At 41.8% G+C, this 248,488-nt stretch overlaps 11 protein-coding genes across 13 annotated transcripts; 6 read left to right on the top strand and 5 right to left on the bottom strand.

Moving 5' to 3' along the window:
- Positions 1–4,805: 4,805 nt before the first annotated feature.
- rell1 (RELT like 1) lies at positions 4,806–39,109 on the bottom strand. The gene is made up of 8 exons (XM_084552176.1): positions 38,644–39,109; positions 29,701–29,910; positions 24,955–25,026; positions 20,770–20,824; positions 16,026–16,274; positions 12,960–13,092; positions 8,402–8,442; positions 4,806–8,319 (listed from the first exon to the last, which is right to left on the bottom strand). The coding sequence occupies exons 1-7, from the start codon at positions 38,666–38,668 to the stop codon at positions 8,410–8,412; spliced, it is 777 nt and encodes a 258-aa protein (XP_084408302.1). The 5' UTR covers positions 38,669–39,109; the 3' UTR covers positions 4,806–8,319; positions 8,402–8,409.
- A 6,738-nt stretch (positions 39,110–45,847) lies between these two features.
- per1b (period circadian clock 1b) lies at positions 45,848–62,741 on the top strand. 2 transcript variants are annotated; one of them, XM_084543764.1, is made up of 20 exons: positions 45,848–45,987; positions 52,372–53,216; positions 53,366–53,619; positions 53,829–53,950; positions 54,106–54,307; positions 54,399–54,593; positions 54,934–55,012; positions 55,519–55,625; positions 55,731–55,884; positions 56,151–56,427; positions 56,549–56,657; positions 56,774–56,933; positions 57,017–57,135; positions 57,407–57,553; positions 58,118–58,507; positions 58,817–59,610; positions 59,723–59,909; positions 60,392–60,596; positions 60,937–61,087; positions 61,201–62,741. In XM_084543764.1, exons 2-20 carry the CDS (start codon positions 52,837–52,839, stop codon positions 61,486–61,488), a joined length of 4,320 nt encoding a protein of 1,439 aa, XP_084399890.1. In that variant the 5' UTR covers positions 45,848–45,987; positions 52,372–52,836; the 3' UTR covers positions 61,489–62,741. The 2 variants fall into 2 exon arrangements, with proteins under 2 accessions (XP_084399890.1, XP_084399891.1); XM_084543765.1 differs by lacking the exon at positions 45,848–45,987 and adding an exon at positions 49,120–49,609.
- Positions 62,742–64,813: 2,072 nt separating this feature from the next.
- pcolceb (procollagen C-endopeptidase enhancer b) lies at positions 64,814–72,249 on the top strand. The gene is made up of 9 exons (XM_084541542.1): positions 64,814–65,062; positions 66,186–66,294; positions 68,514–68,772; positions 68,919–69,043; positions 69,824–69,960; positions 70,110–70,852; positions 70,978–71,058; positions 71,208–71,378; positions 71,861–72,249. Exons 1-9 carry the CDS (start codon positions 64,971–64,973, stop codon positions 71,989–71,991), a joined length of 1,848 nt encoding a protein of 615 aa, XP_084397668.1. The 5' UTR covers positions 64,814–64,970; the 3' UTR covers positions 71,992–72,249.
- An 8,370-nt stretch (positions 72,250–80,619) lies between these two features.
- LOC311493136 (transmembrane protein 272) lies at positions 80,620–85,604 on the bottom strand. Its single transcript, XM_084551691.1, has 5 exons — positions 85,493–85,604; positions 82,986–83,071; positions 82,856–82,906; positions 82,556–82,762; positions 80,620–82,119 (listed from the first exon to the last, which is right to left on the bottom strand). Exons 2-5 carry the CDS (start codon positions 83,047–83,049, stop codon positions 81,911–81,913), a joined length of 531 nt encoding a protein of 176 aa, XP_084407817.1. The 5' UTR covers positions 83,050–83,071; positions 85,493–85,604; the 3' UTR covers positions 80,620–81,910.
- A 1,023-nt stretch (positions 85,605–86,627) lies between these two features.
- Positions 86,628–114,364, bottom strand: LOC311488038 (calpain-5). The gene is made up of 12 exons (XM_084544541.1): positions 113,544–114,364; positions 111,533–111,664; positions 111,233–111,444; positions 90,460–90,652; positions 90,182–90,375; positions 89,754–89,831; positions 89,243–89,675; positions 89,051–89,173; positions 88,769–88,965; positions 88,216–88,334; positions 87,932–88,068; positions 86,628–87,846 (listed from the first exon to the last, which is right to left on the bottom strand). The coding sequence occupies exons 1-12, from the start codon at positions 113,706–113,708 to the stop codon at positions 87,676–87,678; spliced, it is 2,154 nt and encodes a 717-aa protein (XP_084400667.1). The 5' UTR covers positions 113,709–114,364; the 3' UTR covers positions 86,628–87,675.
- Positions 114,365–116,949: 2,585 nt separating this feature from the next.
- cnpy4 (canopy FGF signaling regulator 4) lies at positions 116,950–120,790 on the top strand. Its single transcript, XM_084553207.1, has 6 exons — positions 116,950–117,213; positions 117,374–117,500; positions 117,620–117,716; positions 117,862–117,984; positions 119,719–119,836; positions 120,327–120,790. Exons 1-6 carry the CDS (start codon positions 117,129–117,131, stop codon positions 120,437–120,439), a joined length of 663 nt encoding a protein of 220 aa, XP_084409333.1. The 5' UTR covers positions 116,950–117,128; the 3' UTR covers positions 120,440–120,790.
- A 47-nt stretch (positions 120,791–120,837) lies between these two features.
- Positions 120,838–125,157, top strand: LOC311494242 (zona pellucida sperm-binding protein 3-like). Of its 2 annotated transcripts, none has more exons than XM_084553187.1 (8): positions 120,838–121,355; positions 121,482–121,600; positions 122,436–122,539; positions 123,623–123,797; positions 123,952–124,069; positions 124,149–124,231; positions 124,314–124,432; positions 125,036–125,157. In XM_084553187.1, exons 1-8 carry the CDS (start codon positions 120,930–120,932, stop codon positions 125,110–125,112), a joined length of 1,221 nt encoding a protein of 406 aa, XP_084409313.1. In that variant the 5' UTR covers positions 120,838–120,929; the 3' UTR covers positions 125,113–125,157. The 2 variants fall into 2 exon arrangements, with proteins under 2 accessions (XP_084409313.1, XP_084409314.1); XM_084553188.1 differs by having other exon boundaries at positions 120,838–121,325.
- A 4,608-nt stretch (positions 125,158–129,765) lies between these two features.
- On the top strand, positions 129,766–146,760 carry ntn5 (netrin 5). The gene is made up of 7 exons (XM_084546372.1): positions 129,766–130,164; positions 135,539–137,013; positions 138,496–138,684; positions 140,822–140,971; positions 143,324–143,374; positions 144,159–144,239; positions 144,438–146,760. The coding sequence occupies exons 2-7, from the start codon at positions 135,549–135,551 to the stop codon at positions 145,025–145,027; spliced, it is 2,526 nt and encodes an 841-aa protein (XP_084402498.1). The 5' UTR covers positions 129,766–130,164; positions 135,539–135,548; the 3' UTR covers positions 145,028–146,760.
- A 3,252-nt stretch (positions 146,761–150,012) lies between these two features.
- Positions 150,013–165,441, bottom strand: LOC311494233 (breakpoint cluster region protein). The gene is made up of 22 exons (XM_084553175.1): positions 164,911–165,441; positions 164,598–164,704; positions 163,513–163,617; positions 161,092–161,325; positions 160,238–160,345; positions 160,096–160,150; positions 159,966–160,018; positions 159,615–159,752; positions 159,355–159,476; positions 159,023–159,176; positions 158,816–158,935; positions 158,651–158,726; positions 157,139–157,234; positions 156,869–156,943; positions 156,630–156,727; positions 156,140–156,241; positions 155,406–155,569; positions 155,072–155,211; positions 153,555–153,689; positions 153,145–153,250; positions 152,844–152,985; positions 150,013–150,899 (listed from the first exon to the last, which is right to left on the bottom strand). The coding sequence occupies exons 1-22, from the start codon at positions 164,960–164,962 to the stop codon at positions 150,798–150,800; spliced, it is 2,484 nt and encodes an 827-aa protein (XP_084409301.1). The 5' UTR covers positions 164,963–165,441; the 3' UTR covers positions 150,013–150,797.
- A 14,010-nt stretch (positions 165,442–179,451) lies between these two features.
- LOC311491272 (placenta-specific gene 8 protein-like) lies at positions 179,452–193,358 on the bottom strand (the record flags this gene model as incomplete). The annotated part of the gene is made up of 4 exons (XM_084549175.1): positions 179,452–179,620; positions 181,010–181,182; positions 191,035–191,154; positions 193,322–193,358. 4 exons carry the CDS (start codon positions 193,356–193,358, stop codon positions 179,480–179,482), a joined length of 471 nt encoding a protein of 156 aa, XP_084405301.1. The 3' UTR covers positions 179,452–179,479.
- Positions 193,359–193,700: 342 nt separating this feature from the next.
- On the top strand, positions 193,701–199,830 carry LOC311491283 (placenta-specific gene 8 protein-like; the record flags this gene model as incomplete). The annotated part of the gene is made up of 4 exons (XM_084549186.1): positions 193,701–193,833; positions 194,433–194,552; positions 197,310–197,482; positions 199,011–199,830. 4 exons carry the CDS (start codon positions 193,701–193,703, stop codon positions 199,149–199,151), a joined length of 567 nt encoding a protein of 188 aa, XP_084405312.1. The 3' UTR covers positions 199,152–199,830.
- Between the last annotated feature and the right edge of the window lie 48,658 nt (positions 199,831–248,488).

Raw genomic sequence — 248,488 nt, forward strand, 5'->3', positions numbered from 1 at the left:
AGTGACTCATCTTTTCATCGGTGCACCGTTTCCTGCGTCACCACATCGCTTTGATCCTTTTCAGCCGGTCCGAGGATGAGCTGAAAGGTAGATTAAATGTACAGGCAGACAAACAGTAAAGCAGCTGGGGCTTTATTTGGGCGCAGACGGGAAGAGGGGAGGAAGTTTGAAAAGAAGCGGCGGGAAAAGTCCTAAATGCGTCACACGTGCAGATAAAACTAGATTTTGGGGCAACTTAACCCTCCACGTTGGTGGGCGGCTTTTATTAAATTAAAATAAAACCTTCAGGATTGTTTCAGGAAGGAACATCTGAGCTGCTGTCACCTGGAAATGCTGTTTCGTGTTGCTTTGCCACCCCTTCAAAATAAAAGTCCCTTGAATTGAGTATATTGTGTGTTAATGAGCATATGACCATACATTTGTTTCTAAATGAATTAAAGGTTAATTCTTCACCCTTGTTGTATTTTAATTCTTATATTTTATTTAATCTAAACTTCATTTAGACTTCATTGCATTCATTTGTTTAACTTGCATACTTCCCTACACTGCCAGTGGCACAGAGCCCGATTTAAATACGCAAATCTTTCAACACAAGACCAATATACTGCAGCATTTCAGCAAATGTTACTCAAACAGGACCCAGCGGTGCAGTTGTTGGGGACAGTCTGCGGCGGTGGTGAGTATTTACAGCTGCACAGACGCTGACACAAAATAAACCACACACACTCAGAGCTGAAGTAAAAGCCTGCGGACGTTCAGGTCGGCTTAATAGAATTCTTTATTTTTTTTTAAAAAAAGCCACCAGGTACTCGTGCAGGCGAAGAGAGGAATCTCTCAGAGCTTATAATGACATGAGATAGGGAACACCTGTGACTTGTCATGCATCAGGTACACCTGGGAAATGTCGTCTAAACATAAACAGCTGCTAAATGGAAATGAGTGCAGAACACGGTGAGGGGGGGATACGTGTGTGAGGCGTCTCATTTGAACTATACTTCCCATGTGAGCCTCTATGGAGCAACACAGGTGGGCTCTATTTAGTGTCGTGTCATTGGACTGATCAGAGAGAATCACCTGTTCAACAGCGCATGTGGTTTATACAGCAAGTCTTTGAAACAGCTTGAACAATGTCTCCAATAACTTCAACTTCGTGTTATTTTCTGTTTCCAGGCTGGGAATAAAACATCAGTGGTTCAGCTTTTAAACCACTTTTATTTTACGAGAAAAATGCTGCGATTGTCATTCAGTTCAATCCAGCTCTGTTTATACAGCATGCTTAGAACCAGTGTCACATTTCAACTGTCTGGTTTCATTGCGGTAAATGTTCGATTGGTCCGACGTCTCACCGGGAATCAAAAAGAAAGATGTTCAAAAACTCTAAACAGACTTCCGAGTTTATTTTTTTTTTTTGAAAAATTCAAACTAGCTCAACCTGCAGCAGCTACAGCAGTAACAAGCTGCTGAGACACTGATGCTTCAGTGTGTGAGCGAGCACTTTGATGCTTTCTTCATGCAAGATTTCTACTTGTTATGAAGTGTTAGAGTGACCTGATAGTGGTTAGATATAAGCAGGAGGCTTGAGGCTCAGATGAGACCCAACAGAAATTAGCACAAAATAGATTTATAAGTTGCAAAAAAATGTTATATACAAATGCATAGATTTATTTCCCTAATCATGATACCATTACTTAAAAGACTCCATTTAAAACTCTCACATTAAATCTAAGCAAACCTTATTCTGCATTCAAACATTTGCAATTACACACATGGTTCCTTCACCACCTGGATTTAACTAACCAAAAAGGTACGAGCCTCCTATTGGATAATTACTGCATGGGTGATTATCTTTCAGCTGTCAACAAGTTATTTAACCCCAACTGATGCAATGAGAAGCTTCTCATTTCTTAAACGACCATGTTGAAAGACACATCCCATGGTCGTGGGAAAGATGTTAGTCTGTTTGAGAAGGGTCAAATCATTGGCATGCATCAAGCAGAGAAAACATCTAAGGAGATTGTAGAAACTACTAAAACTGGGTTAAGAACTGCATTATTAGAAACTGGGAGGATAGTGGGGAACCATCGTCTATGAGGAAGAAATGTGGTCAGAAAAAAATCCTGATTGATCATGATCTGTGATCACTTAAACGTTTGGTGAAATCAAATCGAAGTGATGGGAGCATCAGGGTAAGAAGAGAGGCAGATGAAGTGATGCACCCATCATGCCTAGTGTCTACTGTACAAGCCTGTGGGGGCAGTGCTATGATCTGGGGTTGCTGCAGTTGCTCAGGTCTAGGTTCAGCAACATTATGTGTCCAAAGAATGAGGTCAGCTGACTACCTGAAGATACTGAATGGATTGGCCACCACAGAGTCCAGACCTTAACCCCATTGAGAATCTTTAGGATGTGCTGGAGAAGGCTTTGTGCAGTGGTCAGACTCTCCCATCATCAATACAAGATCTTGGTGAAAAGTTAATGCAACACTGGATGGAAATAAATCTGGTGACATTGCAGAAGCTTATCGAAACAATGCCACAGAGAATGTGAATTGCCTGGGCAACCGTTCAGCCCATTGGTACGCAAAAAGAAATATTAACGAGATGTATTTTTAAGTCTCTCACAGCAATCACCTCTCCTCCCACCACCTCCAGATAGCGGCACAAACGTAGCTTCAGTGACAAGCTAATTTGTGCCACAACCTGCTGTGTGTTAAGAGTCGACATAAAAAGAGTGTGCGGACGACAAAGAGCGCTCCAGTGTCAGATTCCTTCACGTTTTTTTTATTATTTTTTTTATTAAATGTTTTTATGAAGGTCCATTAGGCAGCCGGCTGCAGAGTCCCCCGAGGTGTGTCATGTGTGCGCTCGGCTAACGTGTTTGTTTTTCTCAAGGCTTTGTTGGAGCTAATGATGTCACGCTTAATTGTTGCGCACAAACACACTTCCTGGTCTCGCAGGGAAAGGTTGAGGAGAATAAATGCACACGAGAACTGTTTACATCCCTGTATGTGGACAAAATGAGAACATGAGATGAATAAATACATGGAGATAGCTTCTATTTTCATGTTATTTATCCCCCAGGTTTGATGTTTTTCCATCATATCTTCCAATGAACATGAGTCAAGATAAGATGTTCCATGAATAAAATCTCTCCCCCCCCCCCCCCCCCCCCCTTCCCCCGCATACACACAAACATACAATCAAAAACTTATCTGAGCCAAAAAGTATTTCCTCTTAGCGTACTTCCTGGTCCCTGTTTGTTCGCCCCCCCGCTTCTCACTGTCCCGAAACCCATTAAACTCCGACCCACGAATTAGTGTCAACATTAAAAGTAATCTCTCACCTTTTAAATGTCTCAGAAATAGTCCGGCTTTTGTTGGACTTCACTAGACGCCCTCGGAAAACTGCCAATGTTTCACTCAGGTTAAATATTAAATGTTAACCTGGAAACAGGAGGAAGGCGGCGAAGTTGTTCTTTTGGTCGTATTTAAACCCCCCAAACCACACCACCACCACCACCAGCAGCCTTTAGAACTGAAGAAGCTACTTGGATGAAACGTTTTCAAGAAACTTTAAAAGTCCAGTTGCCTTTCGTTAGCGTTTTTTTTGATATTTGACGCTAAATGCTAACGGGATGCTAAATGGCTAAATGCTAGGCAGCAGAAGTATTTTGATCAATCCAGTTGGGTTTAGTTTGGTACATTTTGGTTTTAAATCATTTTCAGTGCAGCTCAAAGAAGGTGTTAAACATTGACTACGCTTTACTCCAAAAAAATTAAAGTTTCTCCCCCTGAGCCAGAGCTCCGTCCTCTTGGCCGATAGCCAGAGACAAAGATAAGATGTAGGGCACTTAGCCTGGCATCGGCATGGGAACCCTGTCGCCCTGGAGGCCTGAATAATTCAGGAGCCGAGATAAATTTACTGCTCACGAAAGAGACAGATCAGAGCTCTATTATTATAAATACACACTGTTTCTTTTCTTTTTCTCAGCTTTAATGGCGTGAGAAACTTTGCCGCCCTCGTTTTATTTTTTAAGAGCTAAAGTACACAACGCGCAGCAGGAGTCAATATTTGCCGCTCGCTCGTGTCGTCCGTCAGCCGCCGTCTACCTGACAGGTTTAAGGCCCGCGAGTCATTCCTGTGTGTTTATGAAAGGCAGGTTTGCTCTGAGCCTGCGGTCACGGGTCGGGGTGGCCTTGTGAGACACCGTGTAAATGTCAACACCAGGGGAGTCAGCACCCCGCCTCCGTCCAGCGCCGCCAAAAGACACCGGCGGCGAGCACGCGCCACTCCGAGGCCTCGCTCTAATCACGTTCAGGCCTGTTGTTCGCGGGCATCTGTTAATAATGGAGTTGGCAGATTTTTATCTTTTCCTCCCGCGCTCTCCTCTGAGCTCCGTTTAAGAGTCTTTGCAACCACGTAAGACTCGGGAGGTCAAGAGGAGACAAAGGAGTCGAGGGCTCCTGTCCTCAAAACACCTCTCCGTCTCCGCTATCTGGAAATAACACGACACGGAGCCGGAGGTCGCCGGACGACCTGCTCCAGATGAATAAGACAAATCATCTTTTCATTATGAAGAGAGGAGGAGGAGGAGGAGGAGAAGGAGGAGGAGGAGGGGAAATGAGGAAGAATAGAACATGAAGACAGATGTTTCAGTCAGGCCTGCAGGTCAGCGGACACAAGCTTCAAGCGTACAAACTACTCATGATTTTGACATGTTAGTCATTTTTATTCACCAAACATCAATAGTAATAATAAAAAAAATTCATATTATAACAATGATTTTTTATAATATAATGATTTAAAAAAAATGATGCACAATTAAACAACATCTAAAAAATAGAGAGCATGTCTAAAAAGAAAAATGAGAGGAAAATAACTACGTACAATCTGAATAAATATGACAAGAATCCTGACATCTATCTGTGGATTATTTTCATGTTTTTATAGGCGCTAAAACCAGATGTCGCTCCCTTAGATTAAAGAGCACTGAATACTGGTATCAAGACTGACGTGGTGGATGTTGGAGCAGCTTGTATTAAAGTTGACCTGTGTTGTGCTGTTTGTGTGAAAACTGGAATCCTGAGAGTTTTTGTTAACCTTCAGTGGGTTAACGTCTCGAAGCAGTGAAGTTCAGACGTACTCTGTGCGGTTTCTCTTTCTGGTTTTTAAGTCTTTAAAAGGAAACATAGTTGTATCGTTCAACTTGGTTTAAATCTTAGCTCTGATGTGTTCTACGGTTCACTTTGGCTCACCTGGCGATCACTACCACATGTATTCTGTTCAAATTTTCATGAAAAGCGTGTAATGATTTACATAAAACTGAAAATAAGTTGATAAAGGCAAAGCAGATAAAACCAAATTAGTACTAAAAATATGCTTTAAAGTGACCTAGTAAAAATCGATTTAGCGCTCTTTGGCGACACCTGTGGCAATACGTGATAACTGCAGGTGTGTGTTTGAACCTCATGTCCAGATGAAGAAACAGTGGCTACGTTTAAATGGACATAGAATAAAAATGCCTCATGTAACCACTTCAATAAGAGCAGACTTTAATCTTTAATCAGATGGTGAGGTGCGGTGTTAACTTTTGATGAACTTTTTGAAAATATTATCTCCTAATGAGCAGATCGTCTCTCTCTGGGCATGTTTGCCCCATGTGGGGTAAAACATTACAGCAGGTGATATGATATCTTTCTGAGAAGAACAGAAATGTAGAGGTGGCAAAACAATCAGATGAAGTCAAAACTGATGTGGGTGGCATCACTGGGTCCTTTATTTATTTATTTTTTTATCCGGCTGAATTCAGTCTCGTCAATAAAATCCTTTTCTTCTTGTTATATTTCTGTCAGATTCAATGCTCCACAGCAGCAGAACCAGTTTGCGAATGTCATTTAAGTTCTGCTCTGATTTGTTTTGGGGTGTGTAAGCACCATATAGCTTATCAAATGGTTTAATCTAACATCCATGTGAACAGTTAAACTGAAATCAGAATGACTTCAATCTGGTTTAACAGATATTGTCCGTGTAAACTTAGTCGAGGACTTGAGCAACTTGTCAGCTCTGCTTGTTGTCTCTGGTCAAAGATAACTTCTGAGCGACGCATCAATATCTCCAGACAGCCAAACATGAATGCTTGGATCACAGGGTGAAATACCATTTTGTTTCCTTATTTGGAGTTAGACGGTGACTTTTATTAAACAGACATTCATTAAAATTTAAATCATTCAGATTGCCACTTTAAAAAGAAATGTAAATTTCCTTATTGGAAGAAATCCATTAGCCTCGGCTTGTTAAACACACATATATCTTTGGACGTAACATAAAACTTCCCTTCAGTATCTTTGACTCCACAGTAAATGATTCTACTGTAAACATGTAGTTGATGACAGCACCTACAGCCTGCTCTTCACTTTCATTCTCAGAAATGAAAGGCACATCTCATTAGAAAATAAGGCGGCTTATGTCCTGGTGGAGTCCCTGACAGATATCATAATCCATCAAGGATTACATCATTAGCACGCAATTGACCTTTGACCCCCTGTGATGATGATGAACATAAAAGCAGCTCACGTTAAAATATGATAAACCCAGGTTTACATTAAAATAAGTAGCTGAACGTGGCTTCAACAGAACAAAGTAAAAAGGGTCAAAACAAAAAGAAACACCTTCCCTTTAAGCTTCAATATCTCTAAATAATCTTTGTGTTTTAGATGTGTAATGTCTAAGATGATATAACGAGTTACCACTAGAATATATTTTAGTACAAAAGGTATAAATATCTGCACAAATTAAAGCTGCAGTTGTCAAACTTTTTATATTGACAGTGTGTCACATAATGGAGTGTAAAGAGACGGGGGCTGCTCGTTTTGACAAACCCACAGAGAATTACTCCTTAACTCAGCACATTTCTATATCTAATCATCTTGTTAAGTTTTATAACGTGCAACTTTAATATTTTGGTTCAGTCTCCTCACAGTCATTCAGGGCTGACCCACCTGTTCTGTTCAGAAAGCTGTATTGCTAGCTTGTGGAGATGGTCAGGATTCAGTAGCTTAAAGGTACGGACATTAAAGACCAAAAAAAAAATTGCACTTGAACACACCACAAAGACTACACCCAAGTGCCAACTGATAGATATTTCATTTCACGCAGGCACTGAACATAAGTCTCCATACCAGCAGGTGGCAGTAGTCTGTAATCGTCTTTCAAAAGGGGAAACAGGAAGAGCTACTATTAGCTATGAAGCTAGGTTAATCAGGTTAGTCCTAAGTTAACTAATTCCAGATGATCGTATCATCGTGAAAATACTTGTGTATTTTGATATTCAGATTAAATGAAGATGAAAACTGTACGCCCTCTTGGTCCGACTAGAGGGAACTGTGCGGGACACACTGGAAAATCTACAGTTACAGACACCATTCAAACAGCTGACCGGTGTTGGTGGAGACCAAAACAGAGATAAAAACCAGAACCAAGTTATCAAGTATTCTACCATTGACTTTTCTCTGCTGAAACCATAAACAGGACATTTTCTAGCAGTAATATTTTGATGTTGATGTTCACAGCTTGTTGCGCTGCCCCCAAGTGGCAGAAAACATTCAATGAGCAGCACGTGTCTCAATATTAGAGCTGATTTGTTGTTCGACCCAGAGTACTACAAGTTTTGTTTTTATTATTAGAGGTCAGACTGGGAGAAAAAAAAAAAAAAAAGAAGCAGAAACATGCACTGTGAGGATTTATCCTCCTGAAAACAAGGCACACGTTGACGTCGCGTTAGCGGCATTAGGGGACATGATAACTGTTACTGTAATCACATCTGCAGATGCTTCAGTCTGCTTCCTGGTGGCGTGACGTCACGCTGTTCCTGCTCACCTCAGGCTGGGCTGTACCTGTTCCCGGGGTGCGGTTTTATTAATTAAACCGATGATAAGCAAATAAACATATAAAAACATATGTACATACATCATGGACCACGTCAGCCTGTCGAACAATAAGACCCTGGTTTTTTGTTTTTTGGAAAGTGCTTGTTCGAGCTCACGCCACGACGCCAAGCAGCTACCCTGCTTAAAAGCCTCTGAGCAAGGCACCGCTTTAATGGAAATTAAGTGTATTTCAAACCACCTGGTCACTGTCTACTTTTAAAATAACCACTGTCCTCGTCGTCAGCAGCAGCACGTTTCACTCTCTGTGGAGCGACAGTGTGGAGGACTGGTTCCTGGATCTGTTTCCTCCTCCTCTTCCTCCTTGCGCTGATCCTTTAATTTTATCATTTGGGTTTAAAAAGTGTCCAGGTGTGGCTTCTCTTCTCTACGGGAAGCTGTAAAGTACAAACAGAATGATTTAGACACAAACAGATGAGGAAAACTGAGACATACATGCAGTCGAGTAAAACACGTTACCTGGATTTCTATCGGTTCTCTTTGTCCGTGTCTGTCTGAGCCTGGAAAGAAGAAAAAATCTAATTTTAAGACGGTAATCAATCATTAATCAACACAGACAACACTCTTAAGTCTTCAGTCAGACTATGAACACGCTGCGCTCACTCTTCCACGCTGCAGGGTTTGTTTTGTTGTCTCAGGCTCAGTGGAAGAAAGCTACAAATCAACACGAGAGCTAACAGTAAGAAATGAAACGAACACGTGTGTCAATGTTCTCTAAAGCCGTATAAACTGATTCCTCCGCGCCGAAACACGAAAGCGACGCCTTTCCGCCCCGAAACAAGTTTGGTTTGGACGTTGATTCAGCCGAGGCTGGCGTATCCGAACGGGCTCGGGCTCTAAAGCCTGGAGCTAAGACTCTAATCTCTCATATTACCGAGCCTGAATTTCAGGATCTGCTCAGCGTTTAGCACAAAAATAAACTGTGACAGATGCCAGCATGACTTCGCTTGAAAGTTTCAGTCAAAGAAAAATCACCTACTGGGAGGTTTGAACTGTGCTCTGTCAGGAACCACCAATTAAATGGTTTGTACTGAACCGTGTTCAGACTGATACCATGATGGGAACTATTATACAGCCTCATTCATTGACAGTTGCGGAACGGTACTTCAATAAAATATACCAACGTCATCCAGAAAGAAAAGCTGAACCTGGACAAACTTTTCTCCAGCAATCGCATGTCAGTAAAGGAGCAGTCCAGGTAGATTACGTAAGGAAATAGCTGGATCTGTGCCTTGTACCACTTGACTGTTCTGACATAATATAAATAACAGCTGACACCTTCTGAGTCAACCATGGAGCATTGTTTTGGCATCAGGTAAGGCTTCACATTTGTGAATGTATACTTGAAACTGGATGTCCCGGAATGAATTCCTTGATTTGTCGTAACATTTGTATTCTTAAGGGGCGTAGCAGTTATTGGGTGGCAACCAAGATTAACCGATTTCAACTTTACATCCACTGGGAGCATCTAACATGTGTTTCAGACCTTGCATTAACAACAGTCCTGGGCAATCTGATCCCAAGTGGCCAACTGTCATTAAAATGCGTCTCCACATGCGTCCCCAGCCAGCTCTTCTGATTTGATCTCAGTTTCGCTCTCTCTAATGGGTCACTACCGCAGTATCAGAGCCACAAACAGCTGTTTGTGGTGTGTGCGCCATAACTTGAGGATATTATACTTATTTTGGAACAAGCTGTAAAGTCTCTCTGTCTACTTTTACTATTACTATTGCTATTGCTATAGTGTTCTCCCTGTGTCTGCGTGGGTTCTCTCCGGGTACTCCGGCTTCCTCCCACCGTCCAAAGACATGCTCATTAGGTTAATTGGTGATTCTAAATTGGCCGTAGGTGTGAATGAGAGTGTGAATGGTTGTCTGTCTCTCTGTGTTAGCCCTGTGATAGACTGGAGACCTCGCCCGATGACAGCTGGGATAGGCTCCAGCAGACCCCGCGACCCTTAACAGGAATAAGTGGGTACAGAAGATGAATGAATGAATGAATGAATGAATGAATGATTACTTGTTCATTGATTCACGCCCTGACGTTAGTCGTTTTAGAGACCGGCACAAAGCTAAGATCCTAATTAGAACCCTACATACACAACACTGTGCTGTTTGAAGCAGTGACAGAAAAATATCTGGTAATAAAGATAAATAAATAAAGACAGTGGCCATTATTGAGGAAATACACAACTTAACTCCATGTTAACTCCATATATATATATATATAACATGTTCACACTGATTATTAGCCACATGCCGATAATATGTTGGTTTTGTTATGACAGAATAATGAATGAATTCTAAATTCTTGTCTAGATTTATTTATTATTTAGTCAGTAGACAGAATAGTTTAAAAGGCTCTCATTACAAAGTTACACAAATGTTTACTGCAAGGAAACACCGTCCGTAACCTAGGTACCTAGCAATATTTTAATATTTTTATGTTTGATTTTTACTGCTTGTTTGTTATTGCTGTTTGTCTGTCTTGATCACTACGACGTGTGCTGCTGCCTTTCTTGGCCAGGTCACCCTTGTGAAAGAGGTCTTGATCTCAGTGGGTTTTTTTATCTGGTTAAATAAAGGTTATAATAAAAAAAATAATAATAGTAATAATTCACCACGCTGACAGCAGGCTAGGAGAGGAGGCTGAACCCAGATGGAGCGGTGGTGTAGTTAAAGGTATTTTCTTTTCAAATACAAGAGGAGCTCCGTTCGCGTACTCGCAGTATTTTCATGTTCAGCTTGTTTCACTCAGAAACGCTTGGCGTGGGAAATATCCAGAGTCTGGAACGTCCACTAGCGAATCGCTTCATATGTGGACAATGCGTAAGAATTCGCAGCAATTACGTTTCTGTGGACACGGCTTTATTGTCAACTAACTCAATTAAAAGTCTCTCAGTGTGACTTGCTGCTCTGTCATCCACTGAAAAATGTCATTTACAGCGTGGTTCAAACATGATAAAGTCTCTTGTTACTCACTACCACAGAAGGCTGCGGCACACAGGAATGAGCTTTGACACTTTGAAATAGAAAACACCACCAGGCTCATCCTTTAAAATGCTACAAACCTTGGGACAGAAATAAACCAACTGTATGCGCAAACATTTAACGTGATTGTCAAGCGAGCACCTCTGATGACTAATATTTAGTCCCACGAGGCATCAAAGCGGCAGCTGAAGCCTTCTGTGGTGTTTCCTGTGAATGTTTTTGCAGTTTGCCGTGATGCAGCTGGGTGAGAGTTCGACTGCGGCGACGGGAGCGCGCGATTTCTCCGCACACTCTTGTAAACAGCGACTGAGACGCTGAGGGGAGACAGGTGGATGCTGATCATGATCACCTGGAGCAGCGCAGGTTTAAAAAAAAAAAAACAGGATTCCTTCGATGTAAATAGAAGAAAGCGAAGCTGGAGGCTACAGCTGAATATTTCCGAAGCTAAATTTGCAACTTTCACCTAAGTCATACACAACAATTAGCAGCATGATGAACAACTCAAGTGACAGGTGGCTAAAAGGTGTGTGGTTCAGCGTTCTCATACTATAGTAATTGAAAGTATTAATTTTATAATTGCTCTGCTAAATGTAGAAAATGACAAGGTGTCTTATGTATTTTCACATTTTTATATTTTCTAAACCGATCTTACTTGAGTTGACTGAATTCTGCTTTTTAAAGCTGCGTGGATGGACTTGTGGCACGTTTCTCAACTTCAAAGCACACAAAGGAAATGCACGAGCATCTGTTTCGAGTGTCACTCATGTGTTCATTTCATGAACACAAATATTCCAGTAATAATCTGAATTTTTAATCGGACTGAGAAGGGGTGGTGTAAACCTTTGATTATCAGTTCAGTAGTAAAATGTTGGTGTCTAATAACCATGTAAAGACTTGACGTGCTGGTTTCTCTGTGGGTGGAATAAATACAATCTTTCTGTATTTGTTTACCCCACTTGGGGTAAATATCAGCTGATGTAATGAGTTTTCATTAATGAAAGAAACATGGAGGAAGAGAAACAGTGAGTTGTACAATTAAATTGAAGCTGAAGTTTTTTTATTCTCCCTCCTCCTTTTGGGTTTTCTCCGAGTCCAAAGACATATACTGATCAGGCATAACATTATGACCAGCTTCCTAATATTGTGCAGGTCTCCCTTGTGCCTCCAAAACAGTTCATCAGAGAATGGACATGGTCTTTCTGAGGGTGTCCTGTGGTGTCTGGCAACATAATGTTGTTAGTGGGGGCCTTTGGGTCCTATGAGTTGAGGGGAGGGGCCTCTGTGGAACATCCCACAGATACCTGATCAGTTTGGGATCTAGTGAATTTGGAGGCCAGGTCAACACCTTGTGCTGTTCTTCATGTTTTTTTTTAGTTGTTCCTAAACCGTTTTTGTGTGCGTGTCTGTGTCAGGCTGCATCCTGCTGGGGATGGCTGCTACCATCAGGGTCTAGGTGGGTGCTACATCCACATGAATGCCAGGTCCAAAAGCTTCCCAGCAGAAAACTGTATTGTCACAAGATGGTCATTGTTATTTACTTCTCCTGTCAGTGGTTTTAATGTAGTGGCTGATCGGTGTATAGTTAGGTTAGCTGGTGACTCTAAATTGGCCGTAGGTGTTAGGAGTTAGCCCTGTGATAGAACGACCACTTGTCCACATCTCGTCTTCTGCAGGATGTAGATAATAGTTAAATAGATACTAAACATTTATTTGTTAAAATTTGGGACTGTTGATTGGACAAAACACAACGTCTGGATACATTTTCTTGTTCTTTAGAAAATGTGAACGGCCATTGTCATAATTAATAATAATAACAAAAAAAATCTAAATCTGATTATGATTATAGAAAAAAATCAGCGCCAGCGCACAAAAATAACACATATTCAAAAGGTCACCATCATTAATGGAGCACAAACCGGCTCCAAATGTGCTCCATTAATGATGGTGACCTTTTTTTTTACATTATTATTTTGCATATTTAAGCACCAGCAACTTAAAGAAAGAAAGGTAACAATGGACAAACGGACCTGTTGGGACTCGGACGTCGTTCGGCTCTTGGGCTCCAGCTCGATGGGTGACGCCGGGACGCTCCCGTTGGAGTCCGTTATCAGCAGAGTCCGCCGCTCTCTGGCTGGCTTTTCACACTTGGTCACGCGGAACCTGAGAAAATAATCAAATAATAAAAACGTAAGAGATGTGAAAGTGTTTTAAACCTGAGAAATGAAATGAGGACAGAGGTTGTTAAAAAAAAAAAAACAGCCCCTCTACAACAGGCAGCACAGCGGATGGAGCTTAACAAAGTTTGGAGACTACAAAAAAACAGTTTTTCTGGGTCAAAATCAAACTTTTCACTTTGTAAATAGCACATTTATATTTTAATTCACATGAATAAACCAGAGAGGGAGGTCCTTTCATGACTGATGCTAAAACCCAAACTCGGTGGGTATCTGATATTCTCATTGGAGCCACAGCTGGCATCTGCTTCTAACGCACACGCCACCGATGACTCTCACTCACCCAAACATGACAGCTCTCTTATTCATCCGCCCACTCAGAGGGCGCACACGCACTCCAAAGCTTTAATTAAATCAGCAAATGAATATTCGTATCCAGGTCATGCTGACCCTCCGCGTACACGGCCATTCATCTGGGCGTGCAAATGAAAAGCGGCCTCTCTGCATCCCAATCAGCTCGCAGCGGGACATTAAGCGCGAGGGGCGCGCTCGGTGCGTGACGGGGTAGAGAGCACACTCTCCTGGCTTCGCTAGGCGACTGAGAAATGGACTCTTTGCTTTAAACTCTATCTAGGACACGCCGGTTTTATGGGTCCGCAGCCAGGGTTTAATTCCTAATGTGTTGTTTTAGTCTAGTTATAAACACTGGAAAGCAAAGGGCACAGCTCCAGGTTCTTCTCAAACAATCACTCAGAGTTTATCTACAAAGATCTCACATCCCTGACGTTTTGACAATTTCTACTAGAAAGCCTGTTTTATCCTTAGTATGTTAAGCAGTAGGAGTTTTGTAGAAGCTTTAAAAGCACTGCGTAAGAACATGTTGATCGCTTTCTAATAATGTTTTAGTCCGGTACAGGTAATAGTCAGTTCTCCTTAAACCTGTTGCCGTAATACAAGACGTTGAAATCTGCAGCCCTTAAAACAGCAACAGTGACATTTAGCTAAAGAGCATGTAGCTTAGACTATTTGTGCAAGATCTTATTTTCGAAAGAAGTATTCACATTTAATTTTAAGCGTGTTTGATATTCGTGTACCGTCCACATCATTGTGGATGATTGAAACAATGTCAGCTGAAGTAAAAAGGAGAAAAGTGGTGCTGGACGTCCGTGAGAATGAGCCGAGCTTCAGCTGAGTCGTAGCTCTGTGGCACTCACAGTTAATGCCTCGGAAGAGTGGTCAATCAAGGCACATGCACCGATCAGCCATAGCATTATGACCGCTGACAGATGAAGTGGACAACACTGATGATCTGGTGGGATTATTAGGCAGTAAGTGAAGATTCTGTCTAGCCTGACGAGCCAGACCCACGTTAAATGTGACAGGGCTCAACCGGAGGGGTGGGATAAACGGTTGTCTTTCAAACTCCCTCTCCACGCAATAGGATAGCGCTACAACCAATCAGAGCAACGAAGAAGGTGACGCAGTCAGAGCGACGGAAAAGAGAGTTCCTTTCTCAGAGAAAAGCTTAACTTCAAGTCTTTCAGAGTGGCGGCCAAAGCCGATTCGAAAGAAAGCTGTTCGCTAGCAGCAGCCATCGCTCTGGTAGTTCGAGCAGGATGGGGAATTCACGCGTAATTCACGGAACTTATGGTCGCAGGTCAGTCGTCATCATGTTAAGCCCGCCCACCGACTCGTGATTGGCCCGGTCCATCCTGGATTTTTCGAAATTTCAAGTCAACGGAGAGTAACTGGACTGCCCCTGGAAGCAAATGTAATTTGCTGCCGCTAGGGGCGCGTCTAGATTCTAGGCTAGGTTCTGTCCTCAAAGTCAAGGAAAAGCGGGGACGGGGTCATGAGCAGCAAAGGCTCATTGACGCGTGCAGGGTTTGGAGGCTGGCCTCTGTGATCCGATCCAAGAGACGAGCTATTGTAGCTCAGATAGATAAAAAAAAAAATCATGCTGGTTCTGATACAAAGGTGTCAGACCAGACGGGCTTCTCATGCTGGCCCCTGTCCGAAGCGCCTACAATACCCACATGATCATCAGAACTGGATCAAGGAGCACGGTCTGATGCATGTGACTTTGTCTGCAACAATGTTTCTGAAGCGAAGTAACTTTAGGATAAATACCATGAGTCTAAGTGTGGCCGACCAACAAAGATCACTCCAAAAGCAGGACACATAATAGTCAGAGAAACTCTTTAAGCAGCCGTTGGCTAACGTTAATGTTCATGGTTTCCCAGAAGAACAGTTCACTGTAACGAGATCATTAATTAATGTTCACTTGAAAGGTTGGTGGTTTTAATGTTGCGGCTGACCTTTAGTTAAACTTCTATTCACGCTGCAATCTTTATACCAAAACTATATTCTATGACTTTAAAGAAATCACAGCTACATGTAGTTTATCCTCTCAGCTATCAAGTCTCTCAACACTTTAAAGGTCAGATTTAAACAATTTTTAGACACTTTTATTCATTTAGTATTTCTTATTCCACATATAGGTTTTCTTCTCTTATTATATAGAGGTGTATTGTTGATATGAATGTCTGACCACTGCATACAAAAGCCTGTGTTTGTAGTTTGACATTTAATCCACAATGAGAAGCTATCCTACTCTGAGAGAAACCACCAGTTGTCCTGTTTAGCGTGTCTTTAACAGGGAGAGCAGGTTCACCTCTAAAGCTCCTGTTTTCCCAGGCCTCACCCTGACCGTCCACCTGTGTCTGTTCCAGGTCGCCAGCCTGGAGTCAAAGAGCACGGCAGACTCAGCCTGAGTAATTAGGTGTGGATTTTTCATTGACAATCCATTGGAGTTAATGTTTGACGTGCCTCTGGGACCAACCGTGTGCTCACTTCTGCTAAATAAAGCTCATTGTGTGATTCGGAGAAAAACATCGTGACTCAAGCGCGCACACACACCTGCCCACAGACAGGACGGTGACCTCTCCGTGGTGACTGCGCCGGTTCTCTGCCTTGCGGGCCGACGGCTTCCTCATCAGCGGCCATTTCTTCTGGCTGCAGCGGGTGCAGATGTTCTTGTGTCCGCCCGGGCCGCCGATGGTGTGCAGGTGGTTGCAGGTGTGCTTGGCGGCACCCAGAGGCGCCCCCGGCGACACGGGAGTCAACGGAGGGGTCGGCGAGCTCGGGGAGGTGGGGGTGAGCGGGGGGCTAAAGACGGAGAGACAGAAATGATTCGGGTCATTTAAGGTTGGACATTTTAAACCCTTCTGCTTGACACAGAGACACAATCATCGTGAATTAATTATACATCACTGATATGAGGGCGCAATCAGGGCTGGTCCTGAATGAATGCGGCCTATTATTACAAGCACAGCACAGGCAAAATAATGTAAATCAGCCCCTGAACAATAATTATGCAACAAAGAGAGAAATGAACCGAGAAATCTTTTATAGGTCAGTAACTGTTAAAGCAGCGGGAGACATCCAAACGTTAAACAAAAAGGAAAACAGCGTGCGGCTTGGAGAAATTTCTAACCTCTCTGACTTCTATTTTGAAAGATTCTGGCTCATTGAATTGTGCGCTGCTACTTTTATCAGCGCCTACCGCTGCAGAAATGACACATTAATATTTCATTCTTCAACAGGGCAAAGAAAAACAATTACTGATCTATCTGTAAAGTAAAAACGGAAGCAATGTTCTGCACAGCGAGCTTCCTGACTCCTCATTGGTAGAGAATGATACGAGTCGCCAGCAGTGATTGTAGAAGGGCTATCACAAAGCTCCTCTCCTACGCTGTATTTATCAGACAACTGTGTTCATGGCGCTAACTAATTGAGGACAGCTCAACTCTTTTTTTTTTTTTTTTTTTGAGAGAGTTGGTGTGTTTGCATATTTTACGACCCCTGAGAGCAGCTCCACATTGTTTACCCACAGAGGTAGAATAAACAGGGTTTCTTCACACTGACATAAACAAACTTTACGCGGCACACAAACACGAGTCTAGGGACCGGCTGCAAAATAATGAGTTAATTTTTATTTAGCAGCTGTGACAGAAATAGACACAACACGGGAAAGGGGGTGCTAAGACGCATTACCCGTCTAAAGGTATGTGGACACTGGAATATTAAAACAACAGGGGATTGATGAAGATTTTCACAGGCGTAGTAATGAGGTCAGGTACTTTAGATCTAAAATACTGTATGTAGAACTCTGTTCTTATTGAATAATCTGTTAAAACATTGTCTGGTTGCAGCTGAATGTGCTGGTTTTATGTGTTTTATGTAACTGCTAACTGAATATCTACTAGATCTGGCCTGTTGAACAAAACTACACATTTTTTTAAAATTAGACGAGGGTACACATGATTTTCTGACATTTCAAAGACTAAAATAATGTGTGTTACAGCACTAAAGCCACAGTTATATGATAACAGGCTGTCTGCCTGTAGTTGTTGTCATCTGTCCATGTATAAGTACCCATATCAGTATGATGATACACCTAATGTTGTATCTCCAGAACCACAGATAAACCAGTACATGTTTTGAAACTCTGGTTGCAGCTCTTTGTTGACAGAATATTTAGTTTTTCTTGACATAAAAGCCAGCATAGTTAAAATGTAACTTTAAGACAGCAAAGACTACAGGAGTTTTAAAATCCTATGTGATTTTGAAATCAGGTAGCATCACACACTTGAGGAGAATCTTCTCTGATATTATATTCTTTGAAAGCAGTAGCATAACACAAGGCAGGATATTAGGATTGCTGTGATAGATCAAAGAGCCTCGTGTCACATGATCTCACAGAAACAGGATCTAAACAAAACCTGAGAATGTGATGAAAGGACGTAATGTAAGTCTGATCCAGTAGGTGGAACTAAAAGACGAACTTGCTGTAACTTCGGACTTCGGTGTCTGTGTCTATTCTTGAGCACGAACCCGAGGTGAGATTTCAACTTTCACTTTTAACTTCTGCAAATATCTGAAGCTAACATTAGCCCCGAGGGCTAAAATATTTACAGCTGCTTGACAACACAATCAGCTGCTCTGTGTCCTTGTAGACTCATCTCTCTCACTGGCATTTATGAAAGCACTGACGCAATTTTAAATTGAGATTTTAAATCCGAGGTATCAAACGTGCTTTAAATTAATCAGGGCGAGCCCGATGAGTGTGAGGATCTGTTAACCTGCACACTACCAGGTAATTTGAGCCGAACTTTGGTACAGAGCAACGTCTGGGCTGGATTTCTCTGCTAATTGTCTGAAGGGGTGAATCTTGGGGTTTTGAGCTCAGCTTACGAGGTTAACTGGGGTCATGGGAAATTGCTTTTTCTTTTTTCAAGTTCCAGATGGCGGTGTTTTTAAAAATTACTCAAACAGAACAAGTAGGGAAATGGATGATCTAGTAACAGTGAAGAAGGGCTTTGGTATGGGGAGTCATTAATCAGTAAGGGCAGTGGATCACTGGTGTACAAACGTAGCATTTTATCCTTGTGAGTTTGAATTCCTTTTTTTTTTTTTTATATATATATATATAAACCAGCAGATAAAAATACGCACTAAGGATTCCTGATGGGTAGAGCTTTGAAACACGGGAGGAAGAAAATACATGATGTAGAGGGGATAAGTTGATGAGAAGAGCCTGTTGTGGAAAGATGAGAGAGGGATGGTGGAAGCTGGAGTGCTGATGCGGAGAGCAGCAAGGTGTAGAGGAGAAGGTAAGGACTGAATCTGGAGGGGAAGATAGTGAGCCCTGGCCATACACAGTCCCTTTTTCTCCTTCTTCCTCCCTCTCCTTCTGCCCGTCTGTCGATCTCCCCCCCTAAGTATCCCATAAATTACCCCACAGATTCCCCTCTTCCCCCCCTATTCCACCATCTCTAAGTGATCCGCTGGCAGGATGCCCATCCTGGCTGAGATATGGAATGTAACAGCAAGAGAAAAAAAAGGGGGGGGGGGAGTACTGTAGAGAGCAATTTCATCGAAATGAAAAAGTGAAAGGAAAACAAAGGGTGGAAATATGTGAAGAATGAGATTTGGAGCGAGAACTAAAGAAGCACATGAAAGTGACGTTGGGGGGTAAAATGTGTGTGATTGCAGATTTCTACAGATTTTTTATTTTTTTCTAGGAAACTCAAAGTGACTCTGCAGCATACCTCAAAACCTAAAAATTGGCAGAGGCAATGCTCCGACCATTTATCCACACCGCTTCCTCGCAACAAAAGAGAACACCTTTACTCTCTTTATCTCCTTTCCTCCCAGCACAATATGTAGCGGGAAAAAGAAGATGACAGCCAGAGAGAGGGGGGGGGGGGGGGGAAACACACTGCACTAACTTGATTTACTTCTACTCCTCTACTGTCGCAAGCATCTCCTCCTCCAATCGGTCTACGTGCCCAACTCCCTCTCCCCTTATCTCACAAAGCAGCTACTACACTTGCTCGTGTTCTCTGCTCATTGCTCTGAAGGGGGAGGATGACGAGTGAAGACATCTAATCTGATCTAGCTCGCACCATCGGCTCCTGCTCTCGTGATGCAGGGTCGTTTTAAAGTGACAAGCAGGGAAGTTTAACGTCAAAATGTGTACGACCTAGAGAGGTCCAACTCAGGGCCTATAGTAGTTACGCTACTACACAGTCTGGCTCATCTGATAGACGCTAAAGCTGCAGCAACATCTGACACTTTGCTGAACCCTGTGCCCCTTGGTCCGCAGATACATTAAATGTATGTTCTTTCATAGCAAAGGTTGTTTTTTTTTTATCATCAGCCCTTGCTTTAAGAGAGATTTCAATATCACAAACATCAGATTTGTCGGCTGAAATTATGAATGTGCTAGCAGATTTAATTAGCCATAGCTAGCTAGCTAATCAAGCTAGCGTGCTGGACATTGCCAGTGGTTGATATTTTAATGTTTCCAGCTGTTTAAAACTTTACAAATTATAAAATGGTCTTAGACAGGCACTAGATGATAACGGTACAAAGGAAAATAAATGCACGATGTAGGAATTTACATCTATTTTATTTATTGATTTATTAACACTTAAAACATCAATTGGTTAATTAACTCTTTTTCTTTTTATCTGTAAATTGCCATTAAATAGTTTTATAAAATTTTTCCAAATCTCTTCTTTGTTTTGACCAGGAGTCCAAAATCTACAGAGAACACAGAAAAGCAGCAAATCCTCACATGTGAGAAACTAGTGTTTGATATTATTAAATTTTACACTCAGCTACCGATTAATCTTTTGACAATTTGACTAACTGGTTGATCAGCTAATTATTTCAGCACTAATTCAGAGTACTGTGGTTCAAAAGCCTTTAAGATATTAATTTTCCGCCTTTTATGTTAAGTCATAGTAACACTCAGTGTGTTCTGGCAAAGAATCCAATTAGGAAACATGCCAACACTTGCTCTCACTATAGTTTAATAATCCCACAATGCAGTGATGTGGGGCAGGGCAGTTTTGGGAATGCTCCCCAGCTGCTTGCCCTCAATCAAACCATGCCAATCTGGAAAAGTATCAGAAGAGAAATGTGGCCTGATTGAATTGGCTCTTCTTTCCTGCTATGTGCTCTCAGCTCAGTCGGCGACACAGAGAGGCTTTCCAGGAAGCTTATGGTGCCACCTGGTGGATGGGACAGTTAATACAGGCGGCCTATGCTCAGCTAGTCCACACTGAACCACACGGCAAGAAAAGACACTTACCCATCCGAATCAATGCTGTTCTCGTGAATCATGGCTTTCAGGGCGTCCGAATTAGCTGAAGAGAGAAGAAAGGGAGAGAGAGAGAGGGAGATTAAAGTAGTGCTGGGAATTAGTGAGGAGAACGCTCCACTGACTTCAAAGCACAGCGTTTATTGAAAGATGGGTCCAACAGATTACGTCGTTAACACAATTAAATCGCACATCACATGCAATCACTGAACACATAATAGCTGTACACAGCAACCTCAGGGGGACACGGCAGTCCACAAAGGCTCGCTGAAGCAAAGCGAGCTCCAGAATATGACTCTGAAAAGTTGAACTTCTGTATAATGGTCAAGAATTCAGCCCCGGGAGATTAAGTTTTGAGTTTTCTACACCGCCGACGAAAAATAATTAGGAACTGCGGCTTGCAGACAAAGTAGCGTCTCTCTAATTTTCCTTAGGCCAGACTGTGATGCATTCACTGACCTCAACATAAGAGCGCACGGATAAAGCAATCAGCGCATATGTAAGAGGAATTGGGATGTGTGCTGAGGCAGAGAGGTGACTCATGTAGGAGTTTCAAGTTAGGATTCTATGTAACCGTGCACAGACGTCTGGCTCAAACTAGTCAGGATGACAAGAATAACTCCTTGTCATCCTCAGTTCCTGAAGGAACCACAGGGAGTTTTACAAGATAATTTTCTTTAGTTAGGTTATTTGCCTACATCAGTGAATGAAAGTAAAACTGTAGGTATCAGAATTTTCAGGGTCAGTCCAGGTCTTCAAAGGGCCTGTAAACATGTTTCTTAAAGGGGAACTACTGTTTTTTACAACCTGGACCTTATTTCTGGCATAAAACACGATCGTTTACTCACCCATATAACTTTGGTGTCATTTGGAGTCGTTCAGACGATATTTAGATGCAGCGGAGAACCGCGTATATCCATATAGTGGGAGTGACTGGGGCACCGAAATGCAGCCTCTGAATAACGCATTATCTGCCGCAAAACTCGTTCATTTCACTAATATTTTGTTATGATACGCTAGTGCTATTCCCCGTGGACAAACATTGTCCACAAGAACACCACCTGTTACTATTTATTCGCGGACGTGCAGCGTTTAGTTGTTCTTTGGCCAGCTGTTCCTCTCTCTGCCTCCGCATCCGTATACTCTCGCTCAAAATGGCAAGGACGTCCATCATAAATAATGGGCAGGTCAGAGGTTAGTAGTTCAAGCTACAAACCCCGGATGATGATAACAGGTAACTCCAGACTCAACGGGGAATAGTAACTAGTGTATCATAACAAAATATTGGGTAAATTAATGAGTTTCATGGCAGATAATGCGTTATTTAGAGGCTGTGTTTCGGTGCCCCAGTCACTCCCACTATATGGATATACGTGGTGCTCCACTGGATCTAAATATCATCTGAATGACTCCAAACGACTCCAAAGTTATGTGGGTGAGTAAACGATCGTATTTTATGCCAGAAATAAGGTCCAGGTTGTAAAAACCCTTTAAGACAGTATCTTACCATAGAAACAAACCGTTCCATTGCCTGCCAAAGTTTAGATTTTTTACGTGACAAATTGCTGGGGGATTTAAAATAAGACAATCTGTTAGAAATTTTTGAATTACACATTGTTGGGCAGTAACTGGGATTTTGAATCAAACAGTAACAACAGTTGTTGGGTCAGTGAAGCCTAATGAATGTATGTCAAAGAGGTACAAAAGCAGAAGATTTTGTAATTTAAAAGACTTCTGTTTATGTTTATTTAACTATGAATTAAAAATGTAAAGGTCAAAAAACAACAACCCTCAAAAACCTCAAATAAGAGTCAGTAATGGCCAAGTCCTGGACCTTTCTGGACATTGGCCAAATAAACGCAACCTCTGCATTGTTAGACACTGTAAATACAACTAAAAGAACTGGCAGGACAATTCTGAATAAAACTTTTGCCTCGCAAAGAAGTGTGGTTATAATGACAAAACAATTTGACTAGGAAGGCAGAAAGTGGAGGAATAATATCAGAATATTATTACAGAGAGTTTATCAGTAGTTGAGTTATCCGTCCATCTGGCAATGTAAAGATAACAGTAATGACAGGTCAATACATTTAACTTTGCAAGCACTGAAGTATTTATTACTGGACTGCCAGTAGAGGGCAGTGTTTCCTTCCTCTGCTTATGAAGCTCATCACATGTTTCATGCTCTGGACTCCTTCCTGTTTATTCAGACACAAACCCCTACCCCTACCCCTACCCCTAGCTGCTGCTGCTGGACGAAATGTGAAGTGGACACAGTTGTTTCCTGAGTTCCAGAAAACTATGTCCATGAAAAAGTGAATACCAAGAATAACTGGAGGTGGTTCCTTTAAATAAAGGGAGGCTGGTTTTTCCTCAGTTCTGCTGAAGGTTGGCAGACCTCTGTTTAAAGTGTGGTAAACCACTTACTGTGTTTATGAGTAAATATTGTACAATCCTATAATGCTGAATATTATTCCTGGACCACGGGATGTCAGCAGACTGAGGGTGAGTCACAGTTAACAGAACTCTAACTCCCACGATCGTAATGGTTACTATGAAAACAGTGATGAGTCAACTCGGAGCTCGCCTCTTGAACGAGGACAGAAAAATTAACTTAGGTCTCAGGACAATGATGGCCAGTCATAATATAGGCAGGACAACACTAGCCCGTGTGTCATGTGTTAGTCATCTGGGTGTTTAAAGTGCACTGATTTCAGCTTCAAGAATCAATACGCACAGATAAGCTGTATCTGAGCCAGCAGGAAGTGTTTTTACTTAGATTTCAGTAACACAGATTCTGACTGAAAACTTTTCAAGCAAATGAAACGAATGAGAAGATAACAAAAGGATCAGATCTTATTGCTCTGTTCACGCTTTTACATTAACGTGCGTCCTGGGTGATCCAAACACAAGTGGACAGCTTGTCCAAAACGCCTGGGATTAGAAGGAGTGTCCACATAACAGCAACAACAGAGGAAATCGTGAAGATATTGTTTCCACACTGCGGAAAGGGTATATGTGGCCCACACCACGTCAAAATCCCCAGATCTAAATGGGTTTATCGGGTATATCCCGCAAGATGTACGCAATCTGACTGGCTTTTAATATTTCATGAATTACTTCTGTTTTCCTTTCCTGCCACCTGAGACCATTTTGCTTTAGTTGTTTGTTAAACACCTCATTTTGAACATGGAGACTGTAGCCAAATGTGGTCAGCTAATAGCTCTGCCCATCTGTTTGTGTTGTAAGAAAAAAACTATACCTATATAAAAGGAAGTAAAACTGTCCTAAGTAGAAATCTATCACAATGAAATGACCTTAAATGTCACTCTAGACTGAAACTGCGGCTAAAAGTGTCACCCATTGTGTTCAGCTGCACAACAAACAAGGGGATTTACATTATTCAAGTCAAACAGGAGGTTTTCTATTTCACTAAAATATTCATTTAGTTGTTCGTTTAGACCGAAGTCTGAATTCAATAACACCGCTATGGGGGGGTGTATTAGAAAGGAGGGAAATAATCTTCGCCTTCAGAAAACGCTATCTGACGTCTTCATACAAATCAAGCTCTGACACAATGCTGGCATTGATCCTGATCTCTCCTGTTGCTGCTCATAAACACAGCTCAACAAAGAAATCCAATTACACGCTACAAAAAGCGTGCTGTGATTTATTCTGAATTTGCCGTCATGTTCCAGCTCTGGGGAATCATCCGTTGTGAGTGTCACTATTCAATTCAAGGCGGATGAAACATTTGTTCGGCTTTGGGTGGGAAGCGGTGATGCAACCGAGCACGATGTGTAAACCACTGTCATCATAAATTGTTCGCACAAATTCCTCTACGGTTGTCCCGGGGATGAACTTCCACTGAAACCCTAACTCTTGAGCCAAAGTCCTCTGAGAAGAATCCCACACACGCACGCTGCTAAACAGAAACTAGCACTGACTTCCTTCCCGAGTGTGGCGATGTAGCTGGACAAACAATAAAACCAAGCTGTAATTAATGAGCAGGGCAACACAGACGTCAATGAGATCAATCGTTCAAGAGTAACTAAGAAATGGTGATGTGTATGTGAGAAATACATATTCCTTAAACGGGAGACGCAAAATTAATGTGCGACAAAACAGAATTATAAAGGTGGCAGATGAAGCTGATGATAGGAACGGTATACATACCTTGATTTTTCATGATGTAGTTGACAATCTGTCCAACTGTGTCATTGTTGTCACTCATGGTGTCATTCAGCTCTGGAAGAACAAGCAAACAAATAAAACAAATAAAAACGTAGAAAGCAATGGAAGAATCCTAATATCCTGCATCATATAAAGCAGGGGTGGCAAACTCAATTTAGTTTGGGGGGCCACATGACAGCACAATTTGTTCTCAAGCGGGCTGGAGCAGTAATATGACAGCACAATAACGACAAGTAACGACAACTCCAGATTTTTTTTTCCCGTTTGTTTTAGTGCAAAGAAGAAGAATGGTTTTAAATTAGGAGAATGCTTTTAGTAAATAAACTATCCTTTAAACAAAATTAAACTCTGTTACTAAAAAAGTGGACAAATTAGGAATAGCAGTTACTTTCATTGAACAATTGCAGCCTCCTATGTAATTTTCTGGCGGGCCGCTTTTGGCCCACGGGCCGTATGTTTGACGCCTGTGAAAGAGATCGTTATTGTTTGGGCTTCAGGAAGTTGTAAGATTAAGTGCACTTCTTAATACTATTATTTAATAACGTTACACCCTTGGTTTATACTGTTCAAGTGGATCAGGAAGTAAAACAATGAGTTATACTGGGAGACTCGTGGAGCGTTTTGTTTGTCTTAGGCTGCTCAGTTCAGTTTCAGTTTAAACCTGTATTGCCGTGATTTTGGTCCCTTCGGGATCATCACTACAAGCTGTAACATAATAACACAACGTAATAATGACAATGATATTGCAAACTTGTGGCCTATTTAGACACCCAGAGCAACTGTATCTTCTTTTATTTGAACTTACGGCCAATGTCTCTCTTACACTTTTTGTTTCTCTTTGGACATATCTGCCTAATCAGGCGCTGGCTAACTCCAAGACTTTCTGAAACGGGCGGCTTGTTGCAACTTGAAACTACGCCGACAAGACCCGTGAGGGTGGTGTTAGAAAGTTCTGAGGGAACAGCAAAGCAGGGTGAGGAGTCTTGCCACTCTGTAGAAACTGTGATACAATTGGCTTAAAAAGCTGACTGACTTTGGCCACTAGTCGGGCTTCTTTTACCCAAGGTTTCACAACACCAACTGCATTTCAGGATCAGAATCAGGATCAGAGTCAGCTTAATCGGCCAAGTACGTGTCCACATACAAGGAATATGACTCCAGGAACTTCTGCACCTCGTACTGAAACACAGAACTTAAATAAGCTGGCTCATCTCACCAGCTATAAACAGCACGTCAACAAAAGCTATTTTAATTCATGCGCTCGCTGGACACAGTTACCCTAAAAAAAAAATAAAGAGTACTCTTATGGTTTGAAGTGCATCTGCAGTCTGCATCCACATAGCTGGAACATTCGTGAACCTCAGCTGTGGGGTCGCGTCATTACCACAATGCGAATGGCATGAAGTTTCCCAGCGCGGATGTTCCAAAGCAGTACGTGTGCTACGTTTCCTGTTACCAAACTGTCCCATGGATGTCTACTTCCTTACAAGGTGTCCGATATAAAGTCTGCTTTAATATAGTTTCTATTAATCCTAGTTTGGACATATCTTGCTGTAATATTTGTACATATCCTGATGTCAAAAGTCATTGTGTACACAGGAACACGGCCTGTTTGTTCAGTACGTCCGTACATGCTCTGCACCTCTGGTTAGATGCTAACTGCGTTTCGTTGCCTTACACTTGAACATGTGTAACTGCAATAAAGTTTAATTTAATCTAATAGTTCTATGTGGCTTTGTCACGTTTTTCCCATGACACAGTACTTTAAATTATGGATTTGTGCAGGTTTAAAGTTGTTTTAATGCCACCAGAACGGCAACAAATACCTCTATGATCACCACGCACGCACTGTTAAACATTCATGTTGCGTATATATGGTAAATTTTCATGTGACGAACTGGGAAACCATTGTTTTTAATAATCTGTACTATCAATGGATGGCAAATATTATATTTCATTTGGCCGGTACTGATCAGCCTTTCCTAAAACCCTTATGTCGTGAACTTTGTGCGCAAATTCATAAACATTTGCAGTGGTTAACAGTATACTTTCAGCACTGCAGATCACTCCAGACCAATTCCACTTAGCACACACCCCTCGGAGGCGCTTCCTGGAGTTTCCTGTTGATTACTTCCTTTGTTTTTCCTCATTTCTGATAAACGTTAAAATAACTTTTTTTTTAGGAATCCTCTGGTATGCGGATAGGCGACCTGCCCTGTGCGGAAAACGCTGCGGAGGGTAAAAACAGACAAAAGCAGAAGAGCGAAAGAAAGCAGAGTGGGAACCGGATCGCTGCGAAACAAGAGAAGGCTGGATCGACTGAATGAGTGAGGTCTGAACGCGAGAGCGATGTTTTGCTTTTGTTCTGGCGTATGACGGAGAAAGGGTAGGGCTCTCTGAGGAAAGACACGGAGAAAGACAAAGAGGAGCACGCGGAAATACCCTAATCGTGGCGCTGGGAGGGAGCTGACGTTTACTCAATGAGGAAAAACCAGCTTTACGTTACTACGTCGCTACCAATACCTGTACAGATAATACAGCAATCATTAACAGGACTCAGTGGAGGGATGTGGTTAACATGAGAAATAGTAGAGACGTGATATGCTGGCAGGAAATCTGTCTAACTAACCCATTACCCTGTAATAACAGATAAGTGACACGCAGTACAAGCATCTTGACAGCACTGAGTAAACATTCTTTCCATGTCACTTCCCATGCCTGTGACATATCCCAAGCAGATGTTTCATATCTGCAGACAAGATTCACTAGAAGTGAAGCAGAGAGCTCTTTTGATGTGGCATGGAAACAGATAGGGATATGTTTGGTTTTTTTTAGCTTTAATTAGCTTCAGGCCAGAAAACTCTTGATCAACAATAGCACAAACTCATTGTGCTCAGTTTGTGCTATTGTGAGGAATGAGGTCAAACTAAATTGGGCTTTTTTTTTTTTGTTTGTTTGTTTCACCTCACTGTACACTCCCCTGGCTGAGTCAGAACACGAGTGAGATATGTGCCAAACGTCTTCCTGGTTAATACTGGCATCCACGCCTTAAATACTGTACATAGAGGCCTTCTCTCAATGGAGGGATCGGTCTAAAATAACTTCACAAGAAAACAGTAAAAGCTCATGAATGGAAATAATGAGAAACGCTAGCTTCTTGTTTTTCTTTAAGCAACATTCAGGTCAGGGCTATGTCTGCAAAGTCTGCACGTACTCCACCTGGCACATCTCATTAGTTTCAGGAATGTAGCAGAGGCCTGCGAGTACGGGAGGGCAGGTGGGAGCATCTGGAGGTTTTGCCGTGTGATTTCAAACCTTACGAGCGCACGACGGGAAAAAGGAAATCCTCGCGCAAATCAATGACTGACTTTGAATCTGATGTAAAGCTAATGTTTAACTAGACTGGAATTCATGTGCCGCTCTAAAGCAAACACAGGGAGACTTAATGAAATGCAGAGCGGGAAGGATATGAAAATGTGCTTCTCATGATACGTCGGAACTTCATGAAATCAAACGCCGTTTCCGATGCTATTTATGGAAACTGTTTTTGTGCAATTGGCCACCATTTCCTGGATTCAGACTGCCTTCTGGGGAAATGCATGCAAGTAATGCAGCGTTACAGCTTCTGACTGCACGTTGACTGTTCTGGTTTCTGCTGCGAAGAGGCCACATCAAATGCAGTGTCTCAGCACAGACCACGACCACGAACGAGAAAGCACCGGTGTCTCCACGTAAATGAATCGTACAGATTAGAACTCTTAAGTCTGCTCAATGCATCTAAACTTCTGGTTAGATCTTTTCGTCAGTGATTGGGTTTCCTCTTCTTCAAAATCATCAATATACACTGATCAGCCATAACATTATGGCCACTGACAGGCAAAGAGAACACCAATGATTATCTGCCTATCATGGCAACTGTCAGTGAGTGAGATATAACAGGCAGCAAGTGAAATATTTGTCCTCCAAGTTTATGTGTTAGATGCAAGAAAAACGGGCCGGCTGAATTTTGATTAATAGACACATGGGTCGGGGCAACTCCGAAACTGAAGCTCTTGGGACGAATTACTGGTCAAAAGTGGTGCAAGGGAGGAAAAGCGGTTAACTGGCGACACCCTTTTATGGTAACAGTACTTCCTGAGGACTGGGACCTCTTTCGGCGGGATAGTCCTCCCCGCCACGAAGCAAAAATGGTTCGGTAGTAGTCCGAGGAACGCAACAACAAGTTCCAGGCGTTGACTTGGCTTCGATACATCCCCCAGATTTCAACCAAATCCAGAATCTGTGGGACGTGTTGGACAAACAAGTCCGATCCATTGAGGCCCCACCTCGCAACTTACAGGACTTAAAGAGATCTGCTGCTTCGGTCTTAGTGCCAGATACCTAAGAACACCTTTAAAGGTCTACTGGAGGCGTTGCCTGGATGGGTCGCAGTAGTTTTGGTGCCAAGAGGAACACACGCGGTATTAAGGAGGTGGTCATAGTCATTTAGTATGTGAACTTTTTAAACTGTGAAAAATGGTCACCTGTCTTTGTCTTTAGCACGCCTCCCTGGATTAATAGCAGCCTGGCTGAGCTATAATCCTGGGCGTGTACTGTGTGTGTATATGATTAAAGCACACAGTACACGCCGCAAGCATATAAAACTAATGCTGCCAGCAACAGGGACGGCGAGAGGCTGCGATTTCACATTTTATCTTTTCACACCTCATTCAAGTTTTTATCTCCCACCTCCGCCCAGCTCAGGGTCCTTGTCCTCTTCCTCACACTCCTCCTCGTCATCCTGGGAGGTGGTGCACCGGTAGCCTTTCCTCTTCAGCACGTGGCAGATCACCACTCCCAGCAGGCCCAGGAGGAAGAAAACCGGCACCAGCACAAAGGCTATGTACTCGGGGTTGGTTCCATTTGCTTCATCTGTTCCATTATGTGTAGTCTGATTCGCTGGAGGATGAGAAAAAGAGATGAAGAGAAGCGTCAAGAGTGATTTTTAAAATTTTTTTTAATTTAAATATTCTTGCAGCCGGATACTGAACACAAAACAGGGCGCTTGATGGCAACCCGATATCCACAGTGAGTCTGAGGGTGCCAGAGACGAGCAGCTGAGGGGATTTAAATGTTATCAGTTGCAGCATGACAGAGCTTTCATGCTCCTTTTCTTGGATCAATGGAGTCTACTGCTCTCTGGCCTTTAACTGCTTGATCTGATGCAAGCGTCCCCTTTTCACACTTCCGAGGACACCATTCGATATAAGAAGCAGAGATAAACTAAAATGTGGGGAGAAGTGAAGGACAGTGTTTTTCAGAGCTTCTGCGTTATCTGACCTCCCATTATTCCTTTATTTGGCTAAGTGAAAGTCAAAGACACAGCACAGACTGAGGACTCCATAATCCATTAGGCTGCTGAAAGACACAGGTGTCCGACAAACTGGTGACAACAGCCAATCAATCCCTTCTCTCTCGCTGTTAACGTGTATTTCAGTCGGCATGGCACGGGGTTTTATGTAATCCCTGCTGCACAAAGAACACAACAATCATAAACTTTTACCACTCTTGCACAAATTTCTTCTGCTCCCACTCCCACCTGCCCACCCAGGGGGTAAAGTCCGGCGTGTATGTTCAACAAAACTCCTGGGAAGGATGTTCGGAGCAATATTAGGCAGGTTGTCATAAAGTTACGCCTTATCGATGCAACACTGGAAGACAATGGACTAATTACTAGTCCAGTTTTATGTCTGGTTGTTTCCTCCGCTGTACCCACGCTTGTTGACTGTAAGTTTTTCAAATTTTTAGAACATTTTTATGCTGACTTGTTTAAGTCTATAGATTTTCAATGTTTTCCTATGGTTATTTTGTGTGTAACCTAGCAACAGTAACATAGGAAGGGTAGGAGTCCTCTGGCTGGTGGTCAGCAGACCGGTCAGAAGGCCAACAAAGGGCCAGCTGCATCAAAAGGCCTTTTTGTCTGCACCATATTGATCTTGACCCTTGAAAACCGAAAGCTGACTGAGAGGTTTCAGAGTAATTTGCATTTGCCCATTTGTTGGCCGATGCCACAGGACACCAGATATGTCTTGTTTGAGCACTTTGATATAGTTGGAGCTGGAGCTGGATGACTACAGCTTGGTTTATACGACCATAACAGATGAACACAGAGTCAACGTGGGTGGTAAAATAATGTAATTGACCTTTGGCTAAGCCACACCCTAGAATGTAGATTGACCAATCACAGCTCCCACAGGGGTCCGACATTTTTCCACAGCGCTCCATTGACTTTAACGCAGGCGTCTCATATTTTCGGTCTCGGCAGGCTATACTGTCGGTATATATACAGCATCCAGGGTATGGATAAGCCCAATGATGTGCGCGCAAAACCCTGTGGAGCTAACCAAAACATCACCGTTACAGCTTAAGTTGCATAGTTGTTGATACGCTAGCACACGCTGAAGAAATACAACGTTATACGTGCGTAACGTTAGTCCGTTTGCTTCGTAATAACGATTATAGAAGTGAATAGAGACGTACCCAGCTTTGCATGAACAGTGTTGCTCCTTGATATTGTCAGTCCCAGCCTCCGTCTCGATTAATAGGATATGCGGTGGTTCATTTTTTGACTGTGACCGGTATGCTTTTGCCTCTATTTGGATGCCTTGTTGTTCGTTGCGTTTCACTTGTATGTCCTGAATATAGCCTTCGAACGCATATTGCAGCCCCCTTTTGCCTACTTCCATCGGACACTTTATTTGCTGCTTCATAAAAGTTTGACAAAAGTTCAGCAGGAAGAGCTGTCACAGCATAAGCCATGTTGATACCAGAGCCTTATAGATAACCAGAAAACCACAGCCCAGAAGAGAATGTCGGACGTAGCAACAGTAACTAAGGGGGGCGGGGCTTAGCCAAAGGTCAATTACGAAGCTAAAACATTAGTTGGTAGCTAGTCAGCTGTGTTGAGTTTCACTGCGTACTTCAAACAATGGCGACTGAAAAAGGAGTCGTTCATGATGGAAAAGAGAGAAGACATCAGCGTTGACGGTGTACAGGAGGAAGAAGGAGGGTGAAGGTTTTGTGAACTTATAAGAAAATACACTTTGGACCAATCAGTTGTTGCCGTGTAAGCGCCACGCAGTTATACGTGCAGGGAGGTGCATGTCAGGCAAGGGTGTAGGCTAGGGATGTGCGATATTTTATCGTTTACGATATATCGTCAAAAACATTCGCCACGGTAAGAATATGTCATCCCACGATAAAAACGATAAATTCCCATTGATGACGTATATATGTGCGCGACACACTCGCAGCCCAACACGTGTGGAATATTGACAAATTGACGGTGGCGGAAGGCGGAGCAGATACGCCCATAGACATATATACATAGACGCCTCATTGAGCAGGTCGGCCCGTTTTTGCGATACGTCCATATTGGAGGAGGGAGCTCTGTCCCTAGAACCAATATGAGTGAATGGAGTGAACTTTATTAAGCGTCTTCTACAAAATGCTGTAAGTTAATGCCTCTTATTTACATATTCACGCACGAACGTATATATTCAGGAAACTGATACGAACCAAAAACAACATCTGATTACATTCTGAGTAGTTAATGTTACAGACGCTGTTTTTGGTTCCTTACGTTCTGTGTGAATGTGCAAATGCTTACAGTACTTTGTAGAAGATGCTTAATAAAGTTCATTCCATTGACTCGTATTAGTTCGCGGGACAGATCCAATATGGCAGCGACGCTGACGTACGGTCCAGCGATCAATGAGGGGTCTATGTATATATGTCTATGGATACGCCGGGTAGCGAGGAGCTCGTTCCTAAGCGAGGCTCCACCTCCATTGTCTGGAACTGGTTTGGTTTTAAAAAGTCTGATGCGGAGCAGCAAATTACAAAATGCAAGGTTTGCAAACAAATAGTGCATAAAAAGGACAGTAACACCACTAATTTGTTCCGCCACCTCAAACACAAGCACAAACCAGAATAAGGAAGGATGCAGAAGCACCGTTGACTTCATCCAGAGAGTCCGGTAAAAAAACAACAACAACTCAGATAAAACTTGCTGATGCATTATAGTCAAAAAGATTAGGCTGAATTGGTGTTTATTTATCGTCACCGTGATAAATACCAGAAATTATCGGGATAAATTTTTTAGTCCATATCGCCCATCCCTAGTATAGGCTAACAACGGCATAGCTACAACATAGATTGGACATAGTAGCTCTACCTAACTGAAAACATAGGTTTTTATGAAATGGCACAAAAAAAATGTGTTTTTAGGGGATAATACAATCATATAGTCTTGTTGTAGTCTTTCAATTACATTACTGAAAGCTCTCATATTACATAGTAGGTTTTGGACCCAACGTCTCCATCAGGTCAAAGATCAAAGTGCAGACGGTGACCTGTGATCGGATATAGGCGAGCGCTCCCCTGGCTCCTGCTGTTGATGCCCCACGTGAGGCATTCCAGCACCACACACAACAGGCCTTTTGTCTGCCGTCCTGTCCACATCAGTGTGTGTTACACATTGAAAGTCAGACAGAGCGGCACAGCTTAAAGTCAGGTCGTATCAAAGCCAAAACGTTGCATCACTTTTGAAATGCGTTGGGCTCGCCCGTATCTGAATACCTAAGCATGCGGCCCCTGATGCACACAGGCATTTGTTCTCTTCCATTGTCCCGGCGCCTCGGTGCATCAGACCGAACACACCGATCATTGTCCGCTCGCTGACCGCCCTGTGACCAAACGCTGGGCGTCCATGTGCTCATATGAAGACGTGACGACAGCGGCGGCCACGCTACAGTAGTGGACTGTCCTGGCGCGGGCCCACGTTGCTCCAGCTGACTCACAAGTAACCGTGCACCAATTTGAGCGCCGTATTAAAAGCCTTAAAAAAGACTAGAGAGTGGAAAATTGGTTGAACTGCATCCTTGAGGAGGATTAGGCAAGAAATCTCCTAGCAACCGCAGCCGGTGCCAAGACAGACCTCCTGGGAGAGAAAAATACATCGGAGGTGTGGAAACACTCTAGTTATGTAGATTTATACAGTAACACTGTATGGATTTTAAGTTTTGTGTCCATCCTATTTAACATCTTTAACATCAGTTCACTCATTGCTGATTAATCCGCTACTTATTTTTTAGATTATTTCCTAAAATGTCAAATGGAAAATTTCTGAAAACTGGTGGTCACAATTTTACAGTAATGTAGTAGTGATATCTACACATTAGTGGTCGTGCTCATTCATGTAAGAGCCGTATAGATCTCTGTAAAATCTACAACCAAGAGCATAAATCGATTATAAAAGGGCGTACAGTGGAGTGGCAACAAGAGATCATGGACTGTTGATGAAATTCAGCAAGTTGCAGCGTTGACGAGCAGAAAAACCTTTAGAGAGTACACAGTTGAACCAATCTCAACTTTGAGGCAATGCAACTGAGGTGATGTCCAATGGGAGTGAGTAATGCCACTGGCTGACATATGATGCAAGCACAGAGTTTCCCCAAATGTTCAGGACGAGGAATAGTGTACACATTCTTTACCAATAGAGAGTGGTGATGGTAAGAAGAGTTGGCTTTGTCAGTGCATTAGCAATCGTGCCATGTTCTGCTTGCTTCACCCGGAAATATCTGGGGATGGGAAACGAGCAGCCGTCAGCTACAAAACCAGTAGACAATGAGCTAATCGCTTCACATGTGGACGATGATTAAGAAATCATAGCCATTATATTTCTGTTCTGTCAGTGGAAGTCAAATGCTTCGTTGGGCCACGTCTTGTCTGACCAGGCCACTATGTCACAACTTTGACAGTTTTACAGTGTTTCATTTTGATAAAGTGCTCGTCACATGGCTTGAGGTTTGGCTTGTTTTGATGAAAGAACGAACACAACTGCAAAAGAAAAGGGACTTCTAATATTCACATACCATACCAACAAAGTCTCGTTTCACAGGAATTGGATGGACTTGAATGGGAGTCAAACAGAGTATCAGCTGTACTGAGGACTGATGCCGGTACTTTAACTATTTCCACGCAGAGCGGGACCCCTGAAAGAGCAGTCGTTGAGGAAAGTAACAGAAACTGCGAAATAACCTTTAAGCTCTGATCACGACAATATCCCATTTGCGATGCTGCAGTGCCAAACCCTTCAAGTGACACATCCTTTGGAGCCGAGTCCAGGTGCAATAGATCAGCACGACTGTTGAACTGCCTCAATTTCCTGGATTTACCCGGTGATAAGTTCTGTCTGTGAAGGTTATTGAAGTCTTTAGAGGTTGTTTCACAAACAATGTAAAGTCAGCCTCTGCTAAGACACATGCTGTGTGTATGTCCGTTCTACTCTGAAAACTTTATCTGCTGATAGAGTACAGATTACAACATGGAAATTATCTACTAGCCATAAATGCCTAACGCCGATGACTACCATGATGATAAAGGGCATTTGACAAAAGAGGATGTTCCATGTTTGTCTTTGCTGATATCAGCAGAGAAGCCCATGGCACGAGACAACACGTCTCTAGGCAGCAGGTTGTGGTTTTAAACACTTAGGCAAACTTTGAAAATAGAATTTCAACTCTTGCCAGTCACTTTATGGCAAAAGGAACATTACATAAAAGTAAATTAAACCTCTCAGCTTCATTCAGACAAGTCATCTGATACCTAACTCCATTACTCTGCTGGATTCACTTATCCTGGGAGGCTGGTAGTGGAAAACATCTACTTGGTGACCAACGTTCGGGTCGTGAATATCCATCTCCATGTGCACATTAAACTATAGCCACAACAACCTCTCTGGGGATCTACTTCTGAGGGTTTTCAAAGAGAGTGAGCAGTCCATTTACCCCAGAAGACGAGGCCAGAGAGACACCACACCTCAAGTATTTATTTTCTTGTCACTGAAGCCTCTGGGCACAGAGAATGAGCTTGTTAAAAGTTACCACTGAATAGCTGTGAAGCTCATGACACGGCTGTCAATCATGAATATTTATTCACAGCTGTTGAGAGCCAAAAAAATGTTTTCATTTGACTCCAACAACATATGAGGAGAATCTGTGGCTTTGAGCTCAACGCTGAATGATAAATGTATGAAAGGCTTTGTCGGTTTGTGGTTTCACATTACCACACAATTAGGAAAGGTGAATTTAATACAGGAAAAAAGCATCTCAGTTATTAGTAAGATGCCACGGGAGTTGATCTTCCAACGTTAGCAACTCTAAAAATGTATCCTGAAATGGATAACACTGCAGTTTCAGTGTTGTGTCCATCTTCAATGGAACCTAAATATATGTAGTAGAAAGACATGAATCTTTGTGATGAACACAATACTTCCTAGTGGTCCTTTTGCAACATGCTGGAGGTTTTAACTAAATATTCGGCTTTAGTCTCACAGTATTAACAGACTCTTGGACCACCGGGGGTCACCACTAATAGTCTTTACAATGTGTTTATTGTTCTTATTGCAATGGCGGAGAAATAATATTACATTAGGCAGCACTATTTCGTATCCCTTTCATCCCCTAGTGAGCACACGCATTTATCTTTGGACTTCAACGTTAGGGAGTTAAACCCCCGTGTCGGAGCCTGACATGAAGCCACGGAGACAACAGCTGAAACCATCCAAAGACATGCCGCGTCAGTGGCCGCGATGAACACACGCAAACACACACCATGGGAGTGCTTTTTCTATTTCTAAACCAGCGCACTGGATAACTGGGGCTAATTGAATGAGCATGCAGATTGAGCCGCGGCCTTCTGGAAGCCGCAGACTCCCGCGGATTCATGGAAAATGGAAACAGTTCCCGGCATTTCAGAGGTTACGGAGGGGACGGGCGGCTGGGACTTACTGAGAGCACTGGTAGGTATTTCTTGATGCTGGCGCACCTACAGTACACTGCTTTGGCACAATGTGATCTTAGTTTCATTTCAAAGGCTCCACCTGAGTGTCAACAGGTGAGTGTGAACTGTAAATCATGTCTAACTGCTTCTCATATATCATGTTCAAAGGCATACAGTCTTTAATTAATGGAGAGTCTGACAAACATATTGTGTTATTCCAATATTATTATTCCCCTTAAGCAAATAGTTCCACTCAATGTTGGATTGAACAACAGACACTGAAACCATTGATTATTTTCACTAGATATTAATCTGTTCATTATATCTTGGTTAAATGGTTATTATTTGGTCCATAGGATGCTTAAAAACATCTAAAGCCAAAATCAATCACTTTCCAGGACTGTCAAAATGACATTTTATTCATGAACAGGTAGCAAAAGAAGGTGATGCGACAAGATTCAAAAGAGCCAAACCTAAAATGGTAGTAGTGATGGGGAATGACATTTCTCTTCATCTCATCAGACTGTTTTTACACAGATGAAAGGAATCAGATGACTGTGATCAGGTGATCGGCCCGGGCCTCTGGATTTCCTCAGTGTAGGGCTCAAACAATCGGGCCTGTACAATTGTTTGTGCCAGACTAGGCATCCATCACAAGAAGTATGCCCCAGAGAGCCAACGTTACTACACTTCAACGTCCTCTAGTTTAAGATGTTCTGCAAAGTAACCCACGGCTCATCAATTAAAATAAGCATGAATGTCCTTCGAAGCACTGAAATCCGAATATCTACTGATAAACAGAGTCAGTCATATCTTCTTCCTCAACACCAACAGGTTTTCATAAAGAAAACTCTTGACAATACGACTGCCAAGTTGTCTTTACACGGTCCGGGTACTGTACCGTGCGTTCATCCTTGGCCGCAAACTGTCCAGAGGCGAACCGAACAACCTTTGGAAAGGAATTCATTCAGTCAAATACATGGGACGCACTTCCTGTCTTGGATACCTACACTGGGACGAGGCGGGTATAGCTAAAAAAAAAGCGGGTCCCTGGCTTGGTGCGTTCAGTGAAGGTGGACTGGCGGGACACCCACGCCTGTAAAGAGGATTTCAACGCACAGCGACCCTACTATAACAGCCCCTCTCTGTGTAATTATCAATGATCTATTGCTGCTGACAGTGTGATATGCACTGTTGACCAGCCTCCCACCCTATTTACTGATGTCTCAACGCAAGTGCAGATAAGGGCTAGTGTAATATCTACATTTCCTGTGCTCAAACGACAAAAAAAAAAAAAAAAAAGCACTTTCAAAGTCACTCAGATCTGCTATTCTTGCAGTCTTGACTAAGAAAACCACCTGAATAAACTGATCATGCTCGGCATTCAACTAAGACTGATGTTAACCGTGTTTAAATGTTCATTTCAGTGCACATGAGTGGAGGCATCTTGATTTGTTTTGTCTTCTCTCCCCCTATTTATTCATATGTTTCCAGTAACGTGTCACCCTTTTGTAAATCCTTGTCATATTGCAAAATCAGGAAAAGATGCTCAGCGCAGACGAATTTAGCAGGAGCTGCCGTTAATGTTCCAGCTAGCCTCTATCTTATAGCTTATTATGTTATTCTTCGCCTCCTGAAGTATCTTCCATACCTCTAAAACTTTGTTGCCATGCTAGCTCTGCAAGTTTCCATGAGGATTTACGTCAGCATCCGCGCATATAAAGTGTTATTTTCAAAAAAAAAAGATGGTCAGCTTGTCAAAAGATTAGTTTAACGTAAGGAATGTGTAATATTACATGGCGTCGTTTCCATACATACGAGGGAATAAAAAGCTAAAGAAAAACTTACGTGCAGCGTCGGTTGAATCGGCCATTGACGGACAGGACCGCGGGCCGGTGGAGGTGTTCCTAACAGTCAGCCGTTGGACGTCTGGTCAGCGCCAACACTGGTCAAACTAAAGTCGAGGAGGGAGTTCTCACAAACATGAGCTGGTTTCCTGATTCCCAAAGAGCAGACACGCCCTGAGCAACAGTGGGCCAGCCTCCAACAAAGAGCAGCACACAGGGCTATGAGCGAGAGCACTCACCCCTTACTACTTCCGCCTTCGTTAGCCGTTGATTCAAAAAGGCGGGTTTTAGAAATTAAACATATATATATATGAAATTTCAGCAATTTGTGTCCCTCTTCTGATGAATAACATTAAACTATGTAATATATTTGCACTCAAATTATTACTTGATGCCATAATAACAGAATAAAAGTGTGAAACTAAAACTTTCTGACCAGTTTTCTTAAAAAGAATCAAAGATGACCGCCACACAAATTAAATCTGGCCACAAGGAGGCCAAATATAATTTAGATTTAGCCACAAGGAGGCCACAAGGAGGCCAAATTATGGGTCACGTTTAATGGAACCCAGAAAACGTTTCACATGCAATAAAAAAAAAAAAAAAAAGTTTTATTGGTTTAGACACAAAAGGGTGGTTTTAAACCACAACATCACCCTAACTTTGAAATATAGCTAATCCTTGAGCTGTAACCCTGCAGAATCAGAATCAGAATCAGCTTTAATGGCCAAGTATGACACATACAAGGAATTTGACTCCGGCAACTTTTCTCTCTGGTACAGAAGCAGCTTAAATAAGTGAAATAAAATAAAATAAAATAAAATAAAATAAGATAAAAATACAAATAAATCTGAATCTGTACACATAAAATATAGGATAATATATACACCAAACCAGGATTATTGTACAGTAAGTATATACAACAGTGCAGAGTTATTGTTTAATGTTCATGTGGATGACACTGACACTCTGTGACTGCTCAGAGTTCAACAGAGCGACAGCCCGGGGGAAGAAACTGTCCTTGTGACGGCTGGTTTTGGCGTACAGCGCTCTGTAACGCCGGCCTGAGGGGAGGAGTCTAAACAGGTTGTGACCAGGGTGTGAGGGGTCTGTGGTGATTTTCCTGGCCTGCTTCCCGACCCGGGACCAGTACAGGTCCTGGATGGAGGGAAGATCGGTACCAATGATCCTCACCAAAAATCTATTTAATATATGGTCCCCGGGTAGGGGACGTATCAGATATTAAACTGATAAGAACAGATACTACACTTGATCTTAGCCAAAAGGCCGAGAAGCGAGAAGAGCTGTCTTTAGTTTAGCATTTCCACCTGATTTCTGTATGTAGGCTAGCAAAATGTATATTTTACTGTTATTTTAGCAGTAATAATACATTGCAAGTATTCCTTATTGATACCTAAGGCCTCATCTGTGCATTAGACACTGTAGGTGTCAATTATACATTGTTTAAGCATGTGGGCTTTATGACTAGTGTGTTATGTGGGGTTGGAGATGTAAATGTAGACAAAAATGTGATTTAACGTGTATTTAGAGTGTGTTACAGTGTCCCGGTTGACCGATATAAGTTGATTTAGGCCAGCGTAAACTACCAGAGCTGGAAAATGATAGTATACTGTCAAATAAGGAAATGCATGTTAGATATTTCTTTATGTTTAATCTAATCTAATCCTAACAGATGATAGTTTTATGATTTCACTACTGTATATCACCAGGAGCATGAAACACAAGGCTTCGTTCAGCTGTAACAACATGCAAAATCTCTGAATAGTTAAGTCCATCTCCTGATATCATTTTCCTCACACAGACTTTAGCAGCATTTCTGTATTGTGTTATAAATCAGTGACTGTTATAGTTTTCCACTCAATTTCGGCTTAAAAGTAAAAAAAAAAAAAAAAGAAAGAAAAAAAAAAGGTTTAATCAATCACTAAACACTGTAAAACCGTGCTGCTATGCCATTACTTTCGAGTCTCAAGGCCTGTTGAAATGCAGATTACCCAAGGGAATGGTCCTCCCCTCAAGGTCTGAATGGGTTTGAAACTTACTGGAGGCAGATGATAAGACTGTGTTGTAATTGGATGATAAATTATGTCTCAGACAACACCCCATAGCAATGACAGTCCTTGATGGCAGCAGCCATCCCCAGCAGGAAGCAACCTGACACAGGCACACACACAAAAACACTTTAGGAACAACTCAGAAAACATGAAGAACAGCACAAGGTGTTGGCATCACCTCCAAATTCACTAGATCCCAAAGAACAAGCCTGACAGAATGTGAACCACAAGCAGACAAACCAGTATCTGTCATGTTGGAACTGTGAATGTAGTCCACTGAAGTCATGCTGATCAATAGGTGCAAATATTTTTGCCACTGCCTCATTTGCAGTAAATGGCACTAGATTCTTGTCGGTATTGTGTTAATGAAACAGAATCTACCTACTCTCACACTGGTCTACAGTGCTAAGATAAGGAAAGATAATCTTTTGTGTTTTTTTTACAAATACTTGGAAAATATCTCCACAGTTGACTCATGGGCTGAGTTCATGAGTTCATCAACTTTACAGGTTATTTACTACAGAACCATTTTACAACTCAAGCACAGAGAAACACATGAAATTATGCAAATTAACTATATTCTTTATTAAACACTGGTACTGTACTGCACTATAGGATACATTTCATATGAAACTCTTCCTTTGGCATGTCTACGTTTCTTTTAGCAGTCTCCAATATTTTTCAGTACTTGTGTTTTTTATTCCCCTGGTAATTTTCCCCTGTCAAAGTCAAATCGTCACTGTTTTGTATATATTTTTGACAAATTCTGTGCTACTGTGACAAGTTAATTTCCCATACGTGGGATCAATAAACATGTCTTATCTTATCAATACAGATATGCAAATGTTGTGGATTTCCTGTATAAACACCAAGGAGATGTTTCTATGTAGTTTAATTTGTGTTTTTTGTTTTTTTTATTTAAATGTCATGAACACAAGTAAGCTGTCCATTTGGAAGTGATAGCTTTGTATAGCTCAATAAATAAACAATAAATAAAAAATAATAATATGATTCTGTAAATCCAAAGTGATAAACAACCAGTTGTTTTCTGAATACGTTTGAAAGCAGCTGCACTGTAAAACTGTCCGTAGCACTCTGTCAAATTCAGACGTAAGAATCAGCTTTATTCGACCATGTATGGCTCCAATTTTCTCAGTGCACTTAAATAGGGAACATTTACAATAAAGTAAGAATCTGGTTATGTAGACAGAACTGTTGAATAAAGATAGAGTTGGTGTATAAATGTGAGCAAGATAAATAAGTACATATCTATATACACTACCGGTCAAAAGTTTTAGAACACCACACTTTTTCCAGTTTTTTACTGAAAATTATTCAGTTCAGTGTCTCATTGCACTCTGAAATGAAAGCATAGAACAAATAAGCAATTTGAGTTGAAAAAGAAATCATGGAATCAATTTATAGACCAAAATGTCTTCTAAACTTTCGACTCATCAAAGTAGCCACCTTTGGCAGATATAACAGCTGAACACACTCGTGGCATTCTTTCTGCAATAGAAATCAAATATTCTTCAGAAAGTTCTTCCCAAGTCTGTTGCCGAAGTTCCCATAAATGTGTGGCACTTGTAGGTTGCTTGGCTTTCACTCTTCTGTCCAGTTCATCCCAAACCAGCTCGATGGGGTTTAAGTCTGGAGACTGTGCTGGCCACTCCATGTTTTCAAGCTTACCATCTTGTTCTTTTTTCCTGAGGTAGTTCTGGCATAGCTTGGATTTGTGTTTTGGGTCATTATCTTGCTGTAGGATGAACCTCTGACCGACTAGGTGCATACCAGAGGGTATTGCAGGGTGCTGCAGAATGCTGTGGTAGCCGTTTTGGTTCAGGGTGCCTCTCACTCTGTACAAGTCACCGACCCTGGATCCAGCAAAACAGCCCCAGACCATCACACTTCCTCTTCCATGTTTGACAGTTGATGTCACACACTGTGGAACCATCCTCTCGCCTACTCGACGGCGTACAAAGATCCTGCGTGATGAACCGAAGATTTAAAATTTTGATTCATCAGTCCATAATACCTTCTTCCAGTCTTCTGTAGTCCAATGGCGGTGTTTCATGGCCCAGGCGAGCCTCTTTGTCTTATTCTGACATCTTAGCAATGGCTTTCTTGCTGCAACTCGTCCTGTCAAACCTGCAGCTTGAAGTCTTCTCTTCACAGTTGAAACTGAGACTTGCTTACTATGACCACTATTAAGCTGTGCTTGAAGCTGTTGTCCTGTGAGCCGCCTATCACGCAAGCTGATAACTTTCAGAAACTTGTCCTCTGATTCAGTTGTGTCTTCGGGTCTGCCAGACCTCTTCCTGTCAGAGTTTCCCCCAGTTTCTGAATGCCTTTTGATGGTGAAGAAAACTGTACTCACTGACACCTTGACTTTCTTTGCAATTTCCCTGCAGGAAAGACCTACATTTTTAAGTGTTATGATGGTCTGTCTCTCTTCCATTGTTAATTGCCTTTTTCTCGCCATTTTTGTAGCAACACACTACTTTCTGCAGTACAATACTGTTTACCTGATGCTCATGAGGGTCTGGTACCACAGTGTGTTGCAACACTGCTTATATGCAGACAGAGGGGGTTGTAAGTAACCAAGAAAAGTTGGAAGACCTGTAGGAATTAGTAGCGCCAGCTTTCAAGGCTGATTCAACTTTCATTGCTGTAGAACAGCTTTAAATTGTTAACCCACTTCGTGTTCCCTGAAAGAGGCCTTTTTGTGTAATTCTGAAATGTACATTATTTTTCAGTTTTGGGTAACCAAACCTTTTTTTTTTTAACCTCTGGCTGTTCAGTACTTACCTTTGTACCATTTCAAGCTATTCATTGGACTTGCACGACTTGAATTGCAATAAATAACTGGAAAAACGAGGGCGTTCTAAAACTTTTGACCGGTAGTGTATTTATACATGGCAGTATTTACAGTGGGAAGTACATTTGCAATTCAGTCATTAGCCATTGGGGGGAGCTGTAGAGTAGTAGTTAGAGGTGCAGCTTTGGTCCCCTACCCTTCCCACCATGATCACGACTGAAGTGCCATGAGCAAGCATCTAAACTAAAATAAGCTTGCCAGAATAATATAAACACATGTCAATATAACTGTATACAGTTCCACAATACTACAAACCACAGCCTCCAAAATGAAAACACAGTGGAATCAACGGCTCTCTCAGCTATTTTAAACAAATGCTGAATATCATAACCTTAATTAAGAAAAGATTTAGTGCAGGACTGTTATACTAGAATGCATTCATTTTCACTAGTGTACCTAATTAAGTGAGTGTCAATACGACTATATTTACATACAGTAGAGAGGTGACTTGTTGTTGGTGTGAAACCTTGCCATGTTCTAATCAACGAGGGTGCAAAATGATGCACGATGCACATTAAATATATAGATTTTTTTACAAGTATAAATCATTACTGGCAAGTAACGCTCGACGCTGCAGCTCTGTGCAGAAGCAGCAGGGACAGAAATGCGTAGCACTTGAGACTCACAGCTCTGCTACCATTTTCAGCCAGTGAGCTCAGTGAAGCTGCAAAAGCAGGCTTCCATCTGGCAGAGAGGCCAAGTAAACCAGGGGAGAAAACGCAGCATTTTCACATGAAACAGGGTGTGGAAAAGACATAGGATGGTGGTGACCAGTTATTGGGGTTAATATATTGATGCATACATATGTTTTTGAGCATATATATTCATTTTATTTAGGATGTCGAATGGATACATGTCTGTTGTGCTGCAATGAAGAAAGGACCATGCTGATATGTTCAGTAATGCACCGTATTTATAATGTTTTGCACTTGAGTCCATGGTTCAGCTGTTGTTGATTTTTTTCCTTATCTCCTTCTCCTAAAAACCCAGTTGTGTTGTTGCATTATCCGTTATTTACGCCCAGGCATGTGCCCTACTTCTGTTCTGTTTACAGCCTCTCCACCAACCACCCCGCTGTCCGCGTGCCTTCCGAGAGGACAAGCAGGGCGGCGACGTCACCCTGCTCGGAGCACGTTGAATTGTGCATGCAGAGGCTTTGCCGCAGCCGTAATGACGAAACAAACGCGCAGCGCAAAGCTGCACCTTGAGCCCGTCAACAGCTCCCTAGGACAGGGCGTGGACAGTTCCTTGTATTCCTCCCAGTATCACTCCAGGCAAAAAAAAAAGAAAAAAAAGAATATATATATATATATATATATATATATATATGTATATATATATATATATGTATATATACCAACATTTTAAGCAACTATATATATATAGTTGCTTAAAATGTTGGTATCAAGTAAAGCTCGTTTGCCATTCAGCTACATATGCTTCCATTTTGAAACTGATGATTTTATTTTTTGTTATTGTAACATTTTAAAATAAATGATTCCAGGAATTGCTGTGGCGCACTTAACTGTATAGTTTTGCTTTGACACATACGTTCTAATATTATCTAAATTGATCTAACCATGATCATAACAATAACAAAAAAAGGATAAATGTGTAATTAAACACATTGTTTTCTTCACATGAAGTTTTCTATTGATTATCAAAGTGTGGATAAAGCTTGCTCCGTAATAAAATAATACTATAATAATAATTATTATAAATAAAAGTTAACATCGGATCTCACTGGAATTTCCCGTGTTTGACGTTTGTGAGGAAATGATAACTCGAGAATAACTTGATCACGGGATTTTAAACTACTTACCAGGTCTGTAATTATTTATATTACAATGACAGTACGGCGAAAAAAAACTTATTAGTCAGTTTTGACAAGATAAGCGTTTTAATGTAACACCACTGAAACTATATCAACTATTCTCTGAACAAACTACTTGAAAACATAAGCGTTCATTAAATATCATTGCCATGTTACTGCTTGTATTACGGTAAACCCCATCCAGTGTGGGCACAGGCCACGCCCACTAATGTTCCAGCATGTTTGGAAATGAACACAAGACCAGTCACTCCGCAACGTGACTATCGAGCCCCGTGCGGCTAGCCCCGCCCCTCTCAGCCAATCAGATCACTCGCAGGCGGAGTCTGGGCGAAGACTCTTCCTCGCCCCGTCCAATCAGGGCGGAGGATACATTGAGTACATGCACAAGCACGTGTGTCCCTGCGTGTAAACTACTGTTGGGGGGCGAGCAAATATGTCTAGAGGCTCATTCTCTATACACGGTTCTTGTTGCCTGGATGTATGCCGCTCCTTTACAGACTTTTGAGTAACCTCATCGTGGAATATCAAATCAGTTGTTACTGTTTTGGAGAACCTGTCGAGGTAAGCTGGTCTGGTTTGTTTTTTAGTCGTGTAAATCTTAATTTGCATTCTTGCTAGCGTGTTAGCTGCCGAGCTAGCGCCCAAACTGTAGGAATTGGTCGAGCTGCCTTTTGTTATAGTCGCTAAACGTGGTTAAATATGAGCTGTGATAAAAAAAAACGCGTGCTCGCTTTTAAAACGTCAAGTTTCAGGCAAACCATACGTTTACGTTTGTAAAGAATCGATGGAAGAAGCGAATGTCAACTTTGTATAAAAATGAATATAACACTGGCGTCCATGTTCCATGTTCCATGTTTTTCCATGACCTTTATGAACCTGTCCGCTTTAGTTTCTGTGTCGTGGACGTACATGTGTGTACGTTGCACAATGTCCTAACAGGGCTGTAAAATGCCCCCACTGCGGTGGCTACGTGCTGAGTAACCCTCGGTTATTTTACGAACAGGCAGTATTTTAATGATCCGCTGCCGTGATTGATTGACTGCTGGCGCAAATTAATCATTTATTTATCAGTGTTCTTCTTGCCTGCCACTGTTCACGTTGAGCTTTCATTTTGCACAGTTCTGACTAATTAAAGCCACGGATCATATTTACTTGTGTATTGTAATTAAAATGGACTTGACTGGACTTTGAGCACAGAGGGGGCCCCCCACCCCCGTCTCCTAAAGTGCACATAATGCACTTGTTGGTCGCAGATTTTTTTTGAAAGTCAACCACAGAAGCACCTTGCATTGTGGATTGTGGATTTATTTACTTCACTTGTGCATTTGCTGTACAAATTGTGTGCCTTTGGTCAGTCAAATGGTGCCCTGTGATTGGCAGCTGCTGCAGTCCACGCATGCCACTGAGTTACGTGGACTACACAGAAGAACACGGCACAACCACAGAAATCCCCACCTACAGAGTGTAGCTTTAATTAATTACGGGCCCTTTTCTCGTGCGTGTTCAGTCAACCAGTGTGAGTTTTGTGTATTTTCGCACCTGGCGTCTATGCCATCCTCTTCTGCGATGACTGAAATCTAGTGGTGTTCGTGAGGATTATACAGTGCATATGTGCAGTCCTCCTGCGTGATTAGAAGCTCCCAGGGTGGAACCGTATAGGCATACGAGCTCACGAGTGATGGACTGTGGTGGCTTGAGAGGTAAATATGAAACTGCGCAGATGCAACCCTGCAGATTCTTGAAGATACCTCACCCTGCAGTTGCGCACGAATCTCTGAAAAGCTTCTCGGGGAAACTCTACATGAAAGTGCTGAAAGTGAAGTCGGTAAAGGCTGTGGGTGGGCAACACGATGATGACTCCCCAGTTTATGCCTGAGCAGGTCAAACTGTAACATTAGCTTATTTTGAGACCACGCAGTGGAAGAAGCGTTGCGCTCATTTGATCGCATGTATGTGGGGAAGTGACTCAACACACATGAAAGCGAGCTAAAGTTCCCCTCACAGTGATGGCGAGAATGTGAGAATGGATGATTCAGCAGTGGTCTGGTTTCTCGACTGCACGGGCTTCTGTATTTACTGTCAAATTATGAAATTTCCTGTTCAGTCTCTTTGTCTAATTGCTGCTCTATCTGCTGCTCCATTACTCTGATTAAATTTCCTTAAAATGGCGAAAAAGGCAAAAACCAATCTGTGCAATATTTGCGGTTAGTCGAGGGAGTGTTTCCGATCAAGGCTAACCGAACTTACCACTGGCTGCCAGGAAATGGCTCGCTGGTGTCTCTGAAGATGCCTTAGGTGGCGGAATTTGTGTTTTGTTAATTTTCTAAGGTACGTTTTAAACTTAAATGTGCTATAGTCTCACCTTCTGTCATTAATAATTACCACTGTGGTTGTTCACGGAAGATTTTTTTTGTTATAACTTTGAGTATTTGTTGGTTTGGGACAGATTATTTGGAGTTTCAGGACTTATAAATCGATAAAACGTGACTTGGAGATTAACCAAAGTGAATTCTTTAACTTTATTTAACATCCTCAGATTGTCACACAGGGTTGAACAGTTGACATCCTTATCTTCGTGTAATTTACACCCAGTCCTATTATTGAATGTGGACCAGTGGTTACATTACACTACGGCGCCTTTTAGCCTTTTAGCTCCGCAACCTGATATATTTACTATAAAAACAGGACAGCAGATCATTGCATAACAGATGAGTCACTTAGAAGTAGCGTGATGTTTCCATCATCGTTATAATTGTGTTTTTAAAGGTCTTGTTTCAGGACTAAAACTGATTCAATTGATCAATATACTCGGTGATTAATGAAGAACAAATAATAAAATGTGGTGAACAGATATGATTTGGGCTAAAACAATTACACAGTAGGCCTGTCTTATCAGCGAGATGCGTGGTTTAAGGCACACAGTGTCTCCTAGTGGTACAGAGTGTTAATAAAAATTTAAACTACTTTACTTTGGTGCACTTTATGTTTTGTCTTATTGACCAGCCTGAGACCATAATAAGTTGTTGAGCTGAGAATGCTCTTTTTCAATCAAATCAGTGCCCGTTTGACTTTAAATGAACTGCCTGCAATCCATTGACTTGGAATGACAACATCTCAGAGGATGTCATTCATTCATTCATCTTCAGTAACCGCTTGTCGTGTGAATGGTCCGCGGAATACCTGGAGAGAACCCACGCAGACACAGGGACCAAGCAGTTTAATAACATAGAGTCAAGTTGCCAGATGTTGAGGTTGTGATGTCAACGTATAAATGAAAGTAACCGTTCCATAAAATTCAGGAAATTAACAGCAATCAGTAGATTCAACCAGTCTTCACGTGTCCTCTCGCTCCACTGTTGCTGAGCCACTTTATCGTGCTCCATTCATAATCTTCCAACTGGGTTATTAGAACGTAAGTTTCCATAACTTGGGATTATAAGCTCCATCATAAGCTCTGCAATTTACAATGACACCTCAAGCAATCCTATATTCCATTTAGTCTGCAAGATTTTGCCTGTAATAAAAAAAAAAAGAAAAAATTTGATCTAATTTAATTTTAATTAAGCTAATTAAATTAGATTAATTAAACATTTAACAGTTGGTAAAATTGAACCATCAGCCACTGGAGAGACGTTTTTTTTTTAACTTATTACTTATATTATGCTGCAAGAATAATTTATTTTTAGAAAGTACAACAGTATAAATATTCTTTATATAGTATGGACATATTTGTGTACTCAGTTCACCCCTGGTACTTTAAGAAGCGATGTGTCCGTGGGCTTTTTTTACCCCAACTCGTGCAAAGCCCCTGTGTCTGCCACACTCATGTACATTGTGTTCTGTACATCGTATGTCAATGTACACTTACTGTGGATCAGCTCCCTGTTGCATATGTACGAGGTAAACCCTCTGGGCGGAGCTGACACCAGTGTCTGCCTGTGAGCTAACTCCTGCGAGGGCCGGCCTCTGCTGGGCGGGCTCTGTGATTGGTCCGGCGCGCCGACCAATCAGCAGCCAGCAAGGCCGACCAATCAGGAGCCGGCGAGGCTTGCGGAAAGCACGGCCGCGGACACGTGCAGTATGTACACAGGGGAAGGGGAAAAAAAAAAAAAAACAGGGTAGACGCTGTGAAGGAAAGCGAACTCGGGAGGATGGACGGTGACAAGAGGCAGAGCGCGTTCAGGTCGGTGAGGGGAATTAAAGTCTGTCTTTTTAATGAATTACTAGTCGTGATTCAGGGTGTTGCGATGGAGCCGCTCGCTTTTAGCCCGCTGGAGAAGTTCACATGTTCACGCACGGAGCTGCGCCACACCTTCCTGCAGACTCCTGCTGTACAAAGTGTCTCATGTAACACTATGAGTTAACTGAAGGTTTGGTACAGGCCGGGCCTTTTTTTTTTTTTTTTTTTTTTTTTTTAAATGTCATTGTGATTTTGTGCCTTTTGTAAAGACTGCACTATGATACAGTTATTACATGATGCACCCACACATCAATTAGAGACTGTTCAGTTTCACTGGTGTACCTAATGAACTGACATGTTAGTGTACATTATGGCTGTTCTTGACTTCATATGCCAGACTAGTGCTTTTATATTAATATAATAGCAAAAGCATTTAGTTGATTAGTGTTGTATCTTTCATATGCACTGTAATGATGACTGTTAATTATTTCCTAAACAAGATGATTTGTGTAAATGACGTTAAACCGAAAGAATGTCTTTGATCAGTCCTCCTATAACCCCAGATATTAACTTAACTGTGACAGAAGCCTTAGATAAACCAAGTATTCCCTCATTTGAGCAGGAGCAAGCATTGAGCTGTGGATTCATTATTCTACTGATAGTTCCTCTGGGTTTGTCCTGTTATGAGCTGGGATTCAGCAACAACTGTAGAGACTTACAGATGCTTTGCTTGTAACAGATGAACACTTGTTTCGTTAACCGTCGTGGCTTGTGAGCAACTGTTTGAGGAGAGCCCAGGTAAAGTGAAGCGGAGAAGGTGTTGTTGCGGCCCGCTGACGTCTCCTGCGTCTTGTTTACCACCGCTCTGATGCTTTTATGTAGAGCCTGCTGTTTTGTTTTTGTCTGAGTCACTGCCAGCTTTCGAGCCTTCTCCATTTATACCGTGGTGCCTGTTGCCACCAACAACCACTGCTGGCAGGGCTGTGTACTGCATGACTCGAGCTCATGCGTGTACACGGTATATGTTCAGAGCAATCAGTAAATGGTGTTTAAGAGTGAAGCTGTAGTGTGTCTTCTCTTTTGTTTGTGTAGAGTCTAGTACTAGGTGTTATTTGCCTCTATGTCAACACACATATTCCTCAGGGGCATTATTCTCTCAGACTTTATTAATTTGTACAACCTGAGGCAGGCGGGAGCAGTTTAAATTCATAAAACACTTTCAAAAAGCCAAAGCAGATTTGAGCATCTTATACCTTATAGTCAGCACACCCTGTTGCATACTCTCTTTTTTCACACCAAGATACTGTAACCACTATCTTGCATAATCGGATCGAGTGCATTTCCTGTGAATAATTCGAGATGGTGGGTGGCATAGTGGCTCAGTGATTTGCAGTGTTATCTCACAGTCTCGGGGCCCAGACCTGATCGAGCTGCCTCCCTCGTGTCTGTTTGTGTTTCTCCCCGGTGGTCTGGTTGTCATGGATCCCCTAATGTATGTTTTAATGCTGCCTCTCACCTCTGATTGGCTGCAGCGGTGTAAAGGAAAACGCACTGAATTTAAGCACGCGCCCATTAAGCAGAAGGCCCGCTATAGTTGACTTAGCGGGCAGGTAGGTAGGAGGTATGCCGAGCGCAATTAAGCACCGCCACCTCCATGCGTCTCCGCCATCAACCTTGGAAGTATGCATGGATGCCAGCCTGCCTCAACGCCCACTCACGCCCTGCTTGCATATTTCCAGATCACAACTGCTCCTTCTCCCGCCCAGCCCGGCCGCAGCGCGCACACACAGCTTGTCATGTGCGAGTGTGCATCATCCATCTGACCGAAACATAATGCTGATTAGCATATTACGGCCGGCAAGGAGGCAGCTCGACATGAATCTGTCGGACTCATACCTGCAGTCGACGGCCTCTTTCTATTCCCAGCTCGTTACGTTTCAAGTTATTCATGAGTGATGAGTGTATTAGCTGGACGCTCCTCTTATCCCCTCTGCAGCTCTAATGTCTCCAGCTGGCAGCTGCTCTGACCCAGTCCAGAGTCCAGTCAGCCTTATTGGGTGGGTGCGTCATAACGGGGAGCTAAGTTGCGTCTGAGCCGTCAGCGCAAGGACATTTAAAACCAACGCATCACTGTACACCTGGTGGACAGGCAGGTCAATGTGGTTGTGGGCCAGCAAGCTTGACAAAATTACAGAATTGAGTGGATTGGCAACCGGGGGACTAGCCAATGTTGTCTTCTACTTGCGTCTGAAGGTATTAAGGGATTATGGATAAAGGATAAATAGCACTAGACTTTCACTTGCGTAGGCGACGGCCATATATATCCACAAACACTAATTCATCACGGCCTTCTAATGTTGGGCTTTGTGTCCTCCTCCCGGTTTGTTGTTGGGTTTGGCCGTCCTCTGGGTTAAAGGGCAGCGAGCAATGACGACCAACGAGCGTCCTTTTGTAATTTTAGCATGTTCCCCATGTCTATATTCGGGCGCATGCACACGCACTCGCAAATAAAAGATTATTGTCGTTTTGTGCTCGAGGTTACATAATCTGGGTAAAAGAGGGACGGCCGTGGAAACCGCTTATTCTTTCACCAAACGTGCAGCCTGCACCGAGCGGCAGCAGCAGAGACAGCCTCTCATGGCCGTGTCGGAGGCGAACATTATAAACTCTCGACAAGCGCTCGTTTTTATTTTGGTCTTTTCAGAGCTGTGGTCCTTGGGAGGTCTTTTATAATATAATAATGTTGCCTTTTTTTTTCATTTCAGGTGGCCTTTAGCACCTAGAGCAACACATCTCCGAAGAGGCGAGAAGACCAGATACGGAGTGAAGTGAATGTTTTTTTGCTCTCACCAAGAGCTGTTTTTCTCACTCTCCCGTTCAATCTCTCGTGCCATCTGTTGGAGCCCTCACAGCCAAAGCTGTTTCATAACCAGAAAGTCACATCTTGTCTGCAGTACTTCGAGTGGCAGTTATTCTCAGTAGTAAAACACTACAGTTTGTTTATCGGAGTGCGCTTTTTGAAAAATCTACACCAAGGGGTTCACACCCCCCAGATTTAATCACTTTTATTTTGCAGAAGAAACTATGAATTTCTCTTCTTAATTTTTAAACCAAAAGCCGACAAAATGATTCACATGTGGATGCATAGTAGTCCCACTTAATCTATAGTTGCTCATTTTTTTCCATCTTGGCTGACAAATCAAGCTGTACCAGCCTCATCCTAAACTAGTATGAGTTATGACAACTCTAAATCAACGCCCAGCAGCAGCACTCGGGGGCGAGTGACGGGGGCCGGCGAGAAAGACCAGGACGCAGAGGCACAGGGGTTAAATGTGCAGAAAAGCAGCAGCGGTCAGCCCGGCGCCAATGTCGCCGCCCAGGAGCAGGGGAGCGGAGGCGGAGGAGGTTCGTCCCTCAGCGGAGCTTCTGGATCCGGAGATCCCAGGGGGCCCAGTTCGGATGATACGGACGGGCACTCCAGCGGAAACGACTCCGGGGAGAGGGAGAGCGGGTCTCGTGGACGCCAGTCCGCACTCAGCTCGCACAGCCACAGTTCATCAAATGGGAAGGACTCTGGCATGATGCTGGAAAGCACAGAGAGCCACAAGAGGTAAGAGAAGAAGCCACTGCACAAACACTGCGGATATGTTTTATTTTTCTGCTGTCGTTCTAAACTATACTTGGCTCAACCAAAACTGCAGCCTTCTCCTTCTTTATTCTTGCTCCGCTAAGTCTTCCTAATTTTTCCTCCTCGCCCAGCTCCAACTCTCAGAGTCTCTCACCTCCCAGCGGCTCCCTGGCTTACAGCCTTCTGTCGACCAGTTCGGAGCACGACCCCCCCTCCACCTCCGGGTGCAGCAGCGACCAGTCTGCGAGGGTCCAGACGCAGAAGGAGCTGATGAAGGCCATCAAGGAGCTGAAGCTCCGCCTGCCAGCCGAGCGCAAGACCAAGGGCCACACCAGCACTCTAAATGCACTCAAATATGCACTGCAGTGTGTCAGACAAGTCAGAGGTGAGTGTCTCATTGTCTTGACGTCTTCTTTTTATTAAAAGCGAGACGAGAGCGAGGCTCTGCGTGCAGCATGTGTCAAACAGAACCCGATCATTTCCCGTTTTGGATTTAAAGCCCCTGTCACTGTCTTGATTAACTGTCGAGATTAATGTTTGCTTCTCCTGGATGCAGTTAAATATTTAATGCCACTCTTTTCTTTCTGTTTCCAGCTAACAAGGAGTACTATCACCAGTGGAGTGTGGAGGAATGTCACGGCTGCAGCCTGGACTTGTCCACCTTCACGATTGAGGAGCTCGACAACATCACCTCAGAATACACACTCAAAAACACTGTAAGTTACTCACGACGGACAGCCTGAATTATTATCTATGAGTAAACTTTCAACCAGTCTTATCTGCACATTTTTAAATGATGAAATAATGCCTTCCTCACACTTTCTTCATTCAGCGACTGAAATTGATACTGACTGACTTCTGTTTTCTACAGGACACGTTCTCCATGGCAGTGTCCTTCTTGTCAGGGAAGGTCGTGTACGTATCACCCCAGGGCTCGTCCCTGCTGCGCTGTAAGCCCGACTGTCTCCAGGGGACGGTGTTTTCTGAGCTCCTGGCCCCGCAGGACGTCAGCACCTTCTACAGCGGCACAGCACCCTGCCGCCTGCCGACCTGGGCGTCCTGCATCGGATCCGGTGAGCCAACGCCACCTCAAACTTAAGAACGTAGTCTTTGTCCAGCGTCTTCAAACGGTTTCCTGTACTGACTGACTTTGTCTCCCCCCAGCCTCTCCTCCAGTGGACTGCACTCAGGAGAAGTCCATGTTCTGTCGGATCAGCGCTGACCGGACGCAGGGCGGAGACATGCGCTACTATCCCTTTCGCCTCACGCCGTACCAGCTCACCATCAGAGACTCGGATGCTGCTGAGCCGCAGCCGTGCTGCCTGCTCATCGCAGAGAGGGTCCACTCTGGATACGAGGGTATACATATACATATTACATATACAGTATAAAAAGCACATAAATTAATGTTTGTGATAAGAAACCTGATTATGTAAGAATGAATTCAGCCATCACTATTTACTTAACTTCAGGTTTGTCATTTTGCGGATTGTTAGTTTCACATTGAAGCAGGCGTTTGTTTTTGTGTGAGAGCGTGGGCGGGTGTTAAACAGGATACAGTGGTACTAACAGCGCCAAATGGCCTTTTGCCTTTCAGATCTGCAAATAAACCATTCTGTATGCAGACTGTTTGTTTCATCTAAATCCTCACCTTCCTTCAAAACATTATCGTAATCCGTTGTCTCTGTCTCCTCTGCAGCTCCTCGTATCCCTGCAGACAAGAGGATCTTCACCACCAGCCACAGTCCCAGCTGCCTCTTCCAGGAAGTGGACGAGAGGTCAGTTCCCCTCCTTCTGAAATGATGGTTACTGCTGAGTCGCCTTCTGGCTGACGACTTTTCGGCACTACACTGACACTACAGTGACATGATTCCTTTAGCTGTTTAAAAACGGTGCCAACAAGAAAGTAGACGTCAGGAATCAGGAAAAAATGATTTGACGAGTATTTTAGCGATTTGTTTTGGCCCAAGTCCCATCCACTAACATGGAGGGGGTGGAGCTTATGACCTATACCGCAGCCAGCCACCAGGGGGAGCTCTACTTTCTTTGGCTTCACTTTTAAGGAGCAGTTCCACTTCTATCTTTTATTTATGCATACTATATTCTGATTTTTTTGAATTGATGCAAAAAAGTAGGTTACATTTGTTCTTTACCAGACACTAATAATGTTTTTTAGCCAAAATAATTATATTCATTGATCTCTTCTATAAATGTTGATATAAGCTGAATATAACATATGCATCATCACTGTCTAATAAATAAGTATCATTTGATGTGTTTCCAGGGCAGTGCCACTGTTGGGCTACCTGCCACAGGACTTGGTGGGAACACCCATCTTGCTCTACATTCACCCTGAGGACAGGCCCATGATGGTGGCTATACACGAGAAGAGTGAGTCTATTTAACGTGCTGTAGCCTCACATGTCTCAAAGCGGAAATGTCTACACGTACGTCTTTATTTCATGTCATTCTAATACGATGTCTGCTCCGTTTCAGTCTTCCAGTTTGCAGGGCAACCGTTCGAGTATTCACCCCTGCGGATGTGCGCCCGCAGCGGGGAATATGTTACCATCGATACCAGCTGGTCTTCCTTCGTCAACCCCTGGAGCAGAAAGGTGGCGTTCATCGTTGGGCGTCACAAAGTCAGAACGTAAGTGTTTTTTCTCTAAGCGATGATTGTAACACTTACTCAGAGACATGAGCACAAATTAACATAAAGCAAACAGATTTCAGATTTGTTGTTTTTCATGTATTTATTTTGTGTAGTGGAGAAGTTACACAAATGCACATGATGAGTAAGGAAACTTGTGCGTTAGTCATCAGCATCAGCTGACCTCAACGACAATATACAACACAAAGCCTAAAGAGATGGAAATGCACCGTGTTAAAAGCTCAGTTTCTTTTTCCAATCTCCAGGAGCCCGCTGAATGAAGACGTGTTCACCATGCCGCAATGCTACGAGAGTCGGGTCACCACACCCGACATCGTCCAGCTGAGCGAGAAGATCCACCGTCTCCTGGTGCAGCCGGTGCACAGCGGAGGCTCTCAGGGCTACAGCTCACTGGGGTCCAGTGGCTCCCGGGGCTCTCGCCGCTCCCACCAACAGCACCTCAGTGCCTCGGCCACCTCGTCCTGCGAGAGCAACGGCCCCGCCGTGGAAGAAGTGGCCACTGCGGTCGCTTTACGCAAACCTGTGAGTCTGAGCCAGAAACTGCGGCAGTGTTTTTGTCCACATGAGGAACCGTAGCAGAAGCTTCACAGTTACGTGTGTTCGTATGTTTAATTAATCGAATCCGGTGCCGTGTTTTTTCCAGATGACGTTCCAGCAGATCTGCAAAGATGTCCACATGGTCAAGACTAACGGGCAGCAGGTTTTCATCGAGTCTCGCAACCGTCCACCGCCTAGAAAAAGCACCAGCGCAGGTAAACCAACTTCCCTGTTGTATTTTAGGTCTGCACAAGTTAAAGATAGCAGGAGAGTAGAAGAAGGTTCTCAAGCTCAAACTGACTTTATTGAATTCCCTTGTCCTTCTGTCCAGGCACAACAAGCCTCAGAGCAATCAACAGTGACCCAATCAGAGGTTTGATTGCAGACATGACAAAAACACCCAAAGCTGTGGTCCCAGCACTACTTGTACCGAAGGACCCTCCCGCTGGCTACTCTTACCAGCAGATCAACTGTCTGGACAGCATCATTAGGTTTGCATGCAAACCTGCAGCCTGTGCTTCCGTCATTTCATTTTCTTTTCATCAGTCCACTCATCCAGTGATTTTGTTCACAGGTACCTGGAGAGCTGTAACATTCCTAACACTGTTAAAAGGAAGTGTGGCTCCTCCTCTTGCACTGCCTCCTCGACGTCTGACGACGACAAACAGCAGGAAGCTAGCAACGGCAACAAAGGTACTTTTATACTGACTTTAAATCAGATTAAGTTGTTTTACAGGTAATAATGTAGGTAATTAAGTAGACGACAGGCCTGTTATTTACCACGTGAGCTCCCACCTTATTTAGTGTATTGTCTCTGTGGACAAAATGCTGATAGAGAAACAATTGTTATCATTGTTTTAGTTTATTCCAAAGCCTTTTGCAGAATCTTTGCTATGAGATTGCTAACAAACCTGGTTGTTCATGTGTCTTTGCAACTGAAACTGTGCCGATGTTCTCTCTACAGGTGGTTCAGTTAACCTTGTAGGTGAACCACCTACTCTGCCTCCTCTGTCCATGGCCACAAAGGCAGAGAGTGTAGCCTCAGTAACGTCTCAGTGTAGCTTCAGCAGCACCATCGTCCATGTAGGAGACAAGAAACCTCCCGAGTCAGGTGGGCAACACTCTCTGGAACTATGAGTTCCTTTCACGTCTTAAATGTACAGACCTTCAGTAAGGGGTTGGAGTTCAAGAGCAGTTCTTTTCATGTTGACCTGATGCTGTAGTTATCCTCTCTATTTTGATATTAAAGAAAACCTATTCATACCTATGAGCCTCACTTTACCTTTTCATGGAAATCTTCTCTTTCTGGCTGTTGTCTTTGAAGGGTTTCAATCTTTCTCCCTCCAAACATCTACTGCTTTCTTCTTTCCTTAATCCCTTTTAAAGCCAGACTATGTAACATTTGCAATATGCAATGTTAAATGCTAAAATATAGAGTAACAGTAAAAAAAAAAAATACTAACAATCTATAAAAAAATTTTTAAGCATACTAACATTAGCCTCCATAAGCTTCTGGTCATATAAGATTGTAATATTAAAGTTGACATGTGTGTTGTTTATGAATTTAGCATTTCATTGCAAGAGGAGTCATTAAAAAGTTACATAGCCTTACTTTAATGCTCTTTAAACTGCATCGATGTTTTCATAACACCTGCATCCTTCCTCGTATTCACAGACATTGTCATGGAGGACGCTCCTATTACTCCTACACCGGCTCCTCTTTATACTACACCAGCTCGACCTGCCACCGCCCCAACACGTCCCTGGAGCGCTTCAGCGCCTTCCGCTAGCGCCGCCGTCACTCCTCCTCCTCCGCCTCCCCCTCCGCCGCCCCCTTTCCCTCAAGCCAGTCAGCCGGAGAGGGACGGTCGGAGAAGTGGAAGTGTTGGCGGAGGCGGAGGCGGCCGTCTGGGCCTGACCAAAGAGGTGCTGTCCGCCCACACCCAGCAGGAGGAGCAGGCGTTCCTCGATCGCTTCAAGGACCTCAGCAAGCTGCGCGTTTTCGATCAGACGGCGTCTTCGAACGCGCGCTGCCAGACTCCAGCTGCCAACCCGCTGTCACGAGGTAGGGGGATACCAGTCCACCACACAACACACCCTGGGGTCTATTTATATTTACAGTGTGATTGAGTGGATGTGTGGCTTATGTCATACCAGAGAGCACATCGAATCAAGATTTATTTACTACAGAAACACTGTTGTGGGTGTTTTATTTATTTCTAGATTAGCTGTTTTCCAGAAAATTACCAGCCACTCATTCTAAGAATTGAACGAATACACCACCAAGCCACTCGTCTTCATTAAGTTCAGCTTATGAGTCCTTTGATGTGAAGGAAAGAGCCGAAATGAATGCATTGCCTCCTTTCGTTCTCAGGAGTCCGTTGTTCTCGCGACTACCCTGCGGCAGGCAGCAGCAGTCACAGACGTGGTCGCGGCGCTAAGAGACTCAAGCACCAGGAGTCGTCCGACCAACACAGCTCCATGGGTCTGAGCGGGAGTCGTCTCGACCACAGGACCAGCGCAGCTCCCATGCCCCTCAACATGCCCCTCAACATGCCTCTGGGACCTCCCACTAACTCCTCCTCCTGGCCGTCTGTAGGCTCCCAGGCTAGCATTCCCTCCGCCCCCTTTGCCCCCGGTATGCTTCCACTCTACCCCATCTACCCTCCTCTCGCGCAGAACCTCCAAGTCCACGATCCGTCACGTTTCCCCCCTACCCAGATGGCACCCCCCATGATGGCCCTCGTTCTCCCCAACTACATGTTCCCCCAGATGGGAGCACCCATGCCTCAGCCAGCTGTCGCCCCCGGACACTTCTACAACCCCAACTTCAGTTACCCGATGGCCCCGACAGTCACCGTCCCCACTGTCGTGTCCAACCCCATGCCCACCCCCGCCACCTGCGACCCGTCTCGTTGCAGCACCCCGCAGTCGTACAGTCAGATGCCCGCTGACCGCGATGGTGCAGAGTCCCCCCTCTTCCAGTCCCGATGCTCCTCCCCCCTCAACTTGCTGCAGCTGGAGGAATCGCCAAGCAACCGGTTAGAGGTCGCCACGGCTCTAGCTGCGTCTCAGCAGGCCACGCCTTCTGTGCAGGGCGCCACAGCCGGAGGACAGAGCTCAGCCAACGAGAGGAGTTCTGATGATACCTCCAAGGAGAATGAGAATGTAAGGACACGGATATCTAATCTTGTGTTATTTTGAATTTGACTTCATTTCATGGAAGATTTTAAGAATGTTTTTATGCTCTTGTTTATTTATTTTATTTTCTCTCCAATAGGGCGAAACTAATGAGTCCAACAACGACGCCATGTCCACCTCCAGCGATCTGCTGGATATGTTGCTGCAGGAAGACTCCCGATCAGGCACTGGCTCTGCTGCCTCTGGTTCTGGGTCCTCCGGTACAAGGTCCTCAGGTTCAGGGTCCGGCTCCAATGGATGCAGCTCCTCCGGCACCAGCGGCATGAGTAAGTAGATCTGTTCTGCTTGTGAAAGACACAGATTCCAGTGTTATGTAACATGTTTCAATGACTCTCACCTCGAGAATGTAGAGTTCTGGGTCACTCTGACAATTATTTATTCCAACCACAGAAGTCCTTGTAGCATAATAGGTGGTGATTGAGGGAGGTGGATGAAATACATTTTCTTTAATAAATTAAATGAACAAATCAGAATTTCAATATTCTGTACCCAGGAAAGATAAAAAGATAAACTTTAAAAAGTGGAGAAAGAAAGTTCTGCCCTATGCACTTAGTTATATAAGCTACTCAATGTGCCGAAAAATACTATTTAGATTCTGTTGACATTCTTATCTTATTTATTTCAAGTTGTCGGCATAATGTCCCAAAAGTTTTCTGTGATGCATCTATGCATCTTAAATTTGAGACTGATTAATTCTGTCTCCAAGTTCACGATTAAATCTTGACTCTTAACTCCCCGGTCCTTCCAGGCAGCAGCCAGGGCAGCCACACCAGCAAGTACTTCGGCAGCATCGACTCGTCGGAGAACGACCACTCCCGCAAACAGCCAGCAGGGGGCAGCAGCAGCGCTGGAGGCGAGGAGCAGTTCATCAAGTGCGTCCTGCAGGACCCCATCTGGCTGCTGATGGCCAACACAGACGACAAGGTCATGATGACGTATCAGCTGCCCGTCAGGTACGACGCTGGTCAAAATGTGACCAATCAGCACAGCAGACTCATAGTTAGAATTTCCAGCATGAATGTGAGCTCTACTTTGAAACTTTAGCGACTCCTTTCAGGCTCCTAGCAGCTGATTTATAAGAACAAAGGGAGAATATTTTTATTTCTGAGGAAGTGCAGCAGGTTGTGACTAGAAGGAAACACTACCAGTGCAATCTATGATTTATTATATGTGTTTATGGGTGATATGTAAGAGAAGATAAGCAGTTATATAACACACACCATATTCTAAGAAATCATGTAATGATCCAGAGAGGCTGTAGTCTAACCTGCCTTCCCTGTGTCTGAATAATAGGGACATGGAGACGGTGCTGCGCGAGGACCGTGAAGCCTTGAGGAGCATGCAGAAACACCAGCCACGCTTCACAGAGGACCAGAAAGGGGAACTGAGTCAAGTTCATCCCTGGATCCGCACGGGACGCCTGCCACGGGCTGTCAACATCTCTGTGAGTACTGCCCCTCGCCTAAAAGAAGGCTCAACATGTGAATCATTGTACATCAAGTAAGCACAGATGCAACTACAGATAAATAAGAGGAAATGTTGTTTCTCTGGTTTCAGGGCTGCTCAGGCTGCAAGTCTCCCTTATCTGTGCCGGCCGCTACCCCATTCGACGTGGAGATCCACGAAATGGAGCTGTGCAGCGTGCTGAAGGCTCAGGAGGAGAACGCCAGTAAGACCAAAAAGAATCTCACAGAAACGGCCATGGATGAGACTCAGCCAGAAGACGAAGACGAGGAGGAAGACGTAGAAGAGAAAGGAACCAAAACACAAGAGAACAACCAGGACATGGCGGCGGAGGACCCGAGGGCGGCCTCCGAAGCCATGGAAGAAAAAGCTCAGACTTAACCACCGGGTTCGGACGTGACTCACCGAGGAGGTGGGGAAAGAAGAAAAATGTCTTTGCTGATATGCAGCATTTATGCGCCTTCCAGGACTTTGTGTTCTCATGACATTATTGCACAGGGTGTAAGAAAAATGAGCTCCGCTGGGACAGTAAGGTGCAGACAACTGACATTTGTGGTTGGACAGGTCATGCAGGACTCTTGGCCGCATTCGTCTCCACCGTTGACGACAGCACACCGGGCATGCAGTAAATGCCACGGACGCTATCGAACGTACACACTCAGTTTTAGAGAGTGGATAAGGTTTTACCTCCGCTGTTCTTGTAGTCCATTACATATTTATTTAAAGTTGTAAGAGAGGACTAAGGTGAATGTGTTACAGAAAAATGAAAAAACAAAAAAAAAATAATGATAAATGGCGCCTTTATATAAAGATGGATGTGCTTCACCACAGTGTCCTCCGTGGCGTTTTCGGCTCACGGGGAAAGAAGGGAGTCTATCTATCTGTGACTTTTCCCCTCACTGAATGTTTTCTGGGATCCTGCTCCCACCTCCTTCCTCAAACACTGACTTTTGTGTTTATGTCGTTTTGTTTTTTTCACAAAAATGAAGAGAAGAAAAGAAAAACCCAGTAGATAAAATGTACAGTTAGAAACGGGTTATTTTGTAAAAATTGTGTATATTTTTATACTTTCAGCCACTGCGAAAAAAGTAGAAATACCCTAATGAGTATTTGAAAGTTAAAGAAAATGTATTTGAAAATCTTGTTTGTTATGAATTTGCGGCAGAAGAGAACAGTTTGTGACACGACAGCTGCTTTTACTTTATGTACAGAGACGGGCGGTGGGCCTTGTAAGGTTTCTCTTTGACCTGGCATTGGTTTGTCGCGTGGTTCCCCCACGGTGACAAATTAACCGTGTCGTCCTGAGAAACGTTTCTCCGTTAATTAACGCAAGGCACTACTTCCCAAATTGTTGTCCCACCGGCGGAGAGAGCTTCAGTGTTGTGAGTGTTTGCTCATATCGTGGATCGTGAAAGAGGTGGGCACAACTATTAAAAAAAAGTCCAGAGGGAGTCTGAGAGTGTTCAGCACCTTCTCTTTTCCTCTCTGTCCCTTTCTCTTCCTCTCTGTGGCACAGTTGTGGTCATGTGATATCCTGTGCTTTAAGCCGTCAGTGGTGTCTGCGACCGTTTCTTAATATTTTTTGTGAAAATTCTTTGTACAAAAAACAACAAATAAAATGACTTGGAAAAGCATTTAAGCACTTTTTTTTATTTTTTTCTCTTGCAGAGTTAGTTTTATGATTACATCTCTTTGCAGTCTATTTTTGTTGGTGGGTGTTGTGAAACAGTTGGCTTGGATACACAGAAGCGTCCAGAATGGACTGGAGGCAGGGAGCGGATCAGGGCAGCTGCTTTCTGTCCCGACCGCAGTCTCCTTCTATTCTACTGCAGTTTCCACCCCAAACGGTCGCCACAGCTTAAAAAAAGACAAAGGCATGTCCCCGTTTAGACAAACACAGCGGCGATGTTGATTTCATTGCACATTAAAACAATAAGCATAATGATCGTAATGCACGTGGCTCAATTTGTTAGAGAACGCCCAGCTGCATGAAACAAAACCATATTATATTACAATAAGGGTGAACCCACAGTGCAGCATATTTCAAGACTTCCGTAATGACTTGAAGGAGTCCTGTCTGATTTCTATTTTGGTTACTGTATTTTTCATTCTTTCCTGCACTTCAGCTGAGTCAGCTCACCGACCATTTTCTACTGTTATGAGTTCTGTGTTGAGGAATTTAATCTTTGTAATTAACCGTCTCTTAAGTTGTGCTGGTGCACCCACACGGGCAGGTTTCAAGAGCAAAAGTCTACGGCCATACACGAAGCTTTGTGAGTTTGAACTCGGGCTCAGCTCAGACTTAGAGCTAAATGCTAATCTTGGCATGCTAAATTGCTGACAGCTAATGCCAATGATGCTAACTGAATGAATGTTTAGTTTGGCGTTTTACACTTACGTATTGGGTAAAAAAAATAAAAATGCATACATTTCATGTAATTAAACTCCATCTTAAAGTCACCAAGAGCAGACATTTTCTAGTGCTGCAGAAGAAGTTAAAGTCATGCACCAAAACAAAAATGATTTCGCAAAATGTTGCTCAAATTTCCACCTCATGCCACTGCTATAGGAAAAGTAGAAGAATCACCAAAGTCAAGATGTGTTCAGAGGCAGAACCGGTTGCTTGGTGAAATAAGTTTTGTCCTGTCATTAGCATATCACTAGCAACTGTAAGCTAGCTATGGGCTAACTTATAGTTGGCTAGCCCAGCTAACAGAATTTTTTTTGTCATCTTATGTATGTGTTTGAAACAGACTCATAAAACCTTGGGGTATGAGCAACTTTTTGCCAAGCTGAAACCAACTGGCCAACCCCAGTGCTAAATAAATAAAGCTAACGCGATTGTGGCAAACACTGCAGTTCCACAAATGGCCACTTGAGGCCTCCATCGTAAACGTGCCACTTTACAGCAGAAATAAAAATGTTTACAGCCTGGTACAAAAGTCTGTTTTGGTTTACAGCTTTCCAAACTCATAAAAACTGTAGAGAATGCGAATCTTAGTATAAGTCACCTGTTTCAATTTCAGCACAATAAATTTTATGTTTAATCTTTTCTGCTTTGAGTGACAGGTGGATACAATCACAGGTTGCTAGGTGGGTGATGCCTTGGCAGTCAACTAGCAACCCGTGATTACAACCAAAGTGGCAACAGCTGGAGCTACCAGACTGCTCTTCAGAAATCCTCTGGGTGAAGGCACGGAGACTGCGTCCACCTTTACATACAGTCCGTGGTTGAAGCATTTGCACCTGGACGAGTCTTCAGTTTGCACAGACCAGAGTGACTTGCACTTCCAACCACATCTAAACACTATCGTATGTGACTGCGCCACGTCAAGAAATCACGTTGCCCAACATTTTGGGCCAGTTTTCTCTTCATCCACTTCAAAATACATTTCACCTAAAGTCAAAAATGTGAACCTGTTGGTTGAGAGCTGTTAACTTTCACTGTACACACATGAAACACAGACGCTCTGTCTCTCACAAACATCCATTTTCCTTATATTCCACTACCTGTTAATCAACAACACAGAGAGCTGGAACATAACAAGCAGGCTGTATAGATTCACTGTACTCACTAACTGTATGTACATTATATCTGGCCCAGAGTCAACGTAATTAAACCTGTTTTCCCCCTTTTCACTTGTGTCAAACAAGCCTCTGTCCTTCATTCATCCACCTTTTTCTTTCTTCTCCTTCCCTCTTTTAACCCACCACCTTCTCACCATCCCTTCCCTCCTCTTCCTCTCTGCCCTCCCCTTTTCAAACTTTGCATCTCTCCACGCCTCTGCATCGCTTCTCCCTCCTTCCTCTCACTTCTTCTTCTTCTTCTCCTCTGGTCTTTCCTAATCTGGGAGGACAGCAGGATGGAGGACAGGGTGTGGGCCGTGTGCCTTCTGGGCCTTTTGACACTGGGATGGACTGATGCTCAGAGTCAGACCAACAACACCGACACAAGGTAGGGTGTGTGTGTGAGGGAGTTGCTCGATGTCTGTCAGCGTCCTTTCTTGGAATTGTTTTTCTTGTGCACATGTGGCGAGTCATTGCCATGCCCACATCTGTCTGGATTAACTTCTTTGTGTGTGTGTGTGTGTGTTCCCTTTCCTGGTTGCAGTATTGCGATTACCAAAGGTTCGGTCGAAATAGAGGGTTGCAATGTTAGGAAGATGTGGTTGGCATCCCATAAACATGGAGACAGGCAGGCGGACACTAAATGATAGCATGCTGTAATTGATGCGGTGATTAAACCGGGCAAATTCACAGTAGCTTGTCCTCGTGTTTTTGTGGAATATATTCAGCTTGAAGTTTTACGCATGGAAGTCGATTTAGTTTTTGAAGTTGACACTGAAACTTTGAACGTATGGATTTCCACACACGCACGGGTGTAAATTGGATGCAAGAGACAAACAAATGCCTGTGGTGGGGCCGTTCAGCTCCTGAGGGTCAGAAGGGAGGGACACCACTGCTGGGTTGTTTTGACCAAATGTGGCCTTAGAGCACCGCAGTAAACACACAATGCGAAAAAAACACACACACACACAAACACAAAAGATTCTATAAGCGATGGCAGAAGACGTGATTAATTTTTCCCCATTGACCTCCGTGGTGTCGTGTTTAAATATGCAACCCAGCTACTGATTTCCAGCTGAGACCAGATGTCGGAGCGGCACACGTCTAAACGAACCAGTCTACCAATTAACCAGGCTGCTTTGAAGTGTGTTTATCCGAGTGCGAAGGAGAGGGCGTGTGTCACCATGTGCGAGCTAAAGTAAAGAGTGACAACTTTCTTGTGGCGCAGTCGAGATGTGGAGAGCGCTCACAGCACACATACTGTATACCAACGGCCTCCCTGGCTCGCTTTGACCAGGTTTTATGAAGAAAAAAAACACGGCTTCACTGGGAGCCTCCCTGGCCCCGGAGAACAGAGACAGACTGTGCCGATGTGGTTTTTTGCGTGTATGTAAACGTGTGTGTGCACACAGCATTTCGCCTCAATACTCTTCAGTATAGTTGCATTGGCAGGCTGCATTTTCTAAGAAATGCAGTGCATAACTGCAGTTTTTGCCTCTTTTCTGTTTCAGGCCGCTCTTCCCATGCGGAGGCCATCTGGTCACGGACTCGGGTATTGTGGCCAGCGAAGGTTTCCCTACTTACTACAAACCCAACACTAAATGCATCTGGTACATTACTGTGAGTCTTATCAGTCAGTTGGGATGTTTCTACCTTTTCATGTGATATTTTGTCTGATAAACTCAACTCGTCCATCACACCTCCTCCCACCGAGGCTAACGTTCAAGAGAAGGAATTTGTTTTGCTGGAGAGCATCGCCATTACCACGTGTGGCTGCTACATGCAATAGTAAAAGCAAAACTATAGTCAACAAGCTTTAGTAATGTCACATTTGCTAGCATTAGCCGCCATTCGCTAATGGTCATACCAAACCAAGTACATCTGTAGCTACAAAAACAAGTAGTGTGATTAGCTTAAATGTGTATTCGTCACAAAACTCATTTATGGAAGTTTCCTTTTCAGTTTGTAAAATAATTTTTTTGAAGCGTTTTTTGAGTGATGCTTTAAAAAGAAAATCCATTTGTATCTTGTGACAAGTCTAGTACAAGTTTTAAGGGTTGAAACATTTTATGCTAATACGTTTTGACCGTATCACATGTATATATCTGATATGATCAGCTTTTATCAACAAATTTAAGCATAATGATGTAATGGTTTTTTTTTTTTTGTTGTTTTTTTTAAAGCAAAGACTGAAACTAAATAAAAGTATATAAAAAAAAAATAAGTCAAAAGTCAAAGTCAAAAGAACAAGAAGAAAAGCAGCTGTAGAGAAGGCTGACAACCTTCCTACTATAAACCAGCATTATAATTTCTCAGCAACCAACTGGAACGTACCAACTCTTCAGGTAACTTCAGGGTGATCAAGGCTGTTATAAAACTACCAAACAGTACAAAATACAATAAAAAACCAAACCAACCAACCAAAATTAAACTTAAATTCCTTTGGCAATGCTTACAATTACGTTTTCTTTATTTATGGCCACACATAAATTCACCAAATACATTTCCGGAGGTGAGTTTTACCTTTTCTTTCCACAGTTTGACAGTATCCACCAGCTGAAATCTAATGATGCACACCTGTATTCACTATCACTAAATACATAGATAAGCTGCTGCAGCTTCACTCTTAAAACAAACCGTTGAATGAAACAGAATTGGATGAATATTGGAGTGTTTGATTTAACACACTTACAATAAAAGGTGGATGAAGGGAAAGAAGCCTTCTCATAGCTAAATCTTTCGTGTCACAGGTGAAAAAGTGCAAGTTTAAACAATAACAATCTGCTTCATGCTGTAGATGCCATCTGTTATGGTTTACTGACATATCTGTGGACTAAGTAACACACACACAAACACACCTGTGTTTTTCCTACTATAACAAGTTGAAATACTTTGTATAATTATGATTACTTGAAACTTTCTAACCCAAGACACCCTGTTTATCACCCAACCAAAATAATAATCCTGTGGTATTGATGTACTTATGTTTGTGCATCATTTTATTCACATTTCCCCCAAATTCTGGCTTACATACTTCGTGCCTTTTTAAATGAATTTAGAGTCATAGATCATATTGCGGCAACACATCAAAATGATTAATTTTACTTCACTTAGCAATGATTGGTTGCCAGAGCTGAGTAACTGAAGCGACTGAGATCGAGATTGCCTGTGATGGAGAAACAAGAGTTACGAATGCAACCTGGGTTCCATGAATTCAGAATCAAGGAAATGTCCAAGAAAAGTTTGTGGCGCTCCAAAAAACATTCATTCATTCATTCATTCATTCATTCATTTTCTGTAACCGCTTGTTCCTGTTAAGGGTCACAGGGTCTGCTGGAGCCTATCCCAGCTGTCACCGGGCGAAAGGCGGAGTACACCCTGGACAGGTCGCCAGTCTATCGCAGAAAAAAAGCAAAAAAAAAACCCAAACCTCTGTCTAAAGAGCAAAGGACTCATTTGTGAAGACAAACACAGATTTCCATTGTTGTGACATTTCCTAGTTAGAGAGTGTTCAAAGAAGATAAGAGACCTAGGAACTGTAGACTGTAAGTATATGTCAGGTAGATTCTACACCGCAGCCTTTAGGTTTGAAACTAGTTTTGGACAAAACAAAAAGTATTATTGCAACTGGCAAATAACTAACCATCTATTCAGGGAGGGGAAGCTGGAGATATAACTAGCTGCCGTCAGGTGAGACGCACAACAGTGTCCCATCCAATGATGACTAAATTGCTGCTTTTGTAAACGCAACATTAGAGGTGTTTCTTCCAACAACAGTGGTGGTTTCTGTTTGTAGGTGATACTGGAGACATTACACTCTTTTAACTTGTCCCCCCCAGGTCCCAGAGGGTCATGTAGTCATGCTGTCTTTCCGCCTCTTCGACATGGAGGCAGACCCCACTTGTCGCTACGACTACCTGGATGTCTACAACGGTCACTCCCGCTTGGTGCAGAAGCTGGGCCGTTTCTGTGGGACGTTCAGGCCCGGTGCCCTCATCTCCACCTCCAACACCATGATGCTGGAGATGGTGTCGGACGACGCCACCGGAGGGAGAGGCTTTCTGGCTTCCTTCAATGCAGGAAAGCCACACATGGAAGGTGCAGACATGTAATCCTAAAAGAGCCCAAATCTTAAATATTTTTTTATTTTCTGGGGAAACAACTGCAGATGTTAGCTGATTTTCCATAAGAAGGGCTACACCTTCAAATTGAGTATCTTTCTGATTTTGTTTTTTCTTTTACAGAGAACCAGTTCTGCGGAGGACGGCTGACCAAATCACAGGGGTCTGTCAAGACGCCCAACTGGCCCAACTCTAATTACCCAGCAGGTATCAGCTGCTCCTGGCACATCTCCGTAGAGCCAAGCAACGTAAGCTGATCATATTTTACTTGATCCTGTTCTCGAAGACAAAGCACTTGCTTTCAAATTCAAGAGAACCCTTACACCAGAATTGTTATATTAGGCAAACTAAAATTAAAAAACAAAAATGTAAATTCTATGTTTGAGGTTTGTTTTTTCATACTAGGTTAGCGTAAAAATGTTGGTATTGGTTGGCATGTTTGTTTTTCAAAATGACTGAGGCAGCCCTAAAAAACGTTAACCATTAACTGTATCATGGAGCAATGTGCAGTTAGATAGGACATTCAAAACAAAACAAAAACAGTTTCTGTAAGATTCTGAAATCTGGGCTGCATTGTCGTTGTAGTTTTTATTGCCTTGCACAAAAAAAAAAACCAAATGAATGTCGGTTAAACTGAATTTGAAGCCGAGTGTGTTAAACATCTCGTGTTGGAAAGAGAAAGGAATGGTAATTACAGTGAAGAGGCCCGTCATAAGCAAATGTTTTACCTCATGTCCTTAATATAGTGTGTGTGTATGAGAGTGTGACAGCAGCCTTGTGATGAATTTCAAGTGAAAGACTTCATTGAGCGGCTGCAGGCGTGCTCATGTGTGCCAAGAGATTGAACCTAAGGAAAGAGGGAAGGAAGGAAGGCCAAGAGAGGGAGTAAATGCCCTTCTGTATTTCTGAACTCCACCGCTGCCTCCCCATGCCTGCACTGTACTCGGTTCATGAAAATTAGCGAGGAATAAACCCGCTCAAGCTTCATTCCCGGTCATAAAATTCATAGTTTGTGTTGTCTTTTCCAGGTGATTGAGGTGAAGTTTGTGAAGCTGGATTTGGAGCCTGACACCTACTGTCGTTACGATTACGTGGCGTTGTTTAACGGAGGAGAGAGGGATGACTCAAGGAGGATTGGGAAATTCTGCGGTGATAGATCCCCAGGGTGAGATTATTTCTAAGACATGGGTGAAATAAAGTTGATTTAATCAGATGTGATTTACATCTGAGTTTTGTCAAAGTTTCTCTTCTTTCTCACAGCCCTGTTTCCACATTGCAGTCCTCTTAATTATTGTTTGTCTAATGTCCTCACAGCATTATAGTGACAAATGGGAATGAGCTCCTAGTCCAGTTTGTGTCAGACCTCAGTGTGACTTCCGATGGATTCATGGCGCACTACTCCAGCGTGCCCCGTGGATCCCGTAGACCCACCGCCGGAGGTGACTTCATCTACAGACCTCAAACCACCTCCGTGCCACAAAAACCAACGGTGAGGCCAAGCAAACCCACCAGAACAACCCCTAAACCAACTCCAAAACCGACCCTTAAACTAACTCCCAAACCAACCCTTAAAGCAACTCCCAAACCAACCTTCAAACCAACTTCCAAACCAACTCCCAAACCTAGACCTACCCTCAAGCCTAAACCCACCCAAAGACCCATCAAAAAACCACCACTGGTAAAGAAACCTCCACTGGTAAAGAAACCTCCACTGCGCAGACCTACTGGCAGGCCTTCAGTCAGGCCCACACCTAAACCCAAACCACCTAGACCCACACCTAAACTACCTGTGAAAAAGCCCACAACCAAACCTGTAGCCAGACCTACACCCAAACCCAAGGTCATTAAGCCAACCCTCAAACCGAGCATCAAGATTAAGCCCACACGTAAACCTCTGGTGAAGACTAAGCCCACGATGAAACCAAGAGTCAAACCAGTAAAGCCGACTCCTAAGAGTGCAATTAAACCAACGATCAAGCCTAAGATGAAGCCTAAACCATCACCGACACCCGGATTACGCAAAACAGTGACGAAGAAGCCTGCGGTGAGCAAGAAACGTAAGTGGAAGTAAAACATCTTAAAGTACAGTCTCCTCTTTGTCTGCATGTTTGTATTCATGCATACCTGTATTAGGAAGCAAGTTTGGGTGCTTATGGTTTGCTTGCGGATGTGTTTCCTGTAGCTTTGCCGCTGAACCCGTTATGTACACAACCCTGCAAGAGGACAGGAACTCTCCAATCCAACTTCTGTCCTCATGACTTCGGTGAGCCACAACAAGGGCATTTCGATGAAATTTGTTTTTCTTGTGGTCAAGCTTGCCTTCGAACAGTTTACTTTTTATATCTTGTTGGGCCTTATAAAAAGTGCCCAAACATGTCAATTCTCCCTCTTACACATTGGTGTCTCATTCAGTGATTACAGGTAAAATCACATTACTCACAGCTGGTCCAAGGGGCTCAGTGACAGTCGAGGTGTCCTTGATAAAGGCCTATAAGACGGGAAGCCTCAACATCACCAGATCAGGACCCGCAATGTCGGTCACTCTGACCTCCACCTGCAAGAGATGCCCTGGCCTAATCAAAGGTATGACGCAGCTGTCAATGAATGCTTTGTCAGAATCTTAACTGCGTGTTTACTTATTTGTTGAGCAGTTGATCATGAATGTGTATTTCACTAAGGCCAAGTCCTTTGATTGCTTATTTGACATTTACAGAATGTACTGTTGCAAGTCTTTTGTGTTTAATTTGTGTGTCTGACTCAATGACATCTGTGTATGCAGATGATGTGAGTCTCTATTTAAGTAATATATCCCACCAGTTACAGCAATAATGTGGGTGAGACAACATAACAGCAAGGTGTCTGACTACAGATCTATTAACTGAACACATGTGATGCAAGTTTCATGTTTTTGTAATTACTGTAAATAAATATTACTTAAATGGTCCAAAAATAAAAGCTGGTATCTGTATTTTGAGACAGTACTCGGCCGTCCTTGCCCCACTTGATATGGATGAAAATGACCTGATATCTGATGTATTCTGACATTTTTTTCTCCATCTGTCCAGGCCTGAACTACGTGATGATGGGAAAAGTGGACGCACAGGGCAACGGCCATCTGAGCCCGTCCAGCTTCACCCTCCTCTACAAGACCATTCACAGCAAAGCACTGGCCGCCCTTGCTCGTAAATCGTGCTGATATACCAGCCTAATCCACCAGTCACACTGACAGCCCCTTTTAAAAAAAAAAAAAATAATTACCTTTACATAAAGGGTAAAAACCTCAAACAATATCAAGCACATTTTTTTATATATTAAGATATGGTTGTGAAAAGCAGACACATTTTTAACACTCATCATTAACTATTACATTTTTTTGTTTTGTATGTAAATTATATTATTAATTAAATGATATTTCTGTGTTATAAGATGCATAATAAACATGTTTGTTGGGGTATATTTTAGTATCTATTATCTTAAACAGAGATGATTAACAGGGCTAAACGTCTCTGCTGAGGGGACAAAAAGAAGACCTGGGGTCTTTACTATAATACCAACAAGCATCTACTTCCATTTGAATGAGGTATAAGCAAAAATATCAACTATTATTAGTTTTTTACAACTTAAAACAATGAAAACAACAGACAACAACAGTGACTTCAGTGGAATTCATTCTTCACTTTTTGGATTGAGAGCAGTGGCGTAAACCTTTTATAATCTGTGCAAAAAGGAATTTGTTAGCGCCTAATAACCATGTAAATAGCTGATCTGATCATTTCTCTCTGGTTGGAATAAAAAATGATTGTTGGAATAGACAGTAGAAGAATCTGCCCTGGACAGATTTGCCTCAACTGGAGTCTCCATTGGCGGCGCTCTTTTTAAAATATGCATATATATATATATATATAAAATATAACAGTTAAATACAGCAAGACTTAAATACAAAAGGAGTATTTCCACATTACATCACGGACCCCACATGTTACTCCAGCTATTATTCAACATCGTCAGACTCTTTGATGGTCACACAGATGGATATCCAGGTTTGTAGGCTGAAATTTTATTTCAACTTAACAATAGAATACCATACCGCGATCAGCCTCAACGTTAAAACCACTGACAAGTGAATTGAATAAATATGTCACACAACCCAAGAAAATACATATTAGATTTTTCTGCATCCATAACTCTGGTGAAAATGTGAAACAATACAAGCCTAAGTACAAGCAATGTCTGTTTACTCCATCCTATGTCTTTTCGACACCCTGCTACATGTGTTTAAGCTGTGTTTTCTCCCCTGGTTTACTTGGCCTCTCTGCCAGATGGAAGCCTGCTTTTGTAGTGTCACTGAGCTCACTGGCTGAAAATGGTAGCAGAGCTGTGAGTCTCAAGTGCTACGCATTTCTGTCCCTGCTGCTTCTGCACAGAGCTGCAGCACTGAGCGTTATTTGCCAGTAATGATTTTAAAAAATATACATCAAACACACGTTAATTAGTATTTTCCAAAATTTTGAATTGAAATCAAACAAGAAATTGAAGGACACAGGAAAAAAAAAAAATGGGGCTTTACGTCAGATTTGATGCGTGAATTTGACAGTTATAGAGTACAGCAGCTATAAAATATATTAGTCTGGATTTACAGCATTTTACTAGTTGGGCTATTTCTGGTCAAAATGTCTGATGGAAAGGACTGGCACAGGCTAATAACGAGTAATCACGGGTAACAAGGCAACACTTATGATGAGCTACATTACAGCTCTTGACAAAGTCATGTACGCTGTGTCAGTCACCCTGACCCTTTTAAGTCCATTTAAAATTTAGTTGATTTTCAGAGTGGCCGAGTTAAGAAAATGAGACCTGGAGCAGGGAAGAAAATTAAACAAAAGGTGAGTTGTAAGAGGATCATTTATAGCAGGAGGTAAATAAAGGAATTAGAGTCAGGTGCACATGTAGGTGGGGATGGAAGTTGTTGGATGGAAGACATTGACGACTATCGGTGGACATAGTGGAGGAGCATACCGAACTGACTTCAGAGCTTCAGTCTCGTTGATCAAGTATTTCCAAATATATTCATAACTTTATACTTTATCATTTCAGCCATAGTTCCTAAATAAATAATAAATAAATGACACAGGAAACTTGGGTCTTTGTGGTTGTAGTCTGGCACCGTAGACCTTTGAGTTAAATGTTTATTCACCATCTAGCTGTAAAAATACATGTGTAACCCAGGATGAATACATTTTTGACTGCACTTGATGACGACTCAATAAAAAACGTCCTAATTATATTAATTAAATATAATTTAAGTAACATTTAAAGACATCTGTTGTCTGTCAGTGGTGGTGTGACGGCAAGGTCGAATAACATAGGTCCAACCTGCCCAGGTGAAGCACTTTATTTCAGATGGCTCCTCCTGTTCTGAAAAGTGAAGATCAGACAGCAAGAGGAACACGAAACCAAACATGACATCCTGATGGTGGCGCTAGAGGAAACCTGATGCCGTCTTGTCAACAAAAAGACAAAACAAACAAGAAGTAACAAAAAGATGCCAAGGGTAACAGATGTCTTTATAAAATCTGTGTCTGGAACAATGACTCATTTCTTTCTGAAACTAATCTTTACTTCTGAATTTTTCTTCAGATCTCCAAATATAATTCAAATAAACCAAATATGGTTTGTTGATAAAGCCAATGTTGACTTACTCTCTTACCTTGTAGAGGGCTGCTTCATGTAGAGGCATTAGGTGGACATCTAGTGGTTTGTAAAGATTATTGCAGATTCTTTTACTGCAACGGATGTACTGTAAGCCTACGGGCAATACACCACAGGAGAAACCAGTTCCCTAAAGGGAGGCGGGGATGTAGCGCCGGTTTGTGCACCAAAGGCTCCAGTTAAACAAATGGACAGAGAACAGTGTTGTCCTGTATTTTTCTTCTCATCAGCAGCTCCAGCAATAAAATAACCCCATGTCGAAAAGTAAACTCTGATATATAATTATTTCTATGTGGCATGGTTGCACCAAAGCGCAGTCCTCCAACGTTCCCCATTCTGCTGTTGTAAACACTCACAATGTGAATTCACCTGTGGCCGAGAATATCTACCTCAAATGCTCTACGTGCTCCTGTCTGGGTTACAGCCTGCTGAGCATCTTTTTCAACTGAAACTACACTTTTGTCACATACTTCAGAAAGGGCTAAAGGCTTTGATGCAAACAGAACTCAGGCTTTTTCCTTTAAAGGGTTAATCTGACCACACCATCATCGACTCATATCATGGTGTTTGATTACATGCTGTTGATGCTGTTCCGTAAAGTTAACACTGACATGCAACCACTACAGCTCTCGAGGAACCACAGCAGATCATGTGTCTGACATTATCAGTGCATCATCAGCTGACTTTTAGAATATAACTGATGGAGAAAGAACTTCGAGAGACTCAGGTCGAAAGTCAAAAAGGTTTCGTTAATCAGCGATTCACAGAGAGTCTAATTACAGGTTCTCTACGGAGAGAAGCTCCTCTGGCTACCTCACCTACACACACAGCTTTTATACAGATAATCTTGGTATGTGGTTTCCTATCAGTCACTTATCACTTGTTCACTTGTTGCTTGCAACATCCTCAGTGCAATGTGAAGAACAGGTTAGAAAAGATAGATAGATAGATAGATAGATAGATAGATAGATAGATAGATAGATAGATAGATAGATGCTTTACTAATCCCAAACTGTAACATTTCACCATTCACCAAAATATATACACAATATTTACAAGAATTATAAAATAAGTGAATATTAAAATAAGTGAGTACTAAAAAGTAAATTGCAATGAGATGTAATGAATTTACAACCAATAACCAAACAACCATGTGCAAATGTGCAAAAACAAAAGCCCAGAGTGTCATCTGTCACACACAGATAAGGAGTTGTACATACTCTAGACTTTTGTTAGCATTTAGAACACAATGAACATTTAGAAGCATTTTTCTATCAATAACAGCTGAAAACTGGAAGTCGGGAGATTCTCTTGCTAGTTTTAATTTTTTTTAGAAACAAGATTAAAAGAAACAGGAAATAGTCTGTTTATTCTTATTAAAATAAACACACTTTGTACACAGAAGTAGGTAATATTAATCACAATATGGACACATTATGGCCCTTCTGTGTGTCAGATGGAAGGCTTGAGACTGTCACATTTGTAGGTCCCAGTAAACTGATCTTGTGATTCGGAGAGTCTCCACTTCCTAATTTGACGTCTCGCACGTCGAGATTTAATCTGTTCAAAGTTGACCGGAGTAAAAGTCCCTGATTTTTATGACTCACTTGCAAAGGAAACGCTTCATGCCTAAAAAAGGTTGTTGAGACGTGTGTCTTGCGGTTAAAATGTCGTCCTTCTTACAAATATATGGAACTCCAAGTACCGAGCATGGATGTCAAGTATAAACCGTAACAGACAACACACTGATCAGCCATAACATGTAACATGAGAAGTCACATGTGAAGTGAATTACACAGATTATCTCATGTTCCATAGTGTATGTGTAAGAAGCAGGAAAAATGGACAAGTTAAAGAATTTGAGCGAATTTGACAAGGACCAAAGTTTAATACTAGACGACTGGCCATTAACCAGCTTCTCCAAAACTGCAGCTCTTGAGGCATTTGCCGATCCATGGAGGCCCCACCTCGCAACTTGGAGGAGGTCAAGAGGTCATGTGAAGTCCGTGTCTTGATGGGTCAGGGCTATTATAGTGGCAAAAGGGGGACCCACACAACATAGCCCTGACCCTATAGGTTTTTCTGAAGGGCTGTTATGAAGCTCAGCGTGGTGGCTCCAGCAGCTGCCATCTTGGCATAGCCTAGACTGCCTAACTCCAATTAATTCAAACACCTAGCAACCTGCGACAAAGAAAAACAACCACACCCTTAATTATGCATAACTGAAAGCCTTGAACAGTTAATTATACAGTTCAGTCATTAATGGTAAAGCTAGCTACAGAGACCAGACTGTTTTTAACATGGACGTGTATGGGGATTGACTCGGCCTTGGTGCTAGCCTCCAGTGGCCATTTGAGGAACTGCAACAAGCTTACCACGTTTGTTTGATTTTTCAAGCCTCGTTACTAGTTGTAATTCAAAAAATGAAATGTTCAGATATTGATAATGGATGATACTGGGGTGTATTTTAAGACTGAAATTATTTGCTTGTTGAACTGTCTGCAGAAGAAGAAGAGTTGTTCTGTGACTGCCAAAGCCATGGGTGCAGTGTAGCACGGTGATCATAGCCAGCAGCAATGAGACGACCCCCCATTACCAGCAGGTAGATGGAGATGTTATTGGTGCATTGCTCCTTTAGGACAAATATCATTATCCTGACATTTCAAATATCTCAACAAAAAATTACAAAAACTATTCAAATACTATCTATTTAACTTTATGATGGAGAGTGCTCCTGTTACCTTACCTATTGTTACCTGAGCAATGAGCATAGGGCACATTATCACCTGGAAACATGCTGAGGGAAGATAGGAGAGAGTCAACAAACAGCACCATCTGTGTGTCCACCTGTCCACATCTCGGTTTGTCGGGTACAAAAATGAGAAATCTGCAAGCTCACAACAGATAACATTTATTTCTCAAAATTGTTTCTTTCTGTTTGGTTTAGTGGAAAACAGAACCTCTTCTGTGAAGGTGTGAAGGCAAGAAGGGAGAGTAAAATTGCTTTTGTACGGCGTTGTAATGGACAATATGGTAAAGACTCAAGGGCTAGAGGCTAATATAGAGTGTACTGGGGCAGAGCTGTGAATGAAGGCCAGTTGAACAGGTAGGTGCAGGGATCGGGTACCAGAAGACAATGGGAAAACACAGCTGGGGAATGACTGTGTAAAATGTATTTCATTGCATCTGAACTTCTTCTTTTTAACCGATACAGCGCCAAAGATTGTTTGGCTTGTTGTGTTAGCTAATAGTAGATGCAGGTATGGAGTCAACTTCCTGCTTGATCACTAAGTGGAAATTTCCCTTTGAATGTTTGCTTCCTCATTCTTCAAACAGACAAGAGACTTGATTCAACTTAAGGATTTCTTTATTGTTGGGTGATAACGGGGGGTTGATGGAAACATCATAGGATTGTAATATTTTATGTGGGTATGTCTCAATACGAAAGTGCAAAATGCTGATTATTTATGATATAAGTACATTTATGAATTGAACATTTTGCTCCTTGAGTGTTAAAATAAATAGTTTTAAGTCCTCCTGAGGTTTAGTCCCCCTGGTGCAGTCAGCAGAGACGATAAAGCGAACGGTGCAGTAGTCCACACACATTTGCATTTAGTCAAGCTGGACTAGACTGTGATGCAAATGGTGCAGTTTATCAGGTACACGAGATGATTATGTTTTATGACAGTGCATGTCGGCCGGTCTGTGTGCCTGATAATCACACTTTGGAACAAGAAAAATGAAGGGAGTTGAACAGACTGAGAACTTTAACATATTAGATAAAGATGTTGACTTTGTTCTACTTTATGAACATAACTTACAGCTGAACAAAGGTAATAAACAGCTGTTATCACATACAGCAAAATGTCTATAACTACAGTGTCAAATTGCACCTTAACTATTATGATAAATTTGCATTGTAACTTAAGAACAGTAAAAATACTGTATTGTGACTTAAGTATTGCAGTAATACTGTATCATGATAGGCTTTTGGATAATATAACAGCAACTCTTAAAAGGGGAACTAATGTTTTTTACAACCTGGACCTTATTTCTGGCATAAAATACGATAGTTTACTCACCCATATAACTTTTGTGTAATTTGAAGTCCTTCGGGAGATATTTAGATCAGCGTATATCCATATAGTGGAAGTGGCAGGGGTACCGAAACGCATCCTCTAATAACGCATCATCTGCTGCGAAACTCATTCATTTCACCAATATTTGTTATTGTACGCTAGCGCTATTCCCCGTTGAGTCCGGAGTTACCTGTTATCATCATCTGGGGTCTGTAGATTGACCTACAGACCCCGGATGATGTCATCTCTGAACGCTGCGCGCACCTGTGATGGTCGGCTTGTTTAGGCTACCCAAAGGACTATGCCAGAAATAAGGTCCAGGTTGTAAAAAACAGTAGTTCCCCTTTAAGAAGTGCAACGACATCAAATTGTGACTTAGGTATTGTGGTAAGAATGTATCGTGACTTAAGTATGATAGTAATATTGTATTATGAATTAACCACTTCAAACCCTGCATCCATTTGAATGGACATATTTGTGCTTCTTAACCAATAAAAACGCTGTGATTGAGTCATGTGAGCATTGCTGGTTGTTAGTTGGATCCTGATTATCAAAATCACAGTGAGGGATGAGGGATGAGGGATGAGTACGTGCCCATTTTCAATCAAAAATATAAATTTATATTCATGCTAGCCAAACAAATTTTTTAATATAACAATTATCATTAATTAAGAGGATTTTTTAAAAACTCGATGTCTATGGCAATGGACATCGGAGTTGGGAGATATTAGCCAACACTCGCATGTTTAGTGTCAGTATACAAAGAAACAAAATACCTGCAAGCTTTTCAAAGGTAAAATATGATATCCCAGTGTGTTTATTCATATTTATAAAATGTTACATGTATATTTTTTTCGTGTAAAGTCGAAGACTTCCTTGAACGTCTTGTAAATGGAGAGTTATCTGAACTTGACTCGTTGAATTCAGGAAATGAGGCAGATGAGACCAGTGACACAGATGGTGAGTTTAGATGGTGAGTTTAGAAATTAAGGGTGGTTTTAATAAGTATGAGGTTTTCATCAATTTTATGTCTTATGTAAGATCTAAGTTGCATGGAATGCATAAGAGAATACATAAAATAAGTTAAAAATGTGATTGCTTTGCTATTAGATTCAGAGAGGGACAGTGGAGAGGTTCTATGCATGCCAGAAGAACTTGAGGTGGCAGCTGAGTTTGAGACAGAGGAGACAGACAGTGTAGTGACAGAGGATCAGGAGGAGATGACAGTAACCAGGAAAGAAGGGATCAAGTGGCGTCACAGGCCATTCACTTCAATCATTAACACTTGCTATGAGAATCCTTCAATTCATGAGAGACATCCCATGAGACTCTATGAATACTTCAAACAGTATATACCAGATGAGATCTTCAGTTTGATGGTTGACAACACAAACATTTATGCCATGCAAAGTGGTACACTAGGTTTCAAAACGACTAGTTCAGGAGAAATCAGAACCCTAGTCGGTCTCCACCTTGCTATGGGAGTAATGAAAATGCCAAGAGTCTCAATGTACTGGGAAGCTGGGATGGACATTGGTATTTTTCAAAACACCACGCCCCGTGACAGATTCTTCCAGCTCCGGTCACATTTGCATTTGGTCAACATTTTGGAGAAGCCAGCTGAACAATGATGTGTTTTTCAAGGTACGTCCTCTCTATGATGCCATATACGCAGGAGATGCTTGGAGCTTCCACAAGAGGAGAACCTTTACATTGATGAACAAATGGTGCCATTTCGTGGAAAGCTGTTTTGTCAGGCAATACATGGAAGGCAAGCCACACCATTGGGGACTGAAAATATACTTCCTGTGTGGGAAAAGTGGCATGCTGCACCAAGGACCTACAATGGAGATATCACAACAGCACAGGAAGCAGCTGGGACTTGGAGCTGGAGTGGTGTGCCATCTCAGCCAGCGAATCACCGAGGCCAACCACAAGTTGCATTTTGACAATTATTTCGCAATGTACAATCTTCTCTAGCTGCTGGCTGAGAGGAACATTCATGCCGCTGGGACAGCAAGAGTCTGTCGCTTTGCCAGGCCTCCTCTACAGTCTGACAAAGGGATGGCCAAAATGCCACGAGGAAGTTGTGATGAAGTTGTAAGCCGTGATGGAAAGGTGGCACAGGTCAAATGGTATGACAACAGACCAGTTGTCATGGCCTCCAACTTTGTTGGTGTTGGCAGAAAGCGGTGGGACAAAAAGAAGGCCCGATTTTTGATGGTATCCCGTCCAGAGGTGGTTAAGCCATACAATGAAGCAAAGGGTTGCGTTGACCTGCTTGATCAACTTGTCAATCTGTACCGTACAGAAATCTGGTTGAAAAAGTGGACCCTGAGAATGACCACGCATGCTTTTGACCTGGCTGTGGTCATGACTAAAGTACCGTTGTGACATAGTTTTGGTGAATTAAGAATCTTTATATCATGACTTAAGTACCGTTGTGTACTGATTAAGTACCATTGTGACATAGTTTGGTAAATTAAGAATTGTCGTATCATGACTTAAGTACCGTTGTGATATAGTTTGGCGAGGTGTTTCATGTATTGTGGTTAAACAATATTTTTGACAGCAACTTGAAGGAATATCTAGCCCATTATAGCAAAAAGGATTTCCTGTTGCTACACACATACACAACTCTTTTAATTTCATTGTGAGTTGACAAACTCTTTACAATCTCTTTCATTGTAAATGAGTCATAGTACAGACTAAGTACTCTGTGTACATCTTACAGCAGTAAAACTTTGTTTGACGCAGTTTAGTGTTGTGATTAAATGTTACACAGTGGAAAGAAACATTTCATAGTTTTGTGATTTCCAGGAAAACATTGTCTGGTTAAGGTTATTATATGGAAGAAGTGGAGTATGACAAAATATATTAGTCTGTGTATTACAGTGATTGTCAAGGAACATTAAATTAAAAATATTTTATCCATTGCTCCATTTAAAGTTGGAGTCCAATTAGTGGCTCAACATATAAACAACACATTTCAGAAAGGCAGCTAGAGGAAAGTCCAACAGAATACATCGCAGCTTATGGAGAGGTAGAAAATGCTCATCAATAAGAAAACACTTACAGACATTATTTATAACCAGTGTTGACCGCATCCAGATTGAAAAGAGTGGAGCATGTATCTACCAAGGCTGCAAAAATATTTTCCCATTAGTATCACATATCTCACTGTTAAATTACGATAGAAAAGTGGAACTCATGAAAGGAGCCTTGGTATACAAATGCAACCGAAACAACTCGGGGTAAACAACGACGCGTGCAGCCCCCGATTAGCTGCGTCCTCTCTCCTCTGCCCGTTTTATTTCCAGACAGGCTCTAGACTTGGTCGTCTGGGTCGGCACGGCCGCACAGGAAGAAGCAGCAGAGGACGCAGCAGCTGATGAACAGGAACAAACACAGTAGTATGTAGACCAAGGTGGTGGTCCAGAAGGCGAACAGATAGAGGGTCTTGTCACAGTAGGGATCCACATTTGTTGTGTTCTTGTTGTAGTTGGGCTCATAAATAGAATAGATCCAGACATTACCTAAAAACACACACACAATAAAAAGCTGTAATTTTAAGACGATGCTTTTAAGGCAACCAGTTATATAATAAACAGAGATGATCTTCCCTACACTCCTAGTACAATGGGTCTCAATTTTTCTAATTGTTTTCTAATTGCCTCCAAAATTCACTAGATCCCAAACTGATCAAGTATCTGTGGGATGATCCACAGAGGCCCGTCCCCTCAACCCATAGGACCCAAAGGCCTCCACTAACAACATCCTGACACCCTCAGAAGCCCCATGTTCATTCTCTGATGAGTCACAACTGTTTTGGAGGCACAAGGGAGACCTACACAATATTAGGAAGGTGGTCATAATGTTATGCCTGATCGGTGTGAACTACGTTTTGTTCTACTTTCTATCATGTCTCCTTTCTCTGCTGTCATCCGTCTGCCCACTGCTCCTTCATCTCACCAGCAATAAACCAGCAGAAGAGGAAGAAAGACGTCAGCGAGTTCCAGGTGGTGCAGACTGTGCTCAGAGGGTTGGCCGTGCCGTCTTCGGGCTCCCTGGCGCAGGGCAGGCAGGAGAGCAACGACAGCACCAGGCTAAAGACTCCCACCACTATCAGATAGATGGGAATGTAGCGCTGCCGCGGACAGTCGTGTAGATGTATCGCCCCTGGTGGACACAGACGTGACAGTGAAACCACTGAACAACTTGGACAAAACACGTGTGAGAACATTCAATAAACCAAACATATCTGTGGCTCACCAATAGCAATCTGGGCAATCGGCAGGATGCAAACAAGCAGCTTTGAACATCCTGCAAGAGAAATGATTGTAAGAACTCCTTTCCGTGCGTAACATGTGCAACATTAAACCACTGGCTGAAGAGACCTCACCTAGCATCGGCGGAGGGGGTTGAGGGGGGTTGCGGATGTGCTGAATGAGGGCGGTGTTTGACATGATCAGTAGTGGGGACTCTAACCTGCAGGGGAAGACAAAGATGTGACAGACTTTCAGGCCAATCTGGTTTACGTGGTTTAAAAAGTCTGCACAAAGAAAGTGTGTAAAGTGGTTTTTATCACATTGTCAAATGGTGTCGATGAATCATTGATTGAATGCTAAACATTGGCCTCTCATTGGCTTTCCTTTGTCTTATTTGATAGTAAACTCTATAGTAAAAATCTTTAGGGTTTCTTACAGTCATATATCTAATCAAACCTTTACATACATGAATATGAAAATAGCACAATAAAAGTCGTATTAGTGAGAACATCTGTAGTTTTGAAAGGGTTAGTAGTCGCTCTACACTTCCTCAAACTGTCACCACAACAACGTGTTTACTGAAATACAGCCAAACCAACATGTTAAATTGCTCATTTTGATTGGCCCACTTTTAAAGGGTCAGTCAATAAATCTAGCATGTGACTTCCATAAATCTTGCGAGACTCACACGAGACGGACTGAAACAAGAACGGTCGAAATCTAAGAAGCAGAGTTTGAGAAATCCCGAATTTCTGGTCGCCCAAATGACATCAAGCTCCAAAGAACACTGGATCCTACATTTCCCACAATGCAACTTAGACACAGGACTGCAGGGCTCTCAAGTGTCACGCATTGAGCGTGACAGTCACTCATTTCGGTCTTTTGTCACGCACACATTTGCATTTCTCACGCAGAAAAAATATTTATAATATATTTAATATGCCGCAGCGCCCAAAATTTCTCTGGTCGCGCCTCTCTCACTATGGAACCGGCAGAAAGTGTGTGCAGTGAGAGATCGTCAGGTGTGCCGTGGCAAATTATCCAGTTTCACCTAATTGATCTAAAAATATTGGCCTGTATTCCATTAGCGGCCGGGTCTCGCTGTCAGCGGAGGTAAATAAAGGCCGGTCTCTAATAGCGGCCTGGGCTATTATTAGAACCATCTCGGCGGGTCAGGGTTTCAGCGGCACGGTGTGGGAGGATCCCCTCAGCGGGACCTCTCCCCGGCGTCGGCCGGCCCCCGCCGGGCGCATTTCCTCCGTGGCGGTGCGCGGCCTGTAAGTGCTCGGGGCGAAGGTGGCTCGACGGCTCCGGCCGCGAGCTTTACAGCGACCCCCCGCATCTCACTTCACCGCTTCCCTGGGGTCGTGGAATCAGTGCTCACTGCGCCCTCTCTCCCTGCGGGGAGGGACGGGTCCCACTCGCTCCCGGCGCGACTGCCGACCTGCAGCGGACTCACTGTCCTCAGTGCGCTCCGACCGCGTCGCGCCGCTCATTTGTTGTTAATGTTCTGTATGCATACCATGTTATGGTAACTGTACGTTTTTAATAAATGAACCTAGTATTTTATAGGTTCAAATAGACACAAAATCTTGTTTTTATTCATTCTACTCGTAGTTCGTTTTGCTCAAATAGAAATTAAGGCCTGCCTCTAATTCTGGCCTCCTTCCAATAAAAATCGGATATGAGAAGGAATCAGATTTGAATCAGATTCGTCTGCAGTCTGAACGCAGCCTAAGCATCACTTTGAGCACAGAGTAAGTCAACTCCTGTTGTAATGTTACAACAAATTCACAACTTGTTTGACACAAACAATGAGTGTGTGCGACGACGGACGGACGGACGGGGGGGGGGGGGGGGGGGGGGTTTGGTGGATGTCACTCTTGCCTGTCTTCAAAACTTGAGAGCCCTGGGACTGGATATATATAGTTTAACACCCAACGTGTTAAACTAGACCTAAACTTCTTGAGCAACAGTGTGTAACACAGCCCTTAGTCTTTTCTAGTGAAACCGAAACAACCTCACTGACATCACTTGACAAGATAAAAGCCTCTGTCATGAACTCAGAAGATCTTTCACAACTGGGCAAAATAAACTCAATTTGAAAGGTCTGCTGATTTCATTATGGAGTAAAACACAATAACATGTGACTTTTATGCAATGTCATGTATTGTCCTGAGCGTCCTCACAGACAAAGTGAACAGCATACACAATAGTGACCACGGAGAGGGTGTGAGTTAAAGACTTGAGGTTTGACAGCATTCTCTCCACAGCCAGTTTCTCGGAAGCAGCAACAACAGACATGAACCAGAAGCAGTTTCCCCCCCTCCCCCTTCCACATTTTAAATTAGATTTCAATCTCAACTCTTTCACTTTCGCAAACACGACATGCGTTAACCTGCTGGATAAATGAAGTCCAACCAGCTCTGATAACGTTTAACTGTGACTCGCCCTTATTATCCTGAAGTTCGGGAAAGCTGCTGCGCAAGCACCGGTAGCGCCACCCGCTTTAAAGCTGTTGTCCGACAATGGGCTCAGGGTCGAAAGACGGCGCTCAATAAAGACTCCGATGAGAGTGAACTGAAGCGACACTTCGCTGCAAACGCCTCTTGTTTGTTGTTTTTAAATCTCAGACACTTACCTCCGTCTTGCTTGCTGCTGCTGCGTTTCCCTGTCAGCCGCGCCTTGTTGCTGGCTGTCCAGACTCCACCTCTAGGGGCACACGGAAACACAGGAGGAGGCGCTTTTACGCAGTCACCTGATTGTCCTGGACAATTACATGGAATATTACATTTATGAATTTCTTTTTTATTTACTCAACAGCTCAACATAAAGGGACAGACATTTCTAAATTTCTAAATAAAATGAAATCAGGCTACAAGTACTCAAGACACAGCTGTAGTAAGAAGCTGGAAAGTAAAATCAACCACTTTTGTGTGGTCTGGACAGGATTTAATCTCCAAAAGTTCATAATATTATATTAAAAGGATATAAAATGCTTGTGTGGCAACTTTTTTACCATATCATTTATTTATTTAAAGGGGAATTACCGTTTTTTTACAACCTGGACCTTATTTCTGGCATAAAATACGATCGTTTACTCACCCATATAACTTTACGATATTTAGATACGCGTATATCCATATAGTGGGAGTGACTGGGGCACCGAAACGCAGCCTCTAAATAACACATTATCTGCCGCAAAACTCGTTCATTTCACCAATGTTTTGTTATGATACACTATGTTTACTACCTATACACATTGCTATTCCCCTGTGAGTAAGGAGTTACCTGTTATCATCATCCAGGGTCTGTAGATTGATGTAGATGATGTCATCTCTGAGCACCCCGCGCGGCTTGTTTACCTGTAATTTGCTACTGCTAGTTTTTTGCAACATGGCTGAATATTTTTCAGATTCTAAGGTTGTGGATGACAACTTTGTTTATGATGGACATCCTTACTGTTTTGAGCCAGACTATACGGATGAGGAGCTCGTTGAAAGGAGGATGCGGAGGCAGAGAGAGGAACAGCTGGACAAAGAACAACAAACCGCTGCTGCACGTTCCCATATAGATAACAGGTAACTCCAGACTCAACGGGGAATAGCATTAGCGTATCATAACAAAATATTGGTGAAATGAACGAGTTTCGCTGCAGATAATGCGTTATTTAGAGGCTGCTTTTCGGTGCCCCAGTCACTCCCACTATATGGATATACGCGGATGTAAATATTGTCCGAACGACTCCAAATGAAATGGGTGGGTTATATGGGTGAGTAAACGATCGTATTTTATGCCAGAAATAAGGTCCATGTTGTAAAAACAGTAATTCCCCTTTAAGTAGAGTAAGTAAAAATGAGAGAAAAGCAAGAAAATAGTGGCTAGAAAGTGAAAGAAGTTAAAAAACAAAAAGTCCCTGCTGAATGCAAAACAATGCAGCCTAGAGCAAACCATGGTTGCCAAAATATGCCTTATAAACATGCATCTATCAGTTAAAAACTTGGACCACATGTTTTCCGGCTCTAATGCAGGTTACGTCCATCACGTTAAAAAGGCAGCACTCACACGTATAACACACTCCTGATAAACAAATGCTGCCAACTGAGAGATAGATAAACATTTAATGAGCTCTCACCGTTTATCTGCAGCTTGTGGTTTGCATTCAGACATGGAGCTGCAGCAGCCCTACACAAGCTCCTGTCATTTCTATGGACGGTATCAGCTCTCAGTTAAACCGTATGGAAATAAAAAATAAACTCTGTAAGAAGAGTGTATCAGGAACACGCTCTCTTCAGCTATGCAGCAGTCTCAAGGCAGAAGAAATCAGCATGGTATGAAGGAATTCAAGCTGGTTTCACTGCCCAATGACATGTGCCATCAAACTAAATGTTTAATAAATGACAATAAAATGGAAGACGCGTGCACAATGTTCATAATTTAATCATAAGAAAGTGCAAATGGGATTTCACCAGCAAAATAAATGACAACCAATATAATAAGTTATGTTAAATTAGAATATGATAAAATAAAACACACACAGAAAAAAAGGCATTTTGGCAGCAAAGATGCCCGTCTTTATGTCTGACCAGCAGATCATCACAGAACATTTTTTAAATTTTAAATAGACACTGGATTTAGTTTTATTCTAAATACACAGAGCACATGTAAATGCTAAATGTATCAAAGCATATATATCTTTAGGAACTGTCCAACGCAGGGATACTGCGTTTCCATGAAGTTTTTATTTGTTCACTTTAGTTGCCCTTTGTCCATCAGCCTCTTCCCGAGAGGACAGTGGATACCACGGCAACCAGAGGGATGCTGTCACAAGTCTGTGAGGCAGTCGCTGGAGGACGTCTCCACGTAGATGCAGCCCCTGAATCCCGACTGTCCGCCTCGCAGATCCACCACATGGCTCCGGCTCCTCTCGGACTCCGCCGTCTGGAGTCGGGCCTCGCCGAGCAGCGAGTCCCACAGCAGACCTCTGCTCCACAACTGCACACACACACACACACAGGGGTCGCATTAAGACTAGGCTGTGTGTTTATCTGTCTGAGAGTGTGTGGTGTATGCGTCTAACCTCGACAGAGATGTGTGTGTCGGGGTATCTCCTGTAGAAGATGGCCCTGAGGTTGAATTCGGGGCTTCCCTCCTCCTTGAACACTCGCGTCCTGATGGTGTCGTTCTCACATCGCACCACGGCGTAAACATCTGGAGCTGTGGGTCACGATCCAGCATGGTGTAAGGAAAGAGAGGAAGCAGGTGTAAGCAATAAGACGTGAGAAATTGAGACGGTTTAACAAAATGTAGTGTATCCTAATTAGTAGGGAAGCTGCAAAAGAAACTGAAGCTGTGTTGGGTCACCTGTCTGCTTGGGAGGGCTGAGTCCTGACGCCCGACGGAGATGGACTGTGGTCACCACTGTGGGCTGAGGTAGAAAACACTGGAGCACAGAAGGAGATGGTAAGTCCTCCTTCAGTTCCCTTCATGGAAAGAAACAAAGAAAGGACCAAACTAAAGTCAGCAGACATTGCAGAGAGAGAGCTTCAAGAGTGAGTCAATCTCCATAGACCTCCATGTTAAAATGTACACATTTCCAGCAGAAATAAACACAAAGCTCATTTCTCCATTCATGACAACGGCACCAGGGTGCAATTTTACATAACTCACTTGTTTAGGTTGTATCAAAGTTTAAAGTTGTGCATAGTTTTGGTTGCTAGCTGCCTGCATTGTTGTCACCCGCTGGCATCAGCTCCAGTCATGCGCCACCCCTTTGGCTAGCTTTGAATTAGCTTGAAGTAGGTGGAGTCAGGCAATGTCAAGATGGCGACGTCCAGAGACACAACGCTGAGCTTCAAAACTGCTTCTCTTACGTTACATTTTAACACCCAGTTGCACATCAACACCTTCAACGTACCTGAGTCTGACAGGAGAATGGGAGAAGAGGCGTAGCAGGAAACGTCCGGTGGCGCCCGGGAGGAAGGTGGTGGGAAGCACCACGTACCGGCCCGCAGCCAGAGTTCCTCTCAGTGTCACACTGCGGGAGTCCATGTAGACGGAGCTGGCCGCCTGCTCCACCACACACTGCACCCTGGAGCGGCGGTTCACCTCCACCTGGAAATGTAGAGGCAGTGACGAAATGACTTTTGAACTCTTGTGAAACCTGAAGAGATGGTCACGCCTTCTTCTCCGTGCTCACCTTCAGCACCTCAAAGCCAATAGGCAGGTTTTCCCCTCCTCCATTTTTCTTCCATTTCCTCCTGTCCTCCTGCTGCAGACAGATCAGCACCTCCTCCTCTTTGCCTTGCACCTCGAAGATGAACTAAAAAAATAAAAAGGCGAGGTAGTTTTCAAAAACCTAGAGCGCATTTAGTTTCCAGTTTAGGTTTACCTGTGGATTGTGCAGAAAAGTGTCCCTGTGGTTGATGCACCCCCCGCATCGACTCCTTTTGTCCATGTGTGCCTCCCAAGTTCCAGTCACCTCTCCACCACCATCGTACTCCTTTGTCGCGTTATTCCTAGTCTTGTCTGGATCACGCCTTCTTCTTTTTCCACCCTCCTGCTGACTCTCCCCTAGTCGAGCCTCTTTTCGGTTCCCCCGTTGTTTGGTCCCTCCAGCTTTGATGTTGCTCTTACCCCGGGTGAGTGCGTAGTTATTCTGAAGCACCGTGGATGGAGGTGCTCCAGATGTAGAAGGAGCTGAAGCCCACTCCCCGTAACAGTGCACTTCTCTCCAGTGAGACCTCGGCCACAGCAGAGTCCTCTCCACCAGGCGGCACACCACCACATCCGTGAAGTAGTGACAGAAGTCCTCAAAGTCCATCCTAAGTGAGAAGAATTCAGTTTAAATTTAACTGGTTTTCTATCAGAAATACACATGGTGAAAAACTCAACAGATGTACCAGAACTCTCCAACGTCACGAACAGTGAGTCCCATCTTCTCCTTCTCTGTTCGAGTCAGTTGTTGCCACTGCTCTGACCTGCAGGGGACGAGCAAGGACAAAAAGACCTTTAAGGTTCAACGCTTGGAATTGACTTAAGAAAAGGCCGAAGTGTTTCAACTTCTGGAACATTTATTGGTCCATTCTGGCCATTTTCAGAGTTTCTCAGAATCTCATAATGTAAAGTGCAGATGTCCCCTTGTAAAGCAACTTTTGAAACTATTGTAAAATGTCACAAATTGTCCGGAAAAGTTGCAGTGGCATCGTAAAGTGTTGTAAACCACACTGTTAAATGTCAGCAGAGGCTTTATTCCCAGAGCTCCCGCAAAATGTACTCAGCAGTCAGATATGCGGCAGGAGCCGATGCAAGGGGTTCATGGTGCCTTCACCTCTGACTCCAGGCGCCCGTCCAATCCGTGGTCCCCCATGGGTTCCTCATGCGCACCATAAAGAGTCGGGACGTCCCGCCCAGCTTCAGCAGCTTCTCCAACAGCCTCACCTTCCTCACTGCTGTGATCCCATAGGCGTGTCCTCGGACGAGTCCACAGTCCAACACAGACTCCACTGTCTCCCCTTCGGCTGGCTGAGAAATATGTGAAATAGAATGAGATCATTTTCACTTAACAGTTAGCATCTAAAAGACCGAGTTTCAAGATGAAGAGCTTACTCGTATGGAGCAGGTGATGAGGGATTTGCATTCGTGGACCTTAGCTAATCTCTGGAAGAAGGCCCTCCTCTGGTCGCTGTGCAGGCTGAGGGCCTCACGATCCAGACTGAGAGGCTCTGAAACTCCACCAGTGAAGTCGATTAGCGCCTCCGTAGTATTTCCTCCCTCCAAGGCCTCGTAGCAACCATTTAGCCTAAAACGTAAGAGTGGGACTAATTGACTGAATGACTGATGTGTGGTCTTTAATATTTCCATGTCCTGTACAGGTGGTGGATTGTTGACATTTTGTAAATGACTTGTAGCGCGTTTTTTTGCTTGTTCCCTGAGGTGTTGCCAAGCAGATATGAAGTGAGTTGATAGATCTTGAGCGGGTGGAAGAGATTGCTAGGCGGTAACTAGCTGCTTTCCTAACAACCTGTAGGAACCTGTGGTCCTCTCAATTCTTCCCCTCTCTGGAATTTAAATTTACGGAGTTGTTTTGCAGAAGAACTCTCCTAACAGATCAACCTTTTTCACCTTAGCCATAAATGTGCCATGTCCGAACGCGGGACAGGCCCACGCTATCGGACCTCCCTGATGCTCTGGACGTCATCTGAGCCAAAAGAGACAGATTTACACTTCTTGTGGAATGTCCCACTCTTGTTTCTGGACTAATTAGTCCTGAATCGAAAGAACATCAACATGATATCAGGAACTACAAAGAATGAATTAATTGACTCTTCAGGACAAAGTCTAGAAGCCTTAATGTGATGTTCAATTATGTTTTAAACTTGTGATGTACTAATTTTCTTTTTCAGAGACGAATGCAAACATACCATTTTAACAGGTTTTGCCCCCCTCTCTTGGAATGACCAAGAGAGCGAAACACTGATAAGCCGGTCGTAAATAACTTTCTTTCCCCAGAACCAGACTCTGATATGCATTTTCCTCTGAAAAGCACCTAAGTTTTATAATATGACTATTGAAAATGTAATAACCTGGTAAGTTATATATTATTGTTCAGGAAGTGCTTACGATCACAATGAGACGATTTTGATCCTTGTACGATAATGCTAGCCCAAATTCACATAATTTGTCACAGTAAGGATGGATCAACATTGCCATCAAGTGGCTATCTTTAAAAGTATTATCTCTCTTTTAACCAATTGTTGAAGTTAAAGAATGTTGAAACTTAGGTATGTTCTTATACTAATAGTAGCTATTAGTTGAAATCATAACTGTTGAAATTGTTATTTTAGAAACCCCGACCTTTTATTAGCAAAATGTCAATGTAAAGAGAACTTGAGTTTATTAATTTATTGATGCTTTTGAGTTACTTTGATGTGGTCATTCTGATACGTCATCTTGTCATGTTGTAATGTTGAGTGTTGTCGCATACGGAAAACATTGCTAACGAGTCATGATGAGTGATGGAATGATTAAATTTAGTAATATAAAATAGGTTAAGAAGATCAGGCAATAAGACACCTCAAGACAAAGGAGAAGGCGTTCTCTTCTCTTTCCGCGCGAAGATTCTGGAAACCCGATCCAAAACACGCCCTGAATAATTAACTCATAAAACCAGAGAGACGCTCCCATTTCTCCGCACTTTAGGACTTTTATACTTTCGCTCTTTCCTCCGCTCTTTTTCGCCGCACTTTCTCCGGACTTTTGCACTTTCCACTTTACGTACACGTTTATCCTTAGTAACTTTAAGAACAACTTGAATATTGACAATACGGTCCTTTTCAAGCTCTGTTTGTTTCTCGTCGGGTGTTTTTCCCGACGTACGATTTTTATAGTGACTTAAATATTTTTCTAGCTTTATTCATTTTTATACTCTACGAACCGAAGTACTAACCAACATCGTTTATAAGTTAGCCAGCGTAGTCAGCTGGGATATCAGAGAAAGACCCAATCTCTTCGACGGATCAAGAAACCAAGAAGCTGTTGCCATAGCAACGACATCAAGAAGACGTGACGATCCGACTTCTTTCTTCAAACACAAAGACATTGCCAAGTGTCATCTGCCTTTGACTGAACACCTGCAGCGCTCTCAAGCAAAGCTGGGTGTTGGAGTTGCAGACCAAGCAACAAGTCCTGTCTACCGGTCCCAGAGAGACCTGCATCAGCTGTGCCGTTTCGTCACTGACCACCTCGTCACACCGACGCTCCTCCATCATCTCGTCACACCGACGCTCCGCCATCACCGACGCCGAGAAGACTCTACGGAAAAGTAGGCTTAATCGTTCCTACCGCTTAAGACAAAGAGTTGGTGTCACTACTTTGAAACTCCCTACTAACATCTTTTAGAGAAGATTGATTAGATTAGGTATCAAATCCATTCCCTTTAGTTTAGGACTTAAACACCTCCATCTCTCACCATCGCTCCAGAAATTATTTCATACCTTATTATATTCGTTCATTTGATTACACTCCTATATTCTATTAGTCCCTCATTTATTCATAGTTGTCACTTCATTAAATAAATATTTGTTCACACTTAAGAAGTTGTTTGTGATGTTGTTTTACGGCAGAGAATGACTGGTACAAATTGTAGTAAAGGATTCACTCCTTCAGATATGCAAATTATTGAACTGAGACTGATAAATTGATTTAAACCGTGTTCTTCCTACGATAACAGGAGGTGGTGCCCTAACGAGACATTTAAAAGGTGTAGACTACCCTACATATTAATGGTGCCCCGTGTGAGGCTACGTATACCTGATTTCTCTGCAGTAATTTCATATTACAGACAAAACTCAATTGTGATAATTAAGAGTTAATGCCGATCTTGTGTCCGCTGAGCGATCCAACATCGCTGCTTGTTCGCTGTGCTTCGGTTGTGTATGAGCTTTCTTTATTGAGTCACTACCTTACTTTAAACGTGTAAAAGAAACCTTGCAAGGATAAAATTGAGCAATATTTAATGAAACAACGTCGCCGTACGTTATGTCTGAGTCGAGTCGCTGCGAGTTTCCAGGACTCTGAACTGTTTGCATGCTAGAGTGTTGTAAGCACGCTCTCTTTAAAAGGCCTGTTGGTGGGTTATCAGTTGTTGCGAAGTTCCAAAACTGATCAACATCGCCCTGAATATTAGTCCACTTTGCTGCGAGGTTCCAGAAAGTTTGACATATTCAGACCCTCTTGTGTTTTCTGGTTAGATTAGCTACCTAACCCAAAACAGCTGTTTTAAAGACAGTGAAAGAGGCTGTATTTTCCCCTCTTAAGTGATGAGACGGGTTGTTGCTGTGGTAACGAAATTCTTACCACACGCGTATTTGTGAAAAGAGGAGTAAACTCCTTAAGTTGTGCTCGTAAACGAGCTGAATTAACCTTGTGCTGGTTGTCTGTCCAGGTGAGCTGGAAAACTTTTGTGTTGAAACTTTAAAGAAGGCCGCCGTGCCCTAGAGTTTCTCTTGTGTGAAAAGTGAATTTCTCGCTGCTGAGAAATTAACCCTGTCGTGCCCAAACTGACACTGAATCAGATTCTGTTTGAACAGGGCGGTCTTTCAGTGGGCGGAGCTAAAAACGCCTCCTCGTGACGCCTAAAACGTAACTTCCCTACATTTGTAGACGTAACTTCCCTACATCTGTAGAGTAAAATAAACGACACCGCCTCTGGTGGTTGATTTGACTAATTGCATTTGACTTGCAAACATGGAAGGTCTGAGCTTGTATAGACAGAGCCTAAATTAACTTACTCCATCACTAAAAACTAGTGGTTTTGTTAAAAAAAAAAAAAACTAAAACTTATACCTAAACTCCCTTGAGATATACTATTAATCCAATTTACTAAACTAAGTTTGTTTGATTACATGTTTGAAGATATGTAAAGTATCAATATTATTTGGAAATTGTTAACAAAACACATTATATGCTTCTGTGTTTACAGATTCTCATAAAGGCTAAAGCCACTGTGTGTCAACATACACACAGGCTATTGAAATTTAATTTGAAATTAAATCAAGATTTAATTACTTAATCTATTCTATCATAAAGAAAAAAAACTTATTAATCAAAAAGTAAACTTTTCTAATTTTCTTAAAATTTGTCATTTGAGTCCTTTTTAATTTTCCATGTTCCTCAACCTAGTACCACATTAGGTTAGCATAGCATAATTAAATTACCACAACTGAAAATGGAGGACCCAACCGGATCCTTTCCCTCCAGTTTAGGAAATCCCTCCGAGAGCCTAGATTCAGCATTGATCGATCTGACTAGCAAATTGATGCCTGGATATGTAAATCAGATCCAGGAAACAAATCCCTCTGATCTAGAAGAAATAATGTCTGTGCTCGTGTGCCAAGCTTTAACTGAAAAACTTAAAGATAAAGATCTAACTAAAATGTTAGGAAGCATGGCTATTGTCATGGCAGCGCAACTTAAACAGTCAGCAAAGTTGTTGGAACAAAGCCAAACTAAAATTAGGGCCCAGCAACAAGATAATAAAGCCCTCAAAAGACAACTTGATGAGACTAAACAGTCTTTAACTGCGGCAAAGGTACGCAACGACGACTTAGAGTCTCAATGTAACACCAAAAGGGGGGTAGAAAATAAATCGTCGGACGACGAAGGTACAGAGTTTGAAAGTAGGAATACTAGACTCAAACAAATCCTCCAATACCGCGAGCAGGAGCTAGCGGAAACAAAAGATCAGCTTCGAGAGTTAAGTAAACTTCTCATCCATTCTGAAAATTGTTTTAAAGACGCACTAAATGAAATAAAAGACCTAAAAATTAAGCTCAAAGTCCACGACCGAGCTAGAGAATTTGAGAAAAATCGACTCTTCCATTTACAACAGGAACTAGAAGAAGTCCGGGATCATGCTAGAGAATCCCAACAACAACAAGCAAGGACAGAGACAGAGCTGGAAGAGGTTAAAAGAGAGTTAGAATACTCTTTTGAGTTAGGCCTACACCAAGGAGAAGCTTTGGGTGCAACGTCCCATGAAAAAAGAAGAGGAGCAACACAACACAGGAACACTCAGGCAGACCGTCCCCCTCCTCATCCTCCGCCGCCCCCAGCTCTCAACCTTCACACTCGGGTTGGCGCAGCTATACCTGACCGGTTTAGGGAGACCTTGTCCCCTAAACCTCACTCATCTTTGGACACTTATCATTCACAAGGTCCTTCTGACAGAGACCTAGATAAGATCGCCCGCAACATAACTCACTTTGAGCCCAAAGCCGGTGGAACTCATGACACTGACGCTTACCTAAAGGACATAGAGTTCTACTTGAGGAAATTCCCAAATGCTACAACTGATGACAGGATCTACCTAATCAAGGTAACCTCAAATCATCGAGTTAGCAGATTCATCGAGCGACAACCTCACCATATCAAGGAAAGATATGGAAGCCTCTGCGAGGTACTAAAAGAGGAATTCTCTGGCTACACGCCACAGACAGGTCTTGCAGCTGCTCTAGCTGTCAAACAAGGAAGACAAGAATCTCCCCACGAATACTATCAGCGGCTCCACGAAGCCTATTTTGGTTCCAGAAACGATATACAGATGGAAGAAGAAATGCACTTCAAATCTCTGTTCGTGCAAAACCTCCATCCCTCAACTAGCCATCACCTCGGAGTCATGGCATGTCCAAAAACCCTCACTAGTCGCCAACTGCGTGAACTAGCCATGAAAGGGTTTGCAAAACAAAAAGAAACCATGGGGAAACCATCACAACCCCACATCCTGAGTATCAACACCAGGTCAATTCCCTTGGAGTTAGAAGGAGCTCCGAAGACAGCACCTTCGCAGCCCACCACGAATCCTGCTGAACCATGTCAACCTGTCACCAGGCCATATCCTTCCTTTCAACAAAAGAAGCAAAATCGCTGGCATTCACAGTCATCCTGGTCTGACAAAGGTCAGAACCAACCACGCTTTGAGAGAAATCGGAAGCCTCCTGATTTCCGCCGAGACAGGCCCCCACGTAACCAGTGGAAGGACCGCCAACCTCGTGCTAATAGAGGACATGATCCACGTGACTTTCGAAACACTCCCTTTAGGGACCAGCAACATCATGATCAGAGCTCCTCTGATGAGGAAGCAACAGACCAGAACAGGCGAACTAGCCAACAGAACAGAAACAGCACTGACGGTAAGTATAATCAATCAGGTCTGACCAAGAAAGATCTTGAAGCCATCAGGCAAATGATTGAAAATATATTCAAGAAAGAAAAGAAAGTCGACGTCTTTTCTGTAGCTTCAGCAAATCCAAAACCTTCTCCTCAGAAGAATCCAGACGACCAACCAAGCGTCGTGGAAGAAGTCTACTTGGGCCCCGAAGAAACTGAGCAGGTGCTGCCTCAGACTCAGGCCCCAACACCCTCAACCACTGCGCTTGAACAATCAGACGCAGGGAGAGAGAAAACAACCCCTCCTAGTGCACTTCTGGTAGTCCAGTCGGACTCAAAAGAAGAACCATTCAAGGAGGTCTCTTTGATCACTCAAGGTGAGCCACCTTTCCAACAGTTCTTGTGCCACCTCACAGAAAAAGGGATCGCTCGAAAATTCTACTTGCCTACTACACTTGAAAACGAGCTTGAACATGAAGCACTCCTTGACACTGGTGCAGATATCACTTTGATGTCATCAGCGCTTTTCGACAAGTTGCAAATGGTAACACACCAATCCAACAAGAACTTGAAATTGCAGAGCTGTTCTCTTGACGCTCAACCATATTCTTCCACAAGCACCGTCTTGAAGACCATGGCAGTGATTAACTTCACTATTGGACCAATGAGCCTTGTCCACCCCGTGTATGTGTCTCCCCTTGACACCATTCCTCTTCTAATCGGTAAAGACCTCCTTAACCGATTTGAGCCATTGATTGACTTCAAGCGTTTGAAGATCTGGGCACAGGTTCGCCGACCTCTGCCTATTTCTCTTTTCCATGCCACTGCAGCTCAGCGCTACACCCTTGAGACAAGGTCCTTGACACCTGATAACCTACCTGACAAAAAGCAACCCACCGAGGTTGATGACATGTCAGAAGAAACAAACACCATCCAGCCACCACCCTTGTGGCCCAAAGAAGAACTTCTGTCTCAGAGAGACACTTTCTTGTGCACGTTGACCAGTTCTCTTGAAGCACACAACTACAACCCTCAGGTAGTAAAAGGCATCAAACTTGAAGATGCTGATGTCAACGATGTGATCTTAACTCTCTGGACTGATAAATCAGCCATCAGCCGAGAGCTGTATAAGTCCTTGTCACGGACAAATCCAAATCTTCCGTTTGTGAAGAAATCTTTCCGCTTCCCTTTAGATCCCACACCTCGGGCGATATCGACCGCCGACGGGATCTGCACCTTAAAGGTGATATGGAACCACAGGGAGCTGAATCATCTTTTTCTGGTCATTCCTGACCTACCACACTCTGTCCACATTGGCGGTGATGTACTTGTCAGACTTACTGCTCAGATGGACGCGATCAAGCACATTCCATGGTCTCAGACAGGAGTACGAGGTGAAACCACCCTTCCTGACCATGACGACATGAAGTCAGGAAAAACAATTCCTGAAGCAAGCCAGGTGGCCAACGAACGCCACCCGCACATACCTGCTAGAACGAAGGACGTGTCTATACACCACAGAAGACCGTTCAAAAACAAAGAGCTCAATGACCTACCAGATACTTTGGCCAAAACAGGTGCCCCTGACGGGTACCCCTGCACACTTGACACTGGATGTTTTACCCACCCTCCCACCCCAGTTGTCTCTGCTCCTCAAATCATCAAGGGCCTTCTCGTCCATGTCTCCGACGCACTCACTTCTCCTGAGTTCGTGGTGCCTCAGAGCCACAGGGGGGTAACGCCAATGCATGCCCTTGACTCTCCATGCGCAGGCCACAAAAGAATCAGAGCAACCCCACACAGAGTGACAGGGTTCTCACCTTTTGAAATGACAACTGATAGACAGATGATGCTTCCACGGCACCTGCTCTACCAACCAGACGAGTCCAACATTGCAACGGCATATACAACACACCAGTATATGACCGACCTAAATGCTCATCCCAAAGCCACCTTCGCCTTTGCCCAGAAAAACTTGGACAAGAGCGCAGAAGGACACAAGGCCTGTTACAACCAAAAAGCGTTCCGTAACAAATTACAAGTGGGGGACCAAGTCTCTTCCGCCGTGTACCAAAACAAGGTTAGCAAAGGTCAAAAAGAGCCAACCTTCAAATGGGTTAATCGCAACCAAATTAAACCACACAAAAACCCCATGGGACTTGTTGGGGACTCCAACGTCCTAATTAGGTCATAAACGATAGAAACCTTTAAACACCCAAGGGTGCCAAATCAATAGTGGAAAAACAAATAAGATTGCTGTTAACGTAAACTACTAAAATTAATTGTAAGATAGGTGTCCTATCCTAATCCACCAAACTCGATTTACTTTCCAAGTTAAAATCGACATAATCAATTAGCTACAAGTGGGGGTCAAACACCTCACACAACACAGTTCCCTTTTGGGCTCAACTCTATACATTTAACAGAACCCTATCCATGTGTTTTCTTTTCATAAAGATGATTTGGCTGATCACCAATTATCGACTGCACACCCAAAATTTATTTGTTAAGTAAATCCTAGCGAGTTATGTAGGAAAAACTTTCCTACAACCACTGATCTGACCAGCTGGGCTGGTAAGAAATGGAACAAGTAAGTTATAGAACATGCTAAAGCAGACACGCTCTCATGTCGCTGCGGTTGCAGAAGTTCACTGTCACACCATCAAAACTGAATGGGTATGTTGAGAGACCTAAATGGTTCATTGGAATTATGTCCGATTGCAGACATAAGGGCACAAACGTACAGACAACGAAATGAGTTGCAAACTGTAATACAATCATTGAATCATTTAATGCTCATAGTGAAGCCTTGAGCAAGACTATCTATGCGATAGTCTCTCTTTTCTTAATAGTGTCTGTTGACTATGCTCATACACAACTGGTTAGCATGCTAATGACAGATATGTTGCGAGAGATCCTCAATGGACAGCCTAGCCATTAGTAAGATTTCCCCATATCTTATTCCTAGATCCCTAGAGTAAAACATATTATTCCCCGCCATCCTAGAGCTAGCATCCTAGATAACCAAGTGATTCAGAAATTCAGTTAGGACTAGATAGTGACCCTGTACTAGATCCCTTTTCACTGATATTTCCAAAAAAAAAAAAAACACCAACTCTGGTCTTAAAGGTGGTTATCAAGTCAACGTCCCTTCGATGACAACAGGTCCCATCTTGTCGATCCGAAAGATCCCTGGACAGCGATCATTCGAATCGAGTGGGGGATATGTAGGAACCTGTGGTCCTCTCAATTCTTCCCCTCTCTGGAATTTAAATTTACGGAGTTGTTTTGCAGAAGAACTCTCCTAACAGATCAACCTTTTTCACCTTAGCCATAAATGTGCCATGTCCGAACGCGGGACAGGCCCACGCTATCGGACCTCCCTGATGCTCTGGACGTCATCTGAGCCAAAAGAGACAGATTTACACTTCTTGTGGAATGTCCCACTCTTGTTTCTGGACTAATTAGTCCTGAATCGAAAGAACATCAACATGATATCAGGAACTACAAAGAATGAATTAATTGACTCTTCAGGACAAAGTCTAGAAGCCTTAATGTGATGTTCAATTATGTTTTAAACTTGTGATGTACTAATTTTCTTTTTCAGAGACGAATGCAAACATACCATTTTAACAGGTTTTGCCCCCCTCTCTTGGAATGACCAAGAGAGCGAAACACTGATAAGCCGGTCGTAAATAACTTTCTTTCCCCAGAACCAGACTCTGATATGCATTTTCCTCTGAAAAGCACCTAAGTTTTATAATATGACTATTGAAAATGTAATAACCTGGTAAGTTATATATTATTGTTCAGGAAGTGCTTACGATCACAATGAGACGATTTTGATCCTTGTACGATAATGCTAGCCCAAATTCACATAATTTGTCACAGTAAGGATGGATCAACATTGCCATCAAGTGGCTATCTTTAAAAGTATTATCTCTCTTTTAACCAATTGTTGAAGTTAAAGAATGTTGAAACTTAGGTATGTTCTTATACTAATAGTAGCTATTAGTTGAAATCATAACTGTTGAAATTGTTATTTTAGAAACCCCGACCTTTTATTAGCAAAATGTCAATGTAAAGAGAACTTGAGTTTATTAATTTATTGATGCTTTTGAGTTACTTTGATGTGGTCATTCTGATACGTCATCTTGTCATGTTGTAATGTTGAGTGTTGTCGCATACGGAAAACATTGCTAACGAGTCATGATGAGTGATGGAATGATTAAATTTAGTAATATAAAATAGGTTAAGAAGATCAGGCAATAAGACACCTCAAGACAAAGGAGAAGGCGTTCTCTTCTCTTTCCGCGCGAAGATTCTGGAAACCCGATCCAAAACACGCCCTGAATAATTAACTCATAAAACCAGAGAGACGCTCCCATTTCTCCGCACTTTAGGACTTTTATACTTTCGCTCTTTCCTCCGCTCTTTTTCGCCGCACTTTCTCCGGACTTTTGCACTTTCCACTTTACGTACACGTTTATCCTTAGTAACTTTAAGAACAACTTGAATATTGACAATACGGTCCTTTTCAAGCTCTGTTTGTTTCTCGTCGGGTGTTTTTCCCGACGTACGATTTTTATAGTGACTTAAATATTTTTCTAGCTTTATTCATTTTTATACTCTACGAACCGAAGTACTAACCAACATCGTTTATAAGTTAGCCAGCGTAGTCAGCTGGGATATCAGAGAAAGACCCAATCTCTTCGACGGATCAAGAAACCAAGAAGCTGTTGCCATAGCAACGACATCAAGAAGACGTGACGATCCGACTTCTTTCTTCAAACACAAAGACATTGCCAAGTGTCATCTGCCTTTGACTGAACACCTGCAGCGCTCTCAAGCAAAGCTGGGTGTTGGAGTTGCAGACCAAGCAACAAGTCCTGTCTACCGGTCCCAGAGAGACCTGCATCAGCTGTGCCGTTTCGTCACTGACCACCTCGTCACACCGACGCTCCTCCATCATCTCGTCACACCGACGCTCCGCCATCACCGACGCCGAGAAGACTCTACGGAAAAGTAGGCTTAATCGTTCCTACCGCTTAAGACAAAGAGTTGGTGTCACTACTTTGAAACTCCCTACTAACATCTTTTAGAGAAGATTGATTAGATTAGGTATCAAATCCATTCCCTTTAGTTTAGGACTTAAACACCTCCATCTCTCACCATCGCTCCAGAAATTATTTCATACCTTATTATATTCGTTCATTTGATTACACTCCTATATTCTATTAGTCCCTCATTTATTCATAGTTGTCACTTCATTAAATAAATATTTGTTCACACTTAAGAAGTTGTTTGTGATGTTGTTTTACGGCAGAGAATGACTGGTACAAATTGTAGTAAAGGATTCACTCCTTCAGATATGCAAATTATTGAACTGAGACTGATAAATTGATTTAAACCGTGTTCTTCCTACGATAACAGGAGGTGGTGCCCTAACGAGACATTTAAAAGGTGTAGACTACCCTACATATTAATGGTGCCCCGTGTGAGGCTACGTATACCTGATTTCTCTGCAGTAATTTCATATTACAGACAAAACTCAATTGTGATAATTAAGAGTTAATGCCGATCTTGTGTCCGCTGAGCGATCCAACATCGCTGCTTGTTCGCTGTGCTTCGGTTGTGTATGAGCTTTCTTTATTGAGTCACTACCTTACTTTAAACGTGTAAAAGAAACCTTGCAAGGATAAAATTGAGCAATATTTAATGAAACAACGTCGCCGTACGTTATGTCTGAGTCGAGTCGCTGCGAGTTTCCAGGACTCTGAACTGTTTGCATGCTAGAGTGTTGTAAGCACGCTCTCTTTAAAAGGCCTGTTGGTGGGTTATCAGTTGTTGCGAAGTTCCAAAACTGATCAACATCGCCCTGAATATTAGTCCACTTTGCTGCGAGGTTCCAGAAAGTTTGACATATTCAGACCCTCTTGTGTTTTCTGGTTAGATTAGCTACCTAACCCAAAACAGCTGTTTTAAAGACAGTGAAAGAGGCTGTATTTTCCCCTCTTAAGTGATGAGACGGGTTGTTGCTGTGGTAACGAAATTCTTACCACACGCGTATTTGTGAAAAGAGGAGTAAACTCCTTAAGTTGTGCTCGTAAACGAGCTGAATTAACCTTGTGCTGGTTGTCTGTCCAGGTGAGCTGGAAAACTTTTGTGTTGAAACTTTAAAGAAGGCCGCCGTGCCCTAGAGTTTCTCTTGTGTGAAAAGTGAATTTCTCGCTGCTGAGAAATTAACCCTGTCGTGCCCAAACTGACACTGAATCAGATTCTGTTTGAACAGGGCGGTCTTTCAGTGGGCGGAGCTAAAAACGCCTCCTCGTGACGCCTAAAACGTAACTTCCCTACATTTGTAGACGTAACTTCCCTACATCTGTAGAGTAAAATAAACGACACCGCCTCTGGTGGTTGATTTGACTAATTGCATTTGACTTGCAAACATGGAAGGTCTGAGCTTGTATAGACAGAGCCTAAATTAACTTACTCCATCACTAAAAACTAGTGGTTTTGTTAAAAAAAAAAAAAACTAAAACTTATACCTAAACTCCCTTGAGATATACTATTAATCCAATTTACTAAACTAAGTTTGTTTGATTACATGTTTGAAGATATGTAAAGTATCAATATTATTTGGAAATTGTTAACAAAACACATTATATGCTTCTGTGTTTACAGATTCTCATAAAGGCTAAAGCCACTGTGTGTCAACATACACACAGGCTATTGAAATTTAATTTGAAATTAAATCAAGATTTAATTACTTAATCTATTCTATCATAAAGAAAAAAAACTTATTAATCAAAAAGTAAACTTTTCTAATTTTCTTAAAATTTGTCATTTGAGTCCTTTTTAATTTTCCATGTTCCTCAACCTAGTACCACATTAGGTTAGCATAGCATAATTAAATTACCACAACTGAAAATGGAGGACCCAACCGGATCCTTTCCCTCCAGTTTAGGAAATCCCTCCGAGAGCCTAGATTCAGCATTGATCGATCTGACTAGCAAATTGATGCCTGGATATGTAAATCAGATCCAGGAAACAAATCCCTCTGATCTAGAAGAAATAATGTCTGTGCTCGTGTGCCAAGCTTTAACTGAAAAACTTAAAGATAAAGATCTAACTAAAATGTTAGGAAGCATGGCTATTGTCATGGCAGCGCAACTTAAACAGTCAGCAAAGTTGTTGGAACAAAGCCAAACTAAAATTAGGGCCCAGCAACAAGATAATAAAGCCCTCAAAAGACAACTTGATGAGACTAAACAGTCTTTAACTGCGGCAAAGGTACGCAACGACGACTTAGAGTCTCAATGTAACACCAAAAGGGGGGTAGAAAATAAATCGTCGGACGACGAAGGTACAGAGTTTGAAAGTAGGAATACTAGACTCAAACAAATCCTCCAATACCGCGAGCAGGAGCTAGCGGAAACAAAAGATCAGCTTCGAGAGTTAAGTAAACTTCTCATCCATTCTGAAAATTGTTTTAAAGACGCACTAAATGAAATAAAAGACCTAAAAATTAAGCTCAAAGTCCACGACCGAGCTAGAGAATTTGAGAAAAATCGACTCTTCCATTTACAACAGGAACTAGAAGAAGTCCGGGATCATGCTAGAGAATCCCAACAACAACAAGCAAGGACAGAGACAGAGCTGGAAGAGGTTAAAAGAGAGTTAGAATACTCTTTTGAGTTAGGCCTACACCAAGGAGAAGCTTTGGGTGCAACGTCCCATGAAAAAAGAAGAGGAGCAACACAACACAGGAACACTCAGGCAGACCGTCCCCCTCCTCATCCTCCGCCGCCCCCAGCTCTCAACCTTCACACTCGGGTTGGCGCAGCTATACCTGACCGGTTTAGGGAGACCTTGTCCCCTAAACCTCACTCATCTTTGGACACTTATCATTCACAAGGTCCTTCTGACAGAGACCTAGATAAGATCGCCCGCAACATAACTCACTTTGAGCCCAAAGCCGGTGGAACTCATGACACTGACGCTTACCTAAAGGACATAGAGTTCTACTTGAGGAAATTCCCAAATGCTACAACTGATGACAGGATCTACCTAATCAAGGTAACCTCAAATCATCGAGTTAGCAGATTCATCGAGCGACAACCTCACCATATCAAGGAAAGATATGGAAGCCTCTGCGAGGTACTAAAAGAGGAATTCTCTGGCTACACGCCACAGACAGGTCTTGCAGCTGCTCTAGCTGTCAAACAAGGAAGACAAGAATCTCCCCACGAATACTATCAGCGGCTCCACGAAGCCTATTTTGGTTCCAGAAACGATATACAGATGGAAGAAGAAATGCACTTCAAATCTCTGTTCGTGCAAAACCTCCATCCCTCAACTAGCCATCACCTCGGAGTCATGGCATGTCCAAAAACCCTCACTAGTCGCCAACTGCGTGAACTAGCCATGAAAGGGTTTGCAAAACAAAAAGAAACCATGGGGAAACCATCACAACCCCACATCCTGAGTATCAACACCAGGTCAATTCCCTTGGAGTTAGAAGGAGCTCCGAAGACAGCACCTTCGCAGCCCACCACGAATCCTGCTGAACCATGTCAACCTGTCACCAGGCCATATCCTTCCTTTCAACAAAAGAAGCAAAATCGCTGGCATTCACAGTCATCCTGGTCTGACAAAGGTCAGAACCAACCACGCTTTGAGAGAAATCGGAAGCCTCCTGATTTCCGCCGAGACAGGCCCCCACGTAACCAGTGGAAGGACCGCCAACCTCGTGCTAATAGAGGACATGATCCACGTGACTTTCGAAACACTCCCTTTAGGGACCAGCAACATCATGATCAGAGCTCCTCTGATGAGGAAGCAACAGACCAGAACAGGCGAACTAGCCAACAGAACAGAAACAGCACTGACGGTAAGTATAATCAATCAGGTCTGACCAAGAAAGATCTTGAAGCCATCAGGCAAATGATTGAAAATATATTCAAGAAAGAAAAGAAAGTCGACGTCTTTTCTGTAGCTTCAGCAAATCCAAAACCTTCTCCTCAGAAGAATCCAGACGACCAACCAAGCGTCGTGGAAGAAGTCTACTTGGGCCCCGAAGAAACTGAGCAGGTGCTGCCTCAGACTCAGGCCCCAACACCCTCAACCACTGCGCTTGAACAATCAGACGCAGGGAGAGAGAAAACAACCCCTCCTAGTGCACTTCTGGTAGTCCAGTCGGACTCAAAAGAAGAACCATTCAAGGAGGTCTCTTTGATCACTCAAGGTGAGCCACCTTTCCAACAGTTCTTGTGCCACCTCACAGAAAAAGGGATCGCTCGAAAATTCTACTTGCCTACTACACTTGAAAACGAGCTTGAACATGAAGCACTCCTTGACACTGGTGCAGATATCACTTTGATGTCATCAGCGCTTTTCGACAAGTTGCAAATGGTAACACACCAATCCAACAAGAACTTGAAATTGCAGAGCTGTTCTCTTGACGCTCAACCATATTCTTCCACAAGCACCGTCTTGAAGACCATGGCAGTGATTAACTTCACTATTGGACCAATGAGCCTTGTCCACCCCGTGTATGTGTCTCCCCTTGACACCATTCCTCTTCTAATCGGTAAAGACCTCCTTAACCGATTTGAGCCATTGATTGACTTCAAGCGTTTGAAGATCTGGGCACAGGTTCGCCGACCTCTGCCTATTTCTCTTTTCCATGCCACTGCAGCTCAGCGCTACACCCTTGAGACAAGGTCCTTGACACCTGATAACCTACCTGACAAAAAGCAACCCACCGAGGTTGATGACATGTCAGAAGAAACAAACACCATCCAGCCACCACCCTTGTGGCCCAAAGAAGAACTTCTGTCTCAGAGAGACACTTTCTTGTGCACGTTGACCAGTTCTCTTGAAGCACACAACTACAACCCTCAGGTAGTAAAAGGCATCAAACTTGAAGATGCTGATGTCAACGATGTGATCTTAACTCTCTGGACTGATAAATCAGCCATCAGCCGAGAGCTGTATAAGTCCTTGTCACGGACAAATCCAAATCTTCCGTTTGTGAAGAAATCTTTCCGCTTCCCTTTAGATCCCACACCTCGGGCGATATCGACCGCCGACGGGATCTGCACCTTAAAGGTGATATGGAACCACAGGGAGCTGAATCATCTTTTTCTGGTCATTCCTGACCTACCACACTCTGTCCACATTGGCGGTGATGTACTTGTCAGACTTACTGCTCAGATGGACGCGATCAAGCACATTCCATGGTCTCAGACAGGAGTACGAGGTGAAACCACCCTTCCTGACCATGACGACATGAAGTCAGGAAAAACAATTCCTGAAGCAAGCCAGGTGGCCAACGAACGCCACCCGCACATACCTGCTAGAACGAAGGACGTGTCTATACACCACAGAAGACCGTTCAAAAACAAAGAGCTCAATGACCTACCAGATACTTTGGCCAAAACAGGTGCCCCTGACGGGTACCCCTGCACACTTGACACTGGATGTTTTACCCACCCTCCCACCCCAGTTGTCTCTGCTCCTCAAATCATCAAGGGCCTTCTCGTCCATGTCTCCGACGCACTCACTTCTCCTGAGTTCGTGGTGCCTCAGAGCCACAGGGGGGTAACGCCAATGCATGCCCTTGACTCTCCATGCGCAGGCCACAAAAGAATCAGAGCAACCCCACACAGAGTGACAGGGTTCTCACCTTTTGAAATGACAACTGATAGACAGATGATGCTTCCACGGCACCTGCTCTACCAACCAGACGAGTCCAACATTGCAACGGCATATACAACACACCAGTATATGACCGACCTAAATGCTCATCCCAAAGCCACCTTCGCCTTTGCCCAGAAAAACTTGGACAAGAGCGCAGAAGGACACAAGGCCTGTTACAACCAAAAAGCGTTCCGTAACAAATTACAAGTGGGGGACCAAGTCTCTTCCGCCGTGTACCAAAACAAGGTTAGCAAAGGTCAAAAAGAGCCAACCTTCAAATGGGTTAATCGCAACCAAATTAAACCACACAAAAACCCCATGGGACTTGTTGGGGACTCCAACGTCCTAATTAGGTCATAAACGATAGAAACCTTTAAACACCCAAGGGTGCCAAATCAATAGTGGAAAAACAAATAAGATTGCTGTTAACGTAAACTACTAAAATTAATTGTAAGATAGGTGTCCTATCCTAATCCACCAAACTCGATTTACTTTCCAAGTTAAAATCGACATAATCAATTAGCTACAAGTGGGGGTCAAACACCTCACACAACACAGTTCCCTTTTGGGCTCAACTCTATACATTTAACAGAACCCTATCCATGTGTTTTCTTTTCATAAAGATGATTTGGCTGATCACCAATTATCGACTGCACACCCAAAATTTATTTGTTAAGTAAATCCTAGCGAGTTATGTAGGAAAAACTTTCCTACAACCACTGATCTGACCAGCTGGGCTGGTAAGAAATGGAACAAGTAAGTTATAGAACATGCTAAAGCAGACACGCTCTCATGTCGCTGCGGTTGCAGAAGTTCACTGTCACACCATCAAAACTGAATGGGTATGTTGAGAGACCTAAATGGTTCATTGGAATTATGTCCGATTGCAGACATAAGGGCACAAACGTACAGACAACGAAATGAGTTGCAAACTGTAATACAATCATTGAATCATTTAATGCTCATAGTGAAGCCTTGAGCAAGACTATCTATGCGATAGTCTCTCTTTTCTTAATAGTGTCTGTTGACTATGCTCATACACAACTGGTTAGCATGCTAATGACAGATATGTTGCGAGAGATCCTCAATGGACAGCCTAGCCATTAGTAAGATTTCCCCATATCTTATTCCTAGATCCCTAGAGTAAAACATATTATTCCCCGCCATCCTAGAGCTAGCATCCTAGATAACCAAGTGATTCAGAAATTCAGTTAGGACTAGATAGTGACCCTGTACTAGATCCCTTTTCACTGATATTTCCAAAAAAAAAAAAAACACCAACTCTGGTCTTAAAGGTGGTTATCAAGTCAACGTCCCTTCGATGACAACAGGTCCCATCTTGTCGATCCGAAAGATCCCTGGACAGCGATCATTCGAATCGAGTGGGGGATATGTAGGAACCTGTGGTCCTCTCAATTCTTCCCCTCTCTGGAATTTAAATTTACGGAGTTGTTTTGCAGAAGAACTCTCCTAACAGATCAACCTTTTTCACCTTAGCCATAAATGTGCCATGTCCGAACGCGGGACAGGCCCACGCTATCGGACCTCCCTGATGCTCTGGACGTCATCTGAGCCAAAAGAGACAGATTTACACTTCTTGTGGAATGTCCCACTCTTGTTTCTGGACTAATTAGTCCTGAATCGAAAGAACATCAACATGATATCAGGAACTACAAAGAATGAATTAATTGACTCTTCAGGACAAAGTCTAGAAGCCTTAATGTGATGTTCAATTATGTTTTAAACTTGTGATGTACTAATTTTCTTTTTCAGAGACGAATGCAAACATACCATTTTAACAGGTTTTGCCCCCCTCTCTTGGAATGACCAAGAGAGCGAAACACTGATAAGCCGGTCGTAAATAACTTTCTTTCCCCAGAACCAGACTCTGATATGCATTTTCCTCTGAAAAGCACCTAAGTTTTATAATATGACTATTGAAAATGTAATAACCTGGTAAGTTATATATTATTGTTCAGGAAGTGCTTACGATCACAATGAGACGATTTTGATCCTTGTACGATAATGCTAGCCCAAATTCACATAATTTGTCACAGTAAGGATGGATCAACATTGCCATCAAGTGGCTATCTTTAAAAGTATTATCTCTCTTTTAACCAATTGTTGAAGTTAAAGAATGTTGAAACTTAGGTATGTTCTTATACTAATAGTAGCTATTAGTTGAAATCATAACTGTTGAAATTGTTATTTTAGAAACCCCGACCTTTTATTAGCAAAATGTCAATGTAAAGAGAACTTGAGTTTATTAATTTATTGATGCTTTTGAGTTACTTTGATGTGGTCATTCTGATACGTCATCTTGTCATGTTGTAATGTTGAGTGTTGTCGCATACGGAAAACATTGCTAACGAGTCATGATGAGTGATGGAATGATTAAATTTAGTAATATAAAATAGGTTAAGAAGATCAGGCAATAAGACACCTCAAGACAAAGGAGAAGGCGTTCTCTTCTCTTTCCGCGCGAAGATTCTGGAAACCCGATCCAAAACACGCCCTGAATAATTAACTCATAAAACCAGAGAGACGCTCCCATTTCTCCGCACTTTAGGACTTTTATACTTTCGCTCTTTCCTCCGCTCTTTTTCGCCGCACTTTCTCCGGACTTTTGCACTTTCCACTTTACGTACACGTTTATCCTTAGTAACTTTAAGAACAACTTGAATATTGACAATACGGTCCTTTTCAAGCTCTGTTTGTTTCTCGTCGGGTGTTTTTCCCGACGTACGATTTTTATAGTGACTTAAATATTTTTCTAGCTTTATTCATTTTTATACTCTACGAACCGAAGTACTAACCAACATCGTTTATAAGTTAGCCAGCGTAGTCAGCTGGGATATCAGAGAAAGACCCAATCTCTTCGACGGATCAAGAAACCAAGAAGCTGTTGCCATAGCAACGACATCAAGAAGACGTGACGATCCGACTTCTTTCTTCAAACACAAAGACATTGCCAAGTGTCATCTGCCTTTGACTGAACACCTGCAGCGCTCTCAAGCAAAGCTGGGTGTTGGAGTTGCAGACCAAGCAACAAGTCCTGTCTACCGGTCCCAGAGAGACCTGCATCAGCTGTGCCGTTTCGTCACTGACCACCTCGTCACACCGACGCTCCTCCATCATCTCGTCACACCGACGCTCCGCCATCACCGACGCCGAGAAGACTCTACGGAAAAGTAGGCTTAATCGTTCCTACCGCTTAAGACAAAGAGTTGGTGTCACTACTTTGAAACTCCCTACTAACATCTTTTAGAGAAGATTGATTAGATTAGGTATCAAATCCATTCCCTTTAGTTTAGGACTTAAACACCTCCATCTCTCACCATCGCTCCAGAAATTATTTCATACCTTATTATATTCGTTCATTTGATTACACTCCTATATTCTATTAGTCCCTCATTTATTCATAGTTGTCACTTCATTAAATAAATATTTGTTCACACTTAAGAAGTTGTTTGTGATGTTGTTTTACGGCAGAGAATGACTGGTACAAATTGTAGTAAAGGATTCACTCCTTCAGATATGCAAATTATTGAACTGAGACTGATAAATTGATTTAAACCGTGTTCTTCCTACGATAACAGGAGGTGGTGCCCTAACGAGACATTTAAAAGGTGTAGACTACCCTACAAACCACTGAGGTGATATTGGTGGCTGTTGGGGATCCCATGGCTAATTGGTTGCTGTGGTGCGTTCACTGGCTGTCAATGTCCTGTCAAGGCTGTCAAGAAGGTCCTGGAGCCCTCAAATGGGGCTAGCAATGGTGATGGAAGGCTGCCATGTGCTCTTGCAGAAAGCAGTGTTTAGGAGCCCTTAAGTAGGACTAGAAAGAGTAACCAAGGCCTCAACAGTGTTGCCCTAAGTAGCAGTAATAGTGGCATTTGTTGGAACGAACAAACCTCCTTCTCCTACCTGATATTATACCTCTCAGGATATATGGACAAACTCTTCCTGCCACCTCAGACATCAACCAGCATTTCCTACTTCCACTCACTTAGCGTAGGCCTTCTCCAGCAGGGCACTCCAAAACTCTCTTGGCGTGGCCGAGCGGCAGAAAAGCAGCACTCCGTCCCCGCTGACCGGCAGCCGGTCGTCCACGACAACATCCATCCAGCGGCCAAGGCGCCAGAACCGGAAATGGAAGATCCCTGCGTACAGATCAGGACGCTTTGGGTTCCACTCCTGATCCACGTGGTCAGGGATGACCTGAGGAGAAGATGAGGCCATGAAGGAAGGAGGTACAGAAATGAAGCGACAAAAGAGAGACGGTGAGAACTGTAGACAGATACACAACCTTCTTCCACAGTGATGGCTCGGACGCGAGGCAGGAAATGGCCGCCACCATCCAGCAGTTACCCAGACTGCCTTGATGGAGGTCACGAGTGCTGATGCCATCAACAAACAGGCGAGGATCCTTGCATATCTCCTGTGAGTATATAAAGTGAGTTCTGTAAAGAGAGAGCTGTAAACACAGCTTTGTATCAACTTAGAAGTCAACAACAGTGTTTTTTATGAATCAAACAGACACAACAGCACATACATTAAATTGTAGGGAAATATGAAAGAGCTAGATACTAGGTTCACTAGGTTAGTGAACGGTGGGTTTATCATAAGTGTCAAAAACTGCAGTTCCTTTAATGACCACTTGAGGCTGGCTCAAAAAGTGAGTCGATCCCCATAGATGTCAATCTTAAAATACTCAACTTTATATATAACTCAACCATTTAAATGATATCAGTACTTGAAGTTATGCTTAATTAAGAGAGTGGCAGGTTGCTGCTTCACCTCTTTCCCCATTTTTAAATTTATGGGAGTTAGAAGTCAGGCACTGCCAAGATGTCGACCCGCAATGAGCTTCAAAAACCGCTCTTCAGGAAAACGATGGGTGACGTCATGGAAGATTGATCTATCTTTATCTCTATATGTAGTACCTGGTACTAAAACGATGAGATAAAACGCGCTCAAACGCCGATTACAGCTGAGGGTGATAAATACACTCGGAGTAAAGCGGAATCAACTCTGTCATTAACGACGGCAGCAGTTAGTATCATCAACGTTTTATGAGGCCTGCGAGCTGATTCAGTGTCAGAGGAGAACGATCCTGTCCGTGTGGACCCGTTGATCTCAGTTTGGACGGGGTCGGGTAACTGTAGAAGTGCTGGTTGAACACACACACACACACATGCTGGGAGATACCCGCTCATTGGTAATAACCTCCTCAGCTGTAACTCTAGACAACAAATCAACCTTCTCTAGGATATTATGTTCATGGCAAGTGCAGATGAGGCCACCAAGGTTGTGAAATGGACAGTTATGATAGTAAATGGGAAGCTAGAGTGAGTTTTGTTGAGGCATCAGGTGTCATCTACCTGACTCCCTGTTGATACACACTTAAAATACTTGAGTGAGGCATTAGGAACACAATACCATTAACCCTGTTTAATCAACTCTGAGTCAGCAAATTGCCAGAAGGCCTTGCACAATCCGTTGATCTGCCGATTAGGATGGGAAATACCCAGAGAGTCCTGATATATGTTTGAAATACTACAGAGGATGAACACAGTTTTAACCTGATGTGTCTGATTTTATAGAGAATGTAATCTTTAAAAGCCAAGATACTGACAAAAATTACCTTAAGAGTAAAGTGGCAATTTAGAAGCTTCTCATGTCAATAAATGTCGATCAGCTATCAATCTTTTGGCAGAAGGAACTGCCTGATGTAATTGTATGAAAGTCATAGCTTTTAGGGATTTACAGATTGACTAAATGTGAAATATCGTCCATGTAAATACAGCAACTCTTTAATCTCAAAAGCACACCTGCAGTTACCACTCATTACCATAGAGGGCGCCAAAGAAAAGAAAATTAAGATCAAGATAGCTGCTTTAAAATATGAGTGGAATCTTTCTGTCCATCAAAACTGGAAAATCATTTTGACCTTGACTTTAATCTCAGATTTCACTGCTTTTATTTAAAGCCACTCGGACTGGTGCGGCCAAAGCAAACACACGCTGCCACACCCATCACAACACTGAGCTAAAAACATCTGGGCTATTTCTAAACTCGACTGTACACACACACAATCACACCAATATAGCGGTCCGTCAGCAGCCCTCTCCTTGAGGTCTAGGGTTTCACGAGTTGCCCCCTCTCCTTTAATAGAGAGTGCTTTAATTAACCCAATCTGTCGAAGTGTTGAGGCAGACACCTGATTTAGATGTAGGAGGAGAGGAGATATAGTTATGACGATTTGTAGTTGTTTGAACTGGTAAAAAATAATGTGAGAGAAAAAAAAAAAACCTCACCCTTGGCCTCTTCCAGGTCAGACCCGGCGGGGGCTCCCTCTTGTAAAAGATGGACTGCTCGGTGGCGGGGAACACTGGGTCCTTGAAGAGCGCGCCTCGACGCAGGCAGGCCCGCCTCAGCTTGTAAAAGCTCTGGCCCTGGAAGTCAACCACTCGTTCCGGCATTGTGATTGAGCCTGGGAGAGAAACGAGAAGATGAATGACTCACATGGAAAAGTGAAATAACTGGATGGGTCAAAGCGCTGCAAGCCGGCGTAAGGAAACTGGAGCCGGGCTCGGTTGAAGGAGAGTAGAGTTACACTCACAGCGTGTTCAGAGGACTTTAATTTCATATCAGCTGTAATTAATGCTTCAGGGGTTTATGCCAATTAAATGTAGAGTTATCTGGGAGTTCACCTTTAAAAGCTGTGGCTTTACGACAGAGCATGAAGCACAAATGTTTCACTTTTACACAAAACTACAGAGCACTTGTTGCTAACGATTTCTTTTACGGAGACAAACTGTAAAGATACTGAGGTATAAAAACATATTGGCTGATGGATTATGTTTTATCTTCTCAGATAATTTGCATACCAACCTGTTTAGTTTCATTTACAAAGGGGAGGTGCTGATCTTGCCCCAGCCTGCAAACACCCTCAGAGATCATGGAAGCCGCCATCTAGCCTGGAGGGGGTTACCAGTCTAATATTCTGATACTAGAATTTTAATATTGGGCGTCGTTCAACCAATCAGAACCATTTTGTTCTGAACAAATTCAACTCCTCTTCTCCTGAATCGTAATAACAAAGTCGGGCTTCCAGACACACTTTCTTCCACAAAACAATTATAGGCAGACATTTTTGTCAGGCTTCCAGGCTAGCTGCTGTATACACCGATCAGGCATAACATTATGACCACCTTCCTAATATTTTGTAGGTCTCCCTTGAGCCTCCAAAACAGTTGTGACTCATCAGAAAAATGGACATGGGCCTTCTGAGGGTGTCCTGTGGTGTCTGGCAACAGAATGTTGTTAGTGGGGGATCATCTGAAGGGGTACATACCTGGCAGAAGTAGCCGGAGGTCCTGCAGGGTCAGTGTGTGTGTGTGTGTGTGTGTGTGTTGGGAGGGCAACGCGAGGTCAACAGTACGGTAACGGTGCTGTTTTGGTCACCGGTGATATGAACCGCTGGGCTGTCTGAGTCAACTGGCGTGAGCGTGGCGGCGAGATTCGGTGTCAATATGTGTGTTTGTCGGGGCCCGTGGCAGGGTCAGGTCAGGGGCTCGCAGCGCCGAGGGGAGAACTCCTCGCTTGTGCTCGGCAGATACAGCGCAGGTCGGTGTCGTCTGTTATCAGCGAGGTTTCGATTTTGTCTTGAGTCACATTCATGGAGAGAGACGGAAGGAAAACGTGTGAGGTAAACAATTTGAACGAATCTTGCTGCAGCTGGTTTAAACACTTTGTATGCACGTTTTGCAAATTACTCCTCTCTCAGCAGGAACTTATTTTGCTCTCTATTTGATAACCTGTTTGTCTCTGTTACTTCTACATCCGTGTGTGGTTGGATGAACCTGTCTGTGTCTACATCTACATCTACAACATATTACATGCATACAAAAGAAATTGCCTGACAAATGTGTAACTATACAAAACAAAAAATGTCTGTTCAGGCGTTTGCAGTTTACTCACAAAACTTTAGAGGAAATGTAATTTACACCTCATTTTAGACAAGTGCTGTAATTTTAAGTTTAAGTGTTGCAAATGTCAGATATTTTACCTTTCAGTCACACCTATTTCCTCTTTCGTCAGATGAAACTTTATCCTGTTTTCAGGATTGTATCCTCGTCCAGTCATTTAGGATATCCCCTTTGTTTGGACGCCTCCATTCACGCTCTCTTGAAAACTACGGAGCGTGTGTTCACTTTTTCCTCTTCTTCCCAAAGTCAGCTGTAAGAAACCGACTGACCGCGTCCAGAACAAGTCTTTCTTCTTCTTTCCTCTGAATCTGTCAGAAGTCTCTGGTTCATTTCCACCACATGCTTAACTCAGTGTCAATTATTTCACTGGACCTGGATGAAAAAAAAGCATGAAGCTTGATGTGAGCGCTCCAAGTTTCATGGCACCATCTCTGATGGCCGCGTATCATCTGAGTGAGTGTATATGTAACGGCTCTCAGGAGCTCATGCATGAGTGTGTCCCCGTGTAATTTTATCTTCCTGCAAACAGACAATAGACTGACAGTCGCCACAACAGGTGACATAACACACAGCTAGAGCCGTGGAAGGCGTCTCAGCAGTAAACTCTACAGTTACTGCGGTTACTCTTGAGTTTCAGACACTTTAGATGAACACTTTATCCTCTGACGCCCCTGTGGAAATTTCTTTGCTGCTGGAGAACATAAACAAATGTGTTTTTTAGGAGTGTGTGTGTGTGTCTATGAATGGACGTGTGTGTGCATATCACTTACGGCTGCTTCGGCTCTTCTATTTGGTTCACATTCTTTCTTCTCCTCCCTCTTCCCCTCCTCGTGCCCCATCTCCTCTCCTTTTGGTCTAACACGGCCTATGACTCCTTCTCTCCTCTTTTTCTTCCTTATCTTTTCAGTGTCTTCTCCTCTTCCCTCCTCTCCTCCCTCACGGACTCCCAGAGTATCTGTTGCTGTAGAGTGTGCTGCTCATGACACCTGAGAAACTGAGAGGCAAGCGCCTTCTGTTTTAACCGCTTCACTGCCAGATATTGATGATTCTGCCCCATTCCTCATCCTAACTGTGAATCGCTGAGCCTGACCATCTACAAGACCATTAACTGTCATATTATATCCTTATATTTTGCAGATGTATACTTTTGTAAGAAAAAAGGAAGGACTTCTGAGATGTGGATACATTATTCTTGGAACGTCCATCTAACAAGCCAGCAGATTTAAACTTGAAATAATCTCTCTGTGATGAAACTGTGAAAAAGATTTTCCAAAATATGGAATTTCTTGTCTGTGCGTATATTACTCCTTCAGATAGCTTAGTATTTTATCCAAATACTGCAGTGTTTTATTTTTAATTTACCTATGTGTATATGAAGCTTAACCTTGATAGCAGATCTATTTTACATAGATAATATGACTTTGGTCAAATTGGTTACATGCATCTAATTCATGCAGTTTAAACCTTTAATAATGATGATGTGGCCATTTAAAAAGAATACAGTATGCCAGTTATATTATATATTATATTATATATATTGCGCATTATACAGTAAAAAATAACATTCCCTCTTCATATTAGCACATACTATGAGCTTTTGCGCAACAGAAATTAACACCATTATTTTAAATCAGAAAGTATATTTAAATTAAATTATTAATTAAAAAATACTAAAATACTAAAAACTACAAAACTAAATTTATAAGAGACGTGCTTTACTTTGTGTGTTGTGATGAGTCTGTGTTGTCTATCAACAATCTTCCCTGACATCAAGAAATCAAACATCGATTAGTCACGTCTGTTTGCTTGCCTTACGCATGCGCAGTTGCCAGACGTCTTCAGGGAGATGCCGATGTGGCGGACGTAACGCTAAACTTTTATTAAAACAAAGTTTTGAAGCAAGCGGTTGCGATGAAAGCTTTTATTTTGGTTTTATTTTATGTCTGCAACTTTGTTACGGCAGAAGAAGACGAAAGACTGCCGAATAGATGTGAAGGTAGGACGGGAAAGTGACATTAGCTAGCTGTAATCTCTCTTTTAGCACAGGAACACGAGTGTGGCGTTTGTTTACAAATTTAAGCTGTGAATGTTTGACCTGCCCGTGAATAGGAAATTAATCTATAACGGGTTTGCATTTGTTTTTCTTGTTTTGTCAGTGTGTAAGTTTCTGACAGTGGAGCTACAGGACGCTTTGGAGAAAACGGGTCGCTCCAAAGAAGTCCTGGAGGTCGGAGATGTGCTGGACACAGGCAAGAGAAGAAGAAAAATCAAATACAACACGTCGTAAGTTCAATCAAGACGTATCCAGAGACATTGATCTCAAAGGCTGAGTAGTACTTTTCATGATCTGTAAACTGTGTGTGTGAAGCCTCCATTTAAACCTTTTATGTGTTTGATTTCAGGGAAACTCGACTGACTGAGGCGATAGACAACATCTGTGAGGGCATCCTGCAGTACAGCGTTCATGCAGAGAGGCCTGGCAGTCTCCGATATGCCAAGGTAAAACATATCACTCTTCAAATAAAGGGATTAGCCTCCAGCACACTTAAAAGGGACCAGTTTACTCATAATAAAGCAGATGTACTTGTGAGCGATTCTCAGCTTGTGCAGCGGACTCACAGCTGGCTGGTTTGTGTGACTGCAGGGCTCCAGTCAGACCATGACGACTCTGAAGAACCTGGTCCACAAGGGAGTTAAAGTGGACCTGGGCCTGCCGTATGAGCTGTGGGACGAACCCTCGGTGGAGGTGTCGGACATGAAGAAACAGGTGGGAGGCTTTTTGTGTGTGCCCGCGTACTGAAAACGCTCGGAACCAGACATTGATGTGTTCTCATGTACGTGTTATGTGTGCGGGATGAGATATGAAAGAAAAAAAACAAAACATTTTACATTCATCAGGATGTAGTAGCCTTAATGAAATGATGATTTGAAATATTTGTCTTTTTGTCTCCGCTTACCCGGGGTTGCTGAGTCTATTATGTGAGGAGCTCCGAGTAAAGCTGCTGCTCCTTTGCATCTAAAGTGGCCTATTGAGGTGATCTGGGCCTCTGGTGAGGATTTCTCCTGGGAGGTTTACAGAGCACGGCCAGCTGGAAGAGAAAGCTGGGGTAGACCCAGAATTAACTGGAGGGATTATACACACTACCTGGCCAAAAAAAATAAATTGCTGCCTGGATTTAACTGAGCAAATATGTACAAGCCTCCTATTGGATAATTACTGCATGGGTGATTATCTTTCAGCTGGCAACAAGTTATTTAACCTCAACTGATGCAATGAGTAGCTTCTCATTTCTTAAACAACCATGTCTAAAGACACATCCTGTGGTTGTGGAAAAGATGTTAGTCTGATTGAGAAGGGTCAAATCATTGGCATGCATCAAGCAGAGAAAACATTTAAGGAGACTGAAGAAACTACTAAAATTGGGTCAAGAACTATCCAACGCTTTATTAAAAACTGAAAGGATGGTGAGGAACCATCGACTTTGAGGAAGAAATGTGATCAGAATAAAATCCTGATTGATCATGATCTGTGATCACTTAAATGTTTGGTGAAATAAAATCAAAGAAAAACAACAGTAGAACTCAGGGCTATGTTTAATAGTGAAAGTAAGAACATTTCCACACGTACAATGTTAAAGGAACTAAAGGGATTGGGACTGAACAGCTGTGTAGCCTTAAGAAAACCACTAATCAGTGAGGCTAACTGGAAAAAAAAGGCTTCAATTTGCTAGGGAGCATAAAGATTGGACTCTGGAAGAAGGTCATGTGGTCTGATGAGTCCAGATTTACCCTGTTCCAGAGTGATGGGGGCATCAGGGTAAGAAGAGAGGCAGATGAAGTGATGCACCCATCATGCCTAGCGTCTACTGTACAAGCTTGCGGGGCAGTGCTATGATCTGGGGTTGCTGCAGTTGCTCAGGTCTAGGTTCAGCAACATTATGTTGCCCAAAGAATGAGGTCAGCTGACTACCTGAATATACTGAATGACCAGGTTATTCCATCAATGGAGGTTTTCTTCCCTGATGGCACGGGCATACTCCAAGAGTCCAGACCTTAACCCCATTGAGAATCTTTGGGATGTGCTGGAGAAGGCTTTGTGCAGTGGTCAGACTCTCCCATCATCAATACAAGATCTTGGTGAAAAATTAATGTAACACTGGATGGAAATAAATCTGGTGACACTGCAGAAGCTTATTGAAACAATGCAACAGAGAATGTGTGCTGTAATCAAAGCTAAAAGTGGTGCAACGAAATATTGTGTGACCTTTTTTTTTTTTTTTTTTGATGGCGACTTTTTTATGGCGTAGCAGTATATGTTTAGCACCTGTCATCGGCTTAGCAGATTTTAAATATTTGGCAAAAAGTCAGTCTTAACATTGTGTAGCAGCTGCAATAAAAAAACAAAACAAAAAACAAATACACCTTTTTAATACTACTTAACATCGGCTGCGTTTGAGCACCTAAATAATAGCTGGTGTGTGTTTCTGTGTCTGTTGTTCAGTGCGAGACGATGCTGGAGCAGTACGAGGAGGTGGTGGAGGACTGGTACTTCCACCATCAGGACCAGAGGCTGGAGAACTTCCTCTGCGAGAACCACATCCTCAAGTCAACGGAGCTCGGTAGGAGACGAATGGCGCGGGGAGAGAGTCCTGGAGTCAGTCACTCGCAGTTAAAAGCTATTTATAAATCTCCAGTTGAGAGAGTCTAAACGCATCTAAAGTGTATTACGGTCGGGAAGCAGATTGCACTGCACATCTTTCCCATGATGCCATTTTCTCATTTTGAATGTACACACCCATTAGTTTTATTTGCTTTACTCATGAACTCCTCACTGCACAGATAAGGAACACAGATCACCAGAAAGGTCAGGACCAGAGCTTTGTAAAGAGACTCGTCACATGTTTGTACATACCAAACTAATCAAGTTACGATGACAGATTGAAGCTAATGCAATTACTCCCAAAACAGCCCGGAGTATCACACCAGGTCAACTGTTTTAATCACTGCAAATGTGAAATTTGAACATTAACAGTTAACGGAGCCGTCACGGAAGAAGCGACGCAGCTTAAACCTCCTCCTCATGTTTCTGATTTTCTCTCCCTCTCTCAGAATGTCTAAAGGAAGTGTGGAAAGGTGACATGGGCAACAAAGGAGCGGCTGCAGAGGGAACAAGCGCCAAAGAGGAGGAAGTGGGAAAGACTCATGACGCTGGGGAACTTTGAGGAAAACCTTTAAAACAAACAAACAAACAACAAAAAAAAAAAACGACACTAAACCTCAACCTCTACATCTGTGGATGGAAGCTGGATATCAATGTGTTTATTATGAGGTTTTCAGCCAGTATTACTCACATTTGAACTTTTGAAAGTCGTGTTTCTGACATGACTCTTTGTACGAATGAACCCTTTTACATGTTTGTACGGCGTCCGCCAGTTTCAGTGTTAATCGCGTGTGACCTGTTGTGTCTCACCTTATGCTAATATAGAAACACATATCTATATTTTTTACTCTAAATGCAGACCTGAAATGCGATATGTTTGTATATTTATGTTGAATAAAATGAATTTTCTGGATTACCATGTTTTATTCTTTCAGAAAACGTTGCTGCCGCTCACTAATCAAGGTTGATTAGTGTCAGGCGTGCTCCTCTGGGCTCACGGTGACAGCCGCACTAAAAACAACTCGTCAGAGAAGCTGTCGTGAACTCAAACGATGTCTCCTCTTCCCGTTTATGTCATAGTTTCTCTGTATATTGTTACAGTGACGTGCCACACTTATCAAAGCAAACCTCTCTTTCTGTCTTACTCTGACCTGGCCGCCCTCGAAGCAAACTCGCAGGACCAGCCCAGCGAACCCCACTCCCACTTTAGGAATCCCGCTGGAATAATAACTGCAGTTGGAGATGAAAAGGCCAAGACCTTTGTGGTGAGATGTCAGGAGGACAGCATTGAGATTGTGATGAGCGCTCGTCTGTTTGGGCCTGCAGAGCCCACGCGACTGAGCCTTGGCGCCGCCGGAGCTGCGCAAGATCACTGCGCTGCCAAGGTGACTGTAAAAGGGGAGTACTTCATCAAGGCTCCGCTGTCAGAGTGTGGGAACAAAGTGACGGTTGGTGAGATTATTATCACAAAAAAATGTGTACGTACAGTTTGTTTATGTAAATTCCCCCAAGGTCTTTTGTGCGTCTGAAGCAAAGCTGGATCACAGTTGAGCGATGCTGCCACCTGCTGGTTTTTCTCGACGCGTCCTTCACTCTTGCTTCAGTTCACAGAGAGTACCGTGCTGTTCAGCAACCTGCTGCTCTACTCGCCTCCTCCATCATCACCCGGTGACGCCTCTCAGGTGGAGGGAGTGGCCATTCCTGTGCAGTGTGAATACAGAAGGTGCATTTGCACAGACACAGTAGTTTATATATGCTTTACAGGGAGATAAAAGACAGAAGACAGATGTAAAGTACTGGCTGTGTATGTACAACCCCACAAAGTAAAAGTCAAGTCAGATAAATAATGAGGTTTTTTTTTGTTTTTTAAAAGACATGCACTGCCTCTTCCTCTTTATGAAAGCAAAAATATGGTAAATTTTAGTTTTTCAGTTGGACCAGTCGGAGATACTGATCACTAATGTTTAAGAGTCAAATTTAAAGAGATTAGTCGTAAACGTGACAAGGATCAAATGAGAGAAGCTAACACCAGTGAATAAGCGATCAATGTTAAGTCTTGCCGTATAATTCTGCAAGTCAGACTCTTTAACTTCAGCATTTCTTAGCACTGCTGCTGAGCTTCTTTCTTGGACATATAGAAAATATAATACATCTGTCTATACCAACTCATCCCTGTATTGCTTCATGTCACCTCATGTCATCAGGGTTCGTCTTTATTCATGACCACTTACAACTTCAACCTTTTTTTGGTTAGCCACTTAAACCTGATGTAATACATAAATATTTTTTGTACCTTTTACATATTTACTTTTTTATATAGTTTCTCTTGTCTTACCTTATTCCATTTTTTGTAATTTTTTGTTGTAACACCTTAATTTCCCCACGGGGATAAATAAAGTCCTGTCTTATCTCTCTTATCTTAAGTGTCACATGTTTTGTCTGCCTTTATAACCACCATGCTATGCTGTAATGAGTTAAATGAATGATTTCTGGTGCATGTTGCTCTGATGGAAATGTCTGTTACATCTGTCAGCTTAAAGTCCTTTTCTTACTTGCAGAAGGTACACAGTGAGCAGTGGAGAACTGAGGCTGATGCGGAGACCCCTCGTCTCCGTCCTGCCAGCTCATCTCAACCTTGACTTCCACCTCAGGCTCATGACAGGTGGGTTGGTTTCAGTCTGGTACACTAAAAGACTTCCTTCTCTTGACCTCCACACTTTTTATACAAATGTGCTTGGTCGGAATAATCCAACAGTATCACAGCTGTTCAATACTTTAAAAAAAAATACAGATGTCCTTTCTGTTAAACTGGTAAGGTGATGTATTGGACACCATGTTCCACTAGAGGTCAGAGTTGAGCAAGGTGGTGACTGCAAGTTTAACAAACAGAAAAATGATTTGGACTCTTAGCAAATCAATTAATATGCCACATACCACTTTATTTTGAAGAGACTTCCTCCAACTGCAAAAACAGTTTATTAGACATGATTTTATTTAACTGTCAGTCTGCTACTTCACACTATAGCTTGTTACATATTGGGCGAGAAGCTACAAATTTGTTCTCGCTCCCAGGGCTGCGAGAACAAGAAAAAAATCTCGTTTTGGCTAAAGTAATTTACACTTCACGAGAAACTCAAGTGCCGAACTCCAGGGACGTCCTCACAGATCCCGCCCACTCCAGTATACGTCTCACGCGCCTTCAAGCATTGTGGGAGATGTGGTGGAGACGAACGGCGAAAGGCACTTTTCTTATCAATTGTCGCTTTTATAGCCGTGTCCTTCATGTCGATCTCTAGAAGAGATTATCGGTCACACTGCTAATATTAGCATCTGGGAGCTCACAGAGGGGCTGCTAGCATTTCCGCTTCTCTGCGTTAACCACGCCCACGTCCAATTTCTGACCAATCACAGACTAGTAATGGTAGCAATAGTAGACAATAGTGGACGCCACACGAGAAATAAGTTCTGCCCAGTTGGCGTGTCGAGAACAAGCAGCGAAAACTCCCAAAGGAGGAGCGAGAACAAACTTCTGTATGTAACGGCCTTATCTCCATTCACGCCAACCACAACCAGTTAATGGGTCCTTCAGCGAAACTCAATGCAAGAAGGGATGTTATTCATCATAAAATACTGTCATATATGGTTTATATTAGTGAGATGTCATAATGGCATGAAAAAAAAATACATACAGCTCACTATACTGCCCCACAAAGCATATTTAAATCTGCATCATATCACTAATCAGGCGACTGGAGCAGTGAGAGAAAGTCCTCTGTCTACTTCCTGGGTGAAATGGTCAACATCGAAGCCTCCGTAAACCATCGTCATCTTCCTCTTCGTCTGTACGTCCACAGCTGCGTGGCCACTCTGACCCCTGATGTGAACTCTAACCCCAGATATCCCTTCATAGACCACCAGGGGTGAGTCCTGTCTCTGCAATGTCTACGGTAGTTAATTCTCCAAATGAAAACGACTTCCTTTGGACACATTGCTGCCATAAATCTTTCCAATTACTTCCTAATAAAAGCTGGAGGAAGAGGTCCAGTCTGATAAGAATTAATCTGTTCGTTGCAGATGTTTCACAGACTCCCAGCTGAGTGGCTCCGGCTCTCGTTTCCTGCCCCGAGTCCAGAGCAATCTCCTCCAGATTCAGCTTGAGCCTTTCCTCTTCCACCAAGATGACGGACACCCTGTCAGCAGCAAGTTCCACACGTTTCTATGAATATCTGTAATGATAAAAGCCTCAATATGTGTCCTACTGTGTCCTGTAGATCTACGCCACGTGTTACCTGGAAGCTTTGCCAGTGTCAAAGAAGGACCCGCTGAAAAAGGCCTGTTCTTTTATAAATGGAAGGTCAGTGTTTGCAGGTTTAAGTTAAACTAGATCAGATGTTCTGTTGTAACACATATGATATAAACATGTTTCTTCCTTTCAGGTGGAGGTCAGTGGATGGAGATGACAATGTCTGTGAGAGTTGTGAGGAAGCTCACAGCAGCAGTTCCGAGTTCAGCCACAAGACGGCGCCAAGGAGCAACAGACAGCACAGACAAAATGGTGCTTCCTGTGTTGTATTTAGTACTGTATGTACACATCGATCAGGCATAACATTATGACAGGTGAAGTGAATAACATTGACCATCTTGTGACAATCCAATGTTCTGCTGGGAATTTTTTGGACCTGGCATTCATGTGGATGTAACTTAGACATGTACCACCCACCTAGACCAGACCAGACACCCCCACCCCATAGCAATGACATTCCTTGATGGTAGCAGCCATTCCCAGCAGGATGCAGCCTGACACAGGCGCACACACACAAACGGTTAAGGAACAACTAAAAAAAACATGAAGAACAGCACAAGGTGTTGACCTGGCCTCCAAATTCACTAGATCCCAAACTGATCAAGTATCTGTGGGATGATCCACAGAGGCCCCTCCCCTCAACCCATAGGACCCAAAGGCCCCCACTAACAGCATTCTGTTGCCAGACACCACAGGACACCCTCAGAAGGCCCATGTCCATTCTCTGAGGAGAATTTTTGGAGGCACAAGGGAGACCTGCACAATATTAAGATAGGTCATAATGTTATGCCTAATCAGTGTATAATGTACAACTACAGGTTGAAAATAAGATTAACTGTGTTGCTTTTCTTGCAGAGCTGCGCAAGGAGACAACTTTGGGTCCAATCATATTTCTTCCAGAGAAGGCTGAAACCAGTGGAAATCACAAGTAACTGGAGAGTGTATTATTATTATTATTATTATTATTATTATTAAAGGTTGAAAAAAAAATTCAAATTCTAACATTTCTTAATATAAAAACTGATTGAGTTTTTGACGTTTTTATGATTTATTTTCAGACTAAACCTGCTGATGCATTAGAAAAATGCTTTCATTTAATCCTGTAACCTCTTAGTCCTTAGCTCTGTACCTAATGCTTAATATATAAATGGTTTCCATCTGTAATTATATCAGATAAGGCGTGATCTTTTAAAAGTTGCTGGGCTTTAAAAAAAAAAAAATAGTCTTCTAGTTGACATTCTAGTCGCCCATATCCAGTTAGTGCAGCCTGTACTGTTGACAAGTTTTGTTTGACAACCTTTTCGCAGCAGGGCTTTGAATTTGTCAAAATCACTCTTTTCAAATGTATTACAAGGAACCCCCTTTCTGTGATAAAACTCCCACCAGACGCTATTAGAAAAATATACACCGCATTTTTATCCTCTTACACTAATAGGTCATTCAGTGTTTAATAATGTGTTTCCTGCATCCCCTTAGTTTGGTTTCTCATTTAACTGGAACCCAAAAATGGATTTGGGGCAAATGTATAGATTTTTAGCAATTATTTACCATTTGTAAATTCTTGATATATGCAAACTGATCTTTTACGCACAAGCTGAAGGCTCTTAAAAACAAGGTCTTCTCTACTTGCGTTCCTTTTAAGTTAGACCAAAAGCTTATTTTTCAGAATTTTGTGGCGCAGTTTATTTTTGTCCACGACTGGACTAGAAATGAAGGAGAGCTAGGCAGATGTTTGACATGCAACAACAGCCCCTGCTCAGAGCATCGTAGGCCCTGCAGGACGTCCCACAGTGATGGATAGTTGACCTGATAGATGCTGGAGGAAGGTCTGGACTCCTAGCCTCCATCTCTGAAAGCCATTCATCATCGACGCGTTCCCCTTTGAGGGCGAAGCATTGTTATTTCATCACAAGCAGAAGCAAAACCATTTCAGTCCTGACGGTTGATCCTTGAACTCAGCAGGTTGACTTGTGGTTTATTGTTGAGTTTTCCCTGCTCGCATAACAACAATCTGCTCCCCATCCCCGAGCCAGCACCTGTCAGCCTCCGTGCCAAAGACGAAGTGAGGGAGTCTTTGGAAAAACAAAAACACTGCTTTTGGAATCACGGCAACCAGGATAATTTTCCATTCAGCTCTTTGTGCCAATGGTGTTATTTTAGAGCCGAAATATTTAGTGACGATTGTTTGTGTTTTTTGAAGACATCTTTCTTGTTGCAAAACAAATTCCTATGAGTAAGACTAGTCTCCAGATGAAGCTGAGAACTCCGTTAAGGCTCACGTCAAAGCTTTCTCCGTTGTTTCCTCCCTTTTCATTCTGCTGTACACGTCGTAGGGGAGGTCAGAGGGGAGGGAACATGATCTCCCTGAAGATCCGCTCAGATGAAGGGGGGTTGATCCGCGCAGCAGACGAGACATGTGAGATACAGCTCCACGTTACCAGAGGGTCTTCTTACAGCCTCTGAGCCTCCATATCCAAAGTAAAACAGTGAATTACGCTGATGTAATGAGTTTATTCTCATCGCTAAAGTTTCATTTCCAGATTATGCTGCTGTTAGGAAGCCACGGAAGAAACATGGCACTCAAGGAACTAACATGAACAAATACTTGTTCAGTAGAGAACAGTATAACATGCAGAGTATTGCATAAAACATCATCAGTGCAAGAGTGATATGTAGTTATAACAGTAATGCAAATAAAGTATTCTGTAGTATTAGTAGTAGTGCAAAATGGTCTGTAAATTGTGAAGTGGCAGAACAGTTGTTACATAATTACATACAGCATACTATAAAGTGCAGTAGTGAAAATGACCTGTGGAGTCAACAGTAGTGCAAAAGCATTTTAATCTGTGTTTCATTCTGAATCATTTATGACCCCTCGGTTCTTTCCTGCCATGATGATACGGAATTAATTTATAGGTTTGTTAATACTAGTACTCAGGTTCACTGGCTTGATGGCTTTTCCCTTATTAATAATTCATCATATCAGGCTTAATTAATCGGTAATTAAACGGTTCATAAGTTGTATCTAATTACCTTTTATCATTTTTAATGAAGATTAATATTGATTTAAAATTATCTAAACTTTTATAATAGTTATACAAATATTCTCACCAGAAGAGAAAAATAATTGGTTTTATTATTGGTTTAGTCGAAAAATACACTTTTTGTTACAAGTATTCAACATAAGTTATGCATAGCACTTACTGACGTGCATATACAACACTGTCGTCAGCATAAAATTTCATTTTTACTTTGTGAAGCTGCGGCAGGACAATAACAAGACAGTATATAAACTAAACTGTAGGGGATCTAATACGGGTCCCTGAGGTACACCGTTTGTGTTAACTTTACTGATCCTTTGCTACGAGTTTAAAAATGTGCATATTATATTTATTATGGATCAAATGAATTTACTGCCACCTTTAACTCATTAATTATACACATCTATCTAAAAAGTTTGTATTGATTTTAATCTCAGTTTTTTTACTTCCTGCTTAACTATATTTTATCAGAGTACATGAGGAGGTATTGTTGAATTTTCCCTCGTCCATTGTAGTACATTTTTGCCTTTACAGTGTTAATTATACTTTTGCACCACTGCATACATGTATTACAATCATTTTCCACTTGTACCAAAATATGCCTATGACCATGTGAGTAATTGAGAAATTACACTAGACAGCAGATGCTAATATAATTTCTATATGTTTCAGCTTCACACTCGTAGCTGATCATTAAACCAAACTACAGTGCAGTGTTATATTATGTTAATAAATCTAATCCATCAAACCGAGCCCACATTGTGAAATGTGCTCCTATTCTGTCATGGTGAGTGAATGTCGAATTTTATAATTATACCTTCATGGTGTTTTGTTTATTGTACCAGGAGTATCTTAGCACATTTCTTGCTGCAGGCTGCGAAGTTTGGCAGCGCAAAGCACCTGTCAAAGACCTCCTTAAGAGTTTTATTTAGTAGTTAAACATTTTTCCTTACATCGATGATTTCTGTTATCAATTAGTGTTTTTCTTTCATTAAAAGGCACCAATTTAACCTTCACCTCCAGATCAGCTCATTGAAATCTCTTGTGTCTTTATATTTACGTTGCCAAAGTGCAATATTGACGCATAAACGTGCCATTCCACCCCTCAATTTACTTTATTGCACTTGTACCGCGTCCAAAGATAGCATTTCTTGAGTGCACCGTAACTACACACACTCAAACACACACAAAGCACACCTGGGGAAACATTCCTCCAGGGGAGTCATCAATCAGTTTTATGTCTTTCTCTGGGAAACTTTCCTCCTCTCCAATCAAGCGTCTTCCCTCCCTCCGCCCTGATTCTCTTTCTAATATTTCCATCTGTATCAGTTTTGCTTCACATCTGAGAACGATCCACTGCAGCCAATTAACTTCAGCCATTTTTCCTACTCCGCTGAGGGGTAATTGGAGCAAACTGGAGAGTGAGATCTTTCCCCGTGCTATATGAGATAAGACTACTGCAACTGGGTTTCCTGTGTGTCCTCAATTTGCCCGCCGGTAGTAATAAACCTGAAAGTGGAGAATGTGCATGGTGTTTAAAAAAGGTCCTTAACAAACAATAAAATGTTGAGTCTATACTAGAGTGTATTGTTATCTTGTAAAACAAAAAGGAAGGAAATGCCACATTTAAGCAGATCAACCTGTTTGTCTTAATAATTATCTGATTTAAACACAGCCAAGAAGGTAAACAATGAAATACCAGATTTAAAAAACTCTCTAAACTACAGAAATATGTAACTATTAATATTACTTCTTGTTTTGAACATAAGTGTAAATTAATACTGGTACATTAACATGAAAGCAGTGTCTTAATGTTGTAGTTGTGGAGCAAATTTAAACTGTTTTATATCCTGTTAATGTGCTTAATCTGGATTATTTTATTATATGTACAAATTAATCTCATATTTTACACGTAACATTTTACTCTCCAATGCAATGAGTAACTATAATAATCAAATATATGTAGCTTTATAGAGCAAAACATACTGTAAATGTAAAATATAATGCTTGAAGCTACATGTAAGCTTGTAAAATTACAAATGCTTCCTGTTGCACACAGTACCTAGCAACATGTGGAGCTGCAATGCTGCAAAATGAAAAGTAAAGAAGATTTATACTTCACATTAGAACAAAAAACAGTTTCCTTTTTACCCACGGTTCAAAACCTACCATAAAAAGCTTAATCTGCCCAAACACAAATGTTTTTTTTTCAAAAAATATTTTACAAAAAATTTCCCCACGGTGGGAAAAAAACTTAACTGGACTTCATCCACGGTCAACAATTTGCACAACAAGTTAAATTTTGCTTTAGTTCAGTCTCTGTGATGTATTTTTTTTAACAACTGCACTCAGTATTTTTAATCACAGTTAAATGTTCTTTTTTTCTGTTGTTACCTGATTCTTAAATAGCATATTTATGGCAATATTCACTCATGAAAACATGCACTTTTACAGGAAACACGTATTATTCACCAGTCGTGTTTTAACCAAAGATTAATTGGAAAGAACAAAAGCAGTGGTTCTCAACATGAGACTTTCCAAAAACTTATCCAAACGCTGAACTGCGAGCTGTTATGCGTCCTCAGACTCCGTTTAAGACTGACTAAAGGTTTGGACTTGAGTTTTATGGGTACATTTTGGCAGAGGCGCGCCGTGCGTCAAGCAGGATGTGACTCCTCTGGAGGTGGGAGCTCTTGGCTCAGCTCACTTTCTATTAGGAGAGACACCTCCCAGCTGATCCCGTTAATTTGCACCCCCTCCTTCTCTTCTCCCTCCTTCAGTACCCGGCGTGTTGCCCCCTCTCGGCAGGCTTCTGCCTTCTGCTGCGCTCCTCTGCAGACGAGCTGGATGTCTGGACGCTTGCTGCGCTCCTCTTAATGATCGGGAGGGACCGCGGGGGGAGCTGAAGAAGCCGGGAGACGGAGAATCACTTTGACGCACATGGTGAGCTGCCTTTTTTTTTTTATGTCCGCGTCTGTGAGGTGTCTGTGAACTTTATCTCTGCTGAAGGCGCGTTCAGGGGAAGCAGCGAATGAGCAGCGAGTCCTGATTATTCACTGTCACTGTAATTGAAGGCAAAATACGGCACAAAATTCGCAAAATATTCTTTAAAGATGACACAAAAGGGACATTCAGAAATAATTGTTTAAATATTTATAGCTTTTAATTGCTAATTTATGAAACGAGTGATGTATTTTATTATTTATTATTTTGTTTAGACGTATTTACTGAAATTTATTAGAAATGCAGCGGGGATGCAACTTTCAGTCTTTTTATTTTATTTTATTTTATTTTATTAATTTAGTTCTGGTGGATAAACTTACAACACTGCACAGGGATTTTTTATTTATTTTTTTAAATGTCTGCCTTTTTCTGTTTTTTATTTAAAAAAAAATAGATAATTAAATGACTTCATAAAAACTTTTTATTTTCACTTTAACTTCCCTTTTTTGGGGAGAAAATGTCGTGCATTTTCTATTTATTTTCATATAATTCCAAGCTTGTCGTTTAGTTCTTGCATTTCAGTCAAGAATCAAATTAACGATAAAACATAAAACCACATGAACGCAAGCCACTCTCCAGCTTTGATTGTATCATTTATCTTAAAGGCCAAACACATACGAGACCAATTATCAGCATAAAAAATCGGACTTGGGTTTCCTGATCAGACCGTGATACCCTCCCTGTGTAAATATTGTCGTTCCTCTCTGTGAGATAAAGCTAATTGACTGCGGCCAATTTCTGCAGAACGAGTGCAATTAACCGTGCGCAACTGACGCAATTAGTCTGCGGCCTCCCTCTCAGCCCTTGCCAAAGAAATCAGACTAAATATGATAAACATTTACCTCAAATGAACCGTGGCGAGTGGCTCATTAGTCTCGGGACTCTGCGGGATGTTTGCCTTTTAAGGTGCGTTGATTAGTTTTCCTAAAATCTCTCCAAAGTTTTGGCCTTTAATATACTACTGCGGTTGTGAAACTTAATTAAACCAAGCTGAGCATTTGTTTTTCTAATCTTTCTAAACCCGTTTTTGACAATAAATTAACTGACACCACTCATGGGTGCGTTTTATTTGTTGTAGTGCCCAGCCCTGCGGGGTTTCTGCTGTGTTTTCTCATTTTTAACCCGCTGTATTATACTGTGCTGATTTAATTGACTCACAGTTATACGTGTTTGTTGTTTTTTTAAATTCTCCATCATGCCCGGAGTTGCCTTTGGCCTGACTGCAACATCACAATGATTTCATTTCCATCTGTTTTTCAATATCATCATGTGAAGCTGGAGCTGCGTGGAGAGCAGCTTGCCAACTTGTGTGAGGCTGTAAAGGGGGAGATTTGACAGGAAACTCGCCTTTACGCATCAAGTGGGTAACATGTGTTTTTTTATTCAAAAACTTGAGCAAGGCTCTTGGGTCGGTGCAGAGGTGGAGGTACCTTCCCGGTGGAGGGACGGTTGGCCCCCGGGGGGGCCCCCGCACATGCATCAGATTGGCAGTTTGTTGGAGGCGCAAACGTGAAGGACAGAGGCCTTTAGCTAAAGATACAAGCGGTGATAATCCATTTTGTGCTGTCTGACGCTTCCACTCCCCCCGCCCCATCCCACCCCGACCTGCTCCACTAAAATTAGATTATTACACTTAAAACAGAACTCCTGGAATCTGCTCCGTGTGGAATAACACACACATGGGCTTCGACTGTGCAGGCAGGAATGCAGTTTGGGAATATAGACCGCATTCACAGCCTTTCTCTTCTCGCCCTGAGTCCAGTGTTGTATTTCCGACGGCTGAGGACAATTGCAAATTAACAAAGGTGTCAGTTTGGTAACATGCACCAACAGGTGCTTTGGTTCAGCTTCAAACATGTAGGCTATAAGAGAGAGCTTATATAATTGATCATATTTATTTAAAGGATCCGTGTCTTGGAGCAGAGCTGCACTGTAGAGGCCCGGGAAATCTTCCCAGAGACTATCAGCCGGATATAAACCTTTCTACTTATTCAACCTCACGGCCGAGTGTTTATTTCCGCAAAGCGCAATTTTAGTCTTTTGAAACTCGTCACAAACAAGCAGAGCATCTGAACGCGTTTCTGTCCGTCTGGCTGGCCGGAGCTGCTGGCCATGACGAGGAATGTTAAAACGTGTGAGACAGTCCAAATCCAGCTCATCTGCTCAGCAGAGCCGCTCCAGACTCTGACAGGCCCGCGGCCTCGAAAGTGAGTTAACAGGTAGAAATGGAGAATCAGCTTCGTCTTTTATTAGAAGTAGCTCACATCATAGTTTGATTTGGGAAAGAATAAAGCCCTAAAATATTCAATTTATCAGTCAATACACTAATAAATCCTCCTAGTGTGACCTCTGTGGCCTATTATGATCATATTTTACTCTTCTGACTGTCTTCCTTTTCCTCTTAGATCCTTAAAGCAGGCATCAATAGCAAGGCAAAATAAATGCAATACAAACAGAATATGTGCATTATAGAAACAGACATATCACCAAAAGAAGCATTTGCACAAGAAATAAACATAAAGAAACAAGTATTCCCGTATTATGACCCTACAGATTAACACCTTCCACTATAAAAGTAAAAAATACTGCAGTAATTAATACAATCCTGTCTTGAAAGGGTGAATACTTACACAATTTGTGCTTATTTCTTTTATATTTACAACAAATCTAGGTAATTTCACCACGAACTGATGGTTATCAGCCAGTAAAACATGCATGTGTGTGCACAAATTCCTGTCACGTCAGCCTCCTGCTCCGGATACGTCGGCTTTTCCAAGTCCGCCCCGCTCCAGCGGAATGAAGAACAGACGAACCGCGCTGGGAAATGGAACGGGGGCCGCGGAGCACGGACGCGATCGCCGCTCTCCTCGCTCTCTCCTGCGACGACTATGCTGTAAACATGCCCCCAGGTTGTCAGCAAGTATTTTTCCAGCCCCTTGCCAGCCAAGCATAGCTGCTTCTAAAGATCACCCGCCGGAGATGTTGATCTCATCATACCACTATTTGGCTGTATAAGCTTTTTGAAAGGCGCGCCGCTGCCAAGTTATTTCAAAACTTTCTCGGTTGCACATAGAGTCTTAAATATGATTTTGCATTGTGGCTGGTCGTTGTTTGCGTTTTGGGCTTTAGTTTGATGTTAAACCGAGGCCTCTTTCTGTTCTGTAGCTGACATGCATCAACATACAACATGCTGCATGTTATTCTCATCAAACGACGCATTCGGCCCATCATCGGCGTCTTCTTGCGACATGCGGCCTTGTGTGAATTTATTGAAAGTGGCAGAGAAAAAAATAAAACGCTGAAACCATATCCTGTGGGTTACGTTGGCGGTGCCAGACAGATGATCTGGTTTCGGAAGAGGAGAGAGCCTGGATTTGGCCTAGAGGGGCGCATTAAAAACCTCAGGGGCCTCTCTCAGATGAGCATCCATTTATCAAAGTGCTTGTAATGGGCCAATGTTTAATTAGTCATGTAATGTGACAAAGACAAGAGCAAGTGCGTGTCATGGGAATGTTAAACAACCTCCCCCCTTTCTCTTCTGCTCTATTTTCACCCGCCCCGACCGCGAACCCCCCGCCCGCCCACTCTCGTAATTCCCCGTCCAGAATGAATTCTTTGGTTTAATCTCAACTCTCCTCTGAATAACCTTTACCCCTTCCTTCTTATACAACCAGGAGACCTAATTAATCACCCGATCAACTTATAAGTCTTTCTTTTTATCAGCCCGTTCAGGTTCCCACGGGGCATGTCTCGACACGTCAGGAATGGCTAACCGAGGCATTCAGGGCCCAAGGAATGTGGCTCGGTGGAACCGGGGTCACAGTCGGACCACTCATCACCGCGCTCGCCGCTTGTAGCATTTCCCGTGGCAACACCGCAAAACATAGACTCCTAATAAGCCCGGTTTTCCCCCTACATTTCCTCAACCAGGTTTGGCTGGTTGTAGCGTGTTATTGCTTTCGCAGGGCAAGAACTCGGCAGTTTGTCTGAGGCGGCCGACAGAGTCCCATGGCCTCTGCACTGCAGGCCCCTTCAGAGCTGTGTGGTCCCTGAGGGAAGCCTCATATTTCGGTCGTTGGCTAATTGAGCGGGATGACGAGGCCGGTGAGGCTCTCGGCCCCGTCCTCTCCTACGGGTTTGGTTTATGCAGCCCTGCTGACTTTGCTGTCAGTGTCAAACGCTTGTTAGGACATCATCAATCTCGCAGCAGTTAAGAATATTCCCAGAAGAGAATGAAGGGGGCAGGTGATAGATAGACGGGGAGACGCGAGAGCAGAGGGAAAGTTGTTTGAAAACGCTCAAGGAGCATAGCTACTGATGAGAAAGTGACAGTTATGAAGGAAGGACGCAGGAATTTTCCCAAAATTCAAACGGGACGGTATTGATCTGCCTTTTGCAAGAAAGTGCTCCATTGGAAATGTGCTTCTGGGCTTCGTGTGAGCGGTTAAAAACAATAAATCATCCAGAGAAAGTGGATGCATTGTTCGTTCTGTCCACATGCCAAAACGCTTTCCAGTATCAAATCTTGACAGAGAGATAAATTACACTCATCACCAGTTCCAAGCGACGGGAAGGGATTTGTTCTCAGTGCGGACCTACACAAGTCTGTGTTTGTCTTTACTACGGAAGTACCCCAAGCAGGGGCTCAAGGCGAACACACATTTCGATCTATAAATCATTTCCTAGCATCCTAAGCGCTAATCTCCAGCTCCCCTTCCTTCCCTTCCCCGCTTTCCTTACTGTCGGTTTTCTCATACTCTCTACGCTACGTGGTGACACTAGGCGCTGATCGTGCTCAGGCCCCCTCGCTCGCCTGCAGCACTGACCAGCGCTAAAATGATTTGAAAAGAGAGCAATAAATGTGATGGATGCGGTCCAGCTCAGGGTTTAGCTCCAGCTGTCGGGCATGTTTTTTGTCATTTCCAGACAGACCCGCTGGGTGCGCGCCCTTCTTCACCCACACTCATCCACCCTTCTCGGGGGATGACGGGAGTTTTAAGACGGATATGTTCTTAAAGGTTGACAAGGTCACGGGTTTAAACCGGTGGCTGACACTACTGTGAAGATCGGAGATTACATTTTTACTGGATGAGATCTTTACTGGCATCTACCAAAAGCCAATGAGGCGCAAGTTGAAGTGATGCATTTAGCTGGTATCATGTGTTTTCAATAAAGGCACAGGTGGTCTATCTTGGATTTCCGTCCTCGGCTTCATAAGCGCATCATATAAATCAATCAGTTTATGTTTTTTTTTTCTTTTATGATCTAGCTCCCATGGTTTTCTCTTAAAATTATCTTTTTTTTTCTTCCACAGGCTCGATGACATGATGTTCCTACCCTCCTCCCCTCCCCCTTCCACCTCTCTCTTTCCTGTTTTTCTTCTACCCCTCTTTCTCCTGCCTTCATCCCTCATCTCCTCTCCCCTTTCCTACACCCCGTTGAGCTGGACTTCACCTCATGACCCCTGCTACCATCCAGATGGCCGTCCGCGGCACTGCCTGTCAGAGTTCATCAACGCCGCCTACGGGATTCCGGTCAATGCTAGCCACTCGCTACACGGGCCGGACAATGACGGCAACATCACCGCTTTGACCGACCTCCACAACCCTCACAACCTCACCTGCTGGATGGCCAGCGCTGGTGCTGACACTGGGGACTGGGTCCTCACGCTACCGCTTGGCCGCCGCTTTGAGATCACCTACATAAGCTTGCAGTTTTGCCACCAAGGCGAGCCGTCGGACCCCATCTCCATCTCCATCCTCAAGTCGATGGACTATGGGCGAACCTGGAGGCCGATGCAGCACTACTCCAGTGACTGCCTCAGGAACTTCAGGCTTCCCTCACAGACCATAGCACAAACAAGACACCAAGAGACAGAGCCCCTCTGCTCGGACCCTCGTCCCCTACAGAAACAGCGGGGCGGCGTGGTGCTGGCCTTCTCAACCCTGGACGGAAGGCCGTCATCTCCTGATTTTGACTATAGCCCCACCCTCCAGGACTGGGTGACAGCCACAGACGTCCGTGTGGTCTTCCATCAGGTGTCCAAAGACATCAAAGTGGATAAGACAGAAGAAGCACAATGGCTTGATGGTGCACATGATGTCAGACGGACTGGGGTCGTGAGGTGGAGACCAGGCCACAAGGGCCACACTGAGGAACAGGTGGACAAGATAAACACAGAAAATACACTGGCATTTTTTGACAGGGAGACAAAAAGCTCGGAGGTAAGGGGAAGGAACAAAGGGGAGAAGGTAGACAAGCAGAGCAGGAAAGGTCATTACAAAGGGTCAAATCAAGACGAAGATGGGCACAATGTGACCAGCAAGGAAGGAGGGGATAGCTTCAACGCGGACACACTTGCTTCTCCTAAGAAAGGCGGTAAAGGCAGAGGGCGAGGTCGCAAGAAGGAGAACAATCAGTTTCTGCCTTGCCCTAGTGGAGGTTGCCATTGGACAGTTGAGGGACGGAGCAGGGGCAACGTAGGGCGGGAACTGAGGAAGAGGAGGAACAATAATCACAACACCAGACAGAGTGCCAGGAATGTACAGATGACCCAGCCCTCCGCTTTCCTCTCTCCCGCCCGAGCTCCCATAGCTCTCTCAGACGTGCAGGTGGGAGGCAGGTGCAAGTGCAACGGACACGCTTCCAAGTGTCGCCGTGACGACGCGGGCCACGCTGTGTGCGTGTGCGAGCATCACACGGCGGGGCCCGACTGTGATGTGTGTGAGGATTTCTACTTCGACAGACCGTGGCATCGAGCGACACCCACTCACCCGAACCCCTGTGTTGGTGAGTCCTGCGTCCCGCCGCCTGGAACTGTGATAAAAATTACACACACAGATCGCCTTTCATTTAAAAAACAAAACACAATACAATATAGACACAACAAAATACAACATAAATATGGGCGACTGAAGGTAACCAGCATATTAGGGATAGGGAAAATGTGTAAATGTGACTTACTGTTGTTCATGCTCTTAATATAGAAAATAAAGGATTCAATAACAAAAAATATCACAGCTATAATATACTACAAATTTATTAAAGAGTTAATCGGACTGAATTCCTGATTTTGACAGATTTATTTAGATGATTATGACCTAGACTTTGAAACAGAACAAGCCTCACATCTGTTTTTATCATTCGCGCAAATATTTTCACCTATCAAATGACAGATACTGGATTTTTGAGGCGACCCAGCCCGACGCGAGACCAATACGTCGGCCAGTATTCGTGTTTTTATGACAGAATGCATAAAAATATTTGGATAAGATCTCCTAAATTTGGTTGTTTAAGAATAGTGACTAATATATATATGTTTAATTTGACAAAACACTACTACGGTATGATCGTATTGTAATTCATCCGCCATGATCTATATGTACACCAATATGAGCTCTTCAGAAATTTAACTACAGAAGACATTTAACTAGTTGAATCAGAGGTTGCGCTAGACTTTTTTGTTGTCTGTCATTTTGACTGACAGGGTCATAAAAATCCCGTCATAATCTATTTTTATCTGTCACTTTAATTTTTTTAAAATGATAATAATGACATATTCAACATTTAATTTTCATTAAATTTTCATTAACTTTAAGTACTTTTTCACAACAGTATTGACTTTAAACAGTTAAAAAAAGAAAAAAGAAAAAAGTTTGGGCTGCCGACGCGTCTTGTCCGTTCTCGGACCGGGACTGCTAGCGCTAACAGCTGTTAGATGGCATCATAAGGTTGAAGTGCTTCAGTGGTATGCAAACTTTTTTTTTTTTTGCACAATTTGCACAAAACTCTGCTTTTAGCAAGGCTTCCATCAAGTAGTTTTTTAAAATAAAATTTGCCTTCCATGAGTCCTAGCAACGTGCTTTCATCTGATTCCTCCATTTTGGTAGCCGTTAACCACACAGACATGTATATACGTCTATGGTTAGCCGAGCTCTGATGTGTGCGACGGTGTAATCGGTGTACCAGGAAATCGTGCACTGACAAAAGTTCCGCGATGTTTGGAATGCAAACTGTGATTAGAGACAAAAGCCAATTAATAACGTCACTCGCCACCAAGTGGTCAGGGGTGTGAATTGCAATCTGTCAAAATGACAGATGGCCTTCAGATGTTTCCATCACAGTTTTAAAAAAACGGTCAATGACGGAAAATATTCAGTTAATGCGACCCCTGAGTTGCATGTGTTGGTGTTCCTCTAAACTCAAACAAAACATCACAGATGAGGCTGTCTTCTTTGTTGGTGTTCATTGTGTTTTTTTCCCTCTCTCCAGCCTGCGAATGTAACGGTCATTCTAACAAATGCCGCTTCAGCATGGAGGTGTTTCAGCAGTCAGGCCGGCGCAGCGGAGGCGTGTGTCAGAAGTGTCGCCACCACACGGCCGGACGCCACTGCCAGTACTGCCAGAACGGTTACACCCGCGACCACGGCAAGCCGCTCAGCCACCGCAAGGCCTGCCAACGTCAGTCACTGGATGTGTGTGTTCACTGTGTGTGTGTGTGGGGTGAGGGGGATGGGGTCAAGGGGAGAGAGGAAGTGCATGACAGGTACCTTTGACTAACTGTACATTCCTGGAAGATGAAAAGCAAAGCAGCTTGTGTGTGTGTGACAGTGTTTATGTCAGTGTGTGTTTACGTGGCCGCTCTGTCTCTGTGCGAGCGCGCAGAAGTGTTTATGGGGTGGTTACATTGTGAGAGCGGGCAGCTATTCCTGTTAGTGATGCGCACAAAAAAAAAAAAAACGCACCCCACCGAGTCGCCACCTGGATCTCCGTCGTTACCGCTGGCTGGCATCCGCCGTGACCCCTGACCTTTGACTGGTCACATGTCCTAAATGACTGTGACACTCTGGCATGCTCAGCTTGACCACCGCCCCAATATATCCAAAGCTAATGGGCTCTCTGAGCTTGACACACATGGAGGGATGAAAAGGGCTAGGATTAAACATCCTCATATTTTATCACTTTTTATGCATGAAACGAAAGCAGCCTCCAAATCCATAAGCTCCACCACATCTTAGTTTAAATTTATTGTCGCTATATTTCACTGAGTTCCCATTTGGAGACCAGTCGTGACATAATTACTCATTTTCTCCAGTCAGGTTGTTTGGACTCTTTGTAAGGATTGGTGTAAACATTATTCGAGTGTGAACAGACCTGTTGAAGTGCGGCTTCCTCTCTCTATCTGTCTACTCTCATTGGGTCTTATCCCGTGAAAGCTGCGGTAAATAAAAAGCTTTGCAGTGTAAACCGTGGCAATCCAGGGAGTAATCATTATACAGCTTCGCCGACACTACAGAAGGAAATAAAAGAGAAAATAAATTAAGGATTGTGGCTTCTTCTGGGTGAAGGGTGTTCGTTCTCTCTAAAAGCAGCAGGAACGATGATTCTTTGCCATGATGTGACGCTTTGTTAACACCCTCATGTAGGAATTTGTCTTTGTTTACCCATCAGGACTGCTACAAAATAGACTCCCTGGTATTAGAAAAGGTCTTTGTCTTTCCCAAGGACGCTCCTTGAGGACAGATTCCTGCTGTCATTCAGGATTAAACCTGGGTCCTGTCACTGATGGATGGTCTCCTTAATCCCTTCATTTTGGCCTGTCTGTTTTTGACACATTTTTTTCCCTAAAATATCCGACTTGCTTCAACCCTGTCACATCTTGAAGAGATGATGAGAGAAACAGAAACAACCAAGCGCTGATCATTGTTTGAATTTTACAGTTGTGCTTATTTTGGCTCAGTCTTTTTTTTTTGGTATCAGTTATAGCAGTAAATAATGAACATAGCGCAGCATTTAGCAGATAAATATGCAGGTAATTTCATTAGGAGCTGGTGGAGAACAAAACTGAGACAAAAATATGTTTAATCTTATCGCGTCGGAATTTTCTTCCTGAAATATCTTTAACCGAGTCACACCTTGAAGAAATGGCGAGAGATCACCTCATATCCACAGATTATTTTAGTATCTTTCAGCTCATTGTTTTGGTTTTACGGTCTGCTTATTTATTTTGACGCACTGTTGCTTTTATTGGCATCTGTATAGCATATAACTACAAACATACTGCAACACTTGGCCGGTAAATGTCTGGATATTTTCTTCAGGAGCTGGTGGAGAACAAAACCGAGCCAAAAATACGCTGAAACTATTTGTTTTCTAGAGTTTGAAGTCATATTGTTGTGCCATATTTACTGGTTGTGTGAAAAGGAAATGGTTTGCTAATATCTACTAAACTGTAAAGCCCCATATACGTAGAAAGGGATTCACGCGTTGTACATTTCTTTGTGGCTGACAGTTGGTCTTTTATTGGGCGTTACAGTATCTGGTTTCCTAGGTAACCCTCTGGTATATGTCCAACTCCAAATGTTTCCACGTCAAACGTGCCAAACACAAAAATGTTGCTATTTAATGGAAAGAAAGTTGTCGATAATCCAAATGGGTTCACCCAACAATCAGTATGGTCAATTTGGTGGTAGGAACAAAAGTCTTGTTTCCTTGCAAGAAATGTTTGTGTCATTTATGTCAAAATTAATAATTATGCTGCGTGAACCCAGAGATTCCAAATGAGACAAGTCTCTAATCTTGTCATTTCGTTCCCCAGCGTGTCAGTGCCATCCTTTGGGGGCAGTGGGTGGCTGGTGTAACCAGACCTCGGGTCAGTGTCTGTGTCGAGAAGGAGTGACCGGCCTCAGGTGTAACCGCTGTGCTCCGGGATACAAACAGGGGAAGTCCCCTCTGAGGCCCTGCATACGTAAGTCTACCACTGCTATAGATGGACGACTACAGTGTGTGAAATGTCGGTGTTGGTTTTGCTTGTTGATGACTAATTCCTAATCTAATCCTTCTTTGCCTGAACCAAACATGGAAGGAACGTATGTTAGAAGTCCTGACTATTTGTTGTTTTTGGCTGGCGAGCAGCTCTCCCCTGCTAACAGAGGCAGCAGGTCAGATGACACCATCTTCTAAATATAACAGTCTTTTTTTGTTGAGTTTAAACAGCTTGATTTGATAGCAGCAATGCGCCTAAACTTAATTGAAAATGTTCTTTCTGCCTTTGATACGTGTCACCAACTGGCTTTTAATAGTTTGTTGTCAGTCCTGACAAAGTGACTCATTTAATTTCTCCTTCAAACTCATTTGCTTGTGGCCTAAATGGATTAAACCATCTCATCAAATCCTTTAATCCTTTATCAAATAGTAGTTTGGTATGAAAGGGGCCGCAGCTCTCCAGACTAATTTAGCCCAATTACCCGGCGTGTCTCCTTTTCATCATCCCTAGAGACGGTTTCCACAGCAGCGTTAACATGAGCCGGCTGCTACAAGGAAACCTCATCTCCCTCTGATCTGGGATCAGCCTCAGATCAAGAGGATTGTTGCCACTCATATCTCTGCGCCTGGCTAGCACCAAACATCAGCCATGAGCGCTAATCCACGTGCACATCTCGGGCTAATCGCGCGAGTGCCGACAACTACACAGGCGCTGTCGCTGTTTGAGTCCCAATCAGGTGGCATAGGGAGCCGGCAGCAAGGAGCTTCACACCTGTTGCACGGCTCAAAACGCCCCCATCACAGGGCCCAGACTCATAACTCTCCCAGCCAAAGGAGTGAGTGAAAGAAAACCGTGTTTGTTTTTACTGCCAGACTATCTCAGGCTATGTATAGTACCTCTCTACCCCCACCTCCAACACCTCACCTCTTCCTCTCCTCTCATCAGTCAGACCAACAGCCAGGCAGCAGTCATCCTAAACTCAAGTTAATATGAAACCTTTCTATCCGTAACTTCAAGTACCAGGAAGTTCACTTCTGCCCTACAAAGGCTACGTATGTAGTCAAATTCAGTCGGCTAGGTTCACAGGTTTGAATCCCCCTCTATGTCCATGGCTCAACCACTACTTCAAGTGGATGGGTTAAATGCAGAGAACAAATGTGTGTACAGCATACACTTGGCCAATAAAGCTGATATACATCAGGCTACATCAAGCTAGCTGCAACAGGTCAACTAGCTAGCTGCAACGACTGCAACTAGTCTGCTGAAGCAAAAAAAACTAAGCTAAACATTCTCATTCACTTTATTTTATGTTCAGATGAATCCATTTTCATTATCTTTGACAACTCAGTAAATAGTTAGGTCATATAACTAAATGAAACAACAGCTATGCAGTCATGATGGTGGAAAACTAGCTAAACTCCTACTAACGTTAGCTAACTTAGCCAACGTCAGCCTAACTTAGCCAATATACTAAAGTTACATTTAAGTTACATAAATAAATTAATTTAAAACATCAGTTTTATATATGTAGAAGAATGAACAAACAAAAAAAAAACGTGATATGCAATTCCCGTGATTATAAAATGTTTATATATCATAAAATTTGGACAGATTTCTTTAGGGAGATTTGGTGTATATACCTGCTTGTCAATAGCCAATAATCAACTATTTGACATCTTTTGTTAAATGAAAGCGAAGTCAAACATAAAAGGATATCGTACGCTCGGCCTTGCCCACACAGGTAGCCTCATTATGACCCTTCACATACTGTAAGTACACACACACACACACCACGTTCATGACTTTTAAACATTGGGGAGGGCCGTCAGCTGGGTGGGGGGTGTAGGGTGTCACTGGCCCAGTTGTGTCAGAGAAGACAGGACACGGACGGGGGACATGTTTAGGAGTGTGAGCTTGGTGGCACCGTAACACACACACACACACTTTTACGAGAGGCCTGGGTAATGTACGCGCAGCCAGCTGGGTCGTTCATTTTCAACCCTCGCAGACACACACGCAGAGTTATTGAGTGAATTTGACTTGACTCTGTTTAATGTTTGAGACGAAACCATACAAGAAGTGAAGGTCTGACCTTATTAAATGCCCAAAAGTAAAGCTTGTGTCTGTGTTTGAGTGCGTCTCTAGACCATAAAAGGACCACACACTCCGTCGTTTTGACACTTGCTTATCTTCTGCGCAGGCATGCCTAACGTAGCGAGAGGCATTCAAACATAACACATATAACACGCAGCTGCAACAAACTGACAGCTCATGAAGGTAGCCTGAGGTTTATCAGTTCCTGTCACCTGTCTGAAATACTGTTTATGTTTGCAGGGATTCAAGAGGTCGCCCCGACCCCAGTCTTCCAACCTCAATACAGTATAGGTGAGTACATTTGCAGCTTCACGTCCAATAAATACATTTAATACTGACTCGTCTGTTTAATCATGGACACTTGTGATTATATTCTACTCTTTTATGGCAACATATCTATTAAGGATAGATGTGGAGATTTATCCTTCGACATTCGTATTAGATGAAATAACAAATGTGTGAAACTCAAGGAAATAATACTTTTGGTACGTGACGCTACGATGTTAAAAAAAATTAGATATAATCGTTCAATTATGATTTGTGTGGATCATTTTTTTTTCAGCATGCTGAGTCTTGCCGTCATAAATTGAGATGTCTGAATTCAGGGCATGTTTAAACCGAGAGGATTGTTTAGATTTCTTTCTCTTCCAATGTCCTAAACGCATGTTTCCTCTTCACCCCGTTGATGTCACCTCATGCACCGCGCTCAGATTTACGGCTCTTCTGCGGAATCGTATATCAAATCTTCTCTGAAGGCGTGCCACGGGGCCACATTTTTTAACCGGTACGGCCTCGAATTGAAGCTGCTGTAGGAACTTCAATTCCCCCCCCACCCCCTCACTCTAAACTGTCCGTGGAGCAGCTAACCACTCCCTCCTAGCGGCAGCCCGTGGAATGTCCCACCTGCTGCAGCTGGGATCATCTGTTAGTCAAAGGATACTGTGATGACAAATAGAAGCAGCCATATTGTAATTAGGGGAAAAGACATGTGCTGATATGCTTGCTATGAAATGATATCTTCTCGTTTGATGCATACTCACCTCCCTCTCCCTCCCTCTCTCCCTCTCTCATGTAGCGGAGGAGTGTGTTTCATACTGCCAGCCCTCTGAGGTTAAAGTCAAGATGAACTTAGAGACCTATTGTCTCAAGGACTATGGTTAGTTTCAAGTCTTTTTCGTTATCTTTTCAAAGAGTAAAAACTGAGACAATACCTAAATCTATAATAAAACTGCATTTTAATCAAACAATGATTTCTTAGTCAGAAATGTGATCGAAAACTATTTAAAGAATAAACAAATCAAAATAATAATTTTAAAAATCTAATATATATAAATATGTTGTGTGTCTCTGTCAGTGCTGAAGGTCCAGGTGAGAGGGATGGAGCGTTCAGGTCCCTGGTGGCAGTTCTCCATCTCAGTGCAAACCGTCTTCCGCACAGGGTCTAACTCCCGAGTCCGCAGGGGCCAGCAGTCCCTCTGGGTCCCCGACCGCGACCTCAAATGCGGCTGCCCGGCCCTCCACGTGGGCAGGACGTTCCTCCTGATAGGGGCAGAGGAGGGAGAGCGGGGCTGGGGCCCGGAGGAGAGCCGCCTGGTGGCGGACCGCTCCACTATGGCCCTCCAGTGGCGGGAACACTGGAGCCCCAAACTGAGAGGCTTCCGGGGGCAGGACAAGAAAGGACGCTGCCCCGCGAAATCTGCAAATAACCGACACCACAGGGAGCACGCAAAGCCCCAGTCTGGGTACGTACCCCCTCACCTGCTGACTGAGAAAGACAGTGGGAGCCGCAGTGTGAGCACACACTCTGTGGAAGTGGACGAGACTCAAACCGCAGCGGTGCCAAACACAATCCCTCACACAGACGGCAAAGTTAAACCCACCGAGTCGACCCCCTCTTCTTCTTCTACACCCGCTCTGGTGTGTTCTACTCAAAATCCTGTCTAGAAACATGTGAAGACAGAAACTGCAAATTCTATCCTCCATCTTTCAGGACTTTCCTCAAAAACAGAACAACTACGGGGAGTGAAAACGGCTTTTATTTTTTTAAAACCTTTCTGAGAAACAAAGAGTTTATTTGTGCCACCGGTCTCAAGAAACCCCTCAACACACACACACACACACACACACACACCTGTTTCCTCTTGTAACTGTGTGTGTGTGTTTGGAGGGTAAAGGTCAACGTTACTGTCGTGCACTGAATTCTGCAGCAACACAAAACGGTAAAAGTGGAAGAAAATATTCCACCATTAAAAGTGGTGCCATGTGAAATACAGATACCTGAAGTTTAGTATTTTTTTTACTACAGGACCTTTTGAAAATTAAAGCCTGACTGAACTGAAATGTCATGCGGTGATTTTGTCTCAAAAATATGATTTTTTTATTTAACTCATTATTTAAAGGAACCTCACATTAGCTGTAGAAAACTTTGATTGATATCATTGATTTGTGTATTTTTCATTTATGCTGAAAATTGAAAATATGAGAAATGAATCTTCTTAATTGTGTTTAAAATTTAAAATATTGGGCTGAAATTATAGTAAAAATATATATATTCGAATGAAAATTATTGAATTAAGATTCAATTAAAATTTCTTAAATCCTTTCATTAGAGACACTTTTTTATGTAATTCTCCAGTAATAATCTGAGGCGGAAATTGTGCATTTTTTAATGTCCACAACTGGTTTCGAATGTATTTTCAGTCGGGACAGAAGCTCCACTTCACTCACACCTTGCGACCACACTGCACAATATTTGGGGAAACTGGCTTTATCTACGATCTGCTCCCTCACTGAGCAGCTGACACGGAGACCAAACTAACTTCAGCCTCATTTTCTAACCATAAAGGAATCCTCACACGGGCCGTTAGGAGCCCTGATACAAATCTAAAAAGCTTCGGCCCGACCTGTCGTCATGACTTCTGTTTCCATTCGGGAGATATGGCGTCATAGCCCTGGGGAAAAGGTGGCGGTGGTGTGTGTGTGGAGAAGGGAGGGGTGTATTAGGACAGATGGACGGGCTCCTATTTGTTGGGCAGCCATGTTGTTTTGGTAGCGCCCGTGTCAGTGATTGGCTGTGCTGCTGTGTTGAAGCCTGTGATTGAAAATAAAAGGAGAAAAATAGACGTGGTGAATGATGACTTTGCAGCAGGACTGATCCTGCAGTACACCAAGGAGGGTGGGACTTTGTCTTTTTGAGCGTCTTTCTCCGCTCTTATGAGGTCCAAATGTCCTAAGAACCAGCTGGCAGCTTATCAGGGCCCCAAAACACGCAGAGCACAAAGTCTGATGGTCGAATTCTTTGCGCAATAACCCAAACATACAGTCTGGTTTTCTGGTCTCTATTTCAGGATCGGGATCTTTTATTTTCCTCAGTAACTGAAACTTATTTTTCAATCATATTTTAAGCAGATTTACAGGTAAAGAAAAAAAAATGAAATTCAAATAAATAAAAAAAATTAAATAAAAAAAAAAACAAGGATCACATACTGACTAATAAATCATAATCAAATAATTTTTGTTTAAACTCAAAAGGGCTAAAGTTCCAACACGAATTACAAATATTTTTCTAAAAATTCTCAGTCAGATATGAGCTAATAAAATTAGGTAATTTTTTATTTTATATATCTATATGTATATATAATGTGATTTATGTAAATAGGAATAAAGAGAGGAATGTGTCACGTTTTTTTTATGTGAATTTTATATTTTATTTATTTATTTTTAGGAAAAATTACTGTTTTATTGAAAAGAAAACAACATTTAAATATATGTCATTTTCATTTCAATATCCCAGGTCCAAATCCAGGTGCTAATTTGCTGCTAGCTGGTGATAAAGCCACTTTAAACTCTTGACGCTTGAATTAAGCCATAATTAAAACAAAAACCACAACAGCTAATCAGTAAGTATTTTTTTAATATCTTTCAGCTCATTGTTTTGGTTTCAAGGCCTGTACCCTTATTAGTTTTTCATTCACACTGTTCTCCTTCGGTTCACACCAGGCAGCTGTTGTCTGGGAAGTGTTACAGTTAACATCTACAGCTGGTAAGCTGAAGATCCAGGTATTTCCTCTGGTAGAAGGTGGAGACCAAAACTGAGGTAAAAGGAGAGCAAACACCAGACTTCACTTCATCAGTTAAATAAAATTTTGCTAGTTTTTCCATTTTTCTAGAGCAAGTTTACTTCGGTCAGTTAAAGGTCAGCTTACGGTTTCAACTTGTTGCCGAAAAAAAACGTCATTTTCAGCCAATCAGAACTTACGTTGATGAAAATGAATTTACGTGGTGAAATAAAAACAAGCATCTAATCAGCAGAGGCAGAGCAACTAGAAGTTCAGCGTGTAGCCTAACACACAACGTGTGTGTCAAAAGGGGAAAAGGGGGAGAGGGGGGAAAAGTCTGTTTGTGTATGTGTGTGTCTGTACACGCACAATCATGCCTTGGTTGCAGCGTGTGTTTGTGTATGTGTGTGTGTGTGTGTGTGTGTGTGAAGCACCTGCTGCGTTGCTGCAGGAAGCACCTGTCAGCGGTCGTCTCCTGAGTGCAGCCTCTGTCGACATGGGGGTTTGATCCTGAAACTCCCCAAACACACACACTTACACAGACACTAACAGACAACTTAAGCCCGCGGCTCGCTCGGCTGGAGGTGGGGCGTGGGTTGGGGGGGTCACATCGTCTGCAGCTATGCTCATGTTAAAGTGACAACACACTTTTTGTGAAGCAGCGTGAACGAGGGCAGGCCTACTGTTTTGGTGGCAGATAGGAAAAGGAGATCAGCTTTTTCTTCTTCTTCTTCTCTGGCATCCGAGTGTGTGTTTGTGTGTGTTTGTGAGTGTGAGGTATTATGTTTACAGCCTGCCGAGGGTGAATTTTACGAGAGGTGACTCCTCCTGCGCTGCGGCCGAAGCCAAAGTTCAACGAGACGCCTCAGAAACAAACACGCTCATCTTTCTGCCGTTCTTCATCCTCCTCGCACACAATCCTGCGCGCATTCGACTCTTAGCAATTACAGCTCTTCCTCGCGCGCTTCAAATTGCTGTCTCACACCCAAGAGCTTGAAGTCCAAGTTCACTATTTTCGGGGCGCGCACACACAAACACACGGGGCTTCTGTTAACCTGAGAGGCAGAGGGTCAATCCCTGTGATCCGCAGCCTGCATGCCTTCCATACAGACACGCCGCCGACACAGCAACCCGACTCCCAGCTAGATTAGGACTAATCAAGCATGGCACAGCTCCGGGCATGACGCACACACACACACACACACACACACGGAGACACACACGGCCGCAACATGGCCTTACAAACATGTGCGCACCAGCAACATTTCCTCTTTTAAAGTCATTGTGACTTACTGGCAAAAAAATAAAAAATGGAATTAAGACAAATGGCTTCAAAAACCAGTCACACTTTGACATAGCATTAGAAACAAATGGATTCTGTGTAAATATATTGGTGATAAAGTTATAAAAAGTGTGCATAGAACAGATTCTAAAGGCCACTAAGATCACAATTTGGGTAATCTGTTTTTAGAGTGTAGAGTTTGCACCTTCAAAAACTTTTATAAAAGGACCAGTAATAAATAAAACTGAAAGCAGAAGTCAGAGAGCTGTAGCTAAACATCCAAGCAGAAGCATTTAGAACGCATAGCAATCTAAAATGAGACCGTAGATAAGGGTCTCATTTAATTTAATTTGATCGTCACGTTTGTTAAAACTTCTCCTTTAAAATGTAGGTCCGAAACTGTCATAAAATCACCGCTTCTTCTTTATTTTTCCTGTTGAACCATATCCTCAAAGCCGCATCAGTATAAAATGAGCTTAAAATAATGAACTTGTGGTAAAAAAAAAAAAAAACCTGCTGTGGTCTTTCATCCTGCCAAAACAGGTTCATGACAAACGACCCGAATTTCCATGTGTCACCGTGTGATGGTTTTGAAGCAGACACATGGCCATGAGTTGACTTCTCCCCGTTAAAATGTTCCCACCAGTCCCAGGTGTCGAGCAGTCGCCTGGTCCCCGCGTCTCGGGGCCACAAACGTCTGGGACGTCTCAGGCCTTCCTCAGCTCCGCTCTCCCTTTGTAGTCTGCAATGGGAACCTCGTTTTGTCTTTGTAGTCGTCAAGCGGAACCTTATTTTGGCAGCCACCGTGTTAGAGGGGACAGGTGATTTATGAGGCAGGGTGCAACTGGGTGATCCCACGATTCGATTCTTCTTTTTTTTTTTTGGTGGGTTCTGGGAGGGGGGCTTGTTCTGGATGTTGTTATGGCATCCGCACACACTCTCCAGTCTATTAGTACCGAGAGAGCTGGACTTGGGGTCCGGGATTAGCGATCAAAAGGCTGAGGAGGGGGTTTCGGGGGTAAAAGTTTGGAGGTAACACTAGCCCGGCCTGCCCAGGTGGCGCGGTTGAAAAGGGACTCCCATCTGTGGCGTGGATGGGTCGAGCATGGGCCGTGTGTGTGTGTGTGCGTGGGCCTCCAACGTGCCGTTTACGTGTGTGCTCATGACTTTTATGGGGCGTGCACTCTGTGGTGAACTCCGTCTAGTTGGATCTGAACCGTGACCGATTGGATTTCAGGCTCGGGGAGGTGACCTCTGACCTTTTTACAACATGTGTACCCCTGATTTTTCCTCGGCCACATTTCAGCCTGACATTGCTCTCGGTGCCACCCAGTTCATCTAATGTTTGACCAGTTTAAGACACTTCAGCTGGTATAACTTAAAATGTTCTACTTTGCACGAAGCCTCAAATAATTATAAAAATTATAAGCTTTAGTTTTATTAATTTGTTTTGAATTAGATGGCTTTAACCGTGATAATAAAATATATGAATACTTACTACTTTCTAGAGAGTCCTGGGTATTTACAGTGGATATATAAAGTTTCCCCCCCCCCACTACAAATTAGAAAGCAATCAAAGCTAAATCATATCAGAACTAACATAGCTTTATTTTAAAAACTCACAACCTATACAGTGTCTCTGAAACATTTGCAAAAGAAAAAACAACAACAAAAAAACAAACTAAGAACAACTTGTTACAGATTATGTTACGGCCCGGCTCGAGGACGGCAAACACACATAAGAGAGTATAACTTTACAGTTTTTATAATAAGGCCGGCTGGCTGTGGTTAGAGTCACTCTGATCCGGATGTGTGAGTATCGGCTGCTGTCATTCTTAAAATAAAGTCACAAACGTTCTCAGCCGTATCAGCCACATATTAAAATTGTTAGAGAACAGTCAGCACCCTACATCCAAGTGTACTAATGTCTTGATTTCACTTTTATTTAATTCAAATTAGCTTTTACTGTGGAAGATAATAAGTGGAGTTTACGTGGAAACCGTATTTTCGACGGCTATATGCGGGTCCAGAAAAAACTGTAAGCTGACATGGACAAAAAGTCCAAATAAACCCTGTAGCGTATTATTTTGAATAACTTTTAAACATAAACCATTGCAGGTATTTGAGCGTTTTTGTATCATATGAAAAAAAAAAAACTTGTCACGTTTATATTGTGTGACATCCATGCAAATATACAAATATTATATACAAACATTTTTACAAATTTTAATGTTACAGAATAAATGACAAAAACAAACCCCAAACATTCCAAATGTTTTAATTAATAAATACCCTCATCGTCTTACAGTCCTCATTCGGATGTTTCTACGATTGTTATTTAACCTCCCTGCCAGCCGCGACACAGATGGTGGTCTCAGATGTGGGTGGTCTCATCTTCAGCGTCTGTGTCATGTGGCAGAGAGATCTGGGCTTCGGGGAGGTTGTTGCACTGCAGGTAGCAGAAAACCACTTGAACCTGAACCCACACAGACACGTGTGCACACAGACAGAAGAAGGAGTGTATTAAGTTACAATTACGCCTCAGGTAAATATTCATCAGTGTTATATAACAGCTAACGGGATGGATTAAATGGACTTTCCTAACCCCTGACTTCCTGTAACCTAGATGTGAATGTTTTTGGACAAGAGAGTTGGTACAGGCATTCTTGGTCTCCAGAGGAGGAACCCTGGCCTTTTCTATATCTTGAGGGCAACAATTGGTCCTTGGTGTGGCCTGGTATATTCTCCCCGTGTTTGCATGGGTTTCCTCTGGGCACTCCGGTTTCCTCCGGTCGCAGCGGCTAAGAACTAACTCCCCATCCGACCATGTAATTTCGTTGTACAATTGCATAACAAAATGTACTTTGATTGTTGTCAATGGATTGGAAATTTAGTACTAAGGGAAAATTAGTACAGACATTCTTTGTCCTAGAGGATAAATACTAGATTCTGACTGATATTGATTTTGGTGAACCTTGACCTTTCCCATAAACCAACCTTGAGGTAAACATTTTTGGCTTGAGGTAAACATTTTTGGCTGAGAGTTAAATATCTGTGATACACAATTAAGTTTGGACAATCGTGATCCCCAGAGGAAGAATTCTGATGGTTTTGGTGATTCTCTGTCCTTTACTGTGGAGAAACTCTGAGGAACATTTGTGGTTGAGAGCATTGATGGGTTGCCATGACATTTAGCATTTTGCAGACATTCTTGGTCTCCAGAGGAGGAATTCTTCAGAATTTGCGGATTTCTGAGCTTTTCTGTAGAGGAACCTTTAACATTTTGTGGCCAAGAATGAGATGTCATGATTTGCTAGAACATTTTGTACAGATGATTGTGGTCCCAAGAGGAGGAGTTGTAATGGTTTCTGTGATTCCCTGTCCCTTCCTGTAGTGCAACTCTGAGGTAAACATTTTTGGCTAAAGGCTAATTTAAAATACTACGGCATGTCGTAACCCACGCTTGTAGCCAACGCCAGTGCAAGCCATTTGTACTTTTGTGCTCATCAGTCTGACTCGCCCTGTAAAAATGCCACCTAAAAGCTGAGTCTGGTTAACTTTTGTTTCTACTTCCTGCTTCACTTTCAACAATAGCGACTGAAACTTTCACCGCGAATTTCACCAAAGATGAGTCATACAAATGTTTGTATCTATGAACCTCCTCAGTTAAATTTTCCTCGATGTGTTCCATCTTTCTTGATCCAAAACAATTGATTAAAAAGCTGCTGATATTTCAGCCAGAAATACTAACGCGGAAACACGCTAGTACCAAGTGGACCAAACACAGCTCTTGTGGTCTGTGTCACCATGACACATAGTTACTTTTCTGGGAAGGTGCATGTCAGCTACAGCGTTGGGGTCTGCGTGTGGTCTGTGCTGTTGCTGTAGCTATGGCTACAAAATATTATAGTTTAGTTTTAGTATAGTAGTTAGTATCGTGGTCCCCAGAGGAGGAATTCTAGCTTATTTGGTGATCCACTGTCCACTGTCCTGTAGAGCAGTTCTGAGGAAAACATTTGTGTTTAAGAGTGAAATATTGATGGATTGCCATTTAATTAGGTACAGACATTCGTGGCCTCCAGAGGATAAATTCTAATGGTTTTGGTCATCGGTAACTCTGTGGACTGAAGAGCAACCTTGAGTTTAACATTTCTGTTACATAAACTAACACTTCAGTAACGCTATGCTTCAAATGGTCTCATTAAGATTTTTTGAAATTAAATAATTTCATCTGACTTGATTGCAAAGTGATATTTAAAACAAACCCAAAATGTTTCAAACCGAAAAATAACATGTCTTGTTGCAGATTTGGTCTTTTAACTAATTCTTTCTTATTCTCAATATGTTTTACTATTGTATTTTTAGTTTAAAAATGGAAGTAATATAATTAATATCCTTTTCTCCACGTCCCCATGCTTACCTGTACCTCCACCTCCTTAGAGATATCCACAGTGGGGCCATTGTACCCCAGTCCAGCCACCGGGGGGCGTAAGAGGCTGGGACCAAACACTGTAGCCAGGTTTAGCAGAGACATCTTGTTGACGTCTTGCCTCTCTGAGACTCTGGATAAAGAATAAAAACAAATATGAAGTGCAGGAAACTGGATGTAGCGGCACAGACTCTGATTATCAGTAAAAACATAAATTAGTGGCTTCAGGAAAATGCAGTAAATTTTGTTACATAATAAAATGCCATTTATTTTAGTTATTAATGATTCAGACCGTTGGAGATGATGCAGGAGGTAGAAGAAGGTCTGGCGGTTGGCGTCGGGACAAGATTGCAGCAGGGACAACATTGAGGCCAGCCGCGAGTTCATGTCTTGGATTTCTACAGAGGAATAAGTTTATATGCAGTTAAATTATATAAGCTATTTAATTATATAAGACTATTATCCTTGACCATATTGTTTTATATATAGATTTTATATCAAACAAGAACTTTTCTTCGGCAATGAGGACGTCTTAAATAGAAAGACATGAAAGAGAACTGATTTCTGAGATTGAATCAAACCTATTTCCTTTGTGTAGGTGTCCAACAACAGACAGGAAGTGAGTAAAAACCCAAACAATGCTGACAGCGTATAGAAGAAAAAGCCTCTAAATGTCATATTCTGGTCGTGTGTTTGTCTCACCCAGAGTTCTTGACAGACTCTGAAACAGCTCAGCGGGTACAAGCGGTTCAGGCAGCTCTCTGAAGTAAAGCTTGAGAACGCCAGAGACGGCATTCACCTCTGCACATCTCAGCCTGGTTACCGCTTCACGCAGATCTGGTCAGAACAAACACATTATGATCAATACTGGTGGCTCTTCTTTTGACGCACACTTCCTTCTTTATACGCACGACACATAACAGGAATGTGAAGTGCAATGAGCATGTAGAGCAGCAGTGGGCTATGAGTCAAAGTTTCTCACGGTCTTTACTCAAACAGTAATGCTTGAGGCATGAATGTCCAACATGGCCTGCTCAAAAACACTGAGCTTTATTGAAACGTTTTTATGGCCATCACGTGTTTTAAGCCAAACTGTCGCTTTTTAAGCGAGGAAGCTAGCAGGGATGACAGTGTTGGTGTTTCAGCTTCTCAGTTCATCACTTCATTAGTTCTTTAGGATGGACTGATAAAAATCTGCAAAGGTGCCAGGAGATGAATTCTAGCTTTTGGGGATCGCTACCATTTCCTGTAGTCTAGCCTTGATGTCAACATTTTGGGATGACTGACTGCCATGCTATTTAGTACTCCCAGTCATGGTCCTCAGAGGTTGAACCCTAATGATCGAATGACTTCCTTTTGAGCAACCCTGAGGTCAAACAATATTAGGGATCATCAGTTTTGTATATATTTTCTTTACAGCCAGATTCAGTACAAATAGTCGTGGTCCTCAGAGGATGAATCCAAATGCTCTAATGAAGGCTGACTTCATTTAGACCAACATTGAGGTTCACATCTTTGCTCAAGAGTGAAATACTGATGAATTACAATATAATTTAGCACAGAAATTCATGGTCACCGGAGGATAACTCCTAACTGCAAAGAATTTTAATACAGGCTTTTGTGGTCTCCAGAGGACACATCCTAATGATTTTCGTGATACCTGTCCTTTCAGTTGTTCTTGTTGCTGAATAATTCAACAAATTGCCATCACATGTTGTTCAGACATTGATGGTCCCCAGAGGATGAATGATAATGATTTTGGTGACACTAACTTCCTGTAGAGCAGTTTTAAAGTTAACATTTTTGCATGATGGACATGGTCTTTAAACACATTAGACATTCATGGTCCCCAGAGGATTACTTGGGAAGATTTCCCGATCTTTCACATGGTCCCTTCAATACTTGGGTCTTGTGACAAAATGTGTAAATGAATCACATTAATTTGAGTCCAGGTTATACTTTGTGTTAAAGGCTAGCTTATAACAGCCAAACATCAACACACTAGCATTATCACTGTGAGCAATTAGCTAAAAGTGCCGCTGTGTGCAACTTCACGCTAGCATGCCTGCAGACTGTTGTGTTGTTAAAATCCCCAGGATGGAAGCTGTAGTTTGTTTGAGAATAGCGATCCACGTGTTGCAACTGTTAGCCTGGACTGTCTCAGTTAGTCACAGCACACGCTAACAGAAAGCTGATGTCTTTGCTGTGTGTTTTCTTACTGCTGTTGAACGCAGCCTTGAGCGCGGCGATGTCACTGGAGGTCCCTGAAATCCTGTAGATTCCCACCTCCTCCATGCCTCTCCTCTCCACCTCCTCCACACAGCATCGCACCACATGAGGAACCAGTACTCCCTCCTGTCTGACAGACAAGGTTTAAAAAAAAGCTTCATAAGTTTCATTTTGCAGCACTTTTGCTTCCCTATATTCCAGCTTCTCACAAGTGACACACAAAGGAAATAAAACTCTGAATCGAGCTGCAGCTTTCAGTTTCACTACGTTTGAACTCTCCCAGACAGCCCAGATGGGGTTCAGCAGACAAAGGCGGGGACTTACTGCGCCACAGTTTCAATGGGGACACAGAAGACAGGCGGTTGTTGAACTGAGTTGCTGGGCGGTTCCAGCGGGTGGGGACAGTACTTCAGGGAGAGGGTCACCTCCACCTGGCTGAGCTGTAGAGTCTGCCTCCTCCACCGCTTGGTTAGAGTTTTAGATTCAAGCTGAAAACACACAAAACATGTAAAAATAAAAAGACTTGGAACATTGTCCAGGACTGTTTTTCCTAAACAGACAGAAGCAGGTATTATTTTATTTGTGACATATTGTTATGATGACACTGACAACACAATAACCAGACATTTTTATCTTGCAAAACACGGGAGTTGCAGACAGACCAGAGTGTTTTGTGTTAGTGCTATCGTGTGATTCAGATGCCTTTCGTTACCTCATACAACCCCAATTTAAAGAAACAAACTTGCTGTAATGAGTTTCCTGTTGCAGCTGGAATCACCGATGAGCTCAGTGAGCGAACCCATTAGCCAATAGTACTAAGAAATCCCGGGAAATCTCAGAGGAACTTCAGAGTTGTGCAACAGATCTCTGTGGGTTTGTCAGTGTGGGGCACGTGTAGTTATCTAATCCGCTGTTTAAAACAACTTGCAGCTTTAGACGGATTTTAGGCTCACCCAGGTTTTTGACCCTTTCATGTCCTTTGCCAGCGTCAGTACCTTCCTGCAAGCCAGCCTTTTTGATAATGAAGCTGAAGCTAAATTTCCTCACTATCTTCATACCTCCACAGTAGTTTTCCCCAGAACGGCATCGTCCTGTCCGTCCGACTGACTCACACAGAGCACCCTCATGTTCCGCGCACCGTCCACCTGGAAGGACAGCTCCTGTTTGAAACAAGGAAGAGGTAGTTAACACAGAAACTGAACTGTGGCAGACTGTAGCCTTCTCGTGTCTCGTTCTAAGCCGTTCAGTCCTAGTTGCCAGTTGGATTTACAGTCGATTTTACTGCTGCTGGTAATGTTTAAAGCACGGCGTGCTCAGAGAACAGTGCAGACCTATTTAATCCTCGGAGTTGAAACAAACCCTGACATTGTGTCGGATGCTGTCTAGACACGCAGGTCATTTATGGGTAAATCCTCTACCCCACTGCATCTGTCAAAGCTATAAGACGTCCACTCAGAAGTTTTGGATTTGGTGTTTCATTTGTACATTTATAACACATGTAGAAAAGATACATACAGTTAATAAATGTGATTTTAAAAAGAGTCTAACCTCGTCCCAGTGCGGGTTAAGACTGTGGACTGAAGACCGTGTCTGGGCCTGTTTATCGTAAAACTCATAGCCATCCACTTCTACGCACACATATACACCTGAGAGAGAGAGAGACAGAGAAATGACGATTTGCCAATCTCTTTCCCAATGTCTTTTGGAAACTTGCTGTCTATCTTTATGATGTTTTAATGGAAACTTTTAATTTGGAGTGGCTAATTGTTGAAAAGGGACAAACATACAAGCTGGTTGCTGCAGACCAACGGCAGAGTGGATCGCCACGCTCAGAGTCCCACATAACGACTTATCGTCCTCCACTGGTGAGAGAGAAGGAGAAAAATCTTTAATCAGGATAGAAAAAAACGTGCAAACTAGGAGGACATGAAGAAATGTCAGAAATGACTGTGGGCAACGTGAGTGGAACAAAGGTAACGCCTCACGCAGTCATAGCATTGTATCTGAGACACAGGAAGTGATTCTGTGGTGAGGATGGGCTGAGAGGGAGGCTCTACCGGCGTTGGCGCTGTGAAGCGGCGGCTGCTGTGTCATTCTCAGTTTCACACATGCACTGGTGAGAGTTAGCAGGTCGGGAGGAACGGTTTCTATGTCTGACAAAGAACATGGGACAAATATAGGAACCAATCAGAATACAGAGCGGTGATGATGGAAAAAAAAACAAACAAAACATATCAGATAGAGAGGTCCACTGGAAACAAAGAGATGACAAACACAGTTCTAAAAAAATTCACTCTATCCATATTCGTACCATAATACCCTAAAATTCCTTAAAGGAGTTTCTATTTTTCATATGCATCGTCATGGAAACAAATCTTATCAGATGCAGGGATGAATGTTTAGTCTAATCTAAACCTGTGGTGTACATTTAGTCTCAGCGGAACAGGCGACATAGCCTAATCATCTAGAGTAGCTGCATCGCTAGAGAGTAGATATCTTATTTATCTGATTCGCTCATATTAGGCAGCTATCACTCTCTTGCAAATAGAAATGAGGCGACGCTGCCTGAAACTACACTTCATGAGAGCCAACACTTTTTTGACTGTTAAGAAAGCACCATCTAAAAAAGGAACGACGCCTCGTCAAACACCCGTCAAACACTCTAAGCTACACTCTCGCACCTCAGTTGATGATGTATAGTTTATTTTAGCACATGCGTAATAGTATCTGAACTCGACGTTAACTCTAAATTTGCATTTGCAGTTTTTGAGAAAAGGCGAATCGTCACTGTACTATTTTGTTACAAGACAGAGGATGTGTTTAGATTATCTTTAGGTTTCCTGTTTTTGTGTTTGCGCGTTTAAATGCCATTTCTCAAATTCTGAGAAATGGATAAGCTCTAAATACAATTTTGAGAAACTAGCCAATGCTAGGTGGAGTTCTCGGAAAGAGACACACTGCTGCAGGTGTGTGTCCTACCCTGATTTTTGACTGCTGGTGACTTCTGTACCTGCACACATAATCCTCCACTTCTACAGTGGCGGATTTTTGTCTTTTGGTAAGAAAGTACCAAATATACTTGGCAGCTGAAAATCAGGCCACAGGACACCGGATTCACCAACACATACAGTGGAAACTATGTGGCTAAATATCGAACCCAAAGCAGAGTAAATATCCTCAGTAGTTTCCATTCAGTCATTGTCATTTTCTGTTGTAAACAGCAATCAGTAACCAGGATTTTGTGTAGGTAAGTTGGTCTGGAGTCACTCCCTTGGGAACTGATTATGCCCCGGCATAAATCTGATGGACCAATCAAGACATTTGGGCAGTCTTTATGTGGTGATGGACAGAAGAGTAGCTGCTGAGTTGAATTCGTTTACAACAAACTGGTTCTGATTTATTGTAGGACAGAGGTATTTATTTTCTTTCTTTAACAGTTGAAATACTAATGATGCTAATGCTAATGCTAATAACATGTTCATCCGGACCCAGATGAGCACGCTAAACACAATCATTTTCTCGTGCAATTGTAGTTTGAGTACATCTTGCAATTAAAGCTGTGAACTCACTGTCTGTGGTCAGTTTATGGATGGCTTCTCTCCAGTCTTCTAGTTCATACAGGGACGAGAAGACAAGAGTGTGGCTCTACAGTGAGACGAAGACATTGTTTTATATTGTTAGTCTGTTATCAACCGAAACGGAAACCATATCGACGATATTTGTATGTCGTGTACCTTGCCACTGGGGCTGTGAAGTTCCAGTCTGTAAGCAGGAGACAGCGTGAGCAGCAGTATCTCCATCTGTTCCAGCTTCTTCCTGCTACGAGCCACCAGAGCCAGGCCCCTGGACCGCTTCTTTATGCAAAGAAATGTTTATGTTTCACTCATGTGTTAAAACGACTGGCCATACTCTTCTCTCTGTGTCTCTTTAACACACACCACCTGTTGCTGCAGCTGCTGCCGTAGGAGGTACATCTTGGTTCTTAAGGTGTGCAAGCGGACGTTGGTGTCGTGCGGTCGTTCCTGGTCTGCAACCCAGCGAAGTCTGAGACCAGCGAGAGGCACATACCAACAGAACCTGTACTGGTCCTGCTTCCTGGAAGAAACATGTGAAGGTGTCTTTACTGGCAATAACAGAAGTGTGTAGTTTTAACATCACTACTTGAAAAACAGTTGAGAACAAGCAGATGCATATTGTGCGTGCAGGTTAGCAGCTGCGAGGTTCTCATACCACATTTCCCACAAGCCACGGTGCTCTCTCCTGCTCTACTCACCCTCTGGCTGCATGTTTGAATCTGGTGCACAGCAGCAGGTCGGTGTAAAGGAAGAGGTGACGTAGGCTGCGATCCCCTTCACTCGCATCCACCACAAAGCCATCGCGCATCAGCTGACGTCTCTGGAAGGGCACACACAAACACAATGCAGCACACGTTATGGGTATGCTTTCATGAGACTGTGGTCGCCGGGGTTGGCGCATGTGCAAATTAACGTGGCATTCAAATTTTGGACATATTTTGCACAACACGGGACTCACCATGCCGTGACTGAGCGTGACCTCTCGTTTACATTGTGAACTCTCGTTGACACCAGAAAGGAAGCTCCTAGACAATCTCAGAGCTTCCTGTAAGGCTGCGTAATCTGCGTGCTCCTCTGGTGTCGTCTTCAAAAGGTCCTACAAGATCACAGAGAGGCTGCTAAGTCAGAGAACAACTGAGAAACCGATCATTCCCTGCAAAAAAATTGTTGCACTGTGCTCCAGGGAAACTATTTATCAAATTATTGATGCAAGAGATGAGCAAACAATAATGCGAGGGGTAAAACTGGAGGTTTTCAGGAATTGAAATGTAAGTTTAAAAAATAAGCATAAATGAGGGTTTATCCTCACTTGCAGCACTAATGTCGTCTTGGTTACTCGGTCCAAAGGCTTGTACAGCAGAGCTGTAAAGTGAAAGACAGATATTAGATACAGAGAGACAAAAATGCATTCAGTGAAAACATGCATTTAGAGTAGATACCTTCAAATGTGTACTTAGTCCGAGCTTTGTCCACTCCATTGTTAGACATCATGCTCTGGAAAAGCAACAGATAAACTAACATGTTAGATGAGTACTCATGTGTTTATGCTGTTTTTTTCGGGAAACGCAGGGTTTTTGCTACCTGGGCCAGAGTTCGGAAGCGAGGGTCCGAGTGTGTGCACTTCCTAACAACTTCAACAGCATTCTCATAGTTTTCAATGAAGCCGCCGTACAGACCGATCTGGTTCACCTGCAAAAGCAATAGAGTGGATGAAGGAGAGAGTCTGAATGAAAGTCAGTAAAGAATACTTAGCGTCTGTAGTTTCCTTTCTAAAATGATCTGACTTTTAACACCTCTATAAAATGACACCTTTGCAGATGACATTATAATTTCCATTGTCAGTGACACCCTACATAAGGTGTGGTCTGATGCTAGAGAAGACCTAAAATGTATTCATAAATAAATAAAACATTTACTTTATTACTTGTGTTAGTAGTTTTCTGGTTAGTTTTTCCAAGTGGTGAGCGTGTTTAACATTTTGGGCTTCACGACAGAAGCAGTTAGAGATGTGAGGGTACTTAACAACAATGTGACAATTGGAGCACAGGTGTTACAACGAACAAAGGCCACATCAAAATACCATTTGTGAAAAAAAGCCTGATTATGGTTGCTCACAGAAAGATTAATACTTGTCTTGCAACAATAGTTTGTTGAAATGTTCTAGACTGCACCAATGCAAAGAAAAGGCACAACATTAAAACCACTGACAGGAGTAGTGAATAACATTGACTGTCTTGTGACAATCCAACATTCTGCTGGGACATCCCATGTCCATTCTCTGACTAGTCAGAACTGCTTTGGAGACACAAGGGAGACCTACACAATATTAGGCAGGTGGTCATAAGGTTATGTCTGATCTGTGTATGTTTCAAGGTTTTCCACTGTTTTCTCTATGGGTTCACAGGTTACAAACAAAAAAGCTACAGTAAACTTACGATTTTTAGAAACAGGTCCCCCACTGTCAGAGTGTCTTTGTATCTTGTTGCTGGTTCTTCAACAGAGGTACCATCAGTCTGCTGGCTGTGAGCATTCAGACGGGCCTTGAGGCCTGAGTAGAAGCTCTGGTGCACATCTCTGAGCTCAGGTACCTGGTAGAAAACAGTCTGGACCTGTTGACTGGACAGAACCGGCTGGGAGGTCCCGGCTGAGGCCCGCAGAGCCTTCATGGGCTACAGAGGAAGATTTAAAGAAAAAAAAACAGAGCTTAAGTCCAACCCATGTAGTTGAGAGGAACATGCAAATGAAGGTTAAAAGAAAAAAGAGAAATGGGCTGTGGTGAAGTAAGACAGACATGAATATGCGAACACGCTAAACTATGACGCCTACAAACCATGTTTAAATGAAGAAACACACACTCGCTGCTCAGCTACAGCAGCACAGACAAAATGCAGCCACTCAACCTAAACATTACCCAAACAGTGCATCGGCTTTCCTTTCATTTGTCACATCCCTGTTTTTGTGTTTTGTTAAATTTAAACTTGTAGTAATTGGGGAACAGGGTTGCTTCACTGTTGACAGAACGGGAAAAAAAAAAGAAGTAATTGACCAAGATAGCGCACGAGCAGGCATTATTGCACCATTACTTCCTGCCTAAAATCGACTTTATTGCTACTGTTCACAGGCCTCTACCCAAAATAGTTTGACGTCTGACCAGCAGAGACTAGCATAAACCGCCATAAAATAAGAAGAACTATATTTTTTGTGCTTCTGCTTTTTAAACAAACAAGATACGATGTTATAATGTGGATGTTATAAAGTGGATTTTGTTACCTTTGGAGAGAAACAAGCTAAGGGTTTAATCTCATTTACAGTTTTTATGTTAAGTTAAACTAACCAGTTACATAGCTATAGCTTCATATTAACTGGGGGAATTGTGTCAGTCTTTTGCATTTATTAGTTATGAACTGAAACTTAAAAAAAAAAAAAAACTTCTCACAGCTAACTGCAGAGGCATGTGAAGCTACAATGGGAAAGTGGTTAGCTTAGCTTAGCATTAAGAATGAGAACAGCTAGCCTTGTTCAGTTCAGGTAAAACACATGCTTCTGCTTTTTAAACAAACAATATATGATGTTGATTAGTGATATTTAAAGGTGTTGCCTTTGGACAGAGGCAAGGTAACTGTTAATTGTTCTTTAAAGTTTTTCTGTGAAGCTTAGCTAACAGGCTACTAGCTGTAGCATCATTGTGTCACTCTTTTGCTCTTACTGACTATCATCTGAAACATGAACAAGATCTTCTTTTGAGACGCAGGGACATATTTACTAAGATAAAAAGATTGATATTAACTATAAAAATAATAAAATGCACAAGTAGCTAGCTTAGCTTAGCATAAAGAATTAGAACAGCTAGCTTGGTATATAATGGTTCAGTTCAGATAAAAGACACCTCTAAAGCATCCACATATTATATAAAAAAGAAAACATTTTACAGTAGGGTCAGTGCTAGCTAGCATTAGCCAGATTATCTCTTAAGTAGTACAACACCCATAAAACAAGAAGAACTGTCAATTTAAATCCATCTGCCTCTTAAACTAACAATATATGATGAGTTATTGGTGGATTTTGTTATCTTTTCTGTTAAGCTAAGCTAACCAATATTGTGTTAATATTTATACAGAAAGGGGGAACTTCATCTGTAATGGAGAACCCAACATTAACCACATTATAGAGGGGAGCTAAACAATGGAGACGTTAAGACATTAGTGAGCGCTGGACTTCATCCTGTAAAACACAGGAGAAAAAACATGCTCATGTCTGCTGCTGATGTTGCCACTGTGAACAGGCCTCAGTCTCAATCTAAACTATTTATTGAAGCTATTGATTATTATGAAAATTAAAAAAAAAAAGAAAAAAAAAAGAATTCAACATCTTGGAGGTTTATTTGCTAAAATGAGAAGCTTGATATCAAACTATAGAGTTCATGTGAAGCTACAACCAGCATGTGGTTAGCTTAGATTGGTATAAAGACTGAGAACAGCTAGGCCCAAATGTTAATAGACGCCTTTAAAGTATTCACATGTTATATAACACCTGTTTTATCTGGAGAAAAGGGTGGTAGTTTCATATTGATAGCACTAACTAGCATGAGCCAGACTAGCATGAGTTTCCAGGCAACCAGCAAACACAGTCAGAAAATAAGAAGAACTGCTTCTGCTTTTTAAACACAAATGTGAGTGCTGGACGTTAACGTGTATAACACAGGAAGAAAAAGTGTGCTTTTCAAATAAATTACTTTACGACTGTGGTTATAGTTGGACAGCAAAGCAGAAGTAATATCAATAAAAGCATGTCTCTTCTCTACTGTTAAAGGTAAAATAAAAAAAGAAGAGACATATCTCTGTGTGCATTTCTGTTACCATCAGCAGGGTGTCCAGCTCTCTGAGATAAAGTTCCTCACTCTCCAGGACGCCTTTCAGGACCACAAGCCTTTTCTCCAACATTTCCTCCGGACTGCACAACGTCTGAATCACATTCAACAGCAACCAAGTAACCACAGTAAGTTTTGCACAGAAATCCAAGACACGCGGGCAAGGTCATATGTTTTGAAAGAGGATAAACATCTCAAATGTGTTGAAAAGAATGGGTTAAAACATCTTCTACAACAGAGTTGGCCCCTTAACATACACTCACTACGCAATAAAAACTACATACTGATCACGTCTTTGGACTTATTGACAAGCATTACGGGCGTATCTTTGTTCATGAATGTGCTGCATGACATGAGGTAGATCGGTATTTGTTTGTTTGATAGTGTTGTCTGTATTTTGCCACTTTTATCTAATGTGGTAACAACAATATTGAAGAAGTAAAGAAGTCGTAACCTCTCACTAATCACCGTGGTGAACTTTTCCTTCTGTCCCGTCATCAGATTAATCTTTTAAATGTGTCTGATATCCCACTTTATGATCTGGCATGACGTTCCCATCAGCCTCAGTTGTGTTTGTGGTAGTTAGGAAGTGTTGGCACGCAACTAAGCTAATGTAAGATGGTGCATGTGGTAGTAAAACTGCTTAACATAATTTTGTAAGTGCAACCTCAAAGAGCAGCCGCAATAAAGTGAATTGAACACTTTCTACATATTGTTCCTTGTGGTTTCCCGACAAAATACACCCAAATAAAAGTCGACAGCCATTCAAAATGAAAGAACTGACGGACTGGAGACCCACTACAGAGTGAAATAAAAACTATAGATGTAGGATTTATGTCCTATTGTGGAATAATCTTAATTTTCCAACCTTAAGGCTGATCAAAGTGAAATTAAAAAGAGATTAATCCTTTTAACTCTGGTTTTGGTCTCAACCATCTGCTGGGAGAAACGCAATACAAAATACTCCACAGGCAGTGGAGTCTTTAAGGCTGTTTTTACTTAAAATACCTACATAACATAGCTAGATTCAGGCGCTCACAAGAGAGAACAAGAAAGTACGGAGGGAGTACTCACTGGGGTGTCGGGGAAGTCTATGCTCTCGCCGCTTAAAGGGGAGAGGAAACAGGACACTGCCTCCTCTGGGAAAACGTCCTCCTCCAAGACATCTGCCTCCTCTTCCACTACAACAGACATATGCACATTTATAGTAAGGTCCCATATCTGATTCCTTCCTCCCTGAAGCATGCAGACATTAGTGTTGTCTTCTTGGTTCAAATAGTCATGCCCCAAACAGGTATTACTAGCACAGTTTAGAAGAAGTTACGGTGCATCATCAGCAAACAAACACAATGAATGACTGCAACCTAAAGATTTAGTTCTCCCTCACCTGGCACGTTTTGCGACTCGAGGTAATTCACGGCCTCCTGGTAGACGTCCATAGCAGAGGCGAGTTTTCTTCCCACAGTGCAGGGCTGAGTGAGAGGCAGAACTTGAACAACATGTGAGCGCGCTTAGCTGGCAACTGAAAGCTTCCTCTTTCTGTTAAGGATACACAAAGGGGGAAAATACAGCTTCCCGTCTGCGTGAAACCTGGTAAAAGTTGATGAGAAGTGGCACCTGAAGTTTTATCCAGTCCCACAGTTGCGCTTCACTTCCTGTAAATGGGTTAATTTCAACACTCTGGCTGCGAAGTGGTTACTATGCAAAACCTCACTACTAACTGTCAGGTGATCACGCTGACAGATAACTAGACAATATTAATGTTTTCTACATTTATGACAAGGACCAAAATATTTACTAACCATTATTTGTATTCAAGTATACAACTATGTTTATCGTGACTATTAATAATGGATTAATAAAATAGCTGAGTTTAGCATTTAGTAGTGAAACTACTGACTACTGAGAATAAACACATACTAACAATCAATAAAATGCTATCAGTTATGTGGTTTGTAAAGTAAACTTTTCCTGTAGTAGTACGTCTTACATTAGTGAACTGAAGGGCCCCTTCATATTGACCAACGCTGCCATCTACAGTCAAACAGCTGTCAGCACAGCTGGTACTGTTCTGGTGTTAGTGTGAGATTGTTAGATAAATCCTTTTCATTTGGAGTTTCTCAAATTTAAGTTTCAGTTTTCTCAGACAGATCTAGCGTAATGTAAGTTTTGCTGTTGTCTGGTGTAAGCTGTGAATTCCCCATCCTGGATATCTGTCGAGTCCATCCTTTAATTTACATTTGGAAGATGCGTGATGGTGCTTTAAACTCCAATTAATTCACTTTATTTATTGCAAACAACCTAGTAGGCATGGATCATTGCTAGCAGTCCTTTCTTTGTGTCTACCTGATGTGTCCAATGTCCATTTTGTTACTGCCATTCTTTTAAAAAAAATAAATAAATGATAGAAGTATTCAAGTCTTTAAGATTCAAGTTGTGTTTATTGCCACTTCTGTAATATGTTAATAAAACATACAGAGATGTGAAATACAGTTTCCACTAGTCCCACTGTGCTGCACATATGCTGACAAGACACACACAATAACTACTATGACTGCAACTACTGCTGCACTACTCTGTCTAATACACTACAACATATTACGACTCAGAATACAAAAAATAAAAAATAAATTCTCTCAAGGTTTTATTGTGGCGTTGACAGGGCTAGGAGAGCGAAGATCAAAAAGTGGCCATACTTGGTGTACTGAAATACTGTACTACTATTAGCCATAGACTGTATAAAGATGGACAGCTGAACTGGAAAAAGCTCCACCTCCTCCATGTTAGTGGCTGAGACTTGGGCCAAAATTAAACACTAAAATACACATCAAATAATTATTTTTCAGGATGGTTTCTGTCCTTTTAGGTAGTTAATATAATGTTGATGCATGTTCAAGTGTCAATTTTTAGGATGAGTTTTGTTTTAGTTAATTATTTGGCGCTTTAGAAATAGTATGTGACATAATGGCGACTCCATAAAGTGGAGCCAGGAAGTGGGGACACGTTGTCCATATTTAGTTGTCCATATTTATACAGTCTATGCTATTAGCTATTAGAGCTAGCCTTAGCTAACATAAAACTCATTTTACTTGTTAACGTAGCCACCTAAGCCAATATGACTAATCATCTACAGAAATTTAAAGAAAATAAAATACTTTATTAATTTAACTATATTTAGGCTAGTATACACCATAAATACAGGGCTCTCAAGTTTTTAATTTACCGTGGATTGAGATTTATTTTTTTTTTTATTTTTTTGAGGGCCGGGGGTGAAGTGTGTTTGAAGATAATGTATTAGTATATTAATCCATTCATTAGTGATGTGCGATACCACTAGATTTGATATGATCCGATACCAAGTAAATACAGGGCAAGTATCTGAATCAATCTAAATCTGAAGGAATTTTCTTGACTTTTAAGTGTTTTTGCGATTTGCCTTTTGGATTATTAACTTATTAAAATCCAGTACAGAACTTGGGCAAGGTTTATAAGTAAATAGAAAATACTTTATTATCACAATAAAAGTTTTTGTTCAGAAACAACACAAAATGATCATTTGAGGACAAATGAAAACAAATTATTTTTCAGACAGAAACTACAATACAAAACTAAATCTCTCCCTTCATTGCACTGCTTTCTGGATTTTTTTCTTAAATAAAGAAAGTGTGCAAAATTATCATTCCACAACAAATATTATAAATAATAATGTAAGGAAGTACAATTCAATACAAAAACTAGACAACATTTCTCCCCTTTAGTGCACTTTTTTTCTTCTTTTCTGGCCCCGACAGACCCCAGACCCCTTTTTCTCTGCAATTCTCCTGCTCCGTCTGCTGCTGGCCGGGCCTGGCAGGTAGTGGTGGGTGGTGTTTGGTCACCTTGCGCCGCGGAGTCACGTGACAGTACAACAAACACACAAGAGGGGCAGGAGGAGCAACGCGAGCCTGCTCTGCTCTGTGACATCAGCAGCATTTAGACAAACACAGTCAGGTCGACTCTTTAATGAAACAAGAGAGACACTGAAACTAAAGTATTGATCTTATTACACTGTTATCGATCCAAATATCGATACCAACGTTGGCATCGATATTTGGATCGTTCCGCCCCCTACTACCATTCATAGATTAATAATCTCTTTTATATACAGTCTATGTTACTAATGGGTAGTTAGATCTAGGCATCAGCAAGAGATCGATAGGCTCGTCCAGGAGAGGAGACTCCTTAAGAGGCAGTGGAGGAAAGCTGCAGATGAGGAGAAGACTGGTATTGATTGTTTACAGGCAGATGTGAGGGAGCGGTTGGCAGCGCTAAGAAGGGCGGAGAACATTAGGAAAAATAGGAAAAGGAAAGAGCGGGCTAGAGTAGCATTTTATAAGGACCCATTTAGGTTTGTGAAGTCACTATTTAGCAAGGAAAAGAATGGTAGCCTTACGATACCAAAAGAGAAGCTTGAGGAGTATTTGGAGGAGGTGCATAAAGATACGGAAAGGTTTAGAAAGATGGCACTACCCTCTGAGATTCCACCTATTAGTGAAATAGGTAGCCAGTGTGATGACAGCCTGCCAAGGTGGAAAGAGGTTCAAGAAGTGGTAAGGTGCGCAAGAGCCTCTTCAGCCCCGGGACCTAATGGGGTCCCCTACCGGCTGTATAAGAGTGCACCAGATGTGCTGAGGTTCCTGTGGAAATTGATGAAGGTAGTATGGAAGAAACAGGTTATTCCCAAGGCATGGCGCAGGGCAGGGGGGATTTTTATTCCCAAAGACAGGGACTCGTTGGAAATAAGCCAGTTTAGACCAATTAGTTTACTTAATGTTGAGGGGAAGATTTTCTTCAGTGTTGTGGCACAGAGGTTGTCCAGTTATTTGGTGAAAAACAGGCTAGTTGATACGTTGGTGCAAAAGGCTGGGATCCCCGGCTTCTCTGGATGCTTAGAGCACACAAGTATGATTTGGCACCAAATTCAGTAAGCAAAGCAAGAGAAGAGAGACCTGCATGTTGTATTCTTAGACATGGCTAATGCTTTTGGGTCAGTACCACATAGTTTGTTATGGGAAGCATTTGACTTCTTTAGAGTTCCAGGTGGTATAAAAAACTTAGTCAAAGCCTACTTTTTAGACATTCAACTCTGCTTTACCACAGCAGAGTACACTACAGCATGGCAGCAGCTGGAGGTAGGCATTATGGCAGGGTGTACAATCTCTCCACTAGCCTTTACAATGACAATGGAGGTCATTATTAGGGCTTCCAAATGGATGGTAGGTGGAGAAAGGCTGCAGGGAGGGCTTCGCCTCCCCCCAGTTAGGGCCTACATGGACGACATGACGACTACAACGTCAACCGCTCCTTGTACCAGAAGATTGCTGGATAAGCTAAACAGCAACCTGCAGTGGGCTAGGATGAAAGTGAAGCCTATTAAGTCTAGGAGTATTTCCACTGTTAAAGGAAAGGTGGTAGATAAGAAGTTTGTTATAAATGATGAGGTAGTTCCCACAGTGCTGGAAAAGCCAGTGAAGAGTTTGGGAAGATGGTATGATGCAAGTCTTAGTGATAAGGCGCAGTTTGAAGGGTTGAGGCAGGAAATGATTCAAGGTATTTCAAGCATAGAGCAGTCAGGGCTACCAGGGAAGTTAAAATTATGGTGCTTGCAATTTGGTTTACTGCCCCGGCTAATGTGGCCGCTAACAGTGTATGACGTTGCCCTGTCAAAGGTAGGAAAGTTAGAAAGGATGATTAATTCATCTATCAGAAAATGTCTCGGTGTCACACGCTGCTTAAGCGGCACAGCCTTGTATGAGAAAGGCATATTGGAGCTCCCAGTTACCAGCCTAACAGAGGAGTTTAAGTGTGCTAAAGTTAGACTGGAAATGACTCTTACTCAGTCAAAGGATCCAGTGGTCAGGAGTGCAGCGCCTACTGTTAAGACAGGGAGGAAGTGAATCCCAAAAGAGGCAGTACAGCAAGCACAGGCAGCTCTTAGGCATAGGGATATCATAGGCAATGTACAGCAAGGGCTTGGAGGCTTAGGGCTGTGTGCAGGGAAACCTCTGTGGAGCAAGGCATCAGCAGTAGAAAGGAGAAAGATGGTAGTGGAAGAGGTACAGAAACAAGAGGAAGCAGTAAGATGCACTAAGGCAGTGTCGCAGGCTAAGCAGGGTCAATGGGTGAACTGGGAGAGTGTGGAGAAAAGGAAGGTGAAGTGCAGAGAGCTTTGGAGCATGGAGGCCAGCAGGATTAGATTTATGATAGGGGCTACTTATGATGTGCTGCCAGCTCCCCAGAACCTAAACCAGTGGGTAGGTAAGGATGTTGCCTGCCCACTGTGCACTTGTGTATGCACGCTTAGCCATATTCTGACAGGTTGTAAGGTTAGTCTTTCTCAAGGACGTTACACCTGGCGTCATAACCAGGTACTGAAATGTTTAGCAGCTGCAATTGAGGAAAAACGGGTGAATGTAAATTCCATGGCCGTTAACAAAGGGAATAAACATATTAAGTTTGTACGGGAGGGAGAAAAGGCTAGACCAGCAGGCATCAGGCATAACACGGGACAGCTAAGAGTAGGAGGAGCCTGGGAGATGAGGGCGGATTTAAATGGACAGCTGGTTATTCCAACCGAGATAGCTAGCACCCGTCTTCGGCCAGATCTGCTGTTGTGGTTTGAGCCAGAGAAAGTAGTCTATTTTATAGAGCTGACTGTCTCGTGGGAAGATAGAGTTGAGGAGGCTAACGAACGTAAGAGAGCTAAGTATGCAGAGTTAGGAGCAGACACAGAGCAGAACGGCTGGAGGGCTTTTCTCCGCCCGGTAGAAGTCGGCTGCCGTGGATTTGTAGCAAAATTGGCGATTGCCCTTCTGAGCGAGCTGGGCATATGTGGAAAAAGCCAGAGGACTGCGATATCTAACATGTCTCGGGCAGCAGAGAGAGCGAGTGAGTGGCTCTGGACACGTAGGAAGCATGCTTGCTGGGGAACTAGCCAAAGGTAAGGATGGCTGCGTGACTTTAGTGTGTTTACAAATTATTATAGATGTTTACAAATCATTATAGATGTGGTCGATTGGTTCGTGGTTCAGTCCACATTATCGGGGCGAACCATGGTAGATTTGTTTGTTTGGTTCGTGTTTCAGCCCGCATCAACGGGGCGAAACGCGATTGTTTGTTTGTTGTGTGGTTCAGTCTGTGGTTCAGTCCGCTGTTGTCTGTTGTCTAATATTAATGGTGAGAAATGGTGAGAAAAACGGGTTTTGCAGTGGCAGTGTGGAGGGGGGTGACTCCAGGATGCTGGAATTCACCTTCTTGAGGTGTCGTGGGCCTAACTTAACGAAACATCGGTGAAGGGAGGTGCCCACTTGAAAACCCCAATGACATGCTGCATACTGCTGTTGTTTAGGCAAGGTTCCTGATGTCTTTATGTTGTTTGGTGGCTATGGTTAGCTGCTGAGCGGGCCATACAAGCCAGCAGCGATAGGTTAGCTTATATTTCACAGGGTTCGAATTATCCTCTGCTGCTCTGTGGGCCTACAAGCCAGCAGCATTAACTTAGTTTATTTAGACTGTAGGTTAAGCTTCATATCACATGACTGTAGGTTTGTTAGGGTTTCTCAGTTGTGTTTTGCCTTGGATTTTGGCACAAGGGATTGTAACATCTAATCCTGTGTATTAACAAATGAGGCGAGTTTTATCACTTCTCAGCGTGAGAAATGTCATGTGAGCGTGTGAACTTACTGAAATGCGTGTGTCTCGATTTGAGAATGAACCACCATTTGTTATCATTATGGTAATTTTCCATCTGCATAGACGTAGATTGGTGTCGACCTCAGGGGTTTCCTCCCTATGATCTATCTTTAGATAGTCTAAAACTGTACAAAATGATTTTAGTTTTACCGTAACTTCCAGCATTGGTGTGAATTAACAGATGCAGGGCATTAAATTTGCCAGGAGGGGGCGCTTTATATGCATTTGGTAACCTCTTGTCATTCACAGCACTAGTCAGCCCTGAGCTGCCTGCTGGTTTCTGAGTTATTAATGTGAACGTGATTTCTGGTGCTCATATCTGCAATGGTTTAATTTCATATCATTTTTTAACTGAGTTGGATTTTATGAGTCCAGACTCAACTTTCTGACTAGGTTTACTGAGCTTTTAAAGTTTACTGCTCTGACACACCTGCATGACTCAATATGGGTACGTTCTGATTCCTTATTTCACTTCCCAAAGCAGGGCCAGGTTCCCGATGCTTAAATCCTGTAGGAGCAGCAGTAAAGGCCCGACTAATACAGAGGATCAAGCATCAGTGAACAGACACAGCATGAACATGATGAGCTGGTGTGGAGGTGGGTTGCAAAGTGGCTTGCAGAGGAAGCAGCAAAAGTAGACTTAAGCAGCTTAAATAAGGCGGCCTGAATTAAATTTGCTAATGGACACCTCACCTGAGCCGTCAGCTGATGTAGCTGGGATTGTGAGCTGAGCTTCAATTATTCATGCAATGAACTAACATATGCTCCCTTTATAGGAGATTTTTTTTTATTGGTAATGTAAAAAATAAAATCTCAATCAAAATTCGATATAACTTTGGAGATTTTATCAGTGTGTCACATGACCAACACGGAAAAACAAAACTAATAAACCATAGTCTCATAATGGAAACATTGTGAGGTTTTGTATTTTAAACCTTAACTGGTGGGTAACTCATTAGCTACGTCCATATAAAGCACTGTGTATGACAATATGACAACAATTATTCAAATCATTCTGAATTTGCTTTTTAAAAAACTCAGATTAGGACGTCTATGCGTGACCGACAATCCAACATAGTACAAAAAACACCTGATAAAACACAAAAACAAAGGGGTGAATCTAAGTCACAAGTTGTGATGTGTTCCTGAGAACACTTGAAGGCAGTAGACTTCTCTTCTAGTGGAGGAGTTGCTGGTTTCCTGTTTGCTTTATCTTCCTGTCACACCTCTGAAAGCAAATAGTTTCTTTACAGTTTGTTCTGCAGCGTCCAAGGTCGTTATTGTTGTTGGCTTTATAAAAATAAAACTGAATTCACGTGATGTGAACAGTGCAATAAAAACACTCCAAGATAATACTTTTATAAATGAGTGGGATTACTGGGCTTAGTTTCAAGGTTAAACATCTTCCATGCCATCTCATGTCGTTCAAACTGAATCACTGGATATAAATGTGCGTCAGTTTTATTTCAAGGAAACAGAAACTTGTCTGAATCATGGAAGAAAATAAATAGGGAGTGTGTTCAATCAAGGCTATCTTGATCTGAGTGTTCCCACTTTTTTATTTTTATTATTGACAAATCAATCAAATGAGATAAGATGCATAAACGAAACTACAAATAAAAACTCCAGAGGTTCTTAAAATATTTTATATTAATTCCACTCCTTCACCAATTATCAGGTCGGCAGATCAGTCATTGTTGGTTGTCCCAAAGACAAAGAGGAAGACGAGAGGTGACTGCATCTTTGCAGTTGCTGGCCCCAAACTGTGGAATGACCTGCCTTTGCACATCAGCAAAGCCAGACGTATGAAGCCTAAAGAAAAAGGTGGCCTATCAGGCCCTGACATTAGGCTGTACCAGCTGACTGACTGGATCAAAAATGATAATGAATCTACATGGCTGGACTTAGAGTCCTCACAGGTTGGCTATCCCTTGTGTGGTCTCTTGTTTGCATCCGGACAAAAAAAAAAAGATTAAACATTCTGTAGGTGACAACATGATTATAAATGCAACTATTAAAGCCTGGAAGGATATAAGGAAATTGTAAGGTCTTAATGGACAGTTGTCCTCCCTTTCACCGGTATGGGGTAATATAGATTTTTGTCCTGGTGCTAAAGACAGGGGCTTTAAGTTATGGAGAAGTAAAGGCATCCTTACTATTGGGCACCTATATGAAAAGAATGCAATGCTATCATATTGAACATAGAAATGACAAAGAAAAAAAACAAAAACACAAGTAAAACAAAAGTAATACTTTTCCCGGAAAACTCTGCAAATTAAAGGCTAGTAAAATACACTGCCTGGCCAAAAAAAAGTTGCCACCTGGATTTAACTAACCAAATAGGTACGAGCTTCCTATTGGATAATTACCGCATGGGTGATTATCTTTCAGCTGGCAACAAGTTATTTAACCCCAACTGATGCAATGAGTAGCTTCTCATTTCTTAAACAACCATGTCTAAAGACACATCCTGTGGTCGTGGAAAAGATGTTAGTGTGATTGAGAAGGGTCAAATCATTGGCATGCATCAAGCAGAGAAAACATCTAAGGAGATTGAAGAAACTACTAAAACTGGATTAAGAACTGTCCAACGCATTATTAAAAACTGGAAGGATGGTGGGGAACCATCGACTTCCAGGAAGAAATGTGGTGGGAAAAAAAATCCTGATTGATCATGATCGGCAATCACTTAAACGTTTGGTGAAATCAAATCAAAGAAAATCAACAGTAGAACTCAGGGCTATGTTTAATAGTGAAAGTAAGAGCATTTCCACACGTACAATGTGAAGGGAACTCAAGGGATTGGGACTGAACAGCTGTGTAGCCTTAAGAAAACCACTAATCAGTGAGGCTAACTGGAAAAAAGACTTCAGTTTGTTAGGGAGCATAAAGATTGGACTCTGGAGCAATGGAAGAAGGTCATGTGGTCTGATGAGTCCAGATTTACCCTGTTCCAGAGTGATGGGAGCATCAGGGTAAGAAGAGAGGCAGATGAAGTGATGCACCCATCATGCCTAGTGCCTACTGCACAAGCCTGTGGGGGCAGTGCTATGATCTGGGGTTGCTGCAGTTGCTCAGGTCTAGGTTCAGCAACATTATGTGCCCAAAGAATGAGGTCAGCTGACTACCTGAATATACTGAATGACCAGATTATTCCATCAATGGAGTTTTTCTTCCCTGATGGCACGGGCATATTCCAAGATGACAATGCCAGGATTCATGAGGCTCAGATTGTGAAAGAGTGGTTCAGGGAGCATGAGACATCATTTTCACACATGGATTGGCCACCACAGAGTCCAGACCTTAACCTCATTGAGAATCTTTGGGATGTGCTGGAGAAGGCTTTCTGCAGTGGTCAGACTCTTCCATCATCAATACAAGATCTTGGTGAAAAATTAATGCTACATTGGATGGAAATGAATCTGGTGACATTGCAGAAGCTTATCAAAACAATTCCGCAGCGAATGTGCAGACCACCAGAGCTGTGATTGGTCCGCTTGGTAGTAGCGTGTTTCCGCTTTAGAATTTCTGTCTGCTTCTCAATCTCCGCAATTTTCAAATTGATTGATTTGGATCAATACAGATGGAATACATCGAGGAAAGGTTAACCGAGGAGGTTTGGAGATACAGACATTTGTACGACTCATCTTCGGCGAAATTTCAGCAAAAGTTTCAGCAGCCATCGTTGAAAGTGAAGCAGGAAGTAGACACAAAAAGTATCCCATATCTACGGTGCCCCTGAAGGTTAAACGACATTTCACAAAACACAACGACATTTCAGATTGCGGAAAGTGCAGGGACAACACTTCTTGTTTCTGACTGGACAGAACCCGACAGTGTATGTCATTTCCTGTTTCTGCCTTGCTCTGTCCGTGCACGAGTTTTAAACCACATTGGATAGAATGGAGGACGAGATGGCATTAATAGAGGAATATTTTGAAAGAGGACATTCTTGATATGCTTTCAACCCATCATGACATTAACATGTCCCTCGGAACCCTGAAAACACGGTTGAAGGAGTTGGGATTGGGCAGAAGGGGAAACTATGTCCTCATCGTGCGTCACCTCGGCCTCTTTAAATAATGCCAATGTCTTTCCGCAAGACATGCAGAAATTTGGAAACGACTCCTACTTCTTTCCATAATGTGGACAGTACATGTTGTCTGCTTTCAAAGCGCATCACAGTGTCTACACTTACACGTAGCTGACCATTCACAAAGCATAATTTCTTGACTATATAAGCTGATGTAATTACATCATATAATATATTTTAGCACGGGTTCTGTTCAATCAGAAACAAGAAGTGTTGTCCCTACCCTTTCCATAATCTGAAATGTCGTGTTTTGTGACATGTCGTTGTGTTTTGACCTTCAGGGCCACCATACATATCTCTAGGATGTGGAGAGGATGTCTTCGGTATAGGTTACAGTGTATAGTCCCGCAGTAGCCTAAGTTAGCTTGAGGTGCTTGACTGAGGTGCTTATTCTTAACATGTTTCACAGCTCTGTCGAGCCCTGACAAACAACATTCACCATAAAGCCGGGCTATTCAGTTGGCAGCCCCCGAGGAATTTTGTACCGGCCCTTACAGTGTCGTGTAGTTATTACATATGGATAGTCTAATACAGCGCATGACTATGGCTAATTGTACATTCTCTCGTGCAGTAGGAGATGGCCCCTATTCCCAATTATTTGAATAGCCCTGCCATAAAGCTTATTTATTGAGAATACAGCGTTGTGTATACATAGTAGTGTATACTGTAGTCAACAAAATGTCTGTGAAGGTTCTCAGTCATCCAGGTTATGATATCCAAAAAAGGTTAAAAAAAGGCAACTGGACTTGTAGAGTTTTTTGAGAAGATGTTTCACCACTCATCCGAGTATCTTCTTCAGTTCTAGGGGACTGGTGGGAAGTTTGAGGTTTAAACAGGAACTCCTACTGGAACTTGCTTGTTGTGTTAACAACCAAAAACTGGTGCAGCTAATTTCCATTAACGGTTGGCTACTTACCTGTCACTGGGGGGGAATAAACTGGACTGCTGTGATTTCTGAAAATTCTCCTGAGTTTTTCGGATACCCATCTACGTAGGGGATGACGATGTTCTTCCAGTCAGTCAACAAAGTTACAATCTCTGACAAATTATTTCAAAGATGACCCCTTCGGAAACATAAATTGAATACAAATTATTTTTGGCATAAAGTGAGGCTGGCTGACAGTTGTATTCACAACTTTTTATCTCTTGGTGTTAGTGGGCAGCTGCAACTTCAGAGTTGACACCCTCAGTCTTCCTTCAACAAAATCACACATTTGTGTTTTGTACCACTAGTGCAGTGCCCGTCGGAAGTATGTATTCCTATAGTGGGAGCCTACAGGTGCTGTGTATGAGGATTAGTGGAAATATTAGAGCGGAGAAAACCTATTTTACCGATATATTTTACATTTCTTATCCAAACAACGTCAAACTTAGCAGTGCACATCTTCGTGCCCGTAGCGAGACACCTGCCCAGTTTCAAATCCATCGGGCCAACGGTTCGCGAGATATGCGTGCCACAGACAGACAAACAGACACACAGACGCTTCTTGATTTATAGATAGATACTGAAGACATCCTCTCCACATTCTAGAGATATGTGTTTGAGATGGATGATTAATTTAGTCCAGTCTTGCGCCACACTGGTTCATCTACCGCCACAAACAGAGAATCAGTTTGATTGCCTACAGTCAATGTCTGTCAGAAGGTAACTAGACTGTTACTCTGCAGTCATGCCAGCTGAATGATTACCAATATTTCCAGTGAGCACTAATTTTCAATGTTCTGTTTAACCAACTCACACCAAGATCCTTGTCCCTGCATCTCATGGCTAAAGCTGTCAACTCTGTGCAGACTGTTAAACCTGTACTTCACAGTCATTCTACAACAATCTGTTTGCACAGTACTATGTACCGAATATTGCACTAGTTTAGTAACATTAGATAGCTACTGCGTATTGTTTATGCACTGTTAATTGCTCATTGTATCTGTTTTTGTATCACCTAATTTATCATCTGCCCATCTCATGTTATAGTTCCTGTTTATAGTCTACTCACATTTAACGAACAAATCCATCTGTGTAATATGTTCATAGTACCTCATTCAATCATTATGTATATCCTGCTCATTCACCTGTACATATGGTATCACCTGTACATAGGTTTTAATACTGTCTATATGCTGTAAAAAACAACCTGTACAATACTGCTAATATACCACACTATTTATGCCACGTGCACTTACTGCCTATTGCACTTCTGGTTAGATGCTAAACTGAATTTCATTGCTGTGTACCTGTACATGTGTAATGACAATAAAGATGAATCTAATCTAATCTAATCTAATCTAATCTACAGAACATTGTAATCAGTCATTGTCTTGACAATGGTGTCTGAACTTTAGCCCCATTCTTCGAAAGGAATAACTGCTTTACTCATCACCTGATCACACATCCCAGATTGTGATGGTAGATTGGATGGTGACTTGTAGCTCATTGCGTTTATTGCCTTCAATAAGCACTGTGAATCTTCTATGGATGACCATCAAGATGCAGAAACAGAAACTCCTGAACCCAAACTGTGAGCCGGATGATGTGGTAAAATGAGGTCTTTCAGATACAATGTAAAGAGGAGAATTTTAAATTCTATTCTAGATTTTAAAGGGAGTCAGTGAAGAGAAGCTAAAACTGGAGTAATTTGATTTCTCTTGCTAATTCCTGTCAATGCTCTTGCTGCGGCATTTTGAATCAATTGGAGGCATTTTAAAGAGCTATTTGGACAGCCAGACAGTAATGAATTACAGTAATCCAGTCTGGAAGACACAAATGCATGAACTAGCTTTTCAGCATCACTCTGAGACAGGATCTCGTTTTCACATTTACAGTATGTTCAGATTTCTAAAGAATTTTTCAGTTTAAATTTGCCTCAAAGCCCCCCAACCCTTTGCTTTCGCTAAACAAAGTTACACAATGTGTTTCCTGTATGTTTTCCTCATTCACATAATTTACATAGGCATAAACATACTTGCTGCAGTAGCTGAAAAGTATAAGTATGTTAAACTCAGTCTGTGTCTTTCATTATATTGAAACGTGACATCTGATTAGCAGTGATTAGGTGTTTGGCTGAACTGAGTCAGTGAACGGGGACAGTTGATGTCTATTGAGATGGGTAAGAGTGTGTGAAATAGTTGAATTACTGAAAGGAAAACTGAGTTCAGTCATGAAACACATCCTGTCAAAGCTAAAAAGACAAAGTGTGTTCTTTTTAACACTATTAATGACCGATTACTGAGGGTCTCAACACATCTTCAGAAATCTTTGTGCAAACAATGTAGCCTCACGTTTAATTATCCTTTTTTTAAATGCATGATGGGACTATACTAGTATTTTTTTTATTATTATTTTATTCTCACAGAAATATTTTCTTATATCACCTTGGCTATTGGCAAAGATGAAGAGGTGTCTGTAGACCACAGAATCCTTTTAACATGCTTGAAGCACCGTGCGGGCATTAGAGGGACTGCTCTGGACTGGTCAAGATCCTACCTGTCCAAGAAGAGCTTCTCTGTTAGCCTTAGCGACGCTGCATCTTCCTCAGTGTCTCTTCCTTGCAGAGTCCCCCACGGATCTATTCTTGGGCCGCTCTTATTTTCCTTCTACATGCTCCTCTTAGGTCACATTCTCAGGAAGTACGGCGTCTCAATCCTTCCTTAAACTTTCTAAATTTCAGTAAAGGTAAAACAGAGGTCATGATATTTCAAATGGTGCCTGCGAGGCTCCCTATATGGACCAAAGCTTCCTTCTCCCATTTGTGAAAAACTTGGGTGTGATTATGGATGGTGATTTTTTCACATCATGATCAAAGGCTGTTAAATCTTTGTTGTTCCTGTGCCTTCAAAGAGGTAAGATCTAAAAATGTTAAACACAAATAATTTTAAAGCAGATTCAAGATCACAACCTCCTTGTTTGAAACAGAAAGATTTTATTGGAAAGAAATCTGCCAAAGAAAACATCCAGAATATGAATATGCTGTACAGAAAATGTATTTAGTCTAGATTTTTTTTTCTTTCACCTTATAACAATAAAAAAAGAAGAAATCTCTTTTTTTTATGTGGATTATTAGAAATATTTAGTGGGCCATGCATTATTTTGAAAACATAGCATAAATTCACAACCCACAACAAAAACGGTTGCATACTATCCTGTCGTGACCTGAGTGGTGAACACAGCGGAGGTGGCGGTCTGATGTTTTCCCCTGATCTTCAGCTCCCGATGCATCTGGCACCAGACGCATGTGTAACACCACATTACTTTGCAGCAATCGTCACAGAACGACCCCTATGTGGGACAGAGATGGTAAATAAATGCATATACAACATTTCCATTAGCCCTGGCTGTACACTCTGTTTAGAGCAACTTGGCAAATGTCAGCAGGCTCAGACACCAAGCTAAATAATGAACACGTCTAAATGTTTGTATTGTAAACATGTTAGCACACTGACGCTAACAGTACAGCCTTACAGAGCTGCTACCATGACTACAGACCATTATGTTGTGAAGACATGTCTCCCAGAGCAGAAACTCTGATTTGGTCTCACATCCTAAAGAAACACACTGACCAGCCATAACATTATGACCCCCTTCCCAATATTGTGTCGGTCTCCCTTCAAAACAGTTGTGACTCATCAGAGAAAGGACATGGGCCTTCTGAGGGTGTCCTGTGGTGTCTGTCAACAGAATGATGTTAGTGGGGGCCAGTGCCGAACATTGCATTGTAGCGAGATTATCAGTGTTATTCATTTCAGCTTTCAGTGGTTTAATGTTGTGGCTGACTGGTGTACGTGGAACATTAGTTGCTCCCTGACTTTGTCTGCGGCTGCACAGGTAGTGAACAGGAAACAAGGTTGATAAGAGTTGAGAGAGTCAAACTAAACACTACAGCTGCAGCTCTGACGAAAAAGGGGGTTTTGTTTACACATCCAGCAGCAGGTGCAGTTCCTCTACCACAGTGGTCTGTTGACATTGGCAGAGCGTTTTACATATAGGACTAAAGTGGGAGCGTATTGTGACTAGTAGTAGGCTGCTCCTGAGAGATTACAACTTTATTGATTTTCATCTTCTCATGTGTCACTCTTCAGCTTAGTTTTATGGCTGATAGTGGTTAATTCATTCATTATGTTAAAGCATTAATCATCTGCCGCCTCCATTTTTATACTTTCAAAATATAAAAATAAAAATACATGAAAACTAAAAGTGATTAGTGTATTTTATGCCAAAGGTGAACTGTACTTTTAACATGTACCTGCTTGTCTGCAGCCCTTTAGCAGTATTTGCTTTGAATGCAATGAGCATAGACTTCTCTTTCACCCATTTCCTCATTTCACTAGCAGAACTGGAAATCTAATAATTGTCTACAAAAACTTTGAGCCTTTAAACAAATAAATGAGGTTCGATTAACAAAAGGGATAAGCTGTGTTTAAAAACTGACAGTGACTCAAAAAACCCTCTTGTTAATTTGGAGTCAACATCAGGTGACATTATCATTTTTCAAGAGGAACAGAAACATTGAGGTAGCGAAACTATTTGTACCAACGAGTATTAGAAACCAAAGCGAATAAGTGTCTTTAAGTATTTAGCACAAAACTCAATATTCCAACTTATGTGCTATAGTACTATTATACTACTACTCTGCCACTGCTATACCCGCCCTCCCAAAACCAGCCTTACCGGGATGCCGTGGCGCTCTCTAATGGAGGAGCGGAGTAGGCAGGACACTACACAGCAGAAGTCCAGGGCCGGCATGCAGCAGCACCAGCCATGCATATGGGCAGTATCACACTGCATGCACGGGAAACCCCAATATGTAAGGCAACCTTCAGGGCAAAAGAAGAAAATAGAAACTTAGAGCTGTAACAGTGTCAAAAGACAACATGAGAACAGTTTAACCTTTTGAAAAAGGGTTATTTGTATGAGCCCATTGCTTAACTGTCCAAACCAAAAACCAAAGGTTTTACTTCCCTGTCATCTTCTTTCATAAGGATTAAAAGTTGGCGTCTTTCTTTTACCGAGCAGCCCAGCAGAATAATGGCCCAGTTGGTTTGTGTATAATACTAGTAGTGTAAAACCCGGATCTTTTGAGGGATTCGGATCAGTCTGAGTCACTCACTGATATGAGCCGGGTTGTGCGAGTCACTTGAGTTACTTGACCCAAAATGGCCCGATTGCGAAAGAATGTGTTTCCAGTACAATCACTCGAGACATAATAAAGCATGGTAAACACCTGATAAAGGATTATTAGTTACCTGTTATTGCCATTTATCAGTTGTGATACATAGCCACTGAAAATCATATCAAGTATCTTACATAAACCTAAAGCTCAAAATTAGGCTGTGCAAAAAAGAAAAATAAATAAATAAATGAATGAGGACAGGGTCACTACTACGAAAGAATATGTTATTTTCTTATGGTTTAAAATGTATGTGGAGTGGATGCAGAGTAGACTATTAAATCACTCACAACATAGGCTCCAGTGAGATTCAGTATCATAACGTTACTAGAAGAAAACAGACATTCTTGTCTGTTATTAATGGTCTAAATTTTAAAATATCAGGTTTTTTTGTTTGTTTTTTTGTCTTTAGACTGGCTACAGGCGGCAATAGATTACAAGCATTTGTGTTTTCTATGAGATGAGAATGATCCCTGAGTCAGTTTCGTTTCTCTGCCGACCGAGTGAGTGACTCCCTGCTCTCGGTTGAGCAGGGACTCATGAGTGGCTGAGTGCCTTGCCCTGCTTGCTAGTGGTCAAGTCGGGTAGTACGTTTTGTTTCTCTGTCAAATGAGATGTAAGATGTTTGAATGGTGCCGTTTATTGATTATATATCAATCAAATGTGGTAGGACTCAACTGAGCCGGTTCAATAGACGTCTAGATTCATGATTCTTGAGTCTTCTTTGGTGGCCGGTTCAATGAGCCGAATCCCGAATTTTTTTTCCACCGCACATAGAGCTGACCACAGTCAGGCAAAGTGTGTTGTGAACCGAGGTACAAACCTCAGAATAAACGCTTATTCTGAATGTGTTTCTTGCATGTCCAAATAATAATCCTAAAACCCGACTGATGTCTGCATATGTCACAAAGACGTAAAGATAGATGTGAGAATATAGTTTGTGTGACCACTATCAAACTGGTAATCTTGTCATTTTATGACTAGAGACTGTCCTCCTCGAAAAAACGACCACATGAGTCGTATTGTGACGGTTTTTTTTTTTAAGCAACTTATTATCCTATTTTATTTTCTTTTTGGGGTGCCAGTCAGGTCTCAGCCTGACAATTTATATATAAGTTGTGTTTCTTTTTCAGTCAAACCGACACAAAGGATGCATAAATTAAATACCAACTCATACAACCTTAAATAAAGTTAACACAAAACAAAATACCACTTTGTCCTTTTTTTCTTTTAAATGTATTTACACAACAAAAAAACAAAACATGTTCACTTTTCCAGGTGTAGGCAGTCTCTCAAAAACACAAAACAATAATTCCTTTTTCAAGGCAAAAGTCCGTTAGTCTTTAGTTCCTATTTATTTCCCACATCCCAAACGACGGAGAGGGAGAAAAAAAGAGAGAGAGAAAAAAAAAATACATAATCCTCCAAAGTCCGTCAATCAAAAAAAAACAAAAACAGCAGGGAAAAACATAAATAGCGGTAATCCAGCTCACCCAAACATCCACAATTTTAGCCAGTGAACCCGTGGTCCGGTTCCAATTCAGTTCACTGCGATCGTTCACGAGGGATTAACTACCTCTATATAAACTTTTTTTTTATGCTGCCGCGGTTCGCGGACTACAACGCCGACCGGAACGTCGCTCTGTCAGCACGTCACTGCAGGAGCGCCGGAAGCGGCTGCCTAACGTCTCTTTATATTGACGGCGACGTCAGATCAAAGAGACGTTTTAATTAATTAATTTTTTTTTTTTTTTTTTGCTCGTTACACCCCCTTCCCCCTGTGAAAAGCCTGAACAGGTGGTGGCATACAGTTAATTAATTTTAGTCATCAAGGTTGTTTTGTTCGAATCCCAGAAAGTCTTCATCCTCCGACTCTGCTTCGAATATCTTAATGACTTGTTGGCGCTGTTGCCTCTCCCAGTCGCTTGCTGTGGGATAGCAAGGTTTCAGATTTGCGATATTTACGACTCTGAGATCCTCTCCGGAATCCTCCAAGACGATCTCATAATTGAGTGGGCTTATTTTCCGCACGATTCTGTAGGGGCCTTTCCAGCGTGGAGCAAGTTTGGCAGAGAAAGATTTATCCGCCTTGGAATAAGGGTGAGTTTTTAACCAGACTCTGTCCTTTTCTATGAACATTTGCTCTCTCCTGTAACGGTCATAGTTGAGTTTCTGACGTGTCTTTGCTTTTTGCATGTTTTTTGTCACAAATTGTTGTAAATCTACAATTTGGTCCATTTGGTCATATGCTGGTTCATCCGGTGTACAAAGTTCAGGACTCAACTCGGCATCTATTGGTCCCTTTAGCGTCCGGCTAACATTAAGCTCGGCCGGGGTCACTCCGATGGACTCATGGACAGCAGTGTTGAGTGCAAAACGGAACTCTGGCAAGTATTTATCCCAGTTCTTGTGTTTGTTCTCCACATAGGAAGAAATCATGGCCTTCAAATTTCTGTTCACCCTTTCTGTTAGGTTAGTTTGTGGATGATAAGGGGTAGTTTTCTTCTGTTTTAAGTTCCACTTTTTACAGGTGCCTGCGAATACTGAAGAGATGAATTGGGGACCCTGATCTGAAAGTATGTAATCTGGTACTCCCCAGCGAGTGAGTATTTCTCGGCTGAGCACTTGGGAAACTGTTTCAGCAGTGGCCCGGCGCAGAGGAAACAACTCCACCCAACGTGAGTGGTAGTCGACAAAGACCAATAGATAGTTGTTGTTAACAGAACTTCTTGGAAAGGGTCCCATAATGTCCACTCCCAGCATCTCCCATGGCCGACTGACTGTAGTCTGCTGTAACTTTCCAGGGCGTCTCCTGTTCTCAGGTTTTTGCACTTGACAAATTTGACAGCACTGAACATAATTTTTCACATCCAGACTCATCTTGGGCCAGTATGCCAGTGCTTGCAGTCTCTTATAAGTTTTGTATCTCCCTAGGTGACCTGCTAGGGGATGGTCATGGAAAAGTTGGAGTAGCTGATCACGAAGAGATGATGGAATATAGACTTGATATAGAGTTTTATGAGGAAGCTGCACAATCCGGTACACTTTGTCCTCTAAGATGGTAAACTTTGTGACAGAGTTGATGGGTTGATCACCGGAAGCAAGTATGGTTTCATACAGTTTCACTGTCTCTGTATCAGCCTGCTGAGCTTTCCAGATATCCTCGTCAGATATTTGAAGAGCTTCTGCCATTTCTCTTCTTGCCGGTTGTACAGTGGCACAAGTGGGGAACTGACAGTCCACAGGAGCTCTGGACAGGGCGTCGGGAACGATGTTGTACTTCCCTTTCCGATACTCGACTGTAAAGGTAAATTCCTGTAGTCTCAGTGCCCACCGGATCAGCCGAGTGCTCGGTTTTTGAGTTTTAAAAACCCAGATTAGAGATGAATGATCGGTGACAACAGTGAACATCCTCCCTTCCAAATAATAACGCCATTTTTCTAATGCCCATACCACTGCCAAGCACTCTTGTTCTGTTGTAGAATAATTTCTTTCTGCAGGATTCAGAGTCCGGCTAGCAAAAGCGATGACTGCCTCACTGCCCAACCCTGTTTGTTGAGCTAGGACGGCACCCAATCCCACATCGCTAGCATCGGTATAAACGGTGAACGGCAAGGTGAAATCTGGATGGCCAAGAATTGGAGGAGAGGCAAGAAGTTGCTTCAGTGTGTCGAAAGCAACTTGACATGCAGGCGTCCAAAGGTATTTGGAACCTTTTCTCTTTAGAGCATTGAGAGGGTCGGCTACTTGTGAGAAATTTGGAACAAACCGATGGTACCAGCCTGCCATCCCCAAAAATCTCTGAAGCTCTTTAATATTCCTGGGAATGGGGAAGGTTTTAATTAATTAATTTTTTTTTTTTTTTTTTGCTCGTTACAGTATGTACAAGCGGCGAATTACGACCTCATGTTACGTTTCAAAGTTAAGCGACCCCTAGCGGTCGAGTAAATATCGACACTCCGGTCATAGTTGTCGTTTTGCATCCACCCAAATTACGACTCAGTGTTACATTTGAGGGTAACTTGCCGCGCTGTTTTATTTCCCGCCCTCGAGCTGTTAATACGTCACTTACTTAAGTCTTAATATTTTTTCATTTTTTCAGAAAGTAACCGTGTAGATCCCGAATATGTGATCAGTTTATTCAAATAACGCCTGTTTGGAAGTTTGCTCGGACGTTTTCGGAGAAGTGAAGCGCCACCTGTGGAACCAGCCGACCGCGAGCAGCGGGTCATCTCAGAGGCGAGCAGCCGGCCTCCTGAGGTGATCGGCCGGTCAACCTCCGCCGTCATCCCGGGGTAGAAAAAAAGCCGATTAGTGTGAAAATACTACCCACATCCTCAAAGTGAATGCTACTAATGCCATGTTACTCAATGCATTTGTTAAAGCTGGTACACACGTGCATTTTGAACTGTATTATTAAAAGAAGGCTTATGAGATCGGCAGAAAGCCTAGTGACGTAGTTGGACTCATTCGATTCCTGTCTATAGCTGTCCGCCATGGATTGGCTGCGTTCAGTTTCTGGCGCTCAACCAAGCTGCAGCAAAGCTTCATAATATTTTCAAATAAACGACTCAAATGCAGTGTTGTGTGTCATTTCTTAACTTAAAGCAACTGTAATCGCTGCCATTACAAGTTCAGCTGTGGTAAATATTTCATATGTTCAGCAGATAAACCAATCCTAACACTATCTACTGTTCTATAAAGCGGGAGAACCAAACTGCATTGCTTTTTAGCATAAATCTATATTGGGCGGTTCTAAACACATCTTAAATAAACTCTCTTTACTTTTTCTCAACATATATCAACTTAAAGTAATCTCATCGCTAGTTCGGCAATACTAGATATTCGATGTAATCAGTATATATATCTTTTTACAATCCTATTTTAACAAGTGTTTGAAAACCGAAAAACTTGGTATCAAGCTACATGTCGCAGCTTAAGGGATTTGTAGTTTCTACAACGATTAGTGATTTCCTAGAATAGGAGGTTATAAATAATAAAATGAATACATGGTTTAAGGGTGTGGGAAACACATTTCTGTGACCAGAGTTTAAGTATATAATTGTCAAGTGGGTGAAAAGATATGTTTACCATTTTGAACAGTGTCCCCACTTTCTTTCTATATCCACTAGGTATAGCCACACAGCTGAGTTCATAAGCTTTCTAGAACACTTTGTCCTATGTCTATAGCCCCTTTTGATGCAGAATTACAGCCCTTCAGAACTTCTCAGAAGTCAGGGTTCAAAGGTCAATAGTTCAAAGAAGGAGCCATTTACAATACCCTAACTGACATATGCTATTCCCCAGGTTGAGACCTTTCCAATGATATCTTTATTATAGTCCTACAACAAAGTATGGATTTTCACATTTCATGGACACAGCTGTGCTCAGGCTGATTCAGAGAGACTTTTGAGGACTCAGCCCATGATATAAGGATTTTTTTTTTTTTTTTAAATAAAAATGACAAAAATCATGTATGGTAATCATATCTGACAGATTTACAACTGAATTAGTAATTTATATTGTATCTGTTCATTTGTTTTTGCCAATTAATTCCACCAGACAGCTTGAACCTTTGTGAAAACTAACATCACAACAGCTATTTGTCAAGGGGCTTTGAGTAAATCAGTTACACATACCGTTGTTATGATGTCCAATAGGTCATTTCTGACATCTGTGTGTTTCAATGAAAAAATAGCATCTCAACAAAACACTAATAAGGATATGCGACAGGGGGCATTCCTTGATTTCAGAATATTGTAACTTTTATCCTCACCTATAGTGGAACTACAGATTCACGGCTTATGCCTTTAACAATAAATGTTAATCAAAATGAAATAAATTCTGAGTAATTAACAAGCAATATAAGCACAAAAATTCAGCTGATGGGTAAGAATGTACTTCTCGATGACATGGGCTTGTCTTTTATGCTGGCTAAGCTACTGTAATGGTCTGATTGGATGAAGTTGTCTGTTAACCCCTCACCCTTTTTTTAGTGAAAACAAACCTATTCAGGCTGCTAATTTATAAACTGTAAACAATCATGAAACTAAATTGAATGGAAATGAACACAGACAGAGACAGGTGGCAGGTATTTTATTTTAAAACATTACGAGACATTAACATTTATCATTCATGTCGCCTGCCTCCTCAAAGATCAAGCAAAATAGATCATTCATTCATTCATTCATTTTCTATACCCGGTTATTCCTGTTAAGGGTCGCAGGGGTCTGCTGGAGCCTATCTCAGCTGTCATCGGGCAAGAGGCAGGGGTACACCCTGGACAGGTCGCCAGTCCATCGCAGGGCTAACACAGAGACAGACAACCATTCACACTCACACGCACACCTACGGCCAATTTAGAATCACCAATTAACCTAATGAGCACGTCTTTGGATGGTGGGAGGAAGCCGGAGTACCCGGAGAGAACCCACGCAGAAACAGGGAGAACATGCAAACTCCACACAGAAAGGATGGATTTGAACCGGTGACCTTCTTGCTGTGAGGCATCAGTGCTAACCACCTCGCCACATTCTGTATATGTATGCAACAGCCTATATTTGAAGATGACGCGATAAATTAGTGTAGCCAAGTTAGATAAAAAAGTGCATTATGTAACACAGTATGCATGTAGTACATAACGTACATACTATGTAGTCAGGCACCTACAAGGTACAAACATGTCATGTTTTCAATTTGCAGTATAACATTACTCATAATACTTCTAACATCAGAAATATAATGTACTGCAGAAACTTATGTCAGAATTTGGTTTCTCAACACAAATCATAGTAGTTGTTGTGCTTTACCGAAATTGAGGGTCTAAGGACAGAGGATGTCACATACTGTATAGATTGTAAACCCCCTGGGACAAATTGAATTGATTTGATTTCGGGCTATATAAATAAAATTAGATTTGACTTTAAGGCCTTTTGATGCTGGATGATAACAGCAAAACTGTCTAATCAAGGAGCTACCTGTCAGTTTAACTTCATGTTTACCCCTTATTTTCCAGTCAGTAGCTTACTATTATATGCATGTTATGTTCCTTTGTAGAAATCATGGCCAATCAAACAGTGATGCAGGCTATGGGTTAAGAGAAGGCTAGAATGGGACTGTTCTCACTGAAACAGTTTGACAGGTATTCATATAGTGATAATAAAATTACTGATGACACACTTCTAAATGATCCAATGATCACTCTGACCTGTCAAGAGGGCCTCAGGTTCTCAGGGACCATGCCTGATTTCAGACATAGGGCAGTTATAAATTAATATATTACTTAACTACTTCAATACACGCTTTCTCTTCAGAACAATGGATACTGTGATTGGTAAATTAAGTATGTAAAGTATGATAATAGCATTTGAAAATCGGCTTACAGACACCAGTGGACACCTGTCTTATCTGTCTGTACTTTTCCATTCCAGGCTTTCACCTGTGCATGTCCTGACGTCTTCTGGAAGTCATATTTACATAGCTTTTATAATGATAACTAGCTAGCTAGCTAACTTTTCAAAAACATAACTTTTGGCAAGCATTGTTTTAATGTAACGTTAGCTCTTATAACGTTAATTTTACCCCCCGAAATAATTCTAGATAGTATACTAGACAGCAAAACAACATTAAAATGAGCTGACAACATGTTATATTGTTCTCAAATGTCAATTAAACACATTTGCTGTACTTACTTTAATTTGTCCAACTATGACATACCGATGTGCGGATTAATCCCCGCAATCCGCAATGCTCTCCTGTTACCGGTAGGAGCGCTATTACAAGAAACGCTCCCATGGGTCGTATTCGAGAGCATGTACAAACGACCTATATGGTCGTATAAGTTGGAGGGCTTGTTGCTCTCGCCTGATGACAGCTGGGATAGGCTCCAGCCCCCCGTGACCCTTCACAGGACAAGCGGTTACAGAAGATGAATGAATGAATGAATGAATGATGATGCAGGGAAAGGCTGTGTTTCTGAACTGTTGGACATGTGTTTGGAGATTCCTCTTCAATGTGGAGAGAATTCTTTAGTCATTGTCAGCTGTAATGTTGCCTTCAGATGAGGTCGTGTTTACTGCGTTCACAAAAGTCCACGTGTCCAGGTGGCATTCACAACTTCGTAAGTGGAAGTTTTCGATGAAGGTAATTCATTATTTTTTATGTGCAACTAAGAAACTGTGATCAAGTAATTTCCCGTACGAATCAATAAAATTTATCTAAGTCTAAGTCTAAGGTCCAAGTTCACTAGTTTCTTTTTCACGATGCTTTCAACTACATAACGATGAGCACATAATTTTTATTTGAGAGGGCTGAGATTGCTGCGATCTTAGTACAATCTTTCTTCTTAATGTGTGCAGACTGTTGATTTTAGTATCCTATGCCTTTTTTATTCTTTATGAAATGTATAATGGCTTATTTGGGATTTAATATCAAAACTCTGGAGGCCTGGAAGCTAGCCAAACTTTATCTGCCCATGAAATTATCAAAATCTTATGTTACCAGACTCATATTCTGAAAAAGAAGCATGTGGACGTCAGAATTGCAAAACTGAGTAAGGGTGGAAGACATCATCATTGAAGAACCATTGCAGCTCCCACTGACATCTTCAACAGTAACGGAGGGCTGCATTGTGAAACACTGACGTTATGTAGTTGAATATTCCCAGTCTTTCTGATCAAAGATGAACTCTGAGCTTTTGAGCCGTCATACATGAGGCGTCCTTAAAATTCTCAAAAGTCATTTGCAATGATGTCTTCACTTTACAGCTGATGACTCTGAGAGTTACAACATACTGGGGGAGCTCCTCCCAGGACCACTATGGGATTATTTTCTGTTTGGACTCACACAACCAATAGGACCACTGAAGAGACCTAATACACTTAATATAGCAGACACTTCATATAGCTACGTCACTTGGTTTAGTACGGCTTACAATATATGACCGTGTCATATATGAAGCTCAATGTCAGTTCAGTTAGGAGGACAAGCTATATCTTTGTCCATTCCCAATTCTTTTTCTTTCTTCGAATCTGATGACGCCTCAATTAGGACTAATCTCCAGACTTTCACATTTTTCTGTTGTGCATGTTATTCAATAAAATCTTTATTGTTGTCTCTCCTGATAGAACCAGGCTCGACAAAGCCTGGACTGTCAGTCCACATCTGTATTTTGTATGTTTTACCAGAGTTTACACTTCTTTCTTTTGGGTAATGTTGTGTTTATGCTTTAAATCAATCAACACATACATCTCAAACAATGACCATAAACTTACATCACTGAAGGTTCCCCTTGTGCTGGGAATAGCTAGGTAGTAGTAAAAGAAGACCCATAAATCATGCTTTGAGAGTTATTTTTGTTCTCAAAGGAGTACTTTCTCTAACAAGCAATGAAAAGTTCCTCCAGTAGCACCTATCGTTTCAATCACTTCTACCACTAACACTTCTTATTTAGGTGCAGACAAACAGAAACAAGGTCTGTGACGACAGAAATTATTAGTAATTTTTAGGTTTCGTTGGGTCGACTTACAGGTGCTCACATCGGAGAAGGTATCAAACATGCCAGTGCTCCATGTCGAAGGACCTTGTGGGACGGAGGCGGAGGAGGTCACTGTCACCACGTGGGTGGGCTGCTGGCGGACGGCCATCCCTGGAGGACACGAAGCAGAGATGGAGACATTGTGAAAGGAGCTAGCGGTTAGTCCTTCAGTGTGTGGAGCAAAGATCGAGGTCTCGGCCTGCTTCAGAGAATTACTGTCCAAAGTGTGGCTGTTGAAAGATACAGATCAGGGTACTTTCCCATGCGTGCTATTATAAAGCCCACAAAGACTTTGTGTTGTTCACAAAGAGCCATCTGTAACTATACGCTCACAGCGACATCAGATTTCCTTGTGTCAATCCTGGACTCATCAAAGTCATGACACGACGCCCTCATCCTTTAGAAATGTTTTCATATCCTCATACACTTGTAGTCCTTTATGGTTTTTTTCTGATCCTGACATTCATTCACTATGAATTATAGTTTTTTTTTAATACACAGGTGACTCCCTTTCAATACACCTTCATCTGTTTGGCATCTGCTTTAGTAGATTAATCGATCAAATACTTTCTGCCATAGTTGTTCTATGTGATATGTAGGTTTAGCTCCAACCACACCTCATGTCTGCATAGCTCTCACCAGGACATCAGCAGTACTCAGTGGGCAACACATTTCACATGTCATTTGTTTTCTGGAACAACTCCTGATTTTTATTTTTCGGACACAGAAATCACAAACTTTTTGAGTTTCCATAGCTCAGCAAAATTCATCAGTGTGTGCTTCACATCAAATGTTAGCTAGGTGGGAGCTAACTAGTGCAAATTTAAATAATGTGGGCACATTTCAATTTTTTTTTAATTTTTGTTTTTTAATTCAGACTCTATGTTTAACTTTCCAACAACCAAATCAGGGGTATTTGAATAAGCTGCATAAATGGTAATTAACTTCATTAGCTTAAATGTTTTATTATCTTGTTAGCTAACAGACTGGAGGCTGGGGTGAGCTCACAGCATCTAATCAAATAAGTGCAATTAAATATGCTAATGTTAAAAAGTTTTCTTACCTGCTCTTGGTCCGTTCTCTCTGGAGAAGAAATAAACGTGTTGGGTCCAGTCAGAGCAAGGAACATCAAATACAGGCAGAGTTTCACAGATTTTACTCAAAGCCACACCCCCTCTATTCACCACCTCACTCATACTCACTAATTTATTCCTCCATACTAATATAAACAATCTGTGTTGGGACTTTTGAACTTAACATTTACATTTGCATGAGGTAACACAAAATGCAAACCTAATAATAAAACAAAACGACCACAGTGACACCACTGTGAGATTCCACTTTATATTCACTTTATATTGTATATGCTGCCTCGGGCACTGTGCAGTGTATGTGCACAGGAGGTGACCATTCACACAAACTAAAAATCAAAAAAATCAAAATCAAAATAGACATTGCCTAAGAGAAAGATTCTACCACACATACCGCAGGTGTTTTTGCATAATTCTTTTTTTTTTTTTGCATACATAACCAATGACTTACACAAATGTGCAGCTGGGAGCGCTGGCAGGTGAGTGGATCACAGAGAAGGAAATGAATGCTGCTCTGGTGACCCTGTGAGGCCTGTGTCAGTCATTACAGAGATGTGGAAAAAAACAATTTGAATGCACCTTAAACTTAAACCCACACAGACGATTTTAAGTCTGGGCTTTTTCTTGCTACTCAGAGACATTTAAACATAGGTCCTGAAGTTGAACCCTCCCCCCAGACTCAAAGGCCTGTCCCTGCTGCTGAGGAGTGCCCGAAAGCATGATGCTGCTACCACCATGCTTGACTGCCTTCAAAGAATGAAAAATGTATACTGTATATTATTTGAAGAAACTACAACTGTACTCGTCATTACAACGCCGTTTCCGACGTCGGTTACCGCTGTTTCCGACAATTAAATGTGGGGCGTTATGAAGTGTGAAGTGAAGCAACTAATAGAGCTCCGGTAGCTGACGTCACCCTGTACCAGCAATCACAACACCGCCATATTGGCAGGAAAGCGCAGTTTGAATTACTACTCAGTTGACAACTACAAGCAACTAACTAACTTGTCCTTGTACCAGTTACATTCTATATGACATGATCATATGTTGTAAGCCGTAAAATGGTCTGTGCGGGTTTAAGTTTAAGGTGCATTCAATTTTTTTTTTTCCACATCTCTGTAATGACTAACACAGGCCTCACAGGGTCACCAGAGCAGCATTCCTTTCTTTCTCTGTGATCCACTCACCTGCCAGCGCTCCCAGCTGCACATTTGTGTAAGTCATTGGTTATGTATGCAAAAAAAATAAATAAAAAGAATTATGCAAAAACAGCTGCGGTATGTGTGGTAGAATCTTTCTCTTCGGCGATGTCTATTTTGATTTAGATGTTTTTGATTTTTAGTTTGTGTGAATGGTCACCTCCTGTGCACATACACTGCACAGTGCCCGAGGCAGCATATACAATATAAAGTGAATATAAAGTGGAATGTCACAGTGGTGTCACTGTGGTCGTTTTGTTTTATTATTAGGTTTGCATTTTGTGTTACCTCATGCAAATGTAAATGTTAAGTTCAAAAGTCCCAACACAGACTGTTTATATTAGTATGGAGGAATAAATTAGTGAGTATGAGTGAGGTGGTGAACAGAGGGGGTGTGGCTTTGAGTAAAATCTGTGAAACTCTGCCTGTATTTGATGCTTCTTGCTCTGACTGGACCCAACACGTTTCTTTCTTCTCCAGAGATAACGGACCAAGAGCAGGTAAGAAAGCTTTTTAACCCCCCCCCCCCCCCCCCCCCAAAAAAAATAAAAAATAAATAAAGTAGTTATAATTTTCAATTTGTTGAAGATGTGAAGTGTTATTTATTTCGAGTCACATTATCATATTTAATTGCACTTATTTGATTAGATGCTGTGAGCTCGCCTCAGCCTCCAGTCTGTTAGCTGACAAGATAATAAAACATTTAAGCTAATGAAGTTAATTACCATTTATGCAGCTTATTCAAAGACCCCTGATTTGGTTGTTGGAAAGTTAAACATAGAGTCTAAAAAGGATATGAAAACATTTCTGAAGGAGGAGGGCATCGTGTCATGACTTTGATGAGTCCAGGATTGACACAAGGAAATCTGATGTCGCTGTGAGCGTATAGTTACAGATGGCTCTTTGTGAACAACACAAAGTCTTTGTGGGCTTTATAATAGCATGCATGGGAAAGTATCCTGATCTGAATCTTTCAGCAGCCACACTGTGGACAGTAATTCTCTGAAACAGACTGAGACCTCGATCTTTACCCCACACACTGAAGGACTAACCACTAGCTCCTTTCACAATGTCTCCATCTCTGCTTTGTGTCCTCCAGGCATGGCCGTCCACCTGCAGCCCACCCACGTGGTGACAGTGACCTCCTCCACCTCCGTCATACAAGGTCCTTCGACATGGAGCACTGGCATGTGTGATTGCTGCTCCGATTTGGAAACCTGTAAGTCGACCCAGCAAATCCTACAAACTACCAACGATTTCTGTCGCCACAGACCTTGTTTCTTGTCGAGCCTGGTTCTATCAGGAGAGACAACAATAAAGATTTTATTGAATAACATCACAATATAAAAATGTGAAAGTCTGGGGATTAGTCCTAATTAAGGCGTCATCAGATTCAAAGAGAGAGAAAGAACTGGGAATGGACGAAGATAGAGGTTGTCCTCCTAACTGAACTGACATTGAGCTTCATATATGACATGATCATATGTTGTAAGCCGTACTGAACCAAGTGACGTAGCTATATGAAGTGTCTGCAGTGACTATTAGGTCTCTTCAGTGGTCCTATTAGTTGTGTGAGTCCAAACAGAAAATAATCCTATAGTGGTCCTTGGAGGAGCTCCCCCAGTATGTTGTAACTCTCAGAGAGTCATCAGCTGTAAAGTGAAGACAATGACTTTTGAGAACTTTAAGGACGCCTCATGTGTGACGGCTCAAAAGCTCAGAGTTCATCTTTGATCAGAAAGACTGGGAATATTCAACTACATAACGTCAGTGTTTCACAATGCAGCCCTCCATTACTGTTGAAGCTGTCAGTGGGAGCTACAATAGCTCTTCAATGACGATGTCTTCCACCCTTACTCAGTTTTGCAATTCTGACGTCAACATGCTTCTTTTTCAGAATATGAGTCTGGTAACATAAGATTTTGATAATTTCATGGGCAGATAAAGTTTGGCTAGCTTCCAGGCCTCCAGAGTTTTGATATTAAATCCCAAAGAAGCCATTATACATTTCATAAAGAATAAAAAAGGCGTAGGATACTAAAATCAACAGTCTGCACACATTAAGATGAAATATCGTACTTGTGAGAGCAGCAATCTCAGCCCTCTCAAATAAAAAATATGTGCTTATCGTTATGTAGTTGAAAGTATTGTGAAAAAGAAACTAGTGAATTTGGACCTTAGACTTAGACTTAGATAAATTTTATTGATTCGTACGGGAAATTACTTGATCACAGTTTCTTAGTTGTACATTAACATAATTACCTCGAAAACTTCCACTGAATGCCACCTGGACACGTGGACTTTTATTGTGAATGCAGTAAACACGACCTCATCTGAAGGCAACATTACAGCTGACGATGACTAAAGAATTCTCTCCACATTGAAGAGGAATCTCCAAACACATGTCCAACAGTTCAGAAACAGCCTTTCCCTGCAACATCATTCATTCATTCATTCATTCATTCATTCATCTTCTGTAACCGCTTGTCCTGTGAAGGGTCACGGGGTCTGCTGGAGCCTATCCCAGCTGTCATCACGCGAGAGGCAGGGTACACCCTGGACAGGTCCCATGTGGATGTGTCCTTAATTATTTTTACATGCACGCTGATATTAGTCATAAAATGACAAGATTACCAGTTTGATAGCGGTCACATAAACTGTATATATTCTCACATCTATCTTTACGTCTTTGTGACATATGCAAATTTCAGTCGGGTTTTAGGATTATTATTTGGACATGCAAGAAACACATTCAGAATAAGCGTTTATTCTGAGGTTTGTACCTCGGTTCACAACACACTTAGCCTGACTGTGGTCAGCTCTATGTGCGGTGGAAAAAAGATTCGGGATTCGGCTCATTGAACCGGCCACCAAAGAAGACTCAAGAATCATGAATCTAGACGTCTATTGAACCGGCTCAGTTGAGTCCTACCATATTTGATTGATATATAATCAATAAACGGCACCATTCAAACATCTTACATCTCATTTGACAGAGAAACAAAACGTACTACCCGACTTGACCACTAGCAAGCAGCGCAAGGCACTCAGCCACTCATGAGTCCCTGCTCAACCGAGAGCAGGGAGTCAACAGCCACTCACTCGGTCAGCAGAGAAACGAAACTGACTCAGGGATCATTCTCATCTCATAGAAAACACAAATGCTTGTAATCTGTTGCCGCCTAAAGCCAGTCTAAAGACAAAAAAAAAAAAAAAAAAAAAAACTGACCATATTTTAAAATTTAGACCATTAATAACAGACAAGAATGTCTGTTTTCTTCTAGTAACGTTATGATACTGAATCTCACTGGAGCCTATGTTGTGAGTGATTTAATAGTCTACTCTGCAACCACTCCACATACATTTTAAACCATAAGAAAATAAAATATTCTTTCGTAGTAGTGACCCTGTCCTCATTCATTTATTTATTTATATTTCTTTTTTGCACAGCCTAATTTTGAGCTTTAGGTTTATGTAAGATACTTGATATGATTTTCAGTGGCTATGTATCACAACTGATAAATGGCAATAACAGGTAACTGTAATAATCCTTTATCAGTTGTTTACTATGCTTTATTATGTCTCGAGTGATTGTACTGGAAACACTTTCTTTCGCAATCGGGCCATTTTGGGTCAAGTGACTCAAGTGACTCGCAAAAACCCGGCTCATATCAGTGAGTGACTCAGACTGATCCGAATCCCTCAAAAGATCCGGGTTTTACACTACTAGTATTATACACAAACCAACTGGGCCATTATTCTGCTGGGCTGAACTCGAGACACTCAAAAGACAAGTTTCCATTTCTGCTCGGTAAAAGAAAGACACCAACTTTTAATCCTTATGAAAGAAGATGACAGGGAAATAAAACCTTTGGTTTTTGGTTTGGACAGTTAAGCCACAGGCTCATACAAATAACCCTTTTTCAAAAGGTTAAACTGTTCCCACGTTGTCTTTTGACACTGTTACAGTTCTAAGTTTCTATTTTCTTCTTTTGCCCTGAAGGTTTATGTGGATATTGGTGTTTCCCGTGCATGCAGTGTCAGACAGCCCAGATGCATGGCTGGTGCTGCCTCATGCCGGCCCTGGACGTCTGCTGTGTGGTGTCCTGCCTACTCCGCTCCTCCATCAGAGAGCGCTACGGCATCCCAGTAAGGCTGGTTTTGGGAGGGAGGGAGGGGAGTATAGCGTAGTATCACAGTGGCAGAGTAGTAGTATAATAGTACTATAGCACTGTTTTCCCTATCAGTGTGCATATGTGGGTTAAATATCAAACTAATGCTGCGATAAGTTGGAATATTGAGTTTTGTACTAAATACTTAAAGACACTTTTACATCAATGGAAATAGTGTCCCTGCAAATTGGGAAGTACATATTCAGGGCATCCAGTAGCAAAAGTTGTAGATGCTCTTCCTGGAAAACATTTCCTCATTTGTCTCCGTACTGTACAATGTGTTTATTTGCCTGCAGTCAATACTGTAGTTTTGAGCTGTATTATGGAAATGGGGTTAACATTAACATGAACAAGTAGATAAAGTTAAACCCACATTTACAAAAGGCGCAGGTGCCCACATCAGTTCCAGCTTTGGTTTCATGTACTCATTTGTACAAATGGTTTCACTACCTCAGTGTTTCTGTTTCTCTTGAAAAATGATCGTGTCACCTGATGTTGACTCCAAATTAACAAAAGGGTTTTTTGTCCTGTTCGCATTCCCATTATTATCAGAATATGACTGCCCATGGCCAGTGTGATGTAGCATTTGCTCTGCATTGCTGGTTTTGCAAGAGTCACTGTCAGTTTTTAAACACAGCTGATCCCTTTTGTTAATCGAACCTCATTTATTTGTTTAAAGGCTCAAAGTTTTTGTAGACAATTATTAGATTTCCAGTTCTGCTGGTGAAATGAGGAAATGGATGAAATATAAGTCTACGCTCACTGCATTCAAAGCAAATACTGCTAAAGGGCTGCAGACAAGCAGGTACATGTTAAAAGTACAGTTCACCTTTGGCATAAAATACACTAATCATTTTTAGTTTTCATGTATTTTTATTTTTATATTTTGAAAGTAGAAAAATGGAGGCGGCAGATAAATAATGCTATAAACATAATGAATGAATTAACCACTATCAGCCATAAAACTAAGCTGAAGAGTGACACATGAGAAGATGAGAATCAATATGTTGTAATCAATCAGTTGTAATCTCTAAGGAGATTAACTGTTCTGGAGGCACAAGGGAGACCTACAGAATATTAGGAAGGGGGTCATAATGTTATGGCTGGTCAGTGTGTTTCTTTAGGACATGAGACCAAATCAGAGTTAAAAAGAGGATTCACATTTGGCTAGCACACTAAGCGCAGATCTCCAAATCAGAGCTGTTGTTATTTATAGCCTGTTTCTGCTGTCTTCAAGTGGTCACTGGGAGACATGTGTTCACAACATAATGGTCTGTAGTCATGGTAGCAGCTCTGTAAGGCTGTACTGAGCCACAATGAAGCTTTAAGATAAATACTAGCGTCAGTGTGCTAACATGTTTACAATCCAAACATTTAGACGTGTTCATTATTTAGCTTGGTGTCTGAGCCTGCTGACATTTGCCAAGTTGCTCTAAACAGAGTGTACAGCCAGGGCTAATGGAAATGTTGTATATGCATTTATTTACCATCTCTGTCCCGCATAGGGGTCGTTCTGTGATGATTGCTGCAGAATAATGTGGTGTTGCACATGCGTCTGGTGCCAGATGCATCGGGAGCTGAAGATCAGGAAAAAACAGGAGACTGCCAGCGCCGCTGTGTTCACCACTCAGGTCATGAGAGGATAGGATGCAACCGTTGTTGTTGTGGGTTGTGAATTTATGCTTTGTTTTCAAAATAACGCATGGCCCACTAAATATTTCTAATGATCCACGTAAAAAAAGAGATTTGTTCTCTTTTTATTGTTATAAGCTGAAAGAAAGAAAATCTAGATTAAATACTTGGTCACAACATTTTCTGTACAGATGTACCATTAGGATATTCATATTCTGGATGTTTCCTTACATTTCTTTCCAATAAAATCTTTCTGTTTCAAGCAAGGAGGTTGCGATCTTATTCTTCTCCTGAGTTACACTGAAACTGCTTTAAAAATGATTGGTGTTTAACATTTTTAGATCTTAGCTCTTTGAAGGCACAGGAACACCACAAATTTAACAACTTCTCCCTTTGATCATGACGTGAAAAATGTTTACAATACATGGAAATGATTGTCAGTAAGTGATGTACTCTGTTGACAGCTGCAGTGTAAACGCACACTTCACAGGACCTTCTTGGTCTCCACTATCCTCATATACTATAAGGCTGGACATCCCAACGTTGACCATGACCCAGCAACTGAGATCTTCCTCAGACTGAGGTCCCAGAGCATCTTCTACCTTTTGACTCTTTCATTTATTCATTTTAGTAAATCACCAATCACTCCTCGATGATGCAGCCAAAGGCAATACAGTTCCACTTGGGCAGTGAGTAATCGCTCAGCTAATGTTCAAGATTATGTGGTTTTTCACTTTTACTACAATGAGTACACAATCTAATCTCTGCTGAAAGTGGGGGGGGGGGGCAATGTAAATGTAAATTTATTTATAAAGCACATTTAAAAACAACAAATGTTGCCCAAAGTGCTGTACAGAGTAGTCAATGCATATAAAAATATATAAAACACATAAACAATCAGCACAAAAACAAAGAGGAGGAAGAGGTAAAAAAATAAAAATAAATAAAGTACAGGATTGAAACACAATAAAAAACACAATAAAAATACACAATATGAGATTTAAAAACAGGTTGTGTCTCGGCCTATTTAATGTGCAGATGCAAACTGGTCCAGAGTTTGGGGCCTGCAGCAGGGAAAGCACTCCCCTGTGCTTCAAAGTTCTTCTTGGGGACTGATTTATAGGCAAACAGAAAAATCTTAAAATGAATCCTAAACTGCACTGGGAGCCAGTGAAGAGAGGCCAGTATGGGGAGATGTGCTCTTGTTTGTGTATTCTTGTTAACAGACGAGCTGCAGCGTTCTTCACCGACTACAAACGTGACAGAGATGCCTGGGTAACACCAGCACAGAGTAGTCAAGACGGGATGAAATAAAATCATGGATGACCCTTTCAAAATCTGTCAAAGACAAAAAACATTTTACTTTGGATAAAAGGCTCAGCTGGAAAAAACTGGACTTGACCATTGAATTTATTTGACTATCCAGTCTAAAATCACCATCCATAATCACACCCAAGTTTTTCACAAATGGGAGCAGGTAGTATTGGTCCATATAGGGAGCGTCGCAGGCACCATTTGAAATATCATGACCTCTGTTTCATTCATTCATTCATTCATCTTCTGTACTCGCTTATTCCTGTTAAGGGTCGCAGGGTCTGCTGGAGCCTATCCCAGCTGTCATCGGGTACACCCTGGACAGGTCCCCAGTCTATCACAGGGCCAACACAGAGAGACAGACAACCATTCACACTCACATACACACCTACGGCCAATTTAGAATCACCAATTAACCTAACTAGCAGTCTGTCTTTGGACGGTGGGAGGAAGCCGGAGTACCCTGAGAGACCTCCGTTTTACCTTTACTGAAATTTAGAAAGTTTAAGGAAGGATTGAGACGCCGTACTTCCTGAGAATATGACCTAAGAGGAGCATATACAGGGAAAATAAGAGCGGCCTAAGAATAGATCCCTGGGGGACTCTGCAAGGAGGAGGTCCTGAGGAAAATGCAGGGTTGCTAAGGCTAACAGAGAAGCTCTTCTTGGACAGGTAGGATCTAAACCAGTTCAGAGCAGTCCCTTTAATGCCCGCACGGTGCTTCAAGCATGTTAAAAGGATTCTGTGGTCTACAGACACCTCTTCATCTTTGCCAAAAGCCAAGGTGATATAAGAAAGTAGTTTTGTGAGAATAAAATAAAAAAAATACTAGTATACAGTCGAAGTCCCATCATGCCTTTAAAAAAAAAGGATAATTTTTTTACAAATGGTTCAATTTTACAGTGTTTACGCAAAGATTTCTGAAGATGTGTTGAGACCATCAGTATTCGGTCATTAATAGTGTTAAAAAGAACACAAGGTTTATGAGTTATAAGTTATATCAGAAAAGTACTTTGTCTTTTTAGCTTTGACAGGATGTGTTTCATGACTGAACTCGGTTTTCCTTTCAGTAATTCAACTATTTCACACACTATTACCCATCTCAATAGACATGAACTGTCCCCGTTCACTGACTCAGTTCAGCCAAACACCTAATCACTGCTAATCAGATGTCACGTTTCAATACAATCAAAGACACTGACTGACTTTAACATACTTATACTTTTCATCTACTGCAGCAAGTATGTTTATGCCTATGTAAATTATGTGAATGAAGAAAACATACAGGAAACACTTTGCCTACTTGGCTTTGTTTAGCAAAAGCAAAGGGGTGGGGGGCTTTGAGGCAAATTTAAAGTGAAACATTCTTTAGAAATCTGAACATACTGTAAATGTGAAAACAAGATCCTGTCTCAGAGTGATACTGAAAAGCTAGTTCATGCATTTGTGTCTTCCAGGCTGGATTACTGTAATTCATTACTGTTTGGCTGTCCAAATAGCTCTTTAAAAAGCCTCCAATTGATTCAAAATGCCGCAGCAAGAGCATTGACAGGAATTAGCAAGAGAGATCATATTACTCCAGTTTTATCTTCTCTTCACTGACTCCCTTTAAAATCAAGAATAGAATTTAAAATCCTCCTCTTTACATACAAGGCCCTTAAAGGCCTAGCTCCATCGTATCTGAAAGACCTCATTGTACCACATCATCCAGCTCCCAGTTTGGGTTCGGGAGGCAGACACCCTCTCTACTTTAAGGTCAGGCTTAACACCTTCCTTTATGATCAAGCTTATAATTAGGGCTGGACTGAACCATCCCCTTAGTTATGCTGCAATAGGCCTAGGCTGCTGGGGGACAATGCACTGAGCACATGTCCTCTTCTCTCTTCTCTCTCGCATCCTCCTCTTTCTTTTCTCTGGCACCGATCTCTCGTCCTCTGACTTCTTTTCTACTACTAGTCATGCAATTCTGTGCTATTACTGTAAAGCATGTTAACTGCTGTGTGTCCCCCTCCCCCCTCTTGGAGCACTTCAGGGATACGTAGTGGGCACACTGGTCACAAAGCATATGTATATGCAAGAAGAGTCAACAAAAATTGTGGGTGATGACTTTGTGTCATCTTGCAAACAAAACCACAGGGTGTCAACATGCTATTTACACGCTTCACTAACAACGAAAATCTCCAGCTTCTGCATCTTGATGGTCACGCACAGAAAAGATTCACAGTGCTTATTGAGGGCATTAACACAATAAGCTACAAGTCACCATCCAATCTACCATCACAATCTGGGGTGTGACCAGGTGCTGAGTAAAGCAGTTATTCCTTTTGAAGAGTGGGGCTAAAGTTCAGACACCATTTTAAAACTTCCAGACAATGACTGATTACAGTGTTCTGTAGATTAGATTAGATTAGATTAGATTAGATTAGATTAGATTAGATTAGATTCATCTTTATTGTCATTACACATGTGGTACAGAGCAATGAAATGAAGTTTAGCATCTAAGCAGAAGTGCAATAGGCAGTAAGTGCACGTGGCATAAATAGTGTGGTATATTAGCAGTATTGTACAGGTTTATATATATTAAAACCTATATACAGGTGAGAACATATATACAGGTGAATGAGCAGGATATACATAATGATTGAATGAGGTATTATGAACATATTATACAAATATTGGTAATCATTCAGCTGGCATGACTGCAGAGTATCAGTCTAGTTATCTTCTGGCTGACATTGACTGTAGTCTTTCAAACTGATTCTCTGTTTGTGGCGGTAGATGAGACAGTGTGGCGCAAGACTGAACTAAACTAATCATCCATCTCAAACAAACACAGACAGTAGACACTGTGATGCGCTTTGAAAGCAGACAACATGTACTGTCCACATTGTGGAAACTTCTTCTTCTTCAGCAGCCGTTTCCAAATTTCTGCATGTCTTGCGGAAAGACATCGGCATTGTTTAAAGAGACCGAGGTAATGCACGATGTAGACGTAGTTGCCCCGTCTGCTCGGTCCTAACTCCTTCAACCATGTCTTCAGGGTTCTGAGGGACATGTTAATGTCATGATGGGTTGAAAGCATATCAAGAATGTCCTCTTCAAAATATTTCTCTATTAATGCCATCTCGTCCTCCATTCTTTTCAACACGGTTTAAGACTCGTGCACAGACACAGCGAGGCAGAAACAGGAAATGACATTACACTGTCGGGTTCTGTCCAATCAGAAACAAGAAGTGTTGTCCCTGCACTTTCCGCAATCTGAAATGTCGTGTTTTGTGACATGTCGTTTCACCTTCAGGGCCACTGTAGATATGTGATCATTTTTGTGTCTACTTCCTGCTTCACTTTAAACTTTTGCTGAAATTTCGCCAAAGACGAGTCATACAAATGTTTGTATCTCCAAACCTCCTCAGTCAACCTTTCCTCAATGTGTTCCATGTTTATTGATGCAAAACAATTAATTGGAAAATTGCAGAGATAGAGAAGCAGCCAGAAATTCTAAAGCGGAAACACGCTACTACCAAGCGGACCAGTCATAGCTCTTGTGGTCTGCGTTGCTGTGGTGCGTAGTTACATTTCTGGGGAGGTGGTACGGCGCTAGGGTCTGCACTGTTGCCGTAGGTGAAGCCTAAACCACCTATTAGTGTACGTGGTATTGGTTGCTCACTAACACACACAAGGTATGCTTAATACACTGCCTGGCCAAAAAAAAAAGTCGCCACCAAAAAAAAAGGTCATTGGACCACTTTTAGTTTTGATTACAGCACACATTCGCTGTGGAATTGTTTCTTTAAGCTTCTTCAATGTCACCAGATTTATTTCCATCCAGTGTTGCATTCATTTTTCACCAAGATCTTGTATTGATGATGAGAGAGTCTGACCACTGCACAAAGCCTTCTCCAGCACATCCCAAAGATTCTCAATGGGGTTAAGGTCTGGACTCTGTGGTGGCCAATCCATGTGTGAAAATGATGTCTCATGCTCCCTGAACCACTCTTTCACAATCTGAGCCTCATGAATCCTGGCATTGTCATCTTGGAATATGCCCGTGCCATCAGGGAAGAAAACCTCCACTGATGGAATAACCTGGTCATTCAGTATATTCAGGTAGTCAGCTGACCTCATTCTTTGGACACATAATGTTGCTGAACCTAGACCTGAGCAACTGCAGCAACCCCAGATCATAGCACTGCCCCCACAGGCTTGTACAGTAGACACTAGGCATGATGGGTGCATCACTTCATCTGCCTCTCTTCTTACCCTGATGCCCCCATCACTCTGGAACAGGGTAAATGTGGACTCTTCAGACCACATGAACCTTCTTCCATTGCTCCAGAGTCCAATCTTTATGCTCCCTAACAAACTGAAGCCTTTTTTTCCAGTTAGCCTCACTGATTAGTGATTTTCTTAAGGCTACACAGCTGTTCAGTCCCAATCCCTTGAGTTCCTTTAACATTGTACGTGTGGAAATGCTCTTACTTTCACTATTAAACATAGCCCTGAGTTCTACTGTTGTTTTTCTTTGATTTGATTTCACCAAACGTTTAAGTGATCACAGATCATGATCAATCAGGATTTTTTTTCGACTACATTTCTACCTGGAAGATGATGGTTCTCCACTATCCTTCCAGTTTTTAATAATGCGTTGGACAGTTCTTAACCCAGTTTTAGTAGTTTCTACAATCTCCTTAGATGTTTTCTCTGCTTGATGCATGCCAATGATTTGACCCTTCTCAATCAGACTAACATCTTTTCCACGACCACAGGATGTGTATTTCAACATGGTTGTTTAAGAAATGAGAAGCTACTAATTGCACCAGTTGGGATTAAATAATTTGTTTCCAGCTGAAAGATAATCACCCATGCAGTAATTATCCAATAGGAGGCTCGTACCTATTTGGTTAGTTAAATCCAGGAGCCGACTGTTTTTTTATTTGGCCAGGCAGGGTATTTTACTTGCCTTTAATTTGCAGAGTTTTCAAGGAAAAGTATTACTTTTGTTTTACTTTTATTTATTTCTATGTTCAATATGATAGCATTGCATTCTTTTCATATAGGTGCCCAATAGTAAGGATGCCTTTACTTCTCCATAACTTAAGGCCCCTGTCTTCAGCACTAGGACAAAAACCCCATACCAGTGAAAGGGAGGACAGCTGTCCATTAAGACTTTCCAATTTCCTTATATCCTTCCAGGCTTTAATAGTTGCATTTATAATCATGTTGTCACCTACAGGATATTTAATCGTTTTTTTTTGTCCGTACGCAAACAAAAGACCACACAAGGGATAGCCAACCTGTGAGGACTCTAAGTCCAGCCATGTAGATTCATTATCATTTTTGATCCAGTCAGCAATGTAACACAGCTGTGAGGCCAGCTGGTACAGCCTAATGTCATCATCTTTTTCTTGAGGCTTCATAAGTCTGGCTAAGCTCATACGAGGTCTTTTCCTGTTCCAATTGCGCGAAATCAACCGTTCAGTTCTTTGATCCCTTTTTTAGGCAGGATTTCATTACTTAAGATGAATATTTTACCTAAACTTCTGTATGTATTTCTATATGCTCCCAATCTTGCTCCCTAACATGGATAGTGGTGAGGAAGTCCACCTTTCAAGGTCCTCATACAAGTTTACGTAAAGGTGTAAAATTGGCCACATATAATTCAATCAATCAAACTTTATTTATAAAGCACTTTAAGAAAAATTAAAAACAAGATTTAAATCACAAAACCAATCAAACAATATAAAAAATAAGAACCAACATCTCATGCTGAGTTAAAATCCAAAGAGAAAAAAATGTGTTTTAAGAGAGGATTTAAAATGAGGAAGACAGTCGACCTGTCTGATGTGCAAAGGCAGGTCACTCCACAGTTTGGGGCCAGCAACTGCAACTACGCGGTCACCTTTCATCTTCCTCTTTGTCTTTGGGACAACCAACAATGACTGATCTGCCGACCTGATAATTGGTGAAGGAGTGGAGTTAATATAAAATATTTTAAGAACTTCTGGAATTTTTATTTATAGTAGCGTTCATGCATCTTATCTCATTTGATTACTTTGTCAATGATAAAAATAAAAAAGTGGGAACCCTCAGATCAAGATGGCCTTGACTGAACACACTACCTATTTATTTTCTTCCATGTTTCAGCCAAGTTTCTGTTTCCTTCAAATAAAATTATCTGGGAGTGTTTTTATTGCACTGTTTACGTCACGTGAATTCAGTTTTATTTTTATAAAGCCGACAACAATACCGTCCTTGGACGCTGCAGAGCGAACTGTAAAGAAAAGATTTGCTTTCTTAGGTGAGACAGGAAGATAAAGCAAACAGGAAACCAGCAACTCCTCCACGAGAAGAGAATTCTACTGCCTTCAAGTGTTCTCAGAAACACATCACAACTTGTGATTTAGATTTATAGATTGTTTTTGTGTTTTATCAGATGTTTTTTGTACTATGTTGGATTGACGGTCACGCATCGTCCTAATCTGAGCTTTTTAAAAAGCAAACTCAGAATGATTTGAATAATTGTTGTTATATTGTCATACACAGTGCTTTACCAACCAGTTAAGGTTTAAAATACAAAACCTCACTTAAGTTCAATGTTTCCATTATGAGACTATGGTTTGTTATTTTTGTTTTTCCATGTTGGTCATGTGACACACTGATAAAATCTCCAAAGTTATATCGAATTTTGATTGAGATTTTATTTTTTTACATTACCAATAATAATAAAAAAAATCTCCTATAAAGGGAACATAGCATAACATCTGGTGATGAATTCAGGGCGTGAATAATTCAAGCTCAGCTCACAATCCCAGCTACATCAGCTGACGACGCAGGTGAGGCGTCCATCAGCAAATTTAATTCAGGGCGCCTTATTTAAGCTGCTTTAGTCTACTTTTGCTGCTTTCCCTGCAACCCACCTCCACTCCAGCTTGTCATGTTCATGCTGTGTCTGTTCACTGATGCTTGATCCTCTGTATTAGTCGGGCCGTTACTGCTGCTCCTACAGGATTTATGCACCGGGATCCTGGCCCTGCTTTAGGAAGTGAAATAAGGAACCAGAACATAGCCATATTGAGTCATGCAGGTGTGTCAGAGCAGTAAACTTCAAAAGCTCAGTAAACCTAGTCAGAAAGTTGAGTCTGGACTCATAAAATCCAACTCAGTTAAAAAAATTATACAAAATTAAACCATTACAGATATGAGCACCAGAAATTACGTTCACATTAATAACTCAGAAATCAGCAGGCAGCTCAGGGCTGACTAGTGCTGTGAATGACAAGAGGTTCCCAAATGCATATAAAGCGCCCCCTCCTGGCAAGTTTAATGCCCTGCATCTGTTAATTCATTGGTGTGAATTAACAGACTGGGCGGTTATGGTTAAATGAGGTTAGAAGAAGGCTTGAATTAATTGAGTTTCTGTTTTTAAATGTATACATAGATTGCGCCCTGGGCAGTCGCCCACATTGCCCATAATGTGGTTAATGTTGGCTTCTCCATTACAGATGAAGTTCCCCCTTTCTGTCTAAAATTAGCACAATATTGGTTAGCTTAGCTTAACAGAAAGGCTAACAAAATTCACCTATAAATCATCATACATTGTTAGTTTAAAAGGCAGATGGATTAAAATGGGTGTTAAAGGAACAGTATGTAAGAAATGTATTTCAATTAATCATAAAATGGCCCTGATATGTCACTAGACATGAAGAAATCATGTTCATTTCAAATACTTATATCACTGACAACAGTGGTCCAGCCAGGATATTGTCATTTAAAAGTGAAAGTTGCAGCCCTCAACTGATGTTGATGTTGTCATGTTGTGTTTTGGCCTGAGGCGCCACCCTCAAGCTACTAATCACGAAGTCAGTAGAGTTTCGTCTTCCGGGTTGCCAGCTCTGCTCTAGTTACCACAGCTGCAGCTACCAACATGTCGGATAAAACATGTATAACGTTACTAAACCTAAAAGACCTCGTTATGAATCCGAAATACGTCGTGACAAAGTCCGGAATGGCATGGAATTGACCCTCGACTTTTGGATGCTATATTCTACCATGTTTGTTGGTATAGGCTAAAAGCCCCGTGCTTCCGTACATATAGACAGTGGATTTTCCATGGTCGCCCGTGCTAAATGCGTTCATAAAAAGCGCTATCGCACCACTAGCAGGGTATGAAAACAATCTATGTTCCGACTGAAATGTGGTATTACAGTACATCTTTACGAAATATTTGGCTAATTGCCATTAGTAAATTTTTGCGATACATAATTACTTCGCAAAACATCTCTCATGAAGCATAAACTTTATTAACAAAAAAAAAAAAAACTTACTGTGTAGGACTCGTCACTTGCCATTGGAAGCTCCTTGTAGCAGCCTACGTTCCTGCTGGAGCTTAGCTGGCAACCTCGAGTCAGGGGGGAGGCTGAGGGGATACACCGTTCTACAGTGTTTTGAAAGTGATTGCAGTACCAGTTTTGGCCACAATCCTACATACTGTTCCTTTAATCTCTGCAAATTTCTTGGCAACTTGTACTACTTAAGAGATAATCCAGCTAATGCTAGCTAGCACTGACCCCACTTTTTTTTTTTTTTTTTTTTTTTTTTACAGATTAAACTGTTTTTATATGTATAATTATCATTGTGGCCAAACTGTTTAAGCTTTTGTTTCATCAGACCAGAAGGAAAGTGCAGGTAAGTTTTTTTTTTTTTTTTTTTTTACTGTTGATGTAGATGTTTTTGTACCAGTTTCTTCACAAAGTCCTTTGCTGTTGTTCTGGGACTGATATTTTTATTTTTATTTATTTATTTATTTTTTATATCAAAGTAAATTCATCTATAGGAGACCGAACATGCCTTCGCCCAGTCCGGTCTGATTGCTGCAAGGTAATGTTGTTTGTACAGATGAACATGGTACTTTCAGGTCTTAACCAATCCAACTGAATTCCTAACTCCAACCTTAAGTTCATACAGTCCTCTGATCTAATGTCCCCACAGCAACACAATTTCCTGCTTTAAAATGTACATTTAAAGGGTTTCTTCTGTTTGACATTATACAATATTAATCCAGGTCCAGCATCACAGTATCCAACAGCTGGGATGTCCTGCCAGCTGCTGCTCTGACCAGGAACAGGAAGCAACACCACATGATGTTGAGCTAGGTTATTTCCTGGGCTGATCTATGATGAGAATTATGGCATGTGAATTAAAAAGGTGTCAGTAGTTTTTGGTAACAAGGTTATAGGCATCATTTTATGAATCTACCAGAATTTGCTTTGTAGGTAAAAGTGTGTTTTAACCGTTAAACAGACACGAGTGGAAAAACAAATTACAAAAAAAATAATGTGTAATAATTTTCTTTAAGACCTAAGTAAAACATTTTCTTTTATATTTTTAAATATTTTGTATATTTTGGATTTTAACATGGCATATAAAAAATAATAACACAATGTTTTTTTTTCTGTCTCTCTCATTTCTGTCTATATCCACTTGTTGTGGTGCAGTTGAAAGCAGTTTTGGGGGCTTTTTCCAGTGATGATGCACAGACTGTCCATCCAGACAGAATCTACACATTCCCTTGTCAGTAAAGACTGGGAAGTGATCCACTTGATCATAGCGGACATCAGCCTCTGGTCTTGGTTTTGTTGGTCTTTGGACTGCACACATCCACTTCTCTTCCCTTGGAGGGGAATCTCATTACCCACCTTGTAGTCAAAGGCCCCTTCCTTGAATCAACAGTGACCAGTCATACTCAAGAGTACATCTTTTTAGTGCAGATGGTTCCCAGACTTTGCCAGCGAAATGACTCCTTCAGAAGCACTATGAGAGGCAGAGAGGAGAAAAAGTTGTCAAAGTAGACAACACACTCTGATGGGTTCTTGATGGTCTTGCAAAGTTGAAACAAGTTCTCTGACAGGAGAATGGTCCGTGTCAAATGTGCCGTTGCCACTGTATGTCAGGAAATCATACACAATGCCAGAAACACCGGGTCGAACAAAGATATTGATACCCCAATGGTGAGGTTTGGTTGGAAGATATTGTTGGAGAGACTCAGCCTTTCTCCCCTCATAAGGGACCATCATTTCATCTACTGAGAACTGGTTCTCGCTATCAATTTCTCGGCATTTCTTCCTTATGCGATCTTGCAGAGCCGGTCCTTGGTAGGGGCGATTCTAGCCCTAATCTGGCAACGTACCTGTGGGATACATACATTTCCAAGGTCCCTAAATATCATACAAACATCATTACAATGTTAAGAACAAATGGGCAACACCCCTTTGCAATCCACGTTATTAACATTAGCCTATTTGCCTCTATGAAAAAAAAAATCTGTTGGACATCGTGTTAAAAACATGGTAAATAAACAAGACATTACACCTGGAAAACGTTGGATTCTGTACCTGATATAAAGTGATCGGTACACAAGCGAAATCCGTTTCTTGAGGGATCCCACCACTGCATTTTCTCATACCTGCTTCTTGAGCGTTTTATTGCAGTAACCCACATCTGTCATCTTGCAGGAGCTTTGTGAATCCTTTAAAACAATTTCCCCTTTGCTTGTCCCCGACTATTCTGGCATCCTGGGGCACAAGAACTGTTGACCAATTTTGAATGTAACTGGTACAAGGACAAGTTAGTTAGTTAGTTGCTTGCAGTTGTCAACTGAGTAGTAATTCAAAGTGCGCTTTCCTGCCAATATGGCGGTGTTGTGAGTACAGGGTGACGTCAGCTGCCAGAGCTCTATTAGTTGCTTCACTTCACACTTCATAACGCCCCACATTTAATTGTTGGAAACGGCGGAAACCGACGTCGGAAACGGCGTTGTAATGACGAGGACAGTCGTAGTTTCTTCAAATAATATACAGTATACATTTTTCATTCTTTGAAGGCAGTCAAGCATGGTGGTAGCAGCATCATGCTTTCGGGCACTCCTCAGCAGCAGGGACAGACCGGTGTGTCTGGGGGGAGGGTTCAACTTCAGGACCTATGTTTAAATGTCTCTGAGTGGCAAGAAAAAGCCCAGACTTAAAATCGTCTGTGTGGGTTTAAGGTGCATTCAAAAAAATTTTTATCCACATCTCTGTAATGACTAACACAGGCCTCACAGGGTCACCAGAGCAGCATTCATTTCCTTCTCTGTGATCCACTCACCTGCCAGCGCTCCCAGCTGCACATTTGTGTAAGTCATTGGTTATGTATGCAAAAAAAAAATTATGCAAAAACACCTGCGGTATGTGTGGTAGAATCTTTCTCTTAGGCGATGTCTATTTTGATTTTGATTTTTTTGATTTTTAGTTTGTGTGAATGGTCACCTCCTGTGCACATACACTGCACAGTGCCCGAGGCAGCATATACAATATAAAGTGAATATAAAGTGGAATGTCACAGTGGTGTCACTGTGGTCGTTTTGTTTTATTATTAGTTTTGCATTTTGTGTTACCTCATGCAAATGTAAATGTTCAAAAAAAAGTTCAAAAGTCCCAACACAGATTGTTTATATTAGTATGGAGGAATAAATTAGTGAGTATGAGTGAGGTGGTGAATAGAGGGGGTGTGGCTTTGAGTAAAATCTCTGTGAAACTCTGACTGTATTTGATGCTTCTTGCTCTGACTGGACCCAACACGTTTCTTTCTTCTCCAGAGATAACGGACCAAGAGCAGGTAAGAAAACTTTTTAACCCCCCCCCCCCCAAAAAAAAATAAATAAAGTAGTTATAATTTTCAATTTGTTGAAGATGTGAAGTGTTATTTATTTCGAGTCACATTATCATATTTAATTGCACTTATTTGATTAGATGCTGTGAGCTCGCCCCAGCCTCCAGTCTGTTAGCTAACAAGATAATAAAACATTTAAGCTAATGAAGTTAATTACCATTTATGCAGCTTATTCAAATACCCCTGATCTGGTTGTTGGAAAGTTAAACATAGAGTCTGAATTAAAAAACAAAAATTAAAAAAAAATTGAAATGTGCCCACATTATTTAAATTTGCACTAGTTAGCTCCCACCTAGCTAACATTTGATGTGAAGCACACACTGATGAATTTTGCTGAGCTATGGAAACTCAAAAAGTTTGTGATTTCTGTGTCCGAAAAATAAAAATCAGGAGTTGTTCCAGAAAACAAATGACATGTGAAATGTGTTGCCCATTGAGTACTGCTGATGTCCTGGTGAGAGCTATGCAGACATGAGGTGTGGTTGGAGCTAAACCTACATATCACATAGAACAACTATGGCAGAAAGTATTTGATCGATTAATCTACTAAATCAGATGCCAAACAGATGAAGGTGTATTGAAAGGGAGTCACCTGTGTATTAAAAAAAAAACTATAATTCATAGTGAATGAATGTCAGGATCAGAAAAAAACATAAAGGACTACAAGTGTATGAGGATATGAAAACATTTCTAAAGGATGAGGGCGTCGTGTCATGACTTTGATGAGTCCAGGATTGACACAAGGAAATCTGATGTCGCTGTGAGCGTATAGTTACAGATGGCTCTTTGTGAACAACACAAAGTCTTTGTGGGCTTTAAAATAGCATGCATGGGAAAGTATCCTGATCTGTATCTTTCAGCAGCCACACTGTGGACAGTAATTCTTCTGAAGCAGGCCCGAGACCTCGATCTTTGCTCCACACACTGAAGGACTAACCGCTAGCTCCTTTCACAATGTCTCCATCTCTGCTTCGTGTCCTCCAGGCATGGCCGTCCGCCAGCAGCCCACCCACGTGGTGACAGTGACCTCCTCCACCTCCGTCCCACAAGGTCCTTCGACATGGAGCACTGGCATGTTTGATACCTTCTCTGATGCGGAAACCTGTAAGTCGACCCAATGAATCCTACAAACTACCAATAATTTCTGTCGCCACAGACCTTGTTTCTGTTTGTCTGCACCTAAATAAGAAGTGTTAGTGGTAGAAGTGATTGAAACGATAGGTGCTACTGGAGGAACTTTTCATTGCTCGTTAGAGAAAGTACTCCTTTGAGAACAAAAATAACTCTCAAAGCATGATTTATGGGGTCTTCTTTTACTGCTACCTAGCTATTCCCAGCACAAGGGGAACCTTCAGTGATGTAAGTTTATGGTCATTGTTTGAGATGTATGTGTTGATTGATTTAAAGCATAAACACAACATTACCAAAAAGAAAGAAGTGTAAACTCTGGTAAAACATACAAAATACAGATGTGGACTGACAGTCCAGGCTTTGTCGAGCCTGGTTCTATCAGGAGAGACAACAATAAAGATTTTATTGAATAACATCACAATATAAAAATGTGAAAGTCTGGGGATTAGTCCTAATTGAGGCGTCATCAGATTCGAAGAAAGAAAAAGAATTGGGAATGGATGAAGATAAAGGTTGACCTCCTAACTGAACTGACATTGAGCTTCATATATGACACAGTCATATATTGTAAGCCGTACTGAACCAAGTGACGTAGCTATATGAAGTGTCTGCAGTGACTATTAGGTCTCTTCAGTGGTCCTATTAGTTGTGTGAGTCCAAACAGAAAATAATCCCATAGTGGTCCTGGGAGGAGCTCCCCCAGTATGTTGTAACTCTCAGAGAGTCATCAGCTGTAAAGTGACGACATCATCGCAAATGACTTTTGAGAATGTGTGACGGCTCAAAAGCTCAGAGTTCATCTTTGATCAGAAAGACTGGGAATATTCAACTACATAACGTCAGTGTTTCACAATGCAGCCCTCCATTACTGTTGAAGATGTCAGTGGGAGCTGCAATGGTTCTTCAATGATGATGTCTTCCACCCTTACTCAGTTTTGCAGTTCTGATGTCCACATGCTTCTTTTTCAGAATATTAGTCTGGTAACATAAGATTTTGATAATTTCATGGGCAGATAAAGTTTGGCTAGCTTCCAGGCCTCCAGAGTTTTGATATTAAATCCCAAAGAAGCCTTTATACATTTCATAAAGAATAAAAAAGGCATAGGATACTAAAATCAACAGTCTGCACACATTAAGATGAAAGATTGTACTAAAACTTCCACTTACGAAGCTGTGAATGCCACCTGGACACGTGGACTTTTATTGTGACTGTAGTAAACACGACCTCATCTGAAGGCAACATTACAGCTGACGATGACTAAAGAATTCTCGCCACATTGAAGAGGAATCTCCAAACACATGTCCAACAGTTCAGAAACACAGCCTTTCCCTGCATCATCATTCATTCATTCATTCATTCATCTTCTGTAACCGCTTGTCCTGTGAAGGGTCACAGGGGGCTGGAGCCTATCCCAGCTGTCATCAGGCGAGAGCAACAAGCCCTCCAACTTATACGACCGCATAGGTCGTTTGTACATGCTCTCGAATACAACCCATGGGAGCGTTTCTTGTAATAGCGCTCCTACCGGTAACAGGAGAGCATTGCGAATTGCGGGGATTAATCCACTACATCGGTATGTCATAGTTGGACAAATTAAGGTAAGTACAGCAAATGTGTTTAATTGTCATTTGAGAGCAATATAACATGTTGTCAGCTCGTTTTAATGTTGTTTTGCTGTCTAGTATACTATCTAGAATTACTACGGGGGAAAAAATTAACGTTATAAGAGCTAACGTTACATTAAAACAACGCTTGCCAAAAGTTATATTTTTGAAAAGTAAGTTAGCTAGCTAGTTATCATTATAAAAGCTATGTAAATATGACTTCCAGAAGACGTCAGGACATGCACAGGTGAAAGCCTGGAATGGAAAAGTACAGACAGATAAGACAGGTGTCCACTGGTGTCTGTAAGCCGATTTTCAAATGCTATTATCATACTTTACATACTTAATTTACCAATCACAGTATCTATTGTTCTGAAGAGAAAGCGTGTATTGAAGTAGTTAAGTAATATATTAATTTATAACTGCCCTATGCCTGAAATCAGGCATGGTCCCTGAGAACCTGAGGCCCTCTTGACAGGTCAGAGTGATCATTGGATCATTTAAAAGTGTGTCATCAGTAATTTTATTATCACTATATGAATACCTGTCAATCTGTTTCAGTGAGAACAGTCTCATTCTAGCCTTCTCTTAACCCATAGCCTGCATCACTGTTTGATTGGCCATGATTTCTACAAAGGAACATAACATGCATATAATAGTAAGCTACTGACTGGAAAATAAGGGGTAAACATGAAGTTAAACTGACAGGTAGCTCCTTGATTAGACAGTTTTGCTGTTATCATCCAGCATCAAAAGGACTTAAAGTCAAATCTAATTTTATTTATATAGCCCGAAATCAAATCAATTCAATTTGTCCCAGGGGGTTTACAATCTATACAGTATGTGACATCCTCTGTCCTTAGACCCTCAATTTCGCTAAAGCACAACAACTACTATGATTTGTGTTGAGAAACCAAATTCTGACATAAGTTTCTGCAGTACATTATATTTCTGATGTTAGAAGCATTATGAGTAATGTTATACTGCAAATTGAAAACATGACATGTTTGTACCTTGTAGGTGCCTGACTACATAGTATGTACGTTATGTACTACATGCATACTGTGTTACATAATGCACTTTTTTATCTAATTTGGCTACACTAATTTATCGCGTCATCTTCAAATATAGGCTGTTGCATACATATACAGAATGTGGCGAGGTGGTTAGCACTGATGCCTCACAGCAAGAAGGTCACTGGTTCCAATCTAGCCTTTCTGTGTGGAGTTTGCATGTTCTCCCTGTGTCTGTGTGGGTTTTCTCCAGGTACTCCGGCTTCCTCCCACCAGCCAAAGACGTGCTCATTAGGTTAATTGGTAATTCTAAATTGGCCGTAGGTGTGCATGTGAGTGTGAATGGTTGTCTGTCTCTGTGTTAGCCCTGCGATGGACTGGCGACCTGTCCAGGGTGTACCCCTGCCTCTTGCCCGATGACAGCTGGGATAGGCTCCAGCAGACCCCCGTGACCCTTAAAGGGGAACTCCGGCACAAAATGAACCTGGGGTTAATAACACATGTGTACCGAGTTCGACCGTTCTCTGGTATTTGTTTTCATGCATTTGTTTTGTTAGTCAAATGTGACCAGTTTTCTTGCAAACCGCTATTTAGCGTATAACGCTAGCCTTCGGGGCACACCGACACATAAAAAGAAATCGCTATTTCTATACCACTAACAAGGCTCACAATATCACCACACTTACACGGTAGCATAACTAGGGTCTCTACATGTAAACCGAAGCATTGAGAACTTTGCAAGTATACAGGCAGTTTATTAAAAAAGGAATACAGTACCGTTCGCGTCTGGCTCGCATATCCAGGCGGGCGCCATCTTGGGGAAACTGAACTGTCTGTTGCCGGAAGAAAGCACTGAGAGCATAGAGAAGCACTGAACGAAGAGAGGACCCCAGGTTCATTTTGCGCCGGAGTTCCCCTTTAACAGGAATAACCGGGTATAGAAAATGAATGAATGAATGAATGAATGAATGATCTATTTTGCTTGATCTTTGAGGAGGCAGGCGACATGAATGATAAATGTTAATGTCTGGTAATGTTTTAAAATAAAATACCTGCCACCTGTCTCTGTCTGTGTTCATTTCCATTCAATTTAGTTTCATGATTGTTTACAGTTTATAAATTAGCAGCCTGAATAGGTTTGTTCTCACTAAAAAAAGGGTGAGGGGTTAACAGACAACTTCATCCAATCACACCCATTACAGTAGCTTAGCCAGCATAAAAGACAAGCCCATGTCATCGAGAAGTACATTCTTACCCATCAGCTGAATTTTTGTGCTTATATTGCTTGTTAATTACTCAGAATTTATTTCATTTTGATTAACATTTATTGTTAAAGGCATAAGCCGTGAATCTGTAGTTCCACTATATGTGAGGATAGAAGTTACAATATTCTGAAATCAAGGAATGCCCCTGTTGCATATCCTCATTAGTGTTTTGTTGAGATACTGTTTTTTCATTGAAACACACAGATGTCAGAAATGACCTATTGGACATTATAACAACGGTATGTGTAACTGATTTACTCAAAGCCCCTTGACAAATAGCTGTTGTGATGTTAGTTTTCACAAAGGTTCAAGATGTCTGGTGGAATTAATTGGCAAAAACAAATGAACAGATACAATATAAATTACTAATTCAGTTGTAAATCTGTCAGATATGATTACCTTACATGATTTTTGTCATTTTTATTTAAAAAAAAAAATAAAAAAAATCCTTATTTCATGGGCTGAGCCCTCAAAAGTCTCTCTGAATCTAAGCCTGAGCACAGCTGTGTCCATGAAATGTGAAAATCCATACTTTGTTGTAGGACTATAATAAAGATATCATTGGAAAGGTCTCAACCTGGGGAATAGCATATGTCAGTTAGGGTATTGTAAATGGCTCCTTCTTTGAACTATTGACCTTTGAACCCTGACTTCTGAGAAGTTCTGAAGGGCTGTAATTCTGCATCAAAAGGGGCTAGAGACATAGGACAAAGTGTTCTAGAAAGCTTATGAACTCAGCTGTGGGACTATACCTAGTGGATATAGACAGAAAGTGGGGACGCTGTTTAAAATGGTAAACATATCTTTTCACCCACTTGACAATTATATACTTAAATTCTAGTCACAGAAATGTGTTTCCCACACCCTTAAACCATGTATTCATTTTATTATTTATAACCTCCTATTCTAGGAAATCACTAATCGTTGTAGAAACTACAAATCCCTTAAGCTGCGACATGTAGCTTGATACCAAGTTTTTCGGTTTTTAAACACGTGTTAAAATAGGATTGTAAAAAGATATATATACTGATTACATCGAATATCTAGTATTGCCGAACTAGCGATGAGATTACTTTAAGTTGATATATGTTGAGAAAAAGTAAAGATAGTTTATTTAAGATGTGTTTAGAACCGCCCAATATAGATTTATGCTAAAAAGCAATGCAGTTTGGTTCTCCCGCTTTATAGAACAGTAGATAGTGTTAGGATTGGTTTATCTGCTGAACATATGAAATATTTACCACAGCTGAACATGTAATGGCAGTGATTATAGTTGCTTTAAGTTAAGAAATGACACACAACACTGCATTTGAGTCGTTTATTTGAAAATATTATGAAGCTTTGCTGCAGCTTGGTTGAGCGCCAGAAACTGAACGCAGCCAATCCACGGCGGACATCTATAGACAGGAATTGAATGAGTCCAACTACGTCACTAGGCTTTCTGCCGATCTCATAAGCCTTCTTTTAATAATACAGTTCAAAATGCACGTGTGTACCAGCTTTAACAAATGCATTGAGTAACATGGCATTAGTAGCATTCACTTTGAGGATGTGGGTAGTATTTTCACACAAATCGGCTTTTTTTCTACCCCGGGATGACGGCGGAGGTTGACCGGCCGATCACCTCAGGAGGCCGGCTGCTCGCCTCTGAGATGACCCGCTGCTCGCGGTCGGCTGGTTCCACAGGTTGCGCTTCACTTCTCCGAAAACGTCCGAGCAAACTTCCAAACAGGCGTTATTTGAATAAACTGATCACATATTCGCGATCTACACGGTTACTTTCTGAAAAAGTTTAAAAATATTAAGACTTAAGTAAGTGACGTATTAACAGCTCTAGAGCGGGAATTAAAACAGCGCGGCAAGTTACCCTCAAATGTAACACTGAGTCGTAATTTGGGTGGATGCAAAACGACAACTATGACCGGAGTGTCGATATTTACTCGACCGCTAGGGGTCGCTTAACTTTGAAACGTAACATGAGGTCGTAATTCGCCGCTTGTACATACGACTCATGTGGTCGTTTTTTCGAGGAGGACAGTCTCTAGTCATAAAATGACAAGATTACCAGTTTGATAGTGGTCACACAGACTATATGCTCACATCTATCTTTACGTCTTTGTGACATATGCAGACATCAGTCGGGTTTTAGGATTATTATTTGGACATGCAAGAAACACATTCAGAATAAGCGTTTATTCTGAGGTTTGTACCTCGGTTCACAACACACTTAGCCTGACTGTAGTCAGCTCTATGTGCGGTGGAAAAAAAATTCGGGATTCGGCTCATTGAACCGGCCACCAAAGAAGACTCAAGAATCATGAATCTAGACGTCTATTGAACCGGCTCAGTTGAGTCCTACCACATTTGATTGATATATAATCAATAAACGGCACCATTCAAACATCTTACATCTCATTTGACAGAGAAACAAAACGTACTACCCGACTTGACCACTAGCAAGCAGCGCAAGGCACTCAGCCACTCATGAGTCCCTGCTCAACCGAGAGCAGGGAGTCACTCACTCGGTCGGCAGAGAAACGAAACTGACTCAGGGATCATTCTCATCTCAGTGAAAACACAAATGCTTGTAATCTGTTGCCGCCTGTAGCCAGTCTAAAGACAAAAAATTTTTTTTAAAAAACTGATATTTTAAAATTTAGACCATTAATAACAGACAAGAATGTCTGTTTTCTTCTAGTAACGTTATGATACTGAATCTCACTGGAGCCTATGTTGTGAGTGATTTAATAGCCTACTCTGCATCCACTCCACATACATTTTAAACCATAAGAAAATAACATATTCTTTCGTAGTAGTGACCCTGTCCTCATTCATTTATTTATTTCTATTTCTTTTTTGCACAGCCTAATTTTGAGCTTTAGGTTTATGTAAGATACTTGATATGATTTTCAGTGGCTATGTATCACAACTGATAAATGGCAATAACAAGTAACCGTCATAATCTGTTCTCAGGTGTTTACTATGCTTTATTATGTCTCGAGGGAATGTACTGGAAACACTTTCTTTCGCAATCGGGCCATTTTGGGTCAAGTAACTCAAGTGACTCGCACAACCCGGCTCATATCAGTGAGTGACTCAGACTGATCCGACTCCCTCAAAAGGTCCGGGTTTTACACTACTAGTATTGTACACAAACCAACTAGGCCATTATTCTGCTGGGCTGAACTCGAGACACTCAAAAGACAAGTTTCCATTTGTGCTCGGTAAAAGAAAGACACCAACTTTTAATCCTTATGAAAGAAGATGACAGGGAAATAAAACCTTTGGTTTTTGGTTTGAACAGTTAAGCAATGGGCTCATACAAATAACCCATTTTCAAAAGGTTAAACTGTTCCCACGTTGTCTTTTGACACTGTTACAGTTCTAAGTTTCTATTTTCTTCTTTTGCCCTGAAGGTTGCCTTGCATATTGGGGTTTCTCGTCCATGCAGTGTGAGACTGCCCAGATGAATGGCTGGTGCTGCCTCATGCCGGCCCTGGACGTCTGCTGTGTGGTGTCCTGCCTACTCCGCTCCTCCATCAGAGAGCGCTACGGCATCCCAGTAAGGCTGGTTTTGGGAGGGAGGGAGGGGAGTATAGCGTAGTATCACAGTGGCAGAGTAGTAGTATAATAGTACTATAGCACTGTTTTCCCTATCAGTGTGCATATGTGGGTTAAATATCAAACTAATGCTGCGAAAAGTTGGAATATTGAGTTTTGTACTAAATACTTAAAGACACTTATACATCAATGGAAATAGTGTCCCTGCAAATTGGGAAGTTTATATTTAAGGCATCCAGTAACAAAAGTTGTAGATTCACTTCCTGGAAAACATTTCCTCATTTGTCTCCGTACTGTACAATGTGTTTATTTGCCTGCAGTCAATACTGTAGTTTTGAGCTGTCTTATGGAAATGGGGTTAACATTAACATAAACAAGTAGATAAAGTTAAACCCACATTTACAAAAGGCGCAGGTGCCCACATCAATTCCAGCTTTGGTTTCTAATACTCGTTGGTACAAATAGTTTCGCTACCTCAATGTTTCTGTTCCTCTTGAAAAATGATCATGTCACTTGATGTTGACTCCAAATTAACAAGAGGGTTTTTTGAGTCACTGTCAGTTTTTAAACACAGCTGATCCCGTTTGTTAATCGAACCTCATTCATTCTGTTTAAAGGCTCAAAGTTTTTGTAGACAATTATTAGATTTCCAGTGCTGCTAGTGAAATGAGGAAATGGATGAAATAGAAGTCTATGCTCATTGCATTCAAAGCAAATACTGCTAAAGGGCTGCAGACAAGCAGGTACATGTTAAAAGTACAGTTCACCTTTGGCATAAAATACACTAATCATTTTTAGTTTTCATGTATTTTTATTTTTATATTTTGAAAGTATGAAAGTTGTAATCTCTCAGGAGCGGCCCACTACTAGTCACAATACGCTCCCACTTTAGTCCTATATGTAAAACGCTCTGCCAATGTCAACAGACCACTGTGGTAGAGGAACTGCACCTGCTGCTGGATGTGTAAACAAAACCCCCTTTTTCGTCAGAGCTGCAGCTGTAGTGTTTAGTTTGACTCTCTCAACTCTTATCAACCTTGTTTCCTGTTCACTACCTGTGCAGCCGCAGACAAAGTTAGGGAGCAACTAATGTTCCACGTACACCAGTCAGCCACAACATTAAACCACTGAAAGCTGAAATGAATAACACTGATAATCTCGCTACAATGCAATGTTCGGCACTGGCCCCCACTAACATCATTCTGTTGACAGACACCACAGGACACCCTCAGAAGGCCCATGTCCTTTCTCTGATGAGTCACAACTGTTTTGAAGGGTGACCGACCGAATATTGGGAAGGGGGTCATAATGTTATGGCTGGTCTGTGTGTTTCTTTAGGATGTGAGACCAAATCAGAGTTTCTGCTCTGGGAGACATGTCTTCACAACATAATGGTCTGTAATCATGGTAGCAGCTCTGTAAGGCTGTACTGTTAGCGTCAGTGTGCTAACATGTTTACAATCCAAACATTTAGACGTGCTCATTATTTAGCTTGGTGTCTGAGCCTGCTGACATTTGCCAAGTTGCTCTAAACAGAGTGCACAGCCAGGGATAATGGAAATGTTGTATGTGCATTTATTTTCCATCTCTGTTCCACATAGGGGTCGTTCTGTGATGATTGCTGCAAAGTAATGTGGTGTTACACATGCGTCTGGTGCCAGATGCACCGGGAGCTGAAGATCAGGGAAAAACAGGACACTGCCACCACCACCATGTTCACCACTCAGGTCACGACAGGATAGGATGCAACCATTTTTGTTGTGGGTTGTGAATTTATGCTATGTTTTCAAAATAACGCATGGAACCCTAAATATTTCTAATAATCCACATAAAAAAAGAAATTTCTTCTTTTTTTATTGTTATAAGGTGAAAGAAAAAAAATCTAGACTAAATACTTGGTCACAACATTTTCTGTACAGCATATTCATATTCTGGATGTTTTCTTTGGCAGATTTCTTTCCAATAAAATCTTTCTGTTTCAAGCAAGGAGGTTGCGACCTTATTCTTCTCCTGAGTTATGTTGAATCGGCTTTAAAAATGATTTGTGTTTAACATTTTTAGATCTCAGCTCTTTGAAGGCACAGGAAGACCAAAAATTTAACAGCCTTTGATCATGACGTGAAAAAATCACCATCCATAATCACACCCAAGTTTTTCACAAATGGGAGCAGGAAGTTTTGGTCCATATAGGGAGCCTCGCAGGCACCATTTGAAATATCATGACCTCTGTTTTACCTTTACTGAAATTTAGAAAGTTTAAGGAAGGATTGAGACGCCGTACTTCCTGAGAATGTGACCTAAGAGGAGCATGTACAAGGAAAATAAGAGCGGCCCAAGAATAGATCCGTGGGGGACTCTGCAAGGAAGAGACACTGAGGAAGATGCAGCGTTGCTAAGGCTAACAGAGAAGCTCTTCTTGGACAGGTAGGATCTTGACCAGTCCAGAGCAGTCCCTCCAATGCCCGCATGGTGCTTCAAGCATGTTAAAAGGATTCTGTGGTCTACAGACACCTCTTCATCTTTGCCAATAGCCAAGGTGATATAAGAACATATTCCTGTGAGAATAAAAAAAAAAAAAAAAAAAAAAAATACTAGTATACAGACGAAGTCCCATCATGCATTTAAAAAAAGGATAATTAAACGTGAGGCTACATTGTTTGCGCAAAGATTTCTGAAGATGTGTTGAGACCATCAGTAATCGGTCATTAATAGTGTTAAAAAGAACACACTTTGTCTTTTTAGCTTTGACAGGATGTGTTTCATGACTGAGCTCAGTTTTCCTTTCAGTCATTCAAACTATTTCACACACTCATACCCATCTCAGTAGACATCAACTGTCCCCGTTCACTGACTCAGTTCAGCCAAACACCTAATCACTGCTAATCAGATGTCATGTTTCAATATAATGAAAGACACTAACTGACTTTAACATACTTTTACTTTTCATCTACTGCAGCAAGTATGTTTATGCCTATGTAAATTATGTGAATGAGGACAACATACAGGAAACACATTGTGTAACTTTGTTTAGCGAAAGCAAAGGGGTGGGGGGCTTTGAGGCAAATTTAAAGTGAAAAATTCTTTAGAAATCTGAACATACTGTAAATGTGAAAACAAGATCCTGTCTCAGAGTGATACTGAAAAGCTATGAAAATGCCTCCAATTGATTCAAAATGCCGCAGCAAGAGCATTGACAGGAATTAGCAAGAGAGATCATATTACTGCAGTTTTAGCTTCTCTTCATTGGCTCCCTTTAAAATCTAGAATAGAATTTAAAATTCTCCTCTTTACATTGTATATGAAAGACCTCATTGTACCACATCATCCGGCTCACAGTTTGGGTTCGGGAGTTTCTGTTTCTGCGTCTTGATGGTCATCCACAGAAGATTCACAGTGCTTATTGAAGGCAATAAATGCAATGAGCTACAAGTCACCATCCAATCTACCATCACAATCTGGGATGTGTGATCAGGTGATGAGTAAAGCAGTTATTATTCCTTTTGAATAATGGGGCTAAAGTTCAGACACCATTGTCAAGACAATGACTGATTACAATGTTCTGTAGATTAGATTAAATTCGATTCGATTAGATTAGATTAGATTCATCTTTATTGTCATTACACATGTACAGGTACACAGCAATGAAATTCAGTTTAGCATCTAACCAGAAGTGCAATAGGCAGTAAGTGCACATGGCATAAATAGTGTGGTATATTATCAGTATTGTACAGGTTGTTTTTTACAGCATATGGACAATATTTACATATTAAAACCTATGTACAGGTGAGACCATATATACAGGTCAATGAGCAGGATATACATAATGATTGAATGAGGTACTATGAACATATTATACAGATGGATTTGTTGGTTAAATGTGAGTAGACTATAAACAGGAACTATAACATAACATAATTCACAATAAAGGAGATGGGCAGATGATAAATTAGGTGATACAAAAACAGATACAATGAGCAATTTACAGTGCATAAACAATACGCAGTAGCTACCTAATGTTACTAAACTAGTGCAATATTCGGTACATAGTACTGTTCAAACAGATTGTTGTTCAATGACTGTAGAAGAAAATGAAGTACAGGTTTAACAGTCTGCACAGAGTTGACAGCTTTAGCCATGAGATGCAACGACAAGGATCTTGGTGTGAGTTGGTTAAACAGAAAATTGAAAATTAGTGCTCACTGGAAATATTGGTAATCATTCAGCTGGCATGACTGCAGAGTATCAGTCTAGTTATCTTCTGACTGACATTGACTGTAGACATTCAAACTGATTCTCTGTTTGTGGCGGTAGATGAACCAGTGTGGCGCAAGGCTGAATTAAATTAATCATCCATCTCAAACACATATCTCTAGAATGTGGAGAGGATGTCTTCAGTATGGTACAAAACACAAATGTGTGATTTTGTTGAAGGAAGACTGAGGGTGTCAACTCTGAAGTTGCAACTGCCCACTAACACCAAGAGATAAAAAGTTGTGAATACAACTGTCAGCTAGCCTCACTTTATGCCAAAAATAATTTGTATTCAGTTTATGTTTCCGAAGGGGTCATCTTTTAATTTACATCATTTGTCAGAGATTGTAACTTTGTTGACTGACTAGAAGAACATCGTCATCCCCTACGTAGATGGGGTATCCGAAAAACTCAGGAGAATTTTCAGAAATCACAGCTGTCCAATTTATTACCCCCCAGTGACAGGTAGGTAGCCAACCGTTAATGGAAATTAGCTGCACCAGTTTTTGGTTGTTAACACAACAAGCAAGTTCCAGTAGGAGTTCCTGTTTAAACCTCAAACTTCCCACCAGTCCCCTAGAACTGAAGAAGCTACTCGGATGAGTGGTGAAACGTCTTCTCAAAAAACTCTACAAGTCCAGTTGCCTTTTTTTAACCTTTTTTGGATATCATGACCTGGATGACTGAGAACCTTCACAGACATTTTGTTGACTACAGTATACACTACTATGTATACACAACGCTGTATTCTGGGAATAGGGGCCATCTCCTACTGCACGAGAGAATGTACAATTAGCCATAGTCATGCGCTGTATTAGACTATCCATATGTAATAACTACACGAAACTATAAGGGCCGGTACAAAATTCCTCAGGGGCTGGACCCGGCCCGGGGGCCGCCAATTGAATAGCCCGGCTTTATGGTGAATGTTGTTTGTCAGGGCTCAACAGAGCTGTGAAACATGTTAAGAATAAGTACCTCAGTCAAGCACCTCAAGCTGACTTAGGCTACTGCGGGACTATACACTGTAACCTATACCAAAGACATCCTCTCCACATCCTAGAGATATGTACGGTGGCCCTGAAGGTCAAAACACGACATGTCACAAAACACGACATTTCAGATTATGGAAAGGGTAGGGACAACACTTCTTGTTTCTGATTGAACAGAACCCGTGCTAAAATATATTATATGATGTAATTACATCAGCTTATATAGTCAAGAAATTATGCTTTGTGAATGGTCAGCTACGTGTAAGTGTAGACACTGTGATGCGCTTTGAAAGCAGACAACATGTACTGTCCACATTATGGAAAGAAGTAGGAGTCGTTTCCAAATTTCTGCATGTCTTGTGGAAAGACATTGGCATTATTTAAAGAGGCCGAGGTGATGCACGATGAGGACATAGTTTCCCCTTCTGCCCAGTCCCAACTCCTTCAACCGTGTTTTCAGGGTTCCGAGGGACATGTTAATGTCATGATGGGTTGAAAGCATATCAAGAATGTCCTCTTTCAAAATATTCCTCTATTAATGCCATCTCGTCATCCATTCTTTTCAACACGGTTTAAGACTCGTGCACAGACACAGCGAGGCAGAAACAGGAAATGCCATACGCTGTCGGGTTCTGTCCAGTCAGAAACAAGAAGTGTTGTCCCTGCACTTTGCACAATCTGAAATGTCGTTGTGTTTTGTGAAATGTCGTTTAACCTTCAGGGGCACCGTAGATATGGGATACTTTTTGTGTCTACTTCCTGCTTCACTTTCAACGATGGCTGCTGAAACTTTTGCTGAAATTTCGCCGAAGATGAGTCGTACAAATGTCTGTATCTCCAAACCTCCTCAGCTGCTCCTCAGCTCGATATGTTCCATCTGTATTGATCCAAATCAATCAATTTCAAAAATTGCGGAGATTGAGAAGCAGCCAGAAATTCTAAAGCGGAAACACGCTACTACCAAGCGGACCAATCACAGCTCTGGTGGTCTGCACATTCGCTGTGGAATTGTTTTGATAAGCTTCTGCAATGTCACCAGATTCATTTCCATCCAATGTAGCATTAATTTTTCATCAAGATCTTGTATTGATGATGGAAGAGTCTGACCACTGCGCAAAGTCTTCTCCAGCACATCCCAAAGATTCTCAATGAGGTTAAGGTCTGGACTCTGTGGTGGCCAATCCATGTGTGAAAATGATGTCTCATGCTCCCTGAACCACTCTTTCACAATCTGAGCCTCATGAATCCTGGCATTGTCATCTTGGAATATGCCCATCCATTGATGGAATAACCTGGTCATTCAGTATATTCAGGTAGTCAGCTGACCTCATTCTTTGGACACATAATGTTGCTGAACCTAGACCTGAGCAACTGCAGCAACCCCAGATCATAGCACTGCCCCCACAGGCTTATACAGTAGACACTAGGCATGATGGGTGCATCACTTCATCTGCCTCTCTTCTTACCCTGATGCTCCCATCACTCTGGAACAGGGTAAATCTGGACTCATCAGACCACATGACCTTCTTCCATTGCTCCAGAGTCCAAACTTTATGCTCCCTAGCAAACTGAAGCCTTTTTTTTCCCAGTTAGCCTCACTGATTATTTTCTTAAGGCTACACAGCTGTTCAGTCCCAATCCCTTGAGTTCCTTTAACATTGTACGTGTGGAAATGCTCTTACTTTCACTATTAAACATAGCTCTGAGTTCTACTGTTGTTTTTCTTTGATTTGATTTCACCAAACGTTTAAGTGATCACAGATCACGATCAATCAGGATTTTTTTCCGACCACATTTCTACCTGGAAGTCGATGGTTCCCCACCATTCTTCCAGTTTTTAATAATGTGTTGGACAGTTCTTTTAGTAGTTTCTTCAATCTCCTTAGATGTTTTCTCTGCTTGATGCATGCCAATGATTTGACCCTTCTCAATCAGACTAACATCTTTTCCACGGCCTCAGGATGTGTCTTTAGACATGGTTGTTTAAGAAATGAAAAGCTACTCATTGCATCAGTTGGGGTTAAATAACTTGTTGCCAGCTGAAAGATAATCATCCATGCAGTAATTATCCAATAGGAGGCTCGTACCTATTTGGTTAGTTAAATCCAGGTGGCAACTTTTTTTTTTTTTTTTTTTTTGTCATTTCTATGTTCAATATGATAGCATTGCATTCTTTTCATATAGGTGCCCAATAGTAAGGATGCCTTTACTTCTCCATAACTTAAAGCCCCTGTCTTTAGCGCCAGGACAAAAATCTATATTACCCTATACCGGTGAAAGGGAGGACAGCTGTCCATTAAGACCTTACAATTTCCTTATATCCTTCCAGGCTTTAATAGTTGCATTTATAATCATGTTGTCACCTACAGAATATTTAATCTTTTTTTTGGTCCGGATGCAAACAAGAGACCACACAAGGGATAGCCAACCTGTGAGGACTCTAAGTCCAGCCATGTAGATTCATTATCATTTTTGATCCAGTCAGTCAGCTGGTACAGCCTAATGTCAGGGACTGATAGGCCACCTTTTTCTTTAGGCTTCATAAGTCTGGCTTTGCTGATGTGCAGCAAAGCCAGACAGTTTGGGGCCAGCAACTGCAAAGATGCGGTCACCTCTCGTCTTCCTCTTTGTCTTTGGGACAACCAACAATGACTGATCTGCCAACCTGATAATTGGCGGAGTGGAATTAATATAAAATATTTTAAGAACCTCTGGAGTTTTTATTTATAGTTGCGTTCATGCATCTTATCTCATTTGATTGATTTGTCAGTAATAAAAATAAAAAAGTGGGAACACTCAGATCAAGATAGCCTTGATTGAACACACTCCCTATTTATTTTCTTCAGACAAGTTTCTGTTTCCTTGAAATAAAACTGACGCACATTCATATCCAGCGATTCAGTTTGAACGACATGAGATGGCATGGAAGATGTTTAACCCTGACACTAAGCCCAGTAATCCCACTCATTTATAAAAGTATTATCTTGGAGTGTTTTTATTGCACTGTTCACATCACGTGAATTCAGTTTTATTTTTATAAAGCCAACAACAATAACGACCTTGGACGCTGCAGAACAAACTGTAAAGAAAATATTTGCTTTCAGAGGTGTGACAGGAAGATAAAGCAAACAGGAAACCAGCAACTCCTCCACTAGAAGAGAAATCTACTGCCTTCAAGTGTTCTCAGGAACACATCACAACTTGTGACTTAGATTCACCCCTTTGTTTTTGTGTTTTATCAGGTTTTTTTTGTACTATGTTGGATTGTCGGTCACGCATAGACATCCTAATCTGTGTTTTTTAAAAAGCAAATTAGAATGATTTGAATAATTGTTGTCATATTGTCATACACAGTGCTTTATATGGACGTAGCCAATGAGTTACCCACCAGTTAAGGTTTAAAATACAAAACCTCACTTAAGTTCAATGTTGGTCATGTGACACACTGATAAAATCTCCAAAGTTATATTGAATTTTGATTGAGATTTTATTTTTTACATTACCAATAAAAAAAAAATCTCCTATAAAGGGAGCATATGTTAGTTCATTGCATGAATAATTGAAGCTCAGCTCACAATCCCAGTTACATCAGCTGATGGCTCAGGTGAGGTGTCCATCAGCAAATTTAATTCAGGCCGCCTTATTTAAGCTGCTTTAGTCTACTTTTGCTGCTTCCTCTGCAAGCCACTTTGCAACCCACCTCCACACCAGCTCGTCATGTTCATGCTGTGTCTGTTTACTGATGCTTGATCCTCTGTATTAGTCGGGCCTTTACTTCTGCTCCTACAGGATTTAAGCACCGGGAACCTGGCCCTGCTTTGGGAAGTGAAATAAGGAACCAGAACATAGCCGTATTGAGTCATGCAGGTGTGTCAGAGCAGTAAACTTTAAAAGCTCAGTAAACCTAGTCAGAAAGTTGAGTCTGGACTCATAAAATCCAACTTAGTTAAAAAATGATATGAAATGAAACCATTACAGATATGAGCACCAGAAATTACATTCACATTAATAACTCAGAAACCAGCAGGCAGCTCAGGGCTGACTAGTGCTGTGAATGACAAGAGGTTACCAAATGCATATAAAGCGCCCCCTCCTGGCAAGTTTAATGCCCTGCATCTGTTAATTCACACCAATGCTGGAAGTTACAGTAAAACTAAAATCATTTTGTACAGTTTTAGACTATCTAAAGATAGATCATAGGGAGGAAACCCCTGAGGTCGACACCAATTCATGTCTATGCAGATGGAAAATTACCATAATGATAACAAATGGTGGTTCATTCTCAAGTTGAGACACACGCATTTCAGTAAGTTCACACGCTCACATGACATTTCTCACGCTGAGAAGTGATAAAACTCGCCTCATTTGTTAATACACAGGATTAGATGTTACAATCCCTTGTGCCAAAATCCAAGGTAAAACACATTTAGAGGCCCTGTTCAACTGAGAAACCCTAACAAACCTACAGTCATGTGATATGAAGCTTAACCTACAATCTAAATGAACTAAGTAAATGCTGCTGGCTTGTATGGCCCGCTCAGCAGCAGACGCTAACTCAAACCTTGTGAAATATAAGCTAACCAAATACTGCTCGCTAGCTTAACCTACAGTCTAAATAAACTAAGTAAATGCTGCTGGCTTGTAGGCCCACAGAGCAGCAGAGGATAATTCGAACCTTGTGAAATATAAGCTAACCTAATGCTGCTGGCTTGTATGGTCCGCTCAGCAGCTAACCATAGCCACCAAGCAACATAAAGACATCAGGAACCTGGCCTAAACAACAGCAGTATGCAGCATGTCATTGGGGTTTTCAAGTGGGCACCTCCCTTCACCGATGGTTTGTTAAGTTAGGCCCACGACACCTCAAGAAGGCTTAACAGTGAATTCCAGCATCCTGGAGTCACCCCCCTCCACACTGCCACTGCAAAACCCATTTTTCTCACCATTTCTCACCATTAATATTAGACAACAGACAACAGCGGACTGAACCACGGACTGAACCACGCAACAAACAAACAATCGCATTTCGCCCTGTTGATGCGGGCTGAAACACGAACCAAACAAACAAATCTACCATGGTTCGCCCCGATAATGTGGACTGAACCACGAACCAATCGACCACATCTATAATGATTTGTAAACATCTATAATAATTTGTAAACACACTAAAGTCACGCAGCCATCCTTACCTTTGGCTAGTTCCCCAGCAAGCATGCTTCCTACGTGTCCGGAGCCACTCACTCGCTCTCTCTGCTGCCCGAGACATGTTAGATATCGCAGTCCTCTGGTTTTTTCCACGTATGCCCAGCTCGCTCAGAAGGGCAATCGCCAATTTTGCTACAAATCCACGGCAGCCGACTTCTACCTGGCGGAGAAAAGCCCTCCAGCCGTTCTGCTCTGTGTCTGCTGCTAACTCTGCATTCTTAGCTCTCTTACGTTCGTTAGCCTCCTCAACTCTATCTTCCCACGGGACAGTCAGCTCTATAAAATAGACTACTTTCTCTGGCTCAGACCACAACAGCAGATCTGGCCAAAGACGGGTGCCAGCTATATACACAGGCCATCTTCAGACCATGCCTTATCAATGCATTGCTTTCTGGAATAATTGGCAAAAGCATTCGCCTGTAACAGCCCATCGAAATCGGTGGCGAAACCGCCAAACAGGAAGTGACCTTATATCTCAACCAATCCTGGGTTGTTTGACTTGAAACCTGCTGTGACTGCTTAATGCTATATGTCTGATGCAACTGCATTGAGTTACACGGCAAATCTGGACTGCTGAACCGTCTGCTTGGCCCCCTCAATGCTGCTTGCAGCTTTAATTAGGGGCCAAGCAGCGAAGCCCTATTATTATTTTTCCGCCATGGGAGTCTATGGCAGCCCTTAGAACCGTATGGTAAAAAGTTGTGAAATTTGGCACATAGCTTAAGGGCAGTCTCAGTGTTACTTTGACTGAGTTACATGTAAGCACTAAGCACGGTCTAGCGCCACCAACTGGTCAAAGTTTGAAGTACATTTGTGCATGTAACTTTTGAACCGTATGTCCGATTTTTGAAAACAAGGTATCGTTGGAATCCTTGGATCATTACGATTTCAACGCACCCTATGACGTCATAATGTGTCATAATAGATTTTTCGCAATTTACGATTTTGTCGAAAACACGAAAAAAGTTTCAGCGGTCACAAATTTTGTCCAATTCTCACGAAAATTGGCACAGACCGTCTTCTGACCAATGCGCACAAAAGATACTATCAGGCGTCTTCAGCTTCGAAACCATTTGGCCGCTACAGCCAATCAAATTTGGCGGAGAAGGCGGCAAACGGGATACAAGCTCATATCTCGGGAACGGTGTGACGTATCAAAACTAAATTTGGAAGTACGTTTACAGAGCCCGTCCCGACGGGACATGCCAAATTTGGTGTTTTTCGGCCACTAGGGGGCGATTTAATTAGCAAAATTGCGTTTTACCTGATAACTTTTGACCCGTATGCCTGATATTCAAAAACATGGTACTGTTGCACTCCTTGGATCATGCCAATGCTATCAGTACTATTGCAGCTCTATCCAAAACGTCCTGCTTGAACCCTACATTGCTGCTTGCAGCTATATTATTATGTTATGTCTTACACCTGTGCTTTTTCTGACTTAAGTTGCTATAGCTAACTTATTAGCCTGAATATTAGCTTGCTGAGGCCTATTTTCTCACACAGTGAAGTCAGAAATGTTCACGTTCGGCTGAAGTCGTGTTTCTGGCCAACTAAATGTAAGTCCACTATTTTGTCCACACCAGCCTTTACGTCTCTGGGCCGGAGGAAGTTTGACTTTATTTGTAGCTATGCTGTACTAGCTTTGCTGTTTTGCTTGTCTGTCCTAAGGTTGGTGCTGGAAAAGTTTGTAGAGCGGAAATGTTAGTGATGCTAGTTAACAGGCCATAAAAGACCCAAACTTAGTTCACTTAGCTGAAAAGCTAAAAGAGTAGGCTCTTTTCTGTTTAGCACTTAAGTACGGCTACTAATTGCTGTGAATCTTAACACTTGACAAGTTAAGGCGGCTTGTTTTTACGTTCTACAGTTAGCAGGTGAGGCTACACCAACATGTGTTTAGCCTATCATTAGTTGTTAGCATGCTAACACTTTGATCGGAGTCTTGCAACAAGCCATTTGGACTTCGTGTATTTAGGTTTAAGAGATAATAGCCACTTAGAAAGAAAGAATAAACCACAGACTTCCGTAAAAAGACACAAAAAGCATAAATATATTTACACAAAATTACTCAGTGAGTAATGAATCATAATTTTCTCATGTGCCACTGGGTGAGACCTTCAGAAAGGAAAAAATAGCGTCCCAGAGGATTGTCAGGAAGGGAAGGGTCGCTGGTGTTGAATGGAAAAGGGAAAGTTAAGGGGAGGACGCTGATCTGCATCTACTGGCGGGCGGACGGAGAAAGGTGTAACGCAGAATGAGTTTCCTGGTGTGACAATATTTGAGTTGTTAGGTCTGTGCTGTTATATTTCAAATTTCTTGCTTAATTAGATTGGCTATGGTTAATATACAGCAATCAACAGATGGTTTCCATTGTAGTAAAGTCAAGGAAAAGACGAATTGTTTAAAAATTTTGAAACAGACACTCAAATATCGTCATTATGTGGACAGAGATAAAACATATGAGCAATAAAAGCTGTCTTCATTTGTTATCATTGGAGCTGACATCTATATGCTGAGTTAATTAACAATTTCCTAATGGATAATTTTAGCAAAAATGTTAACTGTGTTCAATCATTGATATAAAAAAAAAAAAAATAGTACAAAACAATAGAATTCAACGGGGATTCGTTGAGTGAACATCTCCCGAAATGCGTATGAGCAACAAACTGAACATTTTAACTGCGAGGCCTCGTTCTGTCATTAGTTTATAGACGTTAATGATTGGCCTTGTCCGGGATCTTTGTGGGGGAGAGAAAGATGCAGGTTTGAGCCATGATGCCATGCGTTTAATGTTTAGCTGAGCGGGCAAACAATCTGAAAGGCAACATGTCAGCGAGTAACTCTGGCCTGTTTAAATTTTGGCTAATAAGTAATGCGCAATCAGAGTGGCGTGTTCGGTCAACATACAGACAATAGCCACAGTTAAAGTACAGAGAGCTCAAGTGGACATGAGGTGGCTTGAAAGTACGTATGTGAAATTATGGTTTGGGGTTGAGATAACTAGATGTAGCTCTGGTTAAAGTTACCAATGATCTCCTCATAGCTTCAGACAGTGGACTTGTCTCTATACTTGTTCTGATAGATCTTAGTGCTGCATTTGACACTATTGATCATAATATTTTACTACAGAGACTTGAAAGTGAGGTCAAGATTAAAGGAACTGCATTAGACTGGTTTGAATCCTATCTATCTGACAGATTCCAGTTTGTTCATGTCAATAATGATTCCTCTACTTATACAAAAGTAAGTTACGGAGTTCCTCAGGGTTCTGTGCTAGGACCAATACTCTTCACGTTATACATACATGTTGCCATTAGGCAAGATTATTAGAAAATATGGCATAAACTTTCATTGCTATGCAGACGACACCCAGCTATATTTATCCATGAAATCAGATGAAACTAATCAGTTGGTTAAACTCCAAGCATGCCTTAAAGACATAAAGGCTTGGATGACCTGTAATTTCCTACTCTTAAACTCAGACAAAACAGAAGTTATTGTATTCGGCCCTAAGCATCTCAGAGATTCATTATCTAATCACGTGGTGTCTTTGGATGGCATTACCTTGGCCTCCAGTACTACTGTAAAAAACCATGGTGTTATATTTGATGAGGATATGTCCTTTAAATGTCACATAAAGCAAGTGACCAGGACTGCCTTCTTTCACCTGCGTAATATCGTCAAAATTAGGAACATCCTGTCTCAGAGTGATGCTGAAAAACTAGTTCATGCATTTGTGTCGTCCAGACTGGATTACTGTAATTCATTACTGTCTGGCTGTCCAAATAGCTCTTTAAAAAGCCTCCAATTGATTCAAAATGCCGCAGCAAGAGCATTGACAGGAATTAGCAAGAGAGATCATATTACTCCAGTTTTAGCTTCTCTTCACTGGCTCCCTTTAAAGTCTAGAATAGAATTTAAAATCCTCCTCCTTACATACAAGGCCCTTAAAGGCCTAGCTCCATCGTATGTTAAAGACCTCATTGTACCATATCATCCCAACAGATCACTTCGGTCTGAAAGTGCAGGCCTACTTGTGGTTCCTAGAATTTCAAAAAGTAGAATGGGAGGCAGAGCTTTCAGCTATCAGGCTCCTCTCCTGTGGAACCAGCTCCCAGTTTGGGTTCGGGAGGCAGACACTCTCTCTATTTTTAAGGTCAGGCTTAAGACTTTCCTTTTTGATCAAGCTTATAGTTAGGGCTCGACTAAACCATCCCTTAGTTATGCTGCTATAGGCCTAGGCTGCTGGGGGACGATGCACCAAACACATGTCCTCCTTCTTTCTTCTCTCTCCTCTCTCGCATCCTCCACTTTCTTTTCTCTGGCACAGAGCTCTTGCCCTCTAATTTCTTATCTACTACTAGTCATGCAATTCTGTGCTATTACTATGTAGAATGTTTACTGCTGTGTGTGTGTGTGTGTCCCCCCCCCCCCCGTCTTGTGAGTATCTCTGCCCTGGAGTTGTGCGTTTCCTGTAGAGCTCCATACTACATCTGTTGTCGTGGTCTCATCAGCCTGCCCAGTCTTCATGGAATCCTGCAGTTATCCACTCCTACCTGAATGAACAGTTCTCCAACCTGCCTATGATTCCTCTTACATTTTCAAACTGTCATGTAACATCATCAGTTTGTATCATAAGATTCCACATGTACGCTTTAGTCAGATATGTGTATCTATGACAGATGTATGTTTATCTTGCTGTTCTCTTCTCTTCTCTCTTTGCTGTTCTCTTCTCTCTTTCTTCTGTCTGTACCCGGCTGGCCTTAGGCAGATGGGTCCCTCCATATGAGCTGGGTTCTGCTTGAGGTTTCTTCCTGTTAAAAGGGAGTTTTTCCTTGCCACCGTTGCCTTCAGGCTTGCTCTGGGGGTTTCAGGCCGGGTTTTTGTAAAGCGTCTTGAGACGATTTGTATTGTTATTGACGCTATATAAATAAAATTGAATTGAATTGAATCCTACAAGGACTGTACTCTCAGTCCCACGTTTACCATTACCCACAAGGGATTAGCGAGGTCTACTTCCTTGTTTGTACCAACATGATCTTTTCATCAGTTACAATGGGAATTTATTGCATAACACTTTGCTTTTGTGAGTGCTCCTTTGAACCTTAAAAAGGAAGTGGATTGAAATGGATTAATGAAAAACAAGTCACCTTTGTTTTTCCCCCTTAACAGCCATAGAAATGGACTTGCAGATTTTAGAAACCTGGTGAGACCTGTTTTCAAATACGTTTAAAAGCAATATGCCTGGACTTTTCATCCATGAATAATTAATCAAGTTGAATAAGGAACTAGATCTGGGATGTGAAAAACAAAAACAAACAAGAAACCAGAAAAAAGATTTCGATTTAGGTGTCATGTCACCATAGCACAGACCAAATTAAAGCCTCAAATGAACTTCTGTCTGCATGACATGTTTCTGGTCGGATGGTTTCCGCGGTGTCTTTGACTCAAGGATGATTTTATATGATTTAAATATTCTTACCCACGTACCACCTTTTCCCTCAAAGAGCCTGAAGTAGTCACAGATCTGAATGTCAGTCATTTCACGACATATTCCGCGTCTGTGAGGTGGGACAAACCAGTGGGAAGCAGTTCTTTTTATGGAGTGCAGTGGACTGGTGGAAAAAGAAATAAGTCTATGGATTTGTCTGAGACATCTAGGAGCATTACTAACCTGACTGATGGTGTCAGAAAAAAAATATCTTGATTTAGGTGTCAGTATTTGTGCCTTTTACAGTGTCTTAATTCTGGTAATAGAAACATGCTTGTGCAGCAAAATATAAATATAAAGTCATCAATGCTTAGACCAGTTCCCTTATTTTCATGAGATCATATGTGATCAAAAAAGTGATACTGGAGTTAAAACATATGTATAATTACTCTAAAGTTAATAAGAAAAATAATAAATCATAAATTCCTCTGAGCTGGGAAATAAAATGCACTCACAAACTATTTGAACACTTAACATAAAATTCACATATCTGGGTTTCATGTGAGTTTTAAAAATCTGGTTGTGTTCCTGCTCTCTCACATCAGGTGGGATGATTTTCAGTAGCCGTGTTCCCTGACCACCATAAAGAAGAGAAACGGGAGTGCAGGGGGTTTACAGCATGTTCGGCTCGGTTTCAGAAAAACTGAGGAGACACGATCTATTCAACAGTGGTGGTGTTCACAGTTGTCCATTAGAGCAATTGAGACTTGTTTAGACATTGATAAATCCAAAAGCGCCCTCTGACACAAAAGCGATGGTGTGGTTTCTATCTGATGGGTTGACTCTGTTCGAAACTTAATGCTGACCTCTGCTGGTGCAAAATGATTTACTTTGCTTTTCTTTGTCCCCTCCTCTGCAGAACACCCAAGCACAAACTAGCTGTCAGTACTGTCTCTTCTTTTTGATTTCTGCACTACATGCCTCTTATTTTTGTTCTCACACAATACCAATTATGTGGGACTGTCAGTATATCTGATCTGTGTTTTTAAAGATGTTTTAAAGATTTATTTGCACAGTGTTTTACTCTCTTGTTTTTCTTGTCCATTTATCTTATAGCGCCCTGTACAAACAGTACATTCCCAACAACTACTACTACTGTCAGAATTGAACCTGGAAGTAACTGCAGCTTTTCCATTGGGAACAACACCTCTGCAAACAATCTGATAACTGATCTGACCCCTGGAGCCGTCTGTGTAGTATCTGTTCCTTGTTTGAGCTGCAGCCAAGAAGTCACAACGAGTAAGTCTGCTTGCCTTGTTGAATCCCCTTTAATTAACATGTATGCAACAATGACTTTGTAGAGCATAGCCCTTACAGAAGATTCAGCATGTGTGATTGTTTTGAATAAATCACATGTTATAGTACTGTTCTTTCCCCCACAGAGCCTGAAAGGGTCACACTTCTTAATGTCAGTTCCACAACATCCTCTATAACTCTGACCTGGACTAAGCCAGTGGGAAACAGCTCTGTCTATAGAGTACGGTGGACTGGTGGAGAAAACCCTGGCTCTATGGATGTGTCTGAGACATCAAAGACCATCAATGACCTGACTGCTGGTGTCCATTATACAATACATGTCGCTGCTGTGGCAGATGATGGAGTTACTGAAGGAGAGAATGCTACTGTGTCTAATTACACAAGTAAGTACCAATTTAAATGTGGTTCATACAATAATCGAATATAGTAAAATTCTAGATGTAGAATAAAAATGAAGATGAGTCTCTATGTCTGGGGTACATCTTGAGAAAGATGAGAGAGCTCAGGCATCAGGCACTCTTAAAACACACGAGGATTATGCAGTTGTAAAGTTTTCTCCTTTTATGAAACTTTTCACCAACATGTGTTAATGTGTCTGTTGTGATACTCATTTTTAAGGTTTTGACTTAATTTTTATTTTAGACAGTTGTTGCCTATGCTGAGATATTCTGCAGGATTTTCCTCCAGTGAATCAGGCTTTACACCATCTGAAACTGTACGCATCTACATCTGAATTTTAGAAGAGTCAATAAGAAGGCTTTTTCTTTGAAAAGAAATATAGTTGTACTAAAGAAAAAAACAATATCCTGGCTGGTTATATTTCAATTTTAGTCCAGTGACACCAAAGATAATTATGGCCTAACCCTGTTTTAGGAAGCATGGTGACATCTGCATGACGTGTTTCTTGTTCCACTGTGTCTTTGACTCAAAGATGATTTTATATGATTTAAATATTCTTACCCATGTACCACCTTTTTCCTCACAGAGCCTGAAGTAGTCGCAAATCTGACTATCAGTAATGTCACGACATCCTCTGTGTTTGTGAGCTGGGACAAACCAGAGGGAAATAGCTCTTCCTATAGAGTACAGTGGACTGGTGGAAATGTAACTGGGAATGAAACTGAAACTCAGACGTTTAAGAACATTACTAACCTGACTGCTGGTGTCCAGTATACAATAACTGTCACTGCAGTGGCAGATGATAACATTACTGAAGGAGCAAGTGACATGGTGTCTCGTTACACAAGTAAGTACAAATTTGAGCTTGGCTTAAACTGATGAAGGATTAGTTGAAGGATAATGAGAACACGGTGTTCCAAACTGCTGTTATTCCCACACTGTAGGTTATTTTCTTTGCTTCCACTACTCTTTCTCTCACTCACAGAGCCTGAAGTAGTCACAAATCTTACTGTCACTAGTTTCACAACTTCCTCTATAACTCTGAACTGGACTGGGCCAGTTGGAAGCAGCTCTTTCTATAGAGTACAGTGGACTGGTGGAGAAATAACTGAGTATACACTTGAATTTGAGACATTTCAGAACATCACTTACCTGACTGCTGGTGTCCAGTATAACATAACTGTCACTGCAGTGGCAGGTGATAGAGTTACTGAAGGAGTGAGTGTTACTGTGCCTCATTACACAAACATTTAAATGTGGTTCATACAATAATCGAATATAGTAAAAGTCTATATGTAGAATAAAAATGAAGATGATTCTCTATGTCTGGGTTCCATCTTGAGAAAGATGAGAGAGCTCAGGCATCAGGCACTCTTGAAACACACGAGGCTTATGCAGTTGTAAAGTTTTTATCCTTTTCCGAAACTTTTCACCAACATGTGTTAATGTGTGTGTTGTGAGATTTCTTTTAGACAAATTTTTAAGGTTTTGACTTAATTTTTAGTTTAGACAGTTGTTGCCTATGCTGAGATATTCTGCAGGATTTTCCTCCAGTGAATCAGGCTTTAAACCATCTGAAACTGTACGCATCTACATCTGAATTGTAGAAGAGTCAATAAGAAGGCCCTTTCTTTGAAATAGAAATATAGTTGTACTAAAGAAAAAAACTATATCCTGGCTGGTTATATTTCAATTTTAGTCCAGTGACACCAAAGATAATTATGGCCTAACTCTGTTTTAGGAAGCATGGTGACATCTGCATGACGTGTTTCTTGTTCCATGGTTTCCACTGTGTCTTTGACTCAAAGAGGATTTTATATGATTTAAATATTCTTACCCATGTACCACCTTTTCCCTCACAGAGCCTGAAGTAGTCAGAGATCTGAATGTCAGTAATGTCACGACATCCTCTGTGTTTGTGAGCTGGAACAAACCAGAGGGAAAGAGCTCTTTTTAGTACAGTGGACTGATGGAAATGTAACTTGGAATACAACTGAAACTGAGATATTTAAGAATATTACTAACCTGACTGCTGGTGTTCAGTATACAATAAATGTCACTGTAGTGGCAGGTGATAACATTACTGAAGGAGCGAGTGCCATGGTGTCTAGTTACACAAGTATGTACAAATTTAAGTTGGGCTTAAATTGATGAAGGATTAGTTGAAGGATAATGAGAACACGGTTTTCCAAACTGCTGTTATTCCCACACTCTATGTTATATTCCTTTTTTAGGGTTCCAGCAGCGAAGCACGGTCTAGCGCCACCAACTGGTCAAAATTTGAAGTACATTTGTGCATGTAACTTTTGAACCGTATGTCCGATTTTTGAAAACAAGGTATCGTTGGAATCCTTGGATCATGATGATTTCAACGCACCCTATGACGTCATAATGCGTCATGATAGATTTTTCGCATTTTACGATTTTGTCGAAAACACGAAAAAAGTTTCAGCGGTCACAAATTTTGTCCAATTCTCACGAAAATTGGCACAGACCGTCTTCTGACCAATGCGCACAAAAGTTATCATCAGGCGTCTTCAGCTTCGAAACCATTTGGCCGCTACAGCCAATCAAAATTGGCGGCGAAGGTGGCGTTTTCCATTTGAGCTCATATCTCGGCAACGCTTTGGTGCAATGAACCCAAATTTGGTACCACGCTTCCAGACGCTGTCCCAAGTGCACGACAAAAATCTGGTGTCTTGTGGCCACTAGGGGGCGCTATAATTAGCAAAACATTGTTTTTGCTCATATCTCTTGATGCGTTTTTATTTGAAATGAAATTGTGATATCCGCAGATACCGTGGGTTGCCCCAGTGACAATTCATGCCAACTTTTCGTGTTAGCCAAACAGGAAGTTTTCTTATATCTCGGTGATGCTTTGACTTCCGAAGACCAAACTTGGTCACACGCTTCGACACTCCCTTAGAAGTGCGCAATAAAAATTTGGTCTCATTCGGCCACTAGGGGGCGATGTAATTAGCAAAATTGCGTTTTTGCTTATAACTTTTGACCCGTATGCCTGATATTCAAAAAAAACATGGTACTGTTGGACTCCTTGGATCATGCCGAGATCAACGATACCTATGATGTTCATTTCGCCCAATTGGATTCCCCGCCATATTGGATTTTGTTGAAAGCGAAACAAAATTTTCAGCGCTCGCAAATTTTGTCCAATTCTCACCAAAATACAGTGTTCGCAGCCTTTCTCTTGACACAGTACTACTGCAGCTCTATCCGAAACGTCCTGCTTGAACCCTACATTGCTGCTTGCAGCTATATTTTACCATGTTTTTAACACGATGTCCAACAGATTTTTTTTCATAGAGGCAAATAGGCTAATGTTAATAACGTGGATTGCAAAGGGGTGTTGCTCATTCAGCACACTGTAAGAAAAAACTCGGTAAGAAAACAGAAAAAGTACTGGTAATTTTCTGCCAGTACATTGTCTGTTATTCTACGGACACCTTCCGTCAACCTGATAACGGATCATTCCGTACCTTTTACGGACACTTCCATCAACCTGATAACGGACACTTACGTACCTTTTACGGACACTTCCATCAACCTGATAACGGACACTTACGTACCTTTTACGGACACCTTCCGTCAACCTGATAACGGACACTTCCGTCAATGCTTAAACGGATAATTCCGTAGCTTTACAGGTTATTTGCTGTACCTTTTACGGACACTTCCGTCAACCTGATAACGGATAATTCCGTAGCCTTACAGGTTATTCGCTGTACCTTTTACGGACACTTCAGTCAATGCTTAAACGGATAATTCCGTCGCTTTACAGGTTATTGGCAGTACCTTTTATGGACGCTTCTGTCAATGCTTAGAAAGATAATTCCGTAGATTTACTGGTTATTCGCTGTACCTTTTATGGATGCTTCTGTCAATAAATCTGATTCCACCACAATATGTACAAATTGAGCAATTTTAATTTTATTTTTCAAGTTATTCAAGTGCATTTGAGGTAACAAGTAACTCTAAAAACAACAAACAAGAGAGAAATGTCAAATTTTGTAAAGTGTTATGGTCAGACAGGAACTTCAGCAATCTTGGTGGTATGTGTTGTTGCTTTGCTGCTTTTTTCTTCTCGCCTTGGACCCTTGGCCAGGAATTATTCCCTGGAAAATTCTAAGGAAATGTAAAAGTATTTTAGTTACACATGCATTTAAATAAATTAGACTGTAATACAGAGTAACATGCAGACAAGGTTGAGATGGATAAATACTCTTATACTCCAGAACTTTGAACATTACGTGAACAAACTCAAATGTATCAAATAGAAATACATTGAAGAATTTTTAAAATCCCCCTCAAATGTACACAGAAGGCCTGATTAACAGATGAAGAAGCGAACAAAATTATAAGACTTCAATTTGTGGCTCCATCATACATGGCCTCTGTCAACACCAGAATCAAACCCACAACCCTAGAGTCAAGTGTCAATCACTATACAAGCAGAACTACTCAGAGTCGTTAAAGAGACAGTGTTTTCTGAGACGAGTGGACCAAGCAGGCCGACTGAGCCTCAGCTCTTCCTCCGCTGTCAGGAGGTGATGGGCCCTGAGCAGCTAACACTCCATGGGTTAAAGTGAAGGGGCTGAATCACAACACCGTGTTTCGGTCATGTCTTATCAGTAATACACTACAACATGACAGGAATAAGAACTGCTTTCACCGACAATGCTGTGAATATTGTATCATATATGATTATATTTTATTCATCTCTGGTGGAAAACAATAGAACAAATCCATTAAAAAAAAAGAAAAACAAAGTTGGCTTCCAGCAGGAACTGAATATAGGCTACCGCTGGGAGAAATGCTGCAAGTGGCCATCTTGTCGTCTAGTAGTCATTTAATGGAATTTGGTCAGCTCAGGGCCACAATGGGGGACATTATGTGGTCACTGACAACTTCCTGATGGACAGCAATCTTGAAATGCCACCTTAAAATGTATATGAAAAATAAAATCAATTCAAGAAAACACAATATCGCATATCGCATCGTCTTTGACAAGACGCTAAAAGTCTACCACAGTCTGACCATAGACAAGTTTTGGTAAGAACAAGTATATAATACCTTGAGAAAGATATTAAGTACATTTTTTCAGAATCAAAATTGTACATACATTAAGATTTTTGAGCTTGCAAGGAATGCGCAAATTACACAAATTACAAACCTGTGATTGGGATGCACGAGGTACTTGGGAGGCTCGTCAACATCAGTCCTTCACTCTGACAGCATGAAATCAGCGCTGGCTCCATTCATTTCCCTCAAACCTTTTCTGCCAATATGGTGGCGTCAACAAAAAAAGTCACATGACGCCCGGAGCTCTATAGAGTGGGTTTCAAACCAGAGCCCCATCTGCGTATCTCTGTACATGTGGATGTGATGAATAACAATACCAAGTTTAGTAGTAGAAGTAGTAATAATAGTAATAATGGTGCGCTGATTTTTAACTTAGAACAATTTACCAGCTAGAAAAAACATAAAGTAGCCCATGTACTGTAAAGGGACATCAAAAGTGAATGGACATGAATCTTTTTTTTATATTCTGTGTGTGTGATTCCTCCACCACCTACAGTAAGATTCCTAAGTCTGTGAGAAACACTGCATCCAGATAATAATCTTATGATCATTTTCTGGGGTTTAATTTACCTCATTTTGGTAGAAAAAGTAATCAGTGTTTTCCTTGAAGTATCTCACAATGCCAGAGTTCAGCTTTACTGTATTGTCACCGATCTTCATCCCTTTTGAGGCAAGGAAGTTTTGGATGTTTGTTCCTTTTCTGGAAACTTCCTCTGTCAGTTTTGTTTGGACCGAAAAGCCTAGGAGGGTAGCATACCTGCCAACTTTTCAAAAAACCTTGGAGTGAGATTTTGTCGTGGGTGACCAAAATTATGCCGTGCACGCAGTCACACAAATTGGTGGCTCAGATATAAGATAATTGGAATAAATTTGATGTTGTACCCATGTTGTACCCTGCATTCTGGTGGTTTGTGGGCAGGTCCAAAGCTGTTGATAGGGGCAGTCCACTGAAGATGGACAATGGTTACACTCTGTGAAGCAGACATAGCTGAAGGTCCACCCCCAGGAGGTTTTGGATTAAGTAGATGTGGTTTCCAGCATTCTAGTGCATTTTTGGGCGGTCTGCTAAAGATGTGCAATACCTGAACTTATTCTGATTCATGTTCGACATCATGACTTGTAGGTCTTAGTCTGTAGACTTGAGCTGAACATTCAACCAGAAAACTATCGGTGTGCCTAAATGACAATAAAGCCTTATTCATAGATCAGTGTTTAAGATTTGACCTAGGTAGGTTGATTGATATTTTGATTAAAATGGTATTAAACTAATTATTAACTAAAACCTAACCTATGTTGTGAATAATTGCATTCTTAAGAGCACTTAATGATTTATGTTCAGCCAAAAACGACACAACATTAGTTAGGGAGGGACATTATTCTTCATTCAAAGTCTCCCACCACATGGTCCATCAGAGACAAATAAAGTGCAACAAATAAAGTGCAACAAATAAAGTACTTAAACAGTACAACCTTTTCAAGCAATAAAACAGATGAATGCATAACAAAAATAGCTAAAATGAGGCATAATCAGTATCAGATGCAGATCAGAAGCTGGGTAGCTGGGTGCCTATGATCTGTGTGCATGGTTATACTGGCCTAGTCTCAGCTCAGATTCTCTTCTTTATCAGACTTCTCAAAGTAGTTTCTGGTTTCTCCTGCTGTCTTGGCGGTCGCTGTATCTCTTCTTCTGTCTACTTCGGGGTGCAGGCATAGATAGTAAAGGGGTGCACTGCAGGTGTAGCGCAGCGCAAAGGTTCAGGCTCATCAGCGCCATCTACCGTCGTGGAGTTTGAAAAGGAACGGAAGAGTCTCGGACCAAGATCGGATTTTTTTTTTTTTTTGCGTGAGAAATTGGATGTGTTGCGTGAGTGCGTGTGAAAACAGGCAAAACCGTGTGTCACACGGCGAAAGCGTGAGAGTTGGCAGCTCTGGGGTAGATGTGTGCTCAAACAGGTGAACAGCTTCAAAAAGGAATGGCCACTCTTCCATTATGGTGTTTACACTGCTTCCTTTGTTGATAATTTCATGCTGGATGGCATATGTATTGGCCATCCGTTTTTGAATAGTTGATTCCTGAAAATAGTGAGACAACAGTTAATCAAATGAATCAATTCATAATTTACTAATAATATATATTTTTTAAATATTTGATGTTAATAATTATCAATTTTGAGCATCTCGATTCGTGGAAAAGTTAGCCATAGAATAATTGCCAAGATAATAACAGATGATTGCAGCCCAACCTGAAGATGATGGGTTTTGAAGGCACTTTTCAGTTCCTCTTGTTTAGAGTGTTGTCCTGGTCCACCCTCAACAGGAGGCTGCCACTGTAGAGGTGGGCGGATCGATCCAAATATCGATAATATCGATACCAACTTTGGTATCGAGATTGATCGATACAAATGTAATGAGATCGATACTTAAGTTTCGGTTTCTCTCATTTCATTAAAGAAGCGACCTGACTCTGTTTGTCTAGATGCCGCTGCTGTCACAGAGCAGATCAGGCTCATTTTGCTCCTCCTCCCCCTCGCGTGTGTGACTCCGCGGCGCCAGGTGACCAAACACTGCCCACCGCTACCAGCCAGGCCTGACCAACTGCAACGCTTTACACACAACGAGAGAAAGAGTAGGGCTGTTTGGTTATATTTTCGGGCCGAAAATGAAACGATAGCAAGTTGTGCTATTTGTAAAAAGGTGGTAAGATACAGTGGTAACACAACAAACTTGCAAAAGCATATAGAAATGTTTTAAATCCCCGCCCACTTGGCCCCTACAGATGCTGATAAGAAGAAAAAAAGTGCACTAAAGGGGAGAAATGTTGTCTCATTTTTGTATTGTATTGTACTTCCGAAACACGTCCGTACATTATTTATAATATTTGTTGTGGAGTGATAATTTTCTACACTTTGTTTATTTAAGAAAAGAAAATCCAGAAAGAAGTTCAATGAAGGGAGAGATTAAGTTTTTATTATAGTTTCTGAACACTCTGCCTGAAAAATAATTTGTTTTTATTTATCCTCAAGTGATCATTTTATGTTGTTTCTGAACAAAAACTTTTATTGTGATAAAGTATTTTCTATTTAGGCTACTTATAAACCAAATTCTGTACTGAACTTTAACTGATTAATAATCCAAAAGGCAAATCACGAAAACACTTAAAATGTCATGAGAATTAATTCAGATTTAGACTGATTCAGATTGATGGTGCATCCACCGTAATTTTTAAAAAAGTATCGATATCGGTATCGGTATCGGCGATACTGGCCCAGTATTTACTTGGTATCGGATCGATACCAAATCTAGCGGTATCGCACACCTCTATGCCACTGCACACATCCATAACGATCCGAATTTCTGGACTTTTTACTCGAACTTTGTCTTGTCTTTGAGTCTAGGTGCATCCGTGACACGTGGACAGCAAAACTATTAAATGAGGAAAACCTCCTCCCAGTCTTGGTGACCATGTGAAAAAATAAAAACATTGTTTACATGTCTGTGACACCTGCAGTGTTTCAGGAAGTCGACAGAAGAGACACAGTTAACACCACAAATGTTACACACCAACATAACATTAACTCTATTTATGTGGGGGAAGTATTGACACAGCGCTAGGTAGCGCTGCTAACCCTACTAATGCTAACGCTAGCATCGCTAGCAAAGCGTTAGTAGCACTGCTAACGCTTACACTAGAGGTGCAATAACTCACGGACACTGCCGTCCCACCTGAGCTAAGGCAAATTTGATCATCAATTGATGTGTAACCCATGGACATGTCTACGGTGTAACGCTCCCTGAAGAGGAGCGCGGTGGCTACCAGTGTCCGTGTCCCACCTTCTCCTTACCCACAATGCAATGCGCAAATCCGAAAAACGGAAAAACACCTGTGATAGTCAAATACGGAAAATTCATTGCTATTAATACAGTAGATTGGACCGTATTTTTACGGACATTTCTTTCAGTTGTACCCACAATGCAATGCACAAACCCAAAAAACGGAAAAACACCTGTGATAATCAAATACGGAAAATTCATTGCTAATAATACAGTAGATTGGACTGTATTTCTACGGACATTTCTTACAGTGCACTAAAACTACTCACAATGAGAAAGAACTTCAGGGTTAAACAGTTACTTGTTATTGTAGTTGCGTTACTGTCATGAACCTCCTCAGTTTTCCTGCCAATAAGGCGGTGTCAACAAAAAAGTAACTTGACGGGAGATCTATTGAAGACATGCGACTTGGCTCCTAGACTACGGCCAGCCACAAGCAAGAGCTGCAAAAAATCCAATTCTTAGACATATTTAAACTTCAATAAATAACTAAATAAAGTAACGCAATAGTTACTTTCCCTGCTGACTAGTTACTTTTATAGTGGAGTAATTCAGTTATTTTTTGGGAGAATAAACTAGTAACTATAACTAATTACTTTTTAAAAGTAGCGTGCCCAACACTGCTTATTAATCATACTTATTTACACTAAGACAAAAATATAAACTTTTAAGACCATTTTGTCTTAACATTGTCATGAGGAAAACTATGTTTGTATTATTTTTAAGGACCTTGGAAATGTATGTATCCCACGAGATACGTTGCCAGATTAGGGCTAGAAACGCCCCTACCAAGGACCGGCTCTGCAAGATCGCACCAGTGCTGGAGCACATAAGGAAGAAATGCAGAGAAATTGATAGCGAGAACCAGTTCTCAGTAGATGAAATGATGGTCCCTTATGAGGGGAGAAAAGGCTGAGTCTCTCTGACAATATCTTCCAACCAAACCTCACCATCGGGGTATCAATATCTTTGCTCGACCCGGTGTTTCTGGCATTGTGTATGATTTCCTGACATACAGTGGCAAGGGCACATTTGACACGGACCATTCTCCTGTCAGAGAACTTGTTTCAACTCTGCAAGACCATCAAGAACCCATCAGTGTGTTGTCTACTTTGACAACTTTTTCTCCTCTCTGCCTCTCATAGTGCTTCTGAAGGAATAATTTGGCTGGCGAAATCTGGGATCCATCCAGAAGAATAGACTAAAAGGATGTACTCTTGAGTATGACTG

Source organism: Chelon labrosus (assembly GCF_963514085.1).
Source record: "Chelon labrosus genome assembly, chromosome: 1".
Classification (NCBI taxonomy): Eukaryota; Metazoa; Chordata; class Actinopteri; order Mugiliformes; family Mugilidae; genus Chelon; species Chelon labrosus.

Coding starts and splice junctions, on each gene's coding strand:
- rell1 (XM_084552176.1), bottom strand. CDS start 38,668: ATGGCCGATTCAACCGACGCTGCAC. Junction 29,911..38,643: donor CGATTCAACCGACGCTGCAC/GTAAGTTTTTCT, acceptor CTCATCCTCCAG/CGAATCAGACTACACATAAT. Junction 25,027..29,700: donor GGACCCTGAGCTGGGCGGAG/GTGGGAGATAAA, acceptor TTGTTCTTCCAG/AGCTGAATGACACCATGAGT.
- per1b (XM_084543764.1), top strand. CDS start 52,837: ATGAGTTATGACAACTCTAAATCAACGCCCAGCAGCAGCACTCGGGGG. Junction 53,951..54,105: donor AATACACACTCAAAAACACT/GTAAGTTACTCA, acceptor TGTTTTCTACAG/GACACGTTCTCCATGGCAGT. Junction 60,597..60,936: donor ACGTATCAGCTGCCCGTCAG/GTACGACGCTGG, acceptor TCTGAATAATAG/GGACATGGAGACGGTGCTGC.
- pcolceb (XM_084541542.1), top strand. CDS start 64,971: ATGGAGGACAGGGTGTGGGCCGTGTGCCTTCTGGGCCTTTTGACACTG. Junction 70,853..70,977: donor GCCTGCGGTGAGCAAGAAAC/GTAAGTGGAAGT, acceptor TGTTTCCTGTAG/CTTTGCCGCTGAACCCGTTA. Junction 71,059..71,207: donor CTTCTGTCCTCATGACTTCG/GTGAGCCACAAC, acceptor TGTCTCATTCAG/TGATTACAGGTAAAATCACA.
- LOC311493136 (XM_084551691.1), bottom strand. CDS start 83,049: ATGTCAAACACCGCCCTCATTCAGCACATCCGCAACCCCCCTCAACCC. Junction 82,907..82,985: donor ACCCCCTCCGCCGATGCTAG/GTGAGGTCTCTT, acceptor TTTCTCTTGCAG/GATGTTCAAAGCTGCTTGTT. Junction 82,763..82,855: donor GATTGCCCAGATTGCTATTG/GTGAGCCACAGA, acceptor TGTGTCCACCAG/GGGCGATACATCTACACGAC.
- LOC311488038 (XM_084544541.1), bottom strand. CDS start 113,708: ATGCCGGAACGAGTGGTTGACTTCCAGGGCCAGAGCTTTTACAAGCTG. Junction 89,832..90,181: donor ACGGGCGCCTGGAGTCAGAG/GTGAAGGCACCA, acceptor CGTCCCCTGCAG/GTCAGAGCAGTGGCAACAAC. Junction 87,847..87,931: donor ACACACACATCTCTGTCGAG/GTTAGACGCATA, acceptor GTGTGTGTGCAG/TTGTGGAGCAGAGGTCTGCT.
- cnpy4 (XM_084553207.1), top strand. CDS start 117,129: ATGAAAGCTTTTATTTTGGTTTTATTTTATGTCTGCAACTTTGTTACG. Junction 117,501..117,619: donor AAAATCAAATACAACACGTC/GTAAGTTCAATC, acceptor GTTTGATTTCAG/GGAAACTCGACTGACTGAGG. Junction 117,985..119,718: donor TGTCGGACATGAAGAAACAG/GTGGGAGGCTTT, acceptor TCTGTTGTTCAG/TGCGAGACGATGCTGGAGCA.
- LOC311494242 (XM_084553187.1), top strand. CDS start 120,930: ATGTCTCCTCTTCCCGTTTATGTCATAGTTTCTCTGTATATTGTTACA. Junction 121,356..121,481: donor TTATTATCACAAAAAAATGT/GTACGTACAGTT, acceptor CTCTTGCTTCAG/TTCACAGAGAGTACCGTGCT. Junction 123,798..123,951: donor CCCTTCATAGACCACCAGGG/GTGAGTCCTGTC, acceptor TGTTCGTTGCAG/ATGTTTCACAGACTCCCAGC.
- ntn5 (XM_084546372.1), top strand. CDS start 135,549: ATGATGTTCCTACCCTCCTCCCCTCCCCCTTCCACCTCTCTCTTTCCT. Junction 140,972..143,323: donor CCCTCTGAGGCCCTGCATAC/GTAAGTCTACCA, acceptor TTATGTTTGCAG/GGATTCAAGAGGTCGCCCCG. Junction 143,375..144,158: donor CCAACCTCAATACAGTATAG/GTGAGTACATTT, acceptor TCTCTCATGTAG/CGGAGGAGTGTGTTTCATAC.
- LOC311494233 (XM_084553175.1), bottom strand. CDS start 164,962: ATGGACGTCTACCAGGAGGCCGTGAATTACCTCGAGTCGCAAAACGTG. Junction 160,019..160,095: donor GACTAAGTACACATTTGAAG/GTATCTACTCTA, acceptor TTCACTTTACAG/CTCTGCTGTACAAGCCTTTG. Junction 157,235..158,650: donor CCATAAACTGACCACAGACA/GTGAGTTCACAG, acceptor GTTCTTTGTCAG/ACATAGAAACCGTTCCTCCC.